Source organism: Megascapheus bottae, chromosome 13 (assembly GCF_031878675.1).
Source record: "Megascapheus bottae isolate mThoBot1 chromosome 13, mThoBot2.hap1, whole genome shotgun sequence".
Taxonomy (NCBI): Eukaryota; Metazoa; Chordata; class Mammalia; order Rodentia; family Geomyidae; genus Megascapheus; species Megascapheus bottae.
The window spans coordinates 45,924,330-46,212,687 of NC_143521.1; the positions used below are offsets into that span (position 1 = coordinate 45,924,330).

Consider the following 288,358-nt stretch of genomic DNA (forward strand, 5'->3'; position numbering starts at 1 on the left):
GACGCGGCGGACAGCCTGCTCGTGAATGGGAGCGGCTTCTCCCCCCTCTGCGAACTCGGGCTGGACAACGAGACACTCTTCTGCGTGGAAAAGTCTCACCCTTCTAAAGGTCGGTGCCACAGGCGATTCTTTTCATTCCGAAGTCTTGGGAATTGAGGGAGAAAGGACTGAAGGCACAGCTGATAAAGGAACAATCTAACCTGCAGGGTGGTAGGAGCCAGGGATTCCGTCCCAGGCCCTGAAGTTGGAATCAAAGATCCAAAGCAAACTGGAATTTGATTGTCTTACTGAGCCTAAAGTTGGGGACTCACACGTAGGACTTGAGGTTGGAGGAATCCAAGCAGGAGGAGGAGAAAGAGCAGAAGGAAATGCCAGTGTGCAAGGCTGAACTCCACGAGCGTTCTTTTAAAAAGGTGCTGTGGGAGGCCAGGGCGAGGTAGCTTGTCTTGGGGGGGGAGAGTTTTTGGAAGTGATTACTAAGTGATTACTTAGCATCTCAGCAAAAGAAGCCCTCGTGGTTTAGAAATTCTATCCTTAGGCAAAAGCGGCTTCCAGAGAGCTCCTTTCACAAACCCACCTGTTCAAAGCATCTGGATTAGCCAGGCTGTCTCAGTTTGTTTCAGCATGAATGTGGTTGGGGCAGAAATAGATGGGGTGTGCACGCCTCCCTTCCAAGAGGGGGGAAATGCACAGCAAAGCTCTCACAACCGCCGCCCTTTCCACCTGTGTCTGCCCGTCTGCAGAGTGGCAGCCAGCTGTGCAGATTTCGCTGTACACCTTGATTTTTGTGCTCAGCGTTCTGGGGAACGCGCTGGTTATCGCCGTGTTGATTCGGAACAAGAGGATGCGGACCGTCACCAACATCTTCCTGCTCTCCCTGGCTGTCAGCGATCTCATGCTCTGCCTCTTCTGCATGCCTTTCAACCTCATCCCCAACCTGCTCAGGGACTTCATCTTCGGGAGCGCAGTGTGCAAGACTACCACCTACTTCATGGGTGAGTGCTCAGCTCAGACCCTTCCCAGCCCTGAGCGCCGCCGCAGAGGGGCCCCCGCTGCGGCCTAGCCCACGAACACCTGGCTGTGTCAGGCTCTGGCCACAAACACAGGGACTGGCATGGTGGTAAGTCCACCAAGCATTTATGTGGGTTGGATGCCAGGCATGGATGGCTGCTTCCTGTAAGCCTGGTGACTCAAGAGGTGGAGATCTGAGAATGATGGTAGGAAAGTCCATGAGACTCTTATCTGCAACAACCCCCCGCACCCCCAAAAAAAACTGGAAATAATGCTGTGTACACTTTGAGTGTAGAGTGCTAGCTTGAGCAGAAGAGCTCAGAGGCAGAGCCCAGGCCCTGAGTTCAAGTTCTGTGTGTTGGAAGTTGATAGAGGATGTGGAATACACTGGGTCCCGAGCACACGGAGACAACCTGAAAGTGGTTTCAGGTGGCCCTGGCCCTTTCTGGGAATCATGGATTGTGGTTCACAGCTCCTGGAGACAGTGCAGTCATGGAACATGGAAAAGGCTTACTTCTTTGCGTCCCTTGCTTTGTCACAGAGCACAGGACCATAGGTCTAGATTTTCTTCTTAGGAATAACTTCCCAGCGACTAGAACCATATCAGAGACAGACAGACAGGCGGACAGATGGACGGACAGACAGACAGACAGGCAGGCAGGCAGGCAGACAAAGAGGTCTATGCCCCAGGTAAGGAGTTGAATGTGCTCTTGGGGGCAGAGGGTGCATTGAGATAATCTTTTTTTGGTTGAGATATTTAGCACTCTGTATCTGAAATTAATCTGATTACAAAAAAAAAAAAACCAACAACTAGAAACTCAGCAGAACTCTTAAGTTTTCAAGTACTTTTATGTGCCAGATATTGGGGTAAAGGATTTTTACTTCCATGATCTTATTTTATCAACTTGCCCATTTATCAAGGTGAGGACAGAGGCACAGAGAGGTTCTCAATGTACCCAAGGACACACAGGCAGCAATCCCACAGCTGGGGTTTGAACCAGTATTAGTAGCCACTCACAGGCGAAGCCCTGCCTGAGTTGACCATAGTAATGGCTCTTCTGAAGCTCAATAAAACCTTGTTTCTTGTGCTCTCTTCTCTCTGCCCAACTGCTTTCATCCTCACCTGTTCTTAGAACTAACTACTTGGGAGAGAAGGAAAGATGGTGATGGGAGGGAATTGTTTTTGTTCTAATCCAAGCCTTGTAAAATATGCAGCATCATGCCAGTTGCCCCTGCTCATACTCATAACCCTAGCTACTCAGAAGGCTGAGATCTAAGGATTGTGGTTCAAAGCCAGCCCAGTCAGTCAAGTGAGATTCTTATCTCCAATAAACCACCAAAAAGCCAGAAGTGAAGCTACGACTCAAATGGTATAACACTTGCTTTGAGGAAGCACAGCAGCCGGGCCCTGAATTCAAGCCCCAGGACCACTGCGGCCCCCCTCCCGCAACACACACACAGTTGGTACTAAGTTGGGTCAGGCAGCCTTCAATAACCAGAAAACTTTAAAAAGAAATTTCCACTTGAGGAAGCAGGACCCAGCACAAACATAGTGGTATGAATTCCTGACCCTCAGGCCACAAACAGGTCACAAGAACATATCACTCTGTGCCCAAGTCCTCTGAAAATCATTTTCAAAAGTCTACAGATGAAAAGCATCAGTGTTGGGGCCGGGAGTTTGGCCTAGTGGTTAAAGTGCTTGCCTAGCATGCATGAAGACCCGGGTTCCATTCCTCAGTATCACATACATAGAAAAAAGCCGCAAGTGCTGCTGAGGCTCAAGTGGTAGAGCTCTATCCTTGAGAAAGTCAAAGAACAGTGCTCAGGCCCTGAGCTCAAGCCCAGGACTGGCAAAAAAAGGAAAAGAAAAGAAAAGCATCAGTGTTCCATAATGACAAAATGATCACCAGAACTTTCTAGTGCCTTAGCTTCTCCAGGCCTGTCCAGAGACCTGGGAATTCGCTCTCAGAAGGTGATGTTGAGTTCCATGTGATTCCTGACATTGTAAGTTCATGCAACTGTTCATTTTACACTGCTCAACTTTGTGTTATGGCCAATCTCACTTTAATTAAGAAAACATTTTAGAACAATCAAAAAAAGAAGGAAAAAATTAAAGAAGAAAGCCAGATAATTGTGAAGGTATTTAGAATGTCATTGTGACTGTTTTCTAATTCTAGTCATTTGAATTCTTCTTTCAGCTTTACGGTCTCTTTAATACTATTGCTAATAATTAATATTAACAAACAAACCAAGAATGGTTGTGGGCATTATACAGAAGGAACTTGAGAAGTCTGACTGCCCTCTCTTTTCTACATGTTCTCAGACTTATAAGATGAAATCACAGAATAGAAAAAAAGCTGCCCAGAACAGGAGTTTTTACTTCATGTGTTGGGAGGAGAATCAGACTCCTTGAAGACTGAAAAATCTAGGGCTAAGCCTCTTTAATGCTTAAACATAGTTTTAGAGACATAATGCCTATTTGTATACATAGGGGGGCTCTAACTTTGCCAGGTTCTGATCTCAAACCTATATTAATACTGAGGCTTGAGGAATTATGGGATGAGTGCAGAAGTGACAGTATATCTAACTCTAAGATTCAGGAGAAGTTTTCAAAGCATTATAAGACATAATACGTAGACATACATGCTGCCAGGGGAGATTAAGACCTTTTGGACCACATACAAGGATATATTTTTAAGGTGGTCTTCCTGATATCTTTATTGTAATCATGACATGTGTGTGTTTCATAAAACACATAAAAGTAGAGCCACTAGAAAGACCTCAGAGAAACGTTTACATGATAGAATTTTTCTCTTCCATTCTTTTGTCTATGTATTCTTTCAACAAACAACGTTCTGAAATTCAGGATGTTTCACTCTTTAAAATCATGTTCTCATAAAATCAGTGCTTCCAATTCAGATAGGGCCCTGCACTCTTGCTCAGCCCTTTTGCTTACGAATGGCACTCTACCAGTTGAGGCACACCCCCACTCTGGTTCTTTGCTTAGAGACAGATTTGGAGTCTTGCAGTCTTACAGCCTTTTCTGCCCAGGGTTAGCGTCAAACTCTGATCCCCAGATCTCATCACCCTGTGTTAGCTAGGATTATAGGCATGAGCCACTGGCACCCAGCTAGAGGTTTTCTTTAGTTTTCTGTGAGCTAGCAATGTATTTTTATACCTTTGGTTATTAATTAATGACTCTTTTGATTATAATCAAAGCTCAATAACTTATCTGAAAACTGGCCAGGAGATTTGTAAACATAGTCTTCGCTGCCTTTAGAAACCTCTTGGAACAAAGCCGGCAACCCAATCATCTTTTTAAAATACACATACACCACATTTCTTTCCCCTGGAGTAGTTTCCTCTGATATGAAACCTGTGCTGAGGAGACAGGCTTTAAACTAACCTGCACGTAGGCATTGCACTTCAGTGCCAATGTGACTGGCTTCTGTGCTCCTTCCCAGGCACCTCTGTGAGCGTCTCTACCTTCAATCTGGTCGCCATCTCGCTGGAAAGATACAGCGCCATTTGCAAACCCTTAAAGTCCCGGGTCTGGCAAACCAAATCGCACGCGTTGAAGGTGATCACAGCTACCTGGTGTCTCTCCTTCACCATCATGACGCCCTACCCTATCTACAGCAGCCTGGTGCCTTTTACCAAAAATAACAACCAGACCGCAAACATGTGCCGCTTTCTCCTGCCAAACGACGCCATGCAGCAGTCCTGGTAAGTTGATTCTATGCTCTCTTCTTACGCACGACCTGGTGTAAGTTAGCAGCGTGAACATCTGGAGTGCCGTGTCCTCAAGATTTCCAGAGGAAGATCATTCTAGCCTCATTCTAGAATAACCGTCAGAGTCAAATTCCAAGCTGGAGCGCCACCATTTAAATGCCCTATGTAGAGTGACTCAATCAATCTCCCCAAAACCATATGGGTTTGAGGTCCAGTTACCACACTCACACCCTAGATTAGGAAGCCGAGACGTGGAAAGATCAACTTGTCCACACTCTCAAGGCTCGTGAGATCAGAGACTGTACGGAAACCACAGGCCTACTCTGCAGATGGCGGAAGACCTTTAGACTAGAAGACTTGGAAAGCTACCATTCTCTGAAAAATGGAAGACAGAGCAGGGAGTGTACCCAAATCCCACATGGCTTTCCTTACAGCTCACCACGATGCTCACCCAGAACTCTACCAGACACGAGGGAAATTCTTACATGCACTCCTTGCTTACCAGCAGGATGGCCATGTAAGCATGCTAAGCTTTAGACTCTAGCTCTGCTAAGAGTAAATAATAGAAATATTTTACAAATCTGTCTCGTGCTAAGTACCAGTGGCTCATGCCTGTAACTCTAGTTCCTCAGGAGGCTGTGACCTGAGGATCAAGGTTCAAAGCCAGCCCTGGCAGAGAACTCCATGAGACTCTAATCACCACCAAAAAGTCACAAGTGGAGTTATGGCTCGAGTCGTAGAGCACCAGCCTCGAACAGAAAAGCTCAAGGACAGCATGTAGGCCCTGAGTTCAAGCCCCAGGACTAGCATTTTTTTTTAAGTGACACAAGTAAATGTAGGGTGCTGTGTTTCCTCATTGTGAGGATGTGTTAGAAGCAGGAAACTAGATACACAGAATAGTCTCAACACAGATGCTCTCTCTGCCTTCTTTACCTTTTTCCTTTCAGTACATGCCCCCCACCACACACACACACAGAGAAACAATTATGTTGCAAATGAGGTTATTTCTAAGACCTGAAAAGAAATCTTATGAAAACATGTCCAATTGTGTGAGAAATGGCCCCACCACTGACAATTTTATGGCCTTCCCGTGTCACCTTACATAGGCCAGACAGCAAACGTGATTTAGAGGATAGACTCATAAGCCAGGAGGCTGTGATTCCTCAGGAGTCCAACATGTTTAGAGAAAGCATAGCTCTACCCCGCCAGGCTGGAGAACAAGTGTTGCTGCCACGAAAGCTTCACAGCAGGGAGAGGAATCAGAACCTGTGGAAATTCATGAGCTGCTCAGGAATCGGAAACAGCCAGAATACATTGCGTAAAAAAAACAAAAGGCTTGTGTCACCAACACCTAGCTCCTTTCTTAAAGTCTCCATTCCAAAGAGCTCTGCTTCTGAAGACTTATTGCTGGAGTTCAAATTCTACCTCTACCACAAGCAAGGAGAGGGTAGATAAATTCATCTCCTTCAGTCTCAAAATCTTATCTCGGAAATCAGCAGTAGGATAATAGTTTATACTTCCAAATCTGTTATGGGACTTAAATATATGTAATATATGTCAAGTGCTTAGGTCAGCATACATATATTGTCTATCATATATGTATAATAATGTTGCAAGTTCTCATTTTTACTATGATTATTATATTGGTAACAGCTTTATAACTCACGGGGCCTCATTTAAAGATTTACTAGTTCTTTATGGTTGCTACTGGGTTGTTCTGGGTGTTTTTTTTTTTTTCTTCTTGCTCCTGGTGTTGATTTCTGTTTGTTTTAGAGATAGGATTGTGCCATGTTGCTAATACTGGCTTTGAACACCAAGGCTCAATTGGTCCTTCTACCTCAACCTTCGTAGTATCTGGGATTGTGAATGAACACCACCTTACCTGGCTTTTTATTATTTTTCAAATATTGGCTTGTTTCAGGAACAGAATTATGTCAAACCTTTCCCACTTGTCTTTCATAAAGACTATCTTTAAAAAGAGAAGAAAGAAGTAAACAAGTTCTAATGTCTGAGCCTCCAGACATGGAATTTCCAAGGACGGGGTATGCTAGTGATTGATGTGTCTGCTCAGACCATCATTCCTTCCCCTCTGAGTTTGAATGTCCAGAGTTGCCGGTTATTGAATTTCTTTTAATTGTATCAGGCATACGTTCCTGCTGCTCATCCTCTTTATTATCCCTGGAATTGTGATGATGGTGGCATATGGATTAATCTCTCTGGAACTCTACCAAGGAATAAAATTTGATGCCAGCCAGAAGAAATCTTCGAAAGGTAAGCCTGTTTAACTGACAATTTCTACCAAAGGAGCCCAGAATCCTTGATCCTTGATACCGTCCTCGTATATGGAGCACAGTGGAAACGGTGTGTGTGTGTGTGTGTGTGTGTGTGTGTGTGTGTGTGTGTGTGTGTGTGTATGCTGATAACTGGGGTTTGAACTCGCAGCCTGATACTCCTGCCAATCCTTTGTGCTCTATCGAGTGATAGCACTCTGTCACTTGAGCCACACTTCTACTTTGGGGTTCTGGCAGATTTATTGGACATAAGAACCTCAGAGATTTTTTTTGGGGGGGGGACTCCCTGAGCTCTCCAGCTAAAGGCTGAGCCACAACACCACTTCCCATTTACAGTGATTAACTGGAGATAAGAGTCTCACATTCTTTAATGCTTTTAGTGCCCTGGCTGGCTTTGAACTGCGATCCTCAGATCTCAGCCTCCTACCCTGTCATTTTAGTCTAATGTCTATACAGTGGAGATGGTGGAGTGGATTTCCTATGAGGCTTTGTGTCATGTGGCAGTCAGGAGACTCTATTTCCCCATCTGTAAAATGGGGATTCCTCCTTCTCAAAAACGGACTGTCTTGGAATAAAAGGAAAAGCTACCCACATGACCCAAGGATCAGGGTAGAAGTGTGTGTCCCAGACTCTTGGTAATGTCTTCAAACAGACACCCTGAGGTGTCTGTAATCATGATTCTGCTCTGCCTGCAGCCATTCAGCCCCTGGACTAACCCAAGACTTGTTGACCTTGGCCTTCCCCCGGGTGGGGGGCGTGGCCCGCGGTGGCCCCGCCCCTCCCTCCCCTCCCCGCCCGCGGTGGCCCCGCCCCCTCCTTCCCACCCGCGGTGGCCCCGCCCCTTCCCCTCCCTCTCTCCCTTCCCCTCCCTCTCCCCCTCCCCCTCCCCCTCCCCCTCCCCCCCTGCGCTGACCGCGGCCCTGTGGCTTGCTCACCCAGACAGGCGGCAGAGCGCGGGCGGCCGCGGCCCCCGGGAGCCCCGGAAGCTGGAGCTGCGGCCGCTGTCCACCGGCGGCGGCGGCGGCAGCCGGGCCGGGCGCGTCCGGAGCAGCGGCTCGGCCGCCACCCTGGTGGCGAAGAAGCGCGTGGTCCGCATGCTGCTGGTGGTCGTGCTCCTCTTCTTCCTCTGCTGGATGCCCGTCTTCAGCGCCAACGCCTGGCGCGCCTACGACCCCGGCGCGGCCGAGCGCCGCCTCTCCGGGACCCCCATCTCCTTCATCCACCTGCTCTCCTACACCTCCTCCTGCGTCAACCCCATCGTCTACTGCTTCATGAACAAGCGCTTCCGACAGGGCTTCGCCGCCACCTTCCCCTGCTGCCGCAGCCCCGGGCCCCCGGGCGGGCCCGGCCAGGCCGGCGACGACGACGACGGCGGGGGCGGCGGCGGCGGGAGGACCCTGGGGGCCTCGCTGTCCAGGTGTTCCTCCAGCCACGGGGGCCCCGCCGCCCCGACCCCCTGAGCTGGCCCCGGGCTAGGTGGGGGGGGAGCGGAGGAGGAGGGGGAGGAGGAGGGGGAGGCAGAAGGGAAAGAGGAGGAGGGCCCTCCCCCCCCCCCCCCCCCCCGCCTAGTCTGTTCTTCCATCCCTCCTTCTGTTCCATGGGAAGGCTTGTGCCTCAGTTTCCACATAAAGCAAGCCAAGGAACTCTCCATAACATGCATCAGAAAAGGAACACACACACACACACACATCCCACAGGCCTCCTGCCACACGTGGACCTGCCAAGCCAGGTCCAGGATGGAAGCATGGACGCGGCTGAGCTCTGGAAGATTCTAGAACACCCCAGAGTGGCACGCTCTGCACTCATGCAGAACTATGGAAGCTGCTTTTCCCTGTCCTCCCTCTGTCACGTTCCTACCACGGCCACCGCACTGTGTGTGATCATCAGGTCAGGAGCCCTGGAGGCCCAGGTTCCCTAGGAAGACAACGAGCTGTTCGTTTCCACCTCGAGGTAGAGGAAGGATTTCAGCTCACGTCATCATCAGAAGAAGGAAGGGAATGCGGCCTCTAAGACAGAATTTACAATTCACATTTCCACAAAGAAAAGAGTAGGTGGCCAAGAGCTAGGACTAATGTATCCCAGGAGCAGAACATGCATGAAGAACCTTTTCTTGTTTTGGACCCAGACACTGACTGGCCCTCTATCATTCGAACTGTAACTCCATTCCTAGTGTTTTGGGTTTTTGTTTTTGCCAGTGAATTGGAGGTGAGAGTCATATGGACTTTCCTCCAACTATGTTTGTCAGATCTCAGCCTCCTGAGTAGCATGAGCCACCAGTCCCTGACAGCTTTTTTTTCTTCTTTAGTGGTATGTACTGTTTTACTTCTTCTTTATAAGGTGGTTTTTTAACTCCATTAACTACTTTGCCCCAATTTAATTTCTCATACACACCTGCACTTCCTCTTTTCCAGAAAGATCTCTAGCTACAAAGGAGATTTGTAAGTTTGTGTAGCTGGCCAACAATGGAAAAGTACATAGTCAACCCCAGAAGAAAACTAGCCTTCTTGGATTAAGTTAACAAATCACTTTTGAATGTCAACACTGCCTGTGCTTTTAAATACAACCTATGTATCTGCTAATATTTGGGCAATCTTATACAGATGTGTAAACTGAACATATACTTACATACTTTACAGATAAACATAGTATTCTTGGATGTGTTTAAAAAAGGAATTGTTTAATGGATGTTGAAATTCAACAAGTGTTATTACTTTACATTCCTTCAAAAAAGGAGTGTCATGGGAACTTCACTGCAAAACGAGTGCTGAAATCTCTCTCCTCTAATTTAGAAATCTCAGTGCATAATAGGACATTTCTAGAGAACACAAGGTGTCGGGTCCATGCACCATCTTTTTCCTTCAGAAGAGAAACGTTGCCCTTGCTGTAAATGAATGTGGGCATTTTCTAACAGAAGTTGCCTGCCTGTGCAGGAAATAAGCAAATATCCACAAACCAAAAAAATACAGCTTTACCCAGCGAGCATGAGAAGTGAGCTGACCATAAAGATCCGCTGAGCTGAGCTGGATACTCTGCATGATATACTATAGCCAGTACACCCCTAAAAATCTGTGAGGGGGGGGCTGGAGGCATAGCTTAAATGGTAGAATATCTGTCCAGTAAGGCCCCGAGTTCAAGTCCCATACTGCCAAAATAAGAAGGAGGAAGAGAATGGACAGCAGTGATCAGGTAACATGTTCTGCAAGATGTAAACACCACATCTGTTTTCTGCAAAGAACAATCACGTGCTGGGGAGAAACTATTGAGAGGATGACTAGTATAGGACAATTTTCAAAGCTGCCTGCCCCTTCCTCAGACCGCAGTCTTATTTTGCCATCTGTCACCAGCTCTTTCAAAGATGTCAAGGTAAACCTTCTACCAAGAAAAACATACATTGCTCAGATTGCACTTTGTCATGGGAGCATGGCTCAAGTGGTAGAGCACTTACCTGGCAAGTTCCACCCCACTACCCCTAAAAACAAGTAGAAAATCACAAGAGACACAAGAAATAAAAATGTCTCTCATAGCTGAGTATGTCTTATGTCACCTATAATTTTCTTGTTAGAAGACTAAATCTTTACCTTCCACCAGACAGTATTCGCTTATTAAAAAAAAAAAAGATGAATTGCTGAAGTGGCTCTGTGGCTCAAGGGAGGGTGATAGCCTTGAGCTGAAAGCTCAGGGACAAGGCCCAGACCCAGAGTTCAAGTCCCATGACTGACCAAAAAAAAAAAAATGAATTGCTCGCCAGCCAGTTCCCCCCATCCCTTATTAGGAACTTCTGGAACATACTTTCTAAACTCGAATTAACGTAAAATAACAGTTTCCAGGATTACTTAATAAAAACGCAGATGCCCAGCTAAATTCTAATTTCAGATGAGCAATGGGTGTTTCTCAAATGACTAGGTTTCACGCACTGAAAGGCATCCTATCTAGTGGCCCTATTTCAAAATATTTTTAAAGTATATAAAAATATAAAAGGATTTTTTTCCTAGATAGGATAATAAAATTGCTCCAATGATTCAATTTATTGGGAAGTCTTAGGCTTAATAGGAGTGTTTACAAAAGAGAGACAGACAGACAGACAGACAGACAGAGACAGAAACAGAGACAGAGAGACAGAAAAAGGAGAGAGACAGAGAGAGTAGAGAGGGAAAAGCTATTAACTTTCAGGATCTGCATTTGACCTTTTTGGAAAGATCTGATTTTACTGATTATTATTTTTTTTACATAATACCATTCTCCTGCTTTGTTAATTGCCTTTGCTTGTTGCTAAAGAGGATTAGTAATCTGAATCTGAACTAAAGCAGCCAGCAAAATTAAGCAAACAAAACCCTCTTTCCCCCCCACCTGAACATTTTCCAGTGTGTTCTGGAAGTTTCATCTCCAGAGAGCTAGGCCATAACACTAGAATGAAGAGTTGTGTCATTGTGTGTCACAGTGACCTCTGCCCTCAGGCATCCATCCCTGATGCAGCCCAGATCCTGACACTCCTAGGGAAGATGAACCCCACCCCTACCCCAGGCCTCCTGCCTCCTCTGGCTCTGACACTGGCTCTCACTGAGCTCCCTGCATGTAGAGGATTTGAAGGCTGGATGTGTTTATTTTTAGGAAGAAGTTAATATTCTTCACCACCTCACAAGTGAGCCAAGAGATAGTATCAGTAAATGAGCTTTTACCTCTGGCAAATTACCAACATAATCAAGTAGATCTATTCTCAGAATCATCAGAAAGAGACACATACAGGCCAGCTTTTCCGTCAGCCTGTTGGGCAAAACTTTCTTTGCCTGTCTCCTTTTCATCAACCCCTTCCCTCTTTCCCCAGTGACATTTCACAGTACTCTCGGGGTATCAAAGAACACCCAATGTCCCCCAGGAGCTGGGTCACCTCATTTGCAGTGGAGCTCATTGCCATATCCCCGACCACTTCTCTTCCTGACATGCACCAGCTGCACTGCTGACCCTCTCACCCAAACTCACAGGCTTAGGATCTGGCTCAGGATGGAAAGACAGCACCCAGAAGTGATGGTGAATCTTAGCTTTGTAGTTAAGGTCTAAGTAGCGGTGGTACAAATTACTCTGTTCTAAAGACTCAGATTTGGGGTAGGAAGAGGGGTTAAACTCAGAGAGGAGGAGAGGGGTTGACCTCTGGGCCTGGTATTCTGACTTTGTTTTTTCACTCAAGGTTGGTGTTCTACCATTTGAGTCATGACTTCACTTCTGAGTTTTTGCTGGTCAATTAGAGATAAGATTCTCATAGACCTTTCTGCCCAGGTTGATTTCAAACTGAGATTCTCAGATCTCAGCCTCCTGAGTGGCTAAGATTATAGGTGTGAGCCACCAGTACCCGGCTCGTGATAAGAAGGGGTTTTATGAAATTTAAATAAGGTCAAATAATATTAGAGAATATTGGTATAAATTTTAGAGGGATATTGAAAGAGATCACAAAGGGGCCTTTTCTAAATTGCAGAAAGACTAAGTGACAGTGAACAAGTGACAAATTTCCCAACATTCCGGAGAAGGATTAGACTTAGTCACGCTAAGAGTATGAATAAAGGGACAGTTTGAAGAGACAGAGGCAGAAAAAAAATAAAAAAATATGTCCTAATTGCACCACGTTTCAAGAAACTAGCTACAAACGAAGATTGTTTTCCAAACAGTGGGTGCTTACTGAAAGATAGCTGTCATAAGTGACGTCTGAGACTCTTCTTGTCTAGTTGGTAGTTTATTGAGAATACCCGTTGTTAATTAGAACTCAGAAAGTCGCAGGAGTAACCCAATAGTCTCCTAATCTTACTTCTCCCTCCTGTCCATTTTCTTCCTCTGGCTATCAGACTGGTCTGACCAAGAGAAGGCCCAGATACCTCTGTCCCTTCCCAGAGTTAAAGCCATTGCTCTTGTCTTCTATTGATTCTTGCTCCCTGGTCTCCCTTCCTTTCTGAGACTCCCTTTGTACATCAGCTTCCTCTTGTTTCAAAACAAAGTGATTTCCCCAAACCTTTCCTCACACCCATGTCTCCCCAAGGCTGGGATACTCTTCCTTTCTGTTAGAGTTTCCTTTTCTTTCTTTTTAGGTTGGAGACCAAGACTGAACTTGGTACCTGCCGCTTTCACTCAGTTAACAACCCCCTGAGCCATCATGGGTCTATCCTCTGAAGAGTTGAGTGTAGAACTTCCAGATAAAAGCGTCAGCTCATCAGTTCTCTCATCCCTGTGAGCAAACAGAACTACTAACAGGAAGAGGGATGTATTTTAGCTCACTGTTGGGCAGAGATTTCATCCCAGAGCCTCTGGCTCTGCTGATTTGGTGTGAACGGTCAGGAAGAACATGATGGTGGTGGGAGTCGAGTGTGTGTGTGTGTGTGTGTGTGTGTGTGTGTGTGTGTGTGGTGCTGAACACTCGGCTTGAGCACTTTGCTTATGTTTTGATGACTCTTCTGCCTTGCTTTCCTCTATTTATCTCATGTGGGTAATTGAGTCTGAATCCAGGTCATGGGGCCCTGTCTTCAGCCTCCCTGACTAACCCTTTTTTTGGCCAGTCCTGGAGCTTGAACTCAGGGCCTGAGCACTGTCCTTGGGCTTTCTCAAGGCTATAGAGCTCTACCGCTTGAGCCACAGCACCACAGGCCGGTGTCTTCTGTTCTTCTCTGTATGTGGTATCGGGGAATCGAACCCAGGACTTCGTGCCTGCTGGGCAAGCACTCTACCGCTAGGCCACGCTCCCGGCCCCCTGCCTGACTTTTCTGACCCTGATGACCCTGATGGTGCCATGGCCCCGGGTGCTGCCGATGGGGCTGGGAAAATCTCTTCTACCAGTGTTTTCCCCTAGGACCTCAGCCAGCTCGCCAAGGCGCATGTGCAGAGAACACAAGGCTTTGACTTGGCTCGGAAACAGGCACAAGGACGACCCAGGCGACGCAGCTGAGGTCAGAAAACAACACCAGGTGTGCGGTTCCCCAGGCGGTCCGGGTCCTGGATGTGCTACAAACACGCAGGGCCTCGCTCGGAGCCTAGGCAGCCAGCCCCTCACAGCACGCATGCGCAGATCCAGGGTCCCCCTGGCAGGGAGGTTCGTGCTCCCCAGAGCAAACGCAGGCCTCCGGGCTCCCCCCTCGCACCTCCCCACGTCACCACAGGCGGCTGATTCTGCCAGGTGCACTTGCAGATCTCGCTGCTGAAACTTTCCATTCCTTAGCAGGTTTGCCTCCCTTCTTTTCCTTCCCAAGACATGGAACACATGACACCAGAGCCAAACAGCCTGGAGTGGCTCTTTGTTCATTCTTGCTAGCTGTGAGCCCTTAGATGGATTAACAAATCCTCTGTGTCTCAGGATGTGTGTGTGTGTGTGTGTGTGTGACAGAGACAGAGAGACATAGAGAGACTGGAAGTCAGGGCCTCAGGCAGGCCAGGCACACTGTGCTCAACCACTGAGCTGTACCCATATCCCTGAGCCTGCTTCATCATCCACGAAATGATAATCCATCTTCAAGGAACGGTGGAGCCCCAAGGAGATTGTCTTTATTTAAAAGCACTTACCATAAATTATATATCATTATATCAAAATAAATAAAAAGCACTTATCCTGTCCAAGGTGCTCAGTTGGTTAGGGAAAGTTATTAACCACCAAGGTTTGGTAGGAATCGCTAGTTTTGCTTCTGGCCAGCCATTAGGAGGAGAGCAGACACCAAGACAAGACTCAGGCACTTGGCCACAGCCCTGCGCGTTTGCTGGTGGTTCTACAATGCAGGGCTCTGCACCTGTGACCCCTCGGTCACTATCTTCAGCTCCCACACACCAGGAAAGCAGGGTCAACCCCCTGTGATCTGATCCCTGGCCTGTGGGACAGGGTTTGCCCAAGACAAATACAGAATGTCAGTGGGCAGTCCCCAGAGGTCACTTGGAGAGAAGCCAGGAGAGATGAGATGTCCTGAACTCTCTTCTCACGCTTGCATTGGACACTTGGTGCTGCTGGCTGCCCATTCTGAGACTCTTTTTGACACATACCCCTCCACCCCACGCACCTAGGAAGACACAAGCTCTGTGGCTGCTGTGAACCAAGGGAGAAGGTGACAGGAATCCATCATACCATGCTCTGGGCCAGGCCCTGGGCAGAGACATTGCCACCCAGCCCATCTGTCCCAGGGACCAACTGCCTGTGATGATATGACCTCCAGTTGGTCCTCCAGGGATGGGGCTAGCTCAAGAGGCTCTCTGCTCTCCTCCTTGTAGCCAGAACCTGGGGGACCACAGGAAAGGAAAAAGCTGCTGTGTCTCACAGCTGTGGAAGCTTCTTCATTCCCATCCCTGTCATTTACCCAAGCAGAGGTATGCTGAAACCACATGAGCCATACTGCAGATCAAAGCCAAAGGAGGAAGGCTCTTGCACATGCCCAGTGCTGGCCCCACAGACACGTGTTTAGATGGCCTTGGTGTTTATTTTGACCTGCCAGAAGCTCAGTTTTAGCTTGGCAATAACAAAATACACTGTTTTAATTAATTAAATTTCCTATGGAAAATATTTCCTTAAGATGATTCTGACCCCTTGTTTTGATATTAAGGGTTCAAGGTATCATCTGGCATTCTTGTGGAAGGAGAGTAACCCCAGGGCCTTGCTCTAGCATAAGCAACAGGGCACTAAAGAACATGAGACTCTTATCTCCTAACCACCAGAAAACCAGAAGTGGTGCTGTGGCTCAAGCTGGTAGCTGAAGAGCTCAGGGACAGCCCCAGAGTTCAAGCCCCACAACCAACAACACCAAAAAAAAAAGTATGAGTCAACCTCTTACCTCTTTCAGCTGCAGATTTTCCTCTCCCATATTTGTCTCTCTGCAGAAAGGAAGAGTATACTGTCTTTCTCAGGAATCAGCAGGCAGATCCGATGGCATGTATGGATTGGGGATGTTTTTCTTGAGTCTCTTGAGACCATGCTTCTAGCAGTTGTAAAAGGCCTGAGCGCAGAGTTCCTCAGAAAGACTCAAAATCCTGCAAGAAGGGCTCAGCCAACTCCATGCTTCCTGCTGGACCCTCTCAGTTGTGTGAAGAAGGCTGAAGCACATAGGCAACCCCCACTGGTGGGCCAGGACTCCCCACTTCCATGTCTTTTCCAGGTTTGGCCAGCTCCCCAGTCCAAATGGCAGAATATGTCCAAGAGTATGATTAATGTGAGCGAGACACTCCAAAGAATCTCTTAGGGCATTTTTTGTTTATTAAATAAAAAGGCCATGTTTAAATATGTCAAAATTAAGATTCAGACCATCGGAGTCTAGATCTTACAAGCTTTAGCCTTGAATTAACTGCATGTTCTTCATGTTTGACTTCTGGGCTTAGAGCCTCTAAAGCTTTTCCAGGAAGGCTCCAGAGACCTAAGGTTATAACAGGCCAGCAGAGCCCATCTGTCTTCTTCCATTAACAATTCTTAATGGCAGAGGCCTTGACTTTCTTCTTGGGGTCAGAAAGGTCCCAGCAGAAAGTGTTCATTCCTGACTGCCTGCCTGCCCTGGGCTGGAGATTCTGCCATGATCTCTTGTTGTTCATCTCCTTTTCCCACCCTTCTCCCACTCTCGCACACCCAACATTCACCTGTTCTTAATAGCTCCTGAGGCATGACCCTGTGCTAGGCTCTGAAGGGGAACTAGAGGTAACAGATGGCCTGGCTTAGGAGCTGGAGATAGAGAGAAAGAACACATGTGTGGGGAAGAAAACACCACAGGTGATAAGGTTGAATGGAGAGTGCAGCTCCATTAGGAATGGTGGCTGGGGAAAGCGGGGAGACGTTTCTGGGAAGTCAACCTCTGATAAGACTATTCTAGGGACTCCAAAGACTTTCCCCCTTTATAGAGAAGGAAGCTGACAGAGAAACAAAGAAACTTGCTCAGCATTACACAGCTAATCAAGAGCGAGGGGCAGGAAGACAGGCCTACTGTCTACTGTCTCCACTGTCCAACACTCCCTGTGGGAGTAGGAAGGTTAGAGCTCAAACCTAAGGAACCAGCCAAGTAAAGGACTGGGAGTTAGACATCAATGGCTCATGCCTGCAAATCCTACTACATAGGAAAATCCATGAGGCTCTTACCTACAATTAACCAGCAAAAAAAGAAAGAAAAAACAAGAAAGAAAGACCAGAAGTGGAGCTGTGACACAAGTGGTAGGATGGTAGCTTTGAGCAAAAAGGCTCAGGAACAGATCCCAGGCCCTGAGTTCAAGCCCCAGTACTGTCACATAAGTAAAATAATGACTGAAGGTTAGGCCAGTCTAATATTTATCCCAAATCTTTACTACGTTAAGGTAGACTTAAAGGCTCTGTGATGTCTAATCAGTCTAATTTCCCACTCAAGTTCAAACTTGCTGCCATCTACTGGCCACCACTAAACATTAGCTTTTCCTGTGCACATCTGAATTTGAACTAAACCTGGGTGTACTGTAAAAAAAAATTGTTAAAAAAAAGTAAACATGGTTTACTTTAAAGACTTGACAACAGCCCTCTATTTACAATAAGATGAGTGTTTTCAAGTCGTAAATTAGAGTTTAGGTTATATATTACAAAATAAAGCTTAAATGATAAAATATAAGCCAAAAAAGGATGTTAATACTCTCATTGGAAGACACATTTCTACTGAGTCTGGTAGTGACATTGGAGCTTGGACTCAGGATTTTATACTTGCTAGACAGGTGCTGTACCATTTGAGCCATGCCTCCAGCCTTTTTTTTTTGGTCCTGGTTATTTGTCTAGACCCTGACTATGGTCCTCTCTGCCTTTCATGTAGCTAGGATAACAGACATATACCACCCTACTCAGCCTCTTCTATTGAGATGGAGATCTCAAACCACAACTCTCCCAGTCTCAGACTCCTGCATAGCTGGCATGACAGGTCTGTGCCACCATACTCAGCTATGCTAAGATGAGTTCTTGTGAACTTTTTGTCTGGGCTGCCCCCATTTTGAAATCCTTCCCATTTCTTCCCTCCAGAGTAGCTAGCTAAGACTGTAAGAATGAGCTTCCAGTTTCTGCCTCCTCTAGGTGTTATGGCGATCTCTTTATCATCTGAGTCTAGGAGAAGTAATTTGAAAAGAACCTCAGTTGCCAGAGGCAGTACATTCCTGGTTTGAAACAACAGAAGACAATTGATCTGGATCTGGAAAGGGAAAAAGGCGTGGGATGGCTTTTTTGTCTAACTGGAAATGGGGCGGTGACAGTAACCCCAGAACTCTTTGTCTCCAGATTGAACTCAGGTAGTGGCCTATTCGTTTCATTCTGCGATAAAAAGAAGTCATCAGCTCCAAGTGCAGCTTCCCAATCTCACACAGGAGAAAGAGCCATGGGTACCACTGCCTAGGTCCAGGGAATGCCCCTGATTGGGCCATCCTACTTCACATCAACAACCCTGAACCAATCACAAAGATCCAGTGCTTTGATTGGCTTATTCCTGCCTGAGCTCCACCCACTCTCGGAAGGGGAGCCCTGCACCAACCCAGGCTTGTGCAGAGATGGAGAAGCTTCTCAATAAAAACCCACAATTATGTTGTAAAGAAGAAACACAAATGAGCCATTCCTTCTGTGAAGGCTTGATGTGAAATGTACCCAACAGTCCCGAGGTCATGGGAAGTTGTGCACACTTTAAGAGGTGGGATCTGGCTGGAGGAAGCCGGTCTTAGGACCCCGTTCTTGCTATCCTTAGCTCATCCCTGGGCCCTTCTCCTTTTGCTTCCTGGCTGCCATGAGGCGAGCAGTCTCCTGCACACTCTCCTTCCACAGTGCTCCGCTCACTCAGGTGCTCTGTGATGGAGCCAGCCACGCTCAGACTGAAACTTTGGGAAGCATGAGCTGAAATAATTCCTCCTTTGCTGCGGTTGTCCACTCAGACATTTGTCCTAGGGACAAAGGCTCTCATACACCTAGCTGCTATAAGTCCTCTGGGCTTTAAATGAGCTCCTGTTTTTATTTGGGGTGCAATTAGAGAACTTTCTCATGTAAGAGCATCAGTTCAGAAGTCAGGGCGGCCCATCTCTCCCATCCTGGTCCAATGGAGTGGGCCCTGCCCTGACGCCTCCTACTCTAGGCTCTTCCCACCCCTCTCCCGGCCCTGGCTTCAGGCAAATCCGGTCCAGCTTCGGGTTCTGCGGCCCCTCCTTCCTGCCCCTCACTGTGGGTCCAGAGCTGAACAGCTATGAATTTGTCCTTCTTAAAGGAAGGGCCTGAACAGGACCAGAGCAGCACCTTATTCCTGGGGCCTCCTTCCTCTCGTTCTAGGTTCCCATCTCAGACATGGCAGTCTCCTTTCTGTTCCAGAGCCTCACTTATGGGTCCTCAGATAGAAGAATGTGCTGGGCTCAAGGCCTGCTTCTGGCAGCCCCACACTGCGACCTCTACCGGGCTGGCCCAGCCAAGCTGACAGAAAACAAAATAAACAACAACAAAAAACCCATCACGTTTATTAAGATGCAATGTTCTTTGTGTGTGGGCCATGGGGCTTGAACCCTGGGCTTGGGCGTTGTCCATGAGGTCACAGCTCAAGGCTACCATCCACCCTACCCCTTGGGTCACAGCGTCACTTCTGGTTTTCTGGAGGTTGACTGGAGATAAGACTCTCACGTTCTTTAGTGTGCGAGCTGGCTTTGAACCTCGATCTTCAGATCTCAGCCTTCTGAGTAGCTAGGATTACAGGCATGAGCCACTGTGCCCGGTTTAAAACGATTTTTATAACCATCCTATACATTGATTATCCTAAAGGTAACTGATCAATTGGACTAATCTCTGCTGTCTCCCCAGTGGAGACACGGAACACCAGCTGAGCCTGGCAACACCAATCTCATTTACTTATTGACTCAAAGGAATCCTCTCGCTAAGGTCAACACTGACTTTTGTACCTTTATAAAACTTCTTTATTCAAGCCCCATGACCCAGAATTTTTTTTTTTCTCATAGCTTTCAGTGTTTGCTTCTGCTTGTCCTTGCTGTGTGTGGGAACCAACGGGTGCCGGACTCTTATCTTCTGTGAGACTCAGAACAGCTGCATGACCCCAACTTATCTCTCCTTGTCAGGAACACACTGCAAGCTACAGGAGGCAAAGCAGCCAATGGCATTGATTGGAAACATGGCTTCCAATGAGCTTACCTTTCCCCCTGACAAGTGGCCTCCTTCCCTAATGAGAAGGCCCTGTCTGGGGACAACCTCTCCACTTTCAGCTCCCATGATTGATCCATTGCTTCTTTCCATCCTATGCCCTTGACTTTCTAGCTGCCCTTCTAGCGTTAACACAGCCATCACTGGGCTGTGGAGTGGCTAGAGATCCCACTTTGTGACATTCCCCTTCAAGATTCAATCCCTCCATTAAGAGCTGCCCACCTATCCCTTCTTCTGGCCTTTCCTGGGATGAAATGCCTGTGTTCTCATTACATATGCTCACTACAGTCTGGGGGGAGGCAGAAGTCAACTCATCCAGTCCATGCAGGGTAACTTCTGCAGACATAGTCAAGCTTCCAGTACCATCAGGTCTGGGACCCCTGCCCTCACTCAGATTTTTTATTATTTTTTTAGTTCACAGATGGCTCTCTAGTACTTGAGTCATACCTTCAAGACTGGCATTTTGCTGGTTAACTGGAAGTGGACTCTTGCAACCTTTCCTGCCTGGGTTGGCTTCAAACTGGGCCCCTGCAGGTGTCATCCTAGACAGGAGTCATCAGCACTTGGCTGCTTTCAATCTTTAAAAATACTTTTATTACAAATTCAAAAAAAGAGGGAGGGAAGGGGTTCAAAAGCAAAGCTTTACTGTGCTGGTCTCTAACTCCTCCGGAGTGAAGCTTTGGCAAGTCTTTCTCCTGGCTGTGCAGTGAGGCAAACTGTGCTCTCTGTTCAAATCAGGTAGCACCAAACCAGTCATCCCACTCCAATGAAAGCCGTGGTTGTGCTGAAATATTTCCAGGCATGGAGGTGGTGGTGTGTGCATGCAGGTGCCTCTAACTCTCCTTACTTTATCAATCCTGAGATGATAAGCCAAGCCTACGAGAACTCAAGGATGCCTCCAAAGATGCCTCTCCTGAGTTTTTCTCAAAATTTAGTATGATTTTGCAGAACTGCTCTTTAAAATACTGTCTAGGTTTTGCTTCTTCTTCTTTTAAATAAACCAAAGTGGGTTTTTTGTTGTTGTTTTTGGTCCGTTGTGGAGCTTGGACTCGGCCTGGGCATTGTCCCTGAGCCCCAAAAGACTGGAGCTGTAGGACAGGTGTAACTGCAGAACTTGTTAGAAATTGCTGTAACAACCTGTAAATCCCCACAACTTATATTCTCTGGGAGGGTAAATAAGACTTCAACTGACTACTTTATCCCAATGAGTATATGACCAAATGACCAGCTTTACTGCAAAAAGCTACTGCTAATAAGCAATGATAGCCACTTTTAGTAGCTCAGCTTTGAATGGTTCTGAATTAGGAGACTGCACCTTGAGAAACAAACCTCAATTATCCATTAACATGGAAGAAAAGAATCATTAAAACTGTCTATAATAAGCCAGGTGTTGATGGTCATACCTATAATCCTAGCTAATCAGGAGACTGGGATCTGAGGCTTGTGGTTTGAAGCCAGCCGGGGCAGAAAAGTCCATGAGACTCTTGTCTCCAATAAATTCAGGTAAGATCAGAAATGGTATAGAGGCTTATCTGGTAGAGCACTATCCTTAAGCACAAAAAAGCTCGGGAACAGTACCCAGGACCTAAGTTCAAGCCCCAGGACCAGCAAAACAACAACAAAAAGCCCTAACAGTGGGTTTGGAGGTATGGCTGTGGTGGAAGAACAACACCCTCCAAGAAAAATGTCCAACCCTGAAGTTCAAGTTTGGCTGGGGGGGGGGGATTGAAGGAATCAAAAAGGAAATTAATTTAGCATAATTAGTACTATAATGTAATGCAGAAGGCAAGAGTGTATATACACAAAATGAGATGAATTTAATTGTCTTTATGAAGTATTCTGAAGTCAGACGATAATACATGCATCACACACACCCAACAGAAGACTTTTACAATGGTTTACATTTCTTTTTCTTTATTCCTTGAAACTGCCTGTATTGCAGGTTTTTCATGGATGAAATATGGAACTGAGCAGATTCCTTTTTTTCCTACAAAATTATGGTATAAATTTGCTCAATTTTCTATCTTATTGCTAATAAACCTTACAGGCGCACAGTTTGTAAAATAAACCCCTTAAGGACTGAATGCATACAGCATGCTGCAAGGTACGAGAAATAAGCTAAAAATGAGCATATAAACCTACATTTGGACCAACACAGTACTGAAGGCTGGCAAACATTTATCACAACACAGGGGAAAATTAATAGAAGGAGATACAGTTCAGTCCTGAAAGGGTTCAATAGAAACCCTAATATATTATTGTTTCTAACCATCCATACCAATTACAGTGCTTGAAAACAAAGTCAAAAGTCTGGCACAGAAAATTATACACATTTGTTCAGTACTCATCAGAAACACAGCTGCTTTTGAAAATAAGTAAGTTAACTTAGTTAATAAATGAACAGCATTTTGCTTCAAATAGGAAACCCTATGGATTTTCTGCCTAATATGACTAGTTATGTTAGTCAGAATGGCACTGGACATTTTCTGTGAGTGCATAGGTGATACCAGTCTCATTAAAACCAAATGCAGTGTTGGGCATGGTATAGGTCTGTAACCCCAGCATTAATCTCTATGTCTTGTGAGACAAAGGGATTATTCGAGTTCAAGGACAACCTAGATTAAAAAAGAATGTTTGAGGCTCTGGGTTCAATCCCCATCACCACAAAACACAGAACAGTAAGAGTAACAAATATTTCACTAATTAGTTCTCTGTGAGGATGTGTTTAGTCGCCGCAGTTTAAGGAAAGTCAGCAGCAAGTTAAATATACTAACTAGTGTTCAACTCTGGAGTCATTTGATATAGAAAGGGCATTCTACATTTAAAGTCTTTAGCTTACTTTCCCAATGTGATAAATTCAATGCGACTTTATTGGGTCTTATACTTATTGGGAGAAACTGCATAGAATCATGACAGCAAAGATACATTTAGAAAACAGATTTTTTTTTTTAAAGAAAATCAAACAGTTTAACCATTCTAAGAGTGTACGGGGGTGAACATCCATTACCTCTGCTAATGCTACCTCAGCGTGGGCAGTGTTCCAGCACACCTGGAGGGCAAGGATCCATCAATCATACAATGAAAATGATTCCTAAATCCACAAGGACTGTTTTCTTAAAGCAGCTGATAAAAGAACTACAGTTAACAACAAGCTATAACAGACATACCATTTCCTTCTTCGCTCTACAGCCTGAGAACAGTGGAGGAAATGACGATGGAAGTACATTCTTAGACTTGGTAGAAAACAGACTGACAGTCTTAATTGTTTAAACTGTCTTACCAGAAGAAACAAAAGAACCGATATAAGATATAAACCTTATTTTAAAATAATCATTTTAATAAAGCCCAGGAACTGAAATTTTATTGAGAACTACAAAGGAGCATTTGTTACTGGTTAAAATAATTTCTTAACTAAATTCTAGATTTTAGAAGCAGAGGAAATGTGGACTACTCAAAAGTATATAAAAAAAACTGGAAACATTTTTGCACTGAACAAAAGAACTAGTTCATTAGTAAAGAGAGAGAACTACTACTGAGAAACAATCACATCTGTGAGGAAAAGCCAGTGAGGAGCTTGAGCAAAAGAGGATAAGGCCACAAGGAGTTCTGGTGATCACTGAATGGGACTCACAAGTGTGAGAGGGGGACACCGGACAAGGAGGAAGGACAAGGAAGAAGTGAGTGACCAGAGCAGCGTGGAAGAGAATGAAAAGGCTGTATTGAGTAGCCAGGGGCGATTACAAAGGCGTGCAGTAGAGAAAACCGCAGAAACTAACCACCTCGTATGGCGTCCCCTTGAAAACAAAGGAAAAGGCAATCTAAAGATGTCGGGAGTGATATTTACAGTGGCACAGCCCAGGCAAAAGAACGAGCAGGAAAGACAGCAAAGCAGGAAAACATGCTCCTCACAAATGACTTGAAGAGTCTATTAATGGAAACTTTCAGACAATCCAAGACACCAGAAAGACACTGGGAACGCTGCAGGAAGTTACAGTTTTGCATTCATAAGGTACTTGTGGCTCCTGTTTTATGGGACAGTAAAAGCTTACCACAATCTAGAGGTAGTTTTTACTCTAAGGATGATTGTATCCTATAACATTACATAAGTGGCTCCCGTACTACACATAGCTCAGGGAGTCTGCTGCAATTTCTTAAGAAACTGAACAAAGGCATAACCAAAGTGCAGGAATGGAAGCAACAGGAAACTGGCGAGATGAGCGGGCATGCTGACACAACCCTGAATGCAACCAAATATTAACGGAGAGAAAAAGACATGTATTCTGAGGAGGAGACATTGGTGGAGATGCTCAGTTCTGAGGAAGAGAAAACAGAACAAAACAAAACAAGGCAGAGGAAGAGATAAAAACATAAGTTACATTTGCATTTTTATAAACGTACATCTATCTGTTTCTAAGGTACTGTCTTCGAGCTATTTGAGTGGATCATCTAATAGAAGCATCTCTGTTTTAAGATTTCAATGATGCTCTGGCTTAGGCTACTTTTTTACGTACAATAAAAGAACATTTTGCTGAGATTTTCCTCATTCCACCATAAGGGCACCAGCTACCACTTGGCAGCAAATACTTCTCATGATTTTTGTTATTCTCTAACAAGGCAAAAATCACCTTGTTGAATGAAATCACCTTGTTGAACATTCCAAGTTCAAATAAAATGTTTAACTTACACATAATACAAGTTATGTACAAGATTAGGGAGGGGCGGGAGACACCTGAACAAACCCTGGAACACACAGATGTATTGATGTATGGGAGAAAAGAACACTTCAAAAACATGTTCCACACCATTAACTCATTAATGACTAAACAACCACATTGAATTCCATGTAAATGTTAGAACTTCTTGGATTACTGCTATAAATACATTTAAAAAAAAAACAAAAAACAAAACAAAACCAAAAACATTGTCTGAGAATAGAGACTAACATACATTGCATGTATTGCAGGCAAGGCAGAGGCATTTTCTTTTAAAGCTTTTGCACAGACTTCATATAATCTTAAAAAAAAATATGCAGGCCTTTACAAGATTTGAATAGCTGAAATCAAAACCATTTCAATTCATGAAAAGTCACAAGACTTCAGCTTAAAAAAAAAGTTCCAGCCTTAGACCAAAAAGAACCTGGAAGTGTAGGTAATCTGATTAAACAAGCATGGTCAGGCTTAGAACCTGAATGTACTTTTAGAGCAAAAGCTCAAGGGTGAGGAGAATAACCTATTTGGTAACAAGGCGTACTATGTACTGTGATATAAAAAAGGTATGGTGAAAATGTACCTTTTACTAAAGCTTATACAAGTTCCTTGGTCCATAAAAACTAGGTTAGATTTGTGTCTTCTAGTTTGCTTGACTTTTATTCCAGCCATTTTTCTATTTCTTGCCCGTTTAAACAAAACCAAACAAAAACCAATCAAACAACACCGTGGGGAAAAAAAGCTGAAAAACTTGGTTTCCAATAGTTTGTACATGTTGATGTTTTTTTGTTTTACTGTGGCTTCTGCATTTCACATCAGTACTTGCAGGTAACCGAGGTTTTTTTTTTGTTGTTGTTTTGTTTTGTTTTTTAATAGCATCTATCACCTGGTATGAAAAGTTTCCCCAAGAAACCACAAAAGATTGTTCTTTTTTGTGTGTCAACTTTTTTTTTTGCCGCACTTGAGTCAGTTTAAGTCCTAACAAAAAGACGGTAGTTAGGACACCACTGTTGCTGTAGATGATGTGACACTGGTTGAGTTTGTGCTGGCGTTTGTGTAACTTCCTTCGCTGTTGCTGTTTGACTCGTTGGGTGGCACTTGGCTTGAGTTGGCTCGGAGGATCGCCCCTGCTGCACTGCAGTGTGGCCGCGGACCTGGTTCTGGGGTGTAGGTAAAGGTAAGGCTGGTGGAATAAATGATTCCGTCATTACGGACCAAAGTTACTGGAACTTGGACTGGCTGCCTGACCCATCTCCAGCCTTCTCGGAATGCAGAAATGTCTGGGACAACACAGAGCATGCTCTCTCCGCATCTGAGGAGAAAAAAAGAAACCTACTTAGAAGCACTTTAGGGAAAAAAAGCACGTTTGTCAGAATAAGTCTTCGAAAAAGGTGGTTCAGTACATTAAGCTGGATGTCAGGAAAGAACCCCATGGACTCACTCACACCCCTCACCACCTCTGTATGATGTAAAAGGTTTGATCCAGTACCTGTACATAGTTTCAGCTTCTACATCTCCAAACCACACTCGTAAATTGGGAGTGAAATTCTGTCCTGTAAGTTCAAGCATTGCTACATCCCCGCCGCCATTCAACTGTGATTTGCACACACAAAAAAAATCATATCATTAAGGCTTTTCATATTTTACTAAAATACACATTCAACTTTTATTTATGAAAGTCTGTACACGTTTGTATTTGCAGAATGTTTCTTTTAAATGGCATGATTACAAAGCTACCTAAAAATATTCAAGGTAACATATAAGTTGATGCAGTGTAAATCCCCAGATCACATGATAACTAAAGAACAATCAAAATTATTATGAAATAATAATAGCTGTTAGTCATGGATGAGGAGCTGGGGCATGGTCTTACCTGAAGGCTCTCCACAACAGGCACAGGGGTGACGGGGGCCAGAACCGGCCCCATTCCCTCATAAAATGTATACTCTGCCTTATCTGTACTAATGATTGTCCAGGAAGCTCCATCATTTATCATCTCTTTATTTGGTTCTTTTGGACATGGAGTGGCCTTTGTGAAAAGACAGAATGTTCAGAAACAGAATTTTATATACATTACAGTACAAGTGAAATTATCAAATAGCACTACAGATTTGAGTTAGCAAGGAAGATTTAAAAACAAAAATCTATAGACTTGCCAGGAGCCAGTGGCTCATACCTATAATTTTAGCTACTCATGAAGTAGAGATCTGAGGATCTTGGTTCAAAACCAGCTTGAGCAGTAAAGTATGTTATAGATGCATTGCCAATGAACAACCAGAAAAGCCAGAAGTGTCTCAAGCAGTAGAATGCTAGCTTTGAACAGAAGCTCTGAGAATTATAAAAACAACAAAAACAAAACAAAAAAATGGGCTGGGAGCACAGTCTAGTGGTAAAGTGCTTGCTTAGCATGCATGAAGCCCTGGGTTTGATTCCTTGGTACTACAATATACTCAGAAAAAGCTTGAAGTGGAGCTGCTCAAGTGCAGAGTGCTATACTTGATCAATCAGAGTCCAAGGATGGTGCCCAGACCCTGAGTTCAAGCCCCAGGACTGGCCAAAAAACAAAAACAAAAACAAAGATGGCGCAAATAAATAAATAAACCTGTAAAGTTAAAGCATTCAGCTTTGACAATCCCTGAAGAAAAGGTAAACAAGAGTATTAATATGGAAGGTCATAGTAGTTCTTGTTTTAAGACAAATGTTTAGTGACACATTAAATAATCAATAGTTCAACATGATCAATATAATTTTATTCATGGGAGATCAGTATCTGATAATAAATGCATGTGAGTTCAAAAAGAGTTTATAGGAAACCATTATACTTAGAGAAGTCTATGCACTGACAATCTCATAGCCCTATATAACAAACCTAAGGACAATGATTCAGTATTTCCATTAGTGTAGTCTATGTCTGTCCCTCTGAAATGAGAATCTGGATGAAACTGTAACGATCCTAGTAAATTATCTAGCCACATATAAACGTCCCCTTAAAGCCTCTGAGTAAGCATTAGATTTGAATCATGCCATCATCACTATCTTGGGAAGCCCTGCTGTAAGGCTAAGAATGTAAACCTTCTTGTGAGATCTTTGTCTTATATAGTACATGCTCATAATTTCAGAAGATTCACTGTACATCAGAGATTAACTGTGAAATATTCTCCCACTCTCTGTACTCGAGATTAAGAACGCTTGACACTGGATATAAACTTTCTAAGAATATTTTCAGTTTTTCTCCCCTGACAAAGGCCACTGGCATGTTGAGGACTCTGCATTTTAAAGACCATGGGACCTACAGTAATAGATGAATAGAGTTTCACACATCTGGATACATTAATAGCTAATAAGAATTTTGTGTTTTTGTAAATTGCTTTTGTAGCATATTTCATTTACTTACAAATTAATATACTTACAGTGGTAGGGAATCAAAGAAGTTCTTACACATGCCATTAATAAAGTGCTATATTAATAACCAACAACCCCATTCCAGTTTACGTTTTAGGTTTTTACGAGTAACTTCAAAACATACCTGAAATTGAATTATTCTTTCTTGAGAAAGGCACAAGTACATTCTTTCTGTGTCCTTAAGGTAAAATGCGCATTTGTGGAGTTGTGACACAGGATCATCTGCATCCAGTAATGCCGTCTGCTTATCAACTTTCCTAATTATCTATATTTCAACAATTAAAAATTAAAAGGTCATCTATACACGGCAAGTTTTTAAAAATTTTTTCACTGTCAGGAATATAGTACATAGCATGTGTCATTAATAACATACATACATTTTCTCCCTTCCTAAGGTATGCTTCACTACACTATAGGCTGGCACCTCCCAAATTTGGAATTCAAGCCCCATCCTCTTTGCTGATTTAACTTACCCACCGGTCAGCATTTCTACTCACAGTGAAGACAAGTAATTACCTACATACAGAAAAACATCTACAAACAGTAAGGCTAGGAATTAAAAAATCCTTTGAGAAGGCTGTAAGCCTAACTACTCAGATGGTTGAGATCTGAGGATTGAAGTTAGAAGTCAGCCTAGGCAAGAACGTCTAAGAGCCCCTTTTCTTTAACCACTGCAAGACCAAAAATGGCAGTGTGGTTCCCGTGGCAGGGCCTACACCTTAGCAAAAGAAGCTCAGGGACAGCACCCAGGCCCTAAGGACTGGCACACAGGAGCACAAAGCACACACACACCCTGTTGGATACCATGAAAAGTATATCAGAGTACAGAAATTGGTACTCATTTCTACAAACATCCGGTGAGTGGGAGAAGGGCCAGTGGCACTTGTTTACTATACCAGTGACATTCAAACATTAATACACATATAAATCACCTGGAGTTCTCAAGTTCTCATCTACTACAGCTCACTTGCGGCCTGATAGTTTGCACTTCTAACAAATTCCCAGGTGATACTCAAATACTGAGTAGTAACTACTGATGTTCTTTGAAATAACATACAAATAGTCTAACATCAAAAGGAGAAAACCCTGTAAGGCTACTGTGGGTATGTCAGTCATAGCAGTCATTTAAAATACAACATACAATTATTTATATATTAAAGAGAATTAGACTAGGTTTGTAGACTAAGAAATGAGTTCAGCATTATTAGGCACATTGCTCAGTTTGGGGGAGATGTGCAAGTGCTAACAATGCTGCATTGTTAAATAGTTAATTAGTATTACCTAATGTTTTCCTACTTGAGTCACAATCAATTTGTTTCAGCTAAGCCTCCAACTTTAGGTAATATTCTTCATATTTACATCATTTTTGTGTTGCAATTTTGTTTTGTTTTTTGCCAGTCCTGGGGCTTGAACTCAGGAGCTGGACACTATCCTTGGAAACTTTTTACTCAAAGCTAGTGATAGGCCACTTGGGCCACAGTACCACTTCTAGCCTTTTCTGTGTATGTGGTACTGAGGAATTGAACCCAGGGCTTTGTTCATGGTAGGCAAGCACTACCATTAGGCCACTTTCCTGGCCCTGTGTTGCAGTTTTTAGCTGGAATATTTAGCATACTATCATTATAAATTAAATTATAAATTTATAAATTAAAAGGAGAGGTTTCACTTTTAGCAGTTTTTTTATTCTAATACAGTCTCCGAAACTAAACACAAGCAAAATGCTTCAATGCTTAAAGCTTCACAGTGGGGCTGGGAATTTGGTCTAGGGGTAGAGCGCTTGCCTAGCATGCACCAAGACCTGGTTTTGATTCCTCAGTACCACATACATAGAAAAACCATGAAGTGGTACTGCAGCTCAAGTGGCAGAGCGCTAGCCTTGAGAAATGCTTAGGCTCGGAGTTCAAGCTCCAGGACTGGCAAAAAAAAAAAAATCAATAATAAAAGCTTCACAGACTTTAACAACCCAATGAAGTCTGGTTTTCAGAGAAATAACTGGTGTACATCTAAAGCTGCTTACAGACCTCAGGAGCACTGGCTGACCCACCTCCACCCCAGGAGTCATGGTTTCTCTCTAGCACTGGCACTCAGCTTCCCTGCTGGTGCTCCACCATCTACTACTAATAAGGATAGGGACCTGGAACAGCACAGCACTTCTTCAGGCATAGACACAGCTGTCCATATAGAGGCCATTAGGATTTCTAATTATGAAGAAATTTAAGTAGCCAACTGCAAAAATCCTTAAATATTAGGTATGTGTACAATAAAAGCTATGCTTTCAGAAACCATCAGGGGTTATTCTAGCTGTCTTGTTTTTGTAGATAGGTAGTATGCTATATGGATACATCTTTTATTTTATTTTGTTTTAGCCAGTCATGGGGCTTGAACTATGGGCTTGGGCGCTGCTGTCCCTGAGTTCTTGAACTCAAGGCTACCGCCTACCCCTGGGCCGGGGCGTTGTCCATGAGCTCTTCAACTCAACACTACCACCCTTGAGTCACAGCCTCACTTTCAGTTTTCCAATGGTCAACTGGAGATAAGAGTCTTATGGACTTTAGTGCCCAGGCTGGCTGTGAGCCTCGATCGTCAGATCTGAGCCTCCTGAGTAACTAGGATTATTAAGTGTGAGCCAGGCGCCCAGCTGGATACAGCATTTTTTTTTTTTTTTTGGGTCAGGGTAATGTATAGAGGGTTACAGTTTTCTAAGCAAAGCTTTCCAATAAGGCTGATATTCTTAGAGGCATGAAAAGTAACCTTTACTAAGTGATGATCTTTTTAATCTTAAAGCAACTGTACAAAGAGATTACAATTGTGTAAGCAGGTTATAGGTATAATATCTCTTGATCAATGCCATCCCTTTTTTATTCTTCCCCCATTTTCCTTTCATCACTACTCTTAAGTTACATAGTCCATTTTTTTTAACATAATGTACACTGACTACAATGTCATTTGTTTACCTTTCCTCCCTTCATTCCTGTAATAGTGATAATCTCTTTTAAAACTATTATGGAAGCTACAGAATGTTGCTGTTTTTGCTGTGTAAAAGTGCAGCTCAAGGGGTTGAGGACTGCAGACATCTAAAACCTACTAATGATTTGGGAGAAACTAGCCACAATTCAGTCATGGAATTTCTAGGAAGACATATTTTTCATGTTAATGAAGATACTGTCACTTTTTCGAATGTTTTCTATGTAAATTTTTTCATTAAAACATTTTATAACCAGAGCCAAACAGCTTTTAGTATTAAAGAAAACAAAACAAAAGCAACTGTCAGCCAGGGACTGGTGGCTCACACCTATAATACTAGCTATTTAGGAAGCTAAGACCTGAGTTCAAAGCCAGCCCAGCACTAAAGTCCATGAAGACTCTCATCTCCAATTAACCATCAGAAAACTGCCCACACCCAGAGTTCAACTCCCTCCCTGACATCTCCCCTTGCCCCATCCAAAAAAAAAAGCAGATGACGTGTATTTGACATGAAAACACTATTCTGAGGATTTGGGTCTGCCTTCTATGTGGCTCCCACATGAGCGGTATAGAAGCAGACATGTAAGCCTGTGCTGAGTGTTTCTGTAGAATGAGCAAAGTGAACCAACGTGGGTGAACAGGGACCATTTACCCAGAGAGGGAAGCACTGAGTGTGTTTTGTGTTTGGCTTCTTTCCATGCCAACAGACACTTTTCCCTAACTCTACTTTAAAAAAAAAAAAATCAGAATCTGTCCTCATTTCAAGGCTTTACAGGTGATTACTACACTTAGCATTTTTTTAGCTTATTATTAAACTCAAATGGGAAATAAATCACCCTATGTAACTATATTTAAATATACATATATACATATACATAAACAAAAAGTTACATATATGTAGGCAACTATTCACCCAGACTCTCCTGAAATAGCCTCAAGAAATATAAATCACTGAAATATTTCACGAAATAAACACAAAACATGTTGACAAATAACACACTAAATATTTTCTACTTGTCCCTGAAGCAAACTTACTCATAAACCCTGTTGGTTTTTTTGTTGTTTTTGTGGGCCATGGGACTTGAGTTGTGGGCCTGGGCACTGTCCCTGAGCTCTTTAAGCTCTGTGACGTGAGTCACAGAGCCACTTCCAGTTTTCTGGTGGTTAATTAGAGATGAGCGTCTCATGGACTTTATTGCCCAGGCTAATCCTCAGATTTCAGCCTCCTGAGTAGCTAGGATTACAGGCGTGAGCCACTGCTCCTGGTTAAGGTGTATTTTTTTTCTTTCTTATTTTAGGAACCAATTTTTATCTACACTAACAAAGGCAGTAGAACCTTACCAATCTTGGGAGTGCCATGCCAGTAACAGAGCACACAAGCTTGACGGTTTGTCCATAGTGGATGTAACCATCTCTGACTGTGAATTCTTCTCCTTCAGATTCATCATCATCCACTGCAGTAGGTAGAAAGAGACCAAATTAGCATCTTCTATAATTTAAAGTTTTCTTGAGAAGATGAAACTCAAATAATTATAATAAAGACATCAAATGCACACGTTTGTACTCACAGAGATGAATATAAAATGCTCCCCACTGCTGTGAACTGGCATGGAAATTGCCTCCTTCTACATGCAAGTATCTGGTACTAACTGTCTGGGATCGAAGTCGATTAAACAAAGCCACCTTTGTTCCTGAGGCAATGCATACTGCAAAGTAAAAGACAAGCTCCTATTTAGGTGATTGTGGCAGAGGCCAAACAAGAAGGGACTTCAGCTTTGGCAGGTTATGATTATTTTTTATTTAAACATAGTAAGGAATACATTCTGAGAAAAATGTTACAATATTTCATGAAAGAACACATATGACAGCACAAAAAAAAAGTCAAGGTAACACTTAGGAATGAAAATACTAACACAGATATCTTAAATGTCATTTTAAAAGCTAGGCTTTGTTAGGAGTGTGGCCTAATGGTAGAGTGCTGACCTAGCATGCACGAAGCCCTGGTTTGATTCTTTGGTACCATACATACGTAGAGAAGAAGTTGGAAGTGGCGCTGTGGCTCAAGAGGCAGAACAATAGCCTTGAGCAAAAAGTGTCTAAGGACAAGCTCCAGGACTGGTTTTTTAAAAAAAAAAAAGTTAGGCTTGAGTTGGCTCATGCCTTCAGGAGGCTGAGGACCACAGTTTGAAGCCAGCTTGGTCAAGAAAGCCCACAAGACTTTTTTTTTCTTCATATATTTTATTGTAATTAATAGAAGGGTTACATTATATTCACCAGATAGAAGGTACATTACTCCACAAACATTGGTACCCTTTCTCATGTCTTGGTTCCCATTTCCCTCCCCCCACCCCACACAAGACCCTTATCTCCACCAAAAAAGCCAAAAGTGGAGCCTTGGCTCAAGTGGTAGAGTATTATCAGCCTTGAAAAAAGAACTTCAGGGCCCTGAGTTTAAGTCCCAGAACCAGCACATAAACAAACAAACAAAAAAAGTTACTTTAAGCTACAGACTGCTTAATATAATGCTCCTCATTAGAGGGAAAATTATCTTCTTTTTTTTTTTGTCAGTCCTGGGCTTGAGCTCAGGGCCTGAGCACTGTCCTTGGGCTTTCCTCAAGGCTAGTTTTCTACCCTGAGCCACCGCACCACCTCTGGCTTTTTCTATGTATGTGGTACCAAGGAATTGTGCATGCTAGGCAGGCAGGCACTCTACCACTAGGCCAAACTCCCAGTCTGGAAAATTATCTTTTAAATAAATGTTTAATAGTATGAATTTGATTAAGTAACTTATAATACCATTTACCTTTTTAAATGATATAAACCTAATGCACTTATAAGAAAACATCTGAATGGAAAAGCAGACTACAAAATATGTGGCATACTGTGGTTCCATTAGGCATGTGTACAAAACATCTCCACATGGTTGCAACCGATCCTACAGAACATATGTACAGGAAAAATTGTAGAGGAATTTTTACCAAAGTTGATGGCCACTGCTATTTTTTAAATATTCTGAAATATTATATTGCATGGAAGACAGCTTGTTTTGTAGTTTATTTACAATATAAAACATTGTTAAGTGTTAGAAGAACTCTTTTTTTATCAAAGTATATTGCTTACAAGTTCCTTCTTTGGCCTAGTGGCTTAGATCTTGTTAGAGGAATTACCTTGGGATGAGAAAGCATTTGTGAAATGTAAGGTTTTGTCTTAAGCTGTTGCTTTTCAAGATGGAATTACAACATGCCAAAGACTGTTCAAAAAATAGCAGAAGGTATGGGTGTATTTTTAGATTACTCATGAACTGTTAATCTTATTTCAAAATCACCTATTGAAATGTTTTACCCCATTCAATTGTCAATTGCCAAGACTGTGAACCCGAGCTCATCCAGTCTGAGCCAGAGGTATAGGGCCTGTTGTATTAGGAATAAAAACCAGAGCAGACTGCCTGCTGTGAGCTTGCTTACCAGATTTTCGGCTGATAGTGTGCCACTCTGCACAGAAGTAAGTTTTGCCATGCTGAGACAATTCTTTATTTTCATGTCTATGGTTGTGATTCCAATGGTTTTTAGAGAGCATATTTATAACATTAAGTATGTGCAAAACACATCTATGTAAATAAACAAATATCCAAAAAGTGAAATATGCTCTACTATAAAGACACAAGCAGAAGTTTAAAAACAAAACCTCAGGAAGAGGAGTAACAAATGTTAGGGTACCTGAAGGCCCTGAATTGAAACCTTTGTTACACACAAAACAACTCTGCAATCTGAATTGGAAAATGAGTGAATATAAGACATTGATACTTTATATATAAATTTGTTTCTATAAGTAAAAATTTTTAAATGTGTAGGTGTTGAAATGTGTATTTCAAACAGTGTACATATCTTTAGTATTAAAAAGTCTGCTGATGAGATAGCAGTCTCTACTGGACAACCGAATACAAAAATTTGTTTAGTTCCTCTCAAGCTGGCCATCCAAAGCTCATCTGAAGTTTTCTTCCAGGTGTACCTTGATCAGAATCAATTCTTTGTGGGGTGAGAAATGGCAGAACACCCAGCATTACTAGTACAGCACAGAGAGTGTGAACAGCATTCCTACCCAGTCACTTTCCTGAAGAAAAAAAGCCTCACGGCTTTCCAAATGCCCTAGAAGCAGCACAACATCATGTCTAAAAGTAATCTCAATTAAGTGAATGAAAATCTCAGGAAACTTTTCCTGAGAAGTGACCACTTCATTAAACCATGTACTGTACATTTTCAATATGAAAATTTTAAATGAGCAGAAGGGACATGAAACTATTGTTACAAATGAATTGCTACTGAAAACAGTAGCATTTTAACTTTAAAACTTTGTTCTTATTATTTCATGATAAGAGTTGAGGATAAGTAAGAAAACTCAAGCATACGTACAGTCAGCATTTTTTAATGATTGCTTCTTTTTGGAAGGTTTGGAGATGACTTTTATCCTCTTGCTGAGGAACACACCAATGTCATCACTGTTGCCATAGAACATCTTTACAGACAACATGAAGTGCTTCCTTTTGTCTGAATCAGATATGTACAAGGTTTTGGCTGTACAATAGTTCTGTGAAAGAAAAACAAAGTTACAATAACACTGGCTTCAAAATGATGTGAGACTAACCAGACCATAAACATACTTTAGCCGGGCGCTGGGAGCTCACCCCTGTAATCCTAGCTACTCAAGAGGCTGAGATCTGAGGATCACTGTTCAAAGCCAGCCACCCCTCTCCCCCATTACCACCACACTACTAAAGTTCATGAGACTCTTCTCCAACTACCAGAAAACTGGGAGTGGTGCTGTGGCTCAAGGAATAGAGTGAGTGGATCCCAGTTATTTGAAAGCAGTTTCGAATTCTAGTTTACATATTCAAAAAACTGTGATTAATGCCCCTCGGTAAATACTACTTAAAAATAATATAGATTAGGTAGACAGGCAGGCAGATACTTGAACTCAGGGCCATGGTTTTGTTTTTGTTTTGTCAGTCATGGGGCTTGAACTCTGGGTCTGGGCCTGGGCGCTGTGTCTGAGCTCTTCAGCTCAAGGCTACTGCCCTACTCCTTGAGCCACAGAACCACTTCCAGCTTCCTAGTGGTTAAATGGAGATAAGAGTCTCAGGGTCTTTAGTGCCTGGGCTAGCTTTGAACTGTGATCCTCAGATCTCAGCAGACAACACACACACACACACACACACACACACACACACACACACACACACACACACACAATGAAAAGTGACTGCATTCTAGTACCACTTGTATCCTTCTCACAGGGAACAGCAGCCTTCACTTACCTTTCCTTCCAAGTTCAGCTGCTGCATTTCTTGGTCACTATTACCTATTCCAATAAATGCACAGGGTTGAGACTCTTGTTCAGAACAACCATCACGTTCCATTTGTTCTTTTTTTTTCTTCCATCCACTACCCATAAGATACACACAAGGAGGAGGGCAAAAAAACCTGAATAATGATGAGAGAAACACAAAGCAATTAGATTAAAGAACAGGAATACACAATCACATTGAAAGGCCCTGAATTCCTATGAAAAATATTACAATGCAATTATGTCTATAGGACAAGAATGAAAACTTTTTTTTGGCCAGTCCTGGAGCTTAAATTCATGGCCTGGGTACTGTTTCTGAGCTTCTTTTGTTCAAAGCTAACACTCTACCACTTGAGCCATGGTGCCACTTAGGTTTTTTTCTGTGTATGTGGTACTGAGGAATTGAACCCAAGGTTTCTTGACTGCTAGGCAAGCACTCTACCACAAAGCCACATTCCCAGCCTCAAGAATGAAAAGTTTTGCATTTGTTCTGTTAGTTCTTTTTTTTTTTTTTTTTTTTTTTTTTTTTGCCAGTCCCAGGGCTTGAATTCAAGGCCTGGGGACTGTTCTTGAGCCACAGCATCACTTCTGGCTTTTTCTGTGTATGGCACTAAGGAATATACAGGGCTTTTGTGTATGCTAGGCAAGTACTACCACTAGGTCACACTCTGGGCTTTCCCAAGGCTAGAGCTCTATCACTTGAGCCACAGCACCATTTCCAGTTTTTTCTATGTATGTGGTACTGGGGAATCGAACCCAGGTCTACCTACTCTACCACTAGGCCAAACTCCCAGCCCATTTCTGTTAGTTCTTAGGGCATATAACTTCATTTAAAATTTTCACATGGTTCAAAGTTATATACTATCTGAGTTTAACAAATCCAATGTAGTCTTTATGGCCAGGCACTGGTACCTCATGTAATCATATCTACTCATGAGGCTGATATCTGAGAATTGTGGTTCAAAGCCAGCTCAGGCAGAAAGACAAGACACTTATCTCCAGTTAAACACTCAAAAACTGAAGTGGAGCTCAAAGTGGTAGAACACTAGCCTTGAGTTCAAACCCCATAATTGACCAAAAAAAAAAAAAAAAAAAGAAGAAATGTACTCTCTATCTGACTTATATAACTGTAACTCCTTTGTACAATACCTTTATATTAACAATACAAATTTAAATGAAAAATAAGACCATCACAGAATCTGTGATTGATATTTAATATCGACTCAACATGATATATTATTAATGCTCCTGTTGTTATACATATCATGCTTAACCTTACTTACCATTTAACCTGGAAAGTAGCATTAGAGTAATTAATATTTCAAAATATTAATAACACTATGTAAAAACTAACAGAAAAATGGATTACCATGGTGTGAGTTGTACAATATCATACTACTTTGTGTCTTTATCCCTCTAAGTGCACTGTAAATGCCTAAGAGGGATTTTATTCCAAAAGAATCAAAACACTATTCTTTGAATACATACTTGCTCTGCTAGTTGCTAACAAATACCCTCACAAATTCTACCCACCTAAAGTAACTGTGTCATAATCTAACATATTTGTTGTTGTTGTTGTTGTTGCCAGTCATGGGGCTTGAACTCAGGGCCTGAAGCACTGTCCTTGCAGTTTTTTCAGAGCTAGAGCTCTACCACTTGAGCGACGGCACCACTTCCAGATTTTTTATATGTATGCAGTACCGAGGAATTGAATCTGGGCTTCCGTGCATGCTAGGCAAACGCTCTACCACTAGGCCAAACTCCCGTCCCCCTAAAATATTTTTTTAAAGATTCCAAAGCTCAGTTCAAACCCAATATTTTTACATGCCATAAATTAGTTCATATGTAGGATATAATTCGCTTATGCATAATCATACCTATTAACATGTATATACATTAAATGATTCACAGCAAACCTTGAAGTATACATCAAAATTCCTACAGAAGCTAGGTAATATAATAACTCAGTATGAATATACTTTAATTACCCACAGAAATGGGTTCTTTCACTTTCTTAAAAGAAAAAGCCCTTAGAGTAATTCATACCATTTTTATAGTTATGAGTTTGGAAAAACATTTCTTAATTCTCTTGATTCTACTGTTAAAAACAAAACAAAACAAAGCAAAACAAACAAAAAAGTTTTAGCTGGGTACCAGTGGCTCATGCTTACATTTCTAGCTACTCAGAAGGCTGAGATCTGAGGATCAAGGTTTAAAGCTAGCTCAGGCAGGAAGTTTATGATAAGACTTATTTCTAACCACTAGAAAATTGGAAGTGGCACTGTGGCTCCAGGTGGTAGAGAGCTAACCTTGAGTGGAAAAAGTTCAAGGACAGTGCCCAGGCAGTGAGTTCAAGCCCCAAGACCGAAAAAAAAAATAAAAATAAAATAGTTAAAATGCAATGACAACCAGCCACTGGTATGTCTATAAAAATGAAAACAAGAGAAGTGATCAGACATGTGACTGCATTGCCACCCACAGAATCAAATTTGATATGGAATTCCAGACCAAGGTACAGGATGATGGTGGCTCTCAGGTCTTTCTAATGGTAAGCAGTATGGATTTCTTATTGCTATCCCCTTAGAATCTACCACAACAGCTACTAACAGACTCAAAATATAATGGCACCTAATATTCTCAACCGAACCAAATGTAATTTTGTGAGAAACAGCAGGATTTATTAAGCAGTTACTGGTTCTTTAAAGTACTGATATTTCTCTAGGTATCAGGATTATAATTTTTTTTAAAAAAGACAAAAGTCCTGTCCTTAAGGAATTTCTACTCTAATAAAAGAGCCACAATTAAAAAAATAACATTCAAATAGCATATATACTTTGTTGGCCAACCACATGGGGCAGCCAAGGAAATCATCATTAAGCTACCATTTAAAGCCATGTGAGTAGAGGAAGATCAAGTGCAATCGCTCTGTGGTTGGAACTATCACCAATAGTGGAGACACAAACCAACCAGAATTCTGAGTAAAGACATTGGGTAAACAGATGGAGCCAGTGGGCCCTAGAGACCAGATGAGTAAGGAGGAAGCCTCTGAAGACTCCTTGTATCTATCTAAACCAAAAGTGCAGTGCAGCTCTCTTGTCTGCAGGCTTGCACTGAAGCCATAGTCACCAAGGTCACAGCAACAGTAGTGGGCCCACCTCCAGGTTACTCCACATTTGGAGGGATGCCCAGATTAGCTAGACTCGTTTTGGAATTGGTTCAGTTTAAGTCTTTCTGGCTTTTAATGCTGGGAACCACCCAATGCTTACTCTGGCACAGACTCAAATACTTCGACTGTCATATTCTCAGCAGTTAGCAGAGCCATCAATTTTGGAAACTTATCTCCAGTTAGCATTCCACTTGTACTGACAGTAAGATTCCTCAGCAAACTAAAACATCAGATACAAAATCAAGGAGCTATGTTTTAGCATTGCACACCAAATGTAGTAGCTAAACAGCAGTGAGTTATCTCAAAATATACTCCTATTTCACATCTGAAAAATAACGAAGTCTAAAAATGATCCAAGAATGGGTAGTGTTGGTTTCTCAGACGTGCTTGTGCTGTGACAAAATGCTTATGAAACAGTATAAAATAAAAAAGTAGAGAAAACATTCTTTTCCCAATCATCCAAGGATTGTCAAGCATTAATAAATATGAAAAATGCGTGAAGGCTTCATTAGCCTATAGGCTAGACTTGAGTTTCTATATCAATACAATTATTCACAAAAACCATGCTATCCTTCCCCCCCCTCCCAAAAAAAAAGAAGAAAAGAAAAGAAAAGAAAAGGAAGGAAGGAAGGAAGGAAGGGCAAAACCCTGGTAGATTCAACAGATCTGAATATGGAAGATTATGTAAGGTACAGCTGGGATCACATCCTAAATATTTCAATTACTATCACCATCAAAAACTAGTAAAATTAGCAAATTTTCATTTTTTACAGATTTCTTTTGCTATATTATTTAAATAAAAGAAAAACATATGTACAAAAAAAGGGGAATGGGGCCAGGAGTTTGGCCTAATGGTAGAGTGCTTTCCTAGCATGCACGAAGACCTGGGTTCAATTCCTCAGTACGACATACATAGAAAAAACTACAAGTGGTGCTGTGGCTCAAGTGGTAGAGCTCTAGCCTTGAGAAAGCTCAAGGAGAGAACTTAGGCCCTGAGTTCAAGGCCCAGGACTGGCAAAAAAAAAAAAAAGTGGGGGGGGGGAGATATACTAAGGAAATGGAAAGACTGGGGAAAAAAAACATTAAGTGAAGTAAGCCTGACTGACTCAAAGAAACATAGGCTCCATGGTTTCCCTCATTTGTAATAATTGGAACACATCTAGGATTCTCCTAGCAGAGGACAATAGCTCAAAAGCTATACGCATATGGCTATATAAGATGAGGCTAAGCAAAACGAACTCAAGGATATGGAAACAAGAGGTTTATTGTTGTTTCTAACCTACTATGTGAAGCTATTTCTTTTCTCTTTTGCTTGCTTCTTTTTTTCTTTTTCTCCTTACTGTTTATCTCATGTTGTTACTGTATCTGACTCTGGTACCTGGTATACTGTATATATGCTTATTTGAAATATGGAAGGGAAAGGGAAAAACAAGATGACTGGGAGGGGTGGGAGGGAAACTGGGAGAAAAACGTGGGAAGGGATATTAATGTTCAAAAAGTAATGCACCTACCCACTACCCGAGGAATGTAATTATAATCCCTATACATTACCCCAACAACAAATTGCTACAATAAAAAAGAAAGAAAAGGAAAAAGAGGGAATATACACAAAGAAAATTAAAGGGACTGATAATATAAAGAGGACACCCAATTAACTTAACAAAAATTTAAAGACCTCTATCTACAGTTGTGTATGAAATTTTCTGACTTTGGTGAGTATGTCTTAAACTTAGTGAAAAGTTCACATAGTTTAAAAGCTGCTGTTTTTAAAACAAAACAAAACATACTTATTAAGCTCAGTATTGGTGGCTAATGCCTATAATCCTAACTATTTGCAGACTGGGATTGGGAGAATTGTAGTTCAAAGCTAGCTTAAGCAGAAAACTTTGGGAGTTTCCCTCTTCATAGAAGACTACTGGTCATGGTGGAGTGTGCCTGTGATCACAGAAATGACAGAACAGAGACCTAAAGTGAGCATATCACAGGTTCTAAGACCCACCAGGGACTGGTAGCTCAAGCCTGTAATCCTAGATATTCGGGGGGCTGAGATCTGAGGATTCCAGTTTGAAAGCAGCCTGAGTGGGAAAGTCCATGAGACTCTTACAGCACTTGTCTAGCCAAGTACAAAGCCCAGCCCTTACTTAGTTAAGACTCTGATACCACACACGCAAAAAGTCCTATGTAACTGCCTTCATTTTTCTCGTTTTGCCCATGGCAATGCTACTCTCTGCCACTCGGTGGCAGTATGCACACACGTAAGATTTTATTATTTCTATGCTTCAACAATTACTCCCTAGTAACAGATCTAAGAAACATGTTCTGATTCAAAGAGGACTTTTTGTCCATCCCAATATATACAAGGTGTAGTTATACAAATACAAATTCATGGCATGTACAACATCTGTGTACCTTCTCAAAAATTACTACCATTATGCTTACTCTGTTCAAAAGGGCCATATTTTGAAACTTTGGCATACAGTTACTACAATAAATACAATTCATAGTTGACTTCAGCACCACTGTCCCCGTGTCTAATGCGATGTGACCGGCTCTACGGCATCACTATTACTTACTGATCAATAGAAAAAGTTGATGCTTCATTTCCTTCAGGAAAGACTTTTTACTTCTTTAACTCGGGAAGGCTTCCCTTTCCTTTTTTCTTCCATTTTTTGTGTGTGCACCCTTACTGGAACCTGAATTCAGGATGCTGTCCCTTAGCCTTTTTGTTCAAGGTTGGCAGTGTATCACTTGAGCTATAACTCTACTTCCTGTGTTTTGCTTGTTAATTGGAGATAACAGTCTCATGGACTTTCCTACTCAGGCTGCCTTCAACCATAGTCCTCAGGTCTTAGCCTCCTGAGTAGCTAGGATTTTAGGGGTGACAAACCTGCAATTATTATTCAAAAATACTAAGTTGAGGATTATTTTACTTTACTAATAAAACTTTTTTTGTGTGTGCCAGTCCTGAGGCTTGAACTCAGAGTACTGTCCCTTAGCTTTCTTACTTAAGCCAAAGTCCACTTCTAGCATTTTGGTAGTTAATTGCAGATAAGAGTGTCTTTCAGACTTTCCTGACAACTCTGGCTTGATCCTTCAAGCCCCAGGACAGGCATTTAAAAAAAAAAAAAAAAAAAAAGAATGCCTGAAGTATGCATCATAAAAATTATTTTCACAACTTGCTATTTAAGGGTAAAGATTAACAAAGAAGCCAAGCATTGGTGGCTCTTGTCCTAGCTACTCGGGCAGCTGAGATATGAGGATCATTATCCAAAGCCAGCCTGTGCAGGAAAACTGAGACTCTTATCTCTCCAATTTACCAGCAGAAAACTGGGAAATGGAAGTGACATTGTAACATAACGTGGTAGAGTGCTAGCCTTGAGAAAAAAAAAGCTCAGGGATAGCGCCCAATTTTAAGCCCCATTACCAAAAAAAAAAAAAAAAAAAAGAAAAGAAAAGAAAAAAGAAAAAACCCCAAAACCTTTTATTTTACTTTCTTTCAGCTCAGATTTACACTACATCAAGAAAGGTACTTGCAGTGTTCATTAATTATATACTTATGTATAACATTAAAAGCTTTCTTTATGCTGTAACTTCTAGGACTCCATTAATTCCTTTCAATTTAACTTAACCTGAATTTTCATTCCTTCTCTCACGAAGGTTATGGTCTGTCTTAGCTATCTGGAAAACCTCTGCCTCAGCACATGTCATCTGTGCTGACAGGTCATCCTTACCTAGTAAAGCCTACCCCAAAACAATGATTTGAGAAACTATTAACAAGAGAATTATAGGAACTGATGTGTTACAGTGGTAGAACACTTGCAAAGCAAACCTTAAACTCTGGGTTAGATCCCTTGCATCAACAAAAACAAAATGCCAAACAACAGAAACCCACAAACAATGTATCATTGTGAATGAGCTGTTTCATTAAAATATTGGGGGGGACATGACTCCTTCCCCCCACTGCCCTACCATCATCACACATACATTGTGGTTTTAATTTTGCAAAATCAAGAATTTATGATCTCTGCTCCATTTTTCTGGCTTGAATATGTCTTAAGTTTCTTCCATTTAAGATTATATTATACAAATATAATTCTAGTATGCTGGAGCCCAAATCTAGAGGCAAAGCTGGGCTGCATAGGGTGCCCCAGTCCTTAAGCTCTTTTGTGAGAAGATCAGAATTCCGCCTTTTCTTTCCATTATTCCAATAATAGAAAACAACTTCAGATAGAAATACAAACACATAATTTTCAACTAATGTGATAAATATAATTATCTACCACAAGAAAAAGGTTTTTTTTTTTTACCTTTTTTCATTTCCATATGACTTCTGTGCAACTTTTGCATGAAGAATGAGGACTGTTTGATCTCCTCTTTCTTTTAAATAATTTCGCATTGCTTCCCTAAAACGAAACATAAAAACCATCATGTAGGGGTGAAATTCCCAGTGCAAGCTTTTATCCTCCTATTCTCTGCAATGAATGTAAGTGGTAATAAAGGTTTTAAAACAAGCAAACCTAAGGAAAAACCAGGAGCAAAATAAACTCAAGTAATGTGAAAACACTAAACAATGGGATAATGAATACTGCTTATCTTCCAACTCTATAAACTCTGTTCTTAAAACAACAACAAAAATTTCTTCAGGGCTGAGATGTGGCTTAGTGGGAGAATGCTTGCCTAGCATGCCTGAAGCCCTGGGTTCCATTTCCTCAGTACCACATAAACAGAAGAAGCTGGAAGTGGCACGGGGGCTCTAGCGGTACACACTGCTATTCTTGAGCTAAAGAAGCTCAGGGACAAAAAGGAAAAAGGAAAACCTCCATCCTTTGAAATTTATCATTTAAATTCAACCACAATTATAACCTCTGGAATATACAAAAATCAACATTTACACTGTCAGTGTTGCTTTATATTATTTATAACTTAATCTTGTTCTTTCCCCCATTTTTTCCACTTCCATTAGAATCAATGTTTTCCACTATAATGCAAAATCTTTAACAAAGCATTTACATTTGTCATTACATTTTTATTACATTATCTTAAAATGACAGTGTTATGTGAGGACTAAGAAATGCCTACTACTTATGTACAAATATATAATTCTCCAAAGATGTTGCAAAGTACACACAACTTAATAAAGCCTATTTGAAACTAGTGGGAAAATAATTTAAAAATTTAAAAACAAAGGAAAAACTATGTATGAGGAATACATATACTAAGAAAAAGGCTCCATATGTGTGTGTTTTTCCCTAGTCATCTGGAAGATCAAACTATAACAATTCTGAATGGGCCAAATTCCTATTGTCAAGACTTTTCACACCTCATCTAAGTAAAGGTGCTTCAAAGATACTTTTTGTTTTTACTAAATTTAAATACCATTCTCTGTCATTTACAGTCAATAAATGCAGCTGAGAAGGCAATCCTACAATAAAATCACATGAACTAGTATTACTTGAGTTATTTATTGAGTGCCAGTTCTTGAACTTTAAATAAAGTATTTCATTTAATCCTCAAAATCCAAGTTAATATTAATACCACTTTGACTGTATGGTCAAGGGTCTTGCAATGAGTAAATGAGGCTGGCAAGAAGAATGGTCAAATTGTGAAACCTTTCAAAATTGAACATCTGTAAACATAAATATTAAGTATAAATGTTTAAGCTAATTCAAACATCACTCCTTGTTAGATTATTACAAATGTGGGGGGAAAATACTTAAGACATAAAAAATTCTACCCCCTTTATAAACCAGAGCATACATCATCATTCAACTTTCTTGTTACATTATACAGCAATATGTCTTAGTATCTGCACAGTCCATTTGAAAGCAAGGAGAATTTGATGGGATTTCTAACACGTAAATATGGGACAAATGGTTTTTGGGGATCCTGCTGTTCATTCTTCTGAGTGGCCTTTACTTTTTCTTTACTAAATGAACTCAAAACAACACATAATTCTTTTTTATTTAGTAAAGAAAAAAGACAATTTTGTAAAAATGTTGTCAACTAAAAGATAACAAAAGATAGAAAAGACCAAAAAAAATAGAAGAACTTTGTATCTTTTGTTTGGGGAGAAAGAAATGTGTATTAATCTCTTCTGTCGCCAAATGCCAAGCCTTGGTACCTGTGAGTTGAAGAGTTTTCAACAAGTCCCAGCAAACTCCCATTTACAGTGTGAGGAAGAGGTCTGGGCTGCAAATGTGGGCTTCACTAGGGGATAACGGACAAAGCCGGGGGAAAAACATGAAGTCACCATAGCTAATATGCAGTAAGAGGGAAAAGTTTATGAATGGAAGCTGAAGACTAGTAATAGAGCTGGCATGTGGTTTAGATGACTCTGCTAGACAAGGTTGGACTTGCGCTAAACTCTTGGGGGACAGGGTGGGCTGGTGGGGGGCAGGGAATGGAGGGAGCAACAAGTGCCCAATTTCACTGAACTCTTGAGGAAGGGAGGGAAGGAAAGCAGGCAGGGAGGGAGGACTGTGACTGGTATTGAGTAGGCTATAAAAGAACACAGCTATGCCAGGTGCTGGTGACTCATACCTATAATCCTAGCCTAAGCACAAAGAGAGCAGGGACAGCACCCAGGCTCTGAGTTCAAACACCATAAACAACGTTTTGTTGTGTTTTAAGGACACAGTCACTAAGGGGAACAACTGACCTAATGCTTAAAGCAAGAGGGGGAAAGAAAGACAGGGTATTATGCTTAAAGGGGGGAAAATAAAAGACCAGGTGTCGGTGGCCTAAAATCATAGCTACTCAGGATAATGACAAAGATGACAAAGCCGGCAATCTGTGAGACTCTTATCACCACTCTTAACCACCAGAAAATCAAAAGTGGTGCTGTGGCTCAAGTGATAGAGCACTAGCATTGAGCAAAGAGAGGCTCGGGGACAGAGTTCAAGCCCCAGGACCAAGAAAACAAAAATCTGATACCTGTTTCAGAAAAGCTTTGGGAATGTTAGTTGAAGGCTGGAAGCCTCTATTTACTTGTAAAGCACCAGGCCATTATGACTAATGTTAAGAAAACATAAACACTCAGGCATTTAAAATGTTTATCATGGCCAGGAGTGTGACCTACTGGTAGAGTGCTTGCCTAGCATGCATGAAGCCCTGAGTTCAATTCCTCAGAATCACATACCAAGAAAAAGGCAGAAGTGGCTCTGTGGCTCAAGTGGCAGAGCACTGGCCTTGAGCAAAAGTGTCCAAGCCTGGCAAAATAATAAAATAATAATAATAATAATATGTTTATCATTATTCTTGTATAATAACAGACTAGATGATGTTGGAATCCAAAATTAATGGCGTCACTAACATTACAAGGTGGGAATAGGTTAAGACAGAAATGATAGTAAGGAATTTAGGATGCTGTTAAATGAATGACTGACCAGCGATTCTAGTTTATATAGAAGTACAACACAAAAGCAAAGCCAGAGCAAAGTCAGTAATAACCCAACCAAATGCTTAACAATGTCTGGCATGAAACCTAAAAGGCTGCTGCTATATAGTTGAAAAAAAAGCTTTAACTCTTTGAACTTGATTTATGATTAATTCAAGCTTAGTGACACAGGCAAAAGACTTCTGATACTTTCTCTTTCATATTCGAGTCACAACATGTTCTACTGTGAGTATCTGAGTTTTGAGTTTCAGAGACCTACACAAGAATCTAGCATCATACTCAAGGATCGAGAAACTTCCATCGATCCCTGTAAAGTGCAAGAGATTGTCTCTGAATGTAAAGGTGAAATGAATACTGGCACAATCTAAGCTGAAGCACTAGTACAGATGAAGTATTTCATACACTAACATTATTTTAGTAAAAAGAAAAAAGTTTGCTTCTTTATGTTATGGATGCACAAGACATTTCAAATTTTGAAAAAAAATTGACTTGTTTTTTAAGAATTGGATGTTTTGTTATTATATGAATGATAATAAAAATGAAATTCTGATCCAAAAACGCTTTAAACCGTATTTCTCAAATTATTTTGATTTTTACTTATCATCTCTATCATTCCATTTAGCCATTAATTATGTTTATGAGGTTTCACCTGTACTTTTCTTGTCTTCTTAAATAGACTACATAGTCATGCATTAAAGGAAAGATCTTTAAAACACTTATGACAGTCAAAATCCTTCCTATAAAGGAGTTATTAATGATCATAATTAAAAAACAAAAATTGAACACTGTGCTAGTACTGGTCTAAGAATGCATTACTAAAGCCAACAAGTTGGAGGACAACACACATTTTAGAAATGAAACACAGGTTAAGTAATTTTCCTATGATGATACCAAAGAGCTGGGATTCAAACAGTCTGTCTCTCTTCAAGACAAAATTACACTAAAATTTTGTAGTAATAAAGAGCACTGTTTTGCAATGAAACAGGGTCTGAACCTTAACTATGTCACTAAGACTGATATTCTCCCCTATAAAATAAAGTCAGCTGCAAAAAGAAAAACAAAGTTAGCTACCACCATGAACGAATTACGTAACAAGTATCAGAAGAATTCAGATGTTACTATTATTTTCTTAGAAGGAGCACTTCATGGCAGGATGGGGTTAGGCTAACCAAAAAGTTGAAGAAGTTGAATATTACTGAAACAGATTGTTTGCAACTATGAAAATAGAACAATGAAACTTGTTGAAATTATTTTGGAAAGAGGGAGGGGGCAGGGAAAATGATGGAGGTAAGACTGATAAAATGTGGGAAGGCAACAATGAAATCCCCCCCACACAATGTTAAGTATGTATGTATGTATATTTATATATATAAAGAAAATTAGTTTAATCTTTTATTAATAACTACACAGGATACAGGAGTAAGGGCAATGGAGATTTTCACTAGGGCTTTGATAGCACACTTGAAAGGACCAAGGAGTGAACACTCTGTTTCTGACTTGCAAAGCCCAAGTTCTGAAGGCACCATCAGCTGCACACCTATCCATTTTCCCATTAAAGAAGTACTGAAGCTGGGCGAAGTGGTTCATGCCTATAATCATAGTTACTCAGAAGGCTGAGATCTGAGGACTGATTACTGCAGTTCAAAGCCAGGCCGGGCACTAAAGTCCATGAGAAGCTTATCTCCAATTAACCACTAGAAAACCAGAAGTGGCACTGCAGCTCAAGGGGTAGGGTGGTAACCTTGAGCTGAAGAACTTAGGGACAATGCCCAGACCCAGAGTTCAAGCCCCACGACCGACCAAAAAAAAAAAAAAAAAAAAAAAAAAAGTAGTACTGAAAGCACTGGGCATTGGCCATTGTGCTAAGTTTTCTAGTGCTAGAAGAAACTATGTACAAATAAGATCACCTCAAGGGATTTATGATGAATGTAGGGTCACATCTGTCATTTTCCATCTTGTCATAATAGAATACAAATACGTGAAAAAGTAGACTGAGGTTTTAAAGTAACCATTAGTACCAATTGTCTTTAACAGGAATTTGCCAAATAGCTTCTTTTTTGGGGGGGAGGGTGGGTCATGGGACTTGAACGTGGCCTGGGTGCTGTCCCTGAGCTCTTTAGCTCAAGGCTACTGCCCTACCCCTGGGCCTGAGAGTTGTCCCAGAGCTCTCCAGCTCAAGGCTACCACTCTACCCTGGAGCCAGGCCCTGCTTCCCATTTTCTAGAGGTTAATTGGAGATAGAAGTCTCAGGTCCTTTTGTGCCCCATCTAGCTTTGAACCTTGATCCTCAGATCTCAGCCTCCTGAGTAGCTAGGATTTTAGGTGTAAGCCACCGCACAGGCTCCAAATAGCTTCTTTCAATAAACAACTTATTAAAAAAATAAACAACTTATTAACCTTCACATTAGAGTGTGTAGGGACTCAGTTTGATGTGAGTAGTAGCAAGTTTACCTGCAGGGCTTCTGGACCTACTATAGACAAAACCAGTAGGTGGTGGTTTATAACTTGACCCTGGCTCTAGGACTATCTGATATTAACACTGGACATAAAACATGTACATTCTAGCTTCAATGAAGTCATTTTTTTCATGACCATTATATAAATCCTTGTTTTTTTGACCCAAACTGTGGGTATACACCTGGTCTTGCTGCCACCAAGGACCATATGTCTGCCTTTTAAGTCTCTAATAAACTAAAACTCTGCAAACCCAACCTGTCTGCCTCCTTCAGTTTCATGGCATCCTGAACCAAGTCTGCACACACAGGGACTGGCTAATTTTGGAACATGGTGTTATTACTCTGGGGCAACCACCAAAACAGCCAAAAGAGAGCTTCAAAACTTGATTATTTTATTAGGCCTGACAGAGTCAGTAATACACACACACACACACACACACACACACACACACACACACACACACACACACACACACACACACACACACACACACAAATGGGAATGTGTAGAAGTATGAATAAGAGAGAAAGACAAGAACAAAGACACAGAGGCAACAATGAGACCGAGAGGAGAAGGGCTTTGTAGAAAGTTTAGTCCAAGTGATAGAGAAAAAAGTGCTAGGCCAGGATTGGAGCCTAGTGGTAGAGTACTCGCCTAGCATTCAGGAAGCCCTGGGTTTGATTCCTTGGTACCACATACTTAGAAAAAGCCAGAAGTGGAGCTGTGGCTCAAGTGGTAGAGCTCTAGCCTTCAGCAAAAAGTATCCAAGGGCAGTGCCCAAGGCCCAGAGTTCAAGTCCTAGGACTGGCAAAAGAAAAAAAGATAGAAAAGAATGCTAGATAGCAAGAAAACACAAAATTGGTCTTGCAATTATAGTTAACTTAAACAAACAAAAACAACTATAACCCTTATATAGGAAATTCCCTGTTACTAAAATCCTCCAAAATGTAAGTAATAAATGTTATAAGTAATACATAGTCTGGAGTACAAAAGGGAAAAGACTACATGCCAGCTGAATGCTGGTGGTTCATGCCTATAATCCTAGTTACTCAGGAACCTGAGATCTGAAGATTGCAGTTCCAAGCCAGCACAGGCAGGAAACCTGTGAGACTCTTATCTCCAATTAACCACTAGAAAATTGGAAGTGGAGTTGTAGATCAAAGTGGTAGAGCACTATCCTTAAACAAAAAAGCTCAAGAACAGAGTCTAGGGCCTGAGTTTGACAACAAAAAGCTTTGCATAATGCCTACAAGATAAGAATCTTAAATATTCTGGTCTCACCCTCTGGTTATTGCAAACAGGAAAAAGGTACTTGGTGTATACTGGTATCCTCTCTCTAGGTACATAGAGTCCTACCTTCAGAACTCAAGACTTCCCATGAGGGGGTCACCCCAAGGTGGCATACTCAGTATTCTGGAGTCTAATGTCTAAATGAATTGTAATTAACTTCTTCACAATGACACCATGCTCTATCTAATTAGCAAAAGAAGCCTCAACAAACAGAAAGCAATGGTTTCTATTGTATAAACAATCAAAGTACTGGTTATCCTATTTTGCTTATTTGTCACTTACACCTGACCTGTGTGACACATTTAGATGCTCTGAACAATATATGTCCTAACTATAGTACCTTAAATAAAACTTCAAATTGTGTAGATAGAATTAGGGGCTTCTAAATAAGATTATTTTTCAAAATTGTTTTATAAAGTATAAAATGTTGCACAGGATATTAAAAAAGAAAAACTCTCTCTGAATTAAACCTTTTGAACCTGTTTCCTTACTTTTTATTTAGTCAAGAAAATAATACAAAGACTAAAACACAAATATTTGATTAGCTTTAATTTTATTAGTCATGCATATAACCCAAATATCCAGCAATAATGAATTTCTATTTAGCAATTACAAAAAAATATATATATATAACATTAATGACAGCCAAACTTCATTTTCTAAAAAAGCAGTAAGTGAATTTTTACTGTATGATTATAAGATTCTACAAAAAGGTATCTGAAATCTGAAAATCTGTAATGACAGAAAGCAGATCAATGGTTTCCTGGAATGATCCTGGAATGAGGATCAACTTGCATGTTGCTGGATATTTCTTGACTAAATTACAGTATAAAGGCTATAGTCAAGGAATGTTGAACACAGGATCTGAGCAATATCCCTGAACTTCTCTGTGCTCAAGGCTAATGCTCTACCATTTGAACCACAGCACCACTTCTGGCTTTTTCTAAGTAGTTTATTGGAGGTTAAGAGTCTGGAGGATTTTCCTGCCTGGGTTGGCTTGAAATAGCAATCCTCAGATTAACAAGCATGAGACTCCAACATCTGGCAGTTTTTTAAAAGAGGGTGTCAGATTTCTTTCCAAAATTATTCTATCATCTCACATACCCACTGTCAGGGTAAAGTAACAGTTATTCCACACATGATCAATTCTTTACATTTCAGACATTTTAACAGGTATATTTTAGTGGTAGCTTGCTGCTACAGACAGAACATATCCCTGAAAAATTCTTATGTTGAAATCCAATCTGAAACACCCTGCTCTGGGGGGAGAGGTTGGGAAGTATGAGGTCATGAGGTGGAGTCCTCATAAATGGGATTCATTAACAGCTTCTTCCTTCTAAGAAGATGCTCATTTACTTATTAACAGGGAAGCAGCTCACACTATACAGGTAAGATATCTGTTGGCACCTTTACCTTAGACTTCTAGGCTCTAGAATGATGAGAAATGAATTTATGGTCAACAAGCTACCCAGTCAATATGCCAAGTATATTGTTACAGTAGTCTGAAGGCACTCAGGTAATGAAGCTTGAATTTGCATTGTAGTCATTTGCCATGTGTATATAATTGGTTGGTGGGTGACTTACTGTTCAAAACTTATTTTCCATTTTTAAAAATGAGTTGTTTCATTACTGTTGCCTTTTGTGAATCATCTTCTGTATCTGGCCATAAACTCTTCATTTTTAAGTTTTCATGAGTTTTCTGGAGTTAATCAGTTTCTTCGCTTCAAACTGTTTTTAGCATTATTTTATCTTTAAAAAAAAGTTCAATATCCAAGATCACAAATATTTTTACTTTTTTTCTTCTAAACTTTAAGATATCTCCTCTCTGTCGCCTTCTGGAAGAGTTATATACAGAAATGCCATTTTTCTTAAACATGTGACACAATTCAATAATGGAGCCATCTGCTGATTTCTTTGTTGGAAGGTTTTTTAAATAACAAAAGCAAGGTCTGTAAACACAAAGGCATTTGAATGGGCACCAGTTTGTCTTGAGCAAGCTTTAGGTAGCTTACTAGTTGCCATTTCTTCAGAAGATGTTGAATGTATTGGCAGGAAGTTGTAATATTTGTTATTCTTTAGACAGATCTTACATCAAGCTCTGAACCTTGGCTCTTTGAACATATTAAGTATAAGAACTATTTTATGTCTTTCTAGATTGCTTTTGATTGATTTGTCTCATTATAGATCACTGCTTTTTTGTATGACTGATGTATTTTTATTTTTGCGTGTGCATGTTTTTTATTCTTACATCCTTGAGCTTTGTTCTGATAGTTACTTGGAAGAGTTTGAGTCTTTTGATCTTCCTTAATGTTTTTCTTTTTTTTTTTTTTTTTGCCAGTCTTGGGCTTGGGCTTAGGGCCTGAGCACTGTCCTTAGACTTTCTCAAGGCTAGAGCTCTACCACTTGAGCCTCAGCACCACTTCCAGCTTTTTTCTATGTATGTGGTACCAAGGAATTGAACCCGGGTATTCGTGCATGCTAGGCAAGCACTCTACCACTAAGCCAAACTCCCGGCCCCGATCTTGCTTAATGTTTATTGGGTGAAACCAGAATATAATTTCATACAGCCTTACTTTTTACATTGAAGAATAGCCCTTCTCAAGGCTTTAACTGTTGCCCTGTGAATTACGAGATTTTTATCTGGTCATTGCAAACAGGCATAATTCACAGCCCAAAGTAGAGTTTTAAGGATTGTTTCCACTATTTTTTTTTTTTTTGGTGGGGGTAGGTCTTGACACTTGAACTTGGGGTCTGGGCACTGTCCCTGAGTTTTTTTTACTCAAGGCTAGCATTTTATCACTTTTGAGCCACAGTGCCACTTCTGGTTTTCTGGTGGTTAATTGGAGATAAGAGTCTCATGGGCTTTGCAGTCCAGGCTGGCTTTGAACTGCAATCCTCAGATCTTAGCATCAAGTAGCTAGGATTACAGACATGAACCACCAGCGCCCAGCCTGGCTTCCTCTAATTCTTCAAGAAACTTACTATCTAAATAGTATAGTAGTTGCTTCCATATATGTGCTGAACAATACTTCAGTTGAAGACTCCCACGAGAACACTATGCAGATATCTGGAACTGCACAGTTCTTCAATCCTTTCTGGGCCTGCCCAGCAAACCCATAAAAGTTCTTAGCCTCTCTGCATTCCCAGCTTTAGATGGACTCCTCTACCTACTTCCTGGCCTGCAGACTTCAGTAGGCAAGGAGCTAGGGCAATCACAGGGCTCACCTCGTTCATCTCCTGTTTGTTGGGAATCACTGGCCTTCCTTGCCTGATGCTCAATATCTTGAAAACCGTTGTTGCATATATTTTGTCCATGATTTTAGCTGTTTAAGGCAGGAGAGTAATTCCAGGTCCTGTTACTTCATCTTGGCCAGAAGTGGTAGTCCTAAAAGCTACTAAAATTCTCCAAACAGGGAAAATTGCTTTAAGGGCAAATGATGGAAAATGATAATAAAATAGATGGGACCTACTTAAATGACTGCATGTATTCATGGAAAGAAAAGGAAGTCAGTAAAGCTAGTAAGTTATTTGTGAAATATATTTCAGCATTAAGATGTCAGCCCAACAAAGTGCTACTGATATAAAATAAATTCTACTTCTTAGAATTTACTTAATATATAAAAACAATTAATAAGAAATAGATAAACATGGAATAGATTTACCCAGAACCAAAAAATTTAAAAAAAGAAGCAAACTTTATCTTCTTTTTTAATGCAAAACTGGAATATGAACTCAGAACCTCACCTGATGCTTGTTAGGCAGACACAACACCACATAAACACTGTACTCCAGCTCTTTTTTGTTTTCCTTTCTTTGTTGTTGGTTTTTGGGGGGCTTTTTTTGGTCGCGGGGCTTGAACTAAAGGCCTGAGCACGGTCCTTGAGCTTTTCTGCTCAGGACTAACACTCTACCACTTTGAGCCAAAGAGCCACTTCCGGCTTTCTGGTAGTTAACTGGAGATAAGAGTCGCATGGACTTTTCTGCACCAGCTTGCTTCAAACTATGATCCTCAGGCTGGGAGTTTGGCCTAGTGCTAGAGTGCTTGCCTAGCATGCACAAAGACCCAGGTTTGAGTCCTCTGTACTGCATACATAGAAAAAAGCCAGAAGGGGTGCTGTGGCTCAAGTAGCAGGCCTCTAGCCTTGAGAAAACCCAGGGACAGTGCTCAGGCCCTGACCCCAAGCCTAGGACTGGTTAAAAGAAAAAAAAAAAAGAAAAACTGTGATCCTCAGATTGCAACCTCCTAAGTAGGATTACATGCATGAGCCACAAATACTTTCCTTATTTTTTAAATACTGCCTCAGGATTTCTTCCCAGGGCTAACCTGCAGCTGAGATTCTCCTACTTATGACTCCTACACAGCAGGCATTGCACAACGATCTTTCTGATCTCCACCTTCCTAGAAGGTGGGATTTCAGACAATTTCAGACATGACTCATCTGAAAATGTTTCAAAAAAAAAAAACCCTAATGATTAAAGATAATAAATAACAAAATAAATAAAAATAGAGCAAGCACTTTGGCGACTATACTACTGTGTCAAAAAACACTTCTGTTTTTATTCCCTTCTAAAGAGGGCATTCTTAAGGCTAAGGATGTCAGTCTTCAGCACTAGGAGTGTGACACTGTTCTACATAATCATAATACTCATAATACTAATAGAAGATCTACTTCCCAGATTTTATTCGAATTCTAACAACAGTTTGACTATTATCCTTTCTTGGGAGGAGAGATGTATGGAAAGACTTCCACCCTTATATCAAAACATGACAACCATTGTTTCTTGTTAAAACAAGCCAAAAAAAGCATGTGCAGGAAAACAGACATGGCATTAGCTTACAAATAATCTATGGACTTGGAAATACAAGACATCAGAGCTGACAAGCCCACTAACAAAACTAACAAGTCACTGTTTGATTTATCTCAGTTTGTCAACTGTAGCTTACTTCAAAAGAAAAATGTTTTTCTTGGTTTAGGATTGACTTATATATAACTATGTATCTTTGGTCTAGAGCATCACTTTAATCTAGAATAATTGCTCAGGATCTTGATATTTTAAAGAAAAAATATCATTTTTATCTCTCTGATATTTCCTTTACATCACAAAGTTAAGTTAAAAACTTAACTTTACTAAGGTGTTATCTGCCAGATTTGTGAATAATCTCATGACAATTCTTTCATGCTTTGTGAAGATTAGTTTTAAGAGTACATAAGTATTTTTGTTCCATCAAATTTCAGCGCAGTAGTTTAAATAACCAGTAGTGTATTTTGCTGAAGTAATTGCCAAATAGTGATTTCATCATTCCATACTCCTTCTATAGTCATGAGGTGGCATTCTTCTCTAAGGTAAGGTATCTATACAGAGACAATTGTCAAATATCGCTTTTCTGAAATGCCTGGGAACAGAAGTACTCTAAGTTTGGGTATATTGTGGATTTCAGAATATTCATACAGACTTTTAAGGCTTAGACATGCTAATTTTGAGAAATTCCAAAATCTGAAACTTTATGAGTATTATGAAACAAAAGTTTACATTTTTGAAGCATTTCAAATTCTTTTATTAGGCATGTTCAACCTACATATATACTGACTTCTAAAATGTCACCGGATTCCTCAAGTTTTAATCTAGACATCATTTTGCCTAGTAGGGGATCCTTCAAACTGCCTCCTATGTTATTCTATCAGGTCTCTATCACTCCAGGAATACAACTGCTCTTTTTATATTAGTAATTTAGAAAAAAACAAATAGCTGTAAATGTGAAGCATTAAGACAGGAATGGTGTGAAGAAAATGAAAACTCATAAAAACAATCAAGACAAAAGATCAAACATATGGCCGGGCGCACATCTGTAATCTTAATTACTCTGGAGGCTGAGATCTGAGGATCTAGGTTCAAAGCCATCCCCAGCACAAAAGTCTATAAGACTTTTATCTCCAATTAACCACTAGAAAACTGGAAGTGGCGCTCTTGCTTAAGAGGTAGGGCTATAGCCTTGACTAAAGAGCCCAGGGATATCGCCCAGGCCCAGAGCTCAAGTCTCATGACCAAAAAAAAAAAAAAAAGGTTAAATATATGTTTGGGGTTAAGAGTACAATTGAAATTAAATAGACTAACATACACATCTCTATACAAATGGTTTTCTTGAGAGATTAGAAGCAAATAAACAAAGCCTATTAGCTGAGTGTTGGTAGGTTATGCCTATACACCTGTAATTGTAACTATTCAGGAGACTGAGACTTGAGGACCTCCATTAGAATAAAACCTGGAGACAAATCAAATCAAAAGGCCCCTATCTCCAATTAACTGGCAAAAAGCCCAAATGGGAAGTGTGCTCATATGGTTAAGCACCAGTTGTGAGAAAAAAAAAAAAAATGAATGAGAGCAAAGGGCCGTTGAGTTGAAGCCTCATTACTGGCACAAAAACAAATAAACAAAAAGCTACTGACAATGCAGAACTCTCTACTCCAGTGGAATTGAATTTTTTTAAAATGTCTAACAGAAATCTTTATATCATTGTTTAAGATTAATACTTTAAAGTTTAACGCCTATAACCAAAATATATCCTGTAAAAGTTACATATAATTAGAACACATTTTAATGTTTATATTCTTTGATTTTGTGTGCATATGTGTGTACCAGTCTTAGAGCTTAAATTTAGGACCTAAGTGCTGTCCTGGAGCTTGTATTAAAGGCTAGTGCTTTATCACTTGAGCCACAGCTCCACTTTTGGTATTTTGTTAATTGGAGCTAAAGAGTCTCAGAGGCTGGCTTTGAACTGCAAACCTTAGATCTCAGCTGCCGGAGTAGCTAGGATGACAGGCATGCATGAGCCACCAGCACCAGTCTAATATGTATATTCTTATTGAAAACAGATCTTACATTTACTTTAATATAGGTCAAAGTAGTGTTCACTAAAATTCTGTTCAGAGCAGGGTACCAGTGGCTCATGCTTACTTGGGAGACTGAGAATGGAAGGATCATCATTTGAGGCCAGACTAGGTAGGAAAGTTCACAAAACCTCTTCTAAACCACACCTAGATGTAATATCAAGTACCCATTATGCTAAGGTACTAGGAAGCTTACTGAGATTGGGAGGGCTGCAATTCTCAATCCTAGGACATCATGAATTTCTATCCATGAACCAAAAACCTGAGACTATTTCTATGGAGGGAAGCTGGACATGATAGTGACTGTTTGTGATCCCAGAAATCACACACACACACACACACACACACACACACACACACACACACACACACACACACACACACACACACACACACACACACACACACACACCCATATATAAAGTAGGCTGATCTTGGCTCAGGAATCCCCAGGTAGGAAGACCTCATCTCAAACATAACCAGCAAAAACCTGGGCTAGAGGTATGGCTCACATGCAGGGGCCACCAGTGTAAAAATCATGAAGTCAAATTTAAACCTAGGAAGAATATTTCCAAAAAACAATACAACTTTCGTGTCTTACCTGAAATCGGAATTGTGATTAAACATGGCTACTCACAGGAAGCATTCTTTATAATCTACCCTTTTTAAATCTCTAAATACTTTAAACTAATTTTCAGAAAGGTTTTTTTTTTATCCCTTTTTGAAGTATATCCTTTTATTCCTCCTATCTTTTATTTTTTAGAAGGGAAAGTGAAGATAAGTGAGGACAAGAATAAACTTATGGAGCTAAGATGTAGCTCAGTGGCAAAACATCACTAGTTCAATAACCAATATCGAAAACAAAAAATACATTTTAAAAAGAAAACCAAAAAAACTATTAATTTTATGAGCTATATAACAGTATATGAGTGATTTCTTCTCTCTCTCTCTCTCTCTCTCTCTCTCTCCCTCCCTCTCTCCCCCCTCTCTCTTTCTCTTTTTGTTGTTGTTGTTGGTTGTGGGGCTTGAATTCTGAGCCTGGGGACTGTCCCTGAGCTCTTCAACTCAAGGCTACAGTCCTATCCCTTGAGCCACAGCACCACTTTCGGTTTTCTAGTGGTTAATTGGAGATAAGAGTCTCAAGGACTTTAGTGCCCCAGCTTGCTTTGAGCCATGAGCCTCAGATCTCAGCCTCCCGAGTAGCTAAGATTACAGGCATGAGCACCGTGCCCAGCTATGAGTGATTTTTTCTAAAAGCATCTAATATAGTTTCCTTTTTTTTTTTTTTTTTGTCAGTCAGTCGTGAGGGTAGGACTCTGGGCTTGGGCACCATTCCTGAGCTCTTCAGTTCAGGGCTACCGCCCTATCCCTGGGCTTAGGTGCTATCTCTCAGCTCTTCAGCTTAAGGCTACCACCCTACCCCTTTCAGCCACAGCCGCACTTCCAATTTTTCTAGTAGTGAACTGAAGATACGAGTTTCAGGGTCTTTAGTGCCTGGGATGGCTTTGAACTGTGACCCTAAGATCTCTGCCTCCTGAGTAGCTAGGATTACAGGCATGAGCCACTGTGCTTGGCTATGTTTCTGAAATGACAGGATTTACACATAAGATGAAATGTTTGTACAAAAGGCTAATATAAACACTTACCTAGTGAGTCGTTTGGGTGGAGGGCGCTCACCAAATTTCCTGGAGGAAAAAAAAATAGAAAAAAAAAAAACTTAAGCTGTATTATATCCTCTACAGTAAGCTGTTAGTACTATAAAATCTCCCTTAGGGCTTGACTTGACCCGTAATAAAAACAAGTAAAAGAATTCCTCTAGCAATTACCTACATAGAGAAATAGCAAGCTTTAAACACAACACACCATGTGAGCAGGCCTAACATGAGCACGTGCCACACTGAGATAATGAAGACAACAGGTCACCACCACAACTAGTCTCTCACCATCAGCAACACTGAGAAAAAAACTCTCAGCCCAAGAAGTAGTACAGAGTTTTCAGTGTTCTGTGTCAGTAGGCAATGCCCTACTTTATCATTCTAAGACAATTCTACAAGGTCTATAGCATCTTAGAGGTATGAAAGACCAAAGTCACAAATGAAGTAGCAAACTGAGCTGAGAAACTGATTTTGATAACATGCCCACAGTGAGTGTAAGGCCCTGTTAAGGGAAAAACATGCTAAGTAAACAGGGCTAGCACAGACTGTAGCTTTATGCAGGCTGGAAGCAGGGAAGAAGAAAAGCATTAAAACACAATTCAGGTTGGAATCATAATAGCATGGAAACTAGCTTCATTCAAATTCAAAATTTCCCATTCATTTGTGTAAGTCTAAAGCTGTCACATACCTCCCCCTTTAGTTTCCTTCTCAGTAAAAAGGACACAGTGGTCAAGAGAATGAAATGTGGAAATTAATACACAGAAAACATATGGAACAATGCCTGGAACATAGTAAAAGGCTCAATAAGTCTTAGTAATTACCTTTTTTAGTTATGAAGGCTTAAACTAAAAGAACTGAATAAAGGGACTGCTGTTACTAGAGACAGAGTATATGCAAAACAAAACAAAAACAAACAAAACCCTATGATCATGTGCTAGTCTCTTATTTCCTCAAATAGGAAAAGTGTGACTCTCTTTTGAAATATGAAGGCATGGCACAGTTAGAAAGAACGGGGAGGATGATTATGTGGTTTATTCATAAATACTTATAGGCTGTAAAAGCTTATTTGAATTATGATTTCTATAGCATATTTGTGGTGCTCCACAAGATTATTAACTTTGATAATATCTTAGGATCTTAGTCGGTTCATTTTGTTCAATTAATTAAATGCCAAATGATGACAGTATCTATGAGTTCATATTTATAAGCAATAAATATCTATTACTGAATATTTTAATACTTTCATTAAAACATAGAAAAGTAGCTTTAAATGAAGAACACAAAAGTGAGCAAATAATCCAAGTTTTGTAATCAAAATTACTTCTGATTAAACAGTACATGAAAACCCATAATTTTCCATTAACAACAGTACATTTGAAAGAGTAACAATGCTAGATCACTAGAACAGTTTAAACTATGTGCTATTGACTCTAGGTTGTTACTGATGATAAAGTTAAAAAGAGGGCAGGCTTAATAGTAAGTTACATGATTAATAAAAATGGGCAAAAATCTTTGGTGTCCAACAGAACATGGTTATCTTTAAGAAGTTGCTACGAGCCTGGTACCAATGGCTCACATCTGTAATTCTAGCTATTCAAGAGGTTGAGATCTGATGATCATGTTTCAAAGCCAGCCCTCAAGAAAGTGTGTGAGAAGTTTAGCCCTAATTAACCACTAGAAAACTCAAAGTGGAGCTATGGCTCAAAGTTGTAGATGGATAGCCTTGAACAAAAAAGCTCATGGACAGCATCCAACCTGAATTCAAGCCCTATAACCACCACCACCACCACCACCACCACCAACAACAACAACAATAACAACAATAACAAAAGTGACTAAGAAGGGCCACTAGGGAGCTAGAGTTTCTGTGATAATCATCTATGAATATTTACTTTGTGGAAATAAGCGCTATTGCACCTTTTTCATTTCCATGGATATATTACTTTAATTTAGAAATGCATGTGTGTATACACACATGTATACAAAATGCTAAAGTTTTTAATGCTTGCTTGGATTGGAGGGTTAAAAAAAAAGTATTTTCCTGGTTTTTTCTTCTAACATAGAAGTTCAGAAGCTGGTGATTTCTAGTCTTCAGCTACAGCATTCTAGGATATGTACTTCACATTAAATCAGCTATTATAATAGTCAAATATCAGGGTAAATTTAAGCCCTGACATAATTGGTCTTCTTGCCCACCTAAATCCTAAATCAATCCTAGTCCAGCAATCTAACAATTTTCTCTCATTCATATCACAAGGCAGAAAATAAGGACCAATTGTGGTCCTTTCTTGGCAAACCATATTTTACAACATATTTTTTAAAGTAAAACTCAGTAATTATTCCATGCTGTGTAAACACTCAAGAATTTATGAGCCAGGCGCAGTGGCTCATGCCTGTAATCCTAGCGATTCAGGAGGCTGAGATCTGCGGATAGAGGTTCAAAGCCAGCCTGGGTACTAAAGTCCGTGAGACTCTTATCTCCAATTAACCACAGAAAATCAGAAGTGACGTTGTAGCTCAAGAGGTAGGGCCACAGCCTTGACCTGAAGAGCTCAGGGACAGTGCCCAGAGTTCAAGCCTCACAACTGACAAAAAAAAAAGGAAAAAGAATTCAGAATATTTCTATTGCTTATTTTAAAACTGGCTTCCTCTGCCTATTTCACCTGAACGTGTAAATGTATTTGTCTGCCAGATTCTAGTTCCTTTTGTTTAACTTTCATCATTCCACTCACATTTACGTGGCTGTTAAGTTGTAGTTACTTATGATGTGTTATTATTCCCTAATCAAAGAAGAGGGGCCGGGAGTTTGGCCTAGTGGTTAAAGTGCTTGCCTAGCATGCATGAAGACCCGGGTTCGATTCCTTGGTACCACATATAGAAAAAAAAAAAAAAGAAGAAACCTGCTTAGCAACTACCCTGCCCAAGCTCACACATATTGGGAAACAAGGTTTGAAATGTAACTCGGAGTTTCATGTCTATGATTTTCCACATAACCAAGTTGAATTTTACAAATAGAATTTTACCTCAAGTTCTGTTCTGGGCACTCTAATGTAAACTGGATGTCAGAACATTAACTTTCATGCTAGGAAAAAAAAAGTACACTATATGATGTAAAAATCAATGTTAATAAATTCTTTAATAAAAAAGTACACTAAAACTTTCTATGACATAGCATAAATTTGGGTTGGTACAGGAGGTCATCAAAATAAGTATAGAAAGAAACCTTTTCTAAATTTTCCCAATTCATTGCTCAACTCCTCATTAAGGTTTGTAAAGGTAAAAAGTAAATATTTCTGACTAGTAGCAAGTGAAACTCATTTTCTAAAGGTATAAGAGCATAATTCAGGAAATCTAAAAACAGGTTACAGGAGCCACACCTCAACTGTTACATGATATACACACAGGCATGTGTATAAGCACAACTAAGCATCATAAATTTGGCAATACCTTTCTGACCCGACTACCCACAAGACTTAAAATTGTAGTAAGGACCGTGACAATCTCCTGATTTTAATGTTTATAGTCATAAATCACAATTCTGAAGCACATTTTTAATTGAAAAGGATTATGAATGTGCAAAGACTTACTCTAATCAAGTTTTTTTTTTTTTTCAATTCCTTGTTTCCACTGAATTCAACTGTTTTTTTGTTTGTTTGTTTGCTCATTACCAGATCTGGGGCTTGTACTCAGGACCTAGTCACTGCCCCTGAGAATTCTGTACTCAAGTACTCCACCACTTGAGCTCAGCTCCATTTCTGGCTTTTTGGGGTGGTTAATTAGAAATGAGTCTCCTGGCTTTCCTGCTGGGGCTGGCTTAAAACTGTGACCCTCAGATCTCAGACTCCTAATCAGCTAAGATTACAAGTGTGAGCTACCAGTGCCCAGCTTGATTGGCCAATTTTTTAAGCAGCTATGATACTGCTATAAAGTTTAATATATAGGCAGTTTCTAGCTTACAACAGTCCAATTTGGTTTTTTTTTCAACTTTATGATGGTTCATTCTTCTTTTTTCTGGATAGCAATATGCTACAATACTCTCTTGAGATCCTGGGCAGTCTACAAACCACAGCTCCTAGTTAGCTTATGCAATCATAAGACTAATCAACCAAGACTTTACAGTGTACTCGTGAAGTGAAGCTATGATATTCAACAAGTTAGATGTATAAAATGTGCTGACAGAGCTGGGAATGTAGCTTAGTAGTAGAATGCTTGCCTAGCATGCATGAAGTCCTGGGTTTGAATCCTCAGTACCATATAAACTGAAAAAGGCAGAAGTTTGCGGCAGAAGTCGCTCAATTTAGGATGATGGGTTTACCACAGATAACCCCTATGTGAGCGAAGAGGCATTTATATTTAAATTCATTAGTAGGTCTGTCATATTTTCCTTATAAACAGCAGATGCACTAGGGTATTTATGGAGATAACTAACAATGCCAAATGCACAAAGGAAAGACTATGGTTTAAGTTTATAAGTGTATGTGTGCTGGCACATGCTATTACTGGGACTGGGTACAGTCCCTCAACTTTTTTGCTTGAGGCTAGCACTTTACCACTTGAGTCAAAGCTCCACTTCTAGCTTTTTGGTGGTTAACTGGAGGTAAGAGTCTCATAGACAATTCTGCCTGGGCTGGCTTCAAATCAGATCCTCAGATCTCAGCCTCCTGAATACCTGAATAGCTAGGATTATAGGCATGACCCCTTTGAATTAAGTTATTTCCAACTAGCCTGTCCCTAGGCCGGGGGGGGGGGGGCGGGGGGGGAGTGGCAATATTCATTTTTAAAAACATGTATAAGAAGAAAGTATACCTTATGTGAGTTAAAGAGAAAACACTCAAAAAGTAAAATAAAATTATAAGAATAATAAATTCAAAACATGAAACAGACTTCCAAAATATTTCATGTAATATCACCATATCAATTCGGAAAATGACATTTTGCTTGCATGTTAAAACCCCAAACAATACATTTATTATAAATTAAAAACTATTCTCTTTGTTATCTCATCATGCTGCTAGTGAACAAATGTGTATCTGTGATAATAAAGCCAAAAAACACTAAGAAGCAATTTTAACTATAATTCAGAGATTAAAGAATGGCTTTCTTCAAGAGGGTATTTAAGTCATTAACAGTCTGCCTTCATGTCCCACTTTGATCAAAGGAGTAAACCCAGGAGCCATGGAGCTCTAAGAGGAAATAAACCACACAAAGGAACAGGGGTTGATGGGTAAGATCTAACCAGAAACAATCTTACCTTGGATGTTACCATACCCTGCTTTTCCTCTAACCCACTAACAATTAGCATCCCTATGCCCACTAAACAAGCCAAAATTAAGTAGTCACTCTGTGTGTGTGTGTGTGTGCGTGCACACACACACACACATGAGCGTACGTGTGGGCATACCAGGCTTGAACTCAGGGCCTGGGCACTGTCCTTGGACACTTTTTGTTCAAGGCTAGCACTCTTGTCGCTTAAGCCACAGCTCCACTTCTGGCTTTTTCTGTGTATGTGGTACCAAGGAATCAAACCCAGGGCTTCATGCATGCTAGGCAAGCACTCTACCACAAGGCCATATTTCTGGCCAAGTTGAGTCACTTTTAACTGACTTCTTGCTTGACCTGCCTAGTTCTGTGACTCTGAAGTTGACATTATTCAAGGTTCATATTATTTATTGCTTTTATAGGAAGAATGCAGGAAAAATTCTTTTGTATTTTGGTTTGAATGTGACCTCCAAAGTTCCCATGTAAGAAATGTAATTCCCATTTTGACAGTGTTGTGAGGTGTTTAAGTCACAAGGGTTCCATGATCGTGAGTGGACTAATGTTAATGTGAGACTGGTTTATTGTCAATGACCTCCTCTTCCCCTCAAATACAGCTAACTAACTTTTTGCCCAGGGATATATAGCATGATGCAGAAAGATCTACCAGCCAGACTGGTAGCATGGCTCATGAGCAAGATAGCCAAGCTCGAGTACAAAGCTATGAGTTCAGTACCAGCACTAAATAAATTAAAACCTATATTATCAGAGAGAAGAAGAGGGTGAGTAGGAAGGGAAGGGGAATTTGGAGGAAAGGAGGAAGTGACAGATCTACCACATATAGTTGTAACATCTTGGACCTCTCAGCCTACGGAATTATAAAAAGTAAACCCTTTTTTCTGTAAGTTATACAGCCTATGATATTCTGTTACAGAAACACAAAATGGAAGAAGACATTCACCAGTGACTTAAGTTTGGTTCTGATGGCCTTCGAGAATCAATTCTATTGGTCTGACCGCTATACTCCAAGTCTATTACACCTATTCACAATACAGACCAAGCACAGGGTCTGGGCTGATTTGTGTAAGGGGTAGGATTTCAGTGTGAACACAGCATGCAGTAAATAACAGGAGACCAATAAGCTCTTTATTCTGAAACAGAAATACTACTTGCCTTGGGTCAGCTCTTTTAAATCTGGACTGCTTCCAAGGTTCTAAGATTTATTGTATTTTCATAGTATCCTCCTGACTGACTCTGGTTTGTCTCTCACTTCTCACTTGACCTGCCTGGTTCTGTGATTCAAAAGTTGACCTTATTCAGGGTTCACATTATTGTTCTTTTACAGGCAGAATGCAGACAGAATTCTTTTGTTTGTTCAAGTTGCAAGTAATGAGGGAGGAAGGAGGGGAAAGGACAGAAAAGAGCTAGGCAGTACAAAGAAGGGACAGAGAGCAAAGGAAGAGAGACAAGAGAACAATAACAAGAGTTTAAGAAAGCTTGCTTGAGGGAGTGTCAGAACCACCAAGGCAAAAAGAAACAAAAGAGCAATGAAGGCTCTAGAAGCCATAAAAGGGTAATTGTCCACTGCCTTGCAAATCTGGTCAATCCCAAGTACAAAAATGCTTTCATTGGAATACAGAACTTTTCTTCTGTGGAATATGAGAAGAGATCACAATTAGCATTTCTCTATTCACTATAAAGTATTATGTAAACTACTTCCACATAGTTCTAGGTCTTCTTAATCAAAACCAAATTAAACACATCTATGCACAAGCCAAGCTAATACTTCTGTGCTTTCAGTTATTCTATAGCTTTAGATTCCACATCTGTGAAATTGTAATGTGGGAATGTGGGTTGATTAACGTGAAACACTGGGTAGAGAAACACCTCAAGCACAATTCTCACTCTGTGTGTGTGTGTGTGTGTGTGTGTGTGTGTGTGTGTGTATCGCAGACTTTTCAGCCTTCATGGATAAGGGGACCCATTTAAGACCTCCAAAACCACGGGTACATGATAAGACAAACACACAGCTTTAGTCAGTCCACAAAAAGGATATCTACCTGTGTAATAATTTTTTTTTTTTTTGCCAGTCCTGGGCTTGGGCTCAGGGCCTGAGCACTGTCCTTGGACTTTCTCAAGGCAAATAGCTCTACCACTTGAGCCTCAGCACCACTTCTGGCTTTTTTCTATGTATGTGGAACCGAGGAATCGAACCCGGGTCTTCGTGCATGCTACGCAAGCATTCAACCACTAGGCCAAACTCCCGGCCCTGTGTGATAATTTTGTATGCTCTGTAAATGATGTTACAAATAGCCCTGGACAAAAAAAAAAAAAAAAAAACCAAAGGTTTTCTATCTCCTCAAGACCTATCAATCTCCAACTCAGTAATAACAAATAAAAAAAATTAAGATTCAGAACAGAATTGTGTATTATCTGTTCATGCTCAATGTTTGTAAACTAAAAGGCTGAATATGGTGTCTTATACCATTGAAATATAGTATTTATCAAAAGTGCATTTAAAGGCTGGGCCCAGTGGCTCACACATGTAATCCTAGCTACTCTGGAGGCTGAGATCTGAGGATCACAGTTCAAAGCTAGCCCAGGAATGGAAAGTCCATGAGACTCTTACGTCCAATTAGCCACCAGAAAAGTGGTGCTGTGTCTCAAAGTGATTAAGGCACTGGTCTAGAGCAAAAAGAGCTTAGGGACAGAGCCTAGGCCCTGAGTTTAAGCCCCACAACTGGCACATACACTCACATACTCATGCACACACACAAATATTTCAATCAATATCTGTACCAGTACACATGTACAAGTCTGTGTGCAACAGTACTGAAGTTTGAACTCAGTGTCTTGTTGGGTAGGTGTGCTCTATAACTTGGGCCACTTTTTGTTTCAGTTCTTTTTCCAAAAAGGGCCTAAATTTTTGGCCAGCCTGTATTGAAATCCCACTTTGCTTCCCACATAGCCAGGACAGACACTCCACCACAAGACGAAAGAGAAAGACTCACAATGGGCAAACATAAAATAGCATCCTCAAAAGTCCTGATTTGGGGGCCAAGAAGTTTGGCCTAGTGGTAGAGTGCTGCCAAGCATGCACAAAGACCCAGGGTTCGACTCCTCAGTACTATATACCAAAGTGTGCTGTGGCTCAAGTGGTAGAGCTTTAGCCTTGAGAAAGCCCCAAGGACAGTGCTCAAGGCTTGAGTTCAAGCCCCAGGACTGGCCAAAAAAAGAAGGTCATGATTTGGCACTTCAAAGTCATCACTACCCCTGTCAAATCAAGTTCTGATTCCTACATGTCCAGCCCATCAAAACTGTATTATGATGTTTATATATAAATTATACAATTATATAACACGCTTATGCTATCACATATTTCATATATGTCTGTACTTTTTGCCAGGCCATTCTCACAGCCTGTCAAGATAACCAAGTAAGGAGCCGGGAGTTTGGCCTAGTGGTTAACGTGCTTGCCTAGCATGCATGAAGACCCAGGTTTGATTCCTCGGTACCACATGCACAGAAAAAAGCCAGAAGTGGTGCTGAGGCTCAAGTGGCTCAAGAGGCTCTAGCCTTGAGAAAGTCCAAGGACAGTGCTCAGGCCCTGAGCTCAAGCCCAGGACTGGCAAAAAAAAAAAAAAAAAAAAAAAAAGATAACCAAATAAATGGCAAATGTGAAACATGAAATGTTCTTCCAAGAACAGAAGTTTCTACTCGGACACCAGCTGAGACCTGTGGGTCATGGTGTGAAGCCAGCCAGGACAGGAAGAGTCCATGAGACTCTTATTTCCAATTAGTTACTCAGAAAAGGCTAGAAGTGGTGCTGCAGCTCAAGTGGTAAAGTACTAGCCTTGAGCTAAAGCAGCTCAGGGACATTGCCTAGAACCAGAGTTCAAGCTCTAGGCCAGGCAAAAAAAAAGTTTGTTTCTAAGTTTGGCTATGTATGAAAATACTCTGCAAATTTCAAACAAAATAAATGAAAGCCCTAGTGCTACCCCAGAAAAAAAACTAATTGGAAGTAGTTATGGAAAAAAAATACATCTTGTAAAAAAATATATTGGACACTATCATGAAATAATTATGTTTGAGCCTCTTTTTTTGTGGCCAGTTGTGGGGTTTTATCGGGGCTTGGGCCCCTGAGCCTCTTTGTGCTCAGTGCTAGTGCTCTACCACTTGAGCCAGGGCATCCCTTCCAGTTTTTGAGTGGATAACTGGGGATAAAGAGTCTCATGGACTGGCTTCTGCCCAGGCTGGCTTTGAACTGCAATCCTTAGATCTCAGCCTTCTGTGTAGGAAGGATTACAAGCATGAGTTCCCAGCACCTGGCTGAGCCTCTCTTTTTTGGAAGATAAAATCTATTATGTCATCAGACATAAAATTCTGGGTTGAGATGACTGGCTGCCCATGGCTAGTAAGTACATGCCTTTCTTAGAACACAATATTTTAACATTAAATATTTTTTTAGCTTTAATAGACTCCATTAAAAATTTAACTTTGGGCTGGGAATGTGGCTTACAGTGCTTGCCTGGCATATATGAAGCCCTGGTTCAGTTCCTTAGTACCACATAAACAGAAAATGCCAGAAGTGACGCTGTGGCTCAAGTAGTAGAGTGCTAGCCTTGAGCAAAAGACGATCAGAGACAGTGTCCAGTTCCAGAGTTTAAGCCCCAGGACCAATAATAATAATAAAAACTTTTGTCATGTCTAAAAGGTCATGGTACAAGATAGCCTGATTAAAATAACGGACTATGTTGGGCACCAGTGGCTCGTGCCTATCATCTACTCAGGAAGCTGAGATCACAGTTCAAAGCCAGCCAGGCATGAAAGTCCGTGAGACTCTTATCTCCAATTAACGACGAGAAAACCAGAAGTGAAGCTGTGCTTCAAGTGGGAGATCGCTAGCCTTAAGCTGAAGAGCTCAGGGATAGGGCCCAGGCCCAGAGTTCAAGCTCCATGACAGACCCGCTCTCCCCCCAAAAAAAGACTATGCCAGTGCATTTGTAGCCAATTTTTCTGCTCTACATATGTGCCTTCATTTTCTAACAGATAAAGCATTCTGGCAGGCACTAGTGGCTCATGCCTATCAGCATGTGTGAAATCTGAAGATAACAGTTCAGTCTATGAGACTCTTTATCTCCAATTAACTAGCAAAAAAAGCCAAAAATAGAGCTGTGGCTCAAGTGGTACTTGGTTAGCCTAGAGCAAAAAAGCTCAGGAATAGCACCCAGGCCAAGTTCAAACTCTAGTACCTACTCCCCTCTCCCCCAAAAAAGGCAGGATTCTGAACTTTATATATTAACAGATTCAGCATTATATTTGGGTTGCCTCATTTCTAACACAATTTTTTTAAGTTAACTTGTTAAAGTGAAGATCTTTGTATAACTACTTAAAATGAAATTTAAAAAATATTTAGAGAAAACAGCAGCAATCATGTACGTACAAAAATTGTCCACGGGTTTTCAAATAAGTAGTTTTTATTACATTACAAATACAATTCTATAAATATAAAAACCTTAAAAGATTTCTGGTGGCTAAGTGGGTATTATAAAGTCCAGAATTACTACTAGTACTGACAAATAACAGTGAAACCACATACCATAAATATATGATTAACTAGCACATACACATATGTGACTATATATATGAATAAGCAAGTCATAATATTAGTATTTAAAATCATTCATTTTCCTCCAAGCAAAATGTCTTTTAAAAGAATGAAGCTGAGGCCGGGAGTTTAGCCTAGTGGTAGAGTGCTTGCCTAGCATGCACGAAGACTGAGGTTCAATTCCTCGGTACCACATATATAGAAGGCTCAAGTGGTGGAGCTCTAGCCTTGAGAAAGTTCAAGGACAGTGCTCAGGCCGTCAGTTTAAGCCCAGGACTGGAGGAAAAAAAAAAAAGAATGAAGCTGTTATTATAAATGCCTAGAAATGCTTTATTTGGCCAAAGTAATAATCCAACTAAAAATGTAACCAAATGCTTCCTGTTCAAACTACCATGAAATGACAGAAAAAAGCTAGTTTATGATGTGAAGCAGAAAGATAATTAATTACACACAGACTAACACTTGAACAATTGCTGAACTATTTGGTAAAAGAAATTATAGTCCAGGCCAAGAGTTTGGCCCAGTGGTAGAGTGCTTGCCTAGCATGCACGAAGACCCGGATTTTTACCACATACACAGAAAAAGCTGGTACTGTGACTCAAATGGTAGGCCCCTATCCTTGAGAAAGCCCAAGGACAGTGCTCAGGCCCTGTGTTCAAGCCCCAGGACTGGCAAAAGAAGAAGAAGAAGAGGAGGAGGAGGAAGAAGAGGAGGAGGAAGAGGAGGAAGCAGCAGAGGAGGAGGAAGAGGAGGAGGAAGGAGGAAGGAGGAAGGAGGAGGAGGAGGAGCAGAAGCAGAGAAAAATTATAGTCCATTACCATTAAAACCTATGGAAAATATCTATCCTTGTATCATATATAACCTCATCTCAGAAAGGAAAAAAAGCCAATTATAAAGCATGTGGATTTTTTTAACAACAAAAGAAAATCTAACATAAATCCATAATCATTTCTGCAATCTAAATACTAGAGTATCTAAATATGCAATAACTAAGTACAAAATTTTGAGTGTCAATTCTATCCATGACCTTGGGTCACTGGGAGATTTCCAAAAGCATACCTTTTAATCCACGCCATGGTACTTCAAGAACATGTTAAGGTAAGTCACAGCTTGGAACACTTCGATGCACCTCAAAACACCTCAGCCAGAATATCTGTATCATTCTCCTTTCCTTTTGAGATCATAATGGTTCCGAAGAACTACAATGCTTCCATTTGAATGATAGTCTCATAATTTCAATGACTTAAAAACAAAAACAAAAAAAAAATACTTAAGTGTTGGTCTGTTAAGCTACTAGTACACTGTGTTAACTGGCTGCCACGACTAAGAAAAACAAAGCTGCTGCTGCTGCTGTGACTACTGCTATGAAAACTGCCATTTCAAATGTGAATCCTATGAATGAAAAGTACAAGTATTAGCCCTTACTATTAGAGAGCTCAGTAGTTAATGGAGCCCCACAAATCCCTTTGACTCAATTATGTCTTCAGGTTCCCCCAACCCCTTCAAGGAAAGCAAATAACCTAACTTGCTAGGTACAGGTTAATCTCTGAAAAACAACCATTCCATTTGGGTTGAGTGAAAGCTGGGATTCTAACATACAGTGAAGGCAATGGCCAGAATTTCCTTCAAACAAAGCTCCTCTTAGTGCTATTTACCATTACTGAATCATTCAATTGAACTAAGTCATTAAATTAAAAACAAGTTTTCCAGTTTCTAAAGTTTATTTCTATTAATAAAATGTATATAAATGAACAGATTGTTGACCATAATATAGTGAAATAAATAGTTGGTCTTCATTCCTGTTTCCTGGCATACAACTTCTAAAATCCATCTAATTGATGTGTCTTTATCTATGCTAATGAGTTAAGTAAGGACTAGCAACTTCATGGTAGCTTCGGATGCAAACTAGTCACCAGAAAGAACAAAGCAGGATTAGAGATTTGCTTGGAAGGGGAGACAGGGTGAAAGTCAAACTGATTACAAATGAACCATGATTGAATCCATCAAATCTGTGCAATAAACCAGCTACAGAAACACAAAAGGTAGTTATGTACCAATGGCTCATGCTTATAATCTAGCTACTCAGGAAGCTGAGATCTGAGATCAACCAGGATAGTAAAGTCCTTGAGACTCTCATCTCCAATTAATTACCTAAAAGCAGGAAACAGAACCATGGCTCAAATGGTAGAGCACTAGACTTGAGCAAAACAGCATCCAGGCCATGAGCTCAAGGACCAGCCAAAACAAAAACAAAACAAAACACAACAGTGAAATCAAAGACAGTGCCCAGGTCTAAACATACAGGCATGCGCACACATGTGTATGCACGTGTACACACACACACACACACACACAAAGATTCAAACTGCATCCTGATAAACCAAAGAAGTAGAGAGGTTCTTGGAGGGTGTGGTGTACCCAAGAGAACACAGATGCCCTAAAGTCCCCTAGGATGCCCTATTTATCTCTTCAACTGGTGTTCATTAGTACTCTTTGTAATATCCTTTATAATAAACCAATAAACATAAATGTTGCTCACACTTCTTGAGCTGCTCTAGCAACTTAATGGATCTTGAGGAGGAGCGATAGGGGCTCTGGTTTATACCTCATCTATCAGAAGCACAAGCACAGGTAAAAAAAACCTGGAGCTAGGGATTGGCATCGGAGGGAAGAAGGCAATCTTTGAGACTGTGAGGGTCTTGTGCTATGTCCAGGTAGTTTCTGAACTGAATTGACCTTGAATACCCAAATGGATGGGAAATTGCTTGTTTGTTGGGGGAAGGGAGGCTTATCTAAGATGTTTCTAAATTAATGCTTTCAAGCAGTGGAAAGCCTGCTTGCTTCAAAATGACTAAACCATCAAGTTTTACTCTCCCTTTGTGATTTCCTTAACCAGGTCCCACTTTCTTCTTCACCTCACTCTATCTTCTGCATATTAAAAAAATTAGGAAATGGTGCTGTGGCTCAACTGGTAAAGCCCTAGCCTTGAGCTGAAAAGCTCAGAGACAGTGCCAAGCCTGAGTTCAAGCCTTACAACCGATTAAATAAATAAATAAATAAATAAATAAATAAATAAATTTTGGTCTGGGAGTTTGGCCTAGTGGTAGCATGCCTAGCATGCACAAAGACCCAGGTTCAATTCCTCAGTACCACATACATAGGAAAAAAAAAAAAAAAAACAGAAATCGTGGTAGAGCTCTAGCCTTGAGAAAGCCCACGGACAGCGCTCAGACCATGAGTTCAAATCCTGGGACTGACAAAAAAAAATAAAGATATTCCATTCTTGCACCTACTAAAGATTCACAATGTCTTTGTTACAAGTTTAATACCTTGGAAGAACAATATGAGTTAATTACACAAAGAAAAACTAACCAACAATTATTAATAAACATACACAGCCATAAAACAATTAAACTTCACCTAAGATGACAGAGCAGAAAGCTTTTTAAAAGGCTAAACTACAGGGGCCAGGAGTTTGGCCTAGTGGTAGAGTGCTTGCCTAGCATGCACGAAGATTCCTCAGTACTACATGCATAGAAAAAAGCTGGAAAGTGGTGCTGATGCTCAAGTGGTAGAGCTCTAGCCTTGAGAAAGTCCAAGGACAGGGCTCAGGCCCTGAGCTCAAGCCCAGGACTGGCAAAAAAAAAAAAAAAAAGGCTAAACTACAAAGGCTTCCAAAAAGACAGTAGATGATGAAAAGGTTGGTTATACTCTAAGCATGTAGAAGAGCTAGTGAAAAGGCACATACACAAAGAATGGAAAAAGGCAGTTTTGCAGCTATGGAGAAAGTGAAACAACTTCTTTGAAAGGGTTCAAGTGACTGAAGAAAATCTTTTAAGTTTAGAATAGACAAGGTGGGTTACAAATTTAGGCCATTTTTCAGAGTTATTCCAGAATACCCGAGCCCCACCAAAAAGAAGGGGGAACTAGGAATATGGCTTAGTGGTAGTGTTTGTCTAGCATGCATGAAGCCTTGGGTTCAGTTTCGCAGAAAATAAACAGAAAAATGCCAGAAGTGATGCTCCTCCTAGAAAAACATCATGCTGTTTCTTATAATCTGCTTCTCCCAAATAAATATATTTTACATACAGCGACCAGATTTAATGGTTCCTCCCTGTCACAAAAAAAATTTAAACATCTTGGTCAAGATATAAATGCATTAGATACATTACATAAAGAAAGAAAATGTAGGTTCTGGTGATGTATGAGAAGACAAGCATTCCTATAAGGGTGGAAGGAGAGGTGTGGCTCCAGTGGCAGAGTGCCAGGCTTGAGTAAAAAGCTAAGCAAGATGGGCCATGGGAATCTCACAGCTATAATCCTAGCTACTAAAAAGGAGGCCAAGATCAGCCCTCACAGTAAAGTCCATAAAGATTCTTATCTCCAATTAACCACCAAAAGCCAGAATTTGAGCTGTGGCTCAAGTGGTAAAGCTCTAGCCTTGAGCAAAAAAAAAAAAAAAAAAAAAAGCTCAGGAACAGCATCCCAGCCACCCCCAATATATACATAGGAAATAAAAATTCTTGAATCCATAACTAGGGCTCAGATGAACCACAGCCCGAGGGAAGAGCAGGTATTCCACAATGTGAGTTAATAATGGCATCTCCTAGATCTGTTTCAGCATGTCCCATAGTTAAGTAGTTTCATAAAAAGAACCTGGTTTATTTTAATGTGCTTACTCCCTAGAAAGCAAAGGAGGGCCTTTAGATAATCTATAATAAAACAGATATTGAAGATAATTAGTAATTCAAGCACAACAAATAAAACAAATGTGCCTCCTTTCCTTTTAGTATCTTCTAGTATATCCTTTCCTTCTAGTATATCCTCTACTTCAAGTAAAAGCTGTCAGATGTAACAATTAAGACAGAAATAACATAGGTAACTGAAACATACATTTGCAGCTACTATCAACAATAAGCACTATATAAACTATGATGGAAAGATTAACATGACAGTAAAAGTTATATCTACTAAGTTTCTGAAATAGATATATATCATTATCTCTAGAGATTTATCTTTTTCTCACCAGCAAGGTGTAAATCAGTGATTTCCAATTCAATACCTTTTTTTCACTGAATTTAATTACGTATGATTAGATACTTAGTTTCTTAAATAACAGTGCAAAGTAGAAAAACATATACCATGCATGAAGAAAGACTTGGTCTCATCGTAGTAAGAACAAAAGTATAACAAAAAATAATGGACATCGCCAATTAACCACCAGAAAGCCGGAAGTGGTTCTGTGGCTCAAGGGTTAGGGCAGGAGCTTTGAGCGGAAGAGCTCAGGGAGCATAGGCAAGGCCTTGGATTTGATCCTCAGCACCACGAAAGGGAATGCGAGGAAAGAGATCAGATTTTATGGAGGAGGTGGATTTATGGATTTTTTTTTCCCTGATGCAGGTCCTGGTACATTAACTCAGGGCCTGGGCACAGTCCATGAGATTCTTTTCATCAAGGCTAGCAGCATTCTACCACTTGAGCCACATGTCTATTTCCAGCTTCTTTGGTAGTCTGGCGGAGATAAAGAGTCTCACAGAAACTGGGCACAGTGGCTCATGCCTATATTCCTAGCCACTCAGGAGACTGAGATTTGAGGATCCCCGTTCAAAACCAGCTTGGGCACTAAAAAGTCCATGAGACAATTATCTCCAATTAATCATCAGAAAATAGGAAGTGGCACTGTGGCTCAGAGGGTAGGACAGTAGCCTTGAACTGAAGAGCTCAAGGACTCTGGCCCAGGCCCAGAGTTCAATTCCCAGGACGGAAAAAAATAAAAAAGTCTCAGACTTTCCTGCCTGGGCTGGCTTCAAACTGTGATTCTCAGATCTCATCCTCATGAGTTCATGTATGAGCCAGTGGGACCAGCATATCATTGACTTCTTTAATAAAAAGCATGTATTAAAAAATTAGTAGCATTATCTGCTACACAACTTTAATTAAAGCAAAGTAAAGTTTCTGAAGAAAGAATGTATGCTTCCATCACACAAGACATTCATTCATTATTCTTTCATTAACAACCTAAAAAATGTGGCCGGGAGTTTGGCCTAGTGGTAGAGTGCTTGCCTAGCATGCACGAAGACCCGGGTTCGATTCCTTGGTACCACATACATAGAAAAAAGCTGGAAATGGTGCTGAGGCTCAAGTGGTAGAGCTCTAGCCTGGAGAAAGTCCAAGGACAGTGCTCAGGCCCTGAGCTCAAGCCCAGGACTGGCAAAAAAACAAACAAAAAAAGCAACCTAAAAAATTAAAAACAGAATCACAAAAAGTATTAAGGTCACAGATATGATTAGTGCTGCTAAAGAAGACATCCTCAGGAGACAGTAAGAAACCATGAAAATCTACTGTGACATAAAATAGGTTTGTTACTATTCTGATGAAAGTTTAAAAGTAAAACTTGACAAGTTACTTGATCTCTCCATACTACTACAAGGCCCCAAAATTTGAGCCGGTGCAGTGGCTGATGCCTATAATCCTACCTACACAGGAGGCTAAGATCTGAGGATCAAGGTGCAAAGCCAGTCCGAGCACTAAAGATCATGAGACTCTTATTTCCAATTAACCACTAGTAGCCTTGAGCTGAAGAGCTCAGGAACAGTGCTCAGGCCCATTGTTCAAGCCCCATGACCAACCCAAAAAAAAAGAGGTCCCAAAATTTGGTATTGATTTTCAGAGGAAGACAATTCAATTTTTATGCTATGCACCTATTCCCAGCCAATATATTAAATAACAACAACAACAAAAACCTTCTACAATACTTCAGCAGTGCCAGACGGATGGGGTGGCTTGGGCGGGATGAGTGACAATGTCAAATGGGTAATGCTGATCATGATGCTATTCATAAACTGCTTTGATGAATAAATGACTGCACACTACTTAATGATTTTTAAAAAGCACTAGATGAAAGCAGATATCTAATGCAAGAGAAATGTATAAAAGAGCTAGTAATCCCAGCAACTGGGATTACAAGCAGATCCTGAAGTCAAGATAAAAGTCAGCCTAGGACACACAACAAGATCTTGTCTTTAAAAAAAAAAAAGTAAAAAAGCTGAAGAAGTAAAAGGAATTTTGACAGACTCTAGTGAGGGGGAAAAACAAAATCAATATCCTAAGTTTAGAGGTAAGACGCATCAGGCCAGGAGTTTGGCCTAGTGGTAGAGTGCTTGTCTAGCATGCACAAAGACCCGGGTACCTCGGTACCACATACATAGAAAAAGCCAGAAGTGGTGCTGTGGCTCAGGTGGCAGAGCTCTAGTCTAAAGAAAGCCCAAGGACAGCACTCAGGCCCTGAGTTCAAGCTGAAGAATTAGCTAAATATATATATATATTATATATGTATAATATATACATGTGTGTATACATACATATATATATACATATATATATATATATCCACACTGGGTGGTGCTGGCTCATGACTAATCCTGCTACTTAGGAGGTTGAGATCTGAGGATCAACGTTCAAAACCAGCCCATGAGATTCTTATCTCCTATTTAAGCACCCAAAAAAAGCTGGAAGTGGAGCTTTAGAGTAAGTGGTACAGCACTAGCCTTAAGTGGAAAAGCTCAGGACTTAAACAACAAATGAGTAAGTATCCTTTCCCTGGAACAGAGCAGACCTCATTTCCTTGTAGATACCAACTTAGAGAGCATTTAAGTTCATTACATCATTTTAGTATCTATATCACATGTTGTTACCGGGTGTGATCTTTCAAAAGTATACCGCATTAGTGCGACTAGGAAATCATTCAACATAAAATTGAACCTTGATAGGCTTTACTAGGGACCAGTGCTAGGAAGGACATCTGTTTGATGGAAATAGTATTTCTATTTCCCTGTGATAGAAATAGTATTTCTATTTCCCTTGTGATTACAACTTTCAATGACAACTATGAAGTCCCAAGAAAAGAAATTTTAACTGCTTCATAACTTTAATTATTCATATAAACTGGCAAGAAACTAAAGTTAAATGTTACACAAAGGGACCCTCTAACTCCCTAATATTTTTTGACTAATTATTCCATTGGTAGCCTACATCTGTTCAGCTAAAATTTGGTTATGAATCAGAAGTAACTCAATAAAAATGCTTTTATATCTAAAAGTATCTGTGGGTAGTTAATAACTACAAATCACAAGAATTGTTATTTTTAATATGCATGAAAATCCTCCTGAAAGCATGTCTCACATAATAAAAGAACAGATGTTAGACACAGTTTAAACTCTTAAAATCACTATGAAGGATGGTAATTAATTTAGCAATTTTTAAGTTAAAAGGAGAAAAAAAAGAGAGAAGGCTTGGAGGTGTGGCTCATGAGGTAGAGCATAAGAAAATGAGTGAAAATGTCAATTTTAGTGCTGGTCTCAGACAAAAAAGAAAGAAAAAAATGAGAAAAAAAGATAAAGACAAGAAAAAGGGGACTGGGGGTTAACTCAGTGGCAGAGTTCTTGCTTACTCGGTATAAAACATGGGATAATAACAAGAATGATCTGGCTGGGTGCTGTAGCTCATATTTGTAATCCCAGCTACTCAGAAGGCTGAGTGAGATCTGAGGGTTGAGGTTCAAAGCCAGCCTGGACACAAAAGACCATGAGACTCTTATCTTCAATTAATCACTAGAAAATGGGAAGTAAGGCTGTAGCTCCAGCAGTAGGGCCATAGCCTTGAGCTGAAGAGCTCAGGGACAACACCCAGGCCCAGAGTTCAAGCCCCATGACTCCCCCCGCCCCCCCCCCCAAAAAAAAAGAAAAAGGAAAGAAGGAAGGAAGGAAGCATTCTTCTACCACTTGAGTTACAGTACCACTTCTACCTTTTTCTGTTTATGTGGTATTGAAGAATGGAACCTAGGGCTTCATGCATGCTAGGCAAGCACTCTATTACTTAGCCACATTCCCAGCCCTAGTTGTTGTTTTACATATTAACACAATTTTGTTTTTATAATAGATGTAGGCACTAGGCTTGGAACTATGCACATATATGATCTAAACATGTCAAACAAAAAATATTTTGAAGCTGGGTGCAGTGGCTCAGGCCTGTAATCCTAGCTACTCAGGGGGCTGAGATCTGAGGATCAAGGTTCAAAGCCAGCACAAAAGGACCTGAGATTCTTATCTTCAATTAACCTCTAGAAAAAACAGAAAGTGGAACTTGGCTTGAGGGGAGGTTGGTAGCCTTGAGCTGAAGAACTCAGGGATAGCACCCAGGCAGAGTTCAAGCCCCAAGTCTAAGAAAGGAAGGAAGGAAGGAAGGAAGAAAGGAAGGAAGGAAGGAAGGAAGGAAGGAAGGAAGGAAGGAAGGAAGGAAGGAAGGGGAAGGGAAGGGAAGGAAGGAGAGAGAGAGAGAAAGAAAATGAAGAAAAGAAAGAAAAATAAATTTTGCTCCAAACAACATAACATTTATTGCTATAGACAGAAGACAGATAAAGTGCCATCATAACACCATAGTAACTAAGAAGCAAAATTTTGATGACAGGAACTATGTTTCTATAAAACTTCGAAAACTTATAATTTACCTTCATACATATCCAAATAATGTTTGGAAGAAAAAAATAATTAAAATAGTCAAGCAAAAATATTCTAGATTAAAGTTAGAAGTATGGCTCAATTGGTAGAGTGCTAGCCAGTGTGTGAAAGTATGGGGTACCAAGTTCAAGCTCAGGACCCAAAAAGAAAATTCCAAGTTCTTCCAAAATCAAAAGAAGGATAGAGGAGAAGCAAGCATTACCAAAATAGAAATGCTCAGTGTGTTTCATTCTAACCCCACCCCCTCAAAAAAAAAAAAAAAACCATTCACCAGACACCAGCGGCTAACTCCTTACTCCTATCTACTCATGTGGTTGACATCTAAGAATCTTGGTTCAAAACCAGCCCAGGAAGAAAAGTCCAAGAGATTCTTATTTCCAGTTAACACGCAAAAAGCTGAAAGTGGAGCTGTGGCTTGTACTCAGCCTGAGTGCTTTACCACTGAGTTAAACTGTTTTCAAATTTATATCTAGTAATGAAGTCTTCCAGTAGAAACATTCCATTCTCTCTCCTTCCATCTTTCCCAAAGATTCTGGAATGGTAGCTGCAATTACCTAACACTACTACCAGGGCACAAGAGTCCCAAGTGTAGATATGGTGGCAGAATTAAGGAACAGAATTAGAGTGGGCAAAGAGTAAAAGACCAGCATATGCCTCCCCCTACTCCAAAGCAAAGCAGGAACAAGCTCAGTCTATGAAAGGCTCACAGCTGTAAATAACCTAACCTACTGAAAAGAATGATACTGTACTTTAGAACATAATTAGTAAAATCTTTTCCAAACGAGCTTTCCTCAATCTAATGGATTTCATATTCATACATGTCAGACAGACAAGTGTCAGGATGTAGTTATATTATTTCACAATACAGTAGAATACAATATAAAAGAACATAGGGGAATAATGACAGCAACACATAATCATGTTCCACACTATCAATATAGATCACACATCATCTTTCACCAAATTCTTTAATAGACAAATTCCCTATCTCCTTTAAAGAGTCCAATTTAACCAACAAAAACACTGCCAAAAACTGAACTACACCCTCACTATGTGGAAACCGACCATAATGGGTGGCTCAAGCTTATAATCCTAGCTGTTCAGGAGGCTGAGATCTGAGGACTGAAGTTCAAAGCCAGTCCAAGCACTAAAGTCTGTGAGACTTATCTTCAATTAACCATCAGAAAACCAGAAGTGGCACTGTGGCTCAAGTGGTAGGGTGGTAGCCTTGAGCTGAAGAGCTCAGGGAGAGTGCCCAGAGTTCAAGTTCTACAACCAAGAACAAAAAGAATACTCTGTGAAGAATTTGATTACTTACAAATTTCACTGACCTTTCCTTTGGCTTCCTCCCACAGTACATATTCTAACATTGTTAGGCTTTTCTATTTTTCAACACACTGAGTTTTTTCTTTAACTTGTTTTATATTTTACTAAGAAAATACAGTCCCGAAATGGCAGAATGGTGAAGATAATGCAGGTAGATGAGTTTCTATGGGAACGATAGGTAGAAAAAAACAATCTACACAGAATGTCAGTCTCAGGACTTTAAGAGCCACCTAGTGGCAAGCATTGTAAACCCCATTTCAAACATTCATTCACCCAGCAACATTCTGACAGATGCTTAGAGTTCACTTAAGGTTAGACAAAACAGTGGATGCTCAAAACAAATTTATATACACGTATACATATATACATGAAAGTAGTTCTATAGAGAGCAATATTAAGTGTAACAGTAAAAATAAGTATTTGAGATTTATTACAGTCTAAAATAAAACACTGGTAAAAATAGGTTTTCTTGCTGGGTGCCAGTGGCTCACACCTGAAATCCTAAACTACTCAGGAGGCTAAGATCTGAGGATCTTGATTCAAAGCCAGGCTGGGCAAAAAAGCCTATGAGACTTTTTATCTCCAATTAACCACAGAAAACTGGAAATGGTGCTGTGGCTCAAAGCAGAGTTGTGAGGCTTGAGCAAAAAAGCTCAGAACAGCACCCAGATCCTAATTTCAAGCCCCAGTACCCCCACACCAAAAAAAGAGCATTTTCTTAAACCTTTTCACCTCAGACTCTTCCATATCTAATTATTTTATCATCCAGTTATCAGTAATTCAAAGCTTTTTCTCTTCTGTATCCCTATTCTAACTTTATTCTTTTGAGTCCATTCTTTAGAGAAGAGGAAAAGAACTTATATATTGAACACCCACTGCTCCCAAAAGTCAAGTCAATTTTTTTATCTTACATAATCCTCATAATACAATGAAGTACTACTTTTTTCTTTTTTTTACTTTTATTCCAAGGGAAAAGATTCTGGCCACAAAGCTCCATTCCTGATGGGAACTACCTTGATTACAAAACTTGCTAATTGTTTTACCTTTCAGTTACTAGACCCACCAACATCACCCTTGATTATGTTTCTCTATTGTCTCTACCAATTGCAACCTATTTTACATGTTTACATATAGCCTCAACTCATATAAAACCTTCAACCTCCTACTCCTATTCTATTCATCCCCATTGAGATTCTAGGTCCTCAGAGGCCCCACCACTTTTCCTGTTTATTTAAGATGATTAGTTCACCTTTCACATGAATCCCCCACCAACTAAAGCTAACCATGTAGCCCAGCCCCAGTGGCTCATGCATGTAATCCTACCTACAAGGGGGCTGAGATCTGAGGATTGAGGTTCAAATGTAGTCCAGGCAGGAAAGTCCCTGAGACTCTTATTTTTGATTAACCACCAGAAAATGAGAAGTGGTGCTATGGCTCAAAGTGCTAAAGCACTAACCTTGAGAAAAACAAGAACAAACAAAAACAAAAAAACCTCAGGCCCTGAGCTCTAGCTCCAGAACTGACAAGAAGAAGGAGGAAGAGGAGGAGGAGGAGGAGGAGGAGGGGGAGGAGGGAGAAGGGAGGAGGGAGAAAAAAAAAAGGGAGTCCAGGCATTGGTGGCTCAGGCCTGTAATCCTAGCCATTCAGGAGGCTATCAGAGACTCACAGTTCAAAGCCAAAAGGGGCAGGCTCCAGTTAACTCCCAGAAAACCAGAAGTGGCTCCGTGGCTCAAGGAAGGGTGGTAGCCTTGAGCTGAAGAGTTTCAGGGACAGCGCCCAGGCCCAGAGATCAAGCCCCACAACTGACCAAAAAAAAAAAAAAAAGAAATTAACCTGTATATCTTTTAAAACCACAAAACTGTTTTAACTTTAGCTCTACATTTCAAAGCAATGTTGGATTTCTAAAGCAATGTCTTTACCACACATATACAAAGTAACAGTTTTGTAACATGATGATTAATTTTCTTGGTTAAACTTTTTTATGAGAGAAACTATTACAATTTTGATTACCATCTAATTAATAATGGTTAGGAGTTCATACTACTGAATCTAAAATGGGAATCTTGGGACAGAAACTTCTTAAAGCAAGAGTCAACAACTCACAGCCATCAAGTGCAGCATTTTGGTGCTCAACCTTTTCTACTTAGGACACTCAAGCAGTGTGTCCTATTTTGTTTTCTTTTTGTAAACTTAAAAAATCTGTAAATAGTCCCAAAACTGTTAGGATCTTCCTGATCTGACTGAAAAGCTGCCATGCTTATCTCTATGCATCTTCTCAACAGAACAACTTACACAAATATTTATACAGACAGGTAATTACTACCATTTGCACTGCCTCTGAGGTTGGCCTCCTCTTCCATCCTCAAAATAAGTTTGTTAGGTTGGTGGAATACATTACCATTTTCAGACCATTAGTTTATCATTTCATTCCCCCAAGCAGAATTGAGCCTAATGAGGCATAAGCAGAATCATGATATGTGGTGCCAAACCTAAGGGGCATTCAGAAATATGGGCAGGGTAACTGCTTTAAAAAAAAAAATGGCAGCAACTCAGCATTTAGCGTTCCTACATCATTATGGCTATCCAGTAGATAAGAAAGTACTTCTTTAAAAAGTAGACCCCAGGGCGGGGAGTGTGGCCTAGTGGTAGAGTGCTCGCTCACCTAGAATGCACAAAGCCCTGGGTTTGATTCCCTGGAAACACATACAAAGAAAAAGCCGGAAGTGGCACTGTGGCTCAAGTGGCAGAGTGCTAGCCTTGAGCAAAAAGTGTCCAAGGACAGTGCCCAGGCCCTGAGTTCAAGCCCCAGGATTAGCAAAAAAAAAAAAAAAAAAGACCCTAAAAAGTTGGGAGGTTACTTAATAGCAATATCCATACTGAAGCAGTATTTTTACCAAATATTCAAAATGCCAAAACAAAGCATTTATTTCAAATGTTGCCTTCCTAAAATACAAACCACAGGTGAAATATAAAAAGTCTACCTTGAAGCCTGTCCATGAAGGGTTACCAAAGAAACAGACTGCTATGATAGACATATGTACACATTATTTTATAAATCACACATTTTTTATTTGATCTTTATATAATTTCACATGCTTTACCTTAATAGTCATAAAATGCCTAGTAGGTGAACACAAGGCCATGTTACTCTCAATTTTACAGAGGTAGAAGGGTAGGTTGGAGAAATTATCTGCAAGCAATTTGTCCACAAGACTTGAGACTCCTTGATGATCATAAATTTATGTTTAATGTATACCTCTAAATAATCTAGTAAGTACTTAAAACCCTTAAAAATAATAGTCTGGTACAGACAAAGGCTCATGCCTGTAACCCCATCTATTATTAGGAGGAATGGAGTTAAATGCCAGTTCAGGGACCGAGCTAGTGACACCCTAACCTAACCAATAAGCTGAGCATGATGTAACATGCCTTAATATGCCTGTCATCTCAGTTACACTGCCAAGGGTAAAGGGTAAATAGGAGGATCGTGGTCCAGGATGGCCAGGAGAGAAATCCCAGAGCCATTAAAAGATTGGATGTGTTCCACATCCAGAGCACCAGCCTAGCAAGGATGAGACCAACCACCAGAGCTGCCAAAAAATAAACATATGTAAATGAGTAAGGAGAAAATTATATTTATCACCAAATAACTATTAGCATTTTAGTGTGATAATTATGTTACACTTTAGTAACATACTTCAAAGTGAATTATACATAGAGGCAGGAAACTCAGTTTAGTGGATATAGTTAGACAATCCACTGGATTTAGTATTGAATAAACCTACTATAGTTCAGTATTTTTCATGCACAGGGAGGTATTAAACTAATGGGCCAATGTCAGAATTTCAAGTTCTTATATGTGGCTAGAATGCAAAATACGAATGAAAGAAAAGGTAAATAATTTAGCTGAAGACAACATTAATAATGAATTAGTTCCATATAAAATGCTAGGCACTGTGTACCTGGAATTCTACTGTTTTCTTTCATGCATTATCTAAACTCTCTCAAAACTCCTTTATTATATTCCCTTTAATTAGGAATAAATTATTTTGCAATTGATCAAAAGACAAGAATAGGCCAACTTGATAATGACACACAAAAACTAAGTGGAGGAACAGAATTGGAACCCCGTGCAGATTAAGTCCTAACTATAGGCTCATAATCTTTACTCAGCTGCCTCTCTTAATGATAGCTGCTAGGGGGAGCCATTGAAAGGTTTTTAAACTACAGTAGAATGGTCAAACTTGCTCTTTAGAAACCAGCTTTGCAGAATGTGGAAGCTAGAGAAAGAGGATGAAACTAGAAGCAGAAAGAGACTACCTGATTTTCTGTAGTAATCCAAGTGAGAAATGATCAGAAGAATATAAACCGTGGTGGTAAAGATGAAGAAGACAGCTTAAAGAGATTCTAGGAATGTGGGATTGTTGTTCTTAATGTACTATGTTATTTCTCATCTCTTTTGTTGTCCCTGGGTTATTCTCATATTGTTACAGTATCTTACCTTGGAATCTAGTATATTATATATACGTTTATTTGCTTATTTGAAATAGAAAAGGAAAAGGGGGGAAACAAGATGAGAGGAGGGGGTGCGGGAGGGCAATGAGGACAAAAACATGAGAAGGGGTGTCAATGTGTGTGAAGTAATTGCTCCTTCTATCTGGCGAATATAACTATAACACTCTATTAATTACAATTTTAAAAAATGAAAAGAAAGGGGGCCGGGAGTTTGGCCTAGTGGTTAAAGTGCTTGCCTAGCATGCACGAAGACCTGGGTTTGATTCCTCGGTACCACATACATAGCAAAAAAAGCTGGAAGTGGTGCTGAGGCTCAAGTGGTAGAGCTCTAGCCTTGAGAAAGTCCAAGGACAGGGCTCAGGCCCTGAGCCCAAGCCCAGGACTGGCAAAAAAAAAAGACAGAAAGAAAAAAGATTCTAGGAGAGGAGCCTGTCAATTCTTAGGGCTTGGTGAATGACAGAGGAAGTCAGAGTCCCAGTATAGCAAATCAAATGACAACTACCAGAAATAGAGAAGCTCCAAGTTTAATTCATTCAATAAATACCTGCAGGGCTGGGAGTTTGGCCTGGTGGTAGAGTGTTTGTTTAGCATGCACAAAGACTTGGGTTTGATTCCTCCATACCACATACATAGAAAAAAACTGGAAGTAGGGGCCAGGAGTTTGGCCTAGTGATAAGAGTGCTTGCCTAGCATGCACGAAGACCCAGGTTCGATTCCTCAGTACGACATATTTAGAAAAAAAGGCTGGAAGTGGTGCTGAGGCTCAAATGGTAGAGCTCTAGCCTTGAGATAGCCAAAGGACAGTACTCAGACCCTGAGTTCAAGGCCCAGAACTGCAATAAATAAATAAATACCTGCAGAATGTCTCCAATTTAAAAACACATACCTAATGCCAAGATTCAAATCTGAAAGTATTCTTGAGAGAAATATTTCAAAACATAAGACAAATATATATGTATAATTTGTCAATGTGGTGTGAACATTCTATGCTATTTCTTCAGTGCTCTTCTGGGGTTTGAACTAGTTTGGCCTGGGTGCTGTCCCCGAAATTTTTTTTTTTTTTTTTTGTCTCAAGGCTAGCTCTTCTCTACCACTTGAGCCACAGCTCCACTTCCAGCTTTTTGGTCCTTTATTGAAGATAAGCATCTCACAGACATTCCTGTCCAGGCTAGCTTCAAACTCAAAAATCTCAGCCACTGGAATAAGTAGGATCACAGATGTGAACCACTGGCAGCTGGCTCCATGCTATCACTTAAAAAAAAAAAATTACGGGAGTTTGGCCTAGTGGTAGAGTGCTTGCCCAGCATGTAAAAATTACTACATGCAGAAAACAAATCAACAGAGGGAAACATCCCATAATTTTACAATGTTACATCTGAATCTGGTAGATCTTAAATCTCTTATATTACCTTATAATTTGCTTTACTTATCCCTCTTTCTCCAAGTTTACACATCTGTTTTACTACCCAAATACATTTGGTTTTTTTTTTTTTCATCTACTATTACTACTATAACTTGGCAAGAATTTAGTTCATTACCTCCTACTTGCCTTCCTATAAATTATGGCCCACTTCACATTAGCTTACTTCAAGTAACAATTTCTAAACTTTAACACCTTTCATCTGAGGATGCTCTCTGAAAATCCTAAACTACAACAATCCTGTGCATTTATGACAAGTTATTACAATTCCCACTTTACTACAGTTAGGAATCACCCAAGGGAAGTAGAATAACGTGGAAGTAATCACAAAACCAGATGCCAAAAATAACAACTTTTAGTCAATCCATGAGAAAATACTGCTCTTGGTATAAATAACATGAAAATTAGCATTAAGAGGAAGCAAATGCAAAAATAATGCTTTAAAGCCAAATCTAAGCCTTATTTCTAAAAATGACTGAACCTGAAGAGTAACATTTATAAGAACCCATTTTTTTGTCTTATTCATTGTGTCAAAGATTATCTAACAAGTTGTATCCAACAAAAGTGACTTCCCACCTCCCCCAAAAGTAAGGCTTTATCTTATCCATTTAAAAGATATTTGGAGCTGGGCACTAGTGGCTCATGCCTGTAATCCTAGCTACTCAGGAGACTGGATCTGAGAATGGAAGCCAGCCTGGACAGGAAAGTGGAGACTCTAACCTCTAATTAACCTCCTAAATAACGGAAGTGGGGCAGTGGCTAAACGTGGTAGAGCACTAACCATGGGCAAAAAAAGCTCAAAGACAGTGCTCAGGCCTTGAGTTCAGGCCCCTGGCAGATGGCATGGTGAGTCATACCCATCCAGCAACTCTGGAAACAGAAGATCAAGAGGATCAAGTTTTGAGGCCAGCCTGAAAGAGACTCCATATCAACAATAAGCCAGGCATGGTAGTACAGGCCTGGAGTCTACCACAAGTACATGAAGAGGAATAGATAAGATGATCAAAATCTGAAGCTGGCACTAAAAAAACAAAAAAAAAAAAACAAAACACGTAATAACCTATTTGAAAAAAAAAAAAACCTGAAGCACTGGGGACGTGGTTCAAACTTCAGTACTATCAAAAGTAAATAAGTGAAGCTAGTCAGCAGTGGCTCACAGCTGTAGTCCTTATGAATTGGAGAGCTAAGAACTGAGGTCAAAACCAGTCTAAGACAGGAGAGGCCATGAGACTCTTATCTTGAATTAACTACCAAAAAGGAGGCAGTGGAACTGTGACTCAAATAGTGGAGAGTTAGCACTGAGGAAAAAAGGTACAGCACTCAAGCCTTAGATTCAAGCCCCCAGAGTTAGCATGTTATAGATTTATAGATAGACAGACAGATAGATGAATAGACAGACAGACAGACAGACATAGAATAAGTGAGTGAAAGACACTGGGAGAATTGAGTCACTAGAGCAAGAGGTAACTTTCCAGCCAAGATATTTACACTCTAATGCCTAAAAGCATGTGTTAGAACAGATTCAAAAATAGTTGAGTGATACTTACATACCCAATGCTATGGACATAGTATTGGAAATATAAACACAACTACATAGACATAAAAATTTATGACTCTATAGAAATGTTTTATTACATAGATTAATATGTCTATGACATATAAGCCCTCAGCCTAATTTTAATTATGTTCTAAAATCCAAGTGCCAGTGATTTTATATATATATATATTCATTCCCTTCTTGAATACTTGTTTGTTAGACATGTTATTCGAAATATGATGTAAAAATCAATGTTAATAAATTCTTTAATAAAAAAATAGTTGAGTGACTCTCTTGCATTATTTTCCTAAAAACATATATGGTTAATAAAGATAAAGCTTTAATATTTCATAGTGAATATTCAGAATGGAAGTTACGCATTTCCAAATGTACTGTATTTGTTGTAGCTTAAGAGCACTGTTACATCTGATTAAACAAGACTTACTTTTTCTTTATAGTCCTGGGACTTGAACTCAGGGCCTAGGCACTGTCCTTGAGCTTTATCAAAGCTAGTGCTCTACCACCTGCACCACAGTACCACCTCTGACTTTTTTTGTGTATGTGGTACAGAGGAATTAAACATGGGGCTTCCTGCATGCTAGATCAGCACTCTACCACTAGGCCACACTCCCAGCCCTTACATGATTTTTAAAAATCATGGTTTATTTAATAACTTTCTCTTTTTGCTTATGTGATACCCAGGAATCAAACCCAGGACTACATACTAGGCCACTAACACTAAGCCACATCCCCAAACCAGTCTTACATGACTTTAAAACAGCACAACTCCTTGTCAAAATTAGTTGATGATATCTGTGTTACATAACATGTCAGAGCAAACTATTTTCCATTATTACAGTATTTACACTTTGCTGACAGTCAAAACACTATGCTTACCAATTTCCCTTCAAAATATGGTTATGGGCCAGGAGTTTGGCCAGGTGGTAGAGTGCTTGCCTAGCATGCACAAAGAGCTAGGTTCAATTTCTCAGTACCACATACATAGAAAACCCAGAAGTGGTGCTATGACTCAAGTGGTAGAGCACTAGCCTTGAGGACACCTTCCCCCCTCCCAATCAAACAAACAAAAAAATATGGTTATACAAGAAGAACAATAGAAGGAAGATGACTATTAGTAAAAGTCCCTTGAATCCAAGCTATAAATTTTCATAAATCTCTGTATCAATCATGAAAATGGTGCTTTCATTAATTAAAATTCAAGCTAAATCTAAATATCACCTTTAAAGAAAAAGGCTTCCTCACACTCCTTCCAGCCATCTCACACATTCTCTATCATCAGTACTTCTTGTAGCACTTTAGTTTGTAAGGAAAATGATGCTAGAAATGAGTTTTGGGATGACATATCTTAGTAATCAATTAATTTTTTTTAAAAATAAAATACATTCAGTGTAGTAACCCTGATAAACTTAATACTTCTTATTCCGAACACAATAACTACTCTGGCCTCAAGTACACACTACACCACACTCCCAAGCCCCAAGCTTCTAATATTACCTTAACAATATGAGCTGAGGACAACGTAACGTTCCTTTTTAACAACAACAACAAAAAAAAGTGCCTTGTAGATAACCTCACTAAAGTCATGAGTGAGGTCTTTCCACTCTGTGCAGTTTATTTTTCCACCAAGACCCTAAAAGGAATATTCATCTCCCCAAACTACACTCCCCAGAGTTTAATCTCGTTGAGAAAGTTGATCCAATGTATCTACAGAAACAAAAATCACAAACTGTCAAGTCAGTCTTAACTGTAAACTGTAAGCTCTTCATGATTGAGAGCTGAACCGTGTCTATCAAATGCCCCAACCGGATGCTTCTCCTTACCAAACAGGAGTTACTTGCAAAATAACCAGCCTACAGAAGGCTCACCATCCATCCTGTCACCATTCACAAGTTATCAACATTCGGAATCCACGCAACTACGGTCACACCATGTGAATAACCATTGTACGTGGAAGTCTTCTCAAGCAGCAATTTTTTAAAAAAACACAGACCTCTCGCCTACTTCTGCGCGCCTTACGATACCCTCCCCAAAACATCCTCAGGTAACCCAGAAAGCTGCACTTGGCCAAGACCGTCTGAAACAACCCCTGAGGAAAGGAGCGGGGGAGGCTGTCCTAACCAGCAAGAGACAAGATCTTTTTCTTTCCAGGGCGACAGTTTCCAAGCAAAACAACCACAAGAGACAAGAGAACTGGAAACCTTTGAATCCCGAGAGAAAGCGGTACAGGGCAGGGACGGAGGAAAACACATGGAATCCCGAAAGGGTTGAGAAGGAAAACTTCAGTATCTTCCCCCCCCTCCTCCCCCCCACTCCCCGCCACCCCTCAAGCATCGTTCAGACTCAAGAGCAAGAAGTCACTGAGTCCGCCTGCACTTGGATGCACCAGATGGAGTCCCCGGGGCTGCGACAGTTCGGGAGACACACACGCACACAGCGGGCAGTGGCTCAACCCGGCGAGGCTGGGAAGGGGAAGGGGGGGTGCTGAGAGAAGGAGCCCCTGTGAGATTGTGAGTGTGTGGGGGGGTAGGAAGTCCCTCGGGGTGACCAAGGACCAAACCGAAAGGTGAGCTGGGCGGGGGGGGGGGGGGAGACAAAGGGACTGGAAGGGGAATCGGCTCCCCGGGCTACGGCAGGTCACCGGGCTACGGGGCGGAGAAGCACAACAAAGAGGCACGGGAGACGAGACAGCGACGGAGAGGGGATGCGGGACGCGGCGGGTCGGACAAAGCGCCCGAGGCGGAGAAACAAAGGGTCGGGGGTAGGCAGAGTCGCACGCCAAGGGGACAGCTCGGAAGGACAAAGCGCCCGGAGCCGGGAGAGACACCGGCGGGGCGAAGAGGCGAGCCCGGCCCGGACGAACAAAAGCTGCGCGGGGGCTCCCGGGGCAGCGTCCCCCGGGGCGGACTCCCCGCGTAGGGTCCCCCGGGCCGGGCCCTCCGGCGGGGCGCGCGGCGGACACTGCGCCCGCGGACCCCGCGCCCGCGGACCCCGCGCGCCCGCATCCCGGGCCCTCGCCGCCGCCGCCGCCCGCCCTCACGCGCCGAAGCCCGAGCCACCGCGGCAGCCGGGCGGGCAGCGCACCGCCGCGCACCGCCGCGCTCGTAGCGCGCGACGCCGCTCCCCGCCCGCCGCCCCTCGAGACCCGGCCGAGCCACGGTCCTCGAACCCGCCGCCCGCCACGGGCTGCCAGACGCCCGCAACTTTCCCGGTTCCCAGCGCTCGGTTCCTTCAGACTTACCCTGTCACAACAGGCGCCATCTTCCACAAACTCTCGCCAAAACTCCAACCCTCGCGAGATTCCCCCCCCCCCCCAAAGCCTGCCCGGGTCCCTCTCTCTCCTCTTCCCCCCCCTCCCCGCCCCTTCCCTTTTCGCCTCGCTTCTCGATTCCACCCAGCCCCGGGACTCCTCTCCCCCTCGCGGCGCCGCGCACAGTCGGCCGCCTCGCGCCGCCCGCCGAGCAGGCGCTGCAGCTCGCCGCCTCCTCGGGGAAACCTACCCGAGCCACGGAGCATGCGCAGGCGGCCCCTCGGCGGGCGAGCCCTCCGCGCAGTCCATGGGGAGCGCTCCGGCGATCCGGGTTTTGGGACGCGCCCTCAGCAACGTACGTGGAGACTGAGGAAAACCGGAGGGGGGGGATTACTACGGGGACAGGCGACGGAGGGGTCAGGGGGCGGGGCCGAGGGGCCGGGAGGAGGGGTCCTGGGAAAATGCGCGGCGCTCCCCAGGCCTCCGCCTCGAGTGGACGCGCGCCCGGCGGCTTCCCGCTCCACCGAGTGAGTTCCCAGACTTTCCATTCATTCGGGCGCTCGCCGGACGCTTCCTGAACTGGTCCCGGAGTGAGTGCGGGGCAGGAGCTGCGCTGCCCCTGCCCCGAGCTGTCTCCATTCATTCCTCCCCCACCCCTCCTCTCCTCCCCAGGCGAGTGGGGGGGACTGGCTCTGTCACTACGGGGCCCGATCTATTCCAGAGCTTTTCGGATGGAAAACTTTTGCCTCTTGAGTTGTGTCGCCTCCCCTGCTTTCCCCTTGTGTGCAAAACCAGGTCAGCACCAGGCCTCGGGGCAAAGGCGCTCCGAGGACAGCCGCCTGGCCCACACCCGCCAGGGCGCCGCACAGTTGGCTCCCCAAGTGACAAGTGCGCTGGCATCTGGGGAGCCGCACTCCGCCACCCCCCGGCTGGAGCCGTGCAGCCCCGCTCGACGGCCCTGGCGCTCGGGGACTGCTGGCTGCCAGCTCCTCTCCAGGGACGCCGAGCTGCCGCCAGCGCGCGCGAGCCCAGGAGGACGTCTTCAGACCGTGCCCGGAAAACCGGTCTTCCCGTGGGCCTGGCTCGCAGCCCCACACGCATTTCAGTTGGCCTACAGGAGCAAACGTGGAGTGGCAGGGCATTTAATTACCGGGTGCAGGGCCTGGACCCCGCCCTTCCTAAGGGTAATTTCTCCTTCCTCCTCCTCCTCCTCCTCCTCCTCCTCCTCTCCTGCTCCCCCCCACCCCCAGCCCAGTCCTTTTTCCTGGAGATTCCCAGATCTAGCACAGCCTCCTGCAGGGATCCGCAAAACCCGGACAACTGGAATTAGCCTCCTCCCCCCGCCCCCCACCTCCTCCACCCCCCCCAACCTGAGGAAGGCGCCGCAGGATAGGCGCGCCGCGCGCGAGCGGCACTGCGCATGCGTCCCATGCGGGCCCGTCCAGTCTCACGCTACACCGCCTCCCTACCGCCTGTCACTACTCCGCTCAGACACAACACAGGCCGTGGGAATTTTCCTAAGCCTCGCGAGAACGCGCTCCCTCTCTTCCTCCCTCCTCCCCCCCCACACCCCCTCCGCCTATCCCCGGCCCGGGTAATGCTTTCAGCCCAAGTCTCGCGGAACCCGAGCCGAGCAGGTGCCCGTGTCGGCGGTGCAGCGCCCGGCGCCGCGGTGCGTGCCGCGCGTGCTCGGGAAGGGCTGGCGGCGGGGGCGGGGCGGGCGGGCGCGTGGCGGAGGGCGGCGGAGGGGGGCGGAACACGCCCCGGGAGGCTCGACGCCGGCCGTGGAGTGCGGGAGCGTGCAGATTCCGAAGTTCCCCGGTGCGGGAAGTGAGAGGTCAGGTTCAAGAGCCGCAGCGGCCGCAGACCGGTCTCCCAGGAGGTTTCCGGTCCCCCCGCGGAGTTGACTGACAGGCCCCGAGTCAGGGCCTCTGCATCACCCAGGCTGATCCACCACCAGTTCTGCTGCAACACGAGTTCGAATCCCTGGCCCTCTCCCTTCTCAGGATGTCTCCCTGGTGGACCGGGGAAGCAGGGGGGATAACTAGCTGCCCCTGGCGCGTCCTGCATCAGTGCCTTCTATATTTAAAAGGACAGGATGTTTTATTTCCCTTTGCTTTTCGAGCCTTTTAAAGTAATTCCTATGTATCAGTTTCTGTTCTTTTTTTCCCCTCCTCCCACGACTGTGGTAAAATTGTTTTTGCTTTCCTTCCCCTTTCCATGCCTTTGTTGTTGTAATAACCGGGCCATTTTAGGCAGGGTTTTATCAGGTACTTGAGTGACTCTTTGTTTGCCAGTCCTGGGGCTGGAACTCAGGGCCTGAGCACTGTCCTTGGGCTTTCCTCAAGGCTAGTGCTCTGCCACTTGAGCCACAGCGCCACTTCTGGCTTTTTCTGTGTTTGTGGTACCAAGAAGTCGAACCCCAGGGCTTCAGGCATGCTAAGCGAGCACTCCTACCATTGGGCCACATTCCCAGCCCCACTACACTTAAATACATCTTTTTTTTTTTTTTTTTTTTAATCCAGTGAGTTCTTAGTTACATTCTTCAACCACCCAAGTTTCAGGTCTGTGCCACCAAGCCCAGCTCACATTCTGCTGAGTATGTAACTAGATAAGAAGTCAACTTTTTGGAGCCTTTGGAGTTTTTAGGTTTCATGTCTGTGTTCATATAGGCTTATTCCTTTGATTATACACTTCACCCAGGAAAGAAAAAAAAGAAGAAAGTGAGACATCAATTGAAACAATGCATTAGTGCAAATCTCATTTGGAAAAGAACTCAGAAAGAGTATAAGGCCCTTAAAGGTATCCTGCCAGGAGCTGGTGGCTTACACCTGTGATCCTAGCTACTCAGGAAACTGAGATCTGAAGATCATGATTCAAAAAATATTGTATTCCCTGGACTCTTCATCCCAATATTTGTGAGCTGTGGTTTAGTCACTGGCCTTTGAGAGCCCTAGTGACCTTGGAAATCCTTGGTAACCACACATCTAATCTTATCACAACTCTTCATCTTCACTTTTAACCAGCTTTCCTCTATCTTTTCTCATCTTAATAGATGGCAATACCTGGCCAGGCGCTGGTGGCTCATGGCTGAAATATGAGGAGTGCAGTTTGAAGCCAGCCCAGGCAAGAAAGTCCATGAGATTTTTATTTCCAATTAAGGACTCCCCTCTCCCCCCCCAAAAATAAGCCAGAAAGAGAACTTTGGCTCAAGTGGTTGAGCACTAGCCTTGAGTTTAAAAAGCTCAGGGACAGCTGGGCATGGTGGCTCACGCCTGTAATCCTAGCTACTCAGGAAGCTGAGATCTGAGGATCGAGGTTCAAAGCCAGCCTGGGCACAAAAGGACCTAAGACTCTTATCTCCATGTAACCTCTTCAAAACGGGAAGCTGGGCTTGGCTCAAGGAGTAGGGCAGTAGCTTTGACCTGAAGAGCTCAGGGACAGCAACCAGGCCAAGTTCAAGCCCCATGACCCACAAAAAAAAAAAAAAAAAAAAAAGCTCAAGGACAGCATCCTTGCCCTGAGTTCAACCCCTAGGACCCAAATGAAAAGCAAAAACACCATAGCACTTTTCCTCCAAAACAGTTCCCACGTTTGTACCACCTTGCTACCAGCCCAATGTAACCCATCTCTTTAAACAACTTGGCTTGCAAGGGAGGAAATCTTCTAACTGGTGTTCCTTTCTTCCAGTCTTCCCTTCCCTCAGTGACTTCTCAAATGGACTATTCTAAGTCATCCTCTAGAACTTTCCAAGGGTTTTCCCATTTTAACTGTCACTATGACTTACACAAGGTTGACTGCCACCAAACTCTTGACCTTTCTGATCTTGACTCTCCTCCCCTCTTCCTGAGTAGTCCAACATATTCCACTCTACCTAGCATACTGTCCCCCTCTGACATCTTAAACCTCACTCCATTTTTTATCTTTACTTAGAAATCACCTCCTCAGTGAGGCTTCCCCTGACTACTCTTTCATTAGAGTGAATCACATATGCCTTATTCATTTATTCTTATGACATTTTTCACACAAATACACTATAGATCATACTTGTATATTATGTTCACTGTCTGTCTCTTCCCATTCTAATGTTATTTAAAACAGGGACTTCTGTCTATTTTGTTCACTACTCAAATCTCAGTCACCAGAACCATGTCTGGGGCATGGTAGGTTTATAGAAGAATAGAAATGATTCTGAACATTCAACAAGCCTTCTGGATTGAAAGTAAGTACTGGGATTGAATCAGCAAAAGTACCAAAGTACCATTTCCTTGGAGAAAAAGCCCAGCGAAAACAAAAAAACCTGAAGCTGGTGGCTCACAGCTATAATCCTAACTACTCAGAAGACTGAGATCTGAGAATCACCATTCAAAGCCAGCTTGGGGGAGGAGGGAGAGAAGTCCATGAGACTTATTTCCTGCTCCTCAAGTAAAGCACTAGTTTTGAGCAAAAGAAACTCAGAGACAGTGCCCAAATCCTGAGTTCAAGGCCCAAGACTGTAAGAGAAAGGAAGGAAGGAAGGAAGGAAGGAAGGAAGGAAGGAAGGAAGGAAGGAAGGAAGAAAGAAAGGAAGGAAGGAAGGAAGGAAATAAAATTATATAATATATAACTGGCTCTTGATGCGTTCAGACATGTTCAGTGTTCCTAGCACTACAGGTTAGGCATTTTCTTCAGTGCTTCACAAAGTAGATAACAAACCCCATCTCCCATGCTAGTCCTGGCAAACAGGGCACAGTTCAGTTGCATTGTTGTTCTGTATTCGGATTAGTTCAGTTGCATTGGTGTTCTGTGTTAGTATTGGGATCTAAACTAAAGACAGTTAGTTGAAAGAGGATGAGAGAAGCCTCCACTTCTTGCCTGATAGGCGCAGGATGGCATTTGTAAAGAGAGCTGACTCTCACCAGAGTGAGAATTCAGAAGACAGTAAGAGGAGGAAGAAACACAGCACAGGAAGCTACAAGTTTGGGGCTGAGGTGTGAAAAGGCCTCTTGCATTCAAGGGAACTTCAGTTGGGACTGGCATATACAGAAGAGGAACAAGCATTCAAGCAAGGTCTTAAGAAGGATCTAGTCTAGAACTGTAGTTCACAAAAGTTAGTAGGCTTCACTAAGACTAAGAGTCAGTCTGGAGCCTGGCACAGTGGCTCATACCTGTACTCCTCTATCAATTCAAAAGGCTAAGATCCAAGGATCCCGATTCAAAGCCAGCCTGCAGAAAAGTTTATGAGACCACCATTTTTTTTTAAACGCAGAAGGGGAGCTGTAACTCAAATGGTACAGTACTAGCTTGAGGGGCAAAAAAAAAAAAAAAAATGCTCAGGATCAAAGCCTAGGCCCTGAGTTCAAGCCCCAGGACTACCAACAGCAACAAAAATCTACTTGCAACCCTAGCCACTTAGCAAGCTGCAGTAAAAGAATTAAAGTTCAAAGCCAGCCAGGTCAAAAAAGCCTTTGAGACTCTCTCCCATTCACCAGAAAAACGCTAGAGGTATGGCCTCCAATAGTAGAATACCAGTTGTGAACAAAAGAATCCAAGGAGAGTATAAAGGCCCTCATTTCAAACCCCAGTACCAGCATTAAAAAAAAAAAAAAAAAAAAAAAAGATCTGGGCTAGTGCTAAAGAACAAGCATTTATAGCAGGACAGTCCCATTCTGATGTGCATTGTCCATGAACCAAGCTCTGAGGAGCTTACATATAGTAGACAAAACCTCCAGGAGTTTTGAGTTCCAGGGAATAATTACATATTATTTCTTTCGTAAAATTCAGTAAGTAAAATATTTTATAGTAAGTGGGATACGTTTGGGAGTCTGTGAGGATAATCCAGAGGGAATGTAAAGTTGTTAGTAGCTCCTTAGGGGGTCATTTTAATTTGCTTTGGTCGTTTAAACACACGGTGATGCATTTCAGCAGGGCTTTCATTCTCAGATCAAGTCACAGATCCCATAATGAGACTTGCTAAAACATTGAGGCTTTCACTAGCAGCTTCTTAATAGCATATTTAGCCTCTGGTCCCACATTGCCAAGGTTCCAGCTGTCAGACTCTAGACAAGGAAATCTCCTTGTCTTCGTCTTTGTTTCTTCACCTGTAAAATGCAAATCACTTGCCCACTTAATAAGGTTGTAGGGACTCAATGCATTACTATGTTTAAAGCACATAGAACATTGCTGTAATATCATTACTATAGTAGGGTTAAGATGTTTATTTTTCATAACTTTCAAGTGTCCCATCAAAACCCTCAAAGAGCACATCAAAATGTTCTTGGCACCCCAAGATTCCATCTTAAAAATAGCCAAATATACCAGGTGGAAGTGGCTCACTCCTGTAATCCTAGCTACAAAGGAGGATGAGATCTGAAGGTGAAGGTTCAAAGCCAGCATAGGTAAGGAGCCCTTGAGATTCTTATCTCCAATCAATTTCAGAAAAAAAGCCAGAAGTGGAGCTATGGCTCCAGTGGTAGAGCTCTATCCTTGAGCAAAAGGAGCTCAGGGACAGCATCCAAGCCTAGTTCAAGCCCCAGTACTGGCAAAAAAAAAAAAAAAAAGCCAAAAATAGTTGATATTCTCAAGATGACCACTGTTAATTCATTTCTTTATCCTTATTTGTTTGGAAAGTACTGGAGTTTAAACTCAGGGCTTTGCTCTTGCAGGCAGACACTTGACTTGAACAACCCCTCTATCCTCTTTTGTTCTAGGTATTTTTGAGATGAAGTCTCAATATTTTTTCTGAGACAGCCAGGACTGTCATCCTCCTATTTTAATTCCTGCCATAGTTTGAATAGTTTGGATAAATGAACCACCACACCCATCTTTTTCTGTACAGATGGTATCTCTTATTTTTTTTTGGGGGGGGGTGGTATCCTGGCCTAGAGCCATGACCCTTTCAATCCCAGTCTCCTGAATAACTAGAATAACAGATACCTACCACGTCATCCCACTTTTAGTTGAGATGGTGTCTAATAAACTTTTTCCTTGATTAGCCTTGAACTGCCATCCTCCCAATCTCAGCCTCCCATATAGTTAGGATTACAGATGTGAGCACCAACACCTTTGTCATATACCACTTTTAGAAATGACAATATTATATTATTATTTCATTTCCAAGACACTCACCTGTAAAAACCCTGAGGACACCTCTGAGGAGGTAAACTAGGGCTTCATGGGAATAGACATTGATTAGGCACCTAAAAACTCTGAAAACTAGCCAGGTGCCTGTGGTTCACATCTGTAATCTTAGCTATTTGAGAGACTGAGATCTGAGGATCAAGGTTCAAAGCCAAGCCAGGCAAGAAATTCACGAGTCTCATCTCTAATAATTACACACCAAAAAAAAAAAAAAAAGCTAAAAGCCCTTTGAAAACTTGAAGACCACTTCAGTAACTACAGCTTTTTACTCCATAGGCACAGTTTGCCTTCTACTTTTCACTAATCTTAATAACTCCCTTGTAGTCACAGCATTGTCTATTGTTTTCTACTATGTGTTAATCAAGGTTAATCAAATGTACAGGAGGTAGAGTGAGTGCCAAGAAAGATTCCATCAGACCATGCAATTCTGTAAGGAATATGAGCTCCAGGATTCAAAGAAATAAAGGGCACACTGAAAATGAGTCGGAGTCAAAGAGTAAGCTTCAGATGAGCTTGAGAAACAAAAACAAATATTCATCCTTTGTTTCAAATTGTGGTTAAGTTTTCACAGGATTCTTGAGCTCTGGCAATATGGACTTGTTTGCAGGCCTGGGTTGAGCCTTGCTTTGCTTGTTATCATGGGAGGCAGTTCAAGAAGGCAAAGCAAGAAAATGAACAGGCCATTTACGCTAGTGAAGTGGAACGTGAATGAAATCAAATGCACATTTGGTGTGAAGAATGTGTACAAATCTAATAATTTGTCAGAAGTTTTCATATGAATGTAATCGAAAGAAAATGCTTCCATGTGTGATGGATCTATTTCCTTTGTTTTAGAACATGAAAAAATAAAGGCAATGAACACAGTCTAAACAAGTAATGATTCTGTGTCTTGAATCAAACAATCCAGCTGCTATCTGTTCTTAGGAGAATATACTTACACTTTCAAGTCCATACATTTCCTAGTAGTCATATATCATACATTGCTGTGATTTGGGATCTCATGTCAAGTCAATGTCAAAAATTCTACTTTAAAAAGAAAAGGCTGAAGCCAGGCACCATAGCTCATGCCTGTAATCCTAGCTACTCAGGAGTCTAAGATCTGAGGACCAAGGTTCAAAGCCAGCCCGGGCACAATAGGACCTGAGACTCTTATCTCCAATTACCTCTAGAAAATGGGAAGTGGGGCTTAGCTCAAGGGTAGGTGGTAGCCTTGAGCTGGAGAGCTCAGGGACAGCGCTCAGGCTGAATTCAAGCCCCATGATACCCCCCAACTCCCCCCCCCCAAAAGGCTGGACTGTGAAAGAACATTGAACCTACTCTTCTGCCATTAAGTCCTAAGTAGAGCCTCTGTTACTAACTAGCTGACCAACTTTGAACAAGTTCAAGTTCACATTTCTCTCCTCCCTCCCTCCTTTTCAGTCTGTGTACCAGGGTTTAAATTCAGGGCCTTTCACTCATGCTTTTTCTCTCAAGGCTGGCTGGAGTTCTACTAATTGATCCATACCTCCTATCCTAGCTTCTTTCTTTCTTTCTTTCTTTCTTTCTTTCTTTCTTTCTTTCTTTCTTTCCTTTTTTCTTTCTTTCTTTCTTTGTCAGTCGTGGGGCTTGAACTCTGAGCCTGGGTGCTGTCCCTGAGCTCTTCAGCTCAACACTATCACTCTACCACTTGAACCATAATTCCACTTCTGGTTTCCTCGTGATTAATTGGATATAAGAGTCTCATGGACTTTTTGTGCCCAGGCTGGCTTTGATTCATGATCCTCAGATCTCAGCCTCTTGAGTAGCTAGGATTAAAGGTATGAGCCACTGGCCCCTGGCATGTCCTAGCTTCTTACTAGTTAATTGGAATTTTCTACCTTGACTGACTTCAAATTTTGATATTTATACCTCAGCCTCCTTATAAACATGAGTCACCAACACCTGACCTAAATTTTGTGTGTGTAATGCTGTACTGCGGCTTGAATTCAGAGCCTGGGCACTGTCCTTGAGTTTTTGTTCTCAAGGCTAGTACTCTATCCCATGAGACACAGATCTACTTCTGAATTTTGGCTGGCTAATTGGAGATAAGAATTTCATGGTGTTTCTTTCCCAGGCTGGCTTTGAACCATGATCTTGAGCATTCTGTGTAGCTAAGATTATAGTTGTGAACCACTGACTAAATTCACATTTTTTTGCCAGTCCTGGTGCTTGAACTCAGGGCCTGGGCACTATCCTTGAATGCTTTTTGCCGAAGGCTAGCACTCTGCACTTGAGCCACAGCACCATTTCTGCCTTTTCTATATATGTGGTACCAAGGAATTGAACTCAGGGCTTCATTCATGCTAGGTAAGCTCTCTACCACTATGCCACACTCCTAGCCCCTAAATTCACATTTCTTGATCTGTAAATGTGGAATATAAAATTTCTTGCATAGGATCAGTTTGAGAGATAACTGAAATATTATATGAAATAACTAGGTATACAGTAAGTACTCAGTAAATGCCTTTAGGAAATTCTCCTAACTACACCACTGTTCCACTTGGTATGTTAGACAGACTAGTATTAATTGCCATATAGCTTTGATTCATGGATCGAATTAGATAATGGCATAGAAAACAGAACAGAAGCAGTCATCTTTAAGTATGTCTATTAATGGTTAGTAATATGTAATTCTTGACACCTTTACTTTTTGAAAGTTGACTGTTAGTAGCGTGTATCTCCAGCCTCCAGCTGTATCAGCAGACCTGAACTCTACCTGCCCTTCACAAAGAAAAGGGAACTCTCTTGGGACCTGTTTCTCTGGGATAGGTCCACATATTTTATGCCCAGACTTAGCTGCACACAACGAGTACCTCCTGCCTCAAGCCCCGATGGTCTAGATTGCCCCTGAATCGGAAGAGGCACCATTTCTCCCTCTCCTATGTGGGGAGGCAGCTTTATCAGTGTCAGCTGGCAATAAACTCCTTTTCTTGTATATGACTGTGTCTGCATGGTCTTCTGGAATAGGTGATTTCGGAATGTTTATACAGAAAAACCATTTGAACAAAATATAATTACTTTCTCTTTTCTATATTACTGTGCATCTTGTACTTACTTGGAAAATGATGGTCTTTATCAGTGTTTCCAAAGAAAGCTTGCCAAGGTTTTATACTGTGCCTCTGAAATGATCATCACAGATGGTGTTATGATAACTATCAATTTTTTATGTGGCCTCTGTGGTTAGCACCATTGTCCAAAATAGACTAAAGACTAAGATTAACTGAGGACCCTCTGTAGTCAAGCACTGACACATAGTGAGATACTAAAGAATTTTCATGAAATGTCTAACTTTCTCAAAGATGGTTCATGAACTGATAATTCCTTTGAATGTAATAACCAGAATTGTACATTCTCTCTGTTAAAATTATTGCAAAGAAAAAAAACTCTATAATTTCTAGGTTCATTATTAACACTAAAGACAGATTTTAACATACAACAGGTGTGTTTGAAAGTTTGATTCAAGTCTGACAGTGATGTATTTTTTTTTTTGAGAAATGCTTTAAAGAAACAATTTAGCTGAGTGTCAGTGGCTTGAGCGTATAATCCTAGCTACACAGGAGGTTGAGATATGAGGATCATGGTTCAAAGTCAGCCTGGGGGAAAAAAGTCTATGAGACTTTCATCTCCAATTAACTACTCAGAAAAAGCCAGAAATGATGCTTTGGCTTATATGGTAAAGTGCTACTCTTGAGCACAAAGAGGTTTAGGGACAGAGCACAGGCCCTGAGTTCAAGCCTCAGGACCAGTAAAAAAGGGAAAAAGAAAAAAAAAAGAAGAAACTGAAACAATTTTAAGGAATTCTTAGACTCTGTGGCCGGTATTATAACTAGAATTGTCCTGTGTGGAGTTTTTGCAGTTCAAATGGTTATTTAACTAAATTTAGTCATGGCTCACATCTGTGGAAGGTAAAACCAATTAAATAAATTACGGTGTTATGAATATTACATCAATGGAAAGACATTTCTGAAGATCATAACTAAATTGCCTGTCCTATAAGTATTCCTAAAAGATGTGGAAATTTATGTCTCCTCTTCCTCCTCGTTCTTCTTCCTTCTCCTCCTCCTTCTCTTTCTCCATTTCCTCTTCTTCCTCCTCTTTCTCTTCTAGCTTCCCAAATATGTCACCTAAATTCTGTCCTCACAAATACTTTTGACTTCAGTAAGAGTTAAAAACTATCATCTAGGAGAAGCATTTAGCTCCTACTTTTCAATTCAGATCTAAATTTCTCCAGAAATATTCTTATGAGCCAGGCGTGGTGGCTCACGCCTATAATCCTAGCTACTCTAGAGGCTGAGATCTGAGGATCAAAGTTCTAAGCCAGCCCAGGCACAAAAGGACCTGAAACTCTTATCTCCAATTAACCTCTAGAAAACGTGAAGTGGGGCTTGGCTCAAGGGTAGGGTGGTAGCCTTGAGCTGGAGAGCTCAGGGACAGAGCCCAGGCCAAGTTCAAACCCCATGACCCACCAAAAAAATATGTGTGTGTGTGTGTGTGTGTGTGTGTGTGTGTGTGTGTGTGTATTCTTATGAGATGCAAGTTTGATTTCAATCAAGGAATTATACCTATATAATGCCAGAATTTCCTTTACCAGCAAACACTAAGTACTTTATTTTTAACTAGCATAGCTATCTCTGTATTGGCATGACTTTCCAAGTTTTGGAAATAAGCAACAAATCTAAGAAAACAAAATAAAACAAAACAGGATGTAAGAACCAAAAGATAACTTCAGGAAAAAGCAAATGCGATTACATGCAAAAGACTTTATATCTATACAATGTAAGATTTTCAAAAGGTCAGTCTAACAGACTGTCCAAAAGGGTGATATGCTCTGGAGATGTAGCTTACTGTAGAGTGCTAGTTTACCATGGGGGAGGCCTTGGATTTGACTCCCAGCACTTTGATAAATAAATAAATGTAATATAAAATATGTGAAGTAACTATAGATATGGTTTGATCAATATTCTCCAAGCCCTCTCAGGGATATCCATCACTTTAGTCATGTGGATAGGTAATTCTCCCTTTGTTTTTACAAATTATCCTCAAAGAATATGACTTTTACAAGTTATATTCCTAGAAGTATTATGTATGGTTGGCAGTGAGTTCTTTATTTTCTTTTTTCTAGCTATAGAAATTTTATTGATTTGGGGTTGCAGGCGTGGCTCATTTGGTAGAGCTCCAGCCAATGAACAAAGCATCAGGTATATTGGATGACTCTTGTTACTATACACTAATAGAGAATATTTTGTGTCACAGATTCTAGTTTAGATTTAAATGTTCACAAAGTATGTATGAAAGAATGCATGATAAGAGGTGCAGGAATGATTTTTTTCCTAAATAGGTCTTCTATTTAATTTTAAGAACATATGATTTAGTAATAGTAACTGGCTAAGGAAAAGTAAGCAATACTTAACCCATTAGGATTTGGGTGCGTGTGTGTGTGTGTGTGTGTGTGTGTGTGTGTGTGTGTGTGTGTAGTGAGACTTGAATTCTTTCTTGACTCTTTTTGTTGAAACCTGGGGCTCTATCACTTGAACTATATCTCTACTTCCAAATTTTTGCTGTAATTGTAGGCGAAAGTGTCAAAAATTTGTCTTACAGGGCTGGCTTCTGAGATCCTCAGATCTCATCTGCTTGAGCTTGGTAGGCATGAGCCACCAGCAACTGGCTTGCAAAGAATTCTTAAAACTATAAAAGCAGAGGTGTGGATCAAGTGGCAGAGTGCCAGACTTGATCAAAAAAGTCAAGCAAGAATATGAGATCCAGAGTTTAAGGCCCATTGCATTACAATTCAAGTCTCAGTACTATTACACACACACACACACACACACACACACACACACACACACACACACACACGCACACGCACACACAAAGAAAGAATGGAGCCAGCCGTCATGGCTCACACCTGTAATCCTAGCTACCCAGGAGACTGAGATCTGAGAATCGCTGTTCAAAGCCAGCCTGGGCATTAAAAAGTCCATGAGATTCTTATCTCCAATTAAGCACCAGAAAACCAGAAGTGACATTGAGCTCAAGGTTACCACCCTACCCCTTGAGCTGAAGAGCTCAGGGTCAACGCCCAGGCCAAGTTCAAGTTCCACAACTGACACACACACAGAGTTAATAGCTTATGGAAACTTTCTGAGAACTCTGCCTATGTATGACACTGTTAGGGCTTGGTCTCCACTTCAAAAAGCTATGTCCTAGCTCTGTTCTGGGCCGCAGATCTTTCAGACAGGAGTCCATCTGCAGGCCGTGGGTCATCTAATAAAATCTCCCAATTTAGCTTCTCAAAATGTGGCTTCTCTGGCTGGGAGTTTGACCTAGTGGTAAAGTGCTTGCCTAGTATGCACGAAGACCAGGGTTCAATTCCTCGGTAACACATACACAGAAAAAGCTGGAAGTGGTGCTGTGGTCAAGTGGTAAAGTTCTAGTCTTGAGAAAGCCCAAAGAATGCTCATGCCCTGAGTTCAAGCCCCAGAACTGGCAAAAAAAAATTAAATTTAAAATAAATTAATTAATTTAAAAAATGTGGCTTCTCTTTTTTTCTGGTCCTACAACAGGGACAGTGCCACAGGACCCCCCCCAAAAAAGGCAACCTTATTAACAGTATCATTATAGAAATGCAAATCTGAATGACATTGTCCAAAAAGAAATGTACTCTTAACCTGACTTATGTAACTGTAACCCCCCTGTGCATCACCTTTATAATAACAATTTTAAAAGAAATACAAATTAAAAATCACACCCAGCTACTTAGGGGGCTGAGATCTAAGGATCACAGTTCAAAGCCAGTCCGGGCATGAACACCTGTGAGACTCTTATCTCCAATTAACAACTGGAAAACCGGAAGTGGCTCAAGTGGTAGAGTGCTACCTTTGAGCTGAAGAACTCATTGCCAGCACCCAGGCTCAGAGTTCAAGCCCCAACAAAAACAACAAAATCCATTTCCCACCCACTAGAAAGGCAATAATCCAGAAAATAATGGCAAAGGTTGGCAAGGGCCTACACTGATTCATAACCAATTAGAATGATGCAGCCATTTTGGAAAATACTGACATTTCTCCAAAAGGTTAGCAGACTTAGACTTACCACATGACTCAGTGATTTCACTGTCTTGTCTGTTACCAAAGGGAAGAGAAAACATGTGGAACACATCCAAACGGTCTCCTCAGGAGAACAGGAGCCATGTCTCGTGTCTGCTGGCTTTCCTCAGGTCACTATGACAACCCAGCTTCCCATTTTCTAGAGGTTAATTGGAGAAAGTCTCATAGACTTTAGTGCCAAGAGTGTCTTTGAACCACGATCCTCAGATCTCAGCCTTCTGAGTAGCTAGGATTACAGGCGTGAGCCACCGTGCCCAGCACAGTTGCTGGCTTTCTAACAAACACTCCCGATGACTCTCAAGATGTGGCTTCTATGTATCTGGCAATTGAATTCCCATGTAACAGATTAATAGTTGTTTGGTACTGACACATGGGCTTGTAAGTAATTACTGCTAACATTATAAGGCTTCAATGGAGGAATGAATGTGCTGGACAATTGAGTGTGGTGATGGACTTTGAACAAACCATTAAATATGCACCCATAAAATTGTTAATAAAATAGGGAGAGAGACATTCAATTTAATTCAATTAGATGCTTTAATAATCAAATTAATGTGATCGTGAATTTTATCTTAGTAAGTCATGTGTGTAAGGTCCACCTAGGAAGGTCCCGGCACCATGCAGACCCCGGTTCAGGCCCTGGATGCAGAACCTCCTCCTGCTTAATTCTGTTAAAGCCTACCCCCCATATCTGTGTTAACTAGGCAACTGGAACCTTCCCTTTTCTGAAGTCACATCCCAGACCACCCAGGTCACATCTCCTCCTCTCCCTCCCCACTTAACCTTGGACTCTGCCTGTGATTGCCCCTTTTCTCCGAGGACCCTCACTGCAGACAGGGCGGCAGTTCTCTAATATACTTTCTTCTGCCTGGGTGGTTTACTCTTGGTGAAACCTTACACCGTGCTGATATAAGTATCCAAGAAGGGACAACTAAATAATAATTGAACTCCATAGAAAACAAAGGACTAATCATCACTATATTAGGTGATTCACCTTCAGACTTGATTCTTTGTATATGTTTGTGTATGTGTGCCAGTAAGAGGACATGAACTCAAGGCCTCACTCTCTCACTTGGCCTTTACCATTCAAGGCTGCCACTTTACTACAAAAGCCACATTTCTACTTCCAGATTTTTGCTAGTTAATTGGAGATAAGAGTCTTATGGACTTTTCTGCTGGGACTGGCTTTGAACAGATCCTCAGATCTTAGCCTCTGATATTGCTAGTCCTGGTGCTTGAACTCAGGGCCTGAGCACTGTCCTTGGACATTTTTTCCTCAAGGCTAGAGCTCTACCACTTGAGCCACAGTACCACTTCTGACTTTTTCTATATATGTAGTCCTGAGGAAGGGAACCCTGGTCTTCATGCATGCTAGGCAAGCACTCTATCGCTAGGCCAAACTCCCAGCCTGAGATTACATTTTGACATTTGAATTCTTTAATATTTCAGATTTTTTTTGGTGGGTCATGGTGTTGAACTTGGCTTGGGTACTGTCCCTGAACTCTTAGCTCATGTCTATGACCCTACCCTTGAGCCAAGTGCCAGTTCATATTTTCTAGAGGTTAATTGGAGATAAGAGTCTCAGGTCCTTTTGTGCCCAAGCTGGCTTTGAACGGGGATCCTCAGATCTCAGATTACAGGTGTGAGCCACCGCGCTCAGCTAGAAGTAGCATAATCTTATTTTAAGAGGAAAAACATGGGGCCAGTAGTTTGGCCTAGTGTAGAGTGCTTGCCTAGCATGCATGAAGACCCAGGTTCAATTCCTTGGTCCCATATATATAAAAAAGCTGGAGGTGGAGCTGTGGCTCAAGTGATAGAGATCTAGCCTTGAGAAAGCCCAAGAACAGTGCTCATACCCTGAATTCAGAGAATTTTCTCTATCCGTGTAGGATCTCTTAGAATACTCATGAATAAGACTGAATAGGATTCTACTTCTCTTTTTAAGGAGGATATGGCCTAAGGAACTATGAGCCAGACAATTGCAGTAAAGTAATTTTCCAGAATTTGTCACTGAAGGATGGATAAAAGATTTCCTCAGTTTCCCAGTTTCGACACACAATTATAGGTCCTTGAAGTCCACTTTTGAAAAGCATTTCAGATTTTCTCACAAAAAGGAGAGTCATGCAAGCAAAACCAGGGAGCAAGGATTTAGTTTAGTGAAACAGGTAGAGAGAAATAGAAAAGAGAAAAATGATTCTTGTAGGAAACTAAAGGGAGCGTTTGAGCCCCTAACAACTGGTTAGGCCATTAAAAGAAAAAAAAAAAGACTCAGAACAGTGGTTGGGGATATACTCTACATTATAGGTCGCATACCAGCCAAGCCAACAACTTATCTTTAGATAAAGGTTTTAGGTGTGTAAAAAGAGAGGGAGGAACCCACCCAAACCCACAAAACTTCCAGGACTATCTTTTGCCAGAGGTGCCTTTCATTCTTTCTGCTTGAAACCATTACCGATTAAAAGGATAAGGCAAATTTACATTGTATCTCCCAGATTTCAAAGGATAATGCAAATTTAGATAGTACCAGCAACTTGAGATATGAGGAAAAGAGTTCCTAGAACTGCAGGCTCCGACCTATAATCATAGCTTACTCTGGAGACAAGGCTCTGAGTATCCCTCTTCCAAGGCAGCCTATGCAGGAAGTCTATAAGATTCTCATCTCCGACAGCCATTCCCTCATCCCCCTCCCCCAACACACACACAAAAGTGGGAAGTGAAGCTATGTCTTAAGTGGTAGAGGTCCAGCCTTGAGCTGAATTGATGCCATAATAATGTGGGGGGGGGAGAAGAAAAAATATTCAGAAGTTTTACAAAGTGGTTTCTATTTTTATAGCTTGAAGTGGGGTAAGTAATTGCATAACTTATTTAGAACCTTGCTGGATTCAGGCAGAAACTAAGATGTTCTCTGAGATGTTGTCTGAGTCATGGGGGAGAGGATCAGCAGAAGTTGGAAATGCCCCAAAGGTCATCCAGCATCCAGAGTGGATGGGTCTGCAGCTAGATCAAAGGTCGATCTTAAGGTAAATCTGAGGTAGGACTACAGATGACCTCCTGGCTCCAATGTAAGTGTTCACAACTAGAGACACTCATTTTCATTTTTTTCCTCAGCAGTATAAATTTGTCCCATGTAGTACTTGGAACATATATTAAAATTGCTCATTGTTTTTCTGAAATTAAAAGTCAATGTTGGGCTGAGGGTGTGACTCAATCAAGTATTAGCATGCCTGCCAGGCCAGTGCAATAAAAAATAAATAAATAAAAAGAAAGAAAGAAAAGATTTAATTCAACACTCCAGAGTCAATACCAATTGGAAATCTTTGCTTCTGTTCCTTAACTTCTGGAACTACTTACAAAAGGAGTATACTATTAATATTCATCTTGTATTAGTAATGAATAGTAAATTACACCAGTAAATGAATCTCAAAAGTAGTCACTGGAGCAGCGGTTCTTTCCCTACGTCATGCTTTAGAATGTTTATCTGCAAATTCCTCCCCCAACTTCTTTTTTTTTCTTTTTTGTGGGTCATGGGGCTTGAACTCTAGGCCTGGGTGCTGTCCCTGAGCCCTTCAGCTCAAGGCTACCACCCTATGCCTGGAGCCACAGCCCTGCTTCTCAGTTTCTAGTGATTAATTGGAGATAAGAGTCTCAGGTCCTTTAGTGACTGGGCTGGCTTTGAACTTTGATCCTCAGATCTCAGCTTCCTGAGTAGCTAGGATTACAGGCCTGTGCCACTGTGCCCAGCTCCCCCAACTTTTTTTTGTGTGTGTGCATGTCCTGGGGCTTGAACTCAGGGCCAGGCCACTCTCCTTTAGCTTTCCCCCTTAACATTCTACCACTTTCGCCACACCTTCATTTCCACCTCTTGGTGGGTAATTAGACTGTTATGCCTGGGCTAGTCTTGAACCACAATCCTAATATTTCAGCCTCCTCAATAGTTAAGGTTAGAGGCTGAAATCTGGGAATCACAGTTGGAAGTCAGCTTGGGTAGGGTCAGATTTTCCCCCTTCCCCCTCCTCCTTTCTCTTTGAGAAAGCAGGTAGCCAGACCAGAAATCACCTGACCGAAACCAGTAACCACCTGTCAATCACCTGACTGTGAATCAGCAAAGGACCCCAGACTCTGAGGTTACTTCCTCATCCACTGAGGTCACTTCCAGAATGGTCGTACCTCTTACACACAGTGAGAAGTTCCTCAGGCTCTGAGATCACCCTCGCTGCTCTTATCTCCCCACCTTATCCACAAGTTCCCTCCCTTTTTTTTTCTTCTAGTCTCTCTAGTGCAGGCCTGAGTTTGCTCTTCCCAATAAATTCTTTTCTGCCTGAACCACATGGTGGTCTCCTTTCCTATGAGATCCGAGGATCCCAGTTCAGAGTCAGCCTGGGCATGAAAATCTGAGACTCTTATCTCCAATTAACCACCAGAAAACTAGAAGTAGTGCTGTAGCTCAAAGTGATACAGTGCTAGCCTTGAACCCTAGAGCTCAAGGACAGCACCTAGGCCCAGAGTTCAAGCCCCAAGACAGACCAAATAAAACAAAGCAAAACAAAACCCCCCAAAAAGTGAAGTATGAATATAGATAATAACAAGTCAAGGGGGGAGGAGGTGTGAAGGTGAGGCTTTAATAGATAATATAAATGCAAAGATAAATGTATTCCTCAGTAGCACAGAAAAAAAAGCCAGAAGTAGCGCTGAAGGTCAAATGATAGAGCTCTAACCTTGAGAAAGCCCAAGGACTGTGCTGAAGTAATGAGTTCAAGCCCCAGGATTGGCAAAAAAAAAGAAACAATTAAATTTGGGGGGCCAGGAGTTTGGCCTAGTGGTAGAGTGCTTGCCTGGCATGCATGAAGACCTGGGTACCACATATATAGAAAAAGCTGGAAATGGTGCTCTGGCTCAAGTGGTAGAGCTCTAGCCTTGAGAAAGCCCAAGGACAGCGCTTAGGCCCTGAGTTCAAGCCCCAGGACTGGCAAAAAAAAAAAGATAAATGCTGCCAGAGGGAATGAAGTTATTTTCTTCAGTTTTGCTGCGCGCGCACATGTGTGTGTGTGTGTGTGTGTGTGTGTGTGTGTGTGTGTGTGTGTGTGTGTGTGTGTATGAGTGTGTGCCCTGCAATCTTTACTTCTAAGATTTTGCTGCCATTAACCAATTATGGAGATAAAGAGTATTGTTGCCCATGACTCACACACACAAAAAAAACTTTTGTGGACTTTCCTGCCCAGATTGGTATGATCTTCAGATCTCAGCCTCCTGAGGCTAGGATTACATGCTTGAATTCACTATTCTCTATCTCTGTCTATCAAATGCTGCAGTTTAGGTTTGCATCACCATACTTCTCTCTCAGTCTTCATCTCTTAAAGGAAAACATTTAAAACATATAAACAGAAAACCACAATCTTTTCAATATTTAAGTTAGATTTAGAATCTAGAACACTGAAGATACCAGGGTCTTGAAGAAAGATATAGATATTTATTTTTCTTGTTCTCCTTTTTTTTTTTTTTTTTGGTTAAAGCCATTGGGGAAAAAAAACCAAAGTGAATAATGTTAAATTATGCAAATTATGAAAAGATGAAGTCTCGTATCAATTATTCCCACAGACAGACAGACAGACCTGCGCACGTGCACACGCACGCACGCACGCACCCACCTAAGGAAAGAAGCAAGCAAGCAAGTCAGTCGGCTAGCCCAGTACTGGTGGCTCATGCCTGTAATCCTACCTATTCTGGAGACTGAAATTGAAGATCATGGTTTAAAGCAAGAGAGTCAATGAGACTCTTAATCTCCAATTCTTCAATTGAAAACTGGAAATGGAACAGAAAACCAGAAGTGTAGTAGTGGCTCAGAGTAGTAAGAGTGCTGATCTTGAGCGCAACAGCTCAAGGACAAGCCCCAGGACAGAAAAGGAAGGAAGGAAGGAACAAAGGAAGGGAGGGAGGGAGATAGAGAGGGAGATGGAGGAAGATATAAGGAGAGGGGGAGGGAGAGAGGAAGAGAGGAAAGACTTCCCATTTTATTTTGCTAGGTCAGATATCAATGCTAAGATCCAGAGATTACTGCTTTGTAATAGTAGTAGTTACTAAGTTCTTTTAAGAACACCTCTTTTCTGAGACGTGGCTTGCCATTTGCCAGGATATTGCAATTCCTGCTTGTATGTTACATACTTAGCACCATTCATATGCAGAACATTTTTTCCCTTTGTTCCTCCTCTGAATCTGATGCATTTTCATGATGATTAAAAGCAAAACAGACTAAAATACTATATTAGGTTCATAAAAGTTTCTCAGAATAGTGTATTAAAATTGAAACACCACAGAGGTGGAAAAGTCTACTCAATGCAGTTATTTATGAACAGCAAAATAGTATATATCAGTAGCTGCTGCTCTACATTGTATATTAGTGATTTTTTTTAAAGCATTAAGTCAGGCTCCAGTGACTCATGCCTGTAATCCTAGTTACTCAAGTGGCTGAGATCTGAAGACTTCTGTTGAAAGCTACCCATGGCAGACAAATCCTTGAAATCTCAATTAGCCAGCAAAAATCTGGAAGTAGAAATATGATTCAGGTGGCAGGGTACCAGCCTTGAACAGAAAAGGCATAAGCAAAAAAAAAAAAAAAAGCAAGAAATTTGAAGTGATTACTTTAAAATCCTCTAAACCTGTAGGGCAGCTTTTGAAAAAAACTAATGAATTAGATTACTAAAATTAGCAGAGGAATAAAATGAGAAACACCTAACCTAGTAACTTTGCTAAGCAGCTGAGTCATTTCAAATGATTTCTGCTTCTTAGCTTCCCCTCTCTTTTGCCTAAATTCAAACTTGGATTGATGAATTGATTGTATAAAGTATTTCATTGCCACTTTTCTATTTGGTTCTTTCCTTTCTGATTTTGGAAGGGAAGAGACAGCTTGCATACTTTGAAGTAGTATTCCAGTTTGCTACTCTCTCTTCTCTCTTTGAAGCCTAGGGGGGTTTTCCCCAAGCATCCTGGGGCTTGAACTCAAGGCTTAAGCACTGTCCATGGGCCTCTTTGTGCTTGAGGCTAGCACTCTACCAACTGAGCCTTTGTAGTGCCACTTCCAGCTTTCTGAATAGTTTCTTGGAGCTAAGAGCCTCGGGGACTTTCTTGCCTGGGTTGGCTTTGAATCACAGTCTTCACATTTCAGTCTACTGAGTGGCTAGGATTACAGCAGTGAGCCACCAGCACCTGGCAAAGCCTAGATTTTTAAATGCTTCTAAAATGGTCACCCTTAGCGTTACTTAAATTGATTTATGGTATTGTTTCACAATATTACTTGGCTTGTCAATAAACTCCACTGAGATCTCCCTGTTTGCGAAATATTCTTCTTCCTGATTTGATGACTTAATTTTCTGGCATTGCCAACTTGTTCTTTCCCCATCAGCTGCCCACCCTGAACTCATCCCACAGTGAAGAATACCAAAGTATCTGCTAAAGAACAGGCTTGTCAAGCCAGGTGCTGGTAGATCAGGAAGCTGAGACCTGGAGGATTAGAGTTCCAAGGTAGCCCAGGTACAAATAGTTTGTAAACTCCATCTCCCAACTAATCAGCAAAATGCTGTGCCAGTCATGAGCAAAGAAGCTAAACAAGAGTTTGTGGACATGACTTCAAACCCAAATCCTGGCACACACACGCCTAACAAGAAAAATCAAAGCAGATGCTTTGGCTCATGCCTAAAATCCTAGCTACTCAGGAGGCTGAGATTTGAAGAACAAGTACAAAGCCAAGCCTGAACAAGAAAGTCATTTAGATTCTTATCTCTGATTAATGACCCCCAAACTGGAAATGTAGTTATGGCTTAGAGAAAAAAACTAAACAAACAAACAAGCAAACAAAAAAAAAACCAGACCTAGGTCAGCACCCAGCCCTGGAGATTAAGCCCAAGGATTGGCACCAAATAACAACAACAACAACAACAACAAGCTTGTCAAGTGTATGCTTTGAACTTGAGTTCCCAGGAATTGTGTAAACCAGAATGATTCCCAAAAGTATGGTTGTAATGAAAAAAATGTTATTGATTATTAAGAAGATCCTTTTAATACCTGTTTTCCCATCTTCATTTCACTTATCAAGGGTTTTTTGTTTCTGGAGGCACTCAGAGATTGTGGAATTTAGCTTTGAGCATCTTCTGCAAATACCCTGTAGGGTTTGGAAAACTGACCCATAAAACCCTCTTGAAAACACACACTGATTATTTATGCTTACGCTAGTTCCAAATATTACAATTGGCTCTGGACTTTTGCCACATTCTTTTCTAGATAGTCATTTGGGAGACTTTGTTTATAATGTGTGTTTTGAATGAAATCTTAAAAATTCCAAGACTACAGGATGTAAGACTCAATGGTGGGTTAAACTTACTTTTGTATTTTTTTTTTTAAAGAGGTTCGGGTAGATTACAACAATAGCAAACCCTGAATAGAAAGTAGAAAAGGAGGAAAAAGACTTTTTACTCCCCCCACTCCAAGGAATATGAGAAACTGTTGAAATACTGAAAGAATCTGAGAAACAGACTATTTTCAAGTGCTTTCAAAAGCATTCTGTGGGTAGTTCAGGTGAATTAAAACAGTAAGCTCTTTTATGGCAATCAGAATATTTTCTTTAGTGATTGTATTCTTTGTGATTTTTAGCATCACAGAGAAAACCATGAATTTCAAAATAGCATTTCCCTCCCACAGAGAAAGTTCACAGAAAAAAGTTACCTAGTAACACTTAAAAAAATTAAGACAATATTGAAACTATAAAAACTCCTATGGGACTTTTTCCTTCTAGTAAATTCTGGTTTCTCCCTGCCTAACCCCCTTACCCCAAACCATGCTTTCTGTTCTGTTTTAGAAGCTGATGCCAATTAAAGATCCTAAGATACTGTAACAGCAGGAAAAAAAAACCCACATTTTTTTAAAGTATATAAATTAAAAGTTTCTTATATTTGATTCTCACTTTACAAAGACTTTTTTTAAACTTTGCAAATGATAAACAATAAACTAGTGTATCTGGCTTTAGTGATTTTATGCTCTGGCTCCTCAGCATTTTGCTACATGATGGATTCATTTAGTTTCCACTACTTCCAAAAGAGACCGCAGGTAATGAACAGGGTGTCACTGGGCCCAGCAGGTGGGGTCAAATGCAACAGTTCCATGACATTCCCAGTCACTCTGTTGGCAGTTTGCTACTCAAGCAGTCTCAGTTTACATTCTCTCTATAAATTGTATGCACGCGTGCACACACACGCATGCACACCAGTGATTTCTATGACATAGCTTTCCTGGAATTTTATAAACACAGGATATTCAACATGGGTTAACCACTTGTCTAGGAAAGAAAATAAGCAGACAGTTGCCCACAACACATCTTACATTTGGGCAGTAAGAGATGCCAAGAAACTGATCGCCTTTGAGTTGCTGCCTGAATAATAACAGGGCCATGCACACACAATTGCTATGTTAAATGGATGTTTCTTGTTAGCAGAATGCAAAATACATTGTGGGCCTCTGAATTAAGTTCTTTTATTGTTGAGCTTGATCTTCTGAGAGGGTGTGGTAGGTACCCAACTGTAAGTATAAAGTTTATATTGGGCACAAAAGAAAATATTCTACTTAGGAAAAAAGATAGAAATATTAATGAAACTGGTTAAAAGCATTTGTTATCTCTTAAGATGAAGACTAAGGTATTTCATTATTTATAGCTGCCAGCTTCCTAAAAAAAATTTATGAAATAGAGTAGAAAATAAGTGAATAAAGAATGCTGTATTTCTTTGCTTAGCCATTTGTCCGTCTGAGCCAGATTAAAATGGCTTTAACACAAATATGCCATTTAAACCCTGAGTTTTCCTTCCTTCCTTCCTTCCTTCCTTCCTTCCTTCCTTCCTTCCTTCCTTCCTTCCTCCCTCCCTCCCTCCCTCCTTTACTCTCTCCTTTACCCTTCCCCTCCCCTTTTCCTTTCCCCTCCTCTTCCCCTTCCCCATCTGCTCCCCTCCCCTTCCCTCCCCTCCTTTCCCCTCCCCTCCCCTCCTCTTCCTTTCCTTTTTCGTCCTTCTCAAGGCTGGCACTCTTCCATTTGAGCCATAGCTCCACCTCCAGCTTTATGCTGGTTAATTGGAGGTAAGAGTTTCACAAACTTTTCTGCTCAGGCTGACCTTGAACCACAGTCTTCAGATCTCAGCCTCTTGAGTGAGTACATAGGATTACAAGTGTGAGCCACTAGCTGTGGCTGACAGCCGATTTTTCTGTTCAAGTCTATTTCCAGCTATCTCTTGCTGAGAAAAGGAGAGGTGTAGGTGTGACTGCCAGCCTTGGGTTTCTTTAACTATGGTGAGAGACCAGCACACTCAATATTCTACACTGAGATAGTCCCAGGAAACACTGTTGCTATAAAGGATTACAGGAACGATCATTTCTCTGAAAACTGTTTATATTATTATACATGGATATATTTGAAGCCAAACTGGACATAAATCCCCAGAATTTCTATCTCCAATTTTCCAACCAAAAGCCAGAAAGTAGTGGTGTGGGTCAAGCGGTAGAGTTCCAGCCTAAAGCCAAAAAGCTAAGCAAGAATGTAATGCCTTGAGTTCAGATTCCTGTACAGACACAAGAAAGGAAGCAAGGAAGGAAGGATGGAAGGAAGGAAGGAAGGAAGGAAGGAAGGAAAGAAGGAAGGGAGGAAGGAAGAAAGAGAGGAAGGAACAAAGGAGAGACAAAGAAGGAGAAGGGAGAGAGAAAAAGAGGAGTAAGACCAAAAAAAAAATGAAAATAACGTGAATGAAAGAGGACTTTCGCTATGGGAAGTCCTTGTCCTCGCCAAGTACCTCAACACCCCCAGCACTTTCTACCAGTATCCCCCTGGAGAAGGAAGGGACTTAGGCTGCCCACTTTGTCAGTTTCCATCAATAAAATCCACTGTGCTCAGAAAAAGAAAAAAGGAAAAAGAACAGAGAAAGAAGGAGGGAAAGATACTCTTATATTTAAAACTTCCCATATACACATTTGATATTTTTGTTTTTTCTCAAGCATTGTCTGATCATAATTAGCATTGAAAATCTTTTAACAAAAAAGCCTGTGTGTGTGGTCTTATGGGAAACAAAGACACTGAGGGCACACTTCCAAATGCAAGTGATAGGGTGGGTGCTGACAGCTGGCAAAGGGAGGCAACCCTGTCCTGGGAGACAGGCATCTTGAAGCAGCAAGAGCCAAGAGAGCATGATGCTGTGAGTTCAAGTCTCAGTACCAGCATTTTTTAAAAAAGAATTCACTTGAAAAAGATTTGTCCAGGGGCCGGGAGTTTGGCCTAGTGGTAGAGTGCTTGCCTAGCATGCACAAAGACCCGGGTTCCATTCCTCGGTACCACATACATAGAAAAAAGCCAGAAGTGGTGCTGAGGCTCAGGTGGTAGAGCTCTAGCCTTGAGAAAGTCCAAGGACAGTGCTCAGGCCCTGAGTTCAAGCCCCAACTGGCAAAAAAAAAAAAAAAGATTTGTCCAATTTAAATGATTTCTCAGAATCAATTTCATCTCTATGATTTGACGTCCTAATTCTTTCCCCACACTGAAGTTTGTACAATTGTTTTTCACACTCAGCAGGCAAGTATTCTATCACTGAGCAATATATCTCTGAAGTTTGTAGGACTCTTGAATGGTCCTTAACTTTGCAGTAACATCTTTATACCAGTCTCCTTTTTTGGGGAGGGTGGGGTGGGGTTGTGGGTCTTGAACTCACTACCTCAGTGCTGTCCCTGAGCCCTTTTGCTTAAGACTAGTACTCTACCACTTTTAGCTACAATGCCACTTCTGGTTTTCTGGTGGTTCCTTGGAGATAAGAGTCTCAGAGACTTTCCTGCTCAATCCACACTTGTCAGAGCTTATCCTCCTGAGGAGCTAGGACTACAGGTGTGCATCACCAGCACCCAGCCACTTCCAGCTTTCTGATAGTGAAGTGGAGCCTCCGAGACTTTTCTGCCTAGCCTGGATTCAAACCATGATACTCAGAGCTCATCTCCTTGAATAGCTAGGATTATAGGCAAGAGCAACTACAACCGTTACCTGACTAAGTCTCCTAACTTTTGAAGGACTTCCATTTCCACATGGCATTAAAGTTCACATTTGCAGTTCCACTTGACATAAAGAAGATGACATAGAATGACAGCATGTAAGATAGTAAAGAAGGCTGGCCTCGACTGTACAGGCCTTAATTCAGGGACCAGAAGAGAATCTTGTCTTTCTCCACTCTGATTCCTTCCTTTTCTGAACTATGGATTACTGTATTTCACAAAGATTAATATTCGTTTCTCTATGTTCCTTCTGCATATTAACTTTGCTTCTCATGAATACTTTTTATACATATTACAGAAATATGAGTAATGAAGAGAGAGCAAAATCTTATACGGGAACACCTCAGCGCAAATAAAGCATTCAAGGGAAAGATTTCATATGTATATATATATATATATATATATATATATATATATATATATATTTTTTTTTTTTTTTTTTTGGTCAGTCGTGGGGCTTGGACTCTGGGCCTGGGCATTGTCCATGAGCTCTTCAACTCAAAGCTACCACCCTACCCTCGAGACACAGCACCACCTCCAATTTTCTTTTTTTTTTTTTATTGTAATTAGTAAAAGGGTTACATGATATTTGCCAGATAGAAGGTGCATTAATTCACATACATTGATACCCTTTCACATGTCTTGGTACCCGTTTCCCTCCCCCCCACACCCCCCACCCGTCTTGGTTTTCCCCCCTTCCCTATCAAATTTCAAATATCCAAATACAAAAAAATTCAATATATCAGATAACAAAGTGAGATACTATACCAATATGAGATAACCAAGGGACAGCAAAGGAGATGAGAGACAACATAGTACATTAAGGACAACAATCATTCATTATATGGCTTTTGTTTCAATATCCTGGAGGTCCTTTCAATTAGCTTCACATTATATGGCCTTATGTATCAAGATTTTGCTCTATTGGAAATCTCTGCTAGTAGAGCCCAAGGTTTCTACTGATTATGACGAATGAGGGAAACCATTGAGCCTAAGTTCCTTTGAGTCTGGCTTACTTCACTTAATATGATTTTTTCTAAGTCTTTCCATTTCCTAACAAATGGGGCGATGTCATTCTTTCTGACAGCAGCATAGAATTCCATTGTGTACAAATACCACAACTTGTTGATCCACTCATCAACTGAGGGACATCTAGGTTGGTTCCATATCTTTGCTATGGTGAATAGTGCTGCAATGAACATTGTCGTGCTAGTGGGTTTAGTATGTCCTTGTTTCTGGGTGGTTGGGTAAATGCCAAGTAGTGGAATTGCTGGGTCATAGGGGAGTTCTATGTTTAGCCTTTTGAGGCACTGCCACACTGCTTTCCATAGTGGTTGAACGAGTTTGCACTCCCACCAACAGTGTAGTAGTGATCCCTCCTGGCCACATCCCCTCCAGCATCTGTTATCATTCGTTTTCCTGATCCTGGCCATTCTAGCTGGAGTGAGGACCACCTCCAATTTTCTAGGGGTTAATTAAAGATAAGAGTCTCATGTTCTTTAGTTCACAGGCTGGCTTTGAACTGCAATCCTCAGATCTCAGCCTCCCGAGTAGCTAGGATTATAAGCGTGAGCCATGGAGCCCAGCAGATTTCCTATACCTTTATGAAGGATTAGATTACCTATTATCTGTCTAGCTGGTTTCAAAGAGGAATAAGGACTACCGTTTGTGTGTGTATGCGCGCACACATACATACATATGTGTGCAGGTGTACACGTGTCAGTCCTAGAGTGTGAACTCAGGGCCTGGGCATTATCCCTGAGCTTCTTTTTGTACAACACTAGCACTTTAGGGCCCGGAGTGTGGCCTAGTGGTAGACTGCTCACCTAGCATGCATGAAGCCCTGGGTTCGATTCCTAGGTACCACATGCACAGAAAAGTCAGAAGTGGTGCTGTGGCTCAAGTGGTAGAGTGCTACCCTTGAGAAAGCTCAAGTATAGTGCCCAGGCCCTCAGTTCAAGCTCTAGGACTGGCAAAAAAAAAGACTAGCTCTCTAACACTTGAACCCCAGCTCCAATTCTGGCTTTCTTGGTAGTTAACTGGAGATAAGAGTCTCATGGACTTACCTGCCTGGGCTGGCTTCAAACTATGATCCTCAGATCTCAGCCTCTTGAATAGGATTACAGGCATGAGTCACTAGTGTCCAGAAAAACCTATCATTTTTATGTATTTTATTTATAAGTCTCTTTTACAATGGACGAAGAAGATCCATTGCTAAGTGTGAACATTTATAACCATTGTAATATTTAATAATATAGTAAGACATATATATACATATATATATATATATTATTTTTTTTGCCAGCCCTGGTGCTTGAACTCAGGGCCTGAGCATTACTCTTGGGCTTTCTCAAGGCTAGACTAGTTCTACCACTTGAGCCACAGCACCACTTCTGCTTTTTTCTGGGTAGGTGATACTGAGGAATTGAACTTGGGTCTTTGTGCATGCTAAGCAAGCACTCTACCACTAGGCTAAACTTCCGGCAAGGTACCTATTTTGAGGGGGAAATATGAAGGTATAATTTTCAGCTAATGGAGAAAACTGAACAGAATCCATATTCTTAAAAGGCACATCACTACTAGAGCTAAATTTGAGTTCTTTTATAGCAGAAAGGGACAGCTGCTTGCACCTGTCATAACTTCTTTTTTTTTCCCTCCTAGGCTAAAGTTATCTGTTCCAGGATCCTATGTCATGTTGCTTAAAGCTTTGGTTTCAATTAGTCACTAACTCAGAAGCTTGGATATATTTGAAATTCCTTCTGAAGGAAAAAATTGGCCAAAGCTGTTGCTGTACACTGTCTCACTTCAGGGACAAAGAATGTATATTAGCATTTCATTCTTTTGTGTGTGTGTGTGTGTGTTTTTGTACTAGCACTGGGGCTTGAACTTAGGGCCTCAACCTTTCCTTGGCTTTTTCCTTCAAGGATGGTGTTCTACCACTTGAGACACAGCTTCACTTCAGAATTTTTGCTAGTTGATTGCAGAAAAGAAATCTTACATACTTTCCTGCCTAGGCTGGCTTCAAACCATGATCCTCAGATCTCAGCCTCCTGAACAGGTAGAAGTAGAGGTGTGAGCTACCAGCACCGGCCAGCATCTCATTCATAAAGTCACAGAATCATAGCATATTGATCCAAAATTAGAATACCTCTTTTTAGAATTCTTGTGGTGCAACTTATTAGACATTTTCCTGTAACCCTCTATTAGCTTCCTTTGCTCCATTAGTGCACAGATCCAAAGCCCATAATTCAATTGGCAAGGCAGAACAATTGTGTTAGAAGTACCTATCAGAGGATGTCAAGAGAAATAAATAAGATTTAGCAGATCATTCAAGAACTCTCACATATTTGTTATTTGAGATGTTCCACCAGAGATTAACCAGCCATTCCGGTATACCCTGCAAGAACTTTTTTTTTTCTTTTCTTTCTTTCTTTCTTTCTTTCTTTCTTTCTTTCTTTCTTTCTTTCTTTCTTTCTTTCTTTCCCCCTCTCTCACCCTCCCTCCCTCCCTCTCCCTCTGTCTCTGTCTCTGTCTCTGTCTCTGTGTCTCTCTGTCTCTGTCTCTCTCTCCCTCTCTCTCCTTCCCTCTGTGTGTGTGTCTCTGTCTCTGTCTCTGTCTCTCTCTGTGTCTCTGTCTCTGTCTCTGTCTCTGTCTCTGTCTCTCTCTCTCTCTCTCTCTCTCTCTCTCTGTGTCTCTCTCCTCCTTCCCTCCCTCTCTTTCTTTTGTGTACCAGTCCTTGGGCTTGAACTCAGGGCCAGGACACTGTCACTGAGATTCTTGTTCTCAAGGCTAGCCACAGTATTACTTCTGGCTTTTTCTGAGTAGTTTATTGGGGATAAGAGTCTCAGGGACTTTCAGCTGGGCTGGTTTTGAACCACCAGATCTTGACCTCCTGAATAGCTAAAATTACAGCAGTGAGCCCCTGGTGCCTTTTCATGGAAGGTAACACACTACCATTTGACCCATAGCTCTTCTTCAGTGGTTAATTGGGTACAAAAGTCTCATAGACTTTCTTGCTTGGGCTAGCTTCAGAACATGGTCCTCAGATTTCAGGCTCCTGAATAGCTAGGATTATAAGTATAAGCCACTGCTGCTTGGCTTAGTTTCCTTTTCCTTTTCCCCTCTTCCTCCTCTTCTTCTTTTCTCCTTTCTTTTTTTTCTTTTATTTTTTTGAGGATCATGGGGCTTGAACTTGGCCTCGGTGCTGTCCCTGAGCTCTTCAGCTACAGCTCTAGAGGTTAATTGGAGATAAGAGTTTCAGGTCCTTTTCTGCCCAGGTTGGCTTTGAACCTTGATCCTCGGATCTCAGCCTCCTGAGTAGCTAGGATTACAGGTGTGAGCCACTGCACCCGGCCTCCCCCCCCTTTTTTTTTCCTATGCCAAAACCAGAGCTTGAACTCAGGATCTGTGATCTTGCTTAGCTTTTTCCCTTCAAGGCTGGTGCTCCACCACTTAAACCCTACATCAGCTTCTGGCCTTTTGCTGGTTAATTGGAAATATAATCTCTTGCTTTGTCTGCTTGGTCTGGCTTTGAACCAGGATCCTCAGCTCTTTGAGTATTAGGATTACAGATGTATGCCACCAGTTCCCAGCCTCCTTGGTTTCTTGCTGAACTATTTACCAAATCAGGCAAAATATATTCTCTATATTTATGAGAAGACTTGTTATGAGAGTATCTGTCAGAGAAGCATGATTGAAGGTGCAGTGTCAGTGGTGTAATACATTTCCTCAAGAAGTTAAGTCCCCTGTGTGGGAAATGAACTATACAACTTGTGGGCAGGGACGGGAGGAGAAAACTAGGAGAGAGCAAGAAGGGGTGACATTGTCCAAAAAGAAATGTAGTCATTACCTGAAACTTTAACATCTGTGTATATCACCTTTATAATAACAATAAAAATTGACACAGATAAACACACAAAAAAAGTCAAGTTCCTCTTGCATTTAGTTTAGTCCAGGCTAACATGTATGCCTACTGCTGTCAACAAGCAAAACAAAACCTCTGTTGTCGATCATGTCTTTTCTCCAGAAAACTGAACCACTATGAACTATGGCCATGCATCATAACCGATCATATCTAAATGCTTTTAAGTGTTTCTTCTTAACTGTTGGTAAACTGCTTCCAGTACTTGTAGAAGTTGAGAATAAGAATTATGGCTAGGCACAGTGGTTTATACTGTAGTCTCAGTTACTCTGGAGTCTAAGACACAAGGATCATGGTTCAAAGCCAGACCAGGAAGTAAAGTCCGTGAGATTCTTTTTTCGCCTTTTTTTTTTTTTTTTTTTTTTGCCAGTCCTGGGACTGAACACTGTCCCTGAGTGCCTTTTTGCTCAAGGATAGCATTCTATCACTTGAACTACAGTGTCACTTCTGACTTTTTTCTGTTTATGTGGTCCTGAGGAAACAAACCCAGGGCTAGGCAAGCATTCTATTACTAAGCTGCATTCCCAGTCCATCCAGGAGATTCTTAAGTCCAACGACTCAGCAAAAAGCTAGAAAGAGAGGCATGGCTCAAGTTGTAGAGCACTAGCTTTGAGCAAAAATAAAATCAAGAGAAGCTGTGCCAGTGGCTCATGCCTGTAATCCTAAATAGTGTAATCTAAATCTAAACTGTATAAAACAAAAGAGGTTGAGATTTGAAGATAGAGGTAAGAAGCCAGTCCAGGCAGGAAAATTCATGAGACTTTTATCTTGAATTAACTTCTGAAAAGCCAAAATTGGAGTTGTGACTTGAGCAAAAAAGCGAAGGGATAATGCACAGCCCCTGAGATAAAGCTCCAGGTCAGGGACCAAGAAAAGAAAGACAAGAGAGAATGAGAGGCCTTGAGTTCAAGTTCTACTACCTGCACACACACAAAGTAGGAAAGGAAGAAAGAAAGAAATAGAGAAAGAAAGAAAGAAAGAAAGAAAGAATATAAAACAATGTTATAGGTACCGTGGAATAGTCAACTTTGTGTGTATGCCATGGTGTTTTTGACAACTTCCAGGCTTGAATGGTAGCAGAGACCTGTGCTTTGTATTTAGAAGGTTGAAGTGTAATTCCCAGCTGTACAAAAGTTGCTGAATGCCCACACCAGTCACCTGCTTCCATTTCCCCATTTCTAAATGAGGATGTTAATGCTGTTGATGTAGAATGGCAGCAACAAGAGGAAATGCTATTTGGATAGTGTCACTCTACAATTTTTACTTGTCATATTGCCCACATTCTGTGTTGGAGTGCTAGCCCACTTTGGTTTAATTAATATGTGTTGGTTTTTTAGTTACTTTCACAAATTCACAAAATAAAATAAGATCCTTTCACCTGCTTGCTTTCAAGTGATGGAGCCCAATTCCTCCCTGCCAAGAGAGGAGCTTGGATTTAGTGCCTTCTTTCTAGTAAATAGAATGTGGCAGAAAGGACAATATGTCACTCATGAAAATAGTCCTTCAATGCATTGTGGCTTTTGTCCTGCTCTTGCTCTAGGACTACCCACAGCTGAGGACACTTATGCTTAAAGGATATCACCAGGACAATCTTTTGAAACCTCTGGCCAACAGCCCTGTGAAGGTGCCATCTTGGAATCAGATCCTTCCAATCACGTTTTCAGAATGTTGCACCTTCAGTCAATGTCTCAAGAGAGATCTCTAGCCAGAACCATTAGCTAAAGCCACCTACTCCTGGATTATCTGTGAAAGGCTAAGTATTTATTCTTTTTTTTTTTTTTTAAACCCAGTCCTGGGGCTTGATCTGAGGGCCTTATCACCGCCTTGGGCTTTCTCAAGGCTAGAGATCTACCACTTGAGCCATAGCACCATTTCCGGCTTTTACTGTGTATGTGGTACAAGTAATTGAACACAGGGCTGCGTGCATGCTAGACAAGCACTCTACCACCAGGCCACACTCCTGGTCCCTTTATTTTTGTTTTAAGCAACTAAGTTTGGGGCTTATTATACAGCTATCATTTACTACCTATCCTGTGGAGTATGTGACTGAGCACAAATAGCAAACTTTTTATTTGTTATTAAAGGACATTCAGGTCTAGAAAATTGGCTTAGTGGTAGAGTGCTTGCCTAGCATGCATGAAGCCCTAGGTTCAATTCCTCAGTACCACAGAAACAGAAAAAGGCAGAAGTGGCACTGTAGTTCAAGTAATAAAGTGCTAGTCTTGAGTACAGGCTCAGGGACAGAGCCCAGGCCCTGAATTCAAGCCACAGGCCTGGCAAAAATGGAAACAAAATAAAACAATAAAGGCCATTCAAGCACTTCTATATCTTAGAATAATTAGGGAAGAAATCACCTCAGAGTCATGTAGTCCCCTCAGTTTGTAGATGAGAAGACCAAGAATAGTTGATAAAATGCCCTGAAACATATAAACAATGGCAACTTAGGGCAAGATAGATTCTCTGGGCTTTCTCATGTATTGTTACCTTTCTTTGCTTTTCTTTAAGATCTACTCATCATAAGGCACTGTTGATTCATGTCTGTAATCCTAGCTACTCAGGAAGCTGACATCTGAGGATGATAGTTTGAAACCAGTGTTGGCAGGAAAATCTATGAGACTCTTATCTCCAGTGAACTACCAAAAAGCCCTCAAATGAAACCACAGCTCAAATGGTAATAGAGCACTAATCTTGAGGGGAAAAGCTAAGGGACAGTGTTCAGTCTCTAATTAAAGCCCCAGTATTGGTACAAAAAAAAAGTACTAGTGGCTCGTGTCTCTAATACTATGCCAGAGGCTGATATCTAGGACCCCAGTTCAAAGGCAGCCCAGGCAGGAAGTCTGTGATACTCTTATCTCCAACTAACCACCAACAAAGCCAGAAGCAGAACTGTAGCTCAGCAGTAAGAACTAGCTTTGATCACAAACACTCAAGGAGAACACCAAGGCCCTGAATTTAAGCTCTAGGACCGCCTTTCCCCTCCTTCTGCCCCCCCCCCTACATACAAGATGACACTGACTTAAGTTTGTAAGAGCATGCTGTATAACTCTGAGGGAAATATAGCATGAAAAGACTAATCGTGTCTACAAAATCCTTCCTCTGGATTTCTGTGTCTGGTAAGGATCAGAAGACACTTCTGGGATGGCAGGAAGGGGTGGGAAAGGATATGATTCAGATAAATGAAGATTTTTCCTTCCTTTGACATTCACCATCTTCCCTCTACTTCAGCCACATAGACAACATGAAATCTTACACAGGAAAACTGGGGTTTATTTGTCCGCTAGGCTTGTGAGAACCCAGGGCTTGAGCAGGCTGGCCCCCTGACCTTCACAGCTCTCATAGGTTACCCACAAGGGCCAGGTATTGAAGAAAAGAGCTCAGGCCCACAGTCTGCAGCCTTGCTGCAGGCCTGGTCCCAAGACCGGACAGAGGCTGGTACTGGTGGGGATGTAGGAAGAGATTCCTACATCATAAACCAACAAAGTCCATAAGTGTTGCATTTTTCATGAGTGCTCATATTACCAGGACTGAATTTTTTTCAAGGCTTTTTCATTTGTGGAAAATGATGTGGCTAGACAATGCGGGGCTGGCAGAGATGTAAGAACAAAAAAAAATTCATATCCAGTTTTGAAGATTAAATAAAAAAAGGAGTTATTTTGTTATTCTTGCTATGAAGGAAACAGAGAAGAGGATTTTTTTTCAAACATACTAAGAGATTTAGAACCTGACATTTTACATTTAGCTATTCAGATTTATTTTTCTTAACATAGATTGTGCTCAAATAAATGTCAATCAAGTCCCTACTGTCTGCCTAAAGTCATGGTAAGGTAAAGATGAAAATCATTTTACTTTTCCACTCAAATGATTCTAAGTGTTTCGTATACATCATTTTTAGACAAGCCATGGAAACAACCAACCAAGCAACCAACGGACTTCCCATATGTGAACAGAAAACTGAGTATAAATCTGAATCTCAAGACCATGTTCGGTTCCCACAGTTCACCTTTTCATACAGTTCTGTGATTATACTATTTCTGGAGGACGATTCACCAAAAGGCGTGGCATACGTTTCTACATTTACCCGGCCAAGTCTGAGCATGAAGCCTAAAACACTCAGACCTTACGTAGTAGCCCAGGGTTCATATTGCTTTGCTACAATCACAATAAGGAAAGCATGTCTTTGGACCATGACTTTCAAAGCAAATATTTTAGACAGGCACTGGTGGCTTACATCTGTCATCCCAGCTACTCAGGAGAATGAAATCTGAAGATCCTGGTTCAAAGCCAGCCCAGGCCAAAAAAAAAAAAAAAAGTCCCTGAGACTCTTATCTTCAATTACCTGAGCTGTGACTCAAGTGGTAGAGCACTAGCCTTGAGCACAAAAACTCAGGAATGGCACGGAAGCCCTAAGTTCAAGCCCCTGGACCTGCAAAATAAAAAAATAAAATAAAATCAAAGAGAAAAGCAAAAGAAGAAAAGAAAAAAGAAAGAGAGAGGAAGATAGTAAGGAAGGAAGGAAGGAAGGAAGGGAGGGAGGGAGAGAGGGAAAGAGACACTTCCTGTTCGGGTGAGTTTTCTCTGGAATACTGATTTTCCGTGTTGTTTAACCACATAGCAAGCCTCATAGTCTTCCTGGTCTCATTCTCTTCTTCCAGAGCTACTAGTTTTTGTTACCCCAACTGACCCACACCAAACCCCAAATGTTGGAAGAACCAAATAGAGTTTTAGACTGGCACTTTAGAAAAATTTTCACAAGGAAAACAGGTATTAAATAGGCCCTGCGACCTGCTTTTAGTCACCCTAGTAGTAAGTGGTAGATCTGGGATTTGCTATCTTGTGTGTTTCAATTACAGCTGCTTAGGATGCCCAGATGGCAGGCAGAGAGTCGAGGAAGAGCCTTGTAGAGAGAATAACAGGGATAAACAGGCATGCTTGAGGTTGTCTGCCGCTTTCTCTTCTTGTGGCCTTGAATCAGTTATACTAATATTCTGTGCCTCAAGGAGGATGGGGTACAGCAGGAGGGAAGTCTCTGTGAGAAGGTAATAACCCAGCAAGGGCCAGGGGTGACAGAGGAGTGGATGGAGAACGATCTGAGATGACACCCAATCCTGAGATGACATGAGCCACTCTGGAAGAAGCAAGGGCTTCTGGGATCCCTGGGAGGATGCAAAGGACCATGCTGTGTCTGGGCTGTGCTTATTTGAGAAGGAGGAAAGGAGGGCCTGTGTACCAAGCTCTTGGAGACTGTGGTTACCACTCATGTAAACAATGTGCCCAGTTCCCCAGTCTCTCTGAAGAAGGGAGGGGGGCAATTGTGGGAAAGAAAAGCTTCCAACCCCAGCTCTTCTAGCTTTTTCTGTAGGAGAGTGTGCATCACTGAGCATGATGGGTCTCCACGGGCTTCTCCCCTGGGCCTGTGTAGTTTAGATTTCCTTCCCTCCCTCCCTCCCTCTCTTCCTTCCTTCCTTCTTTCCTCCCTTGTTGTTGTTTTGGTAATTTATTGGAGATAAGAGTCTCACAGACTTTCCTGCCTGGCTGGCTTCAAACAGCCATGCTGAGATTTCAGCCTCCTGAGTAGCTGGGATTACAAGCTGAACCACTAGCACTGCGCTACTTCTGGGTTTTTGTTGTTTAACTGGAGATAAGAATATCCTATGGGAAGGACAGGTTTGCTTCAAATTTTAATCCTTAGATCTCAACCTCCTGAGTAACTAGAATGACAGGCATGAACTCCCAGCACCCAGTGCCATTTTTATGCCCCTTTTCTTAGTGTCCAAGAATCCCCTTACAAATCACCACTCCTTGCTGCTGGCTTCCCTTCAGCCCCGAAGGGCTGGAAAGATACTCCTTTGGTCTGTTGAGGCCTGGCTCAGCTTCCAGGTATGTTCCCCTCCCAGAGGTGGCCAGCCAGCCTTGGAAAACAGGGAGCAGGGCAGGGGGGAAAGTCACTTGACTTTTATAAGGTGGTAACTACTGTGGGGCTTTATGTAATTAAACCTAAATGCCATTTGCCTTCTAAAGCTCTCAGGGTGAGGTAATAGTTCTCTTGAATGTCAACTCAGGAAGTTTTACCCAAGCAAAAGGAGGTGAAGAGTGATATTTGCCAAATTAGGAAATGTGAATTAACTGACAAGGAACTTAAGAGAAAGAGGCTGAGGCAAGAAGAGGAAGGGAATTGGGAGAGAGAAAAAGGTAGTCACGTACTGGAGTAAGCTTGGAAATGACAGCCAATTTTCATTTCATGGACATTCTGTTCTTAGAAATTTCACTGGTGCGTGTGTGTGTGTGTGTGTGTGTGTGTGTGTCCTAGTACTGGGGCTTGAACTCAAAGCCTGGGTGTTGTACTTACTTAAGACTAATGTTCTACTATTTGAGCCATAGCTTCCCTCCTGACTTTTCGGTGGTTCATTGAAGATAAGAGTCTTACTTTACTGGTGGGGTTGGCTCTGAACCACAATCTTCAGATTTCAGCCTTCTGAAATAGGTAGGATTACGGGCACGAGCTGCCAGTAGCGAGCTTGAAACTTCATTTTTATTGTGGGCTGCTTTGGAATAAAAACAACCACCCAACCCCCCCACCCAAAACACAAAAAACTTGTCTTTACGAGAGGGAACCCTAAGGCTTCAATGCAGATGCTAGCCTCGCTCACACAAACACTGACCTTGGGCCTGGAATTTCCTGCTCTCAGAAGCAAATGAGTTCCCAGATTCACATCACAAATCTAACCACAGCTTTCTGTGCCGTGGATGGCTTTACACAACAACTCCATTATGTAGATCCAGTAGATGTCTCCCTAAGTCATGGCCCTTCTCTAGGAATTGCACCTTCCTCATGGTTTCTAACGTGGTCAGCAAGCCCCAGGGACAGAGAAAAGAAAGAACTATTTAAGCAGGTGACCACCAGTCAAGAATGAATGAATTGTCTTGGGAAAAAAAAAAATTAAAACTGAAGGGGGAACTGCAACTCCATCTTTCATCAAAATCTGCAGTGCGCTTTAGAAAAAAGAAAATCAACGCTTTTCTATTCTTACAAACATCTCTTGTTTTCTTTTCTCTCTCTTGAACTCTGGGGCCTGGGTGCTATTCCGGGAACTTCTTTTGCTCAAGGTTAGCGCTCCACCATTTGAGTCACAGTACCACTTCCAGCTTTTTCAGAGTAGTTTATCAGAGATAAGAGTCTCACAGATTTTCCTGCCCAGGCTGGCTTTGAACTATAGCCCTCAGATCTCAGCCTCCTGATCATCTAGGACTACAGATGTAATCCACCAGTGCCCGGCATCGTCCCCCCACCCCCCCGCCACTTTCTCCCTCTTGGTTCCTCTCCTTATCCTCAGACTCAGTCCCAATTAGGATTCTCCTAGTGAGGGAGCATTTTCAAGGACAAAGCCAGTAATCCAAGATGCTGTCACTGAGGGATCTAGAAGCTACTGCTAGCACTGTGCACAAATCTGTGCATGTTCCTGTGTGCTGCATGTGTGTCTGTATGTGGTTTTACACATGTATGTGAAGACACATATAGTTTGTTCTAGCACTTGCAAACTGACAATGCTTGCCTTCACCTCGAAGGCCAGGTCTGAGATAAAACATGCTTCACACTAATTGTACTGTCCATGAAAAAGAGGATGAAGGAAACTCTGGAAAGATGGGTCAGGGACTGGCAATGTTAGTGTCTGAAATGCTTGTTTTAAACACCTCAGAGGTCTCTAGAGCCTGTAATTCTAGTTATATAAATAGGAGGATCATGGTTCAGGCTGGTCTTCATCTTAAAAACAACTGGAGAAGCCCAACACTAGTGGCTCACACTTGTAATCCTAGCTACTCAGGAGACTGCGATCTTAGTATCACAGTTCAAATGCCAGCCTAGGAGACAATCATGAGCCTGGGATTTCCAATTAACCACCAAGAAGCTGGAAGTGCAGCTATGGCTCAAGTGGTGGAACACTAACCTTCAGCAGAAAAACGTATAGATAATACCCAGGCTGTTAGTTCAAACCCCGGTATCAAGCATGCATGCATGCACACACGCATGCACGTACACCACACAACTGACTGACCAACAAAAAAAACAAACCATGGCAAAACAGGGCTAGCTGTGTGGCCAACGTGGTAGAATGCATGCCTAGCAAGCATGAATTGTAAAGCACAGGACAACAATAACAACAACAACAGCAACAATACAGAGACATACACACACACACACACACACACACACACACACACACACAAAAGGAAAAAGAAAAAAATCCCTAAATCCCATCCCTAATGATTTCCAGTATGTTACCCATTCCTTAGTGGAGACAAGAATGGATATTCTGGTGATTTTTTGGTTGGTCATGGGGCTTGAACTCCGAGCCTAGATGTTGCCCCTGAGCTCTTTTTCTCAAGGTTAACACTCTCCCACTTTGAGCCACAGCTCCACTTCCAGTTTTCTAGTGGTTAATGGAAGATAAGAGTCTCACTACCTGGGTTTACTTCCTCATATTTCAGCTTCCTGAGTAGCTAGGATCGCAGCCCTGAGCCACCAGCCCCTGAGTAGGAATGGACTTTTTTTTTTTTATTTTGGTTGGTCATGCGATTTGAACTCTGGGTCTGGGTGCTACCCCTGAGCTCTTCAGTTCAAGACCACCGCCCTGCCTACCCCTTTGAACCGCTGCACCATTTCTCATTTCTAGTGGTTAATTGAAGATAAGAGTCTCATGGACTTTAGTGTCAGGGCTGGCTTTAGAACCACAGTCCTCAGATTTCAGCCTCCTGAGTAGCTAGGATTACAGGCGTGAGCCACGGTGGCCGGCAGGAATGGACATTTTCCTGAACACCAAGGCTGTTTGCTCACAGCGTTCAGTTATGTATTTAGTGAAGTGCAGCTGGACTCTTTCCTAAAAGTACGTGTGAGTTTTGTCTCTATGTAATTGAAGATGCCAGTTCTTCTCTTCCTGACTCATCTCATCTCTTCAATGCCTTCACTTCCTTTCCCCTAGCCCTTACCTTTTCCCCCATTCTGGAAGCCTTTTAATGAACTAGCCCTGACATTTAAAGTGCGGAATGAGGGCAGGGCCCTGTGTTTCTGCGGCTGGGGAGAGAACCTTGTGTTAGGATCATTGAGGTGAAGCCCCTGGCACTGTGGGCCAGGTGGCTCAGGGGGCCTCCAGCTGGTGGTTTGGATGGCACTATGGTTTTTCAGGTAACTGAAGTTCCTGGTCCAGCCATATTAATTCCAACCCCCATAAAACAAAGCACGTGTGTGTGTGTGTGTGTGTGTGTGTGTGTGTGTGTGTGTGTGTGTGCTGGTACTGGGGCTTGAACTCAGGTCCTCGTGCTCTTGCTTAGAAATTTTTTTTGGTTTTTGTTTTTGTTGTTGCTGTTTTGGTTTTTTGTAAGGTTAGTAGTACTCTACCACTTGAGTTTTTAGCTCTTCTGGCTTTTCGGTGGTTAGCTTGGTGGCTACGAGTCTCTTAGATTTGTCTATCCCAGTTGGCTTCTAACTGTCATCCTGAGAGTTCAGTTTCCTGAGTAGCTAGGATTACAGACCAGTGAGCCACTGGTACCCAGTTATGTGTCATTTTCAAGGGCCAGTTAACCTAGAACAGTGAAAAAGTAGGGAAAAAGAGCAAAAGTGATTTATAGTTGTAATGATAGGGTGTCTAAAAAGCCCCAGGGTTGACCATACCTTAATCAAATTAATACATAAAATCTTTTCTAGGCAGATTTCCTAACTGTGGGTTTTTGTTTATACTTATTTGCATAAAAATCATTGCATTACTTAGTAAGCAAATCAAAAAAAAATTGTGGGATAAATTTAACTGCAGGTCCTCTGACTCTTTACCAGCCTGTCGGCCCCTCTCCTCTCAGTCCTGCTTGACCTTGGACAAAATGAATTCCGACTCTTCAGCTTCCAACACATAAGGAAGAAATAAAAAAAGACTTCTCTTCCAGTTGTATGACAGACACTAAGATTGATGCCCTAATTTTGGCAAAATCACCTGTGCTAGCTGAAATTGCAAATTACATGCAGAAAACAGGGAAGAACAGGGGCGGTACTAAGGTACATAGTTTATCTCACTGTATTCCTGGCTGGTTAATTAGAAAAGAGATTCATTAAGGCTCTAGTTCTAAGAAAAAAAACAAAAACAAGAATGAAAAGAGACCAAAGAGAATGACATCATTTCCTCTGACTCTTCCCTAAGGGCGGCCTGGTATTAGAGAAAATGACTCAGGCCAGAGACATGAAGCAAAACAGACCAATTTCCAATACTGATTATTTTGGATTGCATCCTTACACAGAAGAGGGGGATGTATTTGGGGGTGGGGCGCGGGGAAGAGGAATAAAAGTGTGAGGAAAACAGAGCATCATGTTTTGACTGAAAATGAGACAGAGAGGGCAGTTTGAGCTAAATCAGTCCACATAGCTCTTCATTTCCTTCTCTGCTCTATAAAAAAAAATCAAAAGACTTACAGTCTTAAGTGTTAAGACATTTAGGTTCCATAAAATTCTAAGACTAAAAGGAAAGGTTTAAGCGCTTATACTTTTTTTAAGTTCATTTTTTTATTATTATTATAGGAATATCAGCTGTAATTGGGGTGGGGTAGAAGACCTTTTTTATTACGACTTCTGCAAGTAGCTGTTCCTCTTATATTGAAGCTGTAAACTTTCCTGCCACGTGAATACCTCATTAAGTCTGTTCCTTGGCTTGCAGTTATAGGTTGTGCTTAGAAACCATTCGCCTTTGCTCAGGTGATGATAAAACACTGACACAGAATTACAGGTTGCTTTTTTCTTTCATTTGAGTCAAATACACTCTGAGGAACCCAGGAATGATCCTTGGGCAGCATCCATAGCACATTCCTAAACTGGGAGTCTGTTATTTTGGCTGAGAAGTTGCATTTACCCTGGGGAGGCTGGAATCTGGACAAGCCTGTCCTGTTTCCAAGTCCTCTGCACTCCAGGCTCCAGAACTCTAGACATACGCACAAGCCAATATAATTTAGAGAAAAGAAAGTCCTTTTGAATTCATTTATTTTCGTGCGGGTACTGGGGTTTGAACTCAGAGCCTGAACTCTATCCCTGAGCATTTTTGCTCAAGGCTAGTGATCTACCACGTAAGGCACAGACTCGCTTCCCTGGCTTTTTGGTGGTTAATTAGAAATAAGAGACTTGTGGGCTTTCCTGCCTAGGCTGGTTTTGAACTTTGATCATCAGATCTCAGTCTCCTGAGTAGCTAGGATTACAGCTGTGAGCTTCCAGTGCCAGGTTTTCCTCCTGAATTTTACAGTTGGATTTAGAAGTGCTTTAAATCCCACCAGGCCCCAGGGAAGAGAACTCTCCCTCCTCTGCTCTTCCTTGGCCTCAAGAGAAAACCTTGGCCACCTCCTTATACCATTAGAAAGTATCAGATTTAACACTATTTGGGCTTTAAAATTGGATTTCATGAGAGAAAAGAAAAGATTCTCTGTGAAACGTTTACAACAAGATGATGATGAAGAAAATATTTAGATTGTGCAAAGAAATTGGGACACTTTTTTTTGATAATTTGAATCATCTACCTTTAGCATAATTTTAGTTGGGAATTAATTTGTTTCCACCATGGTTTTCTTGGCAGATGTCGTTGGTGATTTCTGATCTTGAGCTCAGTGTCTCACAATGTCATTTCTTCAACTCACTGGGTTTAGGACAAGTTCTCCAAAGCATAACATCTTAGCCTTTAAAAGGCAGCAAACCAGGAAGGCCCCTTTCATCTTAGCCTACTTTTTCTTCTAGGAAAGGCTTTTACAAGCTCACTGATGAACTCAATGCAGATTTCTTTTCTTTTCTTCTTTTGCTGGTCCTGGGCCTTGAGCTCAGGCCTGAGCACTGTCTTTGGACTTTCTCAAGTCTTGAGCTCTACCACTTGAGCCATAGCACCACCTCCAGCCTTTTCTATGTATGTGGTACCAAGGAATCTTTGTACATGCCAGGCAAACACTCTACCACTAGGTCAAACTCCTGGCCCTCAATGAAGATTTCTTAAAGCTCATTTTTTTTTAATTAAAAAAAATTTCTTATTTGTGCCAACTGGGGCTTGAACTCAGGATCTGCTGCTTTCACTTGATTTTTCCACTCTAGGCTTGTGCTCCACCACTTGAGTCAGCTTTTTGCTGATTGATTAGAGATAAGAATCTCAGATTAGTCTATCTGGGCTGGCTTTGAACCTAGATCCATATATCTCAGTCTAAGTAGCTAGGATGATAAGTATTAGCCACTTGGAAGTATGAACCACTTATTGAGAAATATTGTGAACAGAAATGCATATACTCTCATAGAACTTAGAATCTTGTGAAGGAAACAAACAATAATATATTTCTACAAGTAAATAGAAAAGTGATAACTGTAACTGTGCTCTTGTCTCAAACTGCTTCCTAGCAGAAGCAGACAGAACTGTTTTTTTTTTTTTTTAAAAATTGTATTTTATTGTCTGGGTAATGTATAGAGGGGTTACGTTACATTCACCAGGTAGTGGGTACATTACGCCTCGCACATTGATACCCCTTCTCATGTTTTTCTCCCACATTCCCTCCCTTCCTCACCCCGTAGAACTACATTTCTTAGCTTTTCTTGTCACATGACTTCTATCCAGAAACATCTAAGTAGACATGATGGCCATGAAAACAAACTAGGAAAAACCTGGCCTCTGGATGTGTAAAAGTAGCACTAGGCCCAAGAGTGCCTGGGAGAAAGAATATACTAGCTAACGATTGTGGCCAATTTGTTGCAGCAGCTCAGTTTACCACTTACATCTCTATGCATGTACGCTTGTATTTACATGTATCATAAATGAGGATCTGACAAAATCTGAGGAAGGAAGGTCAGGAAAATTTCACTGTGAAACGAATTCTGAAGATGAATAAGATTTAACCCATAGAAGTGGACAGTTCAAGAAACAATGCCTAGGGCTGGGTGCTAGTGGCTCATGTCTACAATCCTACCTACCCAGGAGGCTAAGATCTGAGGACCACAGTTTGAAGCCTGCATGGGCAGGAAGGTCTGTGAGACTCTTATCTATAATTAACTACCAAAACAATGCAGACATTGAGCAGTGACTCAAAGTGGTAAAGTCTTGACTGAAAAGCTAAAGGATAGTGTCTTGGCCCTGAATTCAAGCCTCCGTACTATTACACACACACAAAAGAAAGAATGGAGCTGGGCACAATGGCTCACACCTGTAATTCTAGCTACTTAGGAGGTTGAGATCTGAGGATCGTGGTTCAAAGCCAGCCCAGGCACTAAAAAGTCAGTGAGACTCATCTCTAATTAAGCATCAGAAAACCACAAGTGACACTATAGCTCAAGAGGTAGAGTGGTAGCCTTGAGCTGAAGAGCTCAAGAGTTTAAGTGCTATGACCGACAAAAAAAAAAAAAAAAAAGAAAAAGGAAAAGAAAAAAGAAAGGAAGAATGGGTTGGGAGGTTTGGCTCAAGTCGTACATACAAGTGTTTACATACAAGTGTTTACTCAGCCTGAGGCTCTGGGTTCAACACACTGTCTGAGATTCTGGATTCAAACCTCACTAGTGTCAAAAAGAAAAAAAAAAAAAGTAACCTTGTGTATCTGAAGGAGAAATGAAAGATACCATTTAGGATTCTGCTTTGGGAGACCAGATGGATGACATTATTGGCATGTCAACAAACAAGAAGAACAAGTCTGGGGGAAGATGATAAGACCGGTTTTGAACTTGTGAGTCTTCTAGAACCTGAGGAACATATTGGAAATGTCCAAACTGGAGTGCAGGAGAAAGAGATTAGGTGGTAGATAAAGCCATAAGACTTTGTTCCATTAGCTTCTTAGAAATTCTGGTTGAAAGTGATGGAAAGCTTGTTAGGTGACAACAAAGAATTTAAACGCATTTTTAAAAAATCAATTTTTAGCTAAAAATTATACTCTCCCCTTTCTTTCAATGCTGGAGATTTGAACTCAAGGCCTCACTCACACTTGCTAAGCCAGTGTTGTGCACTGAACTGCATTCCCAGCTCTCTCCATTATTTTGGACTCAAAGTATTGTTCAGTACCAACTGAATGGCATTTGGGTTGATGCTGCTGTTAGAATTAAGCAGAAGGTAGAAATAACTAACAGTCTGGTAAAATATTCCATTGAAGCCAGAAGAAAAATGTAATTCACATTCCAAGTTCCTGTCACTGTGGTTTTCTCCTTTCCCTCAGATTTTGCAAAGTTGTTGAAAACTGATTGCATTTGGAATCATTTTAATAACCAAAAAAGGAGCTGACCACTTCCCTTTCTTCTTCCTCTTTATCCACTCTATCCTTTTTTCAGTTCTCTTACCTTTGGCTATGGGGTAGAGCTTCCCCATTTCTTTTCCACTTCCCAAAGCCCAAATTAGCTCTTCTGGTTGGCATAACACATTTTCTTAAGGAGATTAGAAATTTGCTTCTCTGTTCTGTTCTTCCACCTTTGTTTCTCCATTCCCACCCTTAAAAATAAACCAATTTCTTTTCTGCTTCTCTATTCACCTCAGCTCTTGTCCTACTGTTGAGTTTTTATTTTCCTTTTAATTCTCTTTTTCTGCTCATTTTTCTTGTTTGTGATTTCTTTTTTCCATAGCTTTTTCAATAGTTTTATTTTCAATAGTTTTGTTCTTGGCTCTGCAGCTTGCTTATTAATTTTTCTTTTCTTTCTTTTTTTCGTTTCCTCCAGAGAGGGCCCCTTAGAATCGGTGAAATACTGCTTTTACTTTTTCAGGGATGGTGGTATGATGATGTTTATGTGTGTGGGTATTTGTGTGTGTTGATATTGGAACTTGAACTCAAGGCCCCATACTCCTGTTTACCTAGTAGGCTGGCACTCTACCACTGGAAACACATTTTTACTTCTTGCTTTATTTGGGGGTTACTTGGAGATAAGAGCCTCTCACGGAATTTTCTGCTCAGACTGACTTTGAACCACAGTCCTCAGATGAGTAACCAGGATTACAGCTGTGAGCAACTTGCACCAGCAGGTATGGGTGTGGTTAACTGCAAGGCGGACATCATAAAGCTCCTTCCTATGCCTTCCTTTCTCCCTGGGTTGCCCTTGCCTTTTTATTTCTGTGTAAATTCTGGAGCTTGAACTCAGGGCCTGGGTGCTGTCCCTGAGCTTTCATTTGCTCAAGACCAGGGACTAGTGCACTATCACTTCGTCTACAGCTCCTCCTCCTCCTCCTCCTCTTCTTCCTTTTTAGTAGTTAACTGGAGATAAGCATTCTATGGGCTTTCCTGCCAGGGCTGGCTTTGACCTTTGATCCTTAGATATCAGCCTGTTGAGTAGCTAGGATTATAGGCAGGAGCCACCAGTGCCTGCTTCTCTTTACCTAGATTAAGGAAAAAGATATTGATCATGTTTTCTCTCCTCAGGTGATTTGGCATAAATAAGTAAGAAAGCAAGGTTTCTTAACAGTGATCAGAGCAAGAGGTGCCATATAGAAACAGCAAGGGCATGGAAGGGAGAGTGGAGAGTTGAGAGGAAGGTGAGGGTAGATTCAAGAAACCAGGAAAGAATCAGTGGGGGGAAAAAAAAAAAACTTGACAAAATGCTCAGCATTCCTGGAGGTAAAAAGGAGTAAGAGAGTAGCATTCCAGGAGGAATAACCTGGACTGCAAGCTAATGTTTATTTCCAGTCATTTGTGAGTCAGCATGAACAAAGCAATTTTTTAAAAAATTTCCATTGTTTGGCATTTTGAGAAATCAAATGTATTGGAATAGCTAGGAATTTTGTCAACTAAAAATCTGACAACAAAAAATTCGTCAACTAAAAATTCTGATTACAATATTCAGTAAGTAAGAGAATGGAAGTCTGGGGGAAGCATGAGAACATTACAATGTCTGATTCTGAGATACTACAACTGAAAATGGAATTCTATCCAAAGTTGACAGTAAGAATAAAATTAACCAGAGCTGGGTGCCAGTGGCTCATACCTGTAATCCTCGCTGCTCAGGAGACTAAGATCTGAGGACTACAGTTCAAAGCCAGCCCAGGTAGGAAAATCCTTGAGACCCTTATCTCCAACTAACTACCAGAAAACCAGAAGAAGCCCTGAGGCTGAAAGTGGTAGAGCCCCAGCCTTGAGCAAAAAAGCTCAGGCAATACTGCCCACACTCTGAGTTCAATCTTCATGACTGACAAAAACAAAAAATTAGCTGAGCACTGGGGACTCAGACTGTAATCATAGCTACTCAAGAGGCTGAGATCTGAGGATCTCCATTAGAAGCTAGCCTGGGCAGGAAAGTCTGAGAGACTCTTATCTCTAATTATCCAACAAAAGAAGCTGGAAATGGAGCTGTGGCTCACTCAAGTGGTAAAATCCTTGAACACAGAAACTCAGAGACAGTGCCCAGGCCCTGAGTTCAAGCCCCAGAATTGGCACACGAGAGAGAGAGAGAGAGAGAGAGAGAGAGAGAGAGAGAGAGAGAGAGAGAGAGAGAGAGAGAGAGAGAGAGGATAATTATCAGTGACTTTTAATTATTTTTTACTTTTCCTCCAACCCTAGGTATGGAACTCATGGCTTTATACATTCTAGACCAGCAATCTACCACTAAGCTACAGCCTTTCTGCCAATGGCTCCCTTTTAAACAGAGTATTATGCTTTGCTCTATGTGATTCTACCACTCTGGCACTTGTGACTCTGCAATCTCTTCCCCAGTGGTGTGGAGGGGAAGGATCCATTTGTGAACCCTGAGGATGTGAGAGGTCTGTTCAATGGAAGCACAATCAATTTGGTACACCAGTAGATCTCTCCATACAACCAAATAGGTCCTATAGATGCCCTAGAGAAAAGAAGAGAGATGGAAAATAGACACAGGCAGGAGAGACACACACAGGGAAGGAGTGTGTGTGTGTGTGTGTGTGTGTGTGTGTGTGTGTGTGTGTGTGACAGAGAGAGAGAGAGACAGAGACAGAGACAGACAGATGGACAGATACAGAGACAGAGACAGAGCAATACACAGAGAAGGACAGAAGAAATAAGAGGAAGTAGAGAGATAGGAGACAAGCAGAGAACCCAAATAATAATCAGTTAGACTAATAAATCTGCTGTTGAATAAAAGGCTAGAGCTACCACTGCAACTTGAACAACAATACATATCACACAAGGCTTGGCTACGTAAAGCTGTCATGACATGTTTCAGTGATTCCTTGCTTCCCCCATTCACTGAGAAAACAAGAGCGCGGATCTGCCTCTCCTTGCAGAAAGAATTTAACCCACAGAGTAATGTATCATTGATTTTCATATCAAACTACCAAATGTGGAAAATATATTTTCACAGTTCACAGCCATACCTTGCTAACATTTAAGTATTGGTAATATCAAAATGAAATCTTAGGTAGCTCAGGACCCTGAGCCCAGACTTCTCTTTTCTTTGGTTCCTCTGTTGGTAAACATCTTTATACTAACTGACACTGAAAATTCATGATGTAGGGAGAAGAAAATTCAAACTAGCCATTTGTTATTTCTCCTAACAGTTGGGCAGGAAAGCTGTAACTAGTAAGTAGTCAACACACACACACACACACACACACACACACACACACACACACACACACACAGAGCAAGGTAGTATCTTTCTTTCTTTCCTTCTTTCTGTCTATATATACTTATGGATCTCTGTCTCTGTCTTTCTGTCTCTCTGTCTCTCTTTCTCTCCATATGTATGTATGTATGTATGTATGTATGTATGTATGTATGTATCTATCTATCTATATATATATATATATTGATTTAAGGGTGAGTTTGAAGTTGAACATGACTCAAACTTTATATGGCTCAGTTTCTTCACCTGTAATATGGAAATAATGACACCACTTCATTGGGTGATTGTATGTTGTATGTGTGTCTGTGTGAATTGAACTCACCATGTGGGCACCATTCCTAAGTGCTTTTGCTCAAGTGCTCTACCTCTCTGAGTCATAGCTTCACTTCTAATTTTCTAGTAGCTAAATGAAGATAGTCTCAAGGACATATCTGCCCAGGCTGGCTTTGAACCATGATCCTAAGATCTCAGCCTCCTGAGATTACAGGCATGAGCAACTAGCGCTCTGCCAAGTGTTTCTTAACACAAGCACCTGGAGATCACAGAAGTCCCCTTGAAAGCTGAGATGCTACTTATGGGAGGTGTTACAGCAGTGGGCACACTGGACAAAGGGAAGACTCATGACCTGGGCAAGATGGAGTTACAGCTTACAAGATTTCATCATCCTACTTGCAATGGCTCATTTAAACCTTGTCTATTGTTTATTTCGGGAATTTTCCATTTAATATTTTCAGACTGTGGTTGACTAGGGGTAACTGAAACCCTAGAAAGCAAAACCCTGAATAATCAGGGAACTACTGTATCTCACATTTCATGTCACTTTTTCCTATTATCTTCAGGGCCATCCTAGGAAGAGATCTTTTTTAAAAATCAAGTACTTATCAGTCCTGTTGGTTATGATTGTACTAAATAAGGATCTATGCAGCTTTAAAAAAATTTTTTCCATCAGCCAGAGATCTTTTTATTCCATTTTTATTTCCAAAAGCAGGGTTGGACTGTGGCTTGGCAGTGGAGGGTGTGGTTTGGAGGGGGTTGGCTAGGCAAGGGAAAATAAACACTACAACATGTGGTTGTGATGACAATCTAGTGTCCAGAGACCATGCTACATCCTTGGAGCTCCATGTTTATGCATAAAGAATCTCCAAGTGATTTAGAGCTATAAATCAGTGGTAGGAGGCTAGGGATGCAGGGGCTGGGGGAGAGAGAGAGAGAAAGAGAGAAGAGAGAGAGAGAGAGAGAGAGAGAGAGAGAGAGAGAGAGAGAGAGAGAGAGAGAGAGAATACTTAAGTGTGAATCCTGTAAAACATAAAATCAGAAAGATTGCTAAAGATCTTCTGATTCAACTTCCTAGTTACTCATAAAGGAAACTGAGGCCCAAAGAGGTTCTTGGGCTAGAGGTTAGGGAGACTAGAACATCAGTGATAGCATTTTATTTATTTTTTATTTTTGTCGGTCATGGGGCTTGAAATTGGGGCCTGGGCACTGTTCCTGAGCTCTTTTTGCTCAAGATTTGCACTGTACCACTTTGAGCCACAATGCCACTTCTGGCTTTTGGTGATTAGAGTCTTATGGACTTTCCTGCCCCAGCTGGATTTGAAATGCAATCCTCAGATCTCAGCATCATGAGTAGCTAGGATTACAGGGGTGAATCAGTGGTGCCTGGCAATAACTTTTTATGTTTTGCCAGTATTCAGATTTGAACTTGGAGCCAAGGCATTGTCTCAGCTTTTTCACTGAAGGCTGGCACTCTACCACTTGTGCTATACCTCCACTTCCAGATTTTTGCTGATTAACTAGAGATAAGAGTCTCATAGTGGGCCAGGAGTTTGGCCTACTGGTAGAGTGCTTGCCTAGCATGCACCAAGACTGGGGTTCGATTCCTTGCTACCAAATACATAGAAAAAGCTGGAAGTAAGTGCTGTGGCTCAAGTGGTAGAGCTCTATCCTTGAGAAAGCCCAAGGACAGTGCTCAGGCCCTGTGCTCAAGCCCTAGGACTAACCCCCGCCTCCCCCCCCAAAAAAAGAGTCTCATAGACTTCCCTGCTCAAGCTGGCTTTGAAATTTGATCCTCAAATCTCAGCCTCCTGAATAGTTAGGATTACAGGTGTGAGACACCAGTGCTTGGCTCAACATAGGTGGTTTCTGAAGCCAGTTAAACATTCATTCATAGAGGCCACATTATTGAGCAAGAGTCACAAAGGTACTGGGTGAAAAGATTCTTTTGCAGCTTACATTTTAGTTGAGAACTCTATAGGGTGAACTAGTTATCAAAATACATGACAAAGATAAAATCAGGCTATTGAGTGAGTTAAAGAAAATAAAACAAGCTAGGTGCCAGTGGTGCACACCTGTAATCCTATCTACTCAGGAGACTGAGATCTGAAAATCACAGTTTGAAACCAGCCTGGGCAGGAAAGTCCATGAGTCTCTTATGTCAAATTAATCATCAAACAGCTAGAAGTGGAACTGTGGCTCAAAAAAAATCCATGAGCATTAATTAAAAAAAAAAAGCCACGAGCATTAATTAAAAAAAAAAAAAGCCACGAGCATTAATTAAAAAAAAAAAAAAGCCATGAGCAAAAAAAAAAAAAAAAAAAACTCAGGATCAGCATCTGGATCCTGATTTAAAGTCCCAGGACCAGCATAGATACACACACATGTATGCACACACACACACACACACATACACACCCCCCACACACGTACACACACAGAAGAGGAAAAGGAAGAGGAGGAGGAGGAGGAAGAGGAGAAGGAGGAGGAGGAGGAGGAAGAAGAAGAAGAAGAAGAAGAAGAAGGAGAAGAAGAAGAAGAAGAAGAAGAAGAAGAAGAAGAAGAAGAAGAAGAAGAAGAAGAAGAAGAAGAAGAGGAGGAGGAATCATTGTTACAGTGTTGGATGGAGGGTGGCCTATCACTGAGTCTATGGGGAAGGAAGTCACCAGGAGAGGGAACAATCATGCAGATTGTGAAACAGAGCCTTTGAGGTAGAAGCCAGGGTGACCACTGGGCTCCTAAAGAAGTAATGGAGTATTTGAAGACAGCAGGCCCTGAGGCTGCAGCCCCAGGTATGAGATACAGTGGTAGATCTGGAAGTGGGAAAAGAAGACGAGGCCTAGATGAGGTAGAGTCACCACAGGATAGTTGAGAGTGAACTTCACATGGTGGAGGCCACTGTAGAGTGTTACCCAATTGAAGAATGGATGAGAAAGTGATAAAGCATGCTGGAGATTAGTGGCTCACACCTATAATCCTTGCTACTCAGGAGGGTGAGATCCGAGGATCATAGTTGGAAGCCAGCCCAGGTAGGAGAGTAAGACTCTTCTTTCCAATTAACCAACAAAAGGCTAGAAGTGGAGCTATGATTCAAGTGGTAGAGTACCAGTCTTAGCACAAAAATTCAGGGCCAGAGGCCCGGCCCTGAGTTCAAGCCCCAGAAAAAGCCCCCCAAACCAAACCAAACCAAACCAACTCACCTCAAAAAACAAAACAAAACAAAAAACCAACCACAACATTGCTACAGAACAAGCAGGAAGACTGTCTAGGATGCTAAAGTACTTTGGAGCCACACAGCAATGTTGACCAGGCACAAGGCTAGAGACCTGGGGAGAAGTGGACAGATTTCCATACTCATACAGGGCACAACTGGATGTCTCCAACCTTGCGGTTCCATTCTCTTCTTACTAATGTGAGGCAAGAAGGAACTCATAAATAAAACAAAATTGCCAAGCCTTTAAACATGATTATCATTAGTGGCGTTGCTGTCTCAGGCCATGTATCTGTTTAAATTGTGATTATCATTTGTAAATTCTGAGGGATTGGAGTCTCCACCCTCATCACACTCCAATTTGAATATAAAAGTAATCACCAGAACACAGGCAGATTCCATAGTTTCCATAACATGCAAGGATACGCTTTCCATTTATGATCTGAAGTCAATGTGGATTTAGCTCATCTATAGTTACCATGTTTACATCAATGCAGGCGTTCACATTTCAATGATTTTTTAATCATAAACAGGGATGGGGAGACAGATACAGCAACAAAAATACATCCTGTCAAAGTGAACTGGAAGGTTTTAATCAATGTTGAAGGTTGAAATAGCTGCTGTAAGGCTTTTTGTTGTTTTTGTTGTTGTTGTTGTTGTTGTTTTTTGGTAAAGCAGAACTAGTTGATAAAAATTCAGAGTTAGATCCTAATCAGATAGTTGTAATTTTGCTTTGTTTGTATTTCTGCATCCTATAATAATAGAAAAAATGGCTGTGATTATGTATCCAATACTGAGTTACTCAGCTTGGAATATTTTCCCAGATGTAGAAGAGGATTAAGTATGACATAAAACTCACAGAACATGCCAAGAACGTCCAGCTCAAATGTCCCTGTAACATCAGTGACTGTCACTGAATATCCCTAAGATGTCCCAGATGCTTTAAATATGTCAACTGTAATCCTCACAGCCAACACACAAGTTTGGTATCATTGACAGTCTCGAGGGAAAAATGCCACTGAGATTTGGTTCATTTTTAGTTGAACTAACTTGGGAAGCAGCTTGAGCACAGTTTCTAGGCTCAGCCTTTTGGATGTGTCCATTTTTATGAATCATTCATTCTCTGACTTCAGAGTGGAGACACATTCACACATGAATTTGAGTTCAAGTCCAAATCTTGATGTTTTCCAGCCAAAGGCCACTTGGACTGTTCTTACTGATATTTCCCCATCGCCATGCCCCTGTCTAAAAATTCTGCAGTGATTTTGTGTTTCCCATTCTTGAGCAATATATGGGACTCTTTCATAATGGGTAAATATATCTTTATTGTTTTAAGTCAATCTTCAAAGAACGTAACTTTAAAATGTATGACCAATTCGTAAGTCTAGGTACTTGGGAAGCTGAGATCTGAGAATTGAGGTTTGAAGCCAGCCTAGGAAGATGAATCCAAGAGACTTTTTAAAATCTCCAATTAACCAGCAAAAAAAGGCAAAAGTGGAAGTGTGGCTCAAGTAGTAGAAACACCAGCCTTAAGTGAAAAAGCTAAGGGAGAAAGAGCTAAGGGAGAGTATGAAGCTTTGAGTTCAAGTCCAGAACTATCACACACACACACACACACACACACAAATAAACATCATCCTTACATCATACCTTAATCAAACAAAACTAATAAGGTAACAATCTATACTGACTTGAAATGATGGCACAGTTTATTAAGGGACAAAAGCAACATGCCAGCATTGAAATCAGGAACTTAAACAAATACTTGAACACTAATGGTCATGGCAGTATTTATAACAATCAGAAGGTAGAAACAGTCCAAGTGGCAGTTGACCAATGATGGAGAAACAAAACCTGGTCAATACACATAATGCAATATTAATCAGCATGGAGAAGAGTAAAGTTCGTCCATGGGCCACAGCATGGATAATTCCATAAAGCATTAGGCTAAGTGAAACATGCCAGACAAAAGGGCAAATGCTGAATGACACATGAAATTATCTAGATCTATTGGATTACAGACAGACATTGACTTGAGTGTTCTAAGAGCTAGGAACTCAGGAGATTGGAGAATCATCACTTATGGGGACAGGCTTTCTTTTCAAGATGATAGAAAATTCCTAAAAATAGTGGTGATGTCCGCACGTCATGAATGCAACCAATACCACTGAGTTGTACATTTTGAAGTAGTTAAAAATGGCAAAACGAATGCTGGATAGATTCTGAAATCTGTTACAGATACTTTCGTGAATATGTATCTATATGGGTGGATATACATTATACATATCCATTTGTGAATATGTAGGAATTTTTCTTTAGGATACTAAGTTGTTAAGAATGAAAGGAGGTGTTTTTGGTTGAGTTGTGTTCCTCCAATAAGGTATCTTATAATGCAGAATGTGACTATATTTGAAAAGATGTCTGTGTGAATGGAGTTGGTTAAGATGAGTGGGTTCTGGAATAGAGTAGGCTATAGCCCAACATAACTTGTGCCTATAGAAAAAGATGGCCACATGGAGACAGAAACACAGAGAGCCTGGCACATGCAGGCAGGGGAATGGAGGGATGCATATGCAAGCTAAGGAATGCCAGAGTTACCAGCAAATCATCAAAAGCTAGGCCAGAATAAGGAAGGATTCTCTTACAGGTTCCAGAAGTATGGCCCAGATGGCCAATTTGGACCAAAATTCTAAGAGGAAGAATTGCTGTGGTTAAGGGCGCCCAACAGGAGACACTGTGTTATGATGCAGTTATTCACATTAATGAGGCTAGGGATTTTAATTCTGGCACATTTGTGTTGGTAGACACTTGGTAAGTTGGTCATGATTTAATGTTATAGCCTCTCCAAAATTCACTTCAGCTCATTAGTCACCAGGGGAGTGATACTTAGAGCTCTAATGTGATACCATGATGTGTCTATCAAAATGTCAAATACATGGCCAGGAGTTTAGCCTGGGGTAGAGTGATTGCCTAGCATGCACGAAGACCCGGGTTTGATTCCTTGGTACCACATACATAGAAAAATGTGGAAGTGATGCTGTGGCTCGAATGGTAGAGTACCAGCCTTGAGAAAAGTACAAGGACAGTGTTCAGGCCCTGAGTTCAAGCCCCATGACTGGCAAAAAAACCCCCAAAAAAACAAAATATCAAATACTCATGAGGGTTGTCCAGTTCTATTAGTAGAACTGGAATCTCTATGCATTGTAAATAGTAACCTACATTGAATAACTATTTGGGCAACCAATCATAGCTATTGAGGCAGAACACAAAAATACCTGTGATCTACCAATTCCATCGCTTAATATGCATGTGATAAAATGCCCACATCCATATACCACATCTATGTTGATCCAATGAGAAGCTTTTTAGAGCAACACCAGTTACAGTAGTTCCAACCTAGAGGCACTTTAAATGCTCATCAGCAATAGAATGGATAAATGGTCATATATAGTATTCTATTTCCAATGAGGACAAACCATTGCTATATGAAACAATATGAAGGAATTCCCAAAACTTGTTCAATACAATGCTGAAGCAAAACAAGTTAGATACACAAAAAAGTGTATCCTTCTATTTAGTATTATATTATTTATCTGTACAAGGCTTGAAAGTAGTTAAAACTGTCTAACACTGGTGATTCATGACTGTAATCCTAGCTACTCAGGAGGCTAAGATCTGAGGATTGCAGTTCAAAGCCAGCCTGGGCAGGAAAGTATGTGGAATTCTTATTTCCAATAAATAATTCAGAAAAAATAGGAACTAAACTGTGGCTTAAGTAGGAGAGCACTAGCCTTGAGCAAAAAAGCTCAGGGATAGTGCTCAGGCCCTGAGTTCAAATTTCATGATGAATAAAATAAAAGTAGCTAAAACTAATCTATTATTCTGTGTGTGTGTGTGTGTGTGTGTGTGTGTGTGTCTTTCGGGGACAGTTACTGGTAAAAGTGGTATTATTCAGTGGTAATAATTTATTGAATTTATGATTTATATAATTTTCTGTATATATATTACAGTTCAATAAAATGCCTATTAAAAAGACTTTTTAAAGTTATCTTTGGCTCTTGGGATGCTGTTGCTCTGCTTTCTTCTTTAGAAAACATTTATCGAATACCAACTGCATGCAAAGCATTGTGTTAGGTAAAGGTCTCCATTTCCCTGCTAAGAAGATGGCAGCTCACAGTTTGAAGGTTTGAAAAGCTCTCTAGATGTTGTTTGGCAAGACTTTCTATTAGTCCTCAAGTTTCTTTCCTATCAGCGCTTCATATTCCCTCTTTGGCTTCTGTATAAAACTGTTTTGACATAGTAGTTACCTCCCAGATGGCATTTTTGGCTTTTGACCAAGAAAATTCTGCTTTCTGATCCCTGGTCTCCTGTTCTTTCCAGCTGCTCCTAATCTTTGAACTCATATTTCGCCATTTTGGATACACTGGATTCTTCCTGACCCTCTTCTTGCATTATTTCCTTTAAGGAACAAAAATGTCCTTAAATCTCTATTTGTAGCTCATGAGGACTCAAACTTACTCTGCTTTATTTACTGTGATGCCTCCTAAATGGTTACTGTTACATCCTGAAGAGTTTATCTTTCCTGTTATAAATTAATATTTGTATAGGTCTAAAATTTTCAAGAGCAAATACTCCTCATTTTAGTAATAGACAAGTAAATATCACCAGTGTTACTTGTCAATTTCTGGAATGTTAACTATGCGATAAGATAAGAAAAATAAATGAGAATTTCAAATACTGAAAAAGAAAAATTAAAATGCTATTATTATTTGAGTATAGACATTTCAAGTGATTCAATTAAAAATACTAAATCCAGGGCCGGAACTGTGGCTTAGTGGTAGAGTGCTTGCCTAGCATACATGAAGCCCTGGATTTGATTCCTCAACACCACAGAAACAGAAAAGGTCAGATAGAAGTGGCACTGTGGCTCAAGTGGTAGAGTGCAAGCTCTAAGCTTCGGACAGTACCCAGGCACTGAGTTCAAATCCCAGGACTGGCAAAACAACAACATTAGTAACTAAAATCAGTGACAGAAATTGGAGAGTTATGGAGATAAGCTAAATTTTTAAACAATAAAATGTAATGGTATTAGAAATCACATAGCAATTACAAAATAAATGATTTAAATAGTATCTTAAGGGCCGGGAGTTTGGCCTAGTGGTAGAGTGCTTGCCTAGCATGTATAAAGACCCAGGTTCAATTCCTCGTACCACCACATAGAAAAAAGCCAGAAGTGGTGCTCAGAGCTCTTGCCTTGAGAAAATCCAAGGTCAGTACTCAGGCCCAGAGCTCAAGCCCAGAACTGGCAAAAAAAAAAAAAATAGTATCATAAATAAATGCAACAGAGACTAAATTTAGAGTCCATCTGAAGAAAGCATTATTTTATCATAGGAAAGAAAGCATGTCCTGAGTAAATAGAGAAATACCCAATTTGGGGGCTGGAAAAATATGAAAACAGAATCCCCACACTATATAAAAATGTTATTGAATCAAGTATAAAACCTGCTAAAGACAAAATAATGAAGAATATATGAAAAATACAAAAATTCAAAAATTATCAATAGAATGTTGAATTAAGAATAGTAAAGGTCTGAGCCGGATGCCAGTGGCTCGTACTTTTTAGTCCTCGCCTACTCAAGAAGCTGAGACTGAGAATCACAGTTCAAAGCCAGCCTGAACACAAAATCAGTGAGTTGTTTATCACCAAATCTCCAATTAATCACCAGAAAACTGGAAATGGTGCTGTGGCTCAACTGGTAGAGTGCTAACCTTGAGTTGAAGAGCTCAGGGACAGAGCCCAGGCACAGAGTTCAAGCCCCACAACAACAACAAAAAAGTAAAGGTTTAGCTGGGTGTTAGTGGCTTATCCTGTTATCCTAACTGCATAGGAGGCTGAGATCTGAGGATTGTGGTTCAAAGCCAGCCTGGTCAGGAAAGTCCATGAGCTTTTATCTCCAAAGCGATAGAGTGCTATCCTTGAGCAGATGAGCTCAAGAACAGTGCCCAGGCCTTGAATTTAAGCCCCATGACTGACAATTACAACAACAACAGCATAATAATAATAATAAGGCGAACTTACTCTGGTGCCAATAACAACAACAAAATAATTAAAAATATAAAAAGCAAGGAAGAAACATTTTCTTCAGTTATGATTTTTACTCTTGTTGTTCAGTGATAAAGGATCAACAAAAATATTAAGTGAGATATCTAAATAGAAATGCACGTAAGCCTAGTGGTACAGTGCTCTCCTAGCAAGCATGAAGACCTGGGTTAGATTCCTCAGTGCCACATATAAAGAAACAAGCTAGAAGTGGTGCTGTGGCTCAAGTAGTAGAGCTCTATTCCTGCAAAAGCCCAAGGACAGTCAGTGCTCAGGACCTGAGTTCAAGCCCCAGGACTGGAAAAACAAAACAAAACAGTAATTTCTTTGGGTACCACATACATTGAAAAACCTGGAAGTGAGGCTGTGGCTCAAGCAGTAGAGCTTTAGTCTTGAGGAAAGCCCAAGGACAGTGTTCAGGCCCTGAGTTCAAGCCCCAGGATTGCGGGGAGAAAAAGAAATGCATGTAAACCAAGGTTATGTATCAAGTGGATGATAAATATGTGGCTGCAGGCTTTCAAGAAACTAACTATTCTCATTTGGTAGCTGCTAATTCAGTGTTGGCCATGACTCTAGACCATAACTATCACCAGTAAGAATTAACTGTTTATGACACTATGGAATATTATTTGACTATAAAGAGGAATGAAGAACTGATGTATCTTATAACATAAATGGCCCTTGAAAATATTACATTAAATGAAAGAAGCCACATACACTCACACACATATGCCATGTATTATATGATTCTATTTTTATGACATGTTCAGAAAAGTTAAATTGTAAGAGACAGAAAGTATTCTATTGAGTGCCAGGGCTGGAGAGAAGAAAAATTGGTAATGACTACTGATGGATATAGAGTTTCTTAGGAGAGAAAGAAAAATTTTCCTTTTCAGTAAACATGTTCTGGAATCAGATAGAAGAGATTGCTGTACATGGTTGGTAATAAACTCAAAACTATTACATTGGTATTCTTGGAGTGGAAAATACCAGCACTTAATAATTCACTTCAGTAATGCCTGAATGTTAGTCTTAATTATATTTCAAAACCTACACAAACGCTGGGAGCCAGTGGCTCACACCTGTAATCCTAGTTGGCTGAGATCTAGGATTGTGGTTCAAAGCCAGCCTGCACAGGAAAATTTGTGAGACGCTTATCTCCAATAAATTAATCAGAAAAAGCAGGATATGGTGCCATAGCTCAAGTGGTAGAACTCTAAACTTGAGCACTGACAGGATCAGGGACAGTGCCTAGGCAGAGTTCAAGCCCAAGGACAGGCAAAAAACAAAAGAAAACAAACAACAACAACAACAAAAAACACACACAAAACCAACCAAACAACAACAACAACAACAAAACTACACAGAAGCAAAGGCAAAAAGAATGGAATCAGTGAACAGAAGTAATAATGTTGGTATTTTGGTATATAATATTCTAGGATTTTAGGGCGGGGAGTGGGGCCTAGTGATAGAATGCTTGCCTGGCATGCACAAAGCCCTGGGTTCAATTCCTCTGTACCACATACACAGAAAAAGCTAGAAATGGCTTTGTGACTCAACTGGCAGAGTGCTAGCCTTGAGCAAAAAGTGTCCAAGGACAGTGCACAGGCCCTAAATTCAAGCCCCAGGTCTGGTTTTGTATGCATGTGTATACTTTCAAAAAAATTTGTGTCAAAAGTGAAGTCATCCTCTGCTACTATTATAACTAGAGTATTTCATAACATTCTTTTTCTGTGCTACTAAATAATTATCCCATCATCTTGTATTTATTGACTTATTTGATGTCAGTACTTGGGCTTGAACTCCCTTAGCTTTTTTTGCTCAAAGGTAGAGTTCTACCACTTGAGCCTACAGCTCTACTTTTAGCTTTTTTGTGGATAATTTGATATTAGAGGCTCAGTTTGAACTAGCCCAGCCAGAAAAGTCAGTGAGACTCTTACTCTTATCTTCAGTTAACCACCAAAAATCCAGAAGGTGTGGTTTTAGTGACAGCCTTGATTTCAAGTTCTGGGACTGGCATACACACACACACACACACACACACACACACACACACACACACACACACGAGTCAATGTGTACTGAGTCTAAGTTTTCTACTTGCACTCTACTTTGTCCCGAAGGACAAAGTGACTTTCCCAGGAGACTATGTGTGAGTTATTTTCAGAATTACCTGTACTGTGTACAAGGGGGGTGGGGACGAGAAGGAGATGCAGCTCAAGCTGTGCATTCTAGTGAATATGGAAAACTAATATCTAAGGTAAGAGCCAAGAACCGCCAAGAAGGAGTAGTAATGGCTGATGGAAAATAGGACAGCCACTTACATCTACATATCAGATAAACAACTAATATTTTTTAGTAGGTCTTGTGCAACATTTGGAATATAATGGCACTAAGTTCTTTAGAACATATCTGAAATTCAAACCTAGTGGAGTATCATGTTTTTGCTTTTTTCTTTTTGGTCATAGTGTTTGAACTCTGGGCCACTTCCGGTTTTCTGGTGGGTAATTGGAGGTAAGAGTCTTACTGATTTTAGTGCCCTGGCTGGCTTTGAACCTTGATCCTTAGATCTCAGCCTCCTGAGTAGCTAGGGTAACAGACATGAGCCACTAACACCCAGCTTATTCTGTATTTTAACTTGCTAAATCTATCAACCCTAAACATGGGCAAGTTTTGGCCACATCGTCATCAGCTAAATATCAAATGAAGTAATATAAGAGACCTAAGCATTCAGTCACTTACATTTCTGCTGAAAAGAGTTCATTTTCTTGACCATAATATGCCTTTCAAAAAAATTATATAGTGTTACCTTTAAAAAGTCTTTCAAATGGCAATGTCTGACACCTGTAACTCTAGCTATTCAGGAGACTGAGATCTGAGAATCTCTGTTCAAAGCCATCCCAGGTAGGAAAGTCTGTAAGCCTTTTATCTCCATTAATCAGAAAAAAAGCAACCTGAAAAGAACTCTGCAACTTCAGGGCATTGGTGGAAGGGGAAAACTGGGGGAAAGCAAAGGAAGGGGTGACATTGTTCAAGTAGACTTGTACTCATTACCAGACGTATAGATTTGTAACCCCTCTAAACCCCACTTTAATAATAACAATATATTTTATTTATTTTATTAAAAATTTATTAACATGGATTTTTATATCATATTTCAAATGTCATGTTTAACAAATAAGTATTCAAAAAGAGAATCTCTATATACAATTACTGGCACATAAATTTTTAGAACATAATTAAAATCAAGCTGAGGGTTTGTGTGTCATAGATATATATATATATTAATATATGTAATAAAACATAAAAATGTTTTTTTTTTAAAAAAAGCCTAAAGCAAAGTGTGGCTCAAGTGTTTTGTCAAGCATGGTGCTTGAACTCCAAGCCTAGGTGCTGGCCCTGAGTGCTTTTGCTCAATGCTAGTGAACCATCACGTTAAGCTACAGCTCCACTACTAGTTTTCTGGTGCTTAGTTTGAAATTAGAGTCTCACAGACTTTCTTACCTAGGCTGGCTTTGAACCATGATCCTCAGATCTCAGCCTCCCAGGTAGCTAGGATTATAGGCAGAAGCCACCAACTTCCTGGCTTCCACATTCATTTTGGCTTTGAATGGAACCACAATGGAAATTGAGAATAAAAGACTTCCTCCATTGTCCCCTAACAGGTTTCACCTCACCCAGGTTCTCTTCCCTGTCCCTCCCTTGCCTTTTCTCTGTTTTTCTCTTCTCAGTCTTCTGGAAATGTATCCTGGCATTGGCTTTAGCACAGATGGAGGTCACTTTGGGGCAGAATTTCCACTCTTCCTTGCATTTCCCTGTGCCTAAAGCGTTAACCTGTTTGCAGTCAGGCAGATTTCCTCAATGAGCCACTTGTGCCTTCTGACAATGCAACTATTTACTAGGGAAGCCACTACCGTTGACATTTGTGTGGCTCAGCCCCACAGTTACTCACGCTGTCCTGTCACTGTTTCTCTTCAGTAACCAAGAAAAACAAAAGTACAAATAACTGCTTATTCAGAAAGAAATCTCAGATCGTTCCTTAAACCTGCTCCAAGGCAGCGGATACAGACTTTGAGTGATGTGGAAAATATGAGAGAGAAGCAGAGAGAGAGAGAGAGCGAGAGAGCGAGAGAGCGAGAGAGCGAGAGAGCGAGAGAGCGAGAGAGAGAGAGAGAGAGAGAGAGAGAGAGAGAGAGAGAGAGAGAGAGAGAGAGAGAGAGAGAGAGAGAGAGAGAGAGAGAGAGAGAGAGAGAGAGAGAGAGGGAGAGAGAGAGAGAGAGAATCCTTGGCTGTAATACAAAACCCTGAGCTGATGAGCAGTGATAGCCAAAGTAGAAATAGGAGCTCTACAAGAAAAGAACGTTTCTTTGTGACGATGGGTGGCAGCTCTGCTAGCTTCTTGGGGTAGAAGTGAGCAGGGGATCTCAGAAGTGAGACTCTTATCTCTGTGGTCATTGCCCTGATTTTAAGGGAGTACACATGGTTGGGTGTGCGTGCAGACCCCCCCCACACAGACCTTTGCCTGAAGGGCCGGTCCCTCAATTGTTGACTGATTGATTGAAAAAGACAAATGGAGCCGTCCCATCCCTGCCAAGTGTTTTCTTCTGTGTGGGCTCTCCCTGGGTGCCTGGAGTCTTGACGCCCTGTAGCTTCACCTGCTGTTTTGTTTATCCAAGACTGGCGTCCTTTAGCCGCCTCCACTCAGCCACCAAGCCATTGTCCTGAAGCGTGTAAACCCTTCTACCCCCATCTGCCCAGCCACCTGCCTCCTTGTCTTTAACTCTCACCCTGTGACCCCATCGATTCCAGGGAGCTCTCTAGAATTGTGCTCACAATTCCCCATTGCTGGCACGACACTCTCTCCCAACTTGCTCTGCAAATGACTGTATGTCACTCTTGTGATGGTCTATGGGTGGCAATGGGGGTGAGTGTGTGTGTGTGTGTGTGTGTGTGTGTGTGTGTATGTGTGTGTGTGTGTGCAGCATCCTGAGCTAGGCTGTGTTCATTATTAACTTTGTCCCATCCCATATCAGCAGTTCTGGTGATGCCCTCAACTGCAGAGTTCTCAGAGAGGGCTAAGCATGTATGCAACACTTGACTCACTTTGGTTTAGTTGGTTCCTATCTTAAAGCCATAGACAGGTAATTATTCTCTTCTGTGTACACTTGAGAAAGCCACGGCTCCAAGGTGAAGGAATTTGGTCAAGGTTAAATGGTTCCTTAATGATGGAAGCCAAATAGTTGGGTTGTAAGTCCAAACTCTTACTGTGACCCAAATAGCAAAGTAGGTCTTTATTATTTAATACTCTCACAGCCCAACCAAGCACACATTGTCTTATGTGGTAAATATGAGAGAACAAAAAATAACAGAAAAGTGAAGGGGAGGCCAAGAGCCAGTGGCTTATGCCTGTAATCCTAGCTATTCAGGAGGTTGAGATCTAAGGATTATAGTTCAACGCTAGCCTGGGCAGGAAAGTCTGTGAGACTCTTATCTCTAGCTAAACCAGCAAAAGGCTGAAAATGGAGATATGATTCAAGTGGTAGAGCGCCAATCTTAAGCAAAAATACCAAGAGACAGTCCTCAGGCTCTGAGCTCACACCGCAGTGCCTCGGGAAATAGGCAGTGCCAGATTCAGTCCATGGAAAGTCCTAGTTCTTCACATAGGCACGCTGTCTCAAGGTCAGGGGGCTTACTCAAGGTCACAGCTACCATGCATGCGGCTAAGTTAGGGAGCATGCGGCTAAGTTTCCATGTTCCAAAAGATTGTTCCTAAATTCTGTGGCAGTATCCAGAATTTATTTCTGGGCTTATTTGCTGAGTGTGGTGATTGATAACACAGAAATATATGGAGCCTGTCCATACGTTTACCTCTCATGAACTTCAGCTCCTTAGAGAGTAATATCATCTACCTGCTTGTGGATGAAATGATTTAGGACATAAAAAGTTCAGGCAGATTCTGGGCACTGACTATTTGGAAGTGCCTTTCAATTTCAATCCTCCGTGAGCTCAGGCCTCACTTTGGTGGTGAAGAAAACAGAAGTCGAGGCCAGCCAACAATCTGTCATTCCCATTCTGACGGGAATTAGCTCACGAGCATCTAGCCTAGCTGGCAGGAGGCTGAGGAGTCAGACTTTTTGCTTAGAGAGCTAAGGACAGGAAGATATATTTTTTGATTATGGCTTACTTCAGGAGCAGGCAGGCCTGGCTGGGTGCCCTTCAGGCTTTTGGAATAGCTCAAGGGCAGCATGAGATCCAGAAGATGGAGGGAGTGGGGCCCAGAAGTGGGTAAACCAGAGGGACATTTTCTTCACAAATGTACTGAAGGCTGGTCCTACCGAATCTCCTCAACCAAGATGGCTGGGGTCCGCTTTAGCCAGGAAAGACCAAGGAAAGAATGCCATAATTATCTTAGAATCTAAAAGATTCTATCTATGTATCTATGTATCTATCTATGTATCTATGTATGTATGTATGTATCTATCTATCTATCTATCTATCTATCTATCTATCTATCTATCTATGCATACACACGTGTGTGTGTGTGTGTGTGTGTGTGTGTGTGTGTGTGTGTGAAATCACTTAGAGGCAAAAGTCAAAAGTCTCTGGCCTCAGGCATCAATTCCTTCAGAGACCCATAAAAACTAAAGTGAAGTATCTTGCTCTAGTCATATAACTAAATAGAGTCAGTGTTTGGTCTAGGTCTCAAAACCTATGTTGTAATCACCATGTTTGATCAAATCAGCTTGCTTTGGCTTGCAAAGTATACACTTCATTTCTCCCAAGAAGGTTTTCCCATTCTCATTGCCAAAGGTTACCTATTTCAGTTTTTTTTCCAGCATTAATATATACTCTGACATGCACTATTTGACACTTCATTAAGCTAGTTTTCTTTAAATACCTAGCTGGTATCAAGTACTCTTCACCCTGCTAAAAACTTGGCAAGAGACAAAATATAAAGTTCTCATGTTTTTAAGAACAATTCTTTCAGAGGAGGAGGGAGAGTGGCACTGTAAGATAGACAATACAGGAAAGTATATAATAAATGCGAAAGGGGTATCCAGGCTCTGTGTGTGTGTGTGTGTGTGTGTGTGTGTGTGTGTGTGTACACAGTCATGTGTGCACGCTTGTACATGCATGCATGGATGCAGGGTTGTGGGGAAAGAGGGAGACAATACAATTTATTCAGATTGGCCATAGATGTTCTCACTTGAAAGACCAGCTTTTGCAAAGATCTAACTTTTGCAAAGACTCGCGAGATGTGAGGGATTGAGCCTCAGGCTATGCGGGGGTGGGGAAGAAACACCCTAATTCCTATATTACTGGGGAATTAGTCTTGGATGCTTGCTGGTAATTTTATTATTCCTCAGTCCTGTACTAAATTGTCAAGAGTGTATATTTCATCTTCTGCTTCCTTTGGGTATAATATAAATACCTTCTGCAGAATGTTATTTGTACCACAGGTTTTTAATAAATGCTTGTTGGGTATTCTGGTTAAAGTCATTTTCTTACTATTCCCTTTTTAGGCAAGAAATGAAGGAAAAAACTACAGTAGTTCTGTATTCAGTCCAATAGTCTAAATTACTTAGAATGTACAAACCAACATTGAGCTGTCCTATCCAACATTCTGGGTTAATACTCTATTGCCTTCCATAAACATTACATCTAAAAATATTTGCAGAAGTCTTGGCTTCTCTTAAATTCAAAACAGGAAACCCCTATAGTCTTGAAGCTATGTTTATTCACCTCCAAACCCCAGACTGGAATTCACTATTACTATCTTGCAATTACGATCTTTTTGGACAATGAGCTCTGACATTTTTTGAAAATGGTTTCCTGCCTATGCTAGAGACATCCTGTTTTTCTTAATAATATTCTGTGCTACCTAACTATTAAGGTGCCATGAATACATAGACATAGAACTGCTAATAGCCCATAACTCATTCTTTCATTTTTGCAAACAAAGAGATGCTTCGCAGATATTCTTTCCAATTTCCTTTTGTGCAGGAATCTCAGTTTTGCTATCCATGAATCTGTGACCTCCTCTGACTTTGGTGCTTTTCGTGGGGGCATGTAACAGGTGCTTACTTTATTTGCTCTGATTTTTGTGTCAAAGAGACAGGTTGGAAATGCAAAGGCATTTCCACCAGTGCTGAGGAGTCTAAGGGGTCCTGCGAATAGGGTATTGGAGAAAAGTGGACTGAAAATCGAGGTCAGAAGACAGCACCAGTGCTGAGAAAATGAGTTGACATGATTCTTATGAAACAGAGGCATAGCAATGTCTTACTAAAGCTGAAGGGACTAGAGAGCCCAGAAGTATAATTTTCTAAAGGATGACTGGATTCAGCCCTGAATGGGGAAGAAAAATTTAGCATAAGACACAGATCAGATGGTAGGTAGAACGATTTTTCCATGTGAAACAGGAAAAATCACTACTCTCACTGCTCTTGTACCTGTGGGTCATGTAATGTTTCTAAGAGCAGAGATGACAATAACATGAGTATCATTTGTTATTCATTGCTTTTTAAATCAATATTTAAATTTATAGTTCCTTCTATGATCAGTGTTTTCAAATACATTCTTTTTTGTCTGTGTGCTAGAACTGGGTCTTGCTTGGCTCTTTTTTCTCAAGGTGGTGCTCTACCACTCAAGTTGTGCCTCCGCTTTTTTTTTTTTTTTTGCTAATTGGAGGTAAGCATATCTTAGAACTTTCTGTCTGAGATGTCTTTGAATTGGGATTCTCCGAAGTCAGACTCCTGAGTAGCTAGGATCACAAGCGTGAGCTACTGACATACTATTCAGATACATTGTTGAATGTTTTATTCCCATCTGAAGAAATTAAAGACTTGCTTAGTCTTGTCATCTCAGGATGTCAGGTACAGTTAATAGGGACTATCCTTATCCTTTCTACAGTGTGCATAATAGCCTTGGGTATTATCTGGAGGAGAAGCCAGTCTGAAAAGGAGACCTTGGCTAAATTGGTTACCTTTCTGAACTATACTTCCTTTGATTATAATGCAGAGATGATAACATACAACTTAGATGATATTTGGAAACAAAAGTAGTAACAGCCACTGGATGAGGTAGCTCACACTTGTAATCCCAGCTACTCAGGAGGCTGAGATCTGAGGATAGTGGTTTAAAGCCAGCCTGGGCATTAAAGACACAGACTTTTATCTCCATTTAACCACTAGAAAACCAGAAGTGGCACTGTAACTCTAGGGGTAGGGTGGTAGCCCTGAGCTGAAGAGCTCAGAAACAACGTGCAGGTCCAGGGGTAGGGCAGTAGTTTTGAGCTGAAGAGCTTACATACAGCTCCCAGACCCAGAGTTCAAGCCTCAGGACTGAAAAAAATAAAAATAAAATAAATAATAACAGTCATATTATAATAGACTCTAAGCCCTCCTTTTAACTTTTTATGTGTATGTATGAAATGATTTATCCTAACAACAGTCCTATGCCATGACTACCATGATTTACAAATTAGAGAACTAAGCATGAGAAAATCCAGTCCTTTCTTTAGCTCATAGCCACAGATGGTGGATCTACCCTGGGAGAACACAGGCTCACCTGTCACTGTGAAATATCTCTCTAAGAATGGGGGTAAAGTATGTAGTAGGTGCTCAGTAAGGTTCTCGCTGTGGCTGTTGTGTGAGGATGAGATCATACTGGTTTTTGTACTGAAGCAAGTAATTTCACAGTTGTTCCCCTGAAATTCCTAAGCACATTCGGATGGGACGAATTCACCAAACAGAACTTCAAAAAAAAACCAAACAAAACATAAAAATAGTTGGATCAGCTACACACTGGTAACTCACACCTATAATTTCAGCTACTCAGGAGACTGAGATCTGAGGATAGTAGTTTGAAGCCAGCACTGGGCAGGAAAGTCCATAATACTCTTACTTCCAATTAACCACCAGAAAACTGGAAGTGAAGCTGTGGCTCCAAGTTGTGGAGCACTGGCCTTGAGCAAAAGAATTCAGAGACAGAGCCCAGGATCTGAGTTCAAGTTGGATCAAGTACATTCTTTTTGGTGGGTCATGGGGCTTGAACTCTAAGCCTGGACACTGTTTCTGAGCTCTCCAGCTCAAGGCTACCACACTATCCCCGAGCTATAGCCCCACTTTCCCTCAAGTACATCTTTTTAAAGTATCACATGTCTAAGATCTGCAACTGCTCATTCATGTCTAAAAATTTAAAAAACAACAACAAACCCAAGCTGGGTGCTGGTGGCTCACATCTATAGGAACCTGAGATTTAAAGATCACAGCTCCAAGCCAGCCTGCACACAAAAATCCACAAGACTCTTCTCAAATTAACCATCAAAAATAAAAAAAAGATGCCACTAGTGGTAAGGTACTAACCTTGAACAAAAAGAAGCTCAGGGGGCTGGGAGTTTGGCCTAAAGGTAGAGTGCTTGCCTAGCATGCACGAAGATCCAGGTTCAATTCCTTGGTACCACAATACATAGAAAAAGCCAGAAGCGTTGCTGTGACTCAAGTAGTAGAGCTCTAGCCTTGAAACCAAAGACAGTGCTCAGGCCCTGAGCTCAAGTCCAGGACTCGGCGGGGCGGGGCGGGGGGGGGGGGGAGGGGGAGGGGGAAGGAGGGGGAAAAGAAGCTTAGTGACAGTGCCCAACCCCTGAGTTCAGTCCTAGGACCAGCATAAAACAAAAACCAAATAAACAAGCAAATAAAAAAAAAACCCTCAAATCTAGTTTGTTAAATGAAAATAGCACTTTAAGCGAATTGTTTGGCTATAGTTTAGCTCTATGTAAAATAATCAACTAGTTGGCTTCTTGATGCTCTTTCCTCTCTCCCACAGTTTTATGGCTCTTTTGGGCATAAGACTGAGTAAACGAAATATGGAACACGTTCCTTCAATCAATAAATGGCCTTTGAAAACAGGTCACATCATAGATACTCCATTTCTTCATTTTTATGTTACGAATCCATCACTTTGGCTGATGATTACAGAGACTGCTGACATGTTTCCTGGATGGATGGTGCCAGGAAGCCTGAGGGAGAGTTCCTGCCTATCTCTGGGCAACGTCCTAAGTATGGCAGTCAAGGGAAGCATTTTCTCAGGGTATCCAGCTACATCAGTGGTGATATTTTATCACAGTTTGTTGCAACATACTAGAATTCAAAGCCAGGCTTTTATTTTTAGTTTTGTGCACACACACATGTGCATGTATGCCAGTCCTCTATCACTTGAGCTATAGCTTTACTTCTGTGTGTGTGTGTGTGTGTGTGTGTGTGTGTGTGTGTGTGTGTGTGTGTATGTGTGATTAATTGGAGATCAGAATCTCTTCCTGGACTGGTTTCAAACATGATCCTCAGATCTCAGCCTCTTAAGTAGCTAGGATTACAAGCATGAGCCACACCGCCTGGATATCTAATACTCTTCCACTTGAACCACAGCGCTTCTTCCGTCTTTTTTTTTTTTTTATGGGTGGTTGATTGAAGATAAGAGTAGCATGGACTTTTCTGCTTGGACTGGCTTCAATCTGGGATCCTCAGATCTTAGCCTCCTCTGTAGTTAGGCTTACAAGCATAGGCCACTGGTCTCTGATATATACTTTTTATTTTTAAAAATGATAAATGTATATTTTGTGAATCACTTTGATGAATCATTCTGAGAAGAGCATACAATGACTATTTGGAGGGGAGGAAGGGAAAGTAAAACTGAATGGAAATTATTATTATTATTTTGCCAGTCCTGGGGCTTGAACTCAGGCCCTGGGCACTGTCCTTGGGCTTTCTCAAGACTAGAGCTCTACCACTTGAGCCACAGCAGCACTTCTAGCTTTTTCTGTGTATTTGGTACCAAGGAATCAAAACCTGGTACCTGAACATGCTAGGACAGCACTCTACCACTAGGCTAAACTCTCGGCCCCAGAACTTATTTTTAAGGAAATAAAAATATTCCCTTGGTTCCATCTAAAATAAAAGGCATTTAATGGAGTAAAAAAATTATGTCATGGATCAGTGAGTGCTGGAGGCTTATGGTTATAACCACAATCTCACGAATGGGGTTTTCTAGTTCAAACCTTGGCTCCATCATCTTACTTGCTATGTGTAACACGTATATGTTCTAATCTCCTCAGGCCTACTTCCTCTTGTATAAAAAGGGGTCAAGGATCAACATAGCTCTTATCGCATAAGTTTTTTTGTTTTTGTTTTTTTACAGTTCAAGACATTTGTTATTATTCCGGGTACAGTTGTGTGTGTGTGTGTGTGTGTGTGTGTGTGTGTGAAATGCACATTTCCCTGAATTATATACTTAGTTCTATAAGTCAGCTAGTCAATCTGGTTGTTTCCAACTTTTTTTTTTTCTTGCCAGTCCTGGGCTTGAGCTCAGGGCCTGAGCACTGTCCTTGGACTTTCTCAAGGCTAGCACTCTACCACTTGAGCCTCAGCACCACTTTCGGCTTTTTGCTATGTATGTGGGGTTCCAAGGAATTGAACCCGGGTCTTCATGCATGCTAGGCAAGCACTCTACCACTAGGCTAAACTCCCGGCCCATGTTTCCAACTTTTGACTCTAGTAAATGGTGCTGCATGAAGATCTTTCCATCCATTTGATAAGAGGTAGAAACACATTGTTACCCAACATGGGGTCCCCACAACCAGATCATCTACTTCCAAGCCAGTTCCACAGATGCTCTTCCAAATCCATCCTTTACTCAAGAGGGAAATTGAGGCTCAGAGGACACAATTAAGAAGTGCCATGAGTGGGATCTGAACCTATGTCCAATTACATACTGTGACCTTCCTTCTAACTTTGTTCTGCCTTCTCGTACATAAAGTAAGAATGGAAGAGGCAAAGGGGTATGTAGTTTACACTGGAAGAGCCTGGGGAAGGGGAGGGGTAAGGTGCAATTTCTCCAAACAGCCAAGTTCAGAGCTGCTCTGGTAAGGATATGTTGAGATGAGAAGAGATACTCAAATGGAGGCCAGCTATGGAAATCCTCACCTAGTTCTGAACCGTGCCAGGCTGAAGCATGTGACTCACTCAGGATGCATCTCTTCCATGTACCCCCTTCCTCAACTCTCCAAATAAGATGATTGGTCTACCATTGATACCCAGAGAATTTTCCACCACATTCCATTTCTTTTAGGCTCTCTGCCAGTGCTCCACCTGGCTGTCTAACTTGGTTGAATTCCTCTGGAGGGATCCCCTGGGTATATGCTGATTTGCTTGGCCTCAGCCCTGGGTACTTTTTAGAAAAACAAAGCCAAGAAGCGCTTTAATGCAGATTCTGTTTGTGGAGATGGGAGGGGGGAAAGTCAGGTGGAAAAAAGGAGCCATTCAGATGTTGTATTCCAAATCTAAAGGTAGCTGGAAGTTCTGCAACAACTTCAGCTGGACCATGGTCTGGACATGAATGAAAGGAAAGACGCTGCTCCCAGCTACTCATTTAAACTACTTTTATTTATTTTTATTTTTATTTTTTTTGTGGGCCATGGGGCTTGAACTTAGCCTGGGCATTGTGCCTGAGCTTGTCAGTTCAAGGCTACCATTCTACCCTTGAGCCAAACCCTACTTTCCATTTTCTAGAGGTTAATTGGAGATAAGAGTCTCAGGTCTTTTTGTGCCCGGGCTGGCTTTGAACCTTGATCCTCAGATCTCAGCCTCCTGAGTAGCTAGGATTATAGGCATGAGTCACTGCGCCTTGCTTTATTTAAACTATTTAGAAACCCAGAAAAAGGGAAACCACTATTTGCTCATTGTTTTCACGCCTTGCTGTTCAAATCACTCTGTAGGACAGTCTCTTGCTTTCTTCTATCCAATTTTATTTTACATTTGGAGTTTTACCTACAATTAAGAATTGATTAGTAGCTACGAGCTGGTGGCTCATGCCTATCATTCTAGCCAGGTAGGAGGCTAAGATCTAAGGATGGTGGTTCAAATCAGCCTGCTTAGAAAAGTCCATGAGCCTTTCCAATTATCTCTAATTAAACAGCAAAAAGCCACAAACGTGAGCTGGGAGTTTGGCCTAGGGGTGGAGTGCTTGCCTAGCATGCACAAAGACCCGGGTTTGATTCCTCGGTATCACATACATAGAAAAGGTGGAAATGGTGCTGTGTCTCAGGTGGTAGAGCTCTAGCCTTAAGAAAGCCCAAGGACAGTGCTCAGGCCCTGAATTTAAGCTCGAGGACTGGAAAAAAAAAAAAAAAGGCCAGAAATGGAGGTGTGGCTCAAGTGATAGAATGAAAAAGGCTTAAATGAAAACACTAAGGAATAGCACTCAGGTCCTGTATTCAAGAGCAGATAGATAGATAGATACATGTGACGGGTAAAATGTTGTATTCTTGGGTATTTTCTTCTTTTGCTTTCCAAAAAGAATGATTCTAGAGTCTGGCAAACAAGATGTAAATCAGAAAATATAGGCTCAAACTGAGAACCTTGCAAAATGTGGAACAAAATACCAATTGGATGGGGAACTGAAAGGCTTATTAAATTATGGAAATCGGAACAAAACAACACTATGAATGGCAAATGCTAGTGGCAATACAATCTTGAAGGGCAGCTCACTAAAATTCCTATGCAGGCAGATGGTTTGTGTGTCTGTATGTGAGTGTATGAATGTGTGTGTGCGTACACATGTGTGTGTGTGCAAATGCATGCTTGGGAGTCTATTTTAAAAGGAATAAAATCCAAACAGAAAGAGACAGTATCCAAAGCGGCAACTGGAGAAAATGGCAAAAATGAGGAACAGTGGATTAAGTAGCCAAGTCCAATGTCTGCTGCTGAAATCACGACCAGATTGCATCTGAAAGCATAGAAAGTCCAGCAAATAAACCCCAGCAGATTCCCTTCCCTGACCTACCTGCAGGACTATGTCCAGAACTCCTTGCAGATGAAAACTGAAATGACCGAGGATGATCGGGTTAGCCCACTGACTCAATGTCTTCTCTGTAGCTTACAGGGTCAAGAAATCCCTGAGCTGTCCCCAGAAGGGCCTTAGCCCAATGGCTTATTCATCCCAGAGGGAGTGACTCATGGTCAAGATCTGGCCACCGGGCCTGGACACAAGTAGCAGGCAGGAAGCCTGGGATCAGGGATCTTAGGGAGTGAAGAACATAAAGCCAGCTGGAGAAGGACAAGGCCAGCAAATAAGATGTGAGCTAGTGTGCTGACATGTGTCGTGTGTGGGGAAGAATCAGATGCTCTGACCACAGCTCACAGTACATGGATTTCCACATCATGAGCTGCAGGACTGCATGACCTGACATGTACTCCTCCTGTATCTGGACCTGCGTCTCCTGGGCTTCCCCAGGCAGTGGCTATGCACTCAGCCCACATGAAAAAAAGAAATATAATCATGTTCAGACAGTGCATGCTCTACTTAGGGCAGTCTAAGACCCCTTTCTTGGGCCACTAATAATCCTAGTATATGTAATGCTAGTATTTATGGTCCCTTATGATACACCAAGCTCATTATTTGTGTTTGCTTATGGACTCTCCTAAGAGTAGCCATTATTATGACCCATTTATTATATGCATAGGCATGGGGCAGCATGTAGCCAAGTTACCTTAGTCTAGCCAGGCAGAGCAAATTCTGGTCCCAGAACAGGTGCACGCGCACGCACGTGTGTGTGTGTGTGTGTGTGTGTGTGTGTGTGTGTGTGTGTGTGTATGCTGGTACTGGGGCTTGAACTCAGGGACTGAACTCTGTCCCTTAGGGTTTTTTTTTTCCAGGTCCTGGGGCCTACACTCAGGGCCTGGACCTTGTCCCCTGAGCTTCTTTTGGCTCAAGACTAGTGCTCTACCATTTGAGTCACAGCCCCACTTCTGGCTTTTTCTGAGTGTATTATTGGAGATAAGAGTCTCACAGACCTTCTTGCTTGGGTTAACTTCAAACCACAATCCTCAGATCTCAGCCTCCTGAGTAATTTAGGATTACAGGAATAAGCCACCAGTGAGTGCCCAGCTCCTCAGCTTTTTCACTCAAGGCTAACACTCTCCTGTTTGAGTCATACTTCTGGCCTTTTGGTAATTAGCTGGAGATAAGAGTCTCAAGAACTTTCCTGCCTGGGACAGCATTAAACTGTCATCCTCAGATTTCAGCCTAGGATTCTAGGCATGAGCCACCCGTCCTCAAGGAGGTACTTAACTACTTAAGGACTGGTGTCCCCAACTCCAGTTCTTTGCAGTGACAAAAGACACAGGAAAGGATTCAAACCAAATGCTATACTTGCCAATCTCTTGGCATCTAACCATCTGATAGCTAGAATAAGAGGGTTTTTATTCCCCTGATGTTGCTGGGCTCTGTCTTAATGACCAGTGCAGGTGGTCCAAGAGCCACTTCCAAGGCCTTCCTTGTGTCTGGTGAGGATGGGGACTTCATGGACCCCACGACTCTGCCCCCTTGAACGAGTGTTATTTGGAATGGTGACCTAGGCCCTGCTGGATTGTGGGGTACCTTCTTCATCACTGGGGCTCATCATCAAGTAAACATTAAGTACTGTGAACTCACTTTGAACTAGTTGGAAGTCGTTTGAACTCATTTTCTCATTAAACCAGTTCGACTGCATGTATCCTAATTCTGAGAAAACTGGGTGGCAATGACTTGTCTCCATGGCAACCCTCACTTAAACAGAATATGAAATGAACCAGACCACTCTGTGCCTGACACTCTAGATAAATAAGTTAACCACAGACAGAAGCAGGGTAGCACTTGTGCGTGTGTGTGTGTGTGTGTGTGTGTGTGTGTGTGTGTGTGTGTGGCTATTTTAAGAATAACATGCCTGTAGGTTATATGGACCACCACAGAACCATTTAGAACCTCTGTTTTCCTATTTCAGAACTAAAGAAGTATGACTATTTCCTTTAAGTAACCCCCAGTTTTCATGGGATTATTTGTATATTTTTTTTCTTTTTGCCTTGATTATGTTATGGCTCTTGAATATAAGCTACTTATATTTTACTGTGTCTCTGAATTAAAAAATATTTCTTTTTATTAAGTCATTGTACCAAAGGAGGTTAAATTTACCTTTTAATTTAAAAAATGAAACTGACTTTGGTGTTTAAGGTAGTTTTAGAGTTACAGAAACAAGTCCCTTTCCCCAAATTTTCCATTGATACCTATTTATCACAACTAATACCAATATGTTTTATGAACTAATACCGACACATCATTATGAGTAATTCTGATACATTATTATGAACTCCAATCCATCACTTACAAGCTTGAAGATTTCCCTTGGACTTATAGGGAAAGTCAGCAATTCCGGCCCAGAGCATCAACGTGCTCTGCTCACCGATCCATTTCAGCTCTGGACTGAGCGGTGCACTTCCATGGCTCCACTTGTCTGTGCCCTCCTCAGTGTCAGAAGTGGGTCTTACTGATTTATGCCACCTCAATGTTGGGCCTCAAAGTATAACCCATATAAAGTCAGCAAGCCCTGTAGTCCTAATCTGCTGAGTGCTTCCTCAGAAAAGCAAAACCATTATCTAAAATTAGCTCAAGTGCACTGCTCAATGTCTTGAGGAAACACAAGAGGTGTCTTGCACAAAGCCTCAGGGATAAAACTTTTTTACATCTCTGTCATTAGCCTCCATAGAGATGGCAGATTTATAACATGCATTGGGTCGTTTATGGGCTTGTATATGCTTGTTTGTTTAGCAAACAGGCCAGGCATGGTAACTTACCTCTGTAATCCTAACTACTTGGGAGGTGGAGATCAATATGATTCAAGTTTGAGGCCAGCTCAGGCAAAAAGTTGGCAAGACTTGTCTCAGTGGAAAAAAAGCTGTAGGTGGTGGTGTGTGCCTGTTGTCTCAACTACATGGGCATAAAGTAAGAGGCTCATGGTGTAAGCTAGTCTAGGCAAACAAAACAAAACAAAAAACAAAGACTACCTAAAAAATAACTGGAGCAAAAAGGGGATGGGGGTATAAGTCTCAGGTGGTAGAGTGCCTATCTAATAATTGTAAGGTCCTGAGTTCAAACCCTGGTATACATTTTTTTTTTTTTGTAAAAGCATGGCTCACTTCTGTAATCCTAGGTACTTAGGAGATAGAGATCTGAGAAGCACAGTTCAAAGCCAGCCTGAGTCGGAAAGCCAGCCTACATAGGAAAGTCCATGAGACTCTTATCTTCAATTAAGCGCCAGAAACAGTAAGTGATACTTTGAATGCTAGCCTTGAGCAAAAGAGCTCTGGGATAGCACCCAGGCCAGGAGTTCAAGGCCCACAACTGACCCCCCCCCAAAAAAAAAAAACACAAAAAGCAAAGAGCAAACATTCATTGAGAGCTCACTAGATTCTTTTTTTTTCTTTTAACTTCACTCTTCAGTATCTAGGATTACAGGCATGAACTACCATACCTAGCTTTTTCAAATCTCAGAATTCTCTGCAGACCGCTGGGCCATGGATCTTGCTGTCCCTTTATTCCTAAGCCTGTGCTGGTCTTTGTTTTGAAAATGGCTTAGGCTTCTTACTCTCTTTAGTTTTTCTCCTGGCCCAATAACAAGATCACTCCTTTAATCAAAGCCCTGGAATGTAACATAGCAAACTAGAATCCTTCCCTCTTAGAATTTAAGAGGAAAAGGAGGAGGAAGAGGAAGGAAGATGATGAGTATCAGCACATTTGTGCTGTAGTTACCGGTTCGTGAGTATATATACAAATAGAAATAAGATTTGGGGTAAACATGGTCTCTGTTCCAAATGAATGATGCAATTGATAGATGCTATAAGATTAAGGGCCAAAATATGTGATTGAGCCCCTGTGAATTTCCTTGGGATACAACCACTGTGTCACAGAGAAACAAATACTAGACTCGAGGCCCAAGGATATGTGGGTCCTGACTTTGTCCCTTAGCACTGCATGGGTCATCTGGAACAAGCACCTTCACCTAACCCTTCTACCCTCTGGGTCCTCTTCTCTAAAGTTGGAGATGACTACCACAGCCAGGCTCCGTGGAGTGTGCCCTCTCTAAGGACACAGTGGAGGGCTGGGCCTGCTGAGCTCAGGGATAGAGATTTCAATAGGAACCCTGTTCTCACTTTTTATATATGGGACTCAGGAAAGAGCAAAAGATATTGTGATCACTTCTAAGACCAGTATTCCACTAGGTCCTCTAGAACTGGCTAGGGGGGTATGTGTGTGTGTGTGCACATGCCAGAACTGAAGTTTGGGTTCAGGCTCTCATTTCGATTTTTCACTTTTTTTTTTGCTAGGTAGTTGGAGATAAGACTTTCAGATTTTTCTGTCCAGGCTGGCTTTGAACTTGAGATCCTCAGATCTTAGCTTCTTGATGAAGGTTTGTTTTTTGTTTGTTAGCATATCCCACATGCTTACAACACCTGGATTATTGGAAGAGCTCAACCAATACTTGCTTTAAAGAAAATCATATTGCAATTTCAAATATATTTCACTGACAGGAAACCTAAATCTCAGATGCTAAAGAGGACAACTGTTGAGATAGGCTGTATAGTAGTTAACTAGGCAGAATCTATCCAAATTCAAAATGACCACCTACATCTTTGTGGGTGGAATATAAATTCCTACCCTTCAGGTAGTTAATTAAGGATTATTGTAACTCATTTGCATATAACATAGGTCTGTACATTATAACAGTATCTATCTATCTATCTATCTATCTATCTATCTATCTATCTATCTATCCGTCTATCCATCTATATATATATGTACCTATGTATGTATGTATATATGTGTATATGTATGTATGTCGGTATGTATGTATGTATGTATGTATGTATCTATCTATCTATCTATTTATCTATTTATCTATCTATTATGTCAACACTGGGGGCTTAAATTCAGGGCCTAGGCATAATTCTTTAGCTTTTTTTGCTCAGTGTTGGTACTCTACCACTTCATACAAGGTTGGCATTCTGGCACTTTAGCCATACCTCCACTTCCAGTTTTTTGTTGGTTAATTAGAGATAAGTCTCACAGGTAACTGTCATTTATTGAGAGTGCACAGTATAAACCAATGTCTCTGAGCACGAACTCTAAACCAAATGCTCAGATTTGAGTGCCTAGCTCTGTCAAATGGCAGCATGTGCAATCTCCATTGAGTTATTTTACCTCTCTGCTTCTCTGTCTGTAGGCTGTGTATGCAAGCTATGAATCCCTCAGTAGTAAGGAATTCCTGGGCAAAAAGGCTCAGGGTGCTCTGTAAAGATTATGTGCACACTCACTCCTTAACCATTGCGATTTCATGTGCTCATCTCAGCCCTTTCTGTTATAGCTGAAGCTTGGACATATTAAACGGTGGAGTCAGCTGCAGAAATAGGACTTGCACTCTGGCCAGCCAGTGCATTACATCTCCCTCCCCAGGGACAGCAGGCAGAATCAAGACATTCTCCTTCACTGACAGTGTTTTTCCAAGAAAACACAAGCAGCAGCAGCATTGAATAATGTTGTGCTGTAGTTTGCATAGGGAATGCCTCCCAGAGGCCCTTGGGACCAAGGCTTAGCTGTTGTCCCATGGGACTGCGGGGCATGGGCGGAACCTTGGTGAAGGGGTGCCCGGTGCAAGGAGGTTGGATCACGAAGGTACGCCCTTTAGGAGGACATTGTGATCCAGGGTCCTTCTTCCTCGTCTGGGTTTTGGCTGTGATGAGGCAAGCAGTTTCCTTAACTGTGTGCTGAATAATAATAATTCAGACGTGCTTCTGCCCTGTCTGACCTCAAACCTGCTGCCTTCCTTAACTTTCTTTTGCTGTATTATTCTGACTTTTCTAAATTTACTCGCTCGAAACACTATCACTTTCATGTGTGAAAAATGCCTAAAGTTCTACAGGGCACAGGTAGGCTGTCAGCCAGTCCATATCTCTCAAGTGGAGGGCAGGAATGGAGAACTGAGAGGAGGCTCTTGGGACCTCCACCCTCAGTCTGTGTGGAGCTGCCTGGGGACTCTGGGGACAAGAGCTGTTGAGAAGAGGCAGGGCCATCAATTCTCATCCCTCAGGCCTGTTTCTCATTAGAGCACTGGCTCCATGTGGCCCTCCCGGCCCCATCCCTACACACACACTGTTTCAGGCTCTGAGCACTCCCAGCCTACCCACAGTTTATTTTCTTTCCTCCGTGAGCATCAATCAAGAGTTGGTTAGTGAGTGCCTGCTGTATACAAAGTCCAGGCTGAGAGTCACAGCAGCAGGAGGTGGGAGGGCCTAGAGAGCAAAAGGAAAAGCCTGGCCCTTAGGGATTTGCACTCAGAGCACAGCCAGTCCTGGTGACTGTCATACTGATAACCCAAGGACTCAGTGGGCTCCAGACTTGTAGCCTTGCCAGGGGCTGTACCCTCGTGTGCCCAGCTCTAGGGAGGTGTGAGCAGGGGATGTGCATTTTTGTCTCTAGAGCTCACCGCGGTGCTGCACCGGGGAGTTTCCTCAGGCAACCACAGGTCGAGGGCGGACTTTCACTTCTGTTGCTTGTCATCTGCTCAGTTCTCTCTGGGTTACATCATTCAGAATCTGTCTGTGGTTACTTCCCCACCAGCAACAGGGAGCCGTGTCTGCTCTGCACGTCGCTCAGATGACAGCTGGGCAGGCATGGGCGCATGGAGTCTCCTGACCCAAGTCTGCCTTTGCACAAAGACAGAACTGGGTCCCAGCCAGCATAAAGAATCGGAAGTGAGCCTGCTGCTGATGACCGACACCTATGATCCTGGCTAGCTCTGCAGAAGGCTGAGATTGGAGGATTACAGTTTAAAGCCATCTTTAACAGAAAACTGTGAGACTCATCTCCTGTTAACCAGCCCAAAGCCAGAAGCAGAGATGTGGCTCAAGTGGTAGAGTGCCAGTACTAAGTGAAAAAGCTAGGGGAAAGCACGCCATGTCCCACTACTAGAACAAAACAAAACAAAAATCTGAAGTAAAATCCAAGATGCCTGTGGCTCACGCCTATAATCCTACCAACTCAGATGAAGAATTCAGTATAAAGCCAGCCCAGGCTGTGAAACTCTTATCTCAAATTAAGCACACTCACCACATTAAAGCTGGAAGTGAAGTTGTGACTCAAGAGGTAGAGTGGTAGGTAGCCTTGAGAAAAAAAAAACAAAACACCAAAAAACCTCAAGGATAGCTCCTAGGCTCTGAGTTCAAGTCCTAGGACTAGCACTAAATAAATAAATAAATAAGAGTGTGACTTGAGTCTTCCCTGTTCCCTGAATTTCAGTAAGGCAGCAATACCCTTTTTCCAAGCCTTTCAGCACAGAAATTCCACTAGGAATTCACCAAATACATCTATGAATCCAACACTTTGAAGATCACAGGAAAGAAAAGAAAAGATCTATCAACCTGGGCTTGATCAACCCAGAGGCAAACAGAATCAACCCATGACACGGTGAGGGCTGTGGAGACCCAGGTCTAACCTTGAACTCAGCATTAACCATAGAGCAAACTGGCTCTTGGAGGCCAGGGGTGGGGAGGGAGATTAAGATTCCTTCCTCATAGTGGAAGGAATTGGGTGAAAATATCAAATTCTTGGTTTGCATTTTGTTGGCTTTTTCCAACTGGGCAAATTTTCCACTTGAAGTTTCTCAGTGAATGCCAGGGAGGAAGGATGTTGGAGTCTGGAGACCCGCTACATGGTTCTGGGCTGAGGGAGAAGGCCGAGCCTTGACTCCGTGGGCAGTTCCTTTCCACAGCTGTCTGGGCATTCAGATTCCTAGAGACGGCAATTCTGGGGTCGGTTTGCATCCTCCTAATGCTGGCAGAAGTAGTTCAGGCCATAAAATTACCAGAATGAAAATACTTAAACCAACCACATCTCCACATATTCCATGCAGAAGCCATTAAAACGTCCAAATTGCACCAGGATTGCTTTTCAAGGCCACAAAGAACACGCAGCTGAATGGAAAAGGAAGGGATGTTTGCAGAATGAGTTCAGCCCCCAGCAGGATAAGCTTTCATCAATCTTCCTAAAAAAGGAACTTTGCAAAATAATTTTTAAAGGTTGACTCTGCTTTGCAATGGTTTTAGCCTGGTCTTTACATAGTGCTTTCCTCAAAGTGACTAACCAAACCTCTGGCTGAGAGTGACAAGGACTGGTAAAACTCAGTGGTTTGATCTACCCATTTTATTTCAAAATGTCTCTGTGGTCTCAACTAGGTCAAACTATCACCATACTTTGCCTGGCTTCTCAGTGAGCCTCTTACCTGGCCTGCCTACTCCTGGTTTTCCTTGCTCACTTCCATGCTCCATAAAGCACACAGTGTATTGTTCTCAAATGCACCTGTGGTCATGACCGTTCCCTGATTCATATCCTCTAATGGTTCCCTACCATCTCCAACTCCAAGCTGCTTCCTGGAGTTTGGGGTCTTCCATAACCTGGCTTCACCTAAACTCTGGATCCAGCCTGTTGTATTTCTAATTTGGTTTCTCTGTCCTAGCATGCACTGGGCGCTCTCTTCAAGTTTCCCACATGGCTAGCAACATGGCCTGCGTGTTGGGCCCTATCATTGCTCACTCTGCTAATTCACATTTGCGCTTTGGGTCTTACTTACTATCTCATGAGACCAGGGGTGCATCTTCCATGCATGCATTCCTTAGAGTAGGTTGAGTGTGGCCCCCAAAAGATATATCCATCCAGTACCTGTGACTGTGGCCTTGTTTGGAAAAAAGGTGTTTGCAGATAGAATTAACTTAAAGATCTCCAGAGAAGGCCATCTTAAGCCAGCATTCCCCATTTATTTCATTTTTAAATTTTTATTCTATTTTTATGTTATGCTGTTATTTGTTATTTTTAAATTAAACAGTTTTATTTTGTTTTTAGTGATGAACCGAAGGCTTGAACTCAGGGCCTAGAACATTAACCCTAATGCTCTACCACTTGAGTCACACACCTCCACTTCTGGCTTTTTGGTGGTTACTTGAAGCTGAGTTTCATGAACTCAAACCGGGCTTCAAATCATCCTCAGATCTTATCCTCCTGAGGAGCGAGGAGTACGGGTGTGAGTTACTAGTGCTCAGCTATTTTTATTTTTTTTCCTATTTTTAAGCTTTAATTCTATTTTATTTTTTGAGATGGGGGGGTCTCACTATGTAGCCTAGGCTGGAAGTGAACTCTTGAGCCTCCTATGTCAGCTTCCTGAGTAGCTGGTATAGCATACACCATCTTGTATGACTTTGCATCCTTTTATGAGAAAAGCAGGAGATTTGAGACACTGAGACCAAAAAACTATACAAAGAGGCACCTGAGATTAGAGTACTACAGCCAGTAGGGAAAAAAAGCACAGGGACCTACTAGGAGCTAGAAGAGGCTAGGAGTCACATCTCCCAGGTGGCCTTGGGGGCAAGGGTGGGTAGCCCTGTTGATACCTGCTCTCAGAATTCTGACCTCCAGAAGTCTGACAGAATATCTTTGGTTCTTCTAAGCCATTTAATTGGGGACAATTTATTTCAGCAGCCTGGAATTAAAAGTAGTGTTGTACCCTTTACACTCACATGCTACCGACACAGAGGAAGTGATCCCAAACAATTTCCTGACAGTACCAAGTCAAAGAGATTGGCAAGGGGGCGAGAGACACAGGCAAGAATGGAAATGGGAAGATGAGTGAAGAGATGCTAAAGGTTAACAGCTTTCAGAGGTATTTTCAGTTTGTATGGAGATCTCTCTGCTCTTAGATGGAGGAGCCCTGGAGTATAGATAGAATTCATAACAACCTTAGTTCATTTTCCGTGGCTATGACAGATTAGAGAGTCTAGGTGATTTGGAAAGATCTGAAGTTCCATTTGGTTCAGGGTCCTGAAGGATGTGAAGTATAAGAACATGGGTCTGGTTTCTGCTTGGCACCTTACTAAATTGGTCAGTCACAGCAAGTTTGCTAGTTTTAGTCTCTTTCCCTCTTGTGAGGTTGCTAACACCATTACTGGGCTTCACCCAATCCCAGTTCTACTCACTCCCCCATAGCCTCACTGCAAAACACCATTGACATGGTTTGAAGATTAACTTTCCAATACATGAGTGTTGGGGAAACATGCAAACCATAGCAGTGCCCTTGCTTTCAGGACATTCTGTGTCTTTCCTAGGATCTCAGGATGTCTTGAGAAACCTCAGAAATGTTCTCACAGCAAAATGAACTTCAATGATCATATATTTGAAAACATATGTCACTCATTTAGCAAATATACTCCAGTAAGAATAAAATGCCTTCAAACATTACATGAGCTGCACAGATTTGATTTACTCCAGGAAACCTGTGCTTTTCCAATCTTTGCATTTGGGGAAATGATACTGCCATTGACTCAGTCGCATATAGGCCCAGTATCTGAGAGGGTCTTTAGCTTCATTTTTGTCACCACCCCACCAGCACACTCTGTCGATTCTATACTCAGAGTATGCTTTCAAGATGGTCACTTTGCCGGGTACTGGTGGCACATGCCTGTAATCCTAGCTACTCAGGAGGCTGGTATCTGAGGATTGTGGTTCAAAGCCAGCCTGGTATGAAAAATCTGTAAGACTTTTATCTCCAATTAGCCACCAGAAATCCGGTAAATGGCACTGTGGCTCAAGAGGTAGAGTGTTAGCCTTGAGCTGAAGAGCTCAGGGACAGAGCCCAAGCCCCATTACCACCACCAAAAACAACAAAAAGATGGTCACTTCCCTCCCTTTCCACGCTCCACCCAAGTGCAAGCTACCATCATCCCTAGAGACAACTGGCCTCCCTCGAGGATCCATGGCTGTCTGTCTCACAATCTAGTCTTTGCCTCACAGCCTGAGTCATCTCTCCACAAATATGTCTTGTCCCAACAACTCCCTATTTGGGAGCCTTCAATACATTTTCATTTCCCTTAAACTCATTAGTGGGGCTGGTGGTTCATGCTCAAGATCAATTCCCAGTACTACAAAACCAAGCCAAATATATCCCCCAATATCCTTCCCCCAAGAAAAGGTTCTCAATGTACTATGTCATTTCTCTTCTCTTTTTTTTCCTTTATGGTTAATGTCATGTTGTTATTTTATCTGACTTTGCTAGCTAGTATATTGTATATACATTTATTTGTTTATTTGAAATAGGGAAGGGAAGGGGGGAAAACAAGATGATAGGGAGGATGTGAGGGGGTGAAACAGGGACAAAACCATGAGAATGGTTATCAATGCGAGAAGTAATGTACCTACTACCTGATTAATGTAACTGTAACACCTCTATACATTACCCTGACAATAAAATTAAAAAAAAAAAGAAAAACCTCATGAACATGGCTTCCCAGGCCATAATAAGTTGAAGCCCTGTCTATCTTTCTAGTTTAGAAGCACTTCTATGACCAATGCACTCCTTATCCTCATGTTTTTCTCCTAATGATCTATCTCATTGTTATCTCAGGACAATTGCATATTATATTTCATATCATACATATTATCTAATATGATATATAACAGTATAATGTGCTATTGTCTATATTATTTGTTATATTTATATTATATAGTATAGTATACCATACCATTTATTATACCATATCATATATAATATAGTAGTATAATAGTATACATCATATATTATATAATATTCTATATAGGATATATAAGGGCTTCTTTTATAGAGGCCTTACCTGACTACCCTATGTGGGATTAGGGCTTGAACTCAGGGTCTTACATTCTTGCTTGGCTTTTTTTGTTGTTGCTGTTGTTGAACTCGACCTGGGCGCTGTCCCTGAGCTCTTCAGCTCAAGGCTACCACCCTACCCTTGAGACAAGCCCCACTTCCTGTTTTCTAGAGGTTAATTGGAGATAAGAGTCTCAGGTCCTTTTGTGCCAGGGCTGGCTTTGAAACTTGATCCTCAGATCTCTGCCTCCTGAGTAGCTAGGATTACAGGCGTGAGCCACAACATCCAGCTTGCTTGGCTTTTTTCCTCCAATCTGGAGTGCTACCATCCACTTCTAGCCTTTTTCTGGTTAATTGGGGATAACAGTCTTTAGAAGAGGCAGGCACCAGTGGCTCACACCTGTCATCCTAGCTACTCAGGAGGCTGAGGCTCATGGTTCAAAGCCAGCCCAGGCACTAAAGTCCCTGAGACTCGTATCTCCAATTAACCACTAGGAAACAGAAGTGGAGCTGTGGCTCAAGGGGGTAGGACAGTAGCCTTGAGCTGAAGAGCTCAGGGATAGTGCCCAGACCCAGAGTTCAAGACCCACAACTGACCAAAAAAAAAAAAAAATCAGAAGCGGCACTGTATCTCAAAGTGGTAGAGTGCTAACTGTGAGCAAAAGAGCTCAGGGCCAGTTCCCAGGGCCCAAGTTCAAGCCTCAGGACTGAAAAAAAAAAAGTTTCTAGGAATTGTCTCCCTGGGCTGGCTTCAAAGCACAGTCTTCAGATCTCAGTCTCCGAAGTAGCTGGGATTATAGTCAGGAGCCACCAGCACCCGGCTTCCATTGCACATTTTAAAGGGGGTGAATTTATGGTGTGTGAGATATATCGTAAATATAAATAAACAATTTTCAGTCGATGTCATGATTAGTTATTGTTAAAGGGTCTTTTTTTTCAGGGACTTAGTTTTGTGTCATAGTCCTAATCTCCCAGAAGACTCCTGAGGGCCCAGGGCTGCCTTTGGGGCTGCGTGGGCCTCGAGTTGAGTGGTGGATCTTTCCCAGTTTGGCATATCTGCTGCACATTTCACTATGGTTTTGACGTGGTTTCATGCGTCCCTCAAGGCTTCATGTGTTGACATGTCATCTCCAGTGTGAGATATTGACAGGGTGGGAACCTAACCCAGCAGTGGCAATTAGAGTAAGGAGGATTAGTCAATGTCATCAGGGTCAGGCCCTATGATGGAGTGCTGGGAGCTTTCTAAGGAGAGGGAAGAGGCGAGCACGTGCACACCCACAGGCTCTGCATCTCGCTGTAGGACACACCCTGCACTCACATGTGACTTGACCAGTAAGAAGGCCATTGGACGGGCCCTTAGATGGAAACCTCCAGAACCATGAGCCAATTGCATCTCTTTTCCACATAAACTTGGCCCAACTAAGATATTTTAATACAGTTGTACAAAACAGACTAATGTATGTTTCTGCTTAGGAAAATGTCAATAGAAACATGCACAGGCGTATGCATGCTTACAGGCACACATGCCCGCGTGCACACACACACACACACACACACACACACATACACACTTTACATACAGCACCTTATAATTTCAGAGAGTTTATAGACACATTGAGGAAGCTTGTTTCCACTGACCAAAATAACGTCGAGGTTAGAAGATCTCAACACAGACTCTTCTAACTGAAAATTGTGGGATTTCACATACCTGGACCATGCAAAGGCACAGGGGATCAGTGGGGAGAATGAAACACTTCTCTTCTCCTTGCAAGGAGCTGATATTATTATAATTTACTTGGAGAGGATGACAAGAGCCATACAATACAAAACCAAGGGCAGAAGTCTGAGTGGTACTTGGACAGGCTCTTGTGTGGATAGTACCAATTGCTAAACTCTCCATTGACACACTGATAAAAGAACAAGGGCCAGTTGGCAGGAAGGAGAGAAAGAGTAAGTACACTTATTTAAGAATGTGAAAAGCAATATAATCAATAAGACCTAGACTTTACCATAAAAATGAATAAAAGTCTCATGGATATCTGACATAAAAAATGATTTTTCTGACCTATTGCTAAACTCTCCATTGACACACTGATAAAAGAACAAGGGCCAGTTGGCAGGAAGGAGAGAAAGACTAAGTACACTTATTTAAGAATGTGAAAAGCGATATAATCAATAAGACCTAGACTTTGCCATAAAAATGAATAAAAGTCTCATGGATATCTGAAGTAAAAATGATTTTTTGACCTTTCTTTAAAAAACCTTTCATGTATACAGATGTTGGCCTACATTTGTAATGTCAGGTTCTGGGGAGGCACATTTTGGAAATCAAGATGGTTCCACACTGGTCCTGGTAAAAGCATGAGACTGTCTAGAAACAACTATAAGAAAAAGGGCTAGTCATATGGTTCAAGTGACATAGTGCTTGCCTAGCAAGTATAAGGCCTTGAATTCAATCGTCAGTACTACATACATACATACATACATACATACATACATACATACATACATACGTAGAGGGGGAGGAGGGAAGGAGGGAGAAAGGGGGGGGGGGACTACATTCAGAAGCAGTTACCAAAGTAAATCTGGAACAATCCCCTATTGGCTTTGGTTAGTGGAGAGCTAGCCCAGTGTGCTTGAGAGCCTGAGTTCAATCTTGAGCACTGCAAACAAAGCCTTTAATGTCATAGTACCTTGTAAAAATATTAGCAATGTTTTGGATTCGAGGGAGTGGTTCCAAATCAATGCAAGTGTTTTCTACCCTCTGCACCTAGGCAGAGGAGTTGGTTTGCATGAGTAGCGGGACATCCATCATGACCCTCCCTCTCCTCCCTCATTTTCTTCAAATGAAGAAGACAGGATGGGCCGGTGGTGGAGGGGAGGAAAATATCAGCTAGATTCTTTAGCAAACCTGGGAAAGCTACACTGTCAGCCAGTTGAACTTCTGGATCTTTTCCTTTGGAAAAATTAATAGGAAAAGGACTTTTTGGAAGACTTCCCTTCTATGAAAGCCAATCTAGCAGTTGTTTTAAATTCTGTAGGGGGTTATCACATGGGTTTAGTTTGGCAACGTTGTTGGCCTCAAAAGTGTTTTCTTATCTTAGTAATATCATCTGAAATTAAAGGCAAATCCTATCACCCCAAATGAACATAGCATGGGGAGAGAATGGAAGAGGGAAGGGCAGGGGAAGGAATAAAGGAAGGAGGGAGGGAGGGGAAGAAGGAAGGAAGGAAGGAAGGAAGGAAGGAAGGAAGGAAGAAAGGGACTACTTTCTATAGAAAAGGAAGGGGGCGGAATGAAGAGAGAGGAATAGACGAGAGGAATGAAGGAAAGATGAAGGGAGGAAAGGAGAGAGAGGACAGAAGGAAAGAAAGATAAAAGAGAGAGAAAGAGAGAAAGAATGGAAGAAAGAGAGAAAGAAGAATGGAGTCAGGCACTGGTGGCTCAAGCCTCTAATCCTAGCTACTCAGGAGGATGAGATCTGAGGATCTTCATTTAAAGCCTGCTCAGGCAGGAAAATCCATTAGATTCATATTCTAATTTAACCACCAAAAAGCCAGAACTGGTGCAGAGGACTAACCTTGAGCACAAAAGCCTGAGCAGTGAACAGAGTGTCAAGACCCAGAACCAACACACACACACACACACACACACACACACACACACACACACACACACGCACCCACGCATGCACGCATACAGCAAGAAAGGAAGTTGCCTGGTTGGTTGGCTTTAGGGTAAATTTCAGCTTTATAATATTTTAGCCTTATCAGTTTAAATATAAAACCTTTTCCACAACTCAATGCTGAAATAATTAGTTGAATGACAGCTACATTGTTAAGGTTCATATTTGAAATTATTACAAAATAAACAAGAGACCTATGCTTTAAGCAAACACTCTCTTAGTAGGAAAGCTTTTATTGAGATATAAAGCACCAAGTGCTCACGTTCAGCAAAACTCATGCTTTTAGGGGAAGAAACCCGGTGTTGGCCGCACTGCATTATGTAAGAGTACAAAGCAGAATATAGCTCCATGTAACATAGTCTTAATGAAGACTGAGACCAAGAATTCAGAGAAGAGACAGATCATGGGATGGCTAAAATGAAGCAGGAAAGCTGTACAAATCACAGCCTCCAGTTAATTCAAAGCAGTCACAGATAAACTGGCTCCCCTGTAATGGGATATTTGGCTTGTAAAGGGATCTTTAGACAATTTAAAAAAAAAAAACCCTTTGAGTTTGTCTCCCTCTTAATATCATGCTTGCTCTGGGGTGTGTTCTTAGCACAGACAGCCCATTGTTCTTTGTGACAGATGGTGACATCTCTGGTGGTGTGGCTTTTCATGTATCCCTTGCCAGCTGATCAATGGACTAGTTTTTCTGCACTTGCAAGCATGCCGACCTTTAGTCTAGCATTGTAGCTACACCACAGTTACCATGGAACAATGAGGCTTACATCTGAATAGCCGGAGTTTCAATCTGAACTCCACTACTCTTTTTTTTTTTTTTTTCAGTGTAACTTTCAGCAAATGACTCAATTTGCTGGGCCTAGTGAGTAAGGGGAAGAAAGCTGTCTGGCCAGAGTCGTTCCTTCATACAGGGCACATAGAATAGCACTGACTACTGGGCACCCAGGGCTCATACCCATCATCCTAGCTATTCAGGAGGCTGAAAGTTCAGGATCAAGGTTCAAAGTCAACCTGGGAAGAAACCCAGAGTTTGTGCAACTCTGACCTCCAATTAATCACCAAAAAGCTAGTCATGGACTATGGTTGATGGGGTAGAGTGCCAGTTTGGAATAAAAAGCTAAAGTTAAACACCCCAGGCCCTGAGTTCAAGACCCAGTACCAATCAGCACACACGCACACACACACACGCACACACACACACACACACACGCACACACACACACTCTTCATGGAGCAAGTGTTAAGTACACAGAGCACTTATTAGTGCAGTAGTACTCTGTTGAATTGGAAGACCAGCCCCGGCCTAGCCATGTGGGTAGCATGACTCATAAAGCCACTCTTGGTCTCGAAACCTGGTTTCCTTGTCTGTAGACTGGAATGGTAACTTCTGCTCATCTGTGGGGCTGTTCTGACGACTGCAGGAAATCGTGGAAAGCACTCGGTACATTGCGTGCCCTCCCCAGGTCCAGCGCAGTTGCCCCCACATGAGCAATTTGGTTCCTGGCCTCCTGGTAGTTCGTGTATTTAGTATGTGTCAGAAGTTTTCAGAACTGATGTGCCTGGGTGCCTAGTTATGGCCCAGATAACTGACTTTTCTGAGATACCATCCTATATTTGCATTCAAGAGCCTTCACTAAAAGAGGAATCTATAGTTTGTAATCCATCTTTCACTTCCCAGGAAAGCATGTGCTTCCTAAGGGCAGGAATGGCCTTTTGGGGGACACTGGAATACCCAGTGTACCTAGACAGTGCCTAGACAGCAGCTGGCCTAGGACAGGAGCTCAGTCACTTTGCAGGACAGGTGCTTGCCTTTGGGTCCACATAATCCCTAAGCCAGAAGTCTGAGTTCAGAGCCAGCTCTGTAGGAACAAATCAGTACATACAAGCATTCAGAAATGAACCAATCAATATATCCGTTATCCAGCACTTCATACCACATGTGTGTACATGGCTCCTTTGGGGACAGAGGGAGAGGCAGACAAGGAGAAGATAGGAGGATCTCTATTCACCCTATTTGTTTTGGAAAAGAAGAAATAGTTTGACTTGAGCTGCCGAAAATCAAATCACACGACTATCCCTTCTTAGCTCCTCAACCTAAGACTGATCTGTTTCTCACTGACTCAAGCTCCTGGAAATGGAGGCTGGTGGATCCATGAGGAACCGGTTTACACAGTCCCATCTGGTCACCATTTATTTGCTAAGGTTTTCCATTTTAGAATCAGACACGAACCACAGAACTCTTTGCCTTCCTCCAGGGACTTAGTAGAAACTCTGTCATTTCCACATTAAAAGGAGGAGGGAGGAGGGAAGAGGCTGCATTGAGGAGTGGATCACTGCAGGTAGACATACTTGAAAAGCAAACGTTGCTTACATATGCCTCCAACATCTGTGATTTTTCAGAAGAATAAAGATCCCAGGGACTTTTTTCCATAGGTATTTAGTATAATCCTCCTAAAAAAATAACCTCCAAAACAACAACAGCAAAAAAACTACACAACTCAAGAAAAAGAAATGCAAAAATGTTATCTTGGCTATGTTTTTCCTAGTGACTGAAAACCCACAAAGAGTGAAAACTAGCCAGGAACGTTTTCTTTTTCTTTTCTTTCTTTTTCTTTTTCCTTTTTTTTTTTTTTTGAGGCTGTGAAAGTCTCTTATTTTTATAGTTTTGAAAATCCTTGGAGTTTAACTTTGAACTTTAACCAAGAAAAATTTCATCTTATAAACAATGGCATTTGTTGATTGGATGAAGGAGTAGGTCAATATTGGTCTTGGCAGCCAGCTTTGGCTGCTGTTGCAGAAATATTCTGGTTGTGGTGTTAAAAAATTATGTCAGTTCCTCACCATGTGCCTCTTTTTCTTGGAGTTTTGCCTGGGAATTAGTTTCCAAAGATACTTCCAGAAGTTAACCTAGAGCTTGGCCTCTCTGGCCAGGGAAGTTACAGAAAGCACACAGCCACAGTGAGCTTCTGGAAAGCAGGGAAGAAAAAACATTGACCTGTACAAAAAAAGCCATAAACTAGGTACCTTCTGTTGTCATGGATGCTCTTAGCTTCTTTCACTGCTCAGCCATCTACTGGCATTTACAAAAAAACACCCAAGGAAACCAAAATCAATTCATCTGGGTTGGATTCAAGCTACTGCTTTGAAAGAAAATGGTCAGGAGACAAGACATGATGTGACTATGGCCTAAATTTTTTTATTTGAGTAGAAGAAGAGATTGCAATGGTAGTTCCTGTTTATTTGTTTTCTTCTTTCCCCCCTCCCTGCCCCGGGTGTGTGTGTGGGGGGGAAGGTAGGTACTGAAACTTGAACTCAGGCCCTAGGCCTCTGTTCCTTAGCTTTTTTGCTCAAAATCGGCATTCTACCATTTGAGCCACACAGCTCTCCTTTTTGGCTTTTTGCTATTTAATTGGAGATAAGAGTCTCACAGATTTTTCTTGCTCAGGTTAGCTTTGAACCATTATCCTCACATCTCAGCTTCCTGAGTAGCTGGGATTACAGGCCTAAGACACAGTCACCAGGTGGTTGTACTGTTTAAGGAAGGTGTTAATGGTGTTTTCGTATTTTATTTTAGAATGATGGTGGGATTCATCAGTGTTGAGTATAAGACTCTTGGACCCATGTTTGCTTATGGATCTGTGTAAAGAAACAGCCTTAGGTCTGCGTTTAATTCTGCAGACCAAATTGTATGGTCTTCGCACCCTTGGTCACTGCATTCATTTGTAAGTCAAGCGCCTGGAGGACTAAAGGGATCAGACATCCTGACTTACCCTAAGCCCAACCTCAGCCTTGCAGCTTTTAATCATGCCTCATTGGCCTCTCATGGTTTGCACTGGGTCATCACCCTGTGACCAGGGAAAAGTGATGTCCTACATTCTGCTCTAGCCATTGGCAGTGTGAGAGAGAACAGGCCTGAGTGGCTACCATGTCCTTTTTCTTGCTGCAGATGGGCACAATTTGACTGCTGCTTGGAAAGGGCTGAGCCAAAAGCCCTTCTACAGGCCTCCTGGCTGACCCTTCCCTGTGCTTCTGGTGGCCAGAAGGAGCCCTTGGCCCTTCCCTCTGTTGAACTCTGATGCCAGAGAGATCTGCCCTGTGGCCCCTGGCATGGAGGCCAGGACCTTGGCACATCTCTCTGGAAGAGTAGCCAATTCATCGAGACTTGCCAGGCTCTTTCAGTTTTCTGAGCAGCCATCTCAGAGAAATGAGTGCAGGGGCTGGGACAATTTCAAATCCTACTCGGGAAGGACATAGCAGAAACATGCAAACAGTAGCGACACGAGGCTACTTCTGGCATTTTGTGGGCGCTTACTGGCTTTGTGCTAAGCACATGGTGTGCTGCCTTTTGCTGAGCATTCACAGCTATTTTTACAAGCAGCTTGATGTTTGCTCAGAGGAAATCGAGGCTGAGTGTCTCGTAGCTGGTAATGATGCTGGAGTTCCTCTGGTCACATGGCAGAGTGCCATTCTTAACATGGACACAAGGATCCTTGTGTGTGTGTGTGTGTGTGTGTGTGTGTGTGTGTGTGTGTGTGTGCGTGCGTGCGTGCGCGCGCGCGCGCACATACACCCATATTGGGGCATGAGCTCAGGTTCTGGACACTGTCCCTGAGATCTTTTTTGCTCAAGGCTAGTGTTCTACTACTTTGAGCCACAGCTTCACTTCTGGTTTTCTGATGGTTAATTCGAGATTAAGAGTCTCACAGAGTTTCTGCCCAGGCTGGTTTTGAGCCACGATCCTCACATCTCAACCTCCTGAGTAGCTAGAATTAAGAGTGTGAGGCACCAGTGCCCATTTGTGCTAGCTCTTTTTAAGGTTACGTGGACCAAAGAAAAAGGAAACCTTAAGTTTGGAAAGAGTCTCTAGAAATGGTGTGGCCCACTGCATTCACTTAGGGGCGATACAGGAAGTCCCGGGCACCTCCATTTTCTGTCCCCTCACACCATCAGCCATTTACTGCTTTCCCCATTGGAGCAATTCTTGTAGGTCACCCACAGATGAAACCACAGCATTTTGCTGGTTAATTGGAGATTAGAGCCTCATGGATATGTACACCCATGCTCACTTAGAACCCAAATCCTCAGCTCTCAGCCTTCTGAATCAGGAAGACAGGGGTGAGCCACCAGCGCTCAGCCTGACATCTTCTTTGGAGGGATGATTTGGCTTCATATGAAGACAGGATTTAGGGAGTAAGGATGGGATAGAAGCAAAGCAGACAGACTCTCTAAGCAGGTGCCTGGGGCTAAGTTGATGACAGCAAGGAGGAAACTGTACAATTCATCTCAGCAAAAGACAGAGGAAGAGAAGGCCTCTTGCTGCTCAGTGATGGAACATGAGCTGTGGATATGCAAGGCCTTGGGTTTTATCCCTATAGCTATCATCAATCAACCAACCTATTAATCCATCATCCATTCACCTGTCAATCTATGGGAAAAGAATTTTTTTAAAGGGAGATAGTTAAGTATGAGTGCGAAGAATTTGGATGCAGCAATCAGTGCAATGAACTCCTCTATTGCAAGAGGCAGGAAAGAAAAGGAGGGAGCTGGACTAGGGAGAAAGGAGAGATCAGATTTGGGATATGTTCAATTTGAGACATCTGTTGTTAGTCAATTTTCCATTACTATAATGAAATACCTGAGGCTGGGTGATTTATGTAGCTCACACAGTTCTGGAGGCTTAAGGCAGAGGGCCAGATCAGCTTGGCTTGCTGAGGATTCTGTGGTAGATGGTATCACTGTGGGAGTATGTGCAGTCACTTGCTAAAACAGGGAATCAGAGTAGCTAGAGGCTCATGAGAATGACCAGGCCAGCTTTATCTAGAGAATGAAGAAAGCTAAAGAAGAGATCTAAAGACAGAAGTCTGGCTAGCCCAGCTTTGAAGGTAGAGAAAGCAAAGGGAAGTAGAAAGTCACTGGGAAGGAGTGACCAGAGAAAAGGAAGCACTAGTTGGAGAGACAAGTGTTTTGAGAAGTCAAAACCAAACACATCCAATGATGTGGGTGGTTTGAGTGAGATGAAGATGGAAAAGTTAACATGGCTTTCAGCACCTGGCAACTCCCAAGAATCACTGAAATGGTGGAATGAGGACTATCATTTGTGATCTATATAAACCCAGAGTTCCTTGTGTGACTCAGGATGCAAGAACAAACTATGGAACAGTCGGTAGACTTGACAACACTTGATCTTTTTGACCGTACGGCATGAAGTGAAGGGAAGTTGATCTGGCTTAGAACATTGAACAATGGTGTCTGCTTTTACTCTAGGGCACCACGGGCCTGAAGTTACCCTAGCCTACCTTTTATCGCCAGGGAATTGTGAATTTTGGGGGTCATGCCTGTTGGGTGTGGAAGTGTGAGGCAAAGGTAGTGGGGGTTGTGCAATGAAACTATGCAAAGTGGGAAATGAAGATGAAACCCCGATGCCATCTTGGTAGGGAGATTGCGCCACCCTGAGAGGTAGATCTCTGACATATTCTTGGCAGAGTCTTCATGAAAGAGTTAAAGTTCTTTACCCTGGAGTACCAGAGCAGGAATTAGGAAATATCTACTCAACTATGTCACCCTGTTAAGTAAAAATTACACCATCTTTTTTTCCATCTCCAATAGCCTAATTATGCCACAAATTTGGGACCACAATTAAAACCAGGAGGACGGACCCTGGAGGCAAAAAAATCCTAGTCAACAAGTCTGAGTCACAGAACTAGAAAAGCACCAACCATTTGGAAAGAGAACTTATTGGATGAGGGGGGCTTTGTATTCTGGGCATTATTAGCAACCTAACAATGAATTTCCATTAGAAAAGATGGGAAAGGTTGAAGCCTGAACACTTCTGGAGAGTAAAGATAGTTGTTGATATTCATCATCTATCCACCCACCCACACATTCATTATTTACTTTTGGATCACAATCCATATTACCAAGCCTGGGAATCCATCAGAAACTAAGGAGGACGTGATCCTGGCATTCATACCACTTATAGTCTAAGTTCATCTGAGTTATAAGAAATTCCTGCCTAGTATGGGAAATGATAAGAGGAGGAATAGAAACATTGAAAATTAGAGGTACATCCACTCAAATTTAGGGAAAATAAACTAATGTCTAAGTTGAGACCTGAAGACAGCCAGCAAAGTGATTTATGATTACATATTATCTGGGATAGCAGAGATAATTATAGTAGAGACTGGGGTCCAAGAGTTGAGTATAAAATCAGGGATCTGCCATAAACTGTGATTCTTGGTGAAGTTAATCATTCTTCTATACTTTAGGATCAGCAGAAAATAATAATGCTTTTTATTCCAAGGAGTTATGATGATTAAATGGATAGGAAAACTGTAATTAGGAGGTTGAGTGTTAGCAGTAGCCTTTTACTTTAAGGTTCTATTTTAGAGCTTAGCGCTACTAATCCACCCCTGTAATCCTAGCTGCTTAAGAAGCTGGGATCTAAGGGTTGTAATTCAGAGCCAGCTCATGCAGACAAATCCAAGAACCTCTTACTAGCAAGCTTCCAGGAGTGGAGGCTTTGATCAAATGGTACAACGCCAGACATGATCAGGAAAAGCCAAGCAAGAGCTTGAGGCTCTGAGTTCAAGCTCCAATACTGGCATAAGTTCGGTGTTAGAACTGTGATTAGAGCAAGCTTCAGAGGGCTTTACTGACTTCATCCCAAATTCCATTTTTAATGCATTAAGCTCCTCAGCGGCAAATGCACCTGTTGCTGGACCTATGCTCTTTCGGTAGGTAGAGAATGCTGGGAATTTGTGTGAGACTGGCCAGGACTCCATGTGGAAAGATGGCCCTGCCACCCTCAGTCACCGGCCACAGAATCAAGTCCCAGGACAGGCTTTGCTAGAAGTCCTCACAAAAGACAACACTCAGGGCAATGGGACTGTATGACACTGCCAGGATCTGCATTTTTTAAACTCAAGATCTAATTCCCGTATCATAACATTCGCAATTTACGAATGTACAAGTCTGTGGTTTTAGTACAACTATCATTATGGGCTAATTCCAAAACCTTTTCATCACCTAAAAAAGAAACCATTTGCCAGGTTTTTGAAAGGTGCAAACCTATGCCAGAGCTGCTGATGTAGAAAAAGAGGAACTGTGATAGATATTTGTAAACAGTACGATCAGAACTAGAAAGCGACTTTCAGGAAATTTCTACCTCCTCCTTCCTCCCCACATTCTGTGGGGGCTTTTAATTTGGTACTTGTACTGGGACTTGAACTCAGGGCCTCATGTTGTCCCTTAGCCTTTTCATACAAGTCTGATGCTTTACTACTTGGACCATGCCTCCACTTCAGGCTAGTTAATTGAAGGTAAGAATCTCATAGCTGTATCTGCCTAGTCCAGTTTGGAAGGGTAACTTCCAATCTCAGTCTTCTCAGTAGCTAGGGTTATAGGCGCAAACCACCAGTTTTCAGCCAAACATTGAATTGAACCACAATCCACCCTCCCCCATCACTCCCTATCCTTCTCTATAGTGAACCCCTACTCGCTGGCAATCTTGACTTCAGGTGTCCTCTCTCTAAGAGTAGTGCTCACTGGATGCTTTGTTGAGAATAAACTATACGATTTGTGGGCAGGGATGGGAGGGAATACTGGAAGAGAGTGACCGATTATGCTTTCTTTGGCCTACATTCTTTATTCTGCGGTGAAGTCGAGGCTTGTCAGTCAGAACAAAGAAACCAACTTGCTGTCCACCAGTTTATACAGAACTCACAATGTCTATGACTTTTTTAAACTAAGATCTGTTCAAATGAAATCTGTTTCAACAGATGACCGTGTACAATACCATGTGATAAAAATGAATTGAGACTTATTAAGTGAGGAACTTGTTAAACAATGTACTCTTTACTGACTTGTATAACTGTAACCCCTCTCTACATCACCTATTTTATGTCGGTCGTGGGGCTTAAACTCTGGGCCTGGGCTCTGTCCCTGAGCTCTTCAGCTCAAGGCTACTGCCCTACCCCTGGAGCCACAGCACCACTTTTGGGATAATTGGAGATAAGAGTCTCATGGACTTTTGTGCCTAGGCTGGCTTTGAATCTCGATCCTCAGATCTCAGCTTCCAAGTAACTAGGATTACAGGCGTGAGCCATCCGTGCCTGGCTCTACATCCCCTTTATGATAATAATGCTTTGAAAGCTGTCCCCTCCTCTTGGATACTCTTCTGGAATGTTTCCAGTGTGTTAATGGGACAATCCTCATAGCATGGAGAATCCTGTGCGGACGCCTCCATCTCCTGGTGTTGGGGCTTACTGGCCATCCCTGGCGCCTCAGCAAGAGGTGTGACTATGTGTAGGAAACTCTAAGTTGTGGATGAGTCACTAGCTTCCTTTTGCATGCCCTCCACATGCACTTTTAGACACACCTGTTGGATGTTCTAATCCCCTCTGAGATCCTAGATTTCCAGCACCATCAGATTTTTCTCTTTTATGGGAGACAAGAGGGAGGCACCTATCAAAGGCAGGAATTTATCATTGTTTATCTCAAATTAACCAACCCACCCCACAGGGCTGTCTTCATATTCCTGGCCACATTTTTCCTTAAGAAAATAGTGGCGCATTCCTGTCATCCTAGGAGATCACAGTTGGAGGCCACTGCAGACTGACAAGTCCATGAGACTCTTATCTCCAACTGGCCATCAAAATAGACAAAAGTGGAAGTGTGGCTCAAGTCACTGTGTTAATTTTGAGCACAAAAGCCAAGAGAAAGTGCGAGGTCCCAAGTTTAAGCCCCAGTTCTGACATACACGTACCCGCCCCGCATGTATACACACATAAGAATTTCGTAGGAATAGGGAGTTTAAGTAGTGCAAATTTCTTTTTCAGAAGATGTAGAAGTTCTATAGATGGCTAGTGGTAGTTGTACAAGTGTGAATATGTCTAACATCATGACATTATATACTTGAAAGTGTCCAAAATGGTCAATTTTACATTAGATACATTATCACAATAAAAGCTTACTGACTGGCTAGGAACTGGTGGCTCACGCCTGTAATCCTAGCTACTTAGGAAGCTGAGATCTGAGAATCATGGTTCAAAGCCAGCATCAAGGCAGAGAAATTCATGACACTCTTATCTCCAATTAATCAACCCCAAACCAGAAGTAGAGTTGTGGCTGAAAGTGGCGGGATGCTAGTCTCCAGCAAAAAGGCTCAGGGATAGCTCCTAAGCTCTGAGTTCAAGACCCTCATGACCAACATAAAAAAAAACAAAATAAAGTGTAGACACTGAGTATAGTATTTTATGATTAGACAGATCTTAGTTTGAACGTTTACGGGTCCTACAAGCTGGGGTACTTTAGCACCTAGTTGAGTTTCATCATAGGCAAAGTAATTCATTCTATAAATATCTATTAAGCATCTATTATTAAGAGAGGCAAAATAGCATCATGGTTAAAAATGTAGACTTCAGGTTGGTGGCCTGGGTTCGAACCCTGACTTCATGTCTCTAGCTGTAGGGGAATGGAGAAGCTGAGCCTTGCTCTATGCCTCAATATTTCCATTTGCAAAATGAGGGTAGAAGCTCTTCTTATAAGGTGATTGTGAGAGATAGCTGAGTTAATGCACAAAACCAGGACAGTATCTAGAACAAGCAAAGTGCTATCTATTGTCATCTGCTTGAGTTAACATATGGAAATATTTAGAATCTGGCCAACATCACCTAAAATGACTAATTGCATGTTATAAGTATAGTTCTAGAAAAAGTAGAGACAGAAACAAATCAGTCGGTGTCTTCCTCTTGGAACAGCCAGTAAATAAGAAAAGAGGCAGCAAATAAATAAATGTAGCAGCAGTAGAGAATTGGATCCTCAATACAAAAAAGTGTGTGAGGTTGGGGGGGGAAACTGGAGAAGAAGACTAATACTTAAATATATAGTACAACAGGTAATCATTAAAATTCATCCCCCCTCATATTCTACTAGAAATGACACTACACATGCAAGAACAATACACATTGATAGAGTCAGAACTTGACACAAAATGGGCACTAAAGAAACATGAATCCCCCTCCTCCCCTGCCCTGCCTTGTGGAAGAGAAGAGAAACCCATTGGAGAACTGGTCTCTAGTGGAAGGCCTGCGCATGAGCATAAGAGGGGGGGCCAGGACCATCAGCGCCGGCTGCTATTTCTGCAGTAGGTACTTAGTTTCTCTTGCCACTGAGAGGAAATATGAATCAGCCGTTGCTTGGCTTCCATTTCCTGGGAGGCTGCAGGCCCAGGAAATCTGTGGTTTTGAGCATCAGTTCAGAGATCCAATGAAGTGGCTATTGGCGGTAGAGTGTGTTGCTAGGACCACTGACAATGTTCTCTTGAGCCAAATGACTCATGCTGAGCTGGCTCCTCAGCCCTCTCTCTTCTGATTACATTCATCTCGTGAAACGAGTAGAATTTCCTGGCCTAGGGTGACTCTTCCTTAGCTGGGCTGGATGAGAGAGCTCATGTGGACAAGGATGGGACAGGCATAATAGGTTCAGCTCGGGTGGTTAACTGCATAATCCAGAAGCTGAAGAGGAGGTTGGGGTACGTGGACCCCTGGTGTGTGTGCTGTAGTGAGTGAAAGAGGGAGTCAGAAGGTGACTCTGCCCCACACTGTGTTGCTGTTGCTCCAGCTGCTGTACCCAGTCCTGGAACAACCAAATCATTGATAACCAACTGCCTTGATTGCTTTGGTTCAAGAACATTCACGGAATATCCTTCAGGATAATGAAACAATCAGGACCTCTCATGGCACTTTTGCAAGGGCAGTTAAGCAGTTAGGAAATTAAGGACAGAGAAGAGTAGAAAGGAGATGAGAGGAGGAGAGAAGATGGAAAAGAGAAAACAGAAAGAAGAGGACAGGAGCCACAGAGAGTAGATGTTAAGAATGTACAAGTGGGGCCAGGAGTTTGGCCTAGTGGTAGGAGTGCTTGTCTACCATGCACAAAAACTGGGATTCGATTTCTCAGTACCACATACATAAGAAATGCTACCACATACAAAAGAAAAGCCAGAAGGGGTGCTTGAGAAAAGCCCAAGGACAGCGCTCAGGCCCTGAGTTTAGTCCCCAGGACTGGCAAAAAAAAAAAAGAAGAATTCAAGTGTTACAACACCGTTCCTCCTTCTGGGTCATGATTTTCTTTTAAACAGTTCATATATATATATATACATATATATATATATCTCAAGGAATTTTTGTGGTCATTAATTTAAGCTTCAAGGAAGGAGAATTCTCTAAGGCAGAGGAGCATTCTGGTCCCTACAGGATAGCACATTCTGGAACAGAATGAAGAACACTGTACTGATGACCTTTCAGTGGGAAGGGCAAAGGAAAGAGCTCAGAAAGAAATTCAGCAAAATCCTGACATTTGTTGCATCTCATTGGTGGGTTTGTGGGTGTCTGTCTTGTGATATTTTGAACCTGTACATAGTTTTGAAATATTTCATGCAGGGGGAAAAAAAAGCATGAGATTTTGAAATTAGGAAACGGTGAACTCAAGCTCTACCTTCTTGGATAGGCCATCACATTTCTGAAGTATGTAGCTGTAAAATGTGAATAACGTAACAGTCATGTATGATGCCTAGGATAAAGTACTTGCCACATTTCGTAAATTGAGAATCTGTATATAATTGCTTATATCTGCTCACATAAATTGTCACTGATTGCTAATATAAATTTCTAATAATTGCTATAGCAGCCATATAACTGCTATTAATTACAATAGCAGTCTTTCACTCAGTGAAAGAGTGTGACTGGAGAACCCCATTCACACAGGGACTTCTGCCCTGTGTGTGGTTTTCTGGGGGAGGTAGGACAGGTGATTCCTTGATACCTTCCCAACTCTAAGGTTCTGTGATGATTTGTACCAGAAGCTGAAATGCCAAAGGCCCAGACCAAGCAGAGCACGTGGTTAAGTAATGGACAAAGTTTGAGGATTGGGGTACATAAGAACTGGAGGATCCACATCTCATTTAAACAGTCTAGCTGCAAATTGCTAGAATTTCACAGACATGTGGGTCCACTATGGATAGACACACACATCTATTCCTGTTCATGCACCTATCTGCCTACATGTGTTTTCAATAGTTCAATATATTTTAGTATATTCACAGAGCTGTGGAACAAGCAATTTAAGAATATTGGGGCCCAGGGTCAGTGGTTCACACTTGTAATCCACGTTAGTCAGGAAGCCAAGATCTGAGATCCATGATTCAAAGCCAGCTTAGCTAGAAAAGTCTAGGAGACTCCTATCTCCAAATAATCTGAAAAAAGCTGCAAGTGGAGGTATGGCTTACATGGTAAAGTGCCAGCCTTAAATGAAAAATCTAAGTTCAAATCCCAGTCCTGGCCCTCTCTCACTCCCATGCAGTTATACGCATGGAACAACACTACGTAAGCGCACGAGAATTTGAGGGGACAGAGTTTTGGAGCCATGCTTTGGAGTAAGGCATAGCTTGGTCAGAGTTGGGGAGCAGAGAGAGTGGGGAGGAGGACAGATCCCCAGGGGTCCAGATGTCCTGTCTGATGAACTGCTCTTCATTCTGAACTAGGGATGGGATTTCAAGGTAAGAATGACAATGTCAGATTTCTGGATCAGAACTCTCCCTGCGGCTGCTGGGTGGATCTGGAGCTGCAGGAGGACAATCTGACAGCTGCCATGGCAATTATGGGAGGGTGGGGAAGGTGCTTATGCTGGAGCAGGGTAATAGTTCCCATGATTTATTATAGCAGCAATTACAACGATGCCAGTGTTCCGGAGCAAGTTAAATGGCAGAATCAGGCTTCAATCCAATGGAAAATGTTCAGGAAGGGAAAGTTTTAAAAAAGTCTTTAAGTTAAAAAAGAAAATAACACTGAAATGAAGAAGGGAGGAAATTTCATAAAAAGAACCACCAAAAGTCAACTTTGTAAAAATGAGACTCTTTACTTATCCCAAAACTGAGACTGGTGGCATCATCATTTCCAATATGGAGCAGAGAACCTACTTGCTGCTTCCCGGTCCCTCAACTGTATGTCCCGCCCTCCTGTGGGCACCTGTCACTGAGATCCCTCAGCATCAAATGCATGGGTTGTGGATGCTCAGCCTTGCTCTGTTCCACCTCCTGTGTGACTACCTGGTGATTGTATGGATTTCCTATTGTTGCTGGGGTTATGGAGTCAGAAGTCAGATGTGCCCCCTGCTGTGCTTTGGATCAAGGAGTAGCTTGACAGCGTTGGGGAAGCAGGGAGAATGGGGCTGATAATATGTCAGCACAGCTAATGTTCTAAGGGAAAATTCTTGGCTTTCTCCAGTTTCTAGAGGCCGCCTGCATTCCTTGACTTATGGCCCCTTTCTCTATGGTCAAAGTCAGCACCTGTCTCACCCTGAGGTTTGCTTCTGCCATCATGAGCTCTGGCCTTGATTCTACCCTCTCTCCCTTCTCTCCTCTCGTTCAAATCTAAGGCCCCTCACAATGGTAAGGATACCATCCTGAGCCGGATGATCTGGAATATCCTCCTTATCTCAAGATCCTTATTTATACCTGCCAGTTCCTTCTTGCATGTGTTCATATGATGGGGGTATCTTTGAGAGGGAGGCCTTCTTCTACCTACTGCAGAGCTTGTGCTTATTATGGAATAAAAATGGACTTCTATACCAGTGAAGCAATGTGGCTGGTGGTTAAATCTAGGTGCCAGGTACCCTTTGCACACTGCCTGCTGCCAAGCCTATGCCTTCTAAGTGTCTTTCTCCTCATTTGACAATAGCACACTAATCAGACTTGCCTCTTAAAGTATCTATGAGGTCAATTAAATGCTACTACTCCCTCTCTCTCTCTCTCTCTCTCTCTCTCTCTCTCTCTCTCTCTCTCTCTCTCTCTCTCTCTCTCTCTCTCTGTGTGTGTGTGTGTGTGTGTGTCCCTACATATTTATTTTGTACTGGTTCTAGGGCTTGAGCTCAGGGACTGGGCTCTGTCCCGTAGTGTTTTTGCTCAATGCTGGCACTCTACCATTTGAGCCACAGCTCCAATTCTGGCTTTTTTGATGGTTAATTGGTGACTTTCCTGATTGCTCTGGCTTCAAACTACAATCCTTAGATTCCAGCCATTTGAGTAGCTTTGTTAGTAATTTATGTTATAGGATGCTTGGCTCTATCAAACAGGACTGTCCAAAGCATATAGCATTCACTGTGTACCAAGCATATTCTAATAACTTTATTAATGCTAACTTTTTTTTTTGCTAGGGCCTGGGCACTGTCTCTGAGCTTCTTTTGCTCAAAGATACAACTTGAGCCATAGCTCCACTTCCAGCCTTTTCTGTTTATATGATACCAGGGCTTCATGCATGTAAGGTAAGCATTTACCACTAAGCCACATTCCTAGTCCTGAATGCTAACTTGTAAGAATGCTGTCCAGTAATGCACTGTCTATCCAGCGAATATAATGTAACCCTTCTATTAATTACAATAAAAAATATATGAAAAGAAAAAAAGAATGCTGTCCAATAGGAACAGATGTTAAGCCTGCTAAACAGACAGAAAATATAAGGCACAGAGAGATTACATAATTTCTTAAAGAGGAGCTGGGAGTTTGGCCTAGTGGTAGAGTGCTTGCCTAGCATGCACAAAGACCCAGATTTGATTCCTCGGTCCCACATACATAGAAAAAAGCTGGAAGTGGTGCTGAGGCTCAAGTGGTAGAGCCCTAACCTTGAGACAAGTCCAAGGACAGTGCTCAAGCCCAGGACTGGCAAAAACAATAATTTCCTAAAGATCACACAGGACATCTTATATATTGAACTCTTCTTGAAAAAGGAAATAGAAAAAAAATCCTAATTTCTGAACTCAATGAATATGCATTTCTCTCCTCTTCCCCATCATGTCCTAATAGTCCATGCTCCTATTTCATCTAGCTCTTCTTTTCTCTTTCTTTTTTTTTCTTTCTTCTTTCTTTCAGTGCCAGTACTAGAGCTTGAACTCAGGGCCTCACTTGGCTTCTTTACTCTAGGCTAGCAACTTAAGCCATATCTCCATTGCTAGCTTTCTGTCATCTAATTGGTCATAAGAGTCTTATGGACTTTCTGCCCAGGCTAGCTTTGAGCTATGATCCTCATATTGTAATCAGTCCCAACTTCCTGAGTAGCTGGGATTACAGGTGTAAGCCACCAGCCTATGCCAGTCATGCTCTTGTTTCTATAAACACATGCCTCATTTACAAGTCGATTGGATTTACCCTTGGGGATCCTAAGACTCCAGTATTGAGACAGCCTCCACTTTCAGTGACCTGTTAGCCACTGGCTTTTCCAGCTTTGGAGTCCTGATATAATGTTTTATTCAGAAACAGTGGTAGCTGAGGCAGAGGACGGCTGGATAATTAGTATTGCAGGTCACTTTTAAAAGGTCTTAAAACCAGAAAGCATCAAACCAGCCCAAGAAATTATTTTTCCTGGCCTCCTCCATACAACCTCATAATTCCAATTTCAGATGTTTGGACTGGGCAAAAGCTCTTATGGTTTCCTTTACAGCAATGAGGAAAACAAATTAGGCTGGCGGTGGTGAGTGGAGGACAGGAGCCATTTTTCTGCTCTGTCCTGCCACTGTTTTCTGAAGGACTTCATTGAACTTGCCATCTGACACTGGCAGAGAGTGTGAAAAGAGGTAGCAAGAGCTTAGAGGGTGAAAAATACCTTGAGAAGTTTGCCACTTTGCAAAAGGAAAACCACTTTAAAAAATACAACCCCTCCCTGAAAAAAACAAACAAGCAAACCACCAATCTCCATCTTCCTCCTTCCCCATGAATACAGTGTAAATATTGAAGAAAAACGAAGTCCTAGATTTATAATGAGTTTGGTAACTCTTATCGTTCCTTTTTAGCAAGTTAGAATTACTTAGGGGCAGCTCTGAAACTTTCATGTTTCGTGCCCATACTGGGGAGACTAACTCAGGGCCTGGGCACTGCCCCTCCTCAAGTCTGGTGCTCTACCTCTTGAGGCACAGCTCTGTTTCCAGCTTTGTGATGATTAATTGGAGATAAAAATCTCACTGAACTTTCTTGCCTAGGCTGCCTTTGTACTGCAATCCTCAGATCTCAACCTCCAGAGTAGCTAGGATTGCAGGAGTGAACCATCTGTGCCTGGCAGCTTAGGTCCTCTTTAATTTGTTTGCAAGATTGTAGATCAGAGGGACTGGGAATATAGTTCACTGATGGAGTGCTTCCTTAGCATGTATGAAGTCTGGGGTTCAATCCTCTGCCCCAGAAAATCAGCTGCCAATGAGAGATTCAAGTATTTCTTTTATAATTTCCTTTGTCTATCTAGAATATGCCTATGTAGATATGAACTTTACACTGACACCCAGACAACAGTAGAATTACAGTGATAAAGAACTTACAGAAAATCAGGAGTGAAACCATAATTATCAGTAAAAACACATTTTCCATTGGTGAGATAGCTTTTTAGGGTTTCAGGACAGAGACGGTGACTGGTTACGGCAGTTTTTTTTTCTTTTTTTTTTTTAATGTATAGAGGAAAATGGGGTTGGTAAAGGTCAACATATCAGAATTATATGCCATCAAATTCCTTCTCCCCGTCCCCGGGCCTCTGCCAAGAACTGCAATTTACTAGGTCATGCTGGCTTTGAGAGACAAATGAGACCTGGGAAACCTATCTAATCCAGAACATTTCACATTATAGATACCCATTAACTATTTGTTAAGAATTACAGAGTTAAAGTAGAGAATGACAGACTAAAATTTAAATGTAGGCACATTTTGATGAAGTAAAAGAGAATTGGAAGGTTTTAAAATGAGCAAATTGCATTATAAATGCATGTATTATTTCAGATCTTTAGGTTAGTTCACCCCTTCATAAAGAATATTTGATCAATCCTTCACAAGTTAGGACATGTAATACACACACACACACACACACACACACACACACACACACGCACACACACACACATGAAATGAGTCTAGTTTCTAACAGCTCTAAGAACCCTTTGAGCCAGGCGCAGTGGCTCACACCTATAATCCTAGCTACTCTGGAGGCTGAGATCTGAGGATCAAGGTTCAAAGCCAGTCCGGTCACTAAAGACTGTGAGACTCTTATCTCCAACTAATCACTGGAAAATGCTAAGTGAGGCTGTGGCTCAAAGGGTAGAGCAGTAGCCTTGAGCTGAAGAGCTCAGGGACAGAGCGCTGTCTGGGCTCTGTCAGACAGCAGAAGCCTTTGTCTCTCTCTACCCTTAGCCTAGAGTGTTGCTGCCATAAAGCTTATTTGTTCATTGAGTAAGACTGTGAGGCCTTACTCTAGGAAGAGCAGTATGTCCTTCTTGATCAAGGGCTAGTTTCTGGCCACTGGAATGGGTCCTACGGTTTACGAACTATTTCCACATAAAGTAGTGTCTTCTCTGAGTTGCTCCCTAAAGGCAAGGTGCATCTGCCTATTTTTGATGTAGAATGTGAAGTGCTTAAATAGCTAGTTGATGACCTCATGTAGCCTCCGTGTGGAAGGCAGTATCCAAACTTGGAAAACTTGACTGTCCCAGTTAAAATTCTTTTCCTCTATCACCATGTGCTAAAAGCTGAATTATATGAGACCAGGCATTTGGCCTAGTGGTAAAGTGCTTGCCTAGCATGCATGAAGACCTACGTTCGATTCCTTGGTACCACACACATAGAAAAAACTGAAAGTAGTACTGTGGCTTAAGTGGCAGGTTGAGAAAGCCCAATGACAGTGCTCAGGCTCTGAGTTCAAGCCCTGCGACTGGCAAACAACAACAAAAAAGCTGAATTATATAGCTGGGCATATGTGGGTCATGTGTACTAGCTACTAAGGAGGCTGATATCTTAGGATTGTCATTTGAAGCCAACCCAGGCATAAAAGTCTATGCGACTCTATTTGCAGTTAACCAGCAATAATCCAGAAGAAGAGGTGTGGCTACAGTGGCAGAATACCAGCCTTGAGCAGAAAAAGCCAAGGAAGGTCATGAGATTCCAAGTTTTCAGTACTGACACACATATGCATACACACACACTGAATTATATTCCTCAAAATTCAGAGGCTGAAAACAGCCCCAGTTCCTCTCAGTGTGACTGTATCTGGACACAGGACCTTTAAAGAGTGAATTAAGATAAAAAAGATCATAAAGGGGGACCCTAATCTAATCTCATGTCCTTCTAAAAAGAAAAAGAGATGCAGGAATGTGCACAAGAGGAAAGACCAGGAGAGGATAGAAAGGACACAGACAAGAAGGGGCCACCTGTAAAAGACCAAGGGCTCAGAAGAAACATCTCACCACACCTTGATTTTACACTTTGTTTCTAGCATTCTGCAAAAACAAGCAAACCAACAACACAAACCCACAAAAGACCAATTTTGATGGCTGAAGCCACAGTGTGGTGCCATGATACCCATCTCTGTCTGGCACTGTAATTACCAGTGGCTCCCAGTGGCCATAAGCAAGATCAAACTTCTCTCCATGCCATGTGGTACCCGTGCTTTCAATCCACTATCCGTGAGCCGCATAGTTCTGGGCCTGGATTGAGCACATGTTCAGGAGGTGAGCAGAAATGCCAGGAAGGAGGTGGGGAAGAGGAGAGGGGAGATGAAAGAGGAGAGAGAGAGGAGAGGGGAGAGAGGAGACAGGGAAGAGAAAGGAGAGAGGGGAGGGAAAGAGAAGGGGCTCTGCTTACTGAAGCAGAGAGGGAAAAAGAGAAAGCGGGGCAGGGCTGGCGACACTGTTCAGAACATGCTTCCAGCCACCTAACTTCCTTTCACAAGTTTCCACCACTTTTCAATAGAACCACAAGCTGGCCATTAAGTCTTGAACCTATGATTCCTGGAAGACCTTCCAGATCCAGGCTATCACAGGGCCCAAACAATGGCATGTCTTTTGCCCCTCCTCCTTTCTACACCAACAACACTGAATGAATAGACATATGTGCATGTGCACATTACTGTAAAAGAGTAGGATGGAGTCTGGGCCCCATGGAGCCCTGGGCAGTGATCTTGTCTGGGCTCTCACTGGGCTTCATCTGCACTGGTGAGAGCTTTCTTCCCAGAGGGACCTCAAAGGTTTTCACCTCACTTCCTACCCCTAACATAGCTAGCTTTTAAGAAGAAGATAGCTCTCACATATACACAAAACCTCTCAACCCTCCAAACTGGAGGGGAGTTGAAGAAAAAGGACAAGACAGTCCTACTTCTCAGAAGTCATGCTGGCTTTGGTGTCTGTTCCATCTTTTAAGCATCAGTGTCTTCTAGGCGCCAAGGGTGAGAACTCCCCTCTGGGCCCTGGTGAGTGTTAGAGCTCAAAGTTCACATGGAATCTCCACCCTGTAGGGACACAGCTTGCAGCTCGATGGGGAGGGGGATCTCTAGTCCTGCCCCTGAGACTTGGCTTCCAAAGCTTATATAACTTATTTGTTTATTTTTAAGTCAAATGTGTCCAAGTTGAGGACACTTAAGACTCCCTTTTTAAAGAGGAAATTTGGAAGTCAACATTATCATTAACTAAATTAGCAAGCAATGGTCCTGTAAAACTTCCAAGAGGTACAGTTTCGAGGGCTGGTGTTGTCCTGCTTCTGATAGAAGGAAATACTCTACATAGTGTTCGGGAAATGGTTCCTAAGACTTCTCTTCCTCCCCTTTCTCTTCTTCCTCCTCTTCTACTTTCTTTCCTGTCCCCCTCCCTAACGTTCCCCTCATGTTTCTCTGGTGCTGCAACTGCTGCAACTCTGGTGCTGATTTGCTGACTGGGCTTTCTGAGGTGATGAGATGCCCATGAGGGTAGCAGATACCACGGGCCCAATAAACATGCATGTGAAAGAGCTGTCCCCTCTCCCCACACTTCCCCTCAATTTATTTATTTGTTTGTTTTTTGGTGGTCATGGTGCTCAAACACTGGGTCTGGTCACTGTCCCTGAGCTCTTCAGCTCAAGGCTAACTCTCTCTCACTTGGGCCACAGTGCCACTTCTGGTTTTCTGGTGGTTAATTGGAGATAAGAGTCTCATGGACTTTTTGTGCCCAGGCTGGCTTTGAACCGGGATCCTCAGATCTCAGCCTCCTGAGTAGCTAGGATTATAGTTGTGAGCCACCAGTGCCCAGCTTCTTCCCCTCCATTATTTCTTTTTTTTTTTTTTTTTGCCAGTCCTGGGCTTGAGCTCAGGGCCTGAGCACTGTCCTTGGACTTTCTCAAGGCTAGAGCTCTACCACTTGAGCCTCAGCACCACTTCTGGCTTTTTTCTATGTATGTGGTACCAAGGAATCGAACCCGGGTCTTCATGCATGCTAGGCAAGCACTTTAACCACTAGGCCAAACTCCTGGCCCCCCTTCCATTATTTCTATTAAGTAAAATAGTGGAAGCAAGCTAAATGTTCTGCAGAGAACAGTGAAATAAATCATAACTATTTGCAATGAATCTAACTAAAGATTTATCAAAGTAAAAAAGAACCTTTGAAGTGTCTTTATCACAGAAGAGAAGTGTTTATGATTTGTTAGATGAAAAAACATGTGGAACACAAAGTCATGTGTGATGAATAAGACCAATAGTATCTTAGACATGGACTTGGGAAGCATCACAATTTCAAGAGAGGTTCCATCTCTGGGATAGTTTTAATTGCTTTCTTGATACTTTTCAGCATTTTCAACCCTTCCTACCATGACTAATTATTACTCTGACCATCAGAAAAGAAAATAAATACAAAGTAGTCAACTCTCCTGGTAGAAGATAATTTAAGTTCTTGTGTTTCTTTTTTCTTTGTTGTTGTTGTTATTGTGTGTGTGTTGGTAATGAGCTTGAACTCATTACCCATTGCCTGGGTTCTGTCCTTTAAACTTTTTCACTTAAGGCAGGTACTCTACCACTTGAGCCACAACCCTAATTCCAACTTTTTGGTGACTACTTGGAGTTAAGTACCTCATGTGCTCTCTTGCCTAGCTAGCTTTGAACTGTGATTCTTCCATCTCAGCCTCCTGATTGGCTAGGACTATAAGTGTGAGCCACTGTTCCTTTATTCTCAGATACTATTTGTCCTTGCTATCCTGTGGACCTCCTGTAAGAGCCTAGAGAGGAAGCCTGGGCTCTCAGACTAGCAGGTGAAGTTGTTCCCTGATATGGAGGCTACAGCAAACCACTCCCAGAAACACCTGGAGCCCAGTGTGTACCTTTGAGCTGCCTGCACTCTCTCCAGCTTCCAGTGTGCACACATACAGGCAAGAGTAGGAGAACAGACAGAGGGAGCTTTACATTTGCAGATTCATCCCCATCTTCCATTGGCTGAGTTCTACAGGGATGCTCTTGACCTCTTCCTTCCAATTCAGCCTCTGGTCCTCTGAAACAACACTGGAAGGAAATGCAGAAAGATATCTCCAGGCTGGCAGTGGATTCTGGTTCATACGAGGCGATGTGGCTGAGCTTGGAAGATTGTCCCGCCAAGTAAAGCCTGGCTTGTTTCCTGGCCAGCCAGTTCCTTCGGTCCTTGTGGGTTTCCTCCATGTGTGAGATGAATGTAATATGACTCGACGCCTCTTTCAGATCTGTCTGCCATGACCTTACCTGCCACCGCTATTCCCACGGGCAACAGGCCCTTCTGCACGTTCAAGAGAGGCGAGGGCAGTAGGTTGAACTGGGGATAGGAAATAAGTCTTGGCTTAAGAGTTGTAGGACTGGCTGGGTACCAGTGGCTCACACCTGCAATTCTAGCTACTGAGGATGGGGAGATCTGAGAATCCTGCTGTGAAGGCAGCCAGGGCAGAAAAATCAGAGAATCTCTTAAACTCCAGTGAACTAGAAAAGAACTGGAAATGAAGAGTGGCTCAGGCTCAAGTGGTAGGTGGTAGCTTGAGTCAAAAAGGTAAGCAAGAATGAGGCCTGAGTTCATTCAAGCCCCACTCTCCCCCACCCTCACCCCACATACACATGTGGGATTGGAGAAATCTTTTAGATACTAAGCATGGTGAGAATTCAATTACTTATACAAGCTGTCATGCATGAGCAAGGCATTCAAGAATTCCTTAGCCCACGCCCCTGCCTGTGGAGAATGCCTCAGTTTCCAATTCAGCAAGTCTTCTATCCCTTTAGTTTAAGGCCAGTTTGGTAAGCCAGCATTGGTTTGGAATCAGTGGGGGAAATTTGTATCTCTAAGCCACCCAAAAAAGTACAGTACCTCCAGGCAGGTGGTGCATTACCCCTAAGCTCCATTTTCTCCATCTTTAAAATGTGAACAATAGGCCTAGAGGTATTGCTTAGTGGTAGAGTGCCTCTCTGGCATGAGCCAGGCCCTGGGTTCCATCCACAGCACTGCCAACACACACACATAAATAAATAAGAATAAGCAGCCAGTATTGTGGGGTTATTTTTAAGTATGATTACTAGGAAGAAAAATAGAAAGATGCCCAGTTAAATTGGAATGCCTTAGAAACACGGTTTTTGCTTTTGTTTTATCAGAATAGTCCATGTAACATTTAATACAGACTTATATCATGCGTAAGTAAGTTCTGAGGAATATTTGGAATATTTCTTTTTTACTTTTTGCTGGTACTGGAGTATGTATTCTAGGGCCTCCAAATATAAGGGCTTCACACTTGCTCAGTTTGCTTGCACAGCTGGTCCTCTACCACTGGCGTCATGCCTCCAGTCCAGATTTTGGCTGATTAATTAGAGAAGTGTCATGGACTTTTTCTGCTCTGACTAGCTTCCAACTACAGTTTTCCAGATCTCAGTCTCCCGAGTAGCTGGGATTTCATGCATGTGTCCCTGGTGAGTTGGCTTTGCATGTTCTTCTATTGGGATATTCTTTCATGTTTCTGACATCCCAGTTCAACTGGGTGTGCAGCATTTTATCTGACAATCCTAGGCTTGGGGCCAAAAGAAATACATTAGCGAAAGCCCTGCCATGGTTCACTGACTACATTCTGCTCTTTCCTTCTGCTCTCTGTGCAAGACACAGGTGACCAATTCCTATCCTTCCACAGCAGAGGAACAGGTTGAGGGGAGGGGAGAAGAGTCGGGGAGGGAAAGAAAAAGGGGAAGGAGGAGCCTCAGGGAGTTGAGAAGCAGCTATGGGAGTGCAGGAAGGGAGCCTCAGGGAGAGGAGAATATTATTTCCCTGTGAGCATTAAGAGCTGATGTACTTGTAAACCTCTGCTTAATGGACATCTTTAAAGCATTTATCAAACAGTGGCCTTTGTGCTTACTCTATGGGAGCGTGTGAGTGGAGGTGATGACGGGGCCAGAGAAGCCCACACGGGGACACTGATACCAGAGAACCCTCACCTAGTATGACTGGCTCGAAAGGTCAACAGTCGTGAGCCTGAGACACAGGGACTTTTCTGGGAGGATTTTCCCAGCGACCTTGCTGTAGGGTGGAGGTTAGGGGGGGTGTGGGCTGCTATAGACTCCTCTCTCTGCTCTGTGCTCTGTTCTCTGCTGCCTCCCTAAAGTCCAATCCCTTCTTGTTTAAAACCTCCCAGCTGGTGAGATGGAGGAGGACAGGTGGCAGGTCAGCGGTTGGCCTTTGTGTGCATCGAAGCTGCTCGGGTGGGCACGGGTGCCCTCTGAGCCTCAGGGTGTCATTTTCTTCTTCTGCACATGTGAATTCCAAGCATGGTATTCAGCTGTCGTCGGCTTCAGGCAATTTTTCCACCAGGATTGAAATGTAGGCCAAGAAAGCACATGGTTTGCAGAAGCCATTGTTGGCTGAGATTCGGGTGGGGCAGGCTTTGTCTTTCGTGTCACATGCAGTTCCCAACTTTCTGAGCCTTCTATTTGCGACATGGACATGGATTTCTCAGCCCTCTTTCACATGCTTCTGTGCTCCTACTAGGTATCTGCCTCTCCCATTTACAACCTTCACATCTCAGAGCCTTGGACATTGCTCTCTTGAACCTGGCTCCACATAGTTCAGGGCAATGGTTTGTTTATGGATCAGAATTCCCCAGGCCTCGGAGTGCCCTGTCCAAGGTGGGGGGGCGCCCCCCTCCAACACACACAGTCACATGCTAGGAACTCATCTCCCCAGAGAAATGTACACCAATAAGAGTGGATGCTTTCTGTTTCCAACCAAACCACAAATGTTCATCTAACTCATCTTAAAGCCTAGAATGACCACTGATGTGTTATCTGGAGCTGTGGGTGGGAGAAAAGGTAGGTGGAGTGAAAGATAGAAATCTCCTTCCTCTTCCTCTCTAGGGTATGGATGAGATGTAGATGAACTGTTATCTTGATAAGAGCTCATGGCTTTTTGTGGGGTTTTTTCCCACTACCCGTTGGTGATTGGCTGGTAGTGGGGTTTGAACTCAGGGCTTTATGCTTGCTTAGGCAAGTGTTATATGATTTGAACTATGCCCCAAGCCCATTTTCATTATTTTCCACATAGGTTCTCACCTTTTTGTTTTGTTTTCCTGATTGGCCTGAATAGCAGTCACCTTGCTTAAGGTCTCCTGTGTAGCTGGAACTACAGGTATATACCATCATGCCCAGCTCAGAGCTCATCCTTGACTTATTTCAAACTACCTTTCCCCTCCCCGTCACCACTGCCTTCATGCAGCATCTGTTACATCCCACTGTCATTCCTCCACTCAAGTTTTCTTCTCCTACTTAGCCCCTGTCCCCACAACCCCTGCCTTATCAGACACAACTACATTTCCTGAGCAGAGCTGAGCACAAGTTGATTCTCAGTAGGAAAACAACCAAGTGGAGTCTTTCTAGCTAATTTGTTAATGATTGCCCTTAGAATCCCTTCACTTGCCCCCAGCTACGTATTGCCTTCAGACAGGGTCTGTGGTAGGAGGATGAGTCTCCAGAGCAAAGGTTAAAACTACAGGACTTTAGGACAGACCTGGACTTGATACCTGCAGACCACTGTGATGTTTCTGAACCATAGTTCACCTTTGCTCAGCTCTGAAATGGGAAGAGTTGTAGTGATAGACAGAGGTGCTATAACACCGATCAGTGTCACCTTTCACACAGGTCTAATTCATTTATTCATTGACAGTTGTCTTCCTGCCAATCCTATGAAGTAGATAGTCTTAACTACTATAAAAGATGGTGATATTCCAAAAAAGATGTGTGTGTGTGTGTGTGTGTGTGTGTGTGTGTGTGCGCGCGTGCACACACATACCTGGACTCAGGGCCTGGGCCTATCTCTGAGCTTTTCTGCTCAAGGTTAGCACTGTACCACTTGAGCCACACTTCCATTTTCAGCTTTTGGATGGTTAATTGGAGATAAGGGTCTCATAGACTTTCTTGCCAGGGTTTTCTTTGAATTACAATCCTCACATCTCAGCCTCCTGACACAGGCATGATTACAAGGCATGAGCCTGGTTCAAGAGGTTTTTTTGTTTCGTTTTTAAAAAATAAGTAAATGGGAGTTAACATAATTTCCTGCTTTTCTTGTCCCCCAAATGCTTTGAGGCCAGAATGCCACACTGATAAGTCTCTGACCTTGTGGCAGGCAGAGAACCATTCATTCCAGAGGACTATGAGACAGCCCCTCCTCGGCTGGACATGGCTCTGGGAGCCCATTCCCCAGACCCTTCCAGACCCCACAGCTTCTTGCCCTCCTCTGTTTCTAAATGTATGGAATCTGCAAGTAGGCCAAGCTTTTTTTCCTAGTGCTTTCTGTTATAATGTTCTCTTTCACACAGCCGTGGCAGCTGCAGCATGGGGGGGCGGCTGGCCAGCCGCAGCTGTTGGTATGTATGGGGCTTCGGCGGCAGTCCTCTGTGAGTCAGCCTCTGTCTGTACATATCGACAACGACGACCACCTGGCAAGACCTTTCATTCCACGCATGCTGTTTGAACGTTTCCTGCGTGACGTCACGAGTGCAGAAGGATGGAAGGAGCATCAGCAGGTTGGCTTCCAGGTCCTCATGACCTGCCAGGCTCCCCTGAAACACTCCAGGGTGATTTTATCCTCTGATCCAGCAGATAACCTTGGATCTGCTAGCAGTCCTGCCCACATGCCAGCTGCAGAGATGGCAAAGCCAGTGGGTTGCATATTGGCACAGATGGAACAGGGTCGCAGAGGCGGTGTGAAGCCACTTGGGCATGGCAGAAAGCAGGTGTCATTCTTGTGACTAAGTAACTTCACTTCTCTTGGTCTGCTTCCTTGTCTGTCCAGCTGGGCTGGGGAGGAAGAATGCTATCTCTGCTCCCCTGAGCCTTTGGTGCTCTGATTTTCAGAGTCATGTGGCTGTTTATATTGTTTTTTTGGTTTTGGTGCTGCTCCTGGGGCTTGAACTCAGGACCTGGGTATTGTCCCTGAATTTCTTTTGCTGAACGCTAGTGCTCTACCACTTGAGCCACAGCTCCACTTCTGGCTTTTTCTTTTTTCTTTTTTTTTTTTTTAGTTAATTGGAGATAAGAGTCTCAGGAACTTTCCTGCCCAGGTTGGCTTTGAATTATGATCCTCAGATGTCAGCCTTCTTTGTAGCTAGGGTTAGAGGTATGTCATTGGCCCAGCTACTATACTGTGTGTGTGTGTGTGTGTGTGTGTGTGTGTGTGTGTGTGTGAGAGAGAGAGAGAGAGAGAGAGAGAGAGAGAGAGAGAGAGAGAGAGAGAGAGAGAGAGAGAGAGAGAGAGTCCTGTGGCTTGTACTCAGGGTTTAGGTGCTGTCCGTTAGCATTTTTGCTCATGGCTAATCCTCTATTACTTCAACCATAGCTTCACTTCCAGCTTTCTGCTGGTTAATTGGAGAAAAGAGTCTCATAGATTTTCCTGCCCAGACTATCCTTACATCTCAGCCTTCTAAGTAGCAGGGATTACTGGAGTGAGCTGCCAGTGGCTGGCTTGCTCTTCTGTTTTCGTGTTATCTAGTCCACTGTCACCATTAAAAGCTCCTTCCAATATTTCCTCTTTGTAAGTAGAATTGTTATGTTAATTAATAAACTTCTTGGCATAATTGGGTTTTTATGGTTGTTCTCGTGAAAATATGGGTAGAATTCTACCCGTCTTTCCATGACAGCAATAGCTTATATTCGTCATTATGCAGTGATATATTTTATTTTAACCCAAGTCATTTCCAAATGCTTCACTGCGGTGGTACTCTGCTTATGACATCTATAGTTTAATAGATATTTTAGGTGAACATCAAAATGAAAATAGGACGGGAAATGATGCCTGTGTTGACATGAGACAATTTGGGATGAATGAGCCTATACAGCTTTGTGCTTTACAGTTAACATTCAGTGACAGAGTCCTGACTGGTGTCTTAAACTGAAGTCTACAGCACAAGCCACAAGGTCACAGCATAATCTCAACCACCAGTACCACACCCCAAACACCCACCAGGCACCCACCAGGGTCTCTACATACAAAGTCTCGAATCTTCCAAGAAACTGTGCAAAGGAAGTATCATCTCACTTTAGAGATAGGGAAAATGGAGTTTCAGAGAAATTAAGCATTAAGAAATTCACTGATACCGGGCATTAGAGATTTCTGCTTGTAATCCTAGCTATTCAGGAGGCTGACATCTAAGGATGGTGGTTCAAAGCCAGCCCAGTAGGAAAATGCATGAGGCTCTAACCAACTACCAAAATGTTGCAAGTGGAGCTTTGGCTCATGTGGGAAAGTGCTAGTCTTGAAAAAAAAAGAATTTGCCTGAAGCTAGGTGTTAGTGAATCACTTCTGTGATCCTAACTACTCAGGAGGCTGAGACCTGAATATCAGGGTTCAAAGTCAGCTCAGGTATAAAAGTCTGTTGAACTCTTTTTTGTTGTTGTTGTTCATTATTATTATTATTATTATTGTAATTAACAGAGGGGTTACAGTTACATTCTCCAGATAGGAGAGCAAGTCTGTGGAACTCTTATCTCCAGTTAACCAGTATTTTAAAAGAAAAACAGTACTAGGGTATGGTTCAAGTGGTAGAGCACCAGCCTGGAGTGAAAAATCCAAACTCTAGGTCCTGAATTCAAACCCAAATAACAGCAAAAATAAATAAATAAATAGATATATAGATAAAATATTTTTTTTTGCTAATCCTGGGGCTTGAACTGGGCTTGAACACTTTTTGCTCAAGGCTAGCACTCTGCCACTTGAGCCACAGTACCACTTCTGGCTTTTTCTGAGTATGTGTGTGATACCGAGGAATCGAACCTAGGGCTTCATGCTTTCTAGATGAGCATTGCCCCAATAAAACATTTTTTTAAAAGAATTTACCTGATAGTAATGGGACTAGAAACAAAATTCAAACCCAAGCCTTTTTTTACATGATTAACTCTTGCTTAAACAAGTATGATCTAAAACAAGACCTAACATGGTTTAATCTTCAGGAATTTGTAGGGTCTCATGAAATTACTGTTCTATGAAAGTAAGGTTTGTGAAAATTACTGGTATAAGCAAGGAATCTCTAGAAAAAGGATTCTAATTGTTCAGGGATTAAGAGCAAGAGTTGACAGATGGGATTACATTTAATCAAAAAACCTGCACATCCAAGGAAATAACTCTCAGAGCAGAGACAGACGGTGAGATGCGGGAGAATCTTTTTCAGCTATCCAGAGTATATAGGGATTTAAAAAAGTGAACACCGAAGAATAAATAGTTCAATTAATAAGTGGTCAAATGAACCATAGTGTTCAGAGGGTATACAAATAGCCAGTAAACACATAAGGAAATGTTCAACATATTTGACTAGAAATGAAATTGCAATCAAAACAACCTTGAGATTCTGTATCACCCCTGTCAGCGTGGCCAAAATCAAGAAAAACAAATAACAAACGTTGGCATGGGCACAGGGTACAGTCCTTGTACACTGTTGGTGGGAATATACATTAGTGTAAGCCATTGTGAAAATCAAATCAATGTGGAGTTCATCAAGAAATGGAATTTAGAACTAGCAAATGATCTTACACCATCACTCCTGACCATATAGCTAAAAGAGAGGAAGTCAGTTTACAATAGCTATACCTGTACACCCTTGTTTATTGCAGTAATTTTCACAACAGCCAAACTGTGGAATCAGCCTAGGTGCCTATCAAAAGATGAATAAAGAATATGTGATACATTTATTCAATGGAGTATTATTCAGCCATACAAGAATAAAATTATGCATTTGCAGGAAAATAGAACCAGTGATTAGCATATTAAGAAAAATAAGCCAGACTAAGAAAGACAAACATCTCATGTTTTCTTTCATATACCAATTCTAGATCTAAAGAACAAAAGAGGATCTATTTAGTGCTATTAAACAGTAACCATGAGAGGTTGGAGAAGAGGGAAAGTGAGGGATAAGGGAAAATTTCATCCAAATACATTGTATATATTAAAAAAATGCTATAATGAAACTCACATAGAAGTTATAAGAAAGTTCAAAAGTGTGGGTGGGGTGAGGGAAAGACAGTAGTAGAAGAGTTAATATGAAGGACAATATTCATGGATGGAGATATTATAATGGAACTCCTCCCTTGGTGCAATTTCATGGAAAAAAGCATGGCATTCTTAGGCAAGGAGTACAGCTTCTCTCTTCCAGGTTGTTTACCCCAGGTCATTTTGTATGTATTTACAACCCATTCTTTCTGCTACCAAATCTAGTTAATTCTTGTTCATTTTACATCTCTATACTTCATTTCTTATTCTTATGCACTTTAACAACACGTTGAGAGCTAGAGCTGAGAGCTTGAAAATTATTTCTATGACTCCTTCAACACCCACTACACAGAAGACGCTCAGTAAGTATACCGCAAATACAAGCCCAGTGCTGAGAAAGCATCCTGCTTTCAAATAAACAGCCAACTTCTTCATATCCTCTACCCAACAATGTATTTCTGGAGGGACTATTGAAGTCCACCACCTAAAACTTTAAATATCCTGAAAAACCACAGATTGCTTTGATTCCATGAAATTGTATTTCTCTGTGAGGCTAAGTAAAAGAAAATATGGCATTAGGAGAATGCCAGGCAAAGTGAAAAGGCCTAAGAAAGAAGCTGAGGGCCTGGATTATGGCCTGGTGGGAGAGTGCTTGCCTAGCATGCACGCAGCTCTGGGTTTGCTTCCTTGGTACCACATACACAGAAAAAAGGCAGAAGTGGTGCTGTGGCTCAAGTGGTAGAACTCTAGCCTTGAGAAAGCCCAAGGACAGTGCCCGTACCCTGAGTTCAAGCCCCAGAACTGGCAAAAAGAAAAGAAAAAAAAAGCTGATTTGGCTTCTAGGAAGCCAGAGATACATTTTGCTCAGAAAATAGACAATTGGGCCTTGCAGCCTGGCTCTGGTCTTTATCTACATCAATGTGGCCACATCTGAGATAATAAAGGGACCATCTATATGGCAAAAGGTGTGGTAACTCATTACACCTTGAGGGAGCATAAAGCAAAAGCAATTTATTCGGAAGTCATGGACACGGGTTTGGGATGTAGCTCAGTGGTAGAGCACTTGCCTCCGGTGGACAAAGCCCCCAGGCTCCCTCCCTGCACTGAGACAGGTAAGTAGTTTGGCACTCACCTGAACAATGCTGGATAGAACAGGCCAGTCATCTCCAAAAGAAACTCTCAATCCAGGCTCTTCTGGGAGACTCAGTCCCGAAACACTGTGGCCAGAGGTAGCCTCTTCCACCCGTCTGCTGGACACTTGGCCTGGCAGCAAAGGAAACGGGAGTATGAATACGAAGAGGAAGAGATTCAACATTCTAACGGGAAAAATGCTGACCAAGCTCTTTTTCCTCTTGTGGGTTGGAGGGTTAGAAGTGCTTTCATTAGAGTGAGTATCTGAAGGGCCAAACACACAAACTTCCTTGCTTCTTGTTCAATATGTCCTGAAGTTTGAGGTCTGACTTACATAAAAGCATCCTAAAAGGCAATTCTCCCAGGGATTCAGAAAGGCAAAAGGATCCTACCCTTGCTTTAGAGAAATTTGATTTTTTTTTTCCCGTTTAGTGGATCCCTTGATTTTCTTGACTTAAGTTATTTCTATTGAATTGAAACCATTGAGTGAATATTTGATTTTGTGGATTCTAGATGAAAGCTTATCTATTACTTGGACAGATTACCAAATTTCATAGATTATTATCATTGTTGTTGTTTTGCCAGTCTTAGGGTATGAACTCAGGGCCTAAGATCTGTCTCTGAGCCTCTCTGTGCTCAAGGCTAGTGCTCAGCCAGCATCACTGCTGGCTTTTTCCTATTTACGTGGTACTGAGGAATTGAACCCAGGGCTTTATGCATGCTAGACAAGCACTGTCCCATTAAACCACATTCTCAGCTCCAGATTTTTATTTTTATTTTATTATTGGTGTTACTGGGGTTTGAACATGGGGCCTTGTGCTCGCTAGGAAGAATCTTTTTCATTGTTTGTTTGAGATGGAGACTCAGATTTGGTATCTAACACTTTTGCTCATTGGCTGGTGCTCTACCACCTGAGCCATGCTGCCACCCCTTAGGAGAACTCTGTGCCTCTTTAGTGAAGCCTTCAGGGTTGTATTCTGATGGGTAAGGTATAGTGACCTAAAAGTCACCGCTACACTTGGCCATTTGTGAAACGTAACTGTGACCTTCTGAGAGACACAGCTCAAGACTATTGCCCTTGAGCCAAGCCCCACTTCCCGTTTTTTAGAGGTTAATTGGAGATAAGAGTCTCAGGTCCTTTTGTGCCCGGGCTGGCTTTGAACCTTGATCCTCAGATCTCAGCCCCCTGAGTAGCGAGGATTACAGGCGTGAGCCGCCACACCCAGTCAGAAGTCCTTTTTCTTAGAATCCCTTGAATCTTGTTGTTTCCACATGTTGGCTTTTATTGCTGTAACAAATTCCCGAGGCAGTCAACTTATAAAGAGAGACAAGGTTTACTTTGACCAATGGTTTGGGGAAATTCAGTTTATGATCAGGCAGACATGCTGGATTTTTAGACTGTGATCTGGGTACTCAATAGCAAAGTGGAGTCTACCACCTCATTGAAGGGAAGTAGAGGAAAGGATAGACAGGGCAGCACCATGCCTTGTAGGCCACACCGCCTAAAGGTTCTACTACTCATGGGGCACTGCTAGGGACCAAGTCTGTAGTTTACCTATAGGCCTTTGGGAGATGATCTAGACCCAGAGTAAAGCAATCCACATGGTTACATTCAGGCCTGGAGGGATGAGGCAGAAGGGATATATGTATCTTCTGTGTTATCTCCTCTGAGGGAAAGCTACTCTCCCAGACTCTCCATTTGGAAAACCTTGAGATGAGGTGGAAAGCCTTGGATCATTCTGCTTTGTATGGATATACAAAAGAAAATTAACTTCTCTTTTAAGCACTGTGCTAGTGGCTTTTTGTTAGAGCAGCTTAGGGCATCTCTTAACCAATATCACATCCTACCTTCCTACTAGACAACTTTGGGCCTGTCTCTAAGCGCCTTTTGCATCTTACCACTTCAGCTATAGCACCACTTGCAGCTTTTTCTGCAGTTAATTGGACCTAAGAGTCCCATAGGCTTTCCAGCCCAGGCTGACTTTGAACTGCAATCCTCAGATCTCAGCCTCCTGAGTATCTAGAATGACAGTTGTGAGCCATCAGAGCCTGGTGTGTTTGATAACTTTTGATACCATCCTTTATCTCTCCAGGACTTAGTTGCTCTATTTGTAAAATGAGAACACTTCATGGGGCAATTTGGTCTCATATCTCTATGATGATGATGATCATAGGTGTATCTTCCTTCTTCCTCCTCTTCCATTCTGCCTCCTCTGAACAATTTATGCCAGGGCTTCAAGTTGCTTCTAACAAAGCTCCTGCTATGGGCTCCTCTAAACCCACTCCTCAAAACAGAAGCAAAGCTCACTTAGATAAATATTTTCCTTTACATTACTTTCCTTCTACAAAAGACTAAATTTAAAAAAGACAGAGAAAGCCAGACACCAGTGGCTCATGTCTGTAATTCTAGCTTGAGAGAAAGTGGAAACTGGTAGGATTGTGGTTCAAGACCAAAAAAAAAGTTCACAAGATACCATTTAAATCAATAGCTGGGCATGGTGACATAAGCTTGTCATCCTAGCTACACAGGAAACAGATTGAGAAGCTCAGTGGTTCCAAGCTAACCCAGGAAAATGTTGGTGAGATCCCATCTCAACAGACAAAAATTGGAATTGATGGAACATGCCTGCCATCCAAGCTGTGGTGGGAAATACAAATGGCAGAATCTCCGGCAAGGGATATGGGTCCAGGAAATAAATGAGCCCTCATTTCAAAATAAACAGTGCCCAAAATGCTGGAAGCATGGTTCAAGTAGTAGGTTTTCTGCTTAGCAGCCATAAGACCTTGAGTCCAAACCCTAGTAAAGAAAGAAAGTGAGAGTAAGTGAGACAGAGAAAGAGAGAGTATTTGTGTGAGTGTGAGAAAGAGACAGACAGAGATAGACATAGAGACAGAGACAGAGAGACTTTTTGAAAAGCTACAAGCATAGTTTATTATATTTCTTCTGGGCTGTGGGATGTTCAAAAGACTAGCAGCCTTTAGCTCCTCATCTTTCAAGGATCTGAATGGCTTCAGGTGAGGAGTGAAGAACCAGGTGTCCCTGTGGGTTTCATGGAAGAGCTCAGTATGACAGATGGCTTCAGAATTCAAGCTAACTAGGAATAGTTCAGAGTTTACTGTGTCGGCAGAACTCTCTTTTATTGCCAAGTCTGCATAGACAGGAGGAAAGTAGGCAGACACTTGGGCCAGGAGGACTCTAGCATTAAAAATGCCATGAGGGCAAGGTTGGTAGCTTCTCAGAGGGAAAGGCTCTTCCTGAGGACTTTTATTCATTAATAATGGTGGGAGGAGTACAGGTAACAGAAGTCAACTCTGGCTAAGTAGGGGCAAGTGGAATTGACCAGCAGATAAATGGAATATGAAGCACTGTAAAATAGCCAGAGCTTGGGCAGAACCTGAGTTACCTGATTTTCAGCCACAGCATCCACCTGGAATATCAATATGCTGTCAGGGGGAAATCACTGGTTCAACCTTAGGCCAAGCTCACCTTTAACCAAACAACTATCACCAAATGTCTTGTGAACTGAGCAGCTTCCATGAGTTCTTGTTATCCATACCGTACGTGAGTTTTCTTTTTGGTGCCCAACAAACTGGCTCAAAACCGAACTTAAACAGCAGTTGTTTTATTTGCTCATGATTCTAGGGGCCAGCAATTTGGGCCGGCCTCGGCTGAGAGGTTCATCTGTTGGTTGCATGGGGATCATTCTGCTATCTAGAAGCTCAGTTGTGGCTTATTGTTCAAAAATGATTTTATTTGCATGACTAAAGGTGGGTGCTTGCTCTTGAAAAGCCTGTTCTTACTGCTTATCTTCAAGTAAAAGTTCTAACTTGCTGGTCTTCAGGCAGCGCCAGCCTCTGCTTTGATGACAGGTAGAACACCATTATACAGAGATTACAGAATTTATCCTCGTTTTTTCCACTCTGAGGTGGACTCGCTTTTTTCTTCACTTATTTCTTAAACTTTAATCCAAATTTAAAGGATTTTTTTCATGTTTACCTTGATTAGCAAATAATTTGATGTTTGATTCTGTATTAGTCACTTTCCCGAAATTATAACCAATACAAGAGATATCTACCCAGAAGACAAAAGTCTTCACTTGACTTACTATTATGAAGGTCTCGGTCTCTGATTCTTTGGACCACTGTTCTGGGGCCTGAGCTGAGGGGTGTAGCATGGCTGGAGGATATGGTAGAGCAGTGCTGCATAACTCTTAGCCAAGAACTGAAAAGAGTAAAAGGAAGGAACCTGGGCCCATGCTTGCCTTTGAGTACAAACACCAATGACCTCTATGACCTCCTATTATCCTGCACATATGATGGGCTCCATCCACCACCTTCTATTAACAGCAACCCATGACCTCCACGGGACATTGAAGATGAGGACAGCAGCAAACTATTAACAATATTATGAAGCAGGTCCTTTTTTTTGGTATACTGTGTCTAATTCTTGCAATATTCGGAAGTGGGAATTATGATTCCTATTTTTGAGTCAGAGAACATAGCTCATAACTCCATTTTCTAGTGTCTTTTGCTTCCTGGTCATAAAGTAAACAGTTTGCTCCACGAATAAACTTCATGAGCTCCACCAGCCCTCTGACATCCAGCATCCCTTCTTGAAGGCCTAAAAGTAATGGTCTGGAATCCCTCACGCAAACCTTTGTCTCTTTATTAAGTGTCTCAAGTATTTAGTGATAGTGTCAGAAAGCAGATAACTACCACCACCCTCAACAACAACAGAAATCTGCCCTGGTTGTATGGTGTAAGAACTGTAATTCTTGCAACATTCTGTGAATCAGAGATCATGATTTCTGAATCAAGTTGAAGAAACTCAACCTTATACAATTGGCTCATGTGTGGGACAGGATTTAAGCTGGTTTTGCCATTGCCCGCCTGGCCTTGGGGTGTTACTTGTTTCTCTCCAGGGGAGAACATACAATATGGCTGAAATAGTAGGAGAACCACAAAGTGTTTTCTTCTCCACTCAGCCAATATTATGAATGGAAAAAACTATATATGGCAGAGTTTGAATAGAACTTCTTCTTTCTATACCTTCATTACAGTAATAATCCTGACCAACCTTCCATTGTGAAAGAACTTACATGTTTGAAAAATCTTCCTTAATGTCACTTTCTTAAGCAAAAGGGAAGGAGTTTGATGGCCCATAGATCATGGAACTGAGGCTGAGCCTTCAACCCCCTGTTTCCACTTTTCAGAAGCCCTGGAGGTACTGAAAACCTGGAGACCCAGAGGAAGATTGGAACGGTGTTGTGCTGGTCACTGAGAAAATGTTTCATGTTTGTAAGATGTGGTTGAAAATGGCCCAAAGAGAAGCAATCCCTAGTTACTCCAATGAAAAAACAGAGGAAAGAAGTTTCATTCAAACATGGCTATATTTTTACCCCATTCACAAAAGACATAATTTTGTTTTATGACTGCAGTAAATACATATTAAGGAGATGATTAGGACAAATATGTATTTACATGTATTTACTCCTTCCTTCCAAAAGGTTGAGATTTGTACATTCCATAGCAGTTCACAGTGTTTAAGGTTGTATTTCCCCCTAATGGATATTTGAGGAAAAAAATAATGACTCCCAAGGCCAGCTTATGGTTTATTTAACACTTAATATTCTTCAAGCCTAGTGTTGTTTTCAAACCTCCATCTCCATTCCCAAGCTGTATTCCAGGGGGGGAATTATGTTTTCAGGTTTAAGTCAGACCAGGAAATCAATCAAGCCAGGAGCTGAGCAGCCTCTTTGCATTCAATATAGGGGTTTAGAGGATAAGGAGAAAGAACAAGAGAGTGAGAACACTTGTACATATGTTCTCAGTAAATCCTTCACATTTACTCACTATATTCCCCACAAATCTATTTCGCATCTGGCCTTTACCAAGACACTTGAACTGAAATGTCCATGTGATGATTCAAATGTACCCTCCACAAATGAATCTCCAAATTCCTATTTTGGAAGTGGGGGCCTGTTCAAGTCTGAATATGGAATATCCTCTATGGGCTTGTCTACCGGGTATGTGGCTGTCTTATCAGCTGACTGAAGTGGTTGAATCCTTCGGGCTTTGCCTAGTGAGTTGTACCCTTTCAAAAGTTATCTATTATACTGACATTCTTGAGAGGTAAGGAAAGGTAGGAGGTGTAGCCTTGAAGGAAGTAGGCCACCAGAGTAGAGACTTGTCTTTAGGACTTTCTCTTGCCTTAGCCCCATCTTATATGTCATTTTTCTCTGCTTCCTGGCTCTCATGATGTAAGCTGGTCTGTTCTGTCATGGAACCATGAGCAAATCTTTCCTTCCTTAAGTTGCTTTTCTCAGGTCAGAGAGATATGAAAGCTGACTAATAGAGGGTCTTTGGGGAGTCATAGGATTTGATGGTCCTAAGGGCAGGGCCCTCGTATGACATTGATGGCTTTGTAGGGAGAAGAAAAGAGATCCAATTAAATCACTCACTGTGCCTCACCAAGCGACACCCTGTGTCATGCTATGATATAACAAAGACCCTGATTCCAGAACCAAGAGCCAAATGAATGTCTGTTCACAAATTATCTAGTCTTGAGTACATTGTTAAAGCAACCGAAAACAGGCTATGCCAATCCTTACTTCAAACATTGGGCTAAGAACTATACAAACAAGTCATAGGGTCAAACTGTATGACTAAAGATAATATTCATATATTACTTTGTATAGTTCACATACAGTGAAGTATTTGCTACATGTTAGAGGTGACTGATTCTAGCACCACCAAATTCTGGCTACAGGATATTATGCAAACTTACCAGTCAGGAGAGGTTAGATCAGGCTGCTATAACAACACACTGAAAACATCAGCCAGCTTATAACATTTATTTGGTGTCTCCAGTTCTGTCTGGGACCAAGATGCCTCACCAACTTTCTCTCTCTCTCTCTCTCTCTCTCTCTCTCTCTCTCTCTCTCTCTCTCATAGCCAGCCTATGGTGACAGATGAAAAAGACAGATGGCAAAACCACAAATTGGGAGACATGCGTCAACTCTTGTCTGCATTTCATGGGCCAACACAAGTTATATAGCCACTCTTGAGTTCAATTGTACACAGGCTACAGGGGAGACATTGAAAGGAAAAAAATGATATTTTATCACATCATTTATCAGCTATATTTCTCTTGAATCCTATATTTACCTTGCTGTAATTTTTCTGGCACATAAAGTATATTATTCTTTTTTTTTTTTTCTGTTGGTCATGGGACTTGATCTCTGCCTGGGTGCTGTCCCTTAGCTCTTCAGCTCAAGGCTACTATCCACCTTTGAGCTAAGCCCCACTTCCAGTTTTCTAGTGGTTATTTGGAGATAAGAGTCTCGGGTCCTTTTGTGCCTGGGCTGGCTTTGAATCTTGATCCTCAGATCTCAGCCTCCTGAGTAGCTAAGATTACAGGCTTGAGTCATCGTGCCAGGCTAAAGTATGTTATTCTTATTTGCTCATATTTCTTGGGGATCCCTTCTCCCAGTTTGGTTCCCAGCAATGTCAGACCTAGAAAATTCATTTGTACCCTACTTATTTCACCACCCAAAGAGACTCAGCTATACTCCATGTTTGTTCTAAAATCATGGAATTGCTCACTGAATTGGCTGCTGAGCCACCTTTTCCAGACAGGAGAAGAGGAAAAACTTACTTGCAAAGAAAAAGTGATGGTTCCTCTTAGTCAGGCTGAGGCCTCTGGAGATGAGCCACATTCTAAGTGGAGAGGAAAAGTGAAATCCAGGGCAGTGGTAGAAGGGGGAGGAGGGAGGATAGAGCTATCAGGTGTTTGAAGGCTACCACTGGTTGATGCTAGGATCTCAGATCTCCCCTTCATTTCTGTGCCTCAGTTTCTCTATTTGTAAAAGGGGTAAGGGACATCGTGACTGTACCCTACAAAGTGGACATGAAAGTAAATCCACATCACTATCTTACAACAGAACCATAGCAACATGGAAGATATCTGGCTGTAACAACGTGGTTGTTAATATAGCAGGGGTGTGTGTGTGTGTGTGTGTGTGTGTGTGTGTGTGTGTGTGTATCCACACACGTGCATGCATGTGTGGCAGTACTAGGGCTTGAATTCATGATTTCATTCTCTCACTTGGCTTTTTCACTCAAGGCTAGCCCCTGAGCCACAGCTCTACTTTGTCCTTCTGCTAGTTAATTGGAGATGAGTCTGAGGGACTTTTCTGTTATGCTGGCTTTGAATCTCCACCTTCAGATCTCAGCCTCCCAAATAGCTAAAGTCACAAGCATGAGCCACCAGGGCCTAGCTAAGTAGGGATTGCTGAGACTCCACAACAATGACCAGTATTCATTCATGGAGAGCTTCAAGAGGCTACAGAGGAAAGAAAGTTATGCTATTTCACTTAGCTGGGCATATTTTATGCAATCATTTAGCATTAGTCATGGCCCATGAAACTTTTTGCTCCACAAAATTAGATGTATCATGCAAACTTAAAGACACCATGTGGCCCCCTGCGGAGAAAAAAAGCCTCCAATGTGCTGAGTCTTGGGGCAAGGTTGGAGGTCAAAGGCAGGTGGGCTGCTGGCTGCCTAGCTTGGGTGCTAGCTGGTATCACTTCCGTGTTCTACAGCATTGCTCAACTTCTCTCTCCATCATCAAAAAGTATTTTTAGTCCCTTTCATTACAGGAAATCTTCAGTATTGTTCTCAAGGGCCAGTCAGATGAGGGAACAAGCTTTTCATTGTCAGGATGTCTGTAAATGAGGATTAGCAAATACAGTGTTACACCTAACAGCGTTATGAACACTATTTGCTTCAGTCTAGTGCTGTGTTTTCATGTAGGACCACTGGAAAGGACCGGAGCAAAATGTGATAAGCTTTTTCACTAGTGTCATTTTGGCTCCAGTATGGACCAAGTGAGTGACTTCCTAGAACTGGCTCTCTTGGATTGTATTTCTATATCCATCATTGTCCTTGTCCCCATTGCTTGCATAGTAAGCAAATTCTGTGTGTGTGTGTGTGTGTGTGTGTGTGTGTGTGTGTGTGTGTGTGCATTTGCACCAGTACTCACACTCAAGGACTAGACGCAGTTCCTTAGTTTTTTTGCTCAGGGCTGGCCTCTACCCCTTAAACTCTATCTCCACTTCCAGAGTTCTGGTGGTTAATTGAAGATAGAGACTCTCATGAACTTTCCTGCCTGTGCTGTCTTTGGCTCTAGCTTCCTGAGTAGCTAGGATCACAGGTATAAGCCACTAGTACCTGGCTTCTGTTGATCTATTACATTTATCAATACCTTTATTTTTATTTATTTTTTGGTGGTACTGGAATTTGAATTTGGGGATTTGCTCTTGCTTGGCAGATACGATAATATTGAAGCACACTTCTAGTGCTTTTCTCCTAGTTATAGTTAAGTAGGGTGTTGCTTTCCCCCTCAGCTGAGGAAAAGACCCATCTTCTTTTAGGCTTCCTGTCCTTTCTGAGATCACAAAGTGAATGCCACTACATCTAGCTCCCCTTAGTGGAGACAGAGCCTTGCCACTGATTCTGCCTGGACTAATCTAGAAGTTTGATCTACCCAATCACATAGCTTGGGACAGGTAAGCCTCACTATGATTTGAGAAGTTGATCTTGCAAACATTTCTGCAGGAGCTGGTCTCAAACTTCAGATTTTAGCCTCCTATTCAGTTTAGGATGGCAGGCATTTTACATTTTAGATGTGTAAAAAATTAATAAGAAATGATTCGTAGTATTCTTGACTCATGCTATTTCTCCCTATTCAGCCTTTTAAGGAGGTCCCAATTATGTATTATTTAACTAAAATTGTCCCCAACTCAAAAGAGCTCATGTTGGCAATTATAGAGTGAACATTGACAGATTAGACTAGATATTTGCATTGGGCCCCGGAAAGGGTTAGAACATTTGGAGAACACTAAAAGGAAGAGATTCTCGGGGGAGTTTCATGTTTGCTTTGGGTGGGGTTGTGAACAATTGATCTTAAAGTCACCCAACCCCTACTTAGATTGTCTCTTTGGGTTTGTCTGACCCTATCTTAATCTGGTATTGGTTGTGGGGTTTTTAACACCCCAAAGGACTATAGAATTCTGTGATCATTCCACTCACCTCAACAGAGTTTAAAAGTTGGAACATTTTTCTCAATGAAGATACTCAGCCATAGTTTTAAAATTTCCAGAAGCTTGCTGTTGGCCTTGATGAGCTGGGAGGCAACAGTGAAACCAGGAAATGAAATGAGACTCGGAAAATGTCAATTATGCATTTGAAGAGGGAAAATAAGCCCGGAGAAGGGAGGGAAGCAGGGTGTGAGTTTATTTTCCATCCCTCGTAACCAGGTACAGTTTAATGAAAGGAGGGCTTGTTTTGGTTTCTAGTGAGGAGGACCCAAGGTCAAGAGCTACACTTGGTGATGACTTCTTGGCATGCTCGTAAGCCAAGGAGGTGATCACATGGAAAGAGGCAGGGGAGTATGGGCTGAGCGCCTCCGGTCTCCTCACTATCACTAGTATTCCACAAGGTGACTTCACGCTCGGCTTGGATCCTAATCACTTCCCAGAGACTTCCCTCTACACACTGTGCTCTGATTATTGGCCTTTTTTATTTTTACTTTGTGGTGTCAGTCCCAGTGCCTAGGTTCTGTCCTTGTGTTTTTCCTCTCAGGGCTAGTGCTCTACCACTTGAACCACAGTTCCGCTTCTGGCTTTTTGGTGATTAATTGGAGAGAAGAGTCACACAGACTTTCCTGTCTGAGCTGGCTTGAAACCATGATCCTCAAATCTCAGGCTCCTGAGTAGCTACGTGTACAGGCGTGAGCCTCTGGTGGCTGGCAAGTTTGCACTTCTTCATACCTTTTACAGGGATTACGTTTCAACAGATGCAGCCTTGGGAAACATACTCTCCCAACTGGGACAAACCAGGGCAGGGAAGCTGGATAGACAGAATTTGAAATTATATGTTGTGGTATTGTGGGCCTTGAACTTGATAGGCAAGCACCATACTGCCTGAACCATACCCCCAGTCCAAGAATCTGAATGGTTCCCCTGACAGAAAGCTCAGTATTCTGTTGACTTGACATGCTCTGTCTGTAAAAGATGATGATGAGGTGGGTAGGAGAGTTGAAGGAGGGAAGAGAGAGTAGAACCAATTTTATCTGCTCTATTAGCAGACGTAAATCAATCTGGTCCCTAGACTTTGCAGTGAGGCAGTTTCTTAGCTGGGGACAACAACACAGCCAAATATATGAAAAACTCCAGGCCTATATTTTCCAAGTTATAAGAAACTGGGTTCTGGATAACCCAGTGTATTTGTGATGACTACAACAAAATACCCAGAGCGGTCTATATTATAATAAAAGGAGGTTTCTTTACTTTAATATTTGAGGTGGAAAATCCAAGACTAGCTAGCTCCATTGGATTGGTCTCCAGTGAGAGCCCGACGGCAGATGGCATCATGGCAGGACATGGCCAGAGAGAGAGCACACCACGACAGAGTGATACATGGGTTGAGCAGACTCTTACAACACTTGTGAGAACTCAGGATCTCACAGTAACTTTCTTAGTTCTTTAAAGGGCAGCATCCCCAGTTATCTAAAGCCTTTTCATTAGGCCTTACCTTTTAAAGAGCCAAGCACCTCTCACACTGTCACACTGAAAACTGAGCTTTCAGATCAGATGGGACATTAAACTACAATCATACCATAATAGTAGCTCCATCTAAAAATTGGCTTCCTTTACTTCACATTTCAGCAGTGGATACCATTTCCTAGGATTTAGAAATGAGAAAAGAGTGGTATAGAAATAAGTGAAGAAAGCTGGGCACACTGGCTCACACCTGTAATTCTAGCTACTCAGGAGGCTGAGATCTGAGGATTGTGGTTCAAAACCAGCCTGGGAAATAAAGAATGTGAGACTCATCTCCAATTAATCCCTAGAAAATGGGAAGTGGCATTGTGGCTCAAGGGGTAGGGCGGTAGCCTTTATCTAAGGACAGCTCAAGGACAGCGCCCAAACCAAGTTCAAGTCCCCATGACCAAAAAAAAAAGAAAAGAAAGAAAAGAAATAAATGAAGAATTTCTTCTCTCTCCTTGTTCTCATCTCTTTTTTTGACATTCCTGGGCTTAATCTCAGGGCCTGAGCACTGTCCTTGGATTTTCTCAAGGCTAGAACTTTACCACTTGAGCCTCAGCACCACTTGGGCTGGTTTTTTTTTTTTTCTATGTATGTGGTACTGAGGAATCGAACCTGGGTCTTTATGCATGTGAGGCAAGCACTCTAGCACTAGGCCAGACTCCCAGCCTGAATCATGGAACATTTTATTCAAATCCTAAGTTGCACTTTGTAACTTGTTTATACCTATTATAGGAGTGATTTTAGTTAAAAAGTTCAAATACTATGAGAACGTTATAGATATATTCTATGCTGAATTTTTTTATTTTAACTTATAGTGGGTGTGCACTGGTGGCTCATGCCTGTAGTGGTAGCTACTCAGGAGGCTGAGATCTGAGTAACCTGATTGGAAGCTAGCCTGGACAGGAAAGTCCCTGAGACTCTTATCTCCAATGAACTACAAACAGCCAGAAGTGAAGGTATGGCTCAAGTGACAGAGCACTAGCCTTGAGTACAAAAGCTCAGAGATAGCACCCGGGCCCAGCGTCCAAGCTCCAGGATGGAGAAAAGACAAAAACAAAAACCTTCAAGTCTGTTGCATATAGCAACAATAGTGCCTGCTACTTTTCTTTCCCAGGCTGGCTTTGAAACGGTCCTCAGATCTCAGCCTCCTGAGCAGCTAGGATTACAGGCAAGAGCCTGGGTTCATTATAAGTCACACAGGGCCCTGGTCTCTCACACATGGAAAGGACTTTGGCTTTTAGTCTTGGGAGATGAGAGGCCACTGGTGGGTTCTGGACACCAGAGGTTGCCTGACAGACTTAAATATTGACAGGATTAGCTGCTGCTGAGGGGAGCTGAAGTGTTAGAGGTAGAAACAGGGAGGGCACCAGGCATTTGTAGGGCACTTGAGTGGGATCACACAGCAGCAACTATATAGTATGTATATGACTGGGTTTGGGTCCGTATTCATCTGTTACTTAGTTGATGTGAAGGTTGAGATAATCACCCAGGAGACACACATCGCTTGAATGCCTGATCTGTGTTTTTTGCAGGGCAAGAAATGCACTGGCGCACAAGAAGTATCTGCAGGTCATAGCCAAGTATCTACTAGTAAGGATGCTGGCCTAGCCAGGTGCTGGTGGCTCACACCTGTAATCCTAGCTACCCAAGAAGACAGATCTGAGAATTGCAGTTTAAGCCAGCCTGGAGAGGAAAGTCCATGAGATTCTATTCTCCAAGTAACCATAAAAAAAGCCAGAAGTGGGGCTGTGGCTCAAGTGATAGATCACCAGCCTGGAGTAAAAAAAAAAAGGGGGAGGAGGGACAGCTCTGAATTCAAGCTCTAGGATACACACACACAAACACACACACACACACACACACACACACCACACACACACACCACACACACACACACACACACACACACACAATTCTGGGAGGCCTCTTCATGCTGGCATCTTGTCTTGAGCCTCATTTCTGGTACATTTCTTCCTTTCTCCCTTCTCAGAGCCCCAGTGTTCTCGCAGCTGTTGCACGAGCAGGCAGCCCCAGCTGCCAGATGAGCAGAACAAAAGATTCAACTTGGCGTCTCTTTGCATCTGCAACGCTCAAAACAAACAGAACAGATGCCCTTAGCAGTGGGGCTCTGTTGGCTCAGGGCAGGGGAAATGTACCCTGAAGGGGGAAGTTTCCCTTGTAAGAGCTGACAGAACCACTCAGAGATGGCAAGGAACATCGTGAAACAGAACATTAAACTTTGATGAACTGCAAAGCCTCAAGAGTCAACAGAGATGTTCTAATCTATATAAACACATGGCACGCAAGCTCTGTGCAGCTTGGGGCCTTATTTGGATGGTGTTTGGGATGGTCTCTCCTGGGAGATAAACCAAAGAGACAAGAAGAGATGCCATGTCTTTTCTCCTCAGCTGGGGCATGAGGGATCCTTAGGCATTGCTTAGTATCAGAGGCTCATTTCTTGCCCTCAGGTTGTCCTGCAGCCTGGCTTTCCTGTTCCTCCACTCACAGCTGCCTCTTCTACTCAAGAGGAGACCAGAAAACTCTTGAGTACACACCCAATCGCTGGTGTCTTTTTCCTCTGGAAAGCTTTGAGCCTAGATCCCAGCACTGGGATCTAACAGGTTGGAGCTGGAGAAGGATCTTCAGCTCCATGAACAAGTCCAAGTGTAACTGAGTGGGGCCAGGCACACTCCCTAGGTGTATTCCTTCAGTCAGAACACCCCTTGGAAGGGTGAAAAAGGCTGGTCTCAGCTTACAGACAAGGTGATTAGGGCCCAGGGGAGTTAATAAATTGCTCTGACCCTGAACTGTGAACTGAGAAGCAGCTTAACAGCCATGCAGAACTGAGCAGCTTACAGATGTAAAGGATGAAGGGAGCAGACCTTTTTCTTCCCCTATAATAGTTCTCTTCTGCCTTCTTCAACTACTACTACTGTGGGGAGGGGGTGTGGAGCTAGCACCCCATCTGGTGACTACGGCCCCCACTCTCTCTGTGTTTCTGGCTCCAGAGGTGCTACATGACTTAGACTAAACCACTGAAATACTGTGGGTGATCACACAACCAAGCCAGGCCAATCAGAAGTCAGGACATCTCTGGGGAGGAGACTTGCTCTTTTTCACTTATTGTACCCCTGAGAAGAAACAGCAACTGCTACTACTCAGGAGACTGAGATCTGAGGATCGTGTTTCAAAGGCAGCCAAGACAGACATATCTGAGAGCCTCTTACAGCCAATGAACCAGCAAAAAGCCAGAAGTGGAGGGCATCTCACCAGTAGCTGGTTCAGGGAAGACACATCTTCACTGAGATGGCGGCCGAAGATCCACTCACCTTGTCATCTGCTTCTCTAGTTGGGAGCCTGGTACTCTGCCACACCTGCTGAATCCAGGATGTCTTAGCAAGGGGCACTGCAGGGGGTGCTCTGCTCTGTGGTCCTCTCCTTGTTCCTTCTTTGCAGCAATGATCGACTCCTATTCTTCCTGCTAATCAAAGGACCACTTTGATCTGGATCTAAGCCCTGAGCTAAGGGCAGGAGCTCTTTTACCATTCCATTCCTCAGATACCATCCCACTCCCCAGATAAATGAGCAAACTGAGCCTCTGAGATGCCTCGAGAGCAGTAGCTGGGGTGTGTTGGAGCTGGGGCTTGGAGGCCGGGCTCTGTGCCTTGAGGACATGCCCTGGTAATTAGCATCTCACAGCTGCCAGCTGCTGAGTTAAATACCTTGGAAGCCCAGGTGCAGGCAGTTGGCTTGGTTGCCCCTCACTGGCCCAATCAATCCTTGGCTGGCCTGTTGGTTGCTAAGCCATTGGCTCCCAGGCTCATGCTCTTGCTCTTGGGTTAGGAGCAATCTTAGGTGACCCTAATTCTCTCCAGCTTTGTGTGTGTGTGTGTGTGTGTGTGTGTGTGTGTGTATGTGTGTCTGTGTGTGTGTGTCTGTATGTGTCTGTGATTTGAACTAAGGGCCTGGGTACTATCTATCGCTTAGCTTTTTTGCTCAAGGCTAGCATTTTCCCATCTGAGCCACACCTCCTTTCTGGCTTTTTGTTGACTAATTGCAGATGGAAAGTCTCCTGGATTAGTCTAACCAACCTCGTTCTGAACTTGATCATCAGATCTCGGATCTCAACCTCCTGAGTAGCTAGGATTACAGGTGTGAGCCACTTGCACCCATCTCCAGCACCTTGCTTGTGCTGCAGCGAGCTGCTCCATCTCCCTGACTTCAAATCCTGCTAGGTTCCTGGATACTATCCCTCTAGCCTCCCCTCTTCCTCTCATCCCCCCTATCCCTCCCCCGCCAGCTATCTAGGCCCTTGGGTGAAGTGTCTGGAGCTGTCAGGTGAGGAGGGCAAGGTGCAGGTTGCTTGCCTGGTGTCTTTAAACTGGCTCTTGACCTCTAGACGGGTTGTTAATTGGAGGTGTCCTCTGCCCCCAGCTCCTTCTGAACATGCACTCTGCAGAGCTCAGGGCTCTGGAGCAGTGATCTACCCTTGGCTGCGTTTAGTAGCCTGCCAGCCAACTCTTGATGATCTGTGGGAGAAGAGAAAGCACAGGCTGGTGACATCTCCAAGTAACCCTGTGACTTGCTTTGGCTCATGGTTCTGTGCTTCCCCTGCTGGACCTCTGTCCTGAGCAGCTATCAAGACGTGGAATCTGCACGCTTGGTTTTCCCATCTTCTCTCTCTTCTTCCTTCCTCTCCCCCTTTGCCCGTTGTGACAGAGGCCCCCAGTGTTGGACATATTGAGAGAGGAGCAGAAAGTTTGGCGACTCTGTATAAAGAATATCCAACTCAATTGATTTAAATAGTGGCAGACATTTATTTGCCCATGGAACCCAAAGCCTGGTGACGGGAATGGTATCGGGTAAGGATTGTTCCAGCAACTCAGTGAAGTCACCACGACACCATTTCTCTCCATCTCCCTCCCGTGGTTGTAGGCTTGATTCTGACACGTCACATGCTGGTCAGCCACAGTTTAAGGCCGTCACTTCATGTTAGCAAGCTGCTATGATCATGTCAGACCACACACTGTGTAAGAAACTATCTCATTCCTTCTGGTATCATATGCCTTCTGTATATGTTTAAGGGAACACCTTCTCCATTGGCTCAGACTGAATCACATGTCATTGTCTTAACCAATCACTGTGTCTAGGAGGAGGGTTTATCCTTATGGAGTTAAACCAGTAGGGCCCCATCCCTAGAGGTAAGATAATGTCAATACTGCCAAGACTTATGGCTAAGACTGGGGATGGTTTGGGAGAGAGGGAAAGAAGATATCACTGGACAATGCTTAGTCCTTGTCACAGCACCTGGTCTTATATTTATACTTACTAGTGATTTGAGAATATGTCTTCCAGAATATTCTGTTTTCTTTTCGTAGAGCCTCTGGGAAACCAGTGTATCAGCTACAATGTCCATGCATTATTTATGTCTGTTTAAAAAAAAAAAGTGAAGTTTGGCCGGGGCTGTGGCAGGGCCTGGATGGAGCCCAGATGCCTCCTTGGCTGCAGCCCACTCTGGAGGGCAGCCGGGAGCCTGGGACATGCAGGGCACACACCAGACTGTCAGGTGAACCCCTGAGGACAGTTTGCTTAGAGCAAAGAAAGGAGCTGAAAGTAGTGGTACCAAATCTCCCCAAAATTCTGATGGTGAAAAAGAGCAGATCTGGACTAGAGGAGATCCTAGGGCCTGCCCAGGCTGGCTTTGAAAAGAGACACTGCTAAAGTCTAGGCTTTCTCTGGATGCCCAGGCATCCAGACCTTCCTAACCCCAAGACCAGTCCTCTCACATGGCAGCCCGGGATCCACCTCCCCAGGCTGCAGACCTAGGGAGGCAGCCAGCTGCACATGCAACAGATTCCAAAGTGATTCTTAATGAACAGACCATGTAAGAACTCTTGGTATAGCATTTATTTGCACGGTATGAGGGTTGAGTAATCTAGAAATAAGTTTCCTGAGTAATCATCTAGCGATGATGTCAAGCAAGCTAAGGGTAGGGGGTAGTGTTGATAGTGTTTAGCATGTGTGCTTTTTTTTTGTTTCGTGTGTGTGTGTGTGTGTGTGTCTGTGTGTGCAGGTGTGCCAGTACTAGGGTTTGAACTCAGGCCATGGACACTATCCCTGAGCATTTTTTGCTCAAGGCTGGTACTCTACCAGGTGAGCCACCTTTCCACTTCCAGCTTTTTGCTGGTTTATTAGAGACTTGAGTCTCATGGACTGCTCAGGCTGGCTTTAAACTGTGATCCTCAGATCTCAGCCCCTTCAGTAGATAGAATTACAGGCATGCGCAACTACCACTGGACTTTATTTCAGCATTTTTTTCTAGTTTTAGAAGTGAGTCTACAAATAGTTCCACGTGCAAAGCCAAGCTTGGCTTTGAGCTTCACATCCACCATTGTTGGCTGCCTGATGTTGAGCAAATGACTAGGTTGTTGTTGTTGAGTTTGGGGTTTCTGGGGGGGTCAGTCATGGGGCTTGAACTTGGGGGGTCCTGGGCTCTCTGCCTGCACTCTTTTGATCAAGGCTAGTGCTCTACCATTTTGAGCTATTGCGCCAGTTCAGGTTTTCTGTGGTTAATTGGAGATTAGTTTAGCCCAGGCTAGCTTTGAACCGTGATCCTCAGATCTCAGCCTCCAGAGTAGGGATAGATTATGGTCCTCAGCCTCACTAGAGTTATTGAGGAGAAGATAAATTCACAAGTTAAATGTGTAGAATGCTCAGAAACTGGATTAATAAGTGAACATTTTTGAGACAGTACCTGGCACAAAATACTTGGTTTAAAAAAGTAGTGCTAAGCCAGGCGCAGTGGCTCACACTGTGATCCTAGCCACTCAGGAGACTAAGATCTGAGAATGACAGTTCAAAGCCAGCCTGGGCACTAAAGAACATGAGACTCTTATCTCCAATTAATCATTAGAAAATGGGAAGTGGCACTGTGGCTCAAGGGGTAGGGTGGTAGCCTTGAGCTGAAGTGCTCAGGGATAGCACCCAGGCCCAGAGTTCAAGCCCCATGACCTGCAAAAAAAAAAGGGCTGGGAGTTTGGCCTGGTGGTAGAGTGCTTGCCTAGCATACATGAAGACCTGGGTTCGATTCCTCAGTACCACATATATAGAAAAAAGCCAGAAATGGTGCTGTGGCTCAAGTGGTAGAGTTCTAGCCTTGAGAAAGCCCAAGGACAGTGCTCAGGCCCTGAGTACTCAAGGCCCAGGACTGGCAAAAAAAAAGAAAAAAGAAAAAGAAAAAAGAAAAGAAAAGAAAAAGAGAGAAAAAAGTAGTGCTAGCTCAATGGTATAGTGCAAGGCCATGATCTTACATCACACACACACACACACACACACACACACACACACACCACCACCACCACCACCACCATCACCACCATCACCAGTGAAGACAACGACGACGACAACGATGATGATGTCTGCAAGTGTCTGTTGTGACTTTTCTTTTCCAGCTCAGGCATCTAAGCTTTTGAGACACAAGACCCCTTTCAGGATGCTGCGGGTACAATGGAGTTGTCCTGGGGGAATTAGCCATGCCCTTCAAAGCTGCCTTGCCCTCTGAATCTGGTATGTTCTTGTAGTCATCTGGATTACTCAAGGAGGAGTTGACCCCAGGCTTCCTCAGCATGACGCAGCTTAGAAGCCCAGATGGGGTCATCTTAGCCAGAAAGATCTCAGGAGGCCTGGCTTGGATTTAACATCCATGTGGGTTGTTGTCCCCGGGCAGGGAGAGGAAGTGAGGGAGGCTCTGAGAGCCAGGCCACAGGAGGAAAGAACTTCCTCCAACTCTGAATTGAGGATGTGGGCCATGCTTGAGCTTTTTCCCCAGGCATGGATGCCAGGTATGGCTCTGGAGGAGGGGAAGACACCACACCCAAACTTCCCTCTGGGGTTGAACACAGGACCTCTTGCTGGCTAGGCAGGCCTCCAGCACTTGAGCCATGCTTCCAGTCTCTGAGTAGTTAAAAGGATGGTGGCTGCTTCTGTCAGAATATCCCTGGGATGCATGGTAAAGTGCACAGCTCTGGTCCTCACCCTGGAATCTGATGAACAAAGGAAGAGCTGGGGATTGAAACTGCAGAGAGTACTAGGTGCATCTCTAGCTTAGGAACCCTCAGCCATGGGCAAAGATGCTCATTTCCTTAACCACCGGACTCTGCATTGTCATGAAACAAATGCCCACTGCCTTGGATGAGAGACCTTGTGCCTGCATGGGGCCTGCCCTTAGTGGGTTCTGCCTTTGGTTTTCTGGTGTGTTGTCTTCATCTTGAAATTCTTCATCGTTCTTTTGTGAACAAGGAAGCCTTGAAAATGTATCAAGTCCTGTCCTCTAGACAGATGAGACTTACAGAAAGGATAGGCTAGCTTGAAACCACACAGTTAGACTGTGGAAGGATTTGGTATTCTGCTGGGTCTCATCCCAAATCTCTGCTACTCCATGACCTTGAGACCCAAAAACATAAATTCTAAATGATGAGGTTTCCATTTTCAGTGACCTTGTCAAGAGCAGGGGTCTTAGGGTGACGGGAGGGGGGGTCTTCTCCAGAAACTTCCACATTATTCTAGGTGGAATATTGTGCTTCCCTATAAGGAGGTGTGTTTATAAACTCATTTGGCTTCAGGATAGAGAAGGTTTTCTGTAACTCCATGTCACTGGCCACCCATCCTTTCCGTCATGGCAGCTTTGCTACACACAGTGGAGGAAGGCAAGAGTGAAGTGGGGAGTGGAGGGGATCTAGAGCCGATTGATGGCATCCACAGCCAGCTTGGCTACTTACTAGAAGAGTAGTGGAACGGTGGTACTCTGGAACTCTTTGATGTGATTCGTGGTGGTGATGGTGGTAGTACTGGGGATTGAACTCAGGGCCCCAATCTTTTTTTTTGTTTCTTTTAGTTTTGTTTTTCAGATAGAGTCTGAGTCTCAGACCACGATTCTCCTATTTTGGCCTCACAATTAGCTAGGATTGTAGGCATGTACTGCCACACCCTGATTGAGTACTGTTTTTTTTTTTTTTAATGTGTGAAATGGGGTAATGTAAACATAAACAGTCGCCAAGGTTGTGGGGAGGATCAGATGATCAGATGCAGCTGACACAATACATGCCGAGCCAAATACACTTCTGTACCATCTGTCACTATTGGAGACTAATGCAAGGAAATGGTTTGATCAGAGAGGAGGATACCTGGGTCATGAACAGGCTTCATCTCAGGTCTGCCCCTGCTAGTAACCTCAAGGTGGAGCTCTGGGAAAGATGGGGGAAGGCTGGGGATGCCACAGGTTTTTCTGCCACAAAGGGAGGCAGAGCTAAGCTACCAGTAGCAGCAGGAAAACCCACCCACCCGGGCTGTAGCAGGGTGGGAAGGGCTGACAGTGCAGACATGGGCATTCAGGTAGAGATAGAAGTATTTCCGGGAGGACGGGCAACCATTGCTTCTTTGTAAGTATCCTGCCCCAGATTGGGTCAGTCTGGGATGGAGTGATGGGATGAGAATTAGAGTCATGGAGTAGAGATTAGCAGGTATCATGTCCTAGAGGTGGAAAAAGTTTGTTATACCTATGAGAATATTTTTTGTGTTTGTTTTGTGCCTATACTGGGGTTGAACTCAGGGCCTCAAAACTCTGGGCCTTGCAATCTATGAGGGTTTTTTTTTTTTTTCTTCCAGACCTGGGGCTTGATTTCAGGGCCTGAGCACTGTCTTTGCATACCACTTTTGACTTTTTTTCTATGTATGTGATACTGAGAAAACAAACCAGGGTCTTTATGCATGCTAAGCAAGCACTTTACCACTAAGCTAAACTCCCATCCTGGGCTTTGCATTCTCGCTCAAGGCTGTACACTACCCTTTGGGCCACAAATCCATTTCCAATTTTTGCTTGTTGATGAGAGATAGGAGTCTCAATGACTCTTATGCCACGGCTGGATTTAAACAGTGATTACCGTGTCTTAGTCTTCTGAATAGTTAGGATCGTAGGTGTGAGCCACCGGTTTGTTTTTATTTTATTTTACTTTTGTGTTGCTTGTGGAGCTTGAACTCTGGGCCTGGATGCTGTACCTGAGCTCTTTTGTTCAAGACTAGTGCTCTGCCTCTTTGAGCCACACCTCCACTTCTGGTGTGAGTGGTTAATTGGAAAAAATGATTTCATGGGGACTTTTCTGCCTGGCTTCAAACCATGATCCTCAGATCTCCGTTTCCTGAGTAACTAGGATGATAGGTGAGAGCCACGGCTCCTGGATGGTTTGGTTTTTAAAAAGTATTTTGCTCCAAATCTTTGGTTCCAAGGCTCTCGGGTTAAGTCAGCAGTCTCTTGCCTGCAAAGGGAGCCCACTAAACATATGGCTAGTCAGGTCTGAGGCAGGGAGAGAAGAGGGCAGGAGGAGGGCAGAGGACAAGGGTTGTTCCCGGGATGCCCCAGAAGCCTCAAACCCGCCCTCTTGACTAGGTGGTGCCAGGTTGAGGAATGGTGCCAAGAACAGCTTCAAGAGGACAGCTGGTGGGTACAGCCTGCGGGATGGTGAACCCACACTAATTAGGCTTAAGGTGCACAAGATGGAATAAGAGTGAACTTCCCTATGCTAGAGGAAGATATCTCTACTGAGTGTCTCAGACTTGGGCCCAAGGGTTCTTCTGTCTTTACCAATGGGTTCTTGGGATTTCAGCATCTCCACAAAAAATATTTAACACGTGTGCTTTCATATTGGAAGTTAACTAAAATAAAAGGAATCCATCTAAGCATATTCTGTGTTATCTGAGTTAGTGACTTCCAAATCTTTTTAAAATTTTTGGCTGTCACCAACAGAAGGAGTGCATCACCCAGTGGCTCTCTTCCTTTCTCTCTCTCTCTTTCTCTTTCTTTCTTTCTTTCTTTCTTTCTTTCTTTCTTTCTTTCTTTCTTTCTCTTCCTTCCTTCCTTCCTTCCTTTCTTTCTCTTCCTTCCTTCCTTTCTCTCTCTTTCCCTTCCTTCCTTTCTTTTTTCTTTCTTCCTTTTTTCTTCCATTCTTTTATTGCCAGTCCTGGGACTTGAACTCAGGGCCTGAGCGCTGTCCTTGGACTTTCTCAAGGCTAGAGCTCTACCACTTGAACCACAGCACCACTTCTGGCTGTTTCTATGTATGTGGTACCAAGGAATCCAACGTGGGTCTTTCTGCATTGCTAGGCAAATACTCTACCACTAGGACAAACTCCCGGCCCAGTGGCCCAGTTTCTACGTACACCTGTACATACTGAAACAGAAGTGAAGGGTGCCAGTCTATCTATGGCAGTTGGAGCAGGTGTCATGATTCTGAAATCCTCCAGGCCAGTTGGTCAATAGCCCTGAGCCTCCTACATGTCACCATCCTGCCACCCCCCCACTCCCGAAAGCCTTGGTACTTCCTCGCGGATTTCCTCTAACCACCCAGAACACCCAGAATAAGGGGAGAAAGATTTGTGTCCATTCTGTGGTCACTGTCATCAATCACCACTAAGTAGGTAGTTTAAAAGGATGGAAATTTATTGTCTCAGTTCTGGAGGCCACAAGTCTCAAGTTAATTTTGCTGGGCCAAAGCCCAGGTATAGATTGGTGGGGTTTCTGTCTATGTCAAATTTCCCTCCATCTTTCTCTTAGAAGAACACATGGGGTTGTGTTTAGGCCTCTTGTAATCTAGGATAACCTCTCCCACTCAACATCCTGGAAAGGACAGAGGACATTGTCATAGGAAAGTGGCGTGTTTATGATTAGCCAGGCCAATTGGTATCGGACAAAGGAAGGCCAGACAGCTTCTGCTTTGATGACAGAATGAGATGGGTCGATTGAGTCCCCACACATGACATGTAGTGGGGTCATTATATCAAATTCAAAGGATTCTGTGCTGAAGTGGCCCCTACCACAGTGATACTCCACGCAGAAATTTAATTTTAGCTATTTAAAAGGGCATGATCTGCCACATTAAACTAATAAGATTCTGAAGTGTTGTCTGCACTTCATTTGTAAGCTAGTTTGGGATTTCTAAGTCATAAGAGATGATGCCTTGCTAACGACTTTTTTTAAATACCTCATTTTACACTTGCACACTTAATCACATTTCCCATGCAATAAGAAGGAACATAATGTATCCTAACCCCAGTGGACCGGTGGCAAGGGACAATCCACAGCAGTTTTCTTCTAATCGAAGGAGTAGAGCATCGAAGGCGAAAAACCACAGCTCTGTCTGGGGAGCACAATGGGACTCCCGAGTGTGAGAATACAGAGAGAACGAGTGAAAAGCACAGGGCAGCAGCAGGACCCACTGTCACTGGGCTTCAACAGCAGACACAGAGTGTGAGAAAAGAAGTACTGAGCCAGGCAGAAGGACCAGGCCCAGTGCCAGCTGCCACACTGCTAGAGATGCCATCACCAGAGGGAACAAGTTTGGAATCTAAGTAGGAGAAAGGACACTAAGCATCCATGGCGGAAGCTTTACCTTTGATGACTCAGAAGATGTGACCATAGCCAAGGACAAGGAGAGCAAAGACACACGCCTGTGTTGTATGTGTTAGGTGACATAGTAGAGGCCTGATTCACTTGTTCGAAAAGGTGGATCTGTGTGTGGTCAGTCCATCCATACAAATGGAAGATTTTCTCTGATTTGACAATGATTCCTCTGCTTCTGTTGTTAAAGATCAAAGTCCTACAGATGGCGTCCTGCTCCATCCATGCCGAGGCCTTTGTCTTGAGGTCAGCCAGGCTTCACTGAGTGAATGGAGTTTCTGGCTCTTTGTGGACTCCGTTGGAGGTTATCATACCTTGGGCACTTCTAAGTCACTGGAACCTACCATTCGATTATAGTGTCTATTAAGTATCTGTATCTGTGGTATCTATTAGAAGTGACAAGGGACAATCAATTCCCCAGATCTCCACTACCTCTCGATTGCTCGGTTGTTCAGGTATGCAGAATGAGGTCCCCAAAGTTACAGGACTAAGGAAAGAGTATAGAATCCACACACTTTGACTTTCTACTCAGAGCTTTGCCAATGTCAGCTCTCCTACCATTGTACATAATGCTTCTATTTCACAAAATACCCACTATATTAACTAGATGCACAACCCTACTGGGTGGCCACCTTGAAGTACCTTGAAGACATATATCTATATCTATATCTATATATACATATATATACATGCATATATATTTTTTTCAAGCATAAGGTTTAAGATACTGATATTCTTAGGCCCCTTTGGGAAAATTCACTGTGGGGTAGGCTAGAAAAATCAGTGGTCTGGGAAGCAGAACACCTGTCTGAGACCCCAAACCCATCACCCACTCAGTTGTAACTCCCTCATCCCCTCTGAGCCTCCATTTCCCGCTTGGTATCGTGAGGACGCCATATATACACGGCTCCCTCATGAGACTTAATTCATCACCACACAGGAGATCACAGTGGCTATGGGAAGTCAACCAACTTTAGCGCCTCTGGAAACCAGAAGGCAGGAGTATCATACTCCCTTCTATTCTTAGTGCCAAAATAGGATTCACAGCGCTGCCTCTCACATCGAAAACTGGCAGCCAGATCCACTTACCACCTTGTTCCCCAGACCTGGCTGACACGGGCTATTCAGGCAGAAGCCCGGGGAGAGGAAGGGCCTGTTTTTGTTCTGACCTGGCTGCTGCTTTTGTCTGAAAGACAGCAGGGCCTCCAGGGCCATGCACCCTTGCAGAGATCCTGGCTGTGTATGCAAGTAGAACAGGATCAGGCAGGGCCTTCCTTGGCCCAGGGGACCCATTGGCATTGGCTCATAAAAGGTGGAAACAGGGAGTACCCCAGATGATTCAACATGTGGCCTGTTTCCCTCTGAGTGGCTGCCAAAAATGCCTCCCAGGCTGCTGGGTGAGAAACAGAGAGGACATGGGGTGGCTGAAAGGCCAAGCCCTGTGGGGTCCCTACAGCATCTCTCACACCTCTGTGCTTTTGTACATGTGGTTCCCTTGGTGAGGAATGTCTACTTACTGGGCTAAACCTGGATCATCCTTCAAGCCTTGATTTAAGCTTATGAGAAATCTCTCTGGATTGTTTTAGGCAGATTTAGGTGCTCTGGGTAATACATGCGATGAATTCATGTTTCTATTCCATCTTCCACAGACTTAGGTATCCATCTTCTTCACTTATAGGCGAGTCCAGAAGGCATGTTTCTACTCAGTGATCTTTCTTACCAACCATGGCTGAGGTGGTTGAGGATAGCCATTGTCCAGATGGTTAGGCGTCTATGTTATGGGCTAGGATAAATCAGATTCTTACTGCCAGCAACTTAAGTTGGGAAGATTCCAGCCCAAGCAGTTGGAACTAAAGGTGAAGGTCATAGGGGAGATGCTATGTTATGTCATGCTTTCCAGACCCTTGCTCCCTTTGGGGAGTGGTAGAGTTGTTCTCTCAAAAGCTGAAGGGCATATGCTGGGTGTGGTGGCTCATACCTGTAATCCTAGCTACATAGGAAGCTGAGATCTGAGGATTGGTGTTCAAAGCCAACTCAGGCACTAAAGACTGTGAGAGTCTTATCTCCAGTTAATTACTAGAAAAAGGGAAGTGGCACTGTGGCCCAAGGGGTAGGGCAGTAACCTTGAGCTGAAGAACTCAGGGACAGAGCCCAGGCCCAAGTTCAATTCCCATGACCCACCAAAAAAAAAAAAAAAAAAAGAGCTGAAGATTAGCTCTCAGCCATCAGCCTTATTTGAGGATTATTTCAATTGAAGGAAGTTACTTTTTGAATTATCACAGATGCTTCCCAGGCAGACTAGAGTGAATCCTTGCCTGGCATAGAGAAAGTTCTGGAGCCTGATCCAACTTCTGAATGACCTGGGTAGCTGGTTGAAGCCTTCATGAAGACTAGGGATGCACTCTCTCTGTTTTGGTTTGGAAAATACCCCTTGAGACAGAACTACCCGTTAAGCTCAGTCTACGAAGCCATGAAGACAATAGAGGGATTTGGCCTCCTGTACTTCACATATTATTGTTACCATAACCTTATCTTTATCTGAGATGACACAAATAAATTAGTGTTTCACTTTAATGGGGAATTTGGTTGTTGTCCGTGGAAACCAATTGGCATGATGAGGAGGGAGATACTCAAAATCAAAGCAAGTTTGTAGAGCATGGTTGAAAACACGGGCTGGGCATCAGTTTGAACAATCACTACTGCCCAAACGATGACCATAAAACGTAGCCATACCCCAGTTTCTTACAACCCCTTCAGGAGAACATCTGATTGGCCAAGCCTAGCCATGCACCCCCCCCCCCCATCGCTGTGCTAGGGAAAGCAACAGGAAAGGAAAGAATGTCGGGTCTGGGGAGGGAGCAAGTAAGACATTCTGTAGTTCTGCCTCTCCGCTGCATTGGAGTCATGTGTAAGATCATAGGTTCCTTTGAAATCTAACACGAGATGGCCTGCCTATAACTGAGGCCAGTTTGCTTTCCACCCTGTTCCATTTGAGCTGCCCTCTCCCAGGCAATCTCATGCAACACGGGTCCTCTAAAAAAGGTTAAGCGGCCTTTTATCCAGAGAAGACATGAAAACTTTCCAGAGTCCAGAGTGGAGAAAACTCAGCCATTGTGCTGCAGTTTGCCTCTGTGCTTTGTTACAAGCATTAGGAGGTGGGGCTCACTACACAGATCGGGGAGCTCCATCACCTTCCCAGACCACATGCTGCTGAGAGGAGAGCCTACATTTCCCAGCATGCCTTGTAGCTAAGTGCGGTCATGCGACTAAGATCTGGTCAATAGGTTGTGAGAGGAGTGGTGTGTGCAAACAGGAAAGAATGTGCCTTTCTTGTCCACTTTTCTTTCTGAATTTCCCCTTTCCTATGGACTAGATTCTAGGCATAATAGAACTCAACTCATCATGTGCATGAAAACATTGTTTTACGAGTGGCAGAGCAATAAGGTAGAAAGTCTAGATTTCTGACACATTGCTGTTGCCAGCACAGCCGATGACTATGTATGAACTATTTGCATGACAGGTGTGCCTCTGGCATTTATTTATATCACTACCATTTTTTTGCCAGTCCTGGGCCATGAACTCAGGGCCTAAGCTCTATCCTTGGGCTTTGTCAGAGCTAGAGCTTTACACTTGAGTCACAGTACCACTTCTGGCTTTTTTCTATATATGTGGTACCAAGGAATTGAACCCGGGTCCTCGTGCATGCTAGGCAAACACTCTACCACTAGGCTAAACTCCAGGTCCATCACTACCATTTTTAATTGCTATTGGAGCAGCTGATCCTATCTACTAAGGATTTCTGTAGCTGTAGTATTATTTATAGTATTATCAAAGCATAACTATGCCCATTCACTCTTTGTATAGTTTATGATTATTTTCTGATCCTGTGAGTTTCTTGAGGTTAACAGATTTCAGAGACACTTCTAATTGGGCCAAGTTTATGCTAAAGTTTATATATCTAAAAGAAGGAAATACTTTGATTGTGCAGATGAGAATACTCAAAGCAATCAATGGGATGTGTTTCTCTTTTGAAAGAATGATTTTATTGCATAACAAGGAAAAAGGAGCACAGGAGACAAAAACAACATAGAAACTATTTTTTCACTTATTCTAGGTAACTTGAGGGTCTTGTGTACCTGGATTCCTTTTCTGTGTGATGTGTAATCCTTATTTTGGAGACTGAATGTGCCCTCCCCTTATGTGTTCTGCTTTGTATGTTACTTATTATTTCAATTACTGTGCCAAACTCCTAATGCCCCAGTTAACTCTAAATCACAGTCTTTTATTTTCTGGTTTTTATTTTAATTTTGGTAAAGGCAATGGCTTTTAGAGTTTAAATGCCTGCTGGAAAGCAGAAATATAGTCAACAATGAGCTTTCTCCAAATAGCAGGCTATAAAAAGATACCATGTAGCTTTGTATAAGATGTGGTGTAAGGAATTAGTATGGATTTAAAGTTCTAATTTTCTCCCTCTTGAGGTGGGCACAAAACAAATTGTCTTGTGTCTTTGAGACTTCCTTTCCTCTTCCTAAAATAGGGATGATAAAATCAATTCTGGACGATTTGGGAGGAGATTAAATCTCTCTTGCCAGATGATTCCATTCTGGGCTTCCAATGATTTGGGTTCCAACTTATCTCTGCCTGTTTGGCTCTCAAGGTATTGACAGTCAGCCTAGCAGCATTTGGAAGGAGAAAATTTGTTAATGAAATAAAATTCAGAGGTGAAAAATCAGGGCAGCCCACTGGTTTCAGATCCATTCCATTATCAGAATCTTTGCTTGGGCTCATGGACGGATGCTTCAGGTAAGTGCTCGCAATCTATCACTCTCTATAGATTTTGAAAGGTCTCCCAGGAGGAAGTCAATCATTGTCTTGTTGCTGATGTGGTTACTACTCACTTTAGAAGATGGTAAATGATTTCTTCCTCTCTTTCTGTCTCAAAATTGCATTCATTTTTCTTCTTTTAATCACTTAGGAACTAGTGGAGAAGAAATCTGGGAGAGCTCAGGAATTATAAATGATAGCCATACTCTTAAACCACAGCTCTCTTGCCAGTCTCAATCTCTCCATGCCCCCAGCTATCTAGAGTAGTCTCCTGGATTAAGAAGCTGCCATTTGGGGCCGGGAGTTTGGCCTAGTGGTTAAAGTGCTTGCCTAGCATGCATGAAGACCCGGGTTCGATTCCTCGGTACCACATACATAGAAAAAAGTCGGAAGTGGTGCTGAGGCTCAAGTGGTAGAGCTCTAGCCTTGAGAAAGTCCAAGGACAGTGCTCAGGCCCTGAGCTCAAGCCCAGGACTGGCAAAAAAAAAAAAAAAAAGAAGCTGCCATTTGTTATGAGGAGATGATGGGATAAGCAGAATTTACCATCCATACAGTATGAACCAATAAGGCACCAAGATCAGGATGAAGGCCAGCATGTTCTTTATTGTGTGAATGGTTTGAAAGATAATGAGCATTCGCAAATTTCATTAAGTGTTGTCGGCCACTCAGGGAGGATCAGGTCTGTCCATTGCCATAGAACCATTTCGTGTCTGGGTGCACTGTGAAGAACCAAGCCTTGCTTGTGGAAGGTAAGGAGGATTTCGTGTAGTGGTGGTTAGCTACTGGAAGAACAGAAAGTCCCCCTGAGCTGAGAGGCCTGTGGAAAGGCGATTTGGACAGTTAGGACATCAGCCAGCTGCAACTCCATTGATCTTTCTCTGGTGACTCAACTTGCTATTTCATTGCTTCGGCCAGACTAAATTTGCATCCATCACTCCCACTGATTTTTTTTTTGTTTTGCTTCTTCTATTTTCCTTCTGGTCAGTTTGTTTTTAAAATAATAAATAATACGTGGGACACACTCATGCGGTATCATATTTTAATACATATACTGAATAAGTTTAAATAAGGTTAAATATATCTATGTTCTGAAAATTTGGGGGAGTGTGTGTGCCAATCCTGGGATTTGAACTTAGGTCCTGGACACTGTCCCTGAGCTTTTTGCTCAAAGCTAGCATTCTACCACTTGAGCCATACTTCCACTTCCTTTTTTCTTTCTGGTCATTAATTGGAGATAAGAGTCTCATAGATTTCCCTGTCTGAGCTGGCTTTGAACTGTGATCCTCAGAGCTCAGACTCCTGAATACCTAGGAATAAGGCATGAGCCACTAGCACCTGGCCATTTATCATTTCTTTATGGTGAAATATTTCAAATTTCCTTATTCTAACATTTCTATTGAAACAGACTGTGTGTACTTGAGACTCTTTGTTTCAAGTACAAAGTCCTGTAGAATATTTGATCTGTCAGCTACGCTGAGAATGGTCCATGTAACAATATTCTATGCCCTCATGCCATGTATAGTACTAAAGTCCCTTTATTTAATTTCTACTTTGTATCATGAAATGATTGAGGCTGTCCTATTGATAAGGCTACTGTTTCAGACATGGCCTGTACTATGCAAGAGGTGATAGGAGTTTCCTGGGGAATTCTAAGAGAAACCTGGTTTCCATGGTGATTCAGAAAGGCATCTCAGGCCAGGTGAACATGCAGAGAGTTGAGGGCTGAAGGGTAGCAAGAATGCCAACAGAGAAGGAGAGACATTCTAGGCAGGGAGGAGTGGGAAGAAAAGGGCAAGCACAACAAATTTGGGGAAGCTATGGACACATTCAGTGTAGCAGGGCCAGAGCCTTTCACAGGAGGGGAAAGCAAGAGCTAAAGGTGAACAATATCAAGTACCAAGCTGAAGAGTCTCAACTTCCTTGATTGGGTTGGCAGTGGAGGTGTCATTACGGATTTCTCATCTGGGCAGTGGAGGGACTGACATTGCTCTTGAGAGGAGCCATCTGACATCTGGATATGTCATGGTCAAGGAAGAAAATAATAGAAGACAGGCGCTTAGTACCATCACTGTGAGGTGTGTCAAGGAAAACAAGACAAGGCAATGGTTCCTGAGAGTTTGCTGTGTGAAGAAAGCCTGGTGTGAGGGGCTTAAAGTATTGTATTTAGTCCACGGCGATAGTATAGAGTCAGGATTATTATCATGAGATTCATCTATCAGTGATGTGTTGCATGTTTAGGGATCAGTAGTGCTGGACTTAATACCTGAGCCCAGAGGATTCCAAAGCCATGCTCACTGTGCTCTTCTGGTCTCCTTTGTGAAGGGGCTGTCAATTGACTTAATGAAGGAGTAAGAAGAAAAGCCTCCTGTCAAAGAGAGCTTCAAGAGGGGACGACAGAAACGTGGACATCAAATAAAGGAGTGCCTTGTTACTTGGGCTTATGGGAGGAAATCTGGGGAGACATGCAAGGTGACAAGCTTGTGTTGTCTTCTCTTGGGGCAAAATACATGAATGAACCTAAGCAGTGGTTGGAAACGAGAGACCATAAAGAGCTTGAGCCTGGGGAAATGCAGAGCAGGCCTGTGGTAACTCCATCTGTTCCCTGTGCCTGCGCTGCCACTCTGTTCTCTAGGCCTCTGTATATTGTCCTGCAACCCCAACTCATCTTCTCGACACCTGCCCATTGGTATTAGACAATGCCAACACACAACCCAGTCTGCCCACTCAGGCTCGGGGGTGGGGGGAGGAGGGCAGCCACGTTTTTTGTGCACTGTGATCCCACAGCCTTGGCCACAGCAGGCTAGACAATCATCAAACCATGGATGGATGGAGGCTCTGTTCCCTGCCTGGTAGATGATTAATGCTTTACAATGAACTCTTTTCCTTTTCTGAAGAGATTCCTTGGTTCTTCACACAAACATCTGGTAGACCCTGTCTTCATTCTTCAGACAAGCACTAACTAACCCAGCCCATTGGTGTTTCAGTGACCCTTCTTTGAGCTCTACTTTTCACTTGCTCTTCCAGATCTAGATGACTAACTGGAACAGAGACTCTGGTTGGCAGATCTTGGTTCCCTATCCATGTTTCAGCATGGAGACAACTGGGAAATGTTGCATTGTGGGTGTGTAGTGCAGGAGACTGCAGAAATGTGAGAAGGTATGCAAGTAACTGTTGCACTATACCCTGATGGGAAGATTTGGGCTGCAGGCAGTCAGGATTGAAGAAAGTTATTGAGTTAGCCAGAGGTCAGGAATTGTCTACCCCAAAAGATCTGGACTGGGGGCTGCCTAACAGGGGAATTTATACATAGCAATCCCATTCTGGGAGAGCAAGGGTCAGCTGTGTAGGTCCATTGGTCTTAGGGTATCAGTGCCCCTGACAACGGCTCCTTCAAGCAAGTCTTTCCTCTTCCTATTTCTCTCCCCTGCCCTCTAAGGCCTGTAATCAGTGATGGTAGTGACAGGGGGAGAAAGCAGAGGAAGAAGGGTAGATGATGTGGTCTCACCCCTCTGTCCACTGCAAACCTGTGTTGGGGAATGGAAAAGGTTTAACCAGGCAAGAGACGTGACATGAGTTTTGATGATTTGGTCATGGCATGGAGTTGTTTTCTCTCGTGCTGTTTCTCTCTTCGGGACTTCATATGATCTGAAAATGTTTTATTATATAAATATGGTGGTCAAAGCTATAGGATTTCTTCTGACAGTGTGAGAAATATAAGATTTAAGCAACATGCTGAATGGGCCAATGGGAGAAAGAAAGAATTCTGTCTATCCTCTAGCAAGTCCGGCTTATTCAATCAGCTATTTAGAACCATTGTTAGGAAGGCATTTTTCTTATTGCTCTGACCTTCTTTTTCAGGTTTGTTTTGCTCATGAACTAGAGAACACAGGAGGAAGTGTAGAGCCAAGAGGAAGGCAAGCGAGAGTGCATGGCTCATGGTGAAGGTGTTTGTGGTGTTCAAAGTCTAGTTATGGAAGAATGGTAATGAGAGAGATGAGGTTGGCAGCAGAGGCTGCCCTCGGTCACCTGGTTTTCCATTTTAAATCCTACCTGTTATCCTCCAGAGAGCAGCAGGAAGAGGACTAGCCACCCCTACTTTCTGGATGAGGAAGCTGAGGCTGGAAAACTCAACAGATTATGCAGTGTCCCAGAGCTTGTAAGGACCAATCGGCAGTTGGGTAGGGGTACCTGCCCCTCCCTCTTGTTCCACTGCTCAAATAATCTGATCAATCTGGTAGCTAAGTGATGGGGGAGAATGACAGAAGGGTGACACCCAGCTGTGTTGTACTCAACGCTGCATTTTACTCACAAACTGACATGTTAAATTGAAACCCTTTTGTCTACCTACTTAAGGCTCACAAAAAATAAGCATGAAATTTAAAAAAATAAACAATTTTTGGAAAGAAATCATTTCTGTTTCCACAGTGGCTAGCATAAAAGATGATTTTGCTTACTGTTCTATGTGCTGTATTCATTTTCTCACGTAGTGCTGCCATATCCACAGATAAATGATATGCTTCAAATGAGGGAGGCAGGGAAATTTGCCTGCAAGTCCTGAAGTGAGCACAAAGGTGAGTGAAGAGCCATGTTCAGGTAGCCTGGCCCTAGCAGAGGCTGGAACCGCTATATTCTACCACATGGGGCACACTGAAGCTGAGCAGAGGAATCCCACCTGCTGGTTCTCAGCAAGAGGAGACCTGCTTCATCCACCCCCTCTTCCGTTTCCTACTTCTGTCCCTTTCTAACAATCACAGTGGGAAGGTTCAAGAATCACTGTTATAGATTAGATCTTAAATATCACCCAAAGACCAGTACTGAAGGTTTGGCCCCTGTCCTGTGGCAATACTGGGCGATGGTGACACTTGTGGAAGGAAGGCAGAGCCTAATGGAAGGAAGTTAGGTCATTGGTGGTATGCCCTTGAGGGGATATTAAGTTCCCTCACTTGCTCTGTCACTCTTTCTCTCCTCTTTCCTCTCTCCCACCAGCTTTGTTCTTTGTTCCATTGTGCACTCTCTACCATGATATTCTGCCTTACCAAAGGACCCAACTGATGGCACCAAGTGACCTTGGGCTGAAACTTCTGAAACTGTGAGCCAAAATAAAATTTTTCCTTCTTGTAAGTTAACTGTCTCAGGCATTTGAAAACAGTAATTGGAAACTGGCTGGCACAATAATCTTTCCATCTAAGCTCTAGATACCCTCCATATAAGTTCAAATACATCTACTGCCCCAATTTAAAAAGTTCATGGCAGAGAATGTCTGAGGGGAGAAACTATCTTACAGAGTCATTTTCCTGTAGAAACAGACATCTGGATTGATTATACTCGATGAAGAAGGAGATAAAAATGTATAACTATAGGCCAGGTGTGGTGGTATGTATCTGTAATCCCAGCACTCAGAAGACTGTGGCAGGAAGAGCACGTGTTTGAAGCTATCTTGGGCTACATATCTAGACACTATCTCAATAAAATTGTAATCTGTTCCATGATACAAAGAAACAAGAATTTGTTGATGTTATCTGAATGGAAGAGGATGAGAAAGATTTTGACTTCAGTGTAGGCAAGGCAGCAGACCAAGTAGTAAAATTAAGGAATATTTTTGCTAAGGGATTTTTTTTTTGTTAAATAAAAAGACTCACAACTTTGTGGCTTTCTGTTTCCTGTTCCTTGCATGAAGTCTGCTGTACTGTGTCTTGAACTTTGGGAAGGGAAGGATAATATGTCATGAAAGAAATACCTGGGAGTGGTGTGACTCTTCTGGGGATGGTATGAGAAGTTGAGGTCTATACACAGGGGCTGCAGGAATTGAGGAAGCATGAGCTTCTTGTCTTTTCTGTGGCAGGCCAGTGCATGCAGAGGACTGCTGGATCCAGAGCAACCTATGGAATAGCCAGTGCATAGCTCTGAAGGACCAGTTGACCACAGTACCCAAAGAACTTGTAGCTCTGAGTTTTCTTTATTACAGACTTTTCAATTCAGTTTCTTTACTGCAACCTCAGGCTCTGCCTTCATCTAAGCTTCTCCCATTGAGCACAGAATTGAACTTCTCCTCTGCCCCAAACTTGGCTCCATTTCCTGGCTTCTGAGTCTCTTTTTTCATAACTTTAGTTTAGAAATAAGCTCCAGGGTAAAACTTTCCCTTACACCAGCCATTGAAATATTCTTTGTGTTTTGGACTCCACCCTCACTCCTCCTTCTGTCTACCCCATGTCTATCTGCAAAACTGGGAGACAGCTCGGGGGGGCGGGGCAGTGGCTTATGCCTATAACCCTAGCTACTCTAGAGGCTGAGATCTTAGGGTTGTGGTTCAAAACCAGTCTAGGCATGAATGTCCATGAGACTCTTATTTCCAATTAACCACCAGAAAACTGGAGGTGCTGCTGTGGGCTGTGGCTCTATGAGGTAGAGTGCTAGCCTTGAGCTGAAGAGCACAGGGACAGCACCCAGACCCAGAGTTTAAGCCCCACAACTGACCAAACAAAAAAAACAACAACAAAAACTGGGAGATGCTGGAGTTTCTGTAGACCAAGGGAGCAGTTGCATTGATCAGGGTTGTACTGCGGTAAACAGAACATTCTCTGGTCTGTTGAAAGGAGAAATGGTTCGTTAATGGACATTTCAGACACATATCAAGTTGCCTATTAGATCTTCCATGATAATGAAACTATTAGCCAAAAATGAAGCTCCTGCTGTCTGTAATTGCTGTCTCTGGAAATATCACATCTATGCCATCAACAAGATGACTGGATATCTGGGTACCTGTGGCTCATATCTGTAACCCTAGCTACTCAGGAGGCTGGGCATCTGGGGCCTGTGGTTTGAAGTCAGCCCAGGCAGACAAGATTGTAAGACTCTTATCTCTAGTTAATCAACAAAAATCTGGACACGAGGGTGTGGCCCAAGTGGTAGACCACAAAAATTCAGGGAAGGTGCCCAGGCCTGAGTTGGCAGGAAATGGCTGGGGGCGGGGGGGGGGGGGAAGGCAGGGCAGAGAGGACACTCGTAGCACCAACCTGGTCAGAAGTGTGCTAAAATTGGCAAGCCCAAGTGCTTGCCAGTCCCAGAACTGTGTTCTGCCTGCTAAAATCCACACTAGCAAGATAGGTTACTTGAACCCTGCCACCAGCCCTTCAGAGAGCTAGTGACGAGAGTCTGATTTATGCTTATTCTACTATGTGGGTGATGGTCTCTGTAGGACATGCATTTCACTTTTCACCTTCAATCCTTTACTAGTGATTCCAATGAGTAGAAATCAATGACATCCAGGACTTCAGCTGCAAGGGATTCTGGGAAATGCCATTTTCTTTCTGAACTATGTGGCACGCATACAAGGAGTTAGAAAGAGGTATTATTCTTTATCAATGGTGTTTACCATAGAGAGGGTTAACCTAGATCTTCAGTGGCTCTTTAGAATTCCTTTCTACAAATAGATTTATTGCCTACTCCTTTGGAATGACTACGGATAGTCTTACTTGGCTCACAGAAAAATGACTCATAATCAGACTATTACTTACCATAGATTATTTTGTAGTTTCTTCCAACTTGGTGATGCACAGTAATTTAGTAATAACTAGGGGCAGATAAATAGCGCTCCTTGACTCTCAGCCATTTCATAGGTTTGTTTGCAGTCCGCCCTGAAGAGAGCTAGAGGTCTGCTTTGTAGATTTGTTTTCTGGAGCAGTATCAAAGCAGAAAGGATAAAAAAAAAAATCTTTAGTTCTTTTTTTCTTGGAAAATAAAAAGAAATATCAAGTCAACTTATTTTTTTAGCATCACATTATAATGACCATCATCTCTCTGGCAGCCCAAAACAGCACACAGTATCTTTTCTCTTGTTTGTTTGTGTTGGGTTTTTCAATCTTTGAGTGTTTTCCAGTTATGTCCAGATGGTTCCAGTCATTAGTAGACTCTTCCCAAGATAGTCTAGTCCTGTTGGAGACAGGAAATACTAGAAACTTCACTAAGAAAAGGGAGACTATTGCTGGCCTAGTTTTGCAGTGTTTGGATAAGCATTCAACTTAAGGATGTTTATTCAGATTGAACTTGTGAATCTCCTGAGATTTACCCCCCTTTGTAATTGGTGAGCCAATAGCCTGCAAGTGGAAAAAAAATCACACATTCTCTGATTCATCCTTAGAAACATGCTTGCTTTTTTTTTTTCCTGCCCATGTGTTCTACAGCTGAGGGCAAGGAGTTGAAGCTGAAAAGGTAATTTTTTTAAACAATTGAACAGTACTAGACAATATTAAACAACAGTAAGCATTATTTGGATTCTTTTAGTGCTAAATTGAATCTTATCTTTTTTATATTATAGTTAAGGGAATATACAGATTATTTAAAAATTGAATAATTGATCCTTACACCATAGTTTAAAAATTTGTAATTGGATCATGGAGTTGGAGAGTTTATATTTAGAAGAGAACTTCCTGGAACCCATATTCCTGATAGGTTATCTTCAGTTATCTTGGGTAAGTGAGTGTTACTGTAAATATGATTTAGTTTCTTATCCACTGTTAGAAAAATTTCTGGCAAAAAGCAAGGATGTATTTGTTTAGAGGAAGGCAATAACACATTGGGAATAAAGCAAAGTGTCTTTTTATCAGCATTTGGTTTTGGTTCAAGTTGTGAGACTAGTTATATGAACTTGTATATGCCTATATCTGATTTGTGCTTCTTTCTGTATGGGTAGAATTCATTTTCATTCCCCCCAACCTGTTGCTTGAAGACAACTGAATTAAAGGGCTCTCAGAGTCACTTAACATTAACCACCAGATATATTTGCTTTCATGATTATTACCATAGATCTATACTTTTTTTTCTGTGATGATTTGTTTTTCTTTCAGTGGTTCTAGGAATCTAACCAAGGTCTTTTGTTTGGTAGGCTGATACTCTACTATGGAGCAACCATCCCCAGACTTTCTGTTCGCTTTTTGATGAACACCCTCCCTACCCTGCCTACCACTGGGCAGAAGTGTTCCAAGGGCTGCCATCTCTCCATCTCTAGGCCATATTTCTCCTGAGTGGCCACTGGTACCCTGCAGTGAAATGTCAGAGCAGTACCTTGGCTTGTGGTTCAGCAGAGATGGGACCATCACACCACAGAGCAGGATGGTCTTGATGGCTGGCCAACAGACAACTCAACCCAATCCGCCTCACATGAGTGCGACTTATTGGACAACAAAGGAATCTACAGGTAAGAAAGCATGAGCACCAGTGATGATTAAATTAGTTTGCAAGGGAATGAGAGTTCAACTATAGCGGCTTCAATGAGCTTTCCTTCTATTTCAAATATATAAAGAGAGAGAAGCCAGGAAAACTATAAGGACAATGTTCAACAAAATATGAAGGGACTTTTGTCTTCTTCCAAGCTCTTTCCTGCTCCTTACTCAGCCATTTCTTAAGAGGGTGTGGCATGATCCTCGTGGAATAAGGTAGTAACTGGAGGTCCAGCCATTGAACTCATGCTCTCCGCATCAGGAGGAAGAAAAGAGGATGAAGATGTTCTTGAACCAACTCTCTTCTCAGGAAGGATCCTAGAAGTTGCCAATGATCTTTCTGCTAGTACTGTTTCAGCCAGAACTTCATTATGTGGAAACATGATACTTCGCATCTGGCAGGGCCAGATGCATGGCTATCACTGCTACCTGGAAGTGAGGAGAACAAGTCTGACAGTTTCTGTCAAGCAAAACTTTATTTTCTTTTTCCCCTTCTCCCTTCCTCTTCCCTTCTCTTCTTTCCTTCCTTCTCCTTCCTTCCACCCTTTCTCTTTCTCCCTTCTTCCTTCTCTCCTTTTCTCTCTTTTTTCCTTTTTCCTTTGTTTTTAACAAGGTCTTTCTGTGTACCTCAGTTTGGTCTCAAACTTGGGGTCTTCCTGTGCTAAGCCTCCCAAGTGCTAAGATTACAAACACCACCCTTCCTCAGTTTCTTTCAACATTTTGGCTGACACCTTTTGGAGTTATGTTCTAGAGAAGGTTCTAGTATTTTACATGTTTTTCTTAGAGACACCTTTTATTTTTTCTTTACATGGTTACCTGTTGCTACAACAAACTACCTGAAACTGGGTTCTTCTTTCTGTGGTGTGGACCAGGGTGCTGAGACAGATGACTGCGTGGCTGACAATTGGTCCTGGCCTCTGGCTGGAAGCTCAGCTGGGCTTCATCACTCAAGCCCTCCCTCGTGGCTGCCTCCTGAAGACACTGTGTTCTAAAAGGAAAAGAGTAGACGCTGCTAGTTTCTGTAAAACAGAGGCAAATGTCCTAGAGGCGGTCCATTTCTGCTACTCTGTACTAGTTAAAGCAATCATATGGGGAAACGGTTGCATCTCCTGATGGGTACAGACTTCACATGCCAAGAGGGAAGGAAAAGGGAGGGTGTGTGGAGATGAAACCACTTACCATGAGATCCCTGAGGGCCAAGGCACCGGGCCTCACTGCCACTCTCACAGCAAATCCCCATCCCACTGCGATGCCAGCACTGTGTCTAGGGTACCACTGTTCCCAGCCCGTGCAAATGAGAATGGGCACCTCTGCCCTGCCACTCCAATACAGCTTCTCACGTGTGTGCTCTTGAGTGCAAACATCGATGAAGCAAAAATAGCAAGTATAATCATGAAAACCACTTTATAAAAGCAGTGGCTGATTCTGTTCAAAGGAGGACATCGCAGGGAACACCTAGCCAGCCCTGTCCCCAGAAATCCTGACACACGCCAGTGAGGCAATGTGCCCATGTGCTCTGACTCCTGGGCAGAGAATGTTCCTGGACTCCGGGTTCCTTTCTGCCCGGGGTGAGTAGTTTTCCATGGCTCTGGGCTCTCCCTGTGGAATCCTGGCCTCGCCTTCTGCACTGCCCTTCCTTTTCTGTTAGAAATGGCCTGTGCCTGTGCCGGAGTTTCTTTCCTAGCCTCTTCCCCCCAGTGTAGGAAATTTGGGGTACAGGAACTTCTTGTCATTTTCCCACAATTTGCCTCTTTGAGTTTAAACTGATATAATTCAGGAGGAGGAGGAGGAGGAGGAGGAAAAGGAGAAGGAAGAGGGGGAAGAGGAGGAGGAGGGAGGGGGAGGAGGAATAAGAAGAGTGAAACTGGGCGCTAGTGGCTCATACCTGTAATCCTAGCTACTCAGGAGGCTGAGATCTGAGGATCATGATTCAAAGGCAGGCCTGGCACCGTGAGACTTTGATCTCCAATTAACCACCAGAAAACTGGAAGTGACACTGTGGCTTAAGGGGTAGGGTGGTTGCCTTGAGCTGAAGAGCTCAGGGACAGTGCCCAGGCCCAGAATTTAAGCCCCATGACTAATCAAAAAAAAGAAAAAAAAAAAAAGAAGTGTGAGCTCCCCTCTCATATATTAAATCATAATCAACCAAAAGTTAAAAAGAAATACCTATGAAATAGGGCTCTCAGAGTCAATGTTCAAGGAGAGAGAACCTTTCAAAATCTCAGAAATGCAATTGTCTAAGAGCATCAAAGGCATTTCTTCAGAGAAGCCTTTGTGGCACTAGATATGGTAGCTCATTTTTGTAATCCAAGCTACTTCAGAGGTGGAGATTTGGAGGATGTGGGTTTGAACCAAACAAGGCATAAAATTAGTGCGAGCCCATCTTCACCAATGAACTGGGAGTGGTGGCTCATTGCTGCTTTTCCAGCTATGCTGGAAGTGTAGGTGGGAGGATTTGCAGTGTGATTGGCCTGGGAAAAATCATGAGACCTTTCCTGAAAGAAAACAAAGAAATGATAGAAAAGAGGAGGAAGGCTGGGAAGGAGGAAGGAAGAAGAAAAGAAGGAGGGAAGGAGAAGAGAGAAGGGAGGAAGGAGGAAAAAAGGAAGAAAATGAAGCCTTTTTGACTGAGAAGACCATACAATCCTAATGTTTTCTGAGATGTCAAATCAATCTTATCAGCATACTTTTGGGGGCAAGCACTGTGTGCTCACATGGTAGAGGAATACAAGAGACAAAGACTCTTTTACAAAGTGCCCATCTCTCTTACTAGGCATCTACCCCTGTGACTTAATCATGCCTCTTACTGTCATATGGATAAGTGTCCAGGTGAATTGTGGGAGACACATTTGGACCAGTTGGTACCAAAGTCTGGGTCTGTTGCTATATAGTAAACCATTTAAAACAAATGTCATAAGACAAACCAGCAGTATTCATTATTGAGATGCCGAGGGCCACATCCTATGCTAAGTTCCAAAAGGAAGTAGCAAACCATTCTTTTGCCTCTTGAGGCACAAGCTCAGACATCCTGGAATGTTTCTTCTACAGAATTTGATTGGTCAAAACCATCTCATATTTAGGTTGGATTCATGAGGAGAGGAAATACACTTCACCCCAGACAATGGAAGGGATGTGGCATTTAAAGAGGATACTGCGCCTGGGTGTCAAAACCTGTATCCAATAAATACCACATTCACACTTCTAACTCTGTTATCAATTCCTTGGTTTTCCATGTGCCTGCTCTGGCTTTGGCGTGGTTCTGCTTGCACCACAGAGAGCATGTATCAAATGAAACTCATCTTATTTATCCCTGATCTGTATCACATCCTCTTCTGAATTTCAATAAATGACTACTATCTAGGCCTGAACCTGTTACTCCTCCCAACTCATTAATCTGTCACTTACCCTATGGCCACCTATCTGACCAATTTTAACTCTTCACTAATTCTCAAATACATGTCCCATTTTGCTATACCTATTGCTATAGACTGTAATGTTAGTATACCACCTCTGCCCTGATTTATTGGCTGAAAGTCTAACTTCTGATGTGAGGATATGGGGACGTGGACTTTTGGGAGATGACCAGATCATGAGGATGGGGCCATAGTGAACAGGATTCATGTGTGGGAGATGCCTTGAGGAGATATGGTAAAATGATGGCTGTAGGCCGGGAGTTTGGCCTAGTGGTTAAAGTGCTTGCCTAGCATGCACGAAGACCCGGGTTCGATTCCTCGGTACCACATATATAGAAAAAGCCGGAAGTGGTGCTGAGGCTCAAGTGGTAGAGCTCTAGCCTTGAGAAAGTCCAAGGACAGTGCTCAGGCCCTGAGCTCAAGCCCACGACTGGCAAAAAAAAAAAAAAAAATGATGGCTGTAGAAACTGGTCCTCATCAGTTTGGACTTCCTCATGCTGGAGTGGTGAGAAATAAGCGCTTGTTGATTATAAGCCACCTGCCTCAGGTATTCTAATCCAGCAGGGCAGCTCCAGTGAGCCATGCATATTGCTCCAGTATAGACTCTCCTGGATTATAGCGCCAGCCTCCTGGGTGGCATTCATGTTGCCAGTCTAACGCTTGTGAACTTAGGGGGAGATCTGGGGCCAAATAGGAATCTAATAAAATAAATAAACTAAAATAGAACAAGAAGAGGAAAGGAACTAAAGAAAAACAAAGATACTAATAAAAGAAACCTAGTTAGAAATGTATTCAAATTATTTAGGTTGCCAGGTGGTGGTGGTCCATGCCTGTAATCCTAGCTACTCAGGAGGCTGAGATCTGTAATATGTAGCCAGGCTGGGCATACAGACCTTCATACCTTTCAGCTCTGATTAACTAGCAAAAGGCCAGCAGTAGAGGTGTAGCTTTGAGCTAAACTGAGTTCAAGCCCCAGTACCAGCACACATACAAAAACAAAAAAAATCCCTTGATAACATTATGTTTGAATTTGTGCATGCAAACACTAAGAAAATGCTATAATTCATGTTAGGTTGACTTATGCTGAGAAGAAAATTATAGGGTTGTTATTTTATTTATTTATTTATTTATTTATTTATTTATTTATTTATTTTTGTGGGTCATGGAGCTTGAACTCTGGGCCTTGGTGCTGTCTCTGAGCTTTACAGCTCAAGGCTACTGCCCTACCCCTGGAGCCACAACCCCACTTCCCATTTTCCATTGTGTAGAGGTTAATTGGAGATAAGAATCTCATGTTCTTTAGTGCCAGGGCTGGCTGGAAGCACAATGCTCAGATCTCAGCCTCCTGAGTAGCTAGGATTATAAACTAGAAAATTACAGTTTTAAGATGAATCTCTTGCTTCATTTAGTTTCTGACATAAGGCCTCGCCGTAAAGCATTTCATTTTTCTTTTTCTTTTTTTTGCAGAGAGGGAACATAATCTTGCCCCAACATAAGCCTTAAATAAACACTCTAGAATAGTATCTCCAACAGTGTGCTCTGCTTTTGCTTAAAACCACCCAGTTGCCACCAGGCACCATAACTTGACCCAGTAGGCCACACCAATGACCCTCAGGTGTTTCCTGTAATAACTAGGGTTCCTCCGGGACTGGACTACCTGCTTCCCCCAAACATACATAGCTAGAAGGTGAAGGATAAGTGTAACACTGGCAGTGTCTATGTATGGACCTATCATACTGTGACCTTCTGAGAAAAAAGGGTTTGTCCAAGATACTATGCATGGTGATAGAAGGCCTGTTATCTGGACACGTACTGTCTGAGTTTATATCCTATCTGTCTCATGTACTTCCTAGATGATGCCAGGAAGTTTATTTAGCCTTTTGATGCCTTGCCTCTACATTCTTAACATAGGTACGATACCAATACATAAATAGACCATTGATTTCTTATGGAGATTAAGTGAGGTAATTCATATATTAAAAACACAGTTTGGCACCCAGAAGGAGGAAGCAAATACTAGTTATTTTTTTGTTTGTTGATTTTTTGAGACATGCTGGTTATGGACTCAATATTTGCCCCAGCCAGCCTTACACTCAGGATTCTCCTGCTTCAGTCTCCTGAGTGCTGAGATTATAGCTAGGTACCACACCCAGCTATTTATTGTTATTATTATTCATTATGATGACATAAGTGGACCTGAATTCTTGTCTTTTCTTCTTTCTTGTATAATGTGGTCTTACATGGTGTCATCAATTCCTAGAACTTTCTGTTGAAGTGACAGGTTGGCTTTAAGCTTTGCAGCCCGGGATACTCCTTCATCTACTGACCAGCAGACAGTTGCAGAAATCAGTGAGCTCCAGGTATACTGCTGGCTGCCAGCGCTGCACTGGGAATCTCTCCTTGGCCCCTGGCTAAGATTCTTTCCCAATGCCAGCCCCAAACAGGTCTGTCTGTCAGTTGCTACTACTGTCTCATCTGGCCACATCCTGAGCAAAACAGATGGGGGATTTCTTCACATTCCCCTAGGAGTCCTGAAGGTAAAGAGTCACATTTGAATGGTAATTACCAGCCATGATTCAGAGAAAAGGCCACAGGGGGAAAAAAAAAAAGTATACAGATCTCTCCTGGAGAAATAGTTCAAGTAAGGGAGAGTCTTCTAAGAGCAAGAATTGAAAAGGGTGAACTTGTTTCCTAGCTGAGCCTCTGCTTTCCTGTCTAGAAATAAAATGAGGTTAACCACACTGTACCTCAATTCTCATCAAGGAATGTTCCACTTGTCAGCATATATATATATATATATATATATATATATATATATATATATATATATATATATACTGCTAAAAGAAAACCCTTCCAAACACTTAGAATCTACATGAAAATAAGTGCAAAACCAAATGGGAAAATGTCTGGGTTCCGTCCAGATGCCCTCAGGGACAGCCTGGGCTGAATTTGGTGCAGCACTCTGCAGTGAGGACATTGTGAGAAGTTGGCTTTCCCAGGCCTCTGTGTGTGCTAAGAGCCAGAGGGATCCCCTCTGCTCCAGGCACTGAGATGGTTGAATAGAGTTCCACAAACTTCCAGATGCCGTTCCCCACCCCCCATCCCAAGAGAGAGGGACTAGCCCTTCACTTCCTAATTGGACATCTTGCCTCAAGGAGAGTAAGCAAACAAAACCTTCTCTTATACTTTTGTATGCATTACCACCTTCCAATATGTTCTCCAGGCAGGCACATGGGGTAGTCATCAATTATAGTGGGTGAAGGATTCCTATACATTGGCCTCTGATCTCCGAAGAACCTGGGAAGATACAGCCTCCCTGCTCTGGGAACTGACCACTAGAAAATGCGTGTGAACCCATGAGTAGCCATTCCTGCTGCTGAGGATTTACAAAGTATCTAGTCCTTGACTTTCCCATCTTTGGGAAAGTCATTCACCTTGATTTCTGTGGATTCCTCTCTCCCTTTAATTACCTATTTTGTCTCATTCCAATCAGAGTTGAGTTTTGCTAACATCCCCAAATTCTTAACTCATACATCATTTAAATTTCTATTGTCCAGTGAGGAAATGGAGGTTAGACTCATTAAGCAGCTTTGTCAAAGCTCACATCATCAAGTGGTTCACTGGAATCCTCAAGTCATTCTTAGCTGCACACATACACTGCCAGTCATAACCCCAAACACAGGAAAGCTCAACATGGCGGGGGGGGGGGGGGGGGGGGGGCGGGGGATATGCAATCCTTAGCTGCTTTGTCAAAGGCTTGTATTCTTCCACTAAAGCCACAACTCTACTTCTGCCTTTTTGGTGACTAATTGGAGATAAAAGTCTCACGGACTCTCTTGCTTAGGCTGACTTTGAACCACAGTCTTCAGCTCCTGAGTAGCTAGGTTTACAAGTATGCACCATTGGTCCTCAGCTCCAGTATGGGTTTTGATTGAAAACATCTAACAGAGACTTTGGCATACCTTGAGTGTGCTGTTGGGTTAGGAATGCTGTTGTGTTCAAATGAATGGATGTGGGCTACTCACAACAAGGAGGAAGCTGTCCAGGGGTTGAGAAGTCACATGGGAGATTGCCATGCACTGGCTCTAGCATCCATAGAATGTTTGGGTTGCCCATGTCTACCGGGGTGGAAAAGCCAGGCCATAGCCCTTCTTTGTCTCTGGAAAAATCCACCCTGACTTTTAGCCAGAAGGAAAAAAAAAAAAGAAAGAAAGAAAAACCAAATTGTCTATGTTCCTAAATTGGCAAACCTCTGGCTACAACAGACAGAATTGCTGTTGGGGGTGGCGAGAGCTGCTGCGCAACTTTCCTGCATCTTTCTGTCATCTCTGTAATTTATACAAACGTTGTCCAGACCTCAAAGATGCAATGATTAGCTGGTTCTTTTTTAGTTCATTAGCTTTCCTGATATATTAGTAGATTATCAAAAGCAGTTCCAGTATGTCATAAAAATCTGTTTGGTATTAAGTTGATACACGATGTTTTTCTCCATGCAGCTAGTTTTCCTCCAATCTGGACCCGACGAGCACCCTGGGACTTGCATGAGCTCATGCGTATGTCTGCGTGGAATGCAGCGTGCTGTGTCCCATTGGAGGCACAGCGCATGTGTTTGGCCCAAATGGAAATATCCTGAGGCAGTGATGCCTCAATTAGGGGAGAGATAAAGACACCAGATCAGATACAGCATCTGTAAGATGTTAATGTCCAGATCGTGCTCTATGTTTCAGTCGCTTTTTAGTTCTATATTGATAGCTAATTGTGATGGGCATGAGATCACCTTTATTCCATACCCTTCCCTGTGCTACTTAAGATGCTTCCCCCTGCCTGGAGTTCCCGGGAACCCCATTGCTGGGCCTGTGCATGCATCCATTCGCTAGTCTCCTTTGGGCATCTATTATGTGCCGGGCATCAGGGGGAGAGCAGAATAGCAGTTTTTGCTTCTGAGACACAGGGGATGGGGCATAACTGTGAAGAGATAGTTGTTCTGCACAGAAAGGGTCTACACTAGCCTAAGGGGGAAAGAGGGTATATGGGTAGAAAAGGCTTCCTGGAGAGACAGCCTAGGAGCAGAGAGTTGATGAACACCTAAGAATCCCCCATTCACTCCATTCACCTTTCCCTTTCTATACTCCTGATCCCTCACCGGCCCTTTTCTGGGGGTCTCTGGCAGCAGTGAACATTTCCACTCCACATTCTCTCAACACAGAGATAGACAATGCTGGTGGCCAGCGTCTCCTGCTGTGGGAGGCAGCCAGTGACGGCTACAAGCTTGGCAGCAGAAATACAGCAGTGTGGATCTCGGCACAGATGTCTGGAGAGTAATACAGCTCCAGTTCTCCTCTGGATTCCCCGCTGTTTTTCTTCTGTTAAATAATAAAATGCTAAATTAAATAAATCTACAAAAGGAACACCTAAGAACTAGGGCTGTTACAGGCTCATCAGGAGCCTTTGTGAGAAGGAGAAAAGGCCCCTGTACAGGACACATTGTCATTCGTGTGGGACTCAGTCCCTGCTCACCTCCTCAGCCAGGTGCTCTTGTGAAGACAGCAGCCCGCACAGCCCTGAGCTGAAAGATTCATCGACACTGCTTTCCGAGGGCTGCTTCCCAAACGTCCACAGACTGGGTGGCTTGAAACAGTAGATAGTTCTTCTCTCATGAGTCTAGAGGCCAGAAGTCTGAAGCCAAATTGTTGGCAGGGCTGCATTCCTTCTTGACAGGAGAATCCTCCCTTGGCTCTTTCAATCTGCATTAACTCCTGGCAAGCCCTGCGTCTCTGTGATCCCCGCCACCTCTACCTTCGCACAGCCTTCCCTTCTGTGTGCCGCTGGGTCACATTGTCTCATCTCTCTCTTAGAAGGATACCTATCCCTGTATTACTGCCAGGAAATCTAAGATGACTTTGGCCCTGAGATATGTTATTTTCATCTGCAAAGGTCCTTTCTCCAAATTAGGTCACCTACTCAGAGTCTGGAAGCTATGATATGTGGATATATCTTACTATGGGCATACTACCACGGGAAGAAGAAATGGAGCTTTCAGACAGGAGCAGGGGCTCTAAAAGCAGGAGGTGCTAAGCACTATGCATGACTGAAGCAGTGAAAGGACAGCTGCTATCTGCTTAAACAAGACCACAGGTAGGGCTGGGAGTTTGGCCTAGTGGTAGAGCACTTGCCTAGCATGCACCAAGACCCAGATTCGATTCCTCGGTTCCATATACATAGAAAAAGCCAGAAATGGTGCTGTGGCTCAAGTGGTAGAGCCTTGAGAAAGCTCAAGGACAGTGCCCAGGCCCTGAGTTCAAGCCCTGAGATTGGCAAAAAAAAAAATAAAAAAGACCACAGGTGCCCAGCCAAAAGGCTTGGATCACATTCAGAAAGTGGTGAGCAAGCACTAATGATCTTTAGCTTGTAGCTATCACTAGGGCTGATGGGGAAAGGGTCTATGGAACAAGGGCAAGACCGGAAGCCAAGAAATTCTCTGCAGAGGACTTTAAAAATGTTTTTCTTGTTATTAGAAAGGTGATATACAGAGGGGTTACAGTTACATAATCTGTGGAGAACATTGCTACTGCTCAAGTAAGGACTTCTGTGGCTTGATGCTTAGAGAAAAGGAAGTAATCACGGGATGATGAGGAATTGCTCTCGCCTTGTCTTAGACTGTTTCTATCAGAAAATACCTGAGACTAGCAAAATTATAAACAATAGATGTGTTTTAGCTGGCCATTCTAGGGGAAACCAAGACTGTGGTGCTGACATTCTGACCACATCGTAACATGACAGAGGCCATCACACAGCCACACAGAGCCAGTAAGTGAGTTAGGTCTCTTGCCGTTTGCCCCCAGCACTACACCATTCCCAACACTGCTCCATCGATACTGAGGTGGCAAAACGCCATCCTGGCAAGTCATTTGCCCTTTGAAATTTGAGTTCAAGTTCAAGGATTCTTCAAGCACTTTAACTTAAAACAACAGTGACAGGATGGGAGTTTGGCCTAGTGGTTGAGTGCTTGCCTAGCATGCATGAAGACCCGGGTTCGATTCCTTGGTACCACATACATAGAAAAAAAAAAGCCAGAAGTGGTGCTGAGGCTCAAGTGGTAGAGCTCTAGCCTTGAGAAAGCCCAAGGACAGTGCTCAGGCCCTGAGCTCAAGCCCAGGACTGACCAAAAAAACCAAAAAACCAACAGTGACAGAGTTAAGTGGTATCTCCCCAAAATTCATATCTACCTGGAACGTAGGAAAGGGGTCTTTGTAAGTCATTACACTAAGGATTACACGGAGAGGTCACCATGGCTTACCCAGATTGGTCCTAAGTCCTGTGATAAGTACTTTCGTGGGAGACACACACACAGAGAAAGACACATAGGGAGAGTGAAATGAGGATACTGAGTCTAACCGGTGCTCTCTTGGCATGGTGAGTGATAGGGAATTGGGTTTCACTGGCTCCATCTTGTCTTCATGGTGGAGAAAGATGAACCCCCACCTCTCCGGTGATGGGAGTGCCTGAATTCCTAGACGTAGCGGCATGAACTTGAACAATAGGTTACTGGACCTGCCAGTCTTGGGTCATGAACACTCAAGCTCCTTGTGAACCTGCCCTCCGACCAGGACCCTATTTAGGCCCAGACCAGCTCAGCGGCCATTACACCATGCCTCCTGTCTCTCGGTCCTCTCACTTCACCTCTCCATTGGAGTTGATCTGGTGTGTTGAGATTGTTTTTCTGCTCTCTTTCCTCTCCTCCACTCATGGCTCAGCTTTCTAAGAGTGTTAAGTGTATTCAAGGGGCTGCAGGTCTTTGGACAGTAGTTGTCCTGCAGCCATCAGCTTGCCATTAAAGACTCCCAATTAGATCTCTCAAAATGGGGCCTCTCTTTTTCTCATAACTGAGTTCCTAGACAATAAGAGGAAAATACCCTGTGTGGATGGAGGCAGAGACTGGAATGCTATGGCCACAGGCCAAGGGGTGCTGAGGAATGTGTAGAATGACCAGAAGCTGGATGAGCAAAGAAGGGTCCTCCTGTGGAACTCCCACGGAACAGGAAAGACACCTTGGCTCCAAACTTCTGGCCTCCAGAAGCCTCTAGAAGAATAAAAGTCTTTTCTGCTGGTTTAAGCCACCAGGTTTGTGGTCATTTGTCATGGCACTTCTAGAAAATGACCACAGATTGATGATGAGCTCAAGGTCTATTTGACATTAAAATAATAAGAAAAGGGCAGGGCATCTGGTGTGAGGGATTCTGTCTTCCTGCAGCTGCCCCACCAGGGATGGAGCTGTCTTAACCTTGAACCCAAGTGTGTAAATCACCACCTGCTCTCTTGATGAACATAACTGTTCTTTCTGGCACGCTGGTGGTGGCTCCAGGGAGCCGACACGGTTCAGAATTGCTAGGGATATGATCATGCAATAAAAACAGCAGGCTGATTAGTCAGCCAGAGAAGGGAAGCCTTTTCCCATTATAGCATGACCCAATGCTCTAATCACCTAGCCTGCTGCCAATGGCCAAGTGCTTGTGGTCAGAGAGACCCCAGAGCAAGTGAGCCATGTTAAGAAGCATCCTTCCATGTGGTTTCAGCTGTCCTGCAGACCTGCTTAAGTGTCAGTCCTGGAAAAAATAATGACAGGGAGCTTGTGTGCCTTTGAGTTTATTCCAGCCTGTTCCAAGGTCATATTCTTTTTACTTAGGAGAGATGCAAATGAAGGAATTCCAGCTTCCATCCCCTTAGACATCATGCAACCCCAGGCTTTTGCAAGGAGTGTAGACTGAGTTTCTATGTTTACTAAACACTTGCCTATGTGATGGTGTCCTTGATTCTCCAAATGGACTGGGCACCTCATTTCACCTCCAAACAATGCTAACAAGGCCTCCTGGCTCTGCTGAGACCTGAAGGAACTCGAGGACGGAGGGGAAGTTGAAGCTCACAGTCAGTCATGGCTTAACTACATCCTAGTCCTTGACCATCGCCCACCACACAAATCCCTGTGGATTGATTTTCCTTGACTTTGGTGCTCACAGCATATTGTCTAGAGTGCTACCTACCCGCTCCTCACCTCCACCCATGTATTTCCTTGCCTGTATGTCTTTCTCCCAGTGCCAGGTCCCCAAAACTTTTCCCTTCCATCTACCACAGGAAGACCCAAGGCCCTTGTCACAGGAATATCTCCCACTGTGGTAGACACAGCGCTTGAGGCTTTCTTTGCCTAGGCCTTGCCCTTCCAGAATGGAATTTCCTTTTGGACAGATAAAAAGCCCAATTAAGTGCCTTTTCCTCCTAGAAAGCCTTGGTCCCTACAGGCCGATCTGGGTTTCCATTTTTAGTGGCACAAAGAATTGGCAGAAGCTTTGAAATGACAGCTCTTCCTCAAAGGCTCCAAAGTGCCTCAGCCCAATTCTCAGGCACAATTAAAGTCCAAGGGAATTTCCTGTCCCCTTACCTACAATACAGGAGAGCTTTCCCAAGCCCTGGAGAACTTGACCTTTAGGAAGGAGAAGGAGACACAGTTCTTTCATTACTCAGCACTGGGTAACTTTGACCAAGAAACTTAACTTGTCTGAGCCACAGGCTCAGGCTGCTCGTCTGTGAAACAGTAATCGCTTTTGCATAGGTTATTGTTTGAATACTTGAAAACTATTTTGTGTGCCTGGCACACAAAAACTTTTCCATAAATCTCAGGTTCTATTTCTTCCTCTCGTTTTATGATTAGGAAATAGTTTGCTTTGTTGCTTGGCACGCGTATTGTCAGGTGGTTCTTTTTTTTAATGTTATCGTCAGAGTGACGTGCAGCGGGGTTACAATTCCATACATAAGGTAGTGAGTGCGTTTCTTGTCAGATATTGGTACCCCTCCCACATTTTTCTCCCACCTTCCCCCCACCCCATGTCATGTAGTTCTAAAGGTTATAAGATATTTCAGAAAGTGGTAAACAAAGATACATTGAGCTGCCAAAGGAACCAAAATGTTCTACTCTATAAAATATCCACTTTGATAACATATTTGCCTATGTGTGTGTGTGTATGTATATATATAACTATTTCTTTGAGATTAATTCCCAGAGCAGAATTATCTTGTGGTCACCAGATAAATACATTTTTAGAACGCTTGCTACTTTTTTGCCAAATGGCCCTCCAGGAAGTCTGAGCTATTTACACCCTCTCCTCACCCCAGACTTGTGTTGAAGAGCCTATTTCTTGGGTTCTTAAGTTTTTCTTAAAAATGTATTAGTTTGCATGCTGGGAAGTATTGTCTTATAGGGGTTGCTTTTCCAAATCTGGAAAACAAAGCTCTAACATATCCAACTCCTTTATTTAAACACACACACACACACACACACACACACACACACACACACACACACACACACACAGATCCCTAGACTCAGGGAGATTAGGTGGTTTGGCTCAATGCATTTTATTAGCAAGACAGCCAAAATTCATGCCCTAGGTTTTCTAACTTGAATTCTTTCCATGATTCCACTCTAGGGAAGAGATTTAGCCTAGAGGTGAAGCCACTCATGGCCTACTTAATTATAAAGTTCTATTAGACCAGAGGGAAGAGGCAGCGAAGGAGCTTTAATTAGTGTCTAGCTAATTCATCACCAGATAGTTTTTACTAGCTTTAGCATTGCTTGTGTAAGCACCACCTACTGGTGAAAAGGCTGAGTTGCAAAGAATTCTTCCTGTGGGAGGAACAATGGTCATGAAGCTCACTCACTGGAAGAGCTGGTCTGCCTTAACTGGCCTTGTTCTAGGAAGAAATAGAGAGAGAATGACAAAGCAGAGCAGAATCACTGAGTCTGAGTCATGAGCCATTGGTGCTTAAACTGCTGAGGCCCCCAGAATCTCTGCAAATGAAAGTTCCAATTTCCTGCAGGGGCCAAGTCAGTTTCCTGTTCTTCCCTGTCATATCCACAGGACATAACTGGAGATTTTTGTAACCTAATTTGCAGCCGCAGGCCACATTCTGCTGGTGTCAGGAAACTCCACATGCAGGAACTTCTAGGTACAGAGCCCTCAAGGGATATTTCTCTAGTCAGTATAGATTTTGACTGCAACAATGCCTTTCCCTGCCCTTCTTCCTGGAATTACAGCCAGGATCCTGGCAATTTAGGGTAGTTTGGGGGTGCAAAATGAAGTTCTAAGGAGTATGACAGAAAGATAGGATGGTTGATCCACAGGTATCCCTGCCCAGAGAACCAGCCTTTGACCATTGGCTTCTATTCTTGTTGGTACCCAATGGCTCTATGTAGCCCCCTGGTAAAGTCTCAGTTGTTAGCCTCTCTCCTCTTCCTCCCTCTCTGCCTCCCCCCCCCTCCCACCTCCTACCCTCCTTATCCTATAAGCCTAACTTGAAGGTAGTGAACAAGGGGTTTTGAGGGTGTTCTTTTATGAATTAGTGGGTGTTTTTTTTTTTTTTGCCAGCCCTGGGCCTTGAACTCAGGGCCTAAGCACTGTCCTTGGGCTTTCTCAAGGTTGGAGCTCTACCACTTGAGCCACAGCACCACTTCCAGCTTTTTTTTTTTTTAGTATATGGTACCGAAGAATCGAACCTAGGTCTTTGTGCCTGCTAGGCAAGCACTCTACCACTAGACCAAACTCCCGGCCCCATGAATGACTTGTTTTAGGAAGGCCGGGGAGTCTCTCAGGGCCCCTGGGCGGCCAGCTCTGCTTAGCTGCCTTGCTATTCCACTGTGGCCAGCATTTAGCACAGTAGATCAAATGTGTCCTATGAAAGTCCAGAGAGTCAAGATTTTAAGCAAATTCTCAGCACTTTTCCATGGTAGTGTCAAAGCAGCCAGAGACCACAGGCATAGCTGGGTTCCAATAAAACTTTATTTACAAAACAGATGAATTTAACACATGGGTGCCGGTTGGATGACTCTGAGGCCTCTCTCAGTAAGCGAGGCACAGATTTTCTTGGGGCTCCATATTCTTTTTTTTTTTTTTTTTTTTTTTTGCCAGTCCTGGGCTTGAGCTCAGAGCCTGGGCACTGCCCTTTGACTTTCTCAAGGCTAGAGCTCTACCACTTGAGCCTCAGCACCACTTCTGGCTTTTTTCTATGTATGTGGTACTGAAGAATCGAACCCAGGTCTTCGTGCATGTTAGGCAAGCACTCTACCACTAGGCCAAACTCCCAGCCCGGGGCTCCATATTCATAAACAGTCTTAGAGATTTATAATCTAGAAAGGCGAAGACAGGGGAGTAAGTTAGGTAGAAGATCCCCAAAAGATGTGTTAGCGTCATATCCCCCCTTCCCGTAGACATAACCAGGGAAACTGTCAATTTTTTCTTTCCTTTACCACTGACCCACAATGCCTGAGTTTTAATGTCACTGCAATAATCACGAAAATCATTTGCAATATACCACAGAGTCTGCTGATTTAGAAGAATAAATCAAATTGAATGCTCTGCTACATTTAATTTCAGATTCAAAAGTGAGCAATTTTAAAAATACTGGTCGTTCATGCCTGTAATTCTAGCTACTCAGGAGTCTGAGATCTAAGGATTACATTTTTGAAGCTTGCTCTGGCAGGAACGTCCATAAAACTTCTTTAATAAAAAAAAATACTTCAAGTAGTTGTATAAAAAAGTTGCATAGATATCTTTTTTCCCAGCTTCCTCCTTATTGTACTCCTTTGTAAAATATAGTGAGTACTAAGTAAACATTGTTTTGCTATTTCTTCCTTCTCTCCTTTTGTCTTTCTCCTTCTTCTGGCAAGCAAGTTTCATAGCACTGGGCAGCTCTCCTACATGAAGGCAGCCTGGACTGTTGAGCCTTTGCCCAGAGCGAATGCCTGCTTTGCCACAGGGAGACAAAACAGCTGCAAGGACGCCTGCATTTGTGATTAAGTTCAATTCTGCAACCTCCAGAGAGCAAGTAGCTATGCTAGTCAGCGGTCATACATGAACCCAAACTCCTGACCGCTGAATATCAGATACACCTGGAGGAGGGAGAGGATTTCTGTCCATAGCACCTCCTCAACCCACCCCCTCAAACACAGCACTCAGTGACAGGGAGCTGGGGGGCTTGTATTTGCAAGGCACAAAAGAGGCCAGAGGCATGTGTTTCCTAAGAGCTGGTTTATCTCCCTTCTCAGTGTCCCTCAGCCTCAGGAGTGAGGTCAGACTTTTATTTGCCTGTTCCTCATTGGAGGCCAAAGTGAGGGATAGATGCCATGTCTTGCTTCAGATATGTATAAGGACTGAGCTTCAAAAATAGGCAAGAGGTGAGACTTTCCATCCTTCCATTTCCCCAGAGCCGTTTCTTCTTGGACATAAGTCTTCACCTTCCTTAAATTCCCAAACTGAGTAACTACTTGGAAAGCTTTCTGGGTTCTTTTATTAAAAAAAATAATAAAAGAAGACTTTTCCAGCTGTAGTTTTTCTTCATTCTGGAATTGCTTTTTCTGCTTTGAACTTCCTTGTAAATCCAAGCTTCAAATCACACCTCTTATAAACAATCTTTATGCAGAGAAAGGCATGTGGGGTGGGCCATGTTTTAATCATGAACTGTATCCCAGTTGGACTTCATCATTTCTTGGTACCTTAGTTTACCTTTGCCAACACCCCAGACCGCAGAGATCTGAGATAATAATAGTCAGGTCAGAGAGGAACAGAAAGGCACAGTGCCTATGTGCATCTGATCACACACAAGAATTTTTACTGAAATGAACTCCAGGAAATGAAAATAAGAGGTTTTCTTTTTTTTCCCCTCTGATGCTGTTTTGTTTTCCTTTCTTTTGTCTTGTTTGATCTTTTATCTATCTTTGATGGGTAAAGGAAGGTACAGAAGTGGAGGGCAAGGGGGTGAAAACTTGCAGCAGTGGCACTGACTGGACACTGTGTTGAAAACGGACAATGCAACTTGTGGGTGGGGACAGGAGGAGAAAACCGGGAGAAAACATGGAAAGAGGTGACATTTTCCAAAAAGAACTGTACTCTACCTGACTTCTATAACTATAGCCTTCTGAATATCACCTTTATAATAACAGTAAAGAATTCTAAAAATAATGGGAAAGTCAGATCAGGGTATGCATCCTCTTCTAGAGACAGGGAGCCAATAAGTTTAAGAACACAGTTAAGGTCAAAGAGGAAGAATGTGAAGGGGCAAGTCTCTGGAGAGCTTCTTGGCCATATCTTATGTTGTTGAAAGAAAGTCTCTTCGGTTTAGAAATGGATTCTAAAACTCTCTTGTCAGTTTCCTCATAGGGAGTGCAAAGGAATAATCAGCTTTCATAGGGTGAGGATGATGAGTCTCCTATTTTGTACCGAGGGCAAGAGAGTAATCCACACTGTGAAGGAGACTCCAGAACTAGATGGTTCTGGTTCGTGTGCATCTACAAATTGTAAATTTGGTCTTCTTGAACACATGAGAGGGACAGAGCTTTTCAAGGAAGTGGGTGTAGACTCTGGCGCTTTATCTCGTGTCATTCCATCATCACTTATCATAAGCTCCTTATGGATTCAGTTTTGATTTCTATTGTTCTTAAACCCAACTTACAGCTCACTTACTTTCTGGGGCCATTTGAATTCCTACGCATAAAATCCTGTTCCTGCTTAGCCATTCTTGACTGTCTTTCCCTCTCCCCAGTCTAGCCTTCAGGGTCCCTTTGGGCTCTCAGACAGGTCAGGCTATCCTTGACTGGCCCAACAACCTGTGATTTCTGCCTTTTCTAGGTCATCTCTAGATGACCTGTTGGGTCATCTCCAATCCTCAATCTTTGTACTTGATCTCTGATTATCCCTTACAGTTTTTCAACTTTTTCTTGCGAGGAGAGATGGTGCCTTCATCTGTTCCATCTTTTCTCAAAAGCCCTCTTCCATGTTAGGCATGCCTCATCCAATTGTTAGGTGCATGGTTGAAAAGCTTTAACTGGTGGAGCACAGTTGACACATCTATCTATACGGAGCTTCCCTTTATCTTTGAGGGCCCTGACCAGATTTTGCCCCGAACCTCACCCAATTACAGGAAACAGTGTTCAAAGTAAGAAGCTAGTTCTGTGAATCCATACTTCCTCTGTTGGGCAATGGTCTAGCTGCATGGGCATCTGATGTGCTGACACATTCTGTGCTCACTCTGTTTTCTTCTTATGGGTCAGGAAAAAGACTATTTCCATCGAAGTTACAAGTGGGGAAGGGTAGTGTGGTTTCCTTGGGTGTGTCATTTCACTACTCTCAGCTGCAATTTTCTCTTCTACAATTTTCCAGCTGCAAGACTTGGTGATTCTATGGGTTTTGTGGCTGCTCGAGTCTTCTACCAATTCATCCAGCAAATTAGCTTATAGAGACAAAGAGGATGACCCTATTTCCCCTTCAGTCTATGCAAAGATGGCCTCGCCCTTCTCTCTACAGTAACTACAGGTTCTCATAGTCTACTAGCTAAGGCTCAGAGCTCACCTTGAGGAGAAACGTGTTAACTTGTCTGTCTGGTTTGAGGAAAATTCTTCTGTTAATCTCTCCGTATCCCTGGTAGTTCAGAATCTTCAAGCTAAGCTAATTCTTTGCTAGGAACCTTGGGAAATTCATGCACCACTGACTAATAAAGCAACGAGTGAAGGCCTAATCCTGTGCCCTTTCTCTTTCTTTTATGTGGTCGATGACACACGGAGACTGTTTATGGTTGTTAACCATTGTTTTGTATGTTGCTGCCTCTGTGACTTTGGTCTACACTGGATCATTTTAGGTGTCACATCCTGAGGACAGATGTCATGGGTAAGATGCGGGTTGATTTTCACTCCTCAAAAGTTGGTTCTCGTATTAGAGAAAAAGGAAGTAGAGGAAACAATTTAATCAATTGGCTTGCAGGTGGATATTTACATTCCCAGAAAGGGATGGTCCATCTCCTCTCTGCCACTATACTTTGAAGAGAGATCTTCAGTGAGGTCTAATTAAGAAGGTTTATTATCTAATTGCTGCTTTGTTGAACAAACTACTGAAGACAGTTATTCAGAGGAACATTTCAAAGTGAGTCGAGTTGATTAAATGCATCAGATTTTGTCTTTCAGCAATTTGCATCCCCTTTTACTATGAAGACATCACTCAGGGAAATGGCAGCCAGATCGCGGCTACTTCTTGTCAATTTAGTGTGTGATTTTATGTGCCTGTCTTGCCATGTTCACTCAAAAAAGCACTTTGACTTTGAAATTTACAAAATAATAATACCCATACAAAGAATAAGAAGAAAAAAAAGAAACAAGAAAGGAAAGTCACAATTTTAGAATACAGTAAGTTGTCTGGGTTAAAACAGAAATCATGCATGGCCCAGAAAACGTGTGCTATTCTGTCGATTAAAACTTCTTTGGGCTGGGAGTTTGACCTAGTGGTAGAGTGCTTGCCTAGCATGCACAAAGACTGGAATTTGATTCTGTGGTATCACATACATAGAAAAAGGCAGAAGTGGTGCTATGGCTCAAGTGGTAGAGCTTCTAGTCTTGAGAAAGCCTAAGGGCAATGCGTAGGCCCTGAATTCAAGCCCCAGGACTGGAAAAAAAAACCAAACACCTTCTTCTTCAAGCTAGATGCTGGTTATTCATGCCTGTAAGCCTAGATATTCAGAAGGCTGAGATGTGCAGCTATGGTTCAGCGTTAGCCGAGGCAGGAAAGTCCATGAGACTTTTATTTCTGATAAACTACCCCCCAGGAGCTGGAAGTGGAGTTCTGGCTCAAGCAGTAGAGTGAGTGCTAGCCTTAAGCAAAAGAAGCTCAGAGGAAGCAACCATGCCCCGAGTTCAAGTCCCAGACTGGCAAACATACAAAATAATTTCTCCAAATAAATGCATATTTTCAGAATAGCTAGCTATTTGGGCTCAATGCTGTGTCAGCCTAATTACATTAGACAATAGTGACCTCAATAATTCCACTTTTGATCCAGTGCTGGGTGAAGTTCATTATTATGTTTCCACTGATTGCTCATTTCAAGAGCTGTAGAATGAAAGGCATGTCAGGGGCACACAGCCTCCTGAAAGCGTAGTGAAACGTCTCTTTGGAAATAATTCTGCTGAGGCTCAGCACTGGTTGTGAGTGGGTGCAAGAGATGGGTGTCTGTGTTTCCCCTTTTCTGATCTGTTTACCTTCTGTACATCCCCATGGAAACAAGGCCAGCTTCAAGTTAACTCAAGGCTTACCCATGGGGGTAGGGGAAGAAGGAGGAGAGAGAAAGAGAGAGAGAGAGCAGAGAGACAGAGACAGAGACAGAGACAGAGAGAAGAGACAGAGGAGGGAGAGGGAGCACACCAGTGAGCGAGAATGCAAAACTTTCTCATATAGGCAGGTACTGGTGGCTCATGCCAGTAATCCTGGCTGGCTACTCATGAGGCTCAGATCTGAGTATCACAGTTCAAAGACAGCCTGGACAGAAAAGTCTGTGAGACTTTTCTCTCCAATTAACTACCAAATAAAAGTCAGAAGTGGAACTTTTTAGTCTTGGGCACAAAAGCTCAACAACAGTGCTTAAACCCTGAGTTCAAGCCCCCAAACTGGCACCAAATTTTTTCGCAATATTATTCCTAGGAGGTCATTCATGGCAAAAGACTCTTATCTCTTTAAACCTATCTTTAAAGCTGATGATTTTAAGTAAATTTTTCATTTAACCTAAGGAGTATACAATAGTGTCATTTTCTTTCTTTTCTCTTTCTCTCTCTTTCTTTCTTTCCTTCTTTTTAACAGAGAAAACCCTTTCTGAACATTTACTCAAATAGTAAGTAACAAATCCAGATTTGCACTGAGGGGTGTCTGATTCAGAGACGCACATTCTTTCTATACAACCACACTGCCAGTCACTTTAACCTTTCCTTCCACTTTCCCCAAGCATTTTCCAGAACCCTATTGAATTTACCACCCTTGAAGTTTCCCTCTTTGGGGTAAATAAATACTTAGGGGGAAAGAGATACTCAGAAGAAAGAAAAAGAAAGGGCCAGGATAAATCCAAGCATCAATTCAGAAGCAGCAGCTTCATATGAACAAAAATCTCAAATATTCCCACAATCCAAGTGGGCCAGGAAAAGCTCATTTAGTTAATGATACCACAAGCAGGAATGTCTTCCAAAACTGTTGGCTCTACTCCACTTCATGGAGCAGACCACAAGACAATGGTCTCAAAGAGCCCTTCAGGTATGGGTTCAAGTCTTGACCTCTCCCTCCACAACAACTTATAGGACCCTCTAGGCCTCAAATGAGGAACTTACAGCAATGTAAGGTGAGTTTGTTCTCGGTGATTTCTAGCCATGAGCAGCAAGCAATACCATTCACCTACCTGTATATGTCCATGATATCTCTCCCAGACATCAAAAGAATTCAGTTGTAGGAGGCTCAACAGGACTAGAAAAGAGGAAGGAGGTCTTGTGTGTTGAGATGGGTTCGACAAGCAGGCCTGAGTCTTTAGGAGGTGATGTGATCTGGATATCTGGATTCTACACCATGGCTGACATTAAACCCACCCTATCCAGCAAAGAAATAGCCTTTTCTATCGCTATTAATACCTTGAAGCTCACGTAACTCATTTGGGGACTGCCATCTCTGCAACAGTGGAGAATGTGACACAAAAGGCACATTCTCTGTTTCACGTATGCCAAAGTCTCCGACACTGAGGCACTGTCAGCTCTTGGCCCCCCACCCTGCCATCGAGAAAGAGCTGTGGCTATTATCTTGGTCTATTCCCTTCATGGAACATTGGAGACCAGATGCCATAAACCCTGGCTCTATGTCCCACAATGGTGTGTGGATAGCCAAGTGGAATTTGTAGAAATGTTCACAAAATCCTGTTATTCCACGAATATATGGGGAGGAACCCACTAAGTACTGAACTTCCTACAGCCAAGGAAGTTGGAGCCACAGGAATTAAATAGAAGAGAGAGAGACAGAGAGAAACAGAGAGACAGAGAGAGACAGAGAGAGACAGAGACACAGAGAGAGAGACAGAGACAGACAGAGACACAGAGAGAGAGAGAGACAGACAGAGACAGAGAGAGAGAGACAGAGAGAGAGAGACAGAGAGAGAGACAGAGACAGATAGAGAGACAGACAGAGAGACAGAGACAGAGAGAGAGACAGAGAGAGACAGAGAGAGAGACAGAGACAGAGAGACAGACAGAGAGACAGACAGAGACAGAGACAGAGAGAGGCAGAGAGAGGCTAGACTCTACTCACTGGAGAAGGTACCTGTGCCTGGCACAAAGGCGGATTTTATAAATGTGGATTCTATAATCTATCTGAGCACAAGTGGAGACAGGCAAAGTGCTCGGACACTGGGAAGAACCTTACACTCTCAGGGGGCTGTTAAGCCAGAGAGATCAGGGTATAGGCTGCAAGAAATAGTAGGCTTGGGAAAGGGAGGCAAGGTGTAAATCCAGAAATTAACTGAAAGGTTCTAGAAAGAGGGAGGCTGAGCCATGAGTCTTCCAACTGGAGCTGTGGGAGGTGGGAAGAGATCCAGAGGAATGGAGAAACTTGGATGAGAAATACATTTGCTCAGGCCAATGAGGACTGGAATCTAATGGTTTTCTTATCCTTTATTTATTATTTTATTTTAATAAGTCACACTCAGGGCCGGGAATTTGGCCTAGTGGTAGAGTGCTTGCCTAGCATGCACGAAGGCCCGAGTTTGATTCCTTGGTACCACATACATAGAAAAAAGATGGAAGTGGTGCTGTGGCTCAAGTGGTAGAGCATTAGCCTTGAGAAAAGTCCAAGGACAGTGCTCAGGCCCTGAGTTCAAGCCCCACGACTGGAAAAAAAAAGTTAAATAAATCAGACTCTACAAAAGATACAGGAATAGTAAAAAGAATCTGCCTGTGCTATTCTGGAGACCTCAGATATTCATATTGTACCACTGCTGTATCCTTTATCTTTCTACCTCACCTACATAATCTTATATCACCTATGTCTCGACCTGTAGTCGAATCTACTGTGTGTTTCTTCTGAGCTGTTTATAAGGCATTGCCCCTTGTAAACATTTCAGTGCACATTTGCTCAAGCTCCAAACATCCTCTGTAGTAACCACAGTACAGGGGTCACATTCAGGAAATTGACATGGATGTCCCACATTACGTAACGGACAGACCTTGTTCAGATTTCTCCAAGTGCCCTGGCCATCGTGTAAAGTCAGAAAATCCCCATCATGTGCTCTGGCCACTCTTCACTTTCCTTCAGTTGCCCACAATCCGCAGCAGTTCCTCCATGTTGACAGTTTTGAAGAACTTAGTCCAGCTATTTCATAGAAGGCCTCTCATTAACTTGTCTCATTTGTCCCCTGGAGCAGCGTCCAGTTAAGCACATTTACTGACGCCATGATGTGTTACTATGTTCTTCCTAATGCCCTGAGTCAGGAAGCAAACGCTGCTGATTAGCCTTCTGACTTGAAATGGTAGCCTGGGCCCCAGCATAAGGTGCTACATCGGCCAGGTTTCTGCCTGGTAAGAGTATTATTTTCACTTGGTCATTCGTAAGGACCTAGAAGGTAGGTACTTACCCATCCCATCAGTAGTGTTGTATTTCACCTACTGGCCCAGTGCTTGAGAGCCTTTGATGGTCTCAGAGGAATGGCTTGTCATTGGGGTGATTGCCGCTGGGCAGAGCCAGGCCTCATGGCTGGTTTTTCAGCTCAGTGAGCTGAGTCTGGTGATGCCCTGTGCAAAGCTGCCCGATGACGTAACTCAAAATTCTTCCTGGAAATGTGGTGTGATGCGCCTTATTCCTCACGATGGGCCAATCAACTTCCCTCAAGACTCCGATCAAGATCCATCTCCAAGGAACTTTCCCCTGATCCCCACCCTCAGATAGTCCCCTTTTATGTTTCTTAGCTTCTAGGGATTTCTTCAGTGCTTGACTGGCTTCCCATTGCAATCTAACTAGGGTTATATTGTTTTTCATAACATGTTTTTAAAACTATCTGTGGTAGAAGAGCCTTTTTGTATGTTTTCTAAAATTCAGAGGGGGCTATGTGGACCTCTCCATTGACTCGGATGATCTTGTTACTCATCCACTGAGATGCTATGGCAGATTGTATGTCTGGGGAAAGAGTCTACATCCTCAGCGTGTGCATTGAACATGGGACATGCTAAGCAGCACATTCTGGACACCTCCTCCCTGTCCCTGTACCTCCTCAGGCGCACACCCAAGGAGAATGGTAATCAGGTGAGAGAGAAAATCCCCTTGCCTCTATTGTCTTTGCTTTCAACAAAGTTCAAATCCTTGTGACATCATTACCCCTACAGTGACCTGAGACAATCAATGAATAGAAAAGCCTCTAATAAAGAATGAGTTTGAGGAACGCGAACCCCAGGGTCAAACCCTGGTAAGCTTCTCCCCGCAAACCACATTGGCTCTTTAATAGATGTCACTGAGGCCCTCGGTAGATGCCAGAAACAGAAGGTAAACAAACACAGCCCCTGCCTTCCTAGAGCCAGGGCTGTAATGGGAGGCAATAATGTTTGGGTATGCGGGAGACAGTGAGGTAGGGCTGAGGGGGGCACAGGGACAGTTGGACATGCTCTTTAAGCATATGCATGGCTGGGTGCCGGTTCACACATTCAAAGGCTGTTTGAGCCCTGGCTCAGGGCAGAGACACAGGAAAGTCTGGACATGGCTGGGCTCTCAGTGGGGCCAGTCAGAGACCCCAAAGGGTAGAAGGATCAGGTCTGAGGGTCCTGAAAGGCAATGCCAGTTCCTGCCAGCAGATGGGGGCTGGAGAGAAGGTGCTAGAAGATCACAGTGGGCAACTTGGGCCTAGGTAGGGAGTAGCTCCCAGCTCCATCTGGCGATTAGTCAGGGAGATCTTTTGCTCCTTTCATTTTGAGGTGTGGAGGAGGGGGTCCATCAGGAACCTAACTAATTAAATCATTGGGGAGGGTGGGGACACGTGGGCAGCATTCTTACTTGTCCAGATGGGGGACTGTCAGAAGAGGCCCTAAGCAAAGTATTTTTGCTTCCCTAAGGGAGGGAAGATAAACAACTCTTCAGAAGGTCAAAGCACACAAACCACAGGCCTTCCATCTGGACATGCGTGTATGCATGTGAGCATATGTGTGTGTGTGTGTGTGTGTGTATATACGTGTGTATTTATGTGTTTTCATCTATTCCCCCTGTTCTTACTGAGTACCAGGTGAAATGTGCATTTAAATCTAAGATGCGCTGGCCCAACACTGTATTAGTCCATTTTTTATTTACTATAATAAAAGACCTGAGACATGATACTTTATATTTAAAAAAATGAGAGAGAGGCTCATTTTAGTTCACAGTTCTGGAGAGGCAAGAGGGGAGCCTCTAGTGACAGCCTTGTTGACACAATTCCAAGGAAGCCCTGAGAACCACACATCCATACAGAAAGTGTGTGTGTGTGTGTGTGTGTGTGTGTGCACGCACACACGTGTGCAGTCTCTCTTGTTATAAGATCACCAGAATTCAATTACAAAGGATTTATTCACTCAAGGAAGCTCACACTTGCTGTCATCCTCACCCCTGTCCCCCAGCTCCTTCCATGTGGAGGCTCGGCAGCACTTCTTTTCTTCCAACACTGGTTCCATGAATGTGACCCCTCACCATGCTGGATGTGGGGTTCATCCTTGCGCTCCTCTTCTTCCTGTCTCCTTTATGGGCAGAAGTAGGTTCTGTCATTGGTTCTCTTCATGCCCTGACACCTGCTCCCCTCATGGCTACTTAACATAAGCCATTGAGTCTGAGTCAGTCCAGGCTACAGTGGCAATGATACCATGTAAAGTACATACCATCTCCAGATGTGGCATAGATGGAGATGGAAGATCAAGCCAAAGAGAGTTATTCTCTCCATATGAAGGCTGCAGCCCAAGATCCAGGCAGGTCTGGTGTCTGATGAAGCCTCCCTTTCTAGCTTGCAGTTGTTTCCTCACAGGACAAGAGCAGGGAGACTGAAAAAGCAGGGCACTGACCCCAGGGAAGGGGTCCACTCCTGAACTAATAGCCCCCCAGAGCCTCCTGGTACCACCCCTTGAGGCTGAGGCTCCAATAGGAACCTTGGAGGATGCTGAAAGCATCTCTGGCCACGGGATTTGGCCCAGTGCACCATCTCGATGCCTTCTACCTTATTCTTCCAAGAGGACAGAAGCTGAGACTCTACCAAGCCCCAGCGGAGGAAAGTTGCTGCCTCAAGACCACAGAACTTCAAGCATCATTCAATATCACAGGGCTCAATAGGAACTTGACTTTCAGAACATTTTGCAAATGATTGTGTTTTTTTTAAATAAAAATTGAACTATTCATTTCATCTGGGCCCTTTTGTAAATAGATCCCTTAAGGTGTTTTTTTTTAATGCCTTAATTGTCCTACTCAAGAATGAACTTGTCATTTCAAGTCACCAATCATTTTCTTACAAAATCAGATCATGTTTTGTTCAGGGAAAGAGGTTTTGACTGCCGCCAGGAGACCAGCAGGAAAGGTTATGGGAGGAGATGGGCCTTGAGCTGAGACCTGCAGGGGAGAAGAGGCAGATAGGAGGGACCGCTCTCCTCCAGGGAGAGAGCTGCCTGCCACCAGGATGGGCTGTGCAGGTACCTGGACAGAGTGGATGTGGAAAACTAGGCAAGCAAGCAGGGAGGGCTTGGTCCAGGTGGATGGAGAGGCAAAGATTTGTGAGAAAAGCATGCATCCCTATCCTGCCCTCCTCAGCCAAAAGAGGACAGAGAAAATGAGTGTCAATGGAGTGTGGTGATTTCCATCAGGCCAGGATTGGAGCCCTTCAGAAGACTCATGAGCAATGACTCAGAACCCAGGATTCAGGGAAGGCCTGCAGCTATCTGCCTTCTGTTGATACAGAGATATGGAGAAAGCCATTGTCATGGCTGCTTTAGATCCATGACAGACTGCAGGACACCTATTATTCAGCTTACATGTGCAATTGCCAGCCTATCACATAGACTGAGGCAGCTGCACTCAGGGGCTGATTTTTTGTTTTGGATGATGGTCCTAGGGTTTGAACTCAGGGACTCAAGCTTATTAAGTAGATGCTCTACCACGGAGTCGTGCCTCCAGACCTTTATTGCCCTGGTTATTTTGAAGTCAGAGTCTCACTAGTTGCCTGGATATGTGCCTGGACTTCCATCTCCCTATTGTAGCTAGAATGGCAGGTACGCATCGCTATGCCAAGCTTGATAGCCAAGAAGAGGTCATATGACCTTCCCCACAGTTATAGTCTGAATGTTGGCTTTCCCCAAATGCATACACTGAATTCCCAATCCGTAAGTGAGGGGAATGATCAGGAGATGGGGCCCTGGGAAGAGATCTGGCCACGAGGGTGGAGACTGCACAAGTAGAATAAGAGTTTTTATACCTTACAAGACACCAGAGGCTCCCACTGTCCCTCCCTGTGTAAGAATAGCTGAAGGCTTCATCTTGGAACAAGCCCTCCCTAGACATGGAAGCTGTCAGTGCTTTTTCCTTGGACATCTAGTCTCCAGAACTGTGGAAAATAAATCTCTTGTTGTTGGTCATGTGTTATCATGGAGCTTCTCACCTAGAACCTCTCTAATTGTTTAACTTAATGCATTAATTAACTGAGGAATTTTGGGGTGCTGGGGATCAAACCCAGGGCCTTACATATGGTAGGCAAATGATACATTCCCAAACTCTTGTCCTAACTTTACACATGTTTTATGGGGTAAATCAGTTGATTTCTTAGATGAAAGAGGGGAAAAAAAGGAAAAAAAGAAGAAAAGAAGCAATCCTTCATTTCTGCTAAGCAAGTTGCTTCCTAAGGAAGGCAGGCACGAGAGTGTGAAGCATTAGTGTCGTTCGAGTAGCTGCTCAATGGACACGACTGATCCAGTCTTTAAAGTCCTTGAGTGTCTGGAGTGAGCTTGCAGCTCACTGAAGCAATAAGGCGGTCACAGGTTAGCTTTCCAATGAACGTACATGAGTTCAAGATCAACAGAGAAAAGCAGTTCCTAAACATCATGGTTACTCAACTCCTTATCACCTCTCTGACCACAGAGGAAAGGAGATGACTTCTTCGAGGCTGAGAAGGCAGCCTGGGTTTCCCACAGGGCTCTGTGGACCGTCACTTTTGAAACCCCATTTGGGACATGGGTTGACCAAAGGGTTATTTCTCATCTGTGAGGATATTTTGGAAAAAAGGAATATAAACCACATAACATTTAATGCTACAGTTTTAAAGGTATTGTACTTAAAAAGAAACAAATAAAAAATAACCACAAAGCTGTGTGTGGTGGCTTACTTCTGTAAGCCTAGTTGCTTAAGGGATGGAGATTGGAAGAAGTAAGCTGCAAGGCCACCCCTGGGCAAAAAGTCTAAAAGAATAACTAAATCAGAAAAAAGGGACTGAGATGTGGCTCAGTTAGGAAAGTCTCAGTTCAAGCCCCAGTACTACTAAAGACTAAAAATTAAAACAAAAAGGAATGCTAGTTTCATAACAGCAAATATGAATTGGAAATTCACTGGAAATTTGAGAAATGTGTGAGAACAACTTTTAATCTCACCAGCACCTGTCTGTGGCCTCATCAGTGGTTCAACGTCCTCACAAACTTGAGTCACTGGTGTTGGGAAGGAGGCATACGTGTACTATCCACATGAGGCCCCGCTGTGTCTGGGTCTCGGCCACAATGCTTGGTTCGGATCACCCAAGCGAATCTAAGCCATGTGAACCTTGGGCTCTTGTTTGAAAATTTGGGACCAGGGAAAAGAGTAGAAATGGGTGTTTTTGCTGCCTAGAAGATAGATATCCTAAAAACAATCCCCATACAGAAGTGATCAGTGCGGAGAAATACCTGGAAAGCAGAATACAATCACAACCCCTCTGGAACCAATTGTGTCTGAAGGCTGCTCTTGATCTGGGCTTAATAAATTCACTATCTCAAATGGGGTCCAGTCAAGAAAAGAGAAACCATGCTAGATATTTCAAAATACAGGAGATTTAGTAGAATACTTTATTACACAATGTATAAATCCATTTTCTGACACTGTAACAAAGTATGGAAAGCTAGGGACATTTCAAGGAAAGTGTTTCCTATGGCTCACACTATGGGAGGCTGAAAGCCTGAACCTCTTACCTCGGAATGTGATGGGGACACTGTTTTCCCCGAGGGAGTAGACGGGGAAGCAGAGATTACAGGCTGAGACAGGAAGGCAACAGGACCAGTCTTGCTATTGTACAACAGCTCTCTCAGAACAACCAGTCCAGGATCCCACAGAACTACTATGGGGACCGTGCCCCAATGATTCCATGGCCTCCCCATTGAACGGCCCCATTGCCTCTTAGCTTCATGAACCAGAGACCAAGCTTCTGCATAGTCCTCCTGCACACCAGTCTCTGGAGGACATATTTATACCACAACCCCCAGGGGGACAATGGAAATGGAGGTGCTGGGAGAAAATGGGGAGAGGCGATTACCAGAGGCTAGGATTTTGTTGGAGGATCTCCTGGACTGGTGCCAGCTTGTTGGGGGAAAACCACAGAGCTTGTGTTCAGATCCCTGGAGAGGGGAAGACAAGGAGTGATGACCGGGACACCTAACTGCATGACCCAGTAGGTAAAGAATCTTGGGTGATGGGTAGGGCCCTGCCTGGTGGACTCCCAGATTCTGCAAGGATATGGCTGGTGATAGGGCTGGGGTGGTGAAAGGATCCTGCCATCTGTCCCTGCTACAGAGGCCCTGCCAGGAGCTGAATGACAAAACTAAAGTCATCCTCTTCTGCCTCTCAGCCTCCCTCTGGTGTGTCCTATTATAAGCTCACAGAGAGCCAGCTGGCCCAGGAGGCTGCTGTGGCTTTGTGGAGCAGACAGGCGTGCTCGTGCTCAGAGATGAAAGACAAGAGGTAAATGGCAGGTGTGATGGGCCAGCCAGCTGGGTTGGGCCTTCTGTTCCTTGCATCTTGATAAGTTTAATTATTAGACTTACTGTAATGACAGTCTTGTATCATGATTCATGGGGCTGTAATCTGGAGCCCGTTTGGATTAGCCTAAATGCTATAGTTTGACTTTTAAATTCTCTGTGGGTTTCTAGGCTATTCATTTTCCAGTCTCTCAGATGAGAAGACCGAGCCTGGGGAAGCAGATATCAGATACACACCCTGCCCCCACCAGGCCCCTTTTAAAATTGCTATTGGGGAGCAGAGGCTTGGGTGCCCATTGCAGGAGGAAAATGAGGCACTTTTTGGAATAGGGGTTTGATGAACACATTTCTGGCTACAAGAAATGAGAGGCTCGCTGACACTGGTAGCTCACACCTGTAATCCTAGCTACTCAGGAGGCTGAGATTTTTAGGAGTGATGCTTAAAGCCAGTCCATGTGGGGAAGTCTATGAGATTCTCATCTCCAAATAACCGCCCCAAAACTAGGAAAAGTGGAACTTTGGATGAAGTAGTAGAGCAATAGCATTAGGTGATAAAGCTAAGGGACAGACTCCAGGTCCTCAGTTCAAGATGCTATTATTCTCACCCCCTGCTATTCCAGGGCAGGGAGCTCAACTTCTCTCAGCTCCACTGTGAAGTGACCTGCCCCAGACACAATGCTGCTGCAATCACAAGCATGGTAGCCAGGCCCGATATCCAGCAGGTCACCCGTGTGAACTCTTAAAGAAGCACCTCCTCAAGGTTCAGGTCTCATGCCCACTCCAACCCCATCCACCACCGAGGGAGCTGGGTACCTTAGGATTGCCTTAGACTACGAAGCTGGGCTGTGGACCCGGCCATCCTGTCTTACCTCTTGGCCTTCCTAGAAATATCCAGGGAAGGTGACTGCTTCCCAGGAAGCAGCCTTGAGACTATATAGTGTGAACACATCATGGCTTCATGTGGCAACCATGGTAATAATGCTCTGGCAGGAGGAAGGAAGAGGAAGAGGAGGAGGAAGAAGAGTGAACCTTGAACAAACACTGCTATATCCAAGCAAGAAGGGGAGAAACAACCAGAGACAACCATTGCTCCCAGGGAGCAATTTCACACTGAAGTTTCCAGCTTCATCCTGGAATGTGCCATCAGGAGGGATTTGTGTGCATGTATACACAAAGGTAAGATATAACAAACTGCACAAATAGAACGCTGGTCCCTTCCTCTCCCCCAAAGAAAAACCAGCCCTCGGTTGGAAGTCAGCCTGTGGTGGAAAACACTACAGGAAGACAAACTCTTGCCTTCTTGCATTCATGGGGCTCCAGCCCTACTTCTAACTCAGCAGCATACTATACAGTGAGCACCCTCCAGTGTCATTGTCCTCACTCATCGGGCAAACATACACATCCAGCCCCTGCAGTGTGGGAGGGGTAATGGAGACCAGACATGCTGGAAGGAACCTGTGCTCCCTCTGAAGGGGCCTTTCTCCTCCTGCCCCAAAACCCCCCTCCTGGGATGTGATCCCAGGCCGAGCCCTGGACCCTCTGCTCTCCCTGCATGTCTGTAAGTGATTAGCCCCAACGATGTGTGTATACGGATGTGTCATTTTTGTGTCTAATGAATGCTTTGTTTTTGTTGGTCCCATCATCCCCCTGGAGGGTCCAAGAACTTGGAAGGTCGGGTTTGCTGTTTTCATTACTGCTCAGGACCCCATGCAATGTGCGAGGGGCTGGGAGAAGCTGTGCCCCAGAGGGGAGAAATCCAACCAGAGGAGCCAAAGACAGCATGAAGCATTTCTACAGGGCCTGGGAGCTGCAGTGAGTTCTGCACACACATCACATTTGCTGTTTCTCACAACCCAGTCTCTCTCTGTGATCCTAACATCTGAGACTGTTTCTCCTACTGTGGTCCCATTGAACTGGAAAGGAAACTAAGATTTGGAGGAGGGGATTGAGAAGGAATTGTGGGTACAGAGCTGGTACAAAGACTCCTGTTTCCACCCCTAAGTCCAGGGGTTTCACACCCCAGTGTGTCAACCTGGTTTACTGTTATACTTTTTTGGGGGGGGACTTGTTCTATGATGGGCTGGGGGTCCCATATAGTTCCTGCAACCCTGGTGGTAAGAGTGGCTCCTCTCCCCAATTTTAGTGAGAAAACGGAAGCTTAAGGAATGTATGCAACATGTGAGAAGCTGTATTTGAATGTCACGTCAGCTGTGACAACTAAAATGATGTGAGCAAACCCCGATAAGTCATTGTTTCCATACCTCAGAAACTGAGCTCCAGAATTCCAAGTTCAAATCCAGCCTGTTTCCTGAGACAAAACACTATGCGTTCCCCTTCCTCTGTGGTGTGTGAGGATGGATCAGACAACAGCTTTACACAGACTTCAAAATCATGTAAGGATTAAATGAAGGAAAGAAGGCATGCATGCGCTGAACGTAAAGTCTGGTATGAGGTAAATGTTAGCTTTTATTCTCCTGATGCTAATCATTTTTACTATCAGTCTTGTTGGGTCTGGTCGCCATCCCTTCCCCACCCCCATCCACCACAGGGCTGTCTTTGAAAGGGCACTGCCAGCCAATGGCCTGAATCAGGAAACCTCTGATTCCCCCAGAAACTTGTAGCCCAATCATTGCTGCAGCTGCGCAAGAGAGCCCATGTATGCAGCCTGGCTACACAACCCAGTCCTTACTGGTGTCCTGTCTTAGCTGCCCCCCCCCCAGCTGCTCCCCACATGCTCCATAAATGGAAATCATTAGCCAAGAGTCCCATAAACACTCCTTCCTAGCCGTGTTGTGGAACGTGTGCCGATTGTGTGGCAAACGCTTGGGCAAGCTCAACCCAGATATGAAACAGCCATGGGAGTTCCTAAATCCCAGCATGCCCTGACAGGAAGCTTCCAGGGGCACTGGGACATTGGGGGAATAAATACATCACCCTGAGTTCCAGCTTTTCTGTTTTCAGAGAGAAAGAGACAGTCATGTATTAGAAGAAATAAATTGCCCTGGCTGGGGCTTGGCTTGGGGTTAACACAAGGGCACAGTTATACCACCTTTCATGGGGGCAGATAAGGGTGTTTCATGTGTATGTGAACTTTGGTTTTATGCTAAGCTAGGGCTTCTCCAAAGTTAAAGCTCGAGGCCACCAAGGGCCAACTCCTGATGAACTGGAAGAATAGAAGCAAATCAAAAGATCAGAGGTACAGAAAGAGGAAGAGAAAGAAAGAGGGAGAGAGGGAAAGGAGAAACTGAAAGGAGGCATCCAGGAAAGCTGGGGAGAGGCAGAGGAGGCAGCAGGAACCAGGCCCTTGGTTTCAGCCCAGTTTCTACAGGTATGAGGAATATTGATTCTCCCTCTGTGCCAAGAAGGTTCAGGCAGATTGAAGGGCCTTTCATTCTGTCATTTATGTGGTCTTTTATGTCATTTATGTTGGGTAATTAACACCAGCCCCATGAGGGTATCACAAGCCTGTGGGCTGGTTTCTCCCAGACGTGAATATTAGTTGAAGAAGTCCCAACAGATTTCCTTAGTAGTGCCTTTCAGGATCGCTGGGCTGGAAAAGGTGCCACCCCATCCTTCCTTTTCCTACCCACGCACCTCACCCTCAATCTCCAGCAGGCCTCTTCTTGAGAATTCTTTTTGGTAAAAAAGAAGAAAGAAGGAAAGTGAGAACCAGATATCCAGAGTCAAGGAGTGGGGGGGGGGGGATAAAACAGGAGTGGGTAAGGCTGAGCCACCACTGTAACTAATGCCCATCGTGAAACCAATATGGCTAGTGACAGACACTAGGCAGGCAGTCGAATGGACTCAGTAAGACGCAGACAAGTAAGTCTCAATAACAAGCCTTGAAATAAATAGGCAGCTAAGTCTCAGGACCAGGTACCTAGCCCCACTAGCCCTGCTCCACCCTGCCTCCCCTAGCCACTCCTAGGAGCTAGGCTTGGACACTGGCTGCTGCCCTGAACGTCTTGTTCTTCCTTCTGCTGCCCATATTCAGAAAGTCTTATCTCACAATGGTCCAGGAGAGAGCGAGGCTCTCCTTACATGGCCTCAAACCTGTCTGCATTTTGGATTTGTGATTCCTCCTGTGTCAAGATTGCCCTTTCTGTCTACCCTGCTACCCCAGCCACGTGGGAAATGTAGAGTGGAGGAGGGAGGGAAGGATGGGATGGAGGGAAGGATGGGATGGAGGGTGGGAGGGTGTGGGGGGGAGCAGGGGGGATGTCATCCTCAGAAAATGCACATGGAAATTCCCTCATTGGGCTACCTCCAACCTGCCATCCTGTGACTTTTTCCAAAGTCGGCTTCATTCTCCCCATCCCACCATTGCCCCCCCACCGCAAGCTTTTTGTTTATGATCCCTTTAAACTACAGACCCCTTAGGAGAGAGGGAGAGAGGAGGAAAAAAAAAGAAAGTTGGAGGACAAAGAAAGTGAGGGCCTTTTAAAATATGTTTATGGAGGCTTTTCATGAACTTTACAAATGGAGTTAAAAACAAGTGTGAAAGGATTTTTCGAGCAAGGAACATGCTTTTGCAATTTGCTGGAAGTTTTTCCTTGTGTTCCAGAAAAGGAGCCTCCCTATTACTCAGCGGGGAGGCATGCAGGCCCGGGAGGAACCCCCCCTCCCCGCCCCATCCATGTGCAAACGGCACTTAATAATCAAATTGAAAAAACATACAAATGAAATTAAAACGTTTTCTGAATGGTCTGCAGCCCTCAGGCCAGACTTTGTGGGGCCACGGCGGCGGTGAGGTAAAGGCAGGCAGAGCTCTGGTGGAGGTGACTGTGGGGACCCACAGAAGGCTAGGACACAAGAGCACCTCCAGAGGTCCATTCATCTTCTCCCGGGGGTATCACCCACCTTCCTGGATGCCTTTCCGGTTTGTAAACCGGCTCGGGCCTCTCCCCTGAGGTAGAGAACTCTCCTTTGACCCTGGATCTGCACTCAGTTCCTTCCTCACTCCCTATCCCTTCTTCCTTCATTTATTCACAGAGGAGACTGTCTTCTTTGTGCCAATCCCCAGGCAAAAAACAAAACCCAAAGGCCAAAACCTTTTGACTCCATTTCCCTATCGGCTATGACCCCATCTCAGCTTCCGGTTAACTTGTCTACACTCACTCTTTTCAAATACCCACTACCTGATCTCTCCTATACTCCAACCACATGGCTTTCGCTCACCTCCCTTCATTCTGGCTCATGGCCAAGGTTAAGGCCAGAGGTCAAACACTTATCTGTGGCTATAAACCGAAGCCTAAGGCATCATCCTCAACCTATCAGGCCGAAGAACAAGGAAGGCAAGAACGAGACAGATCTACTTACCACCTTAAGTAGAGTTCCTCCTTCCAGAAGACTGGCCCTTCTGGAGACAGGGTCTGCACTTGACCTCTAACACTTTGGCAGCGTCTTCCTTCTCCTCTGCCTCCTGTGCTGGTCCCACTTTTCATCCTGACTTCTCCTTATGATGGCCTGATGCTCATCCTTGTTGTCTTCTCTTTCTTTTTTTTAAAACCTTTTCTTTTAAAAAGATTTTTATTAGCATATACAGCAGTAGCTGTACAAGGAGAGATTTCATTGTGACATATACACACATATACACATGCGTATGTATGTATGGACATACATACATACATTACAATGTTGAACTGGGTTGAACTCAGGGCCTGTGGCTTTCTAGGCAAAGGTTCTACCTGTCCTCTCTTCATGTTTACTTGCTGATTTCACTCAACTGAATTGCTTTGAAATCATCCTTGAGGTTTTCCTTGTTCTGCTGTATACCCTCAGAACTTAGACCTGCATATCCTCAGAACTTAGACCTGCATATCCAGCTACCTGCATCTCCACTTTGATGTCCAAGAGATATTCCAAAGTCAACACACTGAGAAATGGAGCGAATGGCATTCTACCCTCCCTCACTCCCCTCCAGCCATCATGGCCTCTTTGCTCTTCCTTCAAAAGCCCAGACAGGGTCCTCACTGTATACCTTAGGCACTTCCCCAGTCATCTACATCATTTAGTTTAGACGGTTTTGTTTATTTGCTTCAGCCAGCTCTGTGGAGGTGAGGTGTGCCGAAAATGGGTATGGATGGGCTGTAACATCTCAACTTCACTAGAAGCTTTCCTGGCCAAGGGAGAGTGTAAGCAGTTACTGTTTCCTCCCCCCACACCCCTTTTCAGGTGTGGGCAGGTATGTGGATTCCATCCATTCAGAGGACAAGCACTCTAAGTTTAAGAAGAAATGGATAAACAGATGATGTCATGCACTGTGCTGTGTTGGACACATGGTCATGGAAGCCAAGGAGAGACACCTTCTCCTCCCCTGGGCACAGAAAGCATCAAGAGCGCACACTGAGTTACCTGGGAGGGCAAGTAACCCCACACGGGGGTGGAGGGATACCCACCCGGGAAGAGATGGAGCACGGAGCTGGGGCTAAGACCTGCATCTGTGGTTCCCCATGGCTCACCGGTGACAATGACATCATCTGCTGATGCAGAGTGTTTCTTAGGAGAGCTGAGAAAACGCTTTTGTAATTCTAAAATCCAAGGCTCACCATGACTCTAGCTCCCAGGCTCTCAGATTCCGACACAGTGGAAAGGAATGAGTCTGTCCAGACAAAGGTAAGGAAAATTCAGCCAGCCGGAACCTCCCCACTGAGGCTGCATAGGTAGATGACTCACAGGGCCAGGAGGGGGCGCACCTCAGAGTGTCTAACCCAAGCCATGGTATGGTTCAAGATAAAAGGACCCAAGACAGAAAGGTTACATTGCTCGGGATCTTTCTCCTGGAGCCAATAAAAAGCAACAGTAATCAATAATATTCCTGAATCCCCAAAGAGGTTGAATCCGAAGAACTCAGAAGGACTTTAAACACTTGCTCTCAAGGATTATGTGGAGCGGTAAGCTTGACCCAGAGGAGAAAGATGAGGCAGGTAGATACCCTTCTTACTAAAGAATGCCTGGTACAAGAGGAAGACAGTCATGCCAGCGACTGGTACTCACAATGTGAGAACTACAAGAGAGCAGACTGCACATCTCAGGGAGGACAAAGGTACCACACTTGAATTCAAGAACATAATGAATTTATTTTAAGGACTGGGGCTTGAACTCAGGGCCTGATTGCTTCTCCTGGGCTTTTGTGCTCATGACAAACACGTGACCACTTGGAGACAAAGCTCTACTTCAGTGGTTTTTTTTCCTGGTGGTTAATTAGAGATAAGAGTCTGATAGACTTTCCTGGTTGGGCTGGCTTTGAACCATGATCCTCAGTTCTCAGCCTCCTGAGTAGCTAGGATTACAAGTGTGAGTCACCAGCGCCCAGCTGTCATGTTTATTTTGAAAAGATGGAGTGTTGCTTTTTTTTTTTTTTTGGCTTGGCCTATTTATCCCTTCCACAGTGGCTGGACTGACATGTACCACCACACCTAGATTTGTACCACACACCTGATTTATATCCCAAATCCTTCCACTCCTACATAGCTGGATGATACATGTATACCACTGTGCTCAACCATTGTTTGAGATGGGATCTCATTTCTGCTTGGCCTATCCTTGAACCATGATTCTTTCAAACTCCACCTTCCAAGAAGCTAGGATTATAGGTATAAACCAACAAGCCCACCTATGAAATTGAGTTTTGATTGTAAGTCTTGAAGGATGAAAGAGGATGCCTCTAGACTAACTCTCTAGACAAAAGAAACAGATAAAATAATAAAATGTGGAGGAAGACCCCAGCTGTGGCTCACTGGCTCATGCCTGTAATCCTAGCTACCCAGGAGGCTGAGATCTGAGGAACAAGGTTCAAAGCCAGCCTGGGCACAAAAGGACCTGAGACTCTCATTTCCAATTAACCTCTAGAAAACCAGAAGTGGGGCTTGGCTGAAGGGTAGGGAGGTAGCCTTGAGCTGAAGAGCTCAGGGACAATGCCCAGGCCAAGTTCAAGCCCCATGAGCCACAACAAAAGAAAAAAAAATGTGGAGGAAGAAATAATTGAAGGCATGGGCTTGGGCAGCATTTGCATATCAATGATCATAGCCTTATGAGCTGACAAATGAAATGTGGTACACATTGATAGTGGGATGTGATTTCATCTTAAAAGACAATGATGCTCTGGCACATGCTAAACATGAATAAGCCTTGAAGGTAGACCTCTAAGACAAGTAGTACACACAAGGAGAGATACTAAATTATTCCACCAGTGGGGGGTAC

The 288,358-nt window shown here is 42.7% G+C and overlaps 2 protein-coding genes across 8 annotated transcripts in view; one reads left to right on the forward strand and one right to left on the reverse strand.

The window, feature by feature from the left end:
- The window catches only part of Cckar (cholecystokinin A receptor), an 8,497-nt gene extending 3 nt beyond the window's left edge, over positions 1 to 8,494 (forward strand). Inside the window, exons 1-5 of the mRNA XM_090344091.1 lie at positions 1 to 109; positions 744 to 995; positions 4,476 to 4,737; positions 6,887 to 7,014; positions 7,974 to 8,494. The exon at positions 1 to 109 is cut by the window's left edge and continues 3 nt beyond it. Of these exons, the coding sequence (XP_090200217.1) occupies positions 1 to 109; positions 744 to 995; positions 4,476 to 4,737; positions 6,887 to 7,014; positions 7,974 to 8,494 (1,272 nt within the window). The remainder of the gene's footprint in view (positions 110 to 743; positions 996 to 4,475; positions 4,738 to 6,886; positions 7,015 to 7,973) is intronic.
- Positions 8,495 to 22,054: 13,560 nt separating this feature from the next.
- On the reverse strand, positions 22,055 to 211,902 carry Rbpj (recombination signal binding protein for immunoglobulin kappa J region). Of its 7 annotated transcripts, XM_090343741.1 has the most exons (13): positions 91,851 to 91,909; positions 71,338 to 71,520; positions 59,406 to 59,444; positions 54,098 to 54,195; positions 44,037 to 44,132; positions 36,535 to 36,700; positions 35,633 to 35,807; positions 32,792 to 32,929; positions 32,565 to 32,677; positions 28,384 to 28,524; positions 26,731 to 26,886; positions 26,347 to 26,450; positions 22,055 to 26,169 (listed from the first exon to the last, which is right to left on the reverse strand). In XM_090343741.1, exons 5-13 carry the CDS (start codon positions 44,123 to 44,125, stop codon positions 25,854 to 25,856), a joined length of 1,398 nt encoding a protein of 465 aa, XP_090199867.1. In that variant the 5' UTR covers positions 44,126 to 44,132; positions 54,098 to 54,195; positions 59,406 to 59,444; positions 71,338 to 71,520; positions 91,851 to 91,909; the 3' UTR covers positions 22,055 to 25,853. The 7 variants fall into 7 exon arrangements, with proteins under 7 accessions (XP_090199867.1, XP_090199864.1, XP_090199863.1 ...); XM_090343738.1 differs by lacking the exons at positions 54,098 to 54,195; positions 91,851 to 91,909 and adding an exon at positions 211,834 to 211,902; XM_090343737.1 differs by lacking the exon at positions 54,098 to 54,195.
- Positions 211,903 to 288,358: the final 76,456 nt, after the last annotated feature.

Coding starts and splice junctions, on each gene's coding strand:
- Rbpj (XM_090343736.1), bottom strand. CDS start 91,870: ATGGCGCCTGTTGTGACAGG. Junction 59,445..91,850: donor ATGGCGCCTGTTGTGACAGG/GTAAGTCTGAAG, acceptor TTTTTCCTCCAG/GAAATTTGGTGAGCGCCCTC. Junction 44,133..59,405: donor CCACCCAAACGACTCACTAG/GTAAGTGTTTAT, acceptor GTTTCGTTTTAG/GGAAGCAATGCGAAATTATT.